This window comes from Eurosta solidaginis, chromosome 5 (assembly GCF_040869045.1).
Source record: "Eurosta solidaginis isolate ZX-2024a chromosome 5, ASM4086904v1, whole genome shotgun sequence".
NCBI classification, from domain to species: Eukaryota; Metazoa; Arthropoda; class Insecta; order Diptera; family Tephritidae; genus Eurosta; species Eurosta solidaginis.
Genome location: NC_090323.1, coordinates 270,462,988 through 270,705,303, shown reverse-complemented (window position 1 = coordinate 270,705,303; position 242,316 = coordinate 270,462,988). Strand labels below are relative to the sequence as shown.

The following is a 242,316-nucleotide window of genomic DNA, read 5'->3' as shown; positions in this document are numbered from 1 at the left end:
ACTCCTATTACTATATGTATGCTTAATAAAAATTAGTAAAATCGGAGAGCGACCACGCCCACTTTTAAAAAAAAATTTTTTTAAAGTCAAATTTTAACAAAAAATTTAATATCTTTACAGTATATAAGTAAATTATGTCAACATTCAACTCCAGTAATGATATGGTGAAACAAAATGCAAAAATAAAAGAAAATTTCAAAATGGGCGTGGCTTCGCCCTTTTTCGTTTAATTTATCTAGGATATTTTTAATGCCATTAGTCGAACAAAAATTTACCAATCCTTGTGAAATTTGATAGGGGCTTAGATTCTGGGAAGATAACATATTCCTGTGAAAAAGGGCGAAATCGGTTGAAGACACGCCCAGTTTTTATACACAGTCGACCGTCTGTCCTTCCGCTCGGCCGTTAACACGATAACTTGAGCAAAAATGGATATATCTTTCCTAAACTCAGTTCACGTACTTATCTGAACTCACTTTGTATTGGTATAAAAAATGGCCGAAATCGGTCTATGACCACGCCCACTCTTTCGAAAATTACGAAAAACGAAAAAATGCCAAAATGCTATACCAAATACGAAAAAAGGGATGAAACATGGTATTTGGATTAGTTTAGTGAAGCAAAATATAAAAAAAAAAAAATATAACTTTAGAAAAAAACTTTATAAAATGGGTGTGACAACTACCATATTAAGTAAAATGAAATGAAGAAGTTCTGCAGGGCGAAATAAAAAACCCTTGAAATCTTGGCAGGAATACTGTACGTGGTATTATTATATAAATAAATTAGCGGTATCCAAAAGATGATGTTCTGGGTCACCCTGGTCCACATTTTAATACTGTTCGTGGTATTATATATATAAATAAATTAGCGGTATCCAAAAGATGATGTTCTGGGTCACCCTGGTCCACATTTTGGTCGATATCTGGAAAACGCCTTCACATATACAACTACCACTCCCTTTTAAAAGCCTCTGAATACCTTTAATTTGATAACCATATCGTACAAACACATTCTAGAGTCACCCCTGGTCCACCTTTATGGCGATATCTCGAAAAGGCGTCCACCTATAGAACTAAGCCGCATGCCCTTTTAAAATACTCATTAACAACTTTCATTTGATACCCATATCGTACAAACATATTCTAGAGTCACCCCTGGTCCACCTTTATGGCTATATATACCCCACGCCCTTTTGAAATACTCATTAACACCTTTCGTTTGATACCCATATTGTACAAACGCATTCTAGAGTCACCCCTGGTCCACCTTTATGGCGATATCTCGAAACGGCGTCCACCTATGGAAATAAGGATCACTCCCTTTTAAAATACTCATTAACACCTTTCCCTTTGATACCCATATCGTACAAACAAATTCTAGAGTCAACCCTGATCCACCTTTATGGCGATATCCCTAAACGGCGTCCACCTATAGAACTATGGCCCACTCCCTCTTAAAATGCTCTTTAATACCTTTCATTTGATACACATGTCATACAAACACATTCCAGGGTTACCCTCGGTTCATTTTCCTACATGGTTATTTTCCCTTATGTTGCCACCATAGCTCTCAACTGAGTATGTAATGTTCGGTTACACCCGAACTGAACCTTCCTTACTTGTATTGTTTGTTTTGGATCCTTTTAGATACTTACAAAGTATTTTTTAACTGTTCTATTGATGTTTGCTGGGGAACATTCATTTTCGACCATGTGATTCGCGAAGTTGGTCTCAGGTACGATGTTTGGATTCCGTGTTTTTTTTGGTGTAATCTCTAATGTGTTCTCTGAACTTCGTTCTTATTTGTCGTGCCGTTTGTCGCATGTAACTGTGTTGGCATCCGCAGGTAAGCTTGTATACGCCGTGGCTGCTAAACGGATCCTCTGAGTTAGTGTTAGTTCTTAGTTTTCGCCCTAGATTGTTCAATGTTTTGAACGCTGTGTTAATGTTGTATTTCTTAAAGAGGTTTGCCAATTTATATATCGATTTTTCAGCATATGTCATAGTCGTCCAGGTGATATTATTTTCCTTTTCATTATTTCTTTTTGGTTCTCCATGCGTCCTTCTGCGCTTATTTACTAGTGCTTTTTTATATCCGTTGTTTGCAGCAATGTTATACATATATTACTTGAAGCTCTCCCTTATATGCTTCTTGTGTAAAAGGTGTTCTTCCAAGTCTATGTACCAAATGCGTTAATGCTGCACTTTTATGCTGTTGGGGACGATTTAGGGTATTATGTATTATATGTTTTAGTTAAACCTTTTGCCAAATTTATCGTGAGGTCTAGATAGTTAATTCCACCGTCTTTTTCGGTTTCCATTGTGAATTTTATATTCCCGTGCTACTTGTTCAGGTACTCCAGTACAAGCTCTTCGTTATTAGTAGTTAATATGCGTTATTATGACATCCATATCTAGCATAAAATGACACGCCTAATTTGAACTTTTCTTCCAGATTTTGCATGAACACTTCCATAAGAATGCCTGATGTGGGGCTTGCCATTCCAAGGCCGTTTGTTTGTCTATATATTTTATTGTTGAATTGAAAATAGTTTTAACGTAAAGTGGTTCTTAGCGTATTTGTGATTTGCATACTTTTCACCTTGTTTGTTTGTATTATGAACTATTGTTGAGCTAACTATGTCCAAACTCTCCGATAGTGGTTCTTTTGTGTTAGGTATTGCATATACGTCCCTTAGCTCCACAGTATCTTTTAGTATCATTTTTAAATATTTGGACAGTTTCTAACATATTGGAACGGATTTAAAATTAAAGTTAGGCCTCATCGGAGTGTCCAGCTTGTGGATTTTTGGTAGCGCAATCAGTGGAGGTCAAACGACTAGAATTACTTTTACCTGCCACAGTCAGCTACACAAATCGATCAGTAAAAACCTGAATGAACACAGAACATACACTTAAATATACACAAGCAACAGTTTTAACAATACCTGCTCATGTACCTACGAACTATAAAAACAAGACAAACAACAAGAAGAGATCAGAACGAAAATCGACACTGATGATGGCACAACGCCGAAACCGGTTTATCTCGAAACCAAATTTGACAAGGGATGATGGAAAATTGTTCCAATATACATCATTTATCCACCCTGTCGGAAAATCAACAAAACAAAATAAGGTTATAGTTCCTCAATAACTTGTCTATGCCTTGTCGATAACAAACCGATAACAAATCGAAACCCTTAAAAAATGGATGATACGTCAGTCGATAAAAATATCATCAATGCCGTCTGTTATCGATAACATACCGTTAACCTTTCAAAACTAAGCATTAACACACCGTTCGGCTTTGGTTTCTCATCTTGCCGTTGCTCTCCCCAATTTTTCTTTTCCGTGCCTTTCCCTTCCTTTATACGTCTATAAACACTTAGGAAAAACTTGACAGGCTCCACATGACAGAATTTATTTTGTTATTCTCACACAAACATAGTCGGGTAGTGGAACGTGAGATTCCGTGAGCTGCTTTTCACCGGCTAATATCAGAGAATTTAAACACAATGAGAAGGCGTTATTTTGGCATCCACTGCTTACGATCCATTTGCATGTGTCACGTCTTGCACTTCACCACTATTCCCCAAATTCATGTTAACTTAACAGGGTGCAAGACGTAACAGAAAATTCTCTTAACGATTTCCGCTGTTCGTCTGTTACCAAAAAATCTCTAATCAGAGCAAATATATTGGAAATTTGAATTTTTTGATTTTTTGTAAATAAATTATGATGGTTGGAAGGTTGAAGTCTTCGGCACAACCGAAGACAGTCCTGTCCTTACTTGTTTTTTTTTATATTCAAAGTGTGAATTTGAATCTGTGCCTATGATTCAGGGCAAAACAAAAACAAAAGTGCTACAAGTGTATAGGGGTTGAGCAGCTCCGATGTAAAGATATATTTTGACAAGTATAAAATACATTATTCAGTCAACAAATATAGTCAAAAAAGATTCAGAAAGCTGAATTAAAAATTATTATAAATTTTTGATCTCCTAAAGTAAACACATTTGATTCAAATATGATTCCAAAATGTGGTTGAAAAAATATATTCAGTGTTTGATCATCTAAAGTATTCATATTTGATTATTTCTTTTGTTCAATTGTATGGTAACTCATTATTTTGTCAGAAAGAATAATCAAATTATATTGATATGTAGGGAAATTGAAAATTTAATCACCTAAATGGTGAGTGGGTATAAACAAACCTAGATTGGTATATATGTACACACATATATTCCTAAACTAAAGATCAGCCTACACCCCCATTTCCCACCCACTTCATTGATACCAATATATCCATGCATAAGCTAACAAATGTTTGTAGATACACATGTTCAAATAAAAGACAAATTGTTTCAATCAACCACTTCCTACAAAAACTATTCTTACGCACAAGCATATGTACAAATCTATGTTCATATGTAAGCTAAGAAATATTTTTATATTCGCATGTTGACAAACAAAACAAAATTCACTTCAACCATCCAACCATACGCACAAGCACACATACATATGTACATATGTATGCTCATGTTTTGTATGTAAATCGCAAAATCCTGAAAACTAGCTTCCTCTTGATTTTTCATTCATAAATGCTTCTTCTTAAGTTGTCCGAATTGGTGATAGAATTCGGCAACATAGCATTTTGCAATTCGGCAACATGGCATTTGATAAAATCGTCAGAAGACAAATTTTTGCGATTTTATAAATTCCAATTTCGATGCATATTGGGGGTATTCATTATGACGAGCATAACTACTTTCATAACCCCGCACTTTTCCTATGAAATAATACCAAACTATTTATAAGCCTGTATGAAAGTACTAATATGGTAGTAAAAAATGCAAATAGACATGCACAGATATTGCCTAGTAAATGTCCACTAACATATTAGCAATATAATCTAAAAATTTCCATCCATTGTTCATATAAATTATTGCAAATAATTTTCTCATATCCTGAATTGCCGAGTTGTCACAGCTTATGGACATTTTTATTTGCTATTTGAAGCCCCCTATCATATTCTGCCGAAAAATTGTTCGCGCAGTCACGCAGCCAAATTTGCAGCAACTGTGTTGCAGTTGTAACATAAGAGTGGTGTTTTACCCGTTTCTGGCCCGAATTCGCACTGTGACGTCATACTGTATATGCTGACTTGTTTATCACATGTCAGTACAAAGTAAGAATTTTACATTATTTTCATAGATAAAAATTAATATATGGGAGCGGCGAAATAAATTAAAGTAATTTTGCGAAGAAATATAACATTATTTCGCAAAAGAGCAATAAATTCGTTTATTTTAATTTTATAATAAATTCCCCTTTTAGCTGTGAGTTATTAAAGGTATAAACGGCAACACTTTTAACCACCGACGACACATAATTTGGCTCATGCCTATTGTATTTCGTCGGCTAATTGCTACGAGCATTGATATTTACATATCCATGGCCGTATACGCGGATTGCCATAATTGATTTGGTCGCTTCATAACGCGGAAAGCGACAAGTTGTTTTATTAATAACTTAAGACACTGCCACAGCATCAAAGCGACCAAGCTTTTCATACATGTCTGCCTTTAATTGGAGTATTATTGAATATGTATATATGTATGCACATTTGTACTTTTTTGCTTTGGTTTGTATTTTCATACATATATATTCAATGATACAATGCTCAACATCTGATCAACAGGCACATGTCTTTTGTGTATTGTTGGTCTTATTTACATATTTAAGGGTTGATTTGAGGCAGGTCAAATGTATTTAAGTTTGACTTGGCTTATCAAACCTGCCTTTGAAAATATTCAAGTACATTGTACTGAATAACACATATAAAATGCTTTAGGAAATTTCTTTATAGGTACCTCCCCTCCCACCCATAGTCCAAATAATAACTAAATAATTGTTTATTAATTCAATTGTTATCAAATATTTTATTTATTTAAATTTTTCAATTTATTAATAATTCATACTTCATGGTTAATATGCATACATTTTATGCAAATTAACGTTTTATAAATATGCAATGGATTTCGTGTGCACAGAAATTCCAAGTGTGCAAATGCCGTCGGCAAAACACTATTTGCATGCATATTTCAATTTGCATACATTTTCCTAACATTTTAATTTATTAACAAAAAGGGATGGGATAATTCATAAATGTATGATTAATTTACATACATTTCATGAAAGGGCATATTTTGGGTATATGAATAGGTTTTTGTTTGTAAAGAAATAAGCAAAATTTCTGCAATTTGCATCAACATAAAAAAAGCAAATATATTGCTATTATTATATTAATTAAGTTCAAATTCGTATTAAATCATAAAACAAGCAAATATATTGCTACAAGTAATAAAATTTAAATTTAATTAATCCTACTAAATACCTATATTCCCACAAAGAAATCATATTAAGAGAAAATCCAGAGAATTTATACACCAGCTGAAACTGTTGACAGAGAATTTTCTGCTGTTAACTGGTTAACATTGAAATTGGATTGTGTGTGGTGAAGTGCAAGACGTGTTCACATGCAAAAAAGTTGGAATCTAGCAAAAACGCCTTCTCATTGTGTTTAAATTCTCTGATAAAACTTTGAAATTTGTGTGTGTTGTAAGAAAATGTGTTCAATGTTTTGGTTTCATTTTGATTTTGCCATCTTCTTTTGACAATCCGTACTCCAGTGAAATGAAAGACATAAAATCAGCTGATTAGATGAGCCAACCATATAGTTCAGCCATGCGTAACTGACGTTTAAGTATACTCAATAAACACACTTTACAATGTTGCATTTGCAGTTTGAAACAATTTATTACGCAATTTTTTTAAATTGGCAATTTATTATTACAATTTATTATATGACAAATTGCGTAATAAATTGCCCAAATAGTATAAATTGCCAATTTGGTGTGTGTTTGAACCTAGTATAATACTCCAATTAAAGGCAGACATGTATAAAAAGCTTGGTCGCTTTGATGCTGTGGCAGTGTCTTAAGTTATTAATAAAACAACTTGTCGCTTTCCGCGTTATGAAGCGACCAAATCAATTATGGCAATCCGCGTATACGGCCATGTATATGTAAATATCAATGCTCGTAGCAATTAGCCGACGAAATACAATAGGCACGAGCCAAATTATGTGTCGTCGGTGGTTAAAAGTGTTGCCGTTTATACCTTTAATAACTCACAGCTAAAAGGGGAATTTAATATAAAATTAAAATAAACGAATTTATTGCTCTTTTGCGAAATAATGTTATATTTCTTCGCAAAATTACTTTAATTTATTTCGCCGCTCCCATATATTAATTTTTATCTATGAAAATAATGTAAAATTCTTACTTTGTACTGACATGTGATAAACAAGTCAGCATATACAGTATGACGTCACAGTGCGAATTCGGGCCAGAAACGGGTAAAACACCACTCTTATGTAGCAACTGCAACACAGTTGCTGCAAATTTGGCTGCGTGACTGCGCGAACAATTTTTCGGCAGAATATGATAGGGGGTTTCAAATAGCAAATAAAAATGTCCATAAGCTTTGACAACTCGGCAATTCAGGATATGAGAAAATTATTTGCAATAATTTATATCAGGCATGCTTAACCAACGAACCGATATCATTTCGTTACGATAATTAACGTTAATAAACGAAAAAAAGTCATTTCGTTTCGTTTATTAACGTTAAGAACGTCAAATTAACGAAGTGATTTTGCTTCGTTTTCTGCCATATCAAAACGAAATCAAATCGTTTATGTTGATTATTAATTTCAAACTATGCTGGCAAAGCTGATTGATGGCGGAGTCATTAAAGGTGAAGGCATTAGCCAAGCTGATTGCAACTTTTCTCATGAATTTTGACAGTACGAACATTTCTCAGAGTATTTTGACATTACCACCAACGAATTACACAAACAAATTACATGGAGTTCGTGTGTATGTCCGCTCGCTGTTAGCACCTTACTGGCTTCACCATGGCTATAGCATTGCCAGCACAATTCAAACTTTAAGTATCACGTTTTTGTTAACGTTTTTACCGTTAACGAAAGCTTTTCGTTTCGGTTAAAAACGAGATACAATTTATCTTGATAATTCCTTTATCGATAATATTTCGAAGTGTTTCAACGGAAACGGTGGAAATTTTTTGATAAACGATTAGCTTAACGTTAAGGTGCATCCCTGATTTATATGAACAATGGATGGAAAGTTTTAGATTATATAGTTAATATGTTAGTGGACAATTACTAGGCAATATCTGTGCATGTTTATTTGCATTTTTTACTACCATATTAGTACTTTCATACAGGCTTATAAATAGTTTGGTATTATTTCATAGGAAAGTGCGGGGTTATGAAAGTAGTTATGCTCGTCATAATGAATACCCCCAATATGCATCGAAGTTGGAATTTATAAAATCGCAAAAATTTGTCTTTTGACGATTTTATCAAATGCCATGTTGCCGAATTCTATCACCAATTCGGACAACTTAAGAAGCATTTATGAATGAAAAATCAAGAGGAATCTTGTTTTCAGGATTTTGCGATTTACATACAAAACATGAGCATACATATGTACATATGTATGTGTGCTTGTGCGTATGGTTGGATGGTTGAAGTGAATTTTGTTTTGTTTGTCAACATGCGAATATAAAAATATTTCTTAGCTTACATATGAACATAGATTTGTACATATGCTTGTGCGTAAGAATAGTTTTTGTAGGAAGTGGTTGATTGAAACAGTTTGTCTTTTATTTGAACATGTGAATGTACAAACATTTTTTAGCTTATGCATGGATATATTGGTATCAATGAAGTGGGTGGGAAATGGGGGTGTAGGCTGATCTTTAGTTTAGGAATATATGTGTGTACATATATACCAATCTAGGTTTGTTTATACCCACTCACCATTTAGGTGATTAAATTTTCAATTTCCCTACATATTAATATAATTTGATTACTCTTTCTGACAAAATAATGAGTTACCATACAATTGAACAAAAGAAATTATCAAATATGAATACTTTAGATGATCAAACACTGAATATATTTTTTCAACCACATTTTGGAATCATATTTGAATCAAATGTGTTTACTTTAGGAGATCAAAAATTTATAATAATTTTTAATTCAGTTTCTGAATCTTTTTTGACTATATTTGTTGACTGAATAATGTATTTTATACTTGTCAAAATATTTCTTTACATCGGAGCTGCTCAACCCCTATACACTTGTAGCACTTTTGTTTTTGTTTTGCCCTGAATCATAGGCACAGATTCAAATTCACACTTTGAATATAAAAAAAAACAAGTAAGGACAGGACTGTCTTCGTCTGTGCCGAAGACTTCAACCTTCCAACCATCATAATTTATTTACAAAAAATCAGAGAATTAAATTTGCAATATACTTGCTCTGATCAGAGAATTTTTTGGTAACAGACGAACAGAGAAAATCGTTAAGAGAATTTTCTGTTACGTCTTGCACCCTGTTAAGTTAACATGAATTTGGGGAATAGTGGTGAAGTGCAAGACGTGTCACATGCAAATGGATCGTAAGCAGTGGATGCCAAAAAAACGCCTTCTCATTGTGTTTAAATTCTCTGGTCTTATTTACATATTTAAGGGTTGATTTGAGGCAGGTCAAATGTATTTAAGTTTGACTTGGCTTATCAAACCTGCCTTTGAAAATATTCAAGTACATAGGTACTTACATCATTGTACTGAATAACACATATAAAATGCTTTAGGAAATTTCTTTATAGGTACCTCCCCTCCCACCCATAGTCCAAATAATAACTAAATAATTTTTTATTAATTCAATTGTTATCAAATATTTTATTTATTTCAATTTTTCAATTTTTAATAATTCATACTTCATGGTTAATATGCATACATTTTATGCAAATTAACGTTTTATAAAAATGCAATGGATTTCGTGTGCACAGAAATTCCAAGTGTGCAAATGCCGTCGGCAAAACACTATTTGCATGCATATTTCAATTTGCATACATTTTCCTAACATTTTAATTTATTAACAAAAAGGGATGGGATAATTCATAAATGTATGATTAATTTACATACATTTCATGAAAGGGCATATTTTGGGTATATGAATAGGTTTTTGTTTGTAAAGAAATAAGCAAAATTTCTGCAATTTGCATCAACATAAAACAAGCAAATATATTGCTATTATTATATTAATTAAGTTCAAATTCATATTAAATAATAAAACAAGCAAATATATTGCTACAAGTAATAAAATTTAAATTTAATTAATCCTACTAAATACCTATATTCCCACAAAGAAAGCATATTAAGAGAAAATCCAGAGAACTTATACACCAGCTGAAACTGTAGACAGAGAATTTTCTGCTGTTAGCAGGTTAACATTGAAATTGGATTGTGTGTGGTGAAGTGCAAGACGTGTTCACATGCAAAAAAGTTGGAATCTAGCAAAAACGCCTTCTCATTGTGTTTAAATTCTCTGCTAATATGCATTGCGCTGAACAAGTGTGGGCCACAAGCGAAATGTTGACCGTGTAGATTGTGTGCTAGTCGTTACAAAATATTTCCAATGGAAAGTAAAGAATAGCCTTTGATGAGATTTATAATTTCTGCGAATTCCCCTTCTCTTTTAAAAGAGGTAGACTGCCCGCCCGTAGGAATTTGAAAAAAGCCCAGAAATTGATTCGATTTGTAGTGGATAAGATGCTTGGTATTTTGTGGGATGAAAGCAGTGCTGGTCTACCAAACCAATGCGGGATCAGCATCTCCAACTTGTTTACTTCGTTGCGTTTCATTGAATGACTTCTCTATATTTAACTACTGTGGCACTCCTAATTTCTCTCTTTTACCATCTCTTTAAACTTAAAAACAAAATCGATTTCTCTTTAACTCTTACATGCGATCCATCAGGCAATTTCTTATCACTACTCACTACACTAAATATTCACATATATGTATGTATACTAACGCGCTCTGTGTTAAAAAAGATAAGATGGGCTCTCTTTATCTTTATTTCGCCACCTTCGGCCTTAATTCATATTTTTTAATGAGAGTGCAATTTTATGCCGGCAAATCAACCATCTACAGTTATAAACAATTCAGTTGTGAACCGCACAAGGTGCATATTTGATAGCGTAGTATGTAAATATTGGACTAAAATGAGATCAAAATACTTCATCGGTTTCTGTGTGTTATTATTCCATGTGTTTGCTAGCGCTACAGCAGCTAATATCTTAAGTTTAATCGAGGTATTAGAGCCGGATCAACAAATTTGGTATATTTGAGTGAAAATAATTTTAGTTTGGCTATAATAACACAAAGTGCAATGTAAATTCTAATCTTTACTTTTAACTCATAGGTACGATGCACTTTTCAAAGGTCTCATTGGCAGAGGGCATACACTTACGGTTGTGAGCGGCAATGCAAGACCGACCAAGTCATCACATATAACACAAATTCATTTGGATGAAATAGCAAAAACATTGAGACAAAACAATTCGCCTAAACTGTTTTCGAATACTTGGTTGAGTCCGTTTGAACAACTTTTTTATTGGTATGATCGACAAATGAAAATTTGCCAAAGTGTACTTTCCTCTGATGGGCTGCAGGAATTAATTGAATTGGCCCCCAGCCAATCAGAGGAGCAGCAACCATATGATTTGATTTTATATGACGCAACATATGGACCCTCGTGTTTATTACTGCTAACGGAGCTTTTCAAAAATGTGCCCATTGTGGGAGTAAGTGCATCGCAGATAACTCCAGATTTGTTGAGTGTGGCCAGAGGCTCGCAAGTGCAACCCGCCACGGTTCCGCATTTTCTCACTGCGCACAGTGAAAATATGAACTTTTTTGTGCGTCTTCATAACACAATTATTTACGCGATGGGTGATTTGTGAGTCGTTTTGCTTATTTAATGAATACTCACATACATATACATATATACATTTGTTTATTCACATTAGGGTGTGTTGGTTTTAAGCCGATTTTTTTGTACATAGATGAACATCGAAGGCATAATTAGAAGATGCAAATATTTCTCTTAAAGCGAAACTCCATAAAGTAAATTCGAAGCTTAAAACAGTAATAGTTTAAGACAGATTACGATGAAATTTGCCATAACTTTGTTATCTCAGCCGAGAAATGTTCTTCAACAAATTTTAATTTTCTATATCCGATACTATCGGATCCAGAAGATGTTATCCTAACCTATAATTTTCTTGAAAGCAAATCAAACATTTTTAGAAACCATGGAACCATTGAAGCCCCACTATGGTTTCAGCAAAAAAAATAATCCATCGTGTTCAAACCTTTCTCTTAATTTTGGGGGCTATAATTTGCTGGATACCACCTGCGAGTTTTATGTTAACAATTGAAGCCCATAGTTCCGAACAAAGCTGGTATTCGCCCCATTAATTGGTACGCAGCGACCTCGTTTTCTTAATATTGTATATATACCCCAAATTTTTTTATAGAATAACCGATTGTATAAGTCAAGCTTAAGATTCTTAGCCATTTAGGGCAGCCTGGTTGTTAATGAAGATCGCGACATTGGTCTTGGAGATCTTGTTGTTTTCTTAAAAAATCTAGCTGCCTTATGATATAGCTGCTCTTCCTATGATAAAGCCCCAGTTCCTTTCCTCATTTTTGAGCCAGCTGTATAGACTGTAATGTCCTTTCCACTATTTAAGCCATTCAACCATTCCCTTTCGGGAGGATACCTTATATTTTGTACATGTAAAACATTACTACCGGCTACCGTACTAGCCGGACGTTAGTCAGGTTTTTACACCGTTTAAGCGATGTCTTGCTATGTCATCTGATATCGTTGCCTCAGCAGAGTCGGCTGATTTCCACATGTTGGATTCCCATATTTTGAGAGCCACACATGCAGACGGACCAAGTGAAAAATTGCTTTTAAAACTGCTTGAGGTGCGCCGCTCATTCCATGCCCGCCTTTGCCCATTTACAATATTAATTGATTTCTTTTTAGTTCCAGACTAGAGCGCCATGTGTTAGTATCGGTCGAATGACTACACACTTACCATGGATGATATGCTGCAATAGTCCACAATTCTCCTCAAAGACCATTTTGCAGGTATAATACGCAGCTAGAGTTTTTTTGATCTCTCCTCGAATTCTCAAAATTCCTTTACCAGCTAAATTAGGAGTCGAACATTTAGCCCCGATATTTGGCTTCAGAGGATAGATTTATCGTTATACAGTTTAGTTTCCGCTATTTGAGGAAAGGAAATAGATTAGGATAACTTATTCAAATTCGTGAAAACACCATAGTTAAAACAATTTTTCTTATAAGTTTTCGAGTTTTGTATGAGTTGATCTAACGTAAGTATGCATAAGAAAAAATATTGCTTATAAATGACACACCCTGATGCACATACACATAAACATATATACAAACACGAATTTGCTCTTTTATTGGGCGCTTTCAGCGAACGCATCTGTTGATCCATCGTGGAGTGATAATTTTCTGAACGTATCGTTGAGTATTTTTGATCCCAACGTTTGGGATTTTACACCAAATTACTGAGCATCAAAGCTTAATTAGAGGGCCCCGCGTGTTTGGTTTTAAATTTGTGTTCAAATTTACATACATATATTAGCAACAGAGATTAATGAGGTGCTGAAATACCATTTGAATTCAATAAAATATTTAACAAGTAAATGATAGGCATGGTTTCCCCACTTCCAGTCAAGAAATGTCTCATAACCAAGAAAAATAATATACTGAATTGAAATAAAAAGCTACAGAAACTACCCCGTAAACTGAATCTGTAGTTCAAAATAAGTTAATTTCTACTGCATTCTGAACTACTAATAGTTCGCCATCACATGTCACCTACCCAGATTGCGCATTCACGAGTTCAAAATTGCTTCGTTCTGCGCATCTAGGTCATAGTTGACTCTTGAGCGAATAAAAAAAAGAGCGAGAAAAAAAGAGCTAAACGAAAATAGTCGTACGTCATAAAAACAGCTGATCTAATGTTTACATGCGCAATGCGCAATTTTCTTGTGTGATTTGTGGTTCGCCATCTATATGTTTTACATGTTTTCAGGGCTGCCTCTACCATAACGCGAACCACATAGGGCACCAATTCTAGGGGGCACCAAATTCGATAAACACTTTTGTACTAAAAATCCGTTTTGCAAAAAAAAAGCAGCTTTATGTAACTAAGAAATTTTTGGAGGACATGCGATCAGACTCAGGTTTCGAAAAAATCGTGGTTGATGCGAAAACAGTCGCTGAGGATCTTGGTGTGATTACTAATTTTGAACCATCGAAAAGACCACGGAAAAGGACAAAACAATTTTCGTATGAAAATGAAAAGCAAAAATTCAAAATAAATTTTTACTTTTCTATTTTGGATACTGCTATCAATTCCATCGACGAGCGATTTCTGCAACTGAAAAATATGAACTCTGTTTTTGGATTTTTGAGCGATGTCCACAATTTGTTGAATGAGAGTAAAGAAACAATTTTGAAAAGTTGGCAGAATCTAGAAAAAGCTGTAACATTCAATGAATCGAAAGATATAGATGCTGCAGATTTATGTGATGAATTACAAGCTATCGCACGAAGAGTCCCAGAGTCATTCAAACCTCTTGATGTTCTTAATTATATTTTACAGCACAACTTGTTTGGTCTCATGCCCAATTTAGTTGTAGCTATACGTACCAATGTCGGTTGCGAGTGGCGAGCGTAGCTTTTCGAAACTGAAATTAATCAAAACGTACTTGCGTTCGACCATGACTCAAGAAAGACTATAGCTATCAATAGAGCAGGAAATCGCGCAAAAATTAGATTTAAATAAAGTTATATGAACTTTCTCTGAGTTTAAGGCGCGGAAAATGAACTTTTAGTAAACTCTTAAGATAATTAAAAATACTTTTGTGTGTTATATTTTCGTTCTTTTGTTGAAAAAACTATATTTAATATGCAAAAGAAATATTTTTTTTGTTTTATTGACACTAAGTTTGAATTTAATATTTCTTTCTATAAATACGGGAGAAAGGGGTCGAAAATTATAACTCGCCCAGTGCCCCAAATTCCCTTGAGCCGGCCATGCATGTTTTCAACTGGCGAATTTAACATTGCGATGTCCTAGGCGGTGGAAATTGTCTCCGTTGCTTTAACTTTTCACTAGTTCCTAACTATATACATATACATATCTTGTTGGTACTTTTTCGATAGTTACGTACTGGTGGAATAGTGTTGAGAAAGAGGCATACTTAAATGTCGCCGCAGCTCGTTAAAGCTGGTAGCAGTTTTTTTTTGTCGATTTTGTAACTGAAAATCTTAACGAACTAATACTTATTTGGCACTCTAGGTCCAGTTCTGAACCAGAATTTTGTACCACTAGTTACTGACTTCCCTTGAGGGTAATTAAGTAATATCATAAGAAGTTAGAATTGGCTCCTCTTGTTTTGGTACAGTTTTTCTTACATTCTTTGGTCATATGCCCCATATATTTAAGCTCCGCGGTCAATTATCTATTTTAATTTTATTTATGAATCAAATTTGATTACAAATTTTTTTCAGTGTATAATGTTTTTGAATAATTTTTAGTTGTCAAATTGTTAGTGTACATTTTTTTATCATACACAAGTGCCTGAGCTTCATACGGGAGTGCTTTTTCTTGGACTTTCATAAGAAATTCAAGCATTTTCATGATTCGAAATTATATGTGAGGGCATATGGGAGTGCTATGAAATTTTTTTTTTATATTTAAAGTGTGAATTTGAATCTGTGCCTGTGATTCAGGGCAAAACAAAAACAAAAGTGCTACAAGTGTTTTGGGGGGAGCAGCTCTGGATAAAATGTTTCCTCTTAATTCGATAGTGAGTGTGAAATATAGTTTATGAAATCCTTTTCCTTAAAATTTAACGATAACTATTTCATTGGGCAGTTGGCTGAACTCACCGTTCAGAGCACAAATTTTCTATGACTCAACTGACGGAAACATGATTGCAACGTATCAACAAAAATGGTTTTCGCTGAAAGCGCCCATTATAAATTTTTATTTCTCCCAAAAGCTTTCGTAAGTACGTAGTGACAAGTGTTCAAGAGGCAATGTTAGCAAAGAGCGAGTGGCTAAAAGAAGCTCAAATAAAACCAAAGTTAGAAAATATCATTGAACGCATTAAAGTGGTACTGGTCAATAGCCATCCATCAATCGACTATGTACATTCCTTACCACCAAACGTAGTCGAGGTAGGCGGTCTACAATTTGATAATTTCAATCGCGCAGTCTCCGTGGATATTCAAACTTTTATAGATAACTCGAAAGGTGTTTTCGTTATAACTATTAGTGATGTGGAAAGCCCTCACGTCATTGAAACTGTCACACAAACCGTAGATAAATTTCCGGAATATGGTTTTATATGGGGCGCAGAGAAGGGATCCCTGCCTGCCGTTGGCAGCAGAGCAAATCTTTTTGTGGGAAAATGGCTGAAGAGAAGCGTTGTTTTGGGTAAGAACATTAGTTAGAAGAAAAACATAAATTTAAAATGAATTTCCTTTTTCTATATCGAATTGTTTACGCAGCGCAACATAAAGTGAGAGCTCTTATTACAACAGGCAGTCACATGGAGATCCAAGAAGCGGTTTACCACGGCGTACCAGTTATCGCAATATCACATGGGCTCGATAATGTAAAATTCTAATGTAATATGTTTTTATTACACTTGAAATCAATTTATTTTCTCACATGTAGATTGCTCAACATGCCCAAGACTTGGGTTTCGGTATAAAGGTTGATCTTAGAGTAGACCCCGGTATGCTTACAAACGCTATACAAGTTCTAACATCGGACGGAAACTTCTCAGAAATTGCAAAATCCCGTCAATTGGCCTTTAGAATTCGGCCGCAACATCCTCTTGATACCGCTCTTTGGTGGATTGAGCATGTCATAGCCAATCCTATTGAGACTGGTTATATCTTTTCACAAGCGGTAGCAGAAACGAGCTTCTTTGTTCTCCATTCCTTGGATGTCATGGCTGTATTCGCTTTCACGTTCGCTATGTTCTTAATAAACAGCTATATTGTGTTTAAGCAGCTTAAGGAAAGTTGTAAACCGAAGAAACAAACTGAAAACTCTGTTAAAACTATAAGCTCAAACCGCAAACCGAAGAAGGCAGAGCGTAATAAGAAAAAAAGCGAGTGAAGTAGTTATCTAAGTAAGGGGTGTCTTATCACAAATATAATTAAATAATGGTTGACTCACAAGTTTGTGGGTTCACGAAGAATCAATTTGTTATTTACTGGTTTAAAAAATATATATTCTTATATTTAAACTTAAATAATGTGTATTAGGCTGGGTCGACAAAAAGTTGTAAAAAAACGCTTCTTAATTTGAATATTAAGTTGAGGGGATTCTTCTAATGTCCGTTTAAACTCTGAATTCGTGAAAGAGATTTATTAAATGGCTTCCTTTAGAGTTGCAATATATGTTTCAATCATCCTTAAATTAGAATTTTCTCATTGGCCCATTACAGACACTTGTATCTATGCGAAAGAATGCGCCTTAAATTATGTATAACCTATATATATATATAAATCAAATTCTGTGCGTGTGTGTGTGTATGTTCGCTATGGAAACGTATTACCAACACTTCAATCATCACCAAATTTTGGTTATAGGTTCCTTCGATCAACGGGAAGGTTTTCGGCAAAAAATAATTTCGATAAATAAAAGGGTTGTGGCACCTCCCATACAAATGCAATCTTTGGTACTGCATAACTTTGAAGGTATACACGCAAGAACATTGAAATTCAGTAAAGAGTTATATGAGGTCAATCCCTAACACCACCAAGTAAATGTGGAATTGGGAAAAAGGGGGCGTGGTGCCTCCCATACAAATGGAATATATCATAAGGCATATCTCTGGATGTAGTAATGGTAGGATAAAGATAAAGATAAAGAGCTATATGACGTTAAGTCCTAACACCTCCAACCAGTAAAATGTGGAATGGGAAAAAATGGGGCGTGGCACCTTCCCTACAAATGGGATTTTTTAGAACTATGGCTGCCGTACAAACTTGAGTTATTTTAACACCTTTGACTGCATTTTTGAGTTTGGCTATTATGCCTTTTGGACGTTTAGTAATCTGCCGCCGCTAAAAAAATGTGTTAGCTTCAGTATATCTACATCTACATATATATACAAAATTCAAATTATTTATGTATGTATGTAGAGATCGAGTTGTGTCCTAAACGGATCGACCGATCATAACCAAATTTGCACAACCCACTAGAAACCTTCCAAGGATGGTCGAAGGCTAAGGTGTGATGTGTGCTATGTTTGAATCCTAGGCAGGTTTAATAATTTTTTTCTCCACTGTACAGAAAAGCCATTCCTGTCATATAATTAGTTATATGTCATGGAAGGCGAACACATTTAGAGCATTACAGCAAAATAAGAACGAATTGCATACAATTTTAAAAGTGACGCCTGATTAACGTTTGCTTAGACTCGTCCATTTTGTACGAAGTCGTGCCAAAGAACACATCTCAGTGTAAGAAGTTTCAATGAATAATATATTCTAAAGTGGAAATTTTTTAAAGTGCACAAGTAAAATTTTTTAAATTGTTTGCAAGCAAACAAACGCTATATATATTCCAAAAAGGAAGTACAAATAAGTTGGCGTTAAGTAATTTTCAGCCGAATATGGCCAACTCCCTTATGAGGGTGGTTCGCTGAAGAAGGTGCTCCAATTCAGCCAAATTTAGTGGCTTCACCTACCATATATGTACTTTTTCCTCACAATAACTCGTGTATTGTACAATACCTTCTTGGTACGTATATCTATATATTACTATATAAGGAACTCCCTGTGCAAAGTTCTAAATTGCGACCTATTTTCTCTATAGGATTATCTACAAGTTACCTCAGCTGAATACTTAGCTTTACAACTATACACATCTGCATCAGTTTAAACCATAGCAATACCTAACTTACAATAAGGATTTCCGAAATTATTCACGTATTTGTTTACAGCTATATTGACTACCAATTTACAACCAGACATACAACATAAATCTCCGGCATTTCATCATACTTATATTTCTATATTTCTTCATTTTTATAAAATTACGTACATAGTATCAACGTAGATACATATATGTACATGTATCTATTTCTGTAAGAATTAATCTTTCTAAAATAATTTTTTTTATGTTCGTAATGTAAAAACGCCTTTGCGTAATTTTTTTTGGAATAAGCTCAAATTTCGAGTTCGGCTCTTTAGTTTTTTTTTGTTTTAAATTCTTGAATATTTTTGCCAAAAAAAGTACATAAGTATAAACACAATTGTCATGGTGTAAAGCGGGAATATAGCGTATACATAACAAAATTCCACCAAATTTCCAGTGAGGACCTGCTGTTTGCGCAAACAACGTGGGATCATCAAGGGTTAATAAAGGTACGTACATAAGGGTTATAAGACTGGTTGTGGTGTATGTGTGTTGTGCAAAATACAAAATCTCTTTGCTGAGTTTTCATTGCTTCTATCGTATCGCTGTATATTGGCGTGTTTGTTTTTGTTGTCGTTTGTTCCTTTTGGTAAGTGAACTGACATTTTGTACATCCATACATATACTTCAATAAAATTGTTCGAAAGTGTTATAAACGGTTTTATTCTCGCTTGCTCTTCGGTAATTTTCCTGTATTTAATTTGCATGTGTAAGTTCGTTTACACATATGTGTTCGAGTTCGTTAAATGTTTGAATTCGTTTTGCTTAAGTGTTAGTGCATTGAGAGAGAATATTAAACGATTCCTCTCACTGCAAACAAGATACTTTGTTATGTAACGATAATGAATTTTAATTAAAATGAATAAAGTGTAAGTGGTATAAAACTATGTGATCTCAGGCGCTGATTCTTATATTAGGTTGGGACGGGAGAGATGGTGTACTCTCGTAGAATGGTTGGGAAGGGAGAGAGCGGAGACTGAATAACATCTGAGTCTCCATGATGCAGTTCCATTCTTGTCGTTCTGTTGTCGTCTTGTTTCGCTACAATTTACGTTCCCCGTAGGAAACAATTTTCCATGCGTCCGTCCGCTTATCTGGTATTCTGTGTTGTCTGTGATTATTGTCCGATGTGTAATTTGCTGTTGTTTATATTAGGATTTTATATTAAAAGAAAATCAAGTGCATGAAAATTATGTTTATGTATGTATGCAGTGTGAATAGTTTATACAAGTATCCACCCCAGCCGAAGAGCTTAGACCAGGTCCAACTAGCATGCACGCCCGTATAACATTGCACTGCCGCTGTAACATCTGGCGATCCGACATGGTACATTACATAAAAATGGCGCCCAACTAGGGGCCCTCGCTTTCGCGGGTACCCGAATAAAATTTTATCTGTTTATCAGTGTCAGGGGTGACAGAGTGTTGGAATTAGGTTAAAATGCGGAGGCCATTTTCTTAACCACATTCAGTCATATTTTGACGAACAATTTCTGACTGGGGTGATTGACCTCATTTGCTTTTCTTTTGGAATAGGGTTGAAGTAATATGTTTGTTACACTCTACCATTGAATTGCTTCTGAATTTCAATCTCCTCAAACTTCTATACTTTTGTAAACATATGGTCGGCTTTGGATAAGTTGCGTGTTTGCAAATAATAGCAGTTAGCAAAGATCTGGCACACAATTGTTTTATTTTCATTCGCGAAGCAGACGAGAAGAAGGGAACACGGCGGCCTCTGGAAGTCAGCGTGGGATCACATAGAAATTACCGAGATTTTTTTATTTGGATTAAATTTTTACTGAAAGAATTCATATTTAGCAGTAAAAGCACTTATATATAATTTTAACTACAAATTTTAACAAATACTTTATAAATCGAAAATAATAAAGATATTCATAATTTAATCGGATTGTAGTAACAATAATACTTCAAAGATTTAACAAGGAAATAATTTTCGGTGAATGTGAGCTTTGTCGAAGAATCTTCGGTATTTTTTTTTATCTTTAGTTTGATTAACAATTTTTTTTTGCGATTGTAACAAAATGCCTGTTCATCGCAGTGATGAAAATTTAGAAGTAGAGGATGCACAAGATTCATTGTGTACCATTTGCAATGAAACTTTGTTGGATTCTGACATGGTAATTACTCCTTGTCAGCACAGATTTCATGGAGAATGTATAGCAAGGTGGGTATATAGTAGCAATTCTTGTCCACTTTGTCGCAGACAAATTGATAGTAATTTTATGACCAATCACGGTGGACAAAATATATCTCTAGAACCCATATCAGAACCCATTTCTATGGGGGGACGAATCACTCATAGACGTTTAGCAGTGTCAGACACGGCTTCACTAGAACATGGTGAAGTAAATAACACCGGGGATTCGAGCATATCGCGTCGACAAAATCGTAATTCTCGCATTAACCGATTGAACCAAAATAGACGGACCCAACAAAATGATCTTGACCGTATAGAAGAAGTAGTAGAAACTGTAGTACGTCGACAACAAGAATTAGTAACACGCGATATTCAAAATACCATTGAAAGGTTATTAACAAATTCTTTAGAAGGTAATTTTTCAGCGATGAACCTAAATCAGTCACGACCTCGCGATGATTTACACAGTCAGGGCAGGACAGCTGTTAATTTACAAAATAGTAGGGTAGGACAATCTTCCGCTGATCCGACACCTTACTACACAGAAGCTACGCGTACGCGTTCTGCTCGATCGCAAAGCGCAGAAACGTTTTTATCAGCAGGTGGAATCGCTAAGATAATTTCAAATTGGAAATTAGTTTTTGATGGTTCTTCTCAGGGCATATCTGTTAGCGAATTTATTTATAGGGTGAACGCATTAACAATGTCATCATTACGTGGCGACTTTGATGCCCTTTGCCAAAACGCACATATTTTGTTTGAGGGTAAGGCCAAAAATTGGTTTTGGCGATACCATCGCGCTAATGGAGTATTTGAATGGTTTTCATTCTGTGATGCTCTGAAAAGAAACTTTAGGGATATTCGTACAGATTTTGACATTAAAGAAACTATTCGCAACAGGAAACAAAAACCGAATGAGCCTTTTGAAAAATTTCTAGAAGGTGTATTATGTCTGTGTGATTCACTAAGCACTCCGTTGTCTGAAAGAGAGCTCGTGGAAACTTTAATACAAAATCTCAAACCTGATGTGCGATTAGAATTATTACATTTCGACATTACATCTCTCAACGATTTACGTCGTGCTTGCCTGAGACGCGAAAATTTCTTTGACACTGTGCAAGGTGCCCAAAAAGTTCCTTTTAAGCAATTTCGAGTTCCAGGCAGACAAATTTCGGAAGTCGAACACGTGGATATTAATGAGGAAGTTAACAACGCTTACGATGAAATATCAGCAGTATCAGATTTAGCCAATAGGAAGTGTTGGAATTGTGACGAGGCGGGACACAATTACAAACAATGCATTAAGCCGCGGCGTGTGTTTTGTTATGGGTGCGGGTTAATAGCATTCTTTTTACCAACTTGTCCAAATTGCAACAAGTCGGGAAACGCGCTACGGGATGTTTGCAACGACAACCGCAAACATCCGAAACTTCTGCAAGCGCAGAGCCAGAATTAGTACAAGTTTTAAGACCACCAAATGTGACAAAGGATTTATTGGATTTACCACGAGTACATCCTATCAAACCTTTTCATGAACGTCTTAAGGAATATAAAACTAGGCGCGAACATATTTTTAAGCATACGCGTTCAGCACTTAGAGCTAAAGAATTTTGGAAAGATATAGGTGTTAAACGTAACCAATTATTATCGAGCATCATTTGTAAGCCAGGAGATGTTAGACCATATGCAGCTATTCGTATTATGAACTTCGACATGCTTGGGTTATTAGACTCGGGGGCTTCAATAAGTTGTATAGGGGGAAAATTAGCTGAGGAAATAATAAATAAGAAATATGAATTGGCATTTAAACCACTGAAAACTTTTGCACGAACCGCAGACGGTACAAGGCAAAATGTAGAAGGTGTTGTTGAGTTAATTACTACTTACAAGCAAGATACAAAACCCGTAGAATTCTATATCATATCCAGTTTGTCACAAGACGTATACTTAGGAGTAAATTTTTGGCAAACGTTCCAGCTAGCTCCTCATATAATAAGCGAAACTTTATTACCAACTGTTAATGAAAACCATCACGATCTGACAGTTGAACAACAACGTAAACTCAATGCGGCCATTAGTTGCTTTCCATCCTACGAGGAGAATGGTTTAGGTAAGACTACATTGCTTGAACATGAGATAGACGTAGGAACTGCTAAGCCAATCAAGCAAAGACATTTTCCTGCCTCACCAGCCATTGAAAAATTGATGGGAGTAGAAATTGAGCGCATGTTAAAACTAGGAGTAATTGAAGAGTCAAGCAGTGCTTGGTCATCGCCGGTAGTGCTTGTGAGAAAACCAGGAAAGGTTAGATTATGCTTGGACAGTCGTAAAGTTAACGAAATAACACGTAAAGACGCGTATCCATTACCTCATATAGACGGTATTTTGAGCCGGTTACCTCGTGCGGAATTTATTACTAGCTTGGATCTAAAAGACGCATTCTGGCAGATTCCACTAGAGGCCAAGTCGCGCGAAATGACAGCTTTTACAGTTCCCAATCGTCCTCTTTATCAATTTAAAGTGATGCCGTTTGGGTTGTGCAACGCTCCTCAAACGATGTGTCGCTTGATGGATAAGGTAATTCCATACAACCTGAAAGAACGGGTATTTGTGTATTTGGACGATCTTCTAATAGTCTCAGAAGATTTTGCATCGCATGTTGAGTTACTACAAGAAGTTGCATTATTGATACGTAAGGCAGGGCTTACTATAAATGTCGGCAAGAGTAAATTTTGTTTAAAAGAAGTAAAATATCTGGGATACCTTGTGGGTAATGGAACACTTAAAGTAGACCCATCAAAAGTTTCGGCTATAGTAGATTTTCCACAACCTCAATCAGTGCGACAGCTACGCCGCTTCTTGGGAATGACAGGCTGGTATCGACGCTTTATAGCAAACTTTGCAGACGTGACTCAACCGCTGACTGAACTGCTCAAAAAGAATAAATCCTTTGATTGGACCGTACAAGCACAAGAATCTTTTGACATACTGAAACAGCGACTAACGTCAGCACCGTTTCTAGCTAACCCTGATTTTACAAAACCGTTTATTATACAGTGCGACGCAAGCCAAAACGGAGTAGGAGCAGTACTCGCACAGTTAAATGAGAATGAAGACGAAGTTCCCATCGCTTATATGTCTCAAAAATTGAACAAGGCCCAGCGGAACTATTCTGTCACTGAGCAAGAATGTTTGGCAGCAGTTTTAGCTGTGAAGAAATTTCGGTCTTACGTGGAAGGACAAGAGTTCAAAATAATAACAGATCATGCGAGTTTACGATGGCTGATGAATCAATCAGATCTAAGCGGTCGTTTAGCACGATGGGCTCTCAAGCTGCAAGCGTTCAAGTTTAGGATTGAACACCGTAAAGGTACTAACAATGTAGTACCAGATGCTCTTTCGCGAGCGTTCGAAGTCAACATAGCCGATTTAAATGCAGACTATGTACCTATCATTGACCTTTCTTCCACAGCTTTTAGTGAGTCGAACTACGCAGATCTTCGGAACAAGATCTTGGTAAATAAAGATAAGTACCCTGATTTTTAAGTTCGGGAAAACTTCATATATCACCGTACGGAATACTACACAGGAGATGTAGAACAGCAAGAGTCGTCTTGGAAGCTCGTTGTACCTGAAAGCTTGAGAGATGATATTTTACGCAGTGCACACGACCACCCCACGAGCTCACATGGTGGCATAGCGAAGACCGTTGAGCGTGTTAGACGATTTTTCTTTTGGCCAGGGCTTTTACGCTCTGTGCGTGATTACGTAGGAAAATGTGTCACGTGTAAGACTACAAAGCATCCGACAAAAACACTGAGACCTCTGATGGGAAAATTTGTATCGACGGAACGCATTTTCCAAAGACTTTTTATAGATTTGATCGGCCCTTTTCCGAGGTCCAAGAACGGAAATATAGGGATTTTGATAGTTCTTGACCAATTATCCAAATTTACTTTCCTTTGCCCCTTGAAAAAGTTCACAACGACACCTATTGTCAACTTTCTTAAGGAACATGTGTTTGACGTATTTGGCGTACCGGAAGTTCTGGTAAGCGATAATGGCAGCCAGTTCAAATCTGGTGAATTTGAAACCTTTTTGACAAAATGTGGCATTAAGCATGTGTGTACCGCTGCGTACTCTCCGCAAAGTAACAGTTCGGAGCGCGTCAATCGCTCCATAAATGCAGCACTTCGCGCCTACATCAAAGGTGATCAGCGTGAATGGGACCAGCACTTGAGTAGCATGAACTGCTCTTTGCGGAATTCCATTCATCAGTCGACATTAACAAACCCATATTTTGCTGTCTTTGGTCAACACATGATGACACACGGTAACAATTATCAGTTACTTCGTAATCTTGGTATGTTGGAAGAAGGCCGCGTACAAAGTATTGAACAAAGACATAATACCCTTTCATTAATTCGGGATACCGTGCGTACCAATATACAAAAATCTTACAAGACAAACGAGAGAATTTACAATTTACGGGCAAGACCAATTTCTTTCAAGGAGGGTCAGATGGTTTTGCGTAGAAACTTCTCACAGAGTAACCAAAGCAAGAACTTCAATAGCAAGTTAGCTCCTACGTTTCTCAAGGCGCGGGTTCGAAGTAAACAAGGTACGGCGTACTATGTATTGGAAGGCGAAGACGGAAAGTTACTCGGAACATTTCACTGTAAAGATATACAACCACTGTGAAACCACAGAATAAATCTTAACCTAGAAGTTCGTTGGGTTAGTTCGTACTATTACAGTTTTTTTTTTTTCATATATAGCACTCATATTTTCAAATTCCAAACGGTAGACAAGCTTTTGGTTAGAATTTGTGTTTGTGATGTGTGCTATGTTTGAATCCTAGGCAGGTTTAATAATTTTTTTCTCCACTGTACAGAAAAGCCATTCCTGTCATATAATTAGTTATATGTCATGGAAGGCGAACACATTTAGAGCATTACAGCAAAATAAGAACGAATTGCATACAATTTTAAAAGTGACGCCTGATTAACGTTTGCTTAGACTCGTCCATTTTGTACGAAGTCGTGCCAAAGAACACATCTCAGTGTAAGAAGTTTCAATGAACAATATATTCTAAAGTGGAAATTTTTTAAAGTGCACAAGTAAAATTTTTTAAATTGTTTGCAAGCAAACAAACGCTATATATATTCCAAAAAGGAAGTACAAATAAGTTGGCGTTAAGTAATTTTCAGCCGAATATGGCCAACTCCCTTATGAGGGTGGTTCGCTGAAGAAGGTGCTCCAATTCAGCCAAATTTAGTGGCTTCACCTACCATATATGTACTTTTTCCTCACAATAACTCGTGTATTGTACAATACCTTCTTGGTACGTATATCTATATATTACTATATAAGGAACTCCCTGTGCAAAGTTCTAAATTGCGACCTATTTTCTCTATAGGATTATCTACAAGTTACCTCAGCTGAATACTTAGCTTTACAACTATACACATCTGCATCAGTTTAAACCATAGCAATACCTAACTTACAATAAGGATTTCCGAAATTATTCACGTATTTGTTTACAGCTATATTGACTACCAATTTACAACCAGACATACAACATAAATCTCCGGCATTTCATCATACTTATATTTCTATATTTCTTCATTTTTATAAAATTACGTACATAGTATCAACGTAGATACATATATGTACATGTATCTATTTCTGTAAGAATTAATCTTTCTAAAATAATTTTTTTTATGTTCGTAATGTAAAAACGCCTTTGCGTAATTTTTTTTGGAATAAGCTCAAATTTCGAGTTCGGCTCTTTAGTTTTTTTTTGTTTTAAATTCTTGAATATTTTTGCCAAAAAAAGTACATAAGTATAAACACAATTGTCATGGTGTAAAGCGGGAATATAGCGTATACATAACAAAATTCCACCAAATTTCCAGTGAGGACCTGCTGTTTGCGCAAACAACGTGGGATCATCAAGGGTTAATAAAGGTACGTACATAAGGGTTATAAGACTGGTTGTGGTGTATGTGTGTTGTGCAAAATACAAAATCTCTTTGCTGAGTTTTCATTGCTTCTATCGTATCGCTGTATATTTGGCGTGTTTGTTTTTGTTGTCGTTTGTTCCTTTTGGTAAGTGAACTGACATTTTGCACATCCATACATATACTTCAATAAAATTGTTCGAAAGTGTTATAAACGGTTTTATTCTCGCTTGCTCTTCGGTAATTTTCCTGTATTTAATTTGCATGTGTAAGTTCGTTTACACATATGTGTTCGAGTTCGTTAAATGTTTGAATTCGTTTTGCTTAAGTGTTAGTGCATTGAGAGAGAATATTAAACGATTCCTCTCACTGCAAACAAGATACTTTGTTATGTAACGATAATGAATTTTAATTAAAATGAATAAAGTGTAAGTGGTATAAAACTATGTGATCTCAGGCGCTGATTCTTATATTAGGTTGGGACGGGAGAGATGGTGTACTCTCGTAGAATGGTTGGGAAGGGAGAGAGCGGAGACTGAATAACATCTGAGTCTCCATGATGCAGTTCCATTCTTGTCGTTCTGTTGTCGTCTTGTTTCGCTACAATTTACGTTCCCCGTAGGAAACAATTTTCCATGCGTCCGTCCGCTTATCTGGTATTCTGTGTTGTCTGTGATTATTGTCCGATGTGTAATTTGCTGTTGTTTATATTAGGATTTTATATTAAAAGAAAATCAAGTGCATGAAAATTATGTTTATGTATGTATGCAGTGTGAATAGTTTATACAAGTATCCACCCCAGCCGAAGAGCTTAGACCAGGTCCAACTAGCATGCACGCCCGTATAACATTGCACTGCCGCTGTAACATCTGGCGATCCGACATGGTACATTACAAAGGGTGAGTAAGAAAGGGCGTGGCACCTCCCATAGAAAATGGAATAATGAAAATTGGTAAGGAGCTATGTGACGTTAAGTCCTAACAGCACCAGTAATATATGAAATTGAAAAAAAAAAAACAAGACAAATGGGACTTTGGCTGCCTTAAAAACTTAGGTTATTTCAACACGTAAAGCTTGATTGCAGAGTTGGGTTTGGCTGTTATTCCTTTAGTATTCTTTTATGTTATTTTTAAGGTTGGTATTTTTGGATACGCCTGGAGGAACCGGAAAAAACATTTCTGTTTAATTTGATATTAATTGATGTAAGAACAAAAAGAGAAATCACTATGACAGTTGCTTTCTCAGATACCGCGGATACCCTTTGTGTGGTGGACGTACAACTCCGCATTTAAATGACCACTGTCTGAAAACATCTGGGGTGCAACAAAAGCAAACGGTCAGGCCAAAGTGCGGGTGTGCGATGTGTGCACCATGACTCATAAACAGCCGTTGCAAGTTTTAGACCAAACCCCTAGCAATTTAAGGTGTAATGATCATCCCAAAGGTGGTGCTTTCCTGTTACTTGCTGGAACAGCCGCAGTTGAAGTAAATGCGTGCTTTTTCGTCTATAGACGGCTGTACGAACAAAAATGTACTCTCTTTAGAAATACGAGAGGGCATTTTGGCAGCTTTTGCTAACCAACTTCTTGAAATTAATTATGGCAAAATTCCTATTTCTTTACTAACAGATTTGATTTCTTTTCTTGCAAGTTTTTGAGAAATTATGACATCACCTGAAGCTTTGATAGCTAATGTTTCTTCCAAATATTGAATCTAATCTATCCTTACAAACTATAAATGGCTTTGAGAAAAGGTGCCTAATCTTAAAATGAGGATGTTAATATCATAGAACCAAGACATCTTATCACTGATAATATCATAATATTTATGCTTCGTTATTTCGATTAACCACGCTTATGTAGTGGGACAAGGCTTTTTATCACAAAACTTTTACGAATGTCATTTTCATTAATTTAGTCGGAAAACTTCGAAAACAAAAAGGTTTAAAACCAAGGATTCCATTGATACCGATAGATTTGTCTTTTCAATTTTAAATGCCTCAAATTTCCTATCATTAGCTGTGAAAAAAGGGATTGATGAGCGCAATACAAACCTTTATAGCTTCAGGGCTTCTGCAACTCAATTGTCAACCTCACCTACGCGAGGGGAATCCTGTTGCAAATATGAATATATCATACAACAACAGTCATTAGCTGTAGCAGAAGTCAATCTTACCAACTCATGTTTTACCCATGGCCAGTTATGCGTAGCCTGCATATTTTTATAGAAACGTGGGGTAAAACCCACGGGCATAAGCTAGTCTTCTATAAAAATCAATTTATGTGTGTGTGTTCCCTATGAAAACGTGTTTACTATACTTCAATCATCACAAAATTTTGACTGTAGGTTCCTTCGATCAAGACGAAAGTTTTTCATATTTCAGAATTAAGCATTTTAAATAAAAAATTTTTTTTTGGCTATGCGAACGAACTCTCTCTTAGGTCCCAAAAATGGTCATGTTAACAAAATCAATGATCGCATTCAAAACCAATTTCCTGGTAAAGTGACGAAATATAAATCGATCGACACAGTTACAGATGAAGATGAAATTGTGAATTATCCAATTGAATTTCTAAAATCTTTAGAAGCTCCTGGAATGCCTGCGCATATATGAACTTTGAAAATTGGCTCACCAATCATGCTTCTTCGGAATTTAGGCCCACCAAAATTGTGCAATGGAACCAGACTTTGCGTTAAGAAATTAATGTCGAATCTAATCGAAGCAACAACCATCAGCGGTAAAAGCGAAGGTGAAGATGTGCTCATTCTACGGATTCCAATGATTCCTACAGATTTGCCATTCAATTTTAAGCGCTTACAGTTTCCTGTACGCCTTGCTTTTGCAATTACAACCAACAAAGCACAAGGACATTCGGTTACTGTTGCAGGATTAAATATAGAGAGTCCGTGCTTTTCCCATGGGCAGCTATATGTTGCTTGCTCTAGAGTTCAAACGCCAAAAAATTTGTTTATCTCTGCACCGAACCAAAAAACCAAAAATATTGTAATACAATAAATATTGCATTAAAATAAGATACAATAATAAAATATTTTAAACGAAAATTTCTCCAAATATGCTTACAAAATTCCATTCCATTTACAGAGCAATAAACTAAATTATCAAGAAACAAAACAGAAGAAATAACGCAACATTCACACGATCTCGGGCGTTACAACGTACGCCGGGTAAAGATAGTTAGATATATTTACCGTAAGCGCCCAAGCAGAACTTTTTGCGATAGGTATTTCACTCCCTATGGCATCTGAAATACGTTTGAAATTTCAGTGCTCTCACTTATCGGGACGATTTTTATAAGTCGATTGGAAGATTCGACCCGTGCGACATCTAGTGGACCTTTTTCCCACTTTTGTTGTATTGCCCCGGTGCTCTAAAAAAATTATCGCAAGATTCCCCCCTTTCCATAGGATTTTATAAATACCTCAAACAGTGCGTCATGGGATTTATGTGATAGGTATTTTACACTCTTCGGCCTCGTTTCAAATTTTCGACCTCTAGATTTTCAAGGAGTTTAATGGAAATCGATCAGGAAGCTCTAAATCTCATGATCATCTCGGTTTTTTTTCTTTTGCTTGCATTGTCTCTATCCTCTAAACAAAGTGCGAGCTCAAGATTGTAGCTTAATGTGCAGTTTTTTCCAACTTGATTGCAAGATTCGCTCTCTGCCAATTAAATGAAATCGGAAAGCTCTTCTACCGGATGGTAAAAATGTGATTTCATTACATTGTCAAAATTGAGTGCATCAGATATGCGGTTCTTCAAAGCTTTATCTGTATATACTTGGCTTTCGTGAGCTACATTTGTACATATTGTGACGAATATTAGCATCATTAAGCTACTACTAAATAAATTCACAACACAATAAAGCAGCCACTCTTATGTAGAAGGCGACGAAGAGATATCTCACACACACAAATATGTAGTCACCAGCCGAAGTAGTTACTCACACATACACATGCATATGGCTATGGGACAGACGTGGACTACAGATATACATGTATATAGCTGATAACTAACCAAGCATGACATACACTTGTTCGCGAAATTTCTAGACCTTAGGAGAAATGGGGGAACGAGGAAACCGAGAGTATAAAAGCAGCGAAAGATGAGTAATAACTATTCAGTTTGATTTAAACACGCTATTAGTTGTGAAGTGACGTATAATTTTACTACTTCCAAAACAATCTAAATAAAGACCAGTTAGCAATACTGAATATTGGAGTGATTTATTCAACAGTTTACCGATTCGAACGTTAGCAGAAGGTGTATAATAACCAGGATTTCACAAAATTCGTTACAATATCAACGAAAGTTGTATAGTAAGCTGAGCTTGATTGCCAGCAACAAAGTAATATCTCAGTAAAAACTTTTGCTCTTTCATGTTTCTTTGTTTAATAAATTTATTTACATCGGCCTTTTAACTGCTCACTCATCTTACTGGCGAATTCTGCTATGATTAGCATTTCTGCATAAACAGAAACTTTGTCGTAAAAGCACTGGTAGCTTTTTTATAGACATATATCTATACATACAAACACACATAGATCAATGAAATCTTCAAGTTAAACAATAAAAACTTCCACTCCACTTCTCCACTATGTATTCATTTGCCCTACTTGGCCGCATTGTTAAAGTTGATCTTCATCAGCGAGGAGCTCTAATTTCGTGCAACATTCATACGCACCTAACTATGGCTAAAATTATCAACGGTACTGTGATTAATAGACTTTACTCGGTGTGTACAAATCGACTTAATACAAATGTATTTGCAAAACCCTTCAAGGATATGCCAGGTCCGCGTGGCCCTTTCGGTCTTGGCACTCTATATCAATACTTGCCATTAATCGGGCGCTACTCATGGCTAGAGCTACATAAGGCGGGAAGCGACAAATACCAGCAATATGGTTCAATTGTGCGCGAGACTATGATACCTGGAGAGGAAATAGTGTGGTTATATGATCCCATTGATATCGCAACACTGCTTAATGAACGAGATTATCCACAACGGCGCAGCCACTTAGCGTTGGAGAAGTATCGCAAAGACCGTCCCCATATTTATCGATCGGCTGGACTATTACCAACGTTAGTTTTGTAAAAAAAAATTGATTGCATACGAAATAAATTTGTTTTATTTTTGGCACAGCAATGGCGCGGAATGGTGGCATCTACGATCGGAACTGCAAAAGGAAATCAGTGCTCCAAAAAATGTGCGCAGCTTTCTTAGTGTTGTAGATTTGGTAACACAAGAATTTTTGGAACATTTGCCCTTAGAACGCAGCTTTGACATTTTACCAAAAGCAGCGCGCTTAAACTTGGAACGTGAGCGCATTAACTTATCTTTGTGTAGTGCAACTTTTTATTCACTAATCTGCTTCTTCCCAGTTACCTGCTTGATGACTTTCGATGAGCGTCTCAACTCCTTCTCACCAGCCGAACAATTACCTACCTCACGATCGTCGCGGCTGATGCGCGCTGCCGAAACAACAAATAGCTGCATTTTGCCAACCGATCACGGATTGCAATTGTGGCGCCACTTTGAGACGCCCACCTATAGGCGTCTACGTAATGCGCAGGAGTATATGGAGAGCATAGCTATTGAACTGGTCTCACAGAAGTTAGCTTATTTTAACGAGAACGTAACCAAAAATGACAAAGACGTCATCATGTCACGCAGCTCGCTGGTGGAAGAGTACTTAAAAAATCCTAATTTGAGTCTCTGCGATGTGATTTGTATGGCAGCGGATTTACTTTTAGCAGGCATTGATACCACTTCGTACACGATGGCTTTCGCGGTTTATTATTTAGCTAGAAATCTGGAAGTGCAACAAAAACTGCAGGAGGAGGCCCGTCGTGTGCTACCCACACGAACCGCAACATTGACGCCAGATGCGTTACGCACCGAAGTGCCATATGCCAGAGCAGTGCTAAAGGAGCTTTTGCGTCTTAATCCAATTTCAGTCGGCGTGGGACGCATACTCAATAGAGATCTGGTGCTTGGTGGTTATCATGTACCAAAAGGTGTAAGTTTTGAGCATAAAAAAAAGAAGCAACTTTCAAATTGAGTGGCATGTCATTCCATTTTGTAGAAAGTTGTTGTGACACAAAATATGATCGCCTGCCGTTTGGAGAAAAATTTCACGGATGCATTGCAATTCAAACCCGAACGTTGGCTATGCCGCAAACAAACCGTTAATCCTTATCTGGTATTGCCCTTCGGCCATGGAATGCGCGCTTGCATTGCACGTCGTGTAGCTGAGCAAAATATTATGGTCTTCCTATTACGCGTAAGTTTCGTTTATTTAGAATGCATAATTAATTTGTTTCTGATTTGTATTTAAATTGAATCGCATGCATAATTTTATAGCTGATGCGGAATTTCCAGATAACTTGGACGGGCGGTAAAGCTGAAGTTGGTGTACGAACGCTGCTAATCAATAAGCCGAGCAGGCCCATTAGCATCCAATTGAAATTGCGGAAGTGATGATCAACGGAAAATAACAATTGGCTAGAATAAATTAATCGTTTTACTGTTAGCAACTGAAATATAAATCGTATTGTGGATGAAATAAATTAAGTGCACGTTTAGAACTACATTTGAGCCCTTAAGACCCGGTCCGTACAATATATCCCAGAAGTTTAAACAAAATCAGGGAAAGTTAATTAGTTATGGAAATGCAGAACTACCGTTCCCTTTGTCATTAAACATTCTCATTACTGAGTACAAACGTTAAACAATTTTTTTGCAAATTTTTTTAATTATGACCCGGTGAAAGTTCTTAAATTTATGAAAATTTGAACATTCTTGCGTCATGCTAAACAATTTCTTGGCGGTTCGAATGGGCTAAATAAAGCCCTCATTGGTTTTCAAAATACATATTTCATATTTAAATATCTTTGTTCCCGGTATGGGGAAATTACAGAACGTAAGCGTAAGTAAACACATAACACTAAAGCATTATATAGAAACAATGTGCGTGGTAAAGTTGGTATGAGCGAATCAGGCGAGAAGGCAAGAAAAGGGAGAAGAAAGGAAAGGACATTAAAATAAATTAAGGGAAGGGGAAGGAAGGGAAAAACCAACCGAAAAAAGTGTATGTTAGTCCTAGTGCTTTGTATTTCCTGACAGTTGAAATTCCCTAGAAAACGGTTGCACTTTATAAGAAAAGTAGAAAAAACGTGTGTCCATTAAAAATATGATTATTTTCCCCATAAAAAAAGAGTTTTTAATCGGCTGACGTCATCAAGAGGGGTGAGGTATTTAAAAAATATTGGCATTCAGGTCAATTCGAAAATCGGCGAAAGTTTACGATTTTCCATGAAATGCTCGTACTTTATACTTCGTCATTGTACTTCTAAGCCGCAAGTAAGCAAAATACGTTTAAGCAATTGTGGTCGTGCCTGCTAAGTTCAAAGCATGAAATAAACATTTAAAAAAACTTCCTCAGAAGATAAGCATTAAGTAGAGGGATTTTCGTGCAATAGGCAGAATAAGGAGAAAGGGAGAAGTGGCAAAACTCACAAGAATACGAGGAATGGGAAAAGAAAAAAACTCACAATATTTTATTTTATTTTTTTTTTTAATTTGACTGATAATAAATAAACACTATCTTTTTCCATGATAAATATTTTTTTTTTGTTCTCCTACAAGATTACAATTTTGTCGCGATAACTCTTCAATCGTCTTTTCTTTCTGAAAAATTGAATGGGATAAATTTGTAATCGAACATTTTTCAGTTTTGTGTCTTCATATAAGCCACTATGTACTTACCATTTTGATGAAAAATTATTGAAAAATATTGTAGTAGATCGCGATTTGTATTTAGAATCCGTCTTGCTATCATTAAATAAGTACGGCCGAAAAAAAAAAACATTTCTTGGAAACAATGATGTACATTATTAAATACTGCAGACCATAGTACAATAGGGAGTTTGGTTTTGTCTTGCAAGTTGAACGGAGTTTTTATATCCTATCTAATACATAGTTTTATAGCATGCACCAGTAGAAAGGGTCAAAATATTCGTACCGAAAATAACAAAATACCACGAAAAAAAAATGATGCATTTTTTAAGATAAATGTGAATTTAGAGGAATACCGTTGAAAAAAATTTATACATTTTTTTAAGCAAAATTAGTGAATTTAGAGGAATACGGTTGCATTTTCATTTCCTACAATTCGATGCACGAAAATTATACATAGGTTTGAGCATATCATGAATCGCACGGATTGCATATAAATTTTTTGGTGTATTATGACTTTACAATCAACATAATTCATGCAATCCGTGCACCGTTTGCAAGACAAAGCGAATCTCCCTAATGTATTGAAATAATAATGTGCTGGGCTGTTAGGGTTTCCCAAGCTAAAGCTTATCATCATATTGTAACGAATATTAGCAGCACTAAGGGATACTATCATCTTTAAGCCGATGCTATGCAGCACAGATGACAGAAGAGTATGAAAGGCCGCAACAGTAGAGGCAGTTTTATTTAAGCAATGTATTAGTTGCGAAGTATAAGTGTTACTGTGAAGTACTTTAATAAAGGCCATTTTGCATTATTAAATATTGGAGTTATTTATTCAACAGTTTAGTGATTCGAACATTAGTAGAGGGTTGCAAGTAGGAGGAATTGCACTAAAATCGTTACGTACCTCTGTATTATTCAATATTCCAGTTAAAAACTTAAAAGCACATAGCTGTTGTAAATTCATTTATATGTATTTTACCTATTTTCTCTTATTTAGTACATTATTTTATAATATTGTGTTTATATATTCAATTATATTTAATTCAATATATGTATATAAGTATTTGCACAGCTTATTTTGTTAAGTATGTAGAACACTATTCACAAAAATACGTTTATTACCTTATTCTATATATAATTTACTGTTCGTTACAGTGTAGCCTTATTTTTCCCTTTTTTAAAATATTTTTATTTTGGAGTATTAATTCTACAAGATAACCAATGATTATTCTTATTTTTATTTTATTGGTGAAATACAAGGCATTTTGAAATTCATACGACTTTATCGACTTTCAAAAAGCTTTCGACATAATGTAGTAGTTCACAGTTTAGATTTTAAAGGAGTATTTTTTGTTATTTTATTACTCATGAAATCCTACTGGTTTCCTGCTTTTCGGGTTCAAAGAGCGGTAAATATTTTCATGTTAAACTAATTCGGTAGCTCTACATTGATTATATGAATACACTGTGTAACATTAAAAATGCACTATTTGCAGGACATATGGCAAGTTCCTTATGACCACACGGTACTAAATATTGCATGCTTTTCTGCGCACTTGATACTGTTTTAGAGATTTTTGGCGATGGAGTTTTAGCGTTAGCGAACGTTGGAACTTGGGTGCTGCTCTTCCTTGCGTATTTAGAAACAAGTTATTTCAATTAGAAAAAAAAAATTTTCTAAGCGGGGTCGTTTTCGGCAGTGATTTCGCAAACACTCCGAATATATTTCTGCCATGAAAAGCTTTTTATTGAAAATGCATCTGCCTTGTAGATGCCGTTTGGAGTCGACATAAACATGTAGGTCCCGTCGCGCCGATTTGTAGAGATAATTAAAATGAGCCCGACACAAATTGAAAGAGAAGCTGAGTCTAAATTCTCTTCGGAGGTGTATCACGCCTTGTATTTTATTTTGTTGCTGTTGTTCTTCTTCTAGTAGCAGTCCAACGGAAGTCCAAGGAAATTTTAAGTTTCAATAGGATTGGACCAAAGAGACATAGGGGTTGAAGGCATTGGTTCCACACTGCCTTTGAAAAAATTGTTGATGACATGAGGAGACACTCAACATGCAGTACTTGCATTGCGTATATCGGGGTTGATTCTGAATAGGTGAAAGTATAACATATAGCAGTCTACAGATCGATGATGGGCCAGAGTCGCGCGCGTCTGTCCGAAATTCATTGGCATAGCGCTTTGGCAATTGATCGTAGATGAGGCTGAGTGTCTGTTGATACTCATCACGTTCAAACAGCTGAGTATTTTGTTATTGTATTTTTTTTTTTTTTGTATATACAATTTTTTTAGGGTGTTTGTGCATCTATCAGCACCGTTTTGTAGGAAGGTACCTTCCGAACTTAGCTATATAGTTGTCGAATGATTTAATGTATTCAACCAATGTATATTTTTTGTATGAAAATTGTGGTATGCGCCTATGCTGAGGCTAGGAATGTGGTGTTGTGCTAAATACTGATATGATGGATTTACCGCTCTTCACGAGGAAGGAAGCATAATTAGTTATGAAAGAGATTATTGTCTTAGCAAACTGGAAGAGAGGCCTGTTGAGGATGAATTATTGAAGCGTTGCAACTGTATACATATACATATCTGTACTTTGCAGTAAATCGAACCTTCTTATTAGCTTTACATTTAACGTATTAATGTTCTGAATGAATATAGAAATTATTTGAATTGTTATTGGAGATTGAAGAATAAAACATTAATTTGGGTTTACAACAAGGCCCATTGACAATTTTTTACATATCCACAACGACAGCTTCAAACTGGACTTGGGTGTGGGGGCTTGAACCTAATCGGGTTCTTTAGATATTTTACTCGATGATGGGAGCATAACTGGTAAGGCAAATATCTTCAATGACAGCCAGAGAGCAATAAAAACGCTAATTGCGGGCATTATAGAAAGTTCAAAGAAATATGCGAATTATTAATGTACCTATATTTTTTTATAAATATGTAAGCATATGAATAACTTGGTGTATTCATTATGCAATATGCATACATACATATATACATTTTATATAGAAATACCTTCGGTGCTCTAATGTAAGAAGTTATGAGCGTTTCAATATCATTATAGAATTTTTACTAATATGTGCAAATACATTCGAGAATATTTATACCAATAAAAAAATTCCCTAGAGATGCACATTTATATTGAGATCCTACCAATAAATGGGATACAAAAATAAGACGCCTTCATACTACTGGAAAAACTGATGTGCTCTCTTTCTCTGTCACTTTTCTTAATATCTTCTAAAACTAAACTTAATCATTGTACATACATACACTCTTAAAACTATCTTACAATCGTTATGTTGGAGTTACATAAATTTCGTACAAAAAAACATTCAAAAATTACGCTATAAGAACTTTGGTTATTACGCACCCTTGCATAGACTTCTAAATACGAAAAAATACAAGGTCCCATACTGCATACATACAAACATACATTTCTACCTAGACTACGAAGACCATCCTATGTATTACAGGCTTAATGTAACCGCGTCTATTAGCTCCAAATATAGAATAATACATTTTGGAAAACGCGCGAGTATTTTTGTTTCTGCTCCGCTATATTCTGCGTTTTAAATTTTGTTCTCTCTCTATGTTCTGCTTACTCGTCTTGTAAACTAGCTGATCTTTAATTGAATCAAATAGCTTACAACTCCAGTAGCAGAACTTCCTCATGCTAGAGAATGTCCAACGTCGATGAATCCATCATACGATCATCATATAAACTAAGCGTTTTGGAGGCACGCACCTTGCGCACCGAAGGTGGCACATCACCTGGTGTTTTTACACGTTGACTGGGATCGCGTAACTTTTCTGTACTGCCACGACCGCTAAATACCTCACGAAACATTTCCAAACTACGCTGCCGCCGAAAATTTGTGTCAGCACTATTGGGTGCTGTAAGTTGTCCGGTTGAGTTCGAAGATGATGCAGATGTGGCCTCTTTTAAGCTATGCGCCGTATTTAGGGTATTAAGTGTGCTCACTTCGTCTTTAATTAGATTATTGTTATTATTATTTATTTGTTTTATTAAGCTCGTAGAAAGCGAACGCGGCACTACATGACACGGTGTACTGGTGCGTGTATTCAATTGTTGTAGACGTACTCTGGGTTCGACGACATTGTGCTCTTCTGTGATGCTTTGTATAAGATTTGATTTGTTGTTGGATGCAACATAGGGTGGCACACTCGGTTCATCAATTGTGATGACTGCTCCATTCATGGGACTTAAATCAAGATTATTTGGACGCCTCGTGTGCGGGTAGACATCATTGAGCATTGTGGTTTTTGTTGCAGTTACGCCATTACTGCCGCGATCGTCAATAAAACTGACGGTTGCAGCTTTTGTCAGTCTTTCGCTAGCATTATTGTCGAGTCCTTTAATAACAGCCGCATATCGATTATCGACCAAATTTGATTTCTCATCGCCGGCAAAACCAAATTGCCGTTGAAATACATCAACATCAGTGTCACTTTTGCGGAAAAGCTTCTTTTGTATGAGCGCACGTACACCATGCCAACCACGCAACTTCCGATCGGTATTGTGCTGTTTAGGGAAACCTTCACCCATACTTGATGCAGTCTCTGACATAAAATTTCCAATCTTTTTCGCGTTGCCAGCAGATATTAAATCCTCGACAGAAACATCATCTTCAAGACACGAGAAGCTATTCTCTTGTCCATTCTGGAAGCTATGCTTTTTACTCTTCTCAACCAATATCTGTGGTGGACGCGTTGCGACTGGCGCCAAATTACGTTCCTGACAGGGATTGCGCCCCTGATATGGCTGTATTTGTTGTTGCGTATGTATGAGATGATTTTTCTCTGGCGCAATGCTGAGTTCACTTCCCATGCTGCGCGCGCGTGGTAAGATCTTTTGGTTTGGTGGTGGCTGTAGCATTGATGACGTCTCTGAATGGCACGTTTCCATCGATATTTGTTTGTGAAGCAAATTACTTTTACGTTCCACGCAATCCAAATGATCAGTGATGAGTAAATTATTTGCGCTCAATAGTGGACTCGGTGAATGTGTGTGCGAGTAACGCGGTTTCAAACCAGTCGCCTCCTGCATGCGCGCTTCTGCACAAAGAGAAGTTAAACGCGCTTCAGCATCATGATCCCAACAATCTTCGCAAGTGTCGTTTATAAGTTTGGCAGCCGCGCCACCACCCCATCCTGGCGGAAATAGAGGTCTTGCTTTATGACGCACCACTAACGCTTGCATTTGATCGAATGTGGGATGTGTGCCGACCTCTTGTTCATAAGGCGCTTTGTATGGTGGTGTCATTTGTGCTGGTGGATAAAAATCCGAGCAACGTGTCGCCACTTCCCACAACACCAATCCCAATGCATAAACATCCATTTGCTTCAGTGAGGTCTCACAATCACGCAAATTAACAGCACCCTCCAACAGCTCGGGTGCCATATAACGTAGCGTGCCAACTTCGTTAATACTCTTCGTTTCGGCCACAGCTACTTCGCCACGATACTCGTACTTTGAGCCAAATACCTTTAGCGCAAAACCGAAATCACCAATGCAGCAAGTACGATCGGCTTTCACGAGCACATTACGCGAATTAAAATCACGATGTGCAATGCACGGTTTATATTCGTCACCGCGTATAATTTCCGTATGCAAGTGAGAGAGACCGCGTGTAATTGATTTAGCCATGCCACAAAAAGTTTCGAATCCCATTGTGTTCGCAATTAGCCAATCTTGTAAGCAGCCGAGTGGTGCTAGAGACAATACTAATTGGTATTCGATTTTCCCATCCATCGTGTGCCGCTCATCATAGCCTTGCGTAAATATAAACCGATTAGTTTCTAATTAAATGAGCAGGATAATATATTTACTCACCAAAATAGGTCAACAATGAAGGGCTGTCCATCATAGGTAGCGAGTAGATGTTCCGTTCATTTATATAGTATGGATAATGGCTTTCGGGGAATATTTTCACAGCGACCTCTTGGTCATGCAGTACACCCTTCATCACAGTGCCATATTTGCCATTACCAAGCATACAGATCAAATTTATATTATCGACATTTCGCAGGTTCGAACTGTAGCCTGGACCTGATGGAGCTAAGGGCGCTTCCTCGGGCATCGTTTTATCTTTAACCTTACGTACATATAGGTACGCCGCGAAACCGCTAACCGACAAACACATAATCAGTACTACAATTGAACTTAAAACCACGCTCAAACCAGCATCGACAAATCTGATCGAAACACTTTTTGCTAGGCCGTAAATCGGCTTTGAAAGCTGGAAATAAAAATAAATGAGGTGTTTACTATGTCAAAATCTAACTGTGAGTTCAACTACAAGAGTGTTAATATAAACGATCAAAAACCTGAGTAGATGAAGAATTTCAAGGTCATTCGTAGTTTCTAACTTCGTATTTGTTGAAGCTCCTGCTGCTTCTTCAGATCGATGGGTGCTTGAATGCTGTGGACTAGAAGAACTGAATTGAAACTTGTTATATTCAAGAGAGTATACGGGGTCTTTGCTTTTGAAAGTAAGTATCTTGGAACAGTCCCAAACGAGATTGAAACATTGGCTGTATGAATAGCGGTCAACCCGATAAAACACTATGGGATATTGGCCCAGTGTAATGATTTGCAGTAAGTTTAGATTAAATGATAGCTTCGCCGGTAGCACAAACCCGTTTGGACTGTATGAAGGTCCGTGGTGATGCCAGACAAAATAACGATGACGTAAGCTATTATTTCTTAGAAGACGCATCAATTTCGAATATTAATGATCTGGACTTGGGTAGATCCTCTGGAGAATGAACCTAGGCCCAAATGCTTTGACCTTGTTATATAAAAAATTTAAAACCAAGAATAAATGACAATATGAGTTTCTCATCTCATCATTCTCCATGCAGTTGCATCAGGAAGAATTTTACACTATATTGAGACGTAATCAAAATCCAAATCAAGTAGGACAAATGAGCCTTGGTGAACCCAGTGATTTCAGCAGACCACGTGAAGCATCTTGCTACCCCGCAAGTAGAAATTTCCACCCAGCAGACTACAGCGAGGCAGTGGAACATCCAATTCCTTACGGTTCGCCCCTTCCGGTTGAATTGTACCATTTGCAGCTAAGGGAGTGTGACAGTTGGATGGTATATAAATATATATTCCGGAATCCAGGTGGTTATAGTTTTAAAATAGTTCGTTGCAACCACGAGCGATGTCAGGTCGTAACAGAGCTGTAAATGAACTTTATTTTTATAAGATTTATCTGGATGTCAAAGTAAAGGGAAACTGTCACGCTTATATCTTGGTGCGATTCCAGTATAGACTTTGGTATTCTGCTAGCTCTCTACTCTCGCACATGTGACTATTAGGTATTACTAAAGTTCAGCTACCCATTGTAATTGAATTGCTCACAGGGCGCCGATCAATGGGAATACATACGGTACGCCTTAATATCTCGGACGGCTGCGTTAGCTGTATGGAGAACGAAGGGATTAAGAAGAGCCGATGAGTTTTATGCTTAGAAGGCGAGGCATAAATATAGCGTTCAGGTCGCATCGCACTCGCCGTGGGAAATATTCAAGATCAGTGTCGGCCTCCTCCCTAACTTTCTCTTTGCCTCGCGGTCTTTCACTTAATTAGATGCCAGTGTTTCGCTTAGAGAATTTGGTAACACAATGAACCATAAGAGTTTCCAAGTAAGTTATCCCTTAACTGGGAAGCGGTTATCCGATCCTTCTTAGTGCCATACATCATGTAATCAGCAATGTTATCAAGCTTCACCCATATTCTATTGGCCGTCTCTTCCTTTTTTCTACAAAGCTATTTCTCTTTCCTTTCAGTCTCATGATAAATCTATCCTAAAAGTAAACGACATTTCTTTCCGATCTTAAAAGACCTTTCCCGGACTCGCTGAGGTATGACATGTGGCACATGTGAGCCAACTCAAGGAAATCAAAAACGAAATCAATTTAGTGCGAAATTTGCGAATTTAAAAACTACCAATGACCTTTTGAAGGTATAGTATGACCGCTCAGAAGTACTCCAAAATATACCTGCAGTGGTGCCGGCTCAACCACGGCGACATTCTTGTTGCAGGAATCGCCAGAGCAACAACAATAATAAAGCGAATTGTTACGCGAAGTAGGCGCTGAGCTTGTACATTCTGAGTGACTGCATGTGGCATTGCGTTCGGTGCTCTCCTTCCAGCAGCCTAGTGTGAATAAAATTCAAAAGCTGTGGTCATAAATCTGTGGCAAGAACCTAAAACTCACCTTGTTTTTCCACACGTGTTCCATTTCGGGTTTGACGCCAAAGTGCGAAGCAGAAAGTGTAATCGGTTTGACATACACGACGATGTGGCACGGCGGCCGCTTCAGTTGGTGTTGCTTCTATATCCAGCGCATTTAAATTTTCCGCGCTGTACTGAGTCTGTACGCCACTCGATTGGTACTCTTCGAAGTCATCATCATCTTGTATAAACTTTTCATCTTCCATGAAACTCATGCAGGCGAATGGGCGTGCAGCTGTGAACAAATAGAAATGCATTACGAAACATCGAAAATTAACTGATGCGAACTTACGAGTTTTTGCTTGAACCCAAGCACACAGCACCAAGTAGTAGACCAATTTGAAAGTAGGCATAATATAGCTTTAATTGGCGTCTGGGTCTTAATTTAATAACGAATTATCGCTGCCATCGTTTTGCTGGAAAGACATAAAATGAGTTTATTTTTGTTAATCAGCTATAATTAATGCAAGCCAGAGCTGGGCGATAATGATTTCATGTTTAATGATTATATCTGTGTAAATCATAATTACACTTTCTCTTTTAATTTACGATAGAAATCCAAGAAGAATGCTGATTAGCACCCAGATAAATTGCGGTTTAAATTAATACCCCCACCATAGAACAGTACTCGTAGCGCTAGACCTATCAAAAGCTTTTGATACGGTCACCCATGGCTCGTTACTGCAAGACCTGGAAGGGTCTACCCTTCCCCCATGTCTTAAAAGGTGGACCGCAAATTATCTGGGTGGTCGGCAGGCATCGGTGCAATTTAGAAATGAAACATCACAACCAAGGAGAATTAAACAAGGGGTGCCACAGGGTGGTTTGCTATCCCCACTTTTGTTTAATTTCTACATATCTAAGCTACCTTCACCACCGGAAGGAGTCACAATCGTTTCCTACGCCGATGACTGCACAATAATGGCCACAGGCCCAGGCCCAAAGATCGATGCGCTATGCAATAAAATAAACGGCTATCTCCCTGATCTATCCAGTTTTTCGCCTCGCGAAACCTGGCATTATCACCGACTAAATCATCGGAGACCTTATTTAGAACATGGACGTCCCAAATGTCGACCATTTTGAACATCCACGTCAATGGAACTACGCTACCGACTGTCCTACACCCTAAAATCTTGGGTGTGACGTTTGATCAGAATCTACATTTTGGTGAGCACGCAGCCGCAATTGTTCCGAGAATTCAGAGCCGTAACAAGATCCTCAAATCCCTCGCTGGCAGTACCTGGGGAAAAGGTAAAGAAACGCTCATGACTACATACAAAGCAATTAGCCAGCCGATTACGTGCTACGTCGTATGGTCGCCAAGCCTAAAAACTACCCACTGGAAGAAACTACAGGCCTGCCAAAATACTGGTCTAGGATCGCCACGGGCTGTCTTTTTATGTCCCCAGAACACCATCTGCATAATGAGGCGAGAATACTCCCCATCAGGGAGAGAAATGAGATGCCGACCAAACAGTTCCTGTTGAATACCCAGAAACCTGGGCATCCCAACAGACATCTGATTGATGAACCAGCACCGCCTAGGGGCTTAAGGAGTCATCTCCGTAAGCATTTTGAGGAAATACGGCACCTGAGAACCCAGCCGTATGAAGTGAAAAAAAGCAGGTCCTTGGTGAACTCCATAAACAGGCGTCGGACCTTTATGCCGGGAATTGCCCGGTGAATCCAGTACTTAAACAAAATTATCCAAAACTCGCGGAAGAGGAACGCATACTCCCCAGGGAAACGCATGTCACTCTTGCTCAACTTCGCTCTGGATACTGTAACAGGTTAAACTCTTACCTATCCAGAATCAACCCCGACATTCAAAATGTATACCCTGCTTGCAATGTGTCCCCACATGACACCAACCATCTCTTTAATTGTAATGTGGAACAAACGCCTCTAACACCCCTTTCCTTATGGTCCACCACTGTTGAAACGGCAAGTTTCCTTGGACTCCCGTTAGAGGATATTGATGACAATTCGTGATCGGTCGCGTCTATTAGGTGGGGCGAGCATTGCTACAACAACAACAACAAGAATGCTGATTAGCAGTCGAATGAGAACTTCAGAACAAAATTGTCGGAAAATTTTCCACCGATGGAGTGCAAAAGGCTAGTACAGGAGGAAGGGCGCAAAGGGCGGTTGGTCATAGGCGCAGATGCAAATGCGCACCACAATGCGTGGGGAGGAGCAGATACGAACGAGAGAGGCGAATGTCTATTTTGTTACATCCTGCAAACCAATTTGCAGATAGCCAACAGGGGAAATGTCCCTACATACATTGGTCCAACATCCAGCAATGTTCTGGATATTACATTGAGCTCCGAGCGTGATATATCAAGGTATTATTGGATGGTTCTTGATAGACCATCCTTCTTCGACCATGCGTACATCAGCTTCAGCATCCCCCTAAAGAGGGTAGAGAAGGGAGGAACCTTTAGAAACCCTAGGTCAACGAACTGGGCTAAATTCCAGAAACATGTAGAAACAAAACTGGGACAACCCAAAGAGGTTGCTAATGTAGAAGAACTGGAGGAGTCGAATGAATTCCTAACAAGGACGGTTATGACTGCGTATAACAAAGCTTGCCCCCTATAAAGATTCAGAGGAAAAGCAAAGCCGCCATGGTGGAGCAATGAGCTGGGTCTCCTAAGAAGACAGGTAAAAGAAATGTTTAAGCTCGAAAAGACCGCGGAAATCGAAGCGTGTCGGGACGAGTACAGGGATCTACTGAGGATCTACAAGCGTGAAATTACCAGGGCGAAGAGATACTCATGGAAAAGTTTCTGTACGGACATAGAGTACTCCAGCGAAACAGCAAGGTTGAAAAAAGTCCTAGCAAAGGGAAACATAGTCCAAGGACTAATAAAGAAAGAGAACAGGGAATGGTCACGTAATAGTGAGGAATCCCTTGAGGTGCTTCTCGATACACATTTCCCATCGGGAGACGGTTTAGAAGAGCCAGCAGACATCACTCACACTTCAGAGCTAGTAGTGCCCGGTTCGGTGACCGATACCAAGATCAAGAGGGCAGTGAAGACGTTTTCTAAGTATAAATCGACGGGCCCAGATGGTATATTCCCGGCCATGCTAAAAGTCTCAAGTAGGACGATCGTGGAATGGCTTAAAATAATATTCGATGGGTGCATAAGACTGAATCATGTACCGCACTCTTGGAGAACTGCTCGTGTAGCTTTTCTACCAAAGGCGGGGAAGATCGGTCACGTGTATCCCAAAGACTATAGACCCATTACCAACATCATTTCTGCTCAAAACCTTTTAGAGGCTGATAGATGTGTACATAAAGTCCAACGTGGATGAAAAGCTGCTCTCCACAACACAGCATGCGTACACCAAAGGCAAGTCGGTAGACACCGCATTGCATAGGGTGGTAATAAGCATAGAGAAATCCCTGGAATATAAGGAGTATGCTCTAGGAGTCTTCTTGGACATTGCCGGAGCTTTCAATAATGTTGCAAAATGGGCGATTATGGATGGCCTTAATTACATTAAAGTACATCCTGCCTTAATCAGATGGATCGGCTGCATGTTAAATTGCAGAAACATTACATCACAATGGGGATTGTACGAGGCCACGAAATCAGTGGACAGGGGCACGCCGCAGGGAGGGGTGCTATCACCTCTGCTGTGGACGCTGGTCATCAACCAACTGCTCAGGCGATTCGATGAGGGACCCGTAAAATTTACGGCTTACGCAGATGACGTAGCAATTGTCATAAGTGGAAAGTGCCTTTCAACGATTAGTTCTTTGATGGATCGGGCGCTTCGGGATATTCATACTTGGGCATCTATGCGGAGAAGACGGATATGGTCTTGTTTACAAAGAGGTACAAGGTCCCAAATTGGACCAGGCCTAAGTTAGGAGGGGTGACCCTACAGGAGAAACCTTGGATAAAATATCTAGGAATCATCCTTGACAGTAAGCTGTCATGGAAGCTCAACGTGGAGGAGAGGGTCAAGAAGGCCTCAACGGCACTCTATGCATGTAAAAGAATGCTGGGGTGTACGTGGGGCCTATCGCCCTCTCTTTCTCATTGGGTTTTTACAGCGATTGTAAGCCCTATTCTATACTATGGAGTTCTTGTTTGGTGGAAAGCCACACAAAAAACAACATACCTCAAAAAATTATAGGGGGTATGCAGACTATCGATGCTTAGCATTACGGGCCATTCTGCACATTCCAACCAGGCTCGGTGCTTCGGGGCAGCTTGAGCGCCGACCACATGGCCATAGTAGTATAGCGTCATCAATCACAAGACGAACAGACTACCCGATTCCCTATCTGCGCTTCGAGGGAGATCTTCAGGCCACAATATAGGTGGATGGTTGGCGCAAGGGTGCGCAAATGGCGGACGAGGCGATACGTGTGTACACCGATGGCGGTAGACTGCGCTGATCCGGAAATAAGCAGATCCTACAGGCTGCCGGATTACTGTTGCGTTTTCCAAGCGGAAATATTAGCCGTAACCAAAGCAGTAGAAACCCTGGAAGAGAATAGCTTAAGCTGCAACCGTGTTAACTTTTATATTGACAATCAAGCAGCAATTAAGGCAATAATCTCGCATAGCACAGCATCTAAATGCGTGTTAGAGTGTAAGCAGTCTCTGGGGAGAATCGGGACAGGGAGAAGCATACATCTGTATTGGGTCCCAGGGCATATGGGAATAGATGGGAATGAAAAAGCGGACGAACTAGCTAAAAAGGGCGCATCCCTTGAAGCTTGCTCCGTAGACGTCCCAATTAGATTGGACGAGATTAAGCGAAGAAGAGAGGTGCACATGATGGACCAAGCGTGGGTTCAAGCGCGGGGCTGTAAAGTGTCGAATATTATGTGTAGGTCTTACAACCTTAGACTAACACAGTTGCTTCTATCATTAAAAAGAGAGGACTGTAGACTCATGACGGATATTCTGACTGGACACTGCCTTCTGGCGTCACATGCCTTTAAATTAGGCTTGGCCAGTGATAGCAGATGTAGGAAGTGCGGGTTGGAGGAGGAAACGATCGAGCACGTTCTGTGCTCGTGCCCCGCACTTGCCAGGCTAAGACTCCAGCTATTAGGAGTGATACAGCTGTCAGATCTAGAAGCAGCAAGTGGCTTAAGTCCTAGGAAGCTTCTAGTATTTGCCAAGAGGACGGAGTTATTTTATAACATAGGTCCTGGTTTTTGATAGGGTTTTTCAGATTGGTCGTTAAAACAAACTTCTGGTAACAGTACGGACTCAATCAGTCTATGTGAGGTCCTCATGGACCGGCCAGTTCAACCTAACCTAACCCAACCTTTATCGATTTTTATCAATTGAAAATTCGAAGCAGACGTTCGCTTTGATCCTGAATTTTAGAGCAAACTTTTGGCGGATACGCTCTGGGTTCCACCAGTCGTTAAAAATAAATTAGATTTCGTTCAATTTGGCTCAAAACTTAAAACTCAGAAACTCTTTGAAAACATTTATTAGAAAGTTGAAAATATGGACCAAATTTCGCCTAATTTATTAGAATTTTGTATGCACTTTTCAAATGTGTTTTGTATGGTTTGAACCAGGACATCCAGTGGACTGATTTCTGTGAGAAAACTTAACTTTCACCCTTTTGCGAAACCACCTCTGAACCTTCCGCAATCGGAACCAAAATTTATATGTGATATTTTTGATTTAGTTATAGAAATCGTTAATTTGATTTATAAGGATCACCCTAATATTTTCACAAGAAATAATGTAAAAGCTGCGCTGTACTAATTTTTGTTCCCCACTTTAAATAATTGCTTTCTAATTAATTTTTAACTCCATCAAAATGTAATATGATAACCATTTATAAACAAATGTGTACGCATTTATACAAAATCATTGTGACCTTGAACCAGATTCCGTATGACTCACCGAACTACAGCGATGATAACAAAAAATGTTTTAATACAGAAAGTCATGCTTGATTTAAAAATATGAGTAACTGAATCATATGCAAATTATCAAAACCGTTAATAGCCCTTGTAGTTCTCAACTACTACAAAAGTTCCCCGGAAGATTTTCGGTCTTTGCGTACCGGAAATGTAGCGATGACCCGGTTTTACAGGCAGAGCCGAGGATAGGCCCCAAATGAATTGAGATGATGAGATGTAGGGTGAATAAAGGCCGCCCTTGGTGTTTTCAATTCAATTGAGCTGTCGCTTTGAACAAATCACATGCGTAACTCGACACGGAACTGCCAAAATATTTATTTATTTATTTATTTAATTAATTCAGTCTAAAAGTACATGCTTTCTTACAGACTAGTTAAAAATAGAAAACAATTCAAGCTTAAACTTATATAAGCTGTTATTAAAATTAAGAACATTACTGAATCGATTTGCTAGATGTATAGTCCTAGTTATAGGTTCATTCATAGCATAATTCGTTTTATGAGTTTATTTCGATAAATAATCTATTATGCCGAAGATCACGCAGTGGAATATATGGAATGAACAAATTAGATAAATCGGAGCAATTTATGCTCAAGTTTATTACATTATATGCAAGCATCAGTGAGATACAAGTTCTTCTGTCGTGCAAAGCCTGAAGACCAAGCAATTTGCGCCTGCTGGTATACGATGGGAGGTCGTCTGGCCAGTGAAGCATCCGTAAAGCAATTTTCGTAAAAACTTTTTGAACTCTTTCAATTTGATATGAGTTAGATTCTTAAAAAGGATTCCATATTATTGAACAATATTCAAGGCGACTTCTGACCAAGGAGATATAAATGCCTTCAACGTCATAGGGTCCTTAAAGTCACTGGTGTTTCGTCTAATGAACCCAACCATTGCAAAGGACTGTGCAACAATGAAGTCAATATGACTGAAAAAAGAGAGTTTGGAGTCAAAAATGACACCCAAATCTTTAATCTCTTGACAACGATTAAGAGATTTAGCATTTAGTTTGTAGTTAAAATATGTCGCAGTTGTCTTTTTGGAATAAGACACAACGCAGCATTTGTTTGTATTTAAAAATAAATTATTGTCTGCGCACCAACCGGCAAAAGAGTCCAGATCAGATGGCAAGTTAGTGCAGTCAGAGCTATTACGGATCGTCAGAAATAGTTTGACATCGTCCGCAAACATCAAACATTTTGCGAAAATAAACTAAAATGTTAACTGCCGATTATTAAGAATGTCGATTATGGCTACTTGGGTTCGAAATGCTTCGCTTTTTTTCAAATATTGTCACCGATGAGCATTATCCCGTTCCTGTCTTCAGCACTGTGTTCCCAGATTATGCTTTTAAGTTTCAATTGTTTTTGTTTTTTATCGGCCTATTGATAAATCATTCAAGGTTCGAATCGAGCTCAAGGCCAGAACAATAACCTTTTTCTGATGATAATTATTGGTATTTTTTTGTTTTAGAAAATAATGAATAAATATAGTTGGTAAAAAGGAATAGAAGTAGCAAATTTGCCAGTCAAACAAACCACCGCTGTATAGCTAAATGGTTAGCGCAGCATGCCTAAAGCGTACTGATGATGAAGGCTTAGCACCCTTCGAAATGGATCTATCTGCGCAGCTATGGCAGATTGTCTGAAAAATTTTCTACTTACTATTCCAAAAACAAAATACAATTTTTCAAATTTAGAAAAATTAAAAGATAACAATAATTATCATTAGAAAAAAATTATTGTTCTGGCCTCGAGCTGGATTTTAAGTTTCACTTAGCTGTAAGTTTCAATGAAGCATATACAGGAACAGGAAGGTTCGCCTATAGGCAGAACTTTTTCATCTTTTGGTAAAGGCAATCTTTGTGAGGGGTCAAAAAAATGTTTCCCGCCATAGTTGGTATTCATACCAGTTAAAGGACTAATTATATCCGCGACACTCCCAACAGTAACAATTTTGAAACCAGATGAAGGAAAAGTGAGATCACGTGTACGTTTTTTTAACTTTGGACCTTTTGACTTTTTAATTTCAGTATCAAAAATAAAAGCAAGTACTATGAAAATTTTGAAAATGTCTATTAGTGAGGGTGCCCATTCCCAAATTAGGACGTTGGACACCATTTACTTGTGCTCATACATAAATACCAAGGATGCATCGTAACATTAAGTTTTATGTTAATCAAGAAATTTCAAACGTTTCCGTTGGAGCACTTGCGAATGTTATTGTTAAAGCAGTTATCAAAATAAATTTTATTTCGTTTTTAACCGAAACGAAATTATGTCGTTTTTATTGCTACGTTAATAATAACGTAAAACTTAACACGAAGTGTGCTATCAAAGCCATAGCACGCGTTCGGTTGTATGTGAGTGAAACTAACGTTTAGATCGAGCGTTTCATAACGTTTATAACGTTAACGAAGTGGTTTGTTAACTTATGTAATTTAAATTTTAAACAAAGCAAAATGGTATCGTTTCGTTGGTTGAGTATCCTTGATAAATACAAAAGCAAATTTGGTGATTTTGACTTAACTCAAAAGTTTATGCTATTACTTTCCCGCCATTTCTTTATTTGTGTTTGTGAGCTCACAGCGTTGGTCGCGCCGGCCCCAGCGGCTTGTGTCCCCCATTTATGACAGAAATTGCAATGCGAAAATAATTATAAATTAAATTCCTTGTTTGCTAGTTAAATGGTTATATTCGTCTGAGTGTTTCTGTGCTCCTATGCAATAACAGCTTAAGTCGACATAATGATAAAGTTATATTTCCCTTTACTCTTTGCAACAGAAAATTCGCATTTCGCTTATCCTTTCTCGCATGACTCGACTGCCAGGACACCCATCCATCACAAGAATGTGCACAATAGTGCGATAAAAAATAATAAAAGAAAATTAAAAACACAAAGCAGATTCTGGTAGAACTGTCAGTTTGGCTTTAGACAGTACATACGTAAATGGAAACTGTCATTTAAAGCTCTGGTACAATACTCAGATTATAACACCATTGACCATTATGTTCTTGCTGGGTTTCTTTTAGTAAGAAAATGCTGAAAGCGTATGTGAATCGCATGCGTGGATTGCCGTCGCCAAATGTGATTAAATGAGTCATTTCGGAAAAGCGTTTTTCCTAGGGATGCATGGCATTTCAAACCTTTCACTCAAAATGACGCATTTTGTGCAATGTAAATTTAGTATAACTTTAATGGATCTCTAATAATTAGTATACCTTTGTAGGAAACCAAAGACCGGTACAAAAATGATTTAAAAAAAATTGGCGTATTTTAGGGCGCATATAAGCTTTGTTTTTTAAACGGTTTTATTTAGCTTGAATTGACAGGCTGCACGGCCGTTGTGAACGAATTTTGTAATTGATATTTAAGTAACTTCCCGATAAGCTACAAGCTTGAAACTTGGAATATAGTTCCGAACCCGATGACAATGCAATAATAAGAAAAAATCGCCGCTGAGTGGCGCAAGGATCGAACGTGGTGCAGAGTCGAGTAAATTCCTTGGAAGAATTATGTATTGAGGACTTAGATTGTAACAAATTGTCAGGAAAGAGTCCTTGTAATAATGAGTCACTAAATGAACTAAATAGCATGAGAAATAATAGGCAATTACATAAAAGCGTTAGACGCGTCAAATTTCTACTGATAGTCATACATAAGACCAACTGAACCTTAATAAGGTTATGCTACGCCTCACATTTTTAGAAATTTCACGCGCCCAATGCTTTTATTTAATTCTCTGATCAACGCCCTAGATTGATGAGGAGTGTGATGACTAGTACCTAGGACCTACCTAATAATTTTCTAGCTTTTAATATTATTATTACTTCATGTGATTATTGTTTTCAATAAAACCATTTAACTTAAAAAAATTTTTTCAAATTATTTTTTCTCCTTCTTTTACGTTCTTTGTGCAACGATTTCGTACGAGAGCTTCCTTGATAAATTTCCTGGTCTATATATTTTTATACTCAGTTGAGCAGAGCTCACAGAGTATATTAAGTTTGATTGGATAACGGCTGGTTGTACATATATAAAGGAATCGAGATAGATATAGACTTCCATATATCAAAATAATCAGGATCGAAAAAAATTTTATTGAGCCATGTCCGTCCGTCCGTCCGTTAACACGATAACTTGAGTAAATTTCGAGGTATCTTGATGAAATTTGGTATGTAGATTCCTGAGCACTCATCTCAGATCGCTATTTAAAATGAACGATATCGGACTATAACCACGCCCACTTTTTCGATATCGAAAATTTCGAAAAACCCGAAAAGTGCGATAATTCATTACAAAAGACAGATAAAGCGACGAAACTTGGTAGATGAGTTGAACATATGACGCAGAATAAAAAATTAGTAAAATTGTGGACAATGGGCATGGCACCGCCCACTTTTAAAAGAAGGTAATTTAGAAGTTTTGCAAGCTGTAATTTGGCAGTCGTTGAAGATATCATGATGAACTTTGGCAGGAACATTACTGCTATTACTATATGTACGCTTAATAAAAATTAGCGAAATCGGAGAAGGACCACGCCTACTTTAAAAAAAAAAATTTTTAAAGTAAAATTTTAACAAAAAATTTTATATCTTTACAGTATATAAGTAAATTATGTCAACATTCAACTGCAGTAATGATGTGGTGCAACAAAATACAAAAATTAAAGAAAATTTCAAAATGGGCGTGGCTCCGCCTTTTTTCATTTAATTTGTCTAGGATACCTTTAACGCCATAATTCGAACAAAAATTAACCAATCCTTTTGAAATTTGGTAGGGGCATAGATTTTATGACGTTAACTGTTTTCTGTGAAAATGGGCGAAATCCGTTGATGCCACGCCCAGTTTTTATACACAGTCGTCCGTCTGTCCTTCCGCATGGCCGTTAACACGATAACTTTAATGAACTTAGTTCACATGCTTACTTGAACTCACTTTATCTTGGTATGAAAAATTAACGAAATCCGACTATGACCACGCCCACTTTTTCGATATCGAAAATTACGAAAAATGAAAAAAATGCCATAATTCTATACCAAGTACGAAAAAAGGGATGAAATATGGTAAGGTAATTGGATTGTTTTATTGACGCGAAATATAACTTTAGAAAAAACTTTATAAAATGGTTGTGACACCTACCATATTAAGTAGAAGAAAATGAAAAAGTTCAGCAGGGCGAAATAAAAAACCCTTAAAATCTTAGCAGGTACTACATATATAAATAAATTAGCGGTATCCAACAGATGATGTTCTGGGTCACCCTGGTCCACGTTTTGGTCGATATCTGGAAAATGCCTTCACATATACAACTACCACCACTCCCTTTTAAAACTCTCATTAATACCTTTAATTTGATACCCATATCGTACAAACTTATTCTAGAGTCACCCCTGGTCCACCTTTATGGCGATATCTCGAAAAGGCGTCCACCTATAGAACTAAGTCCCACGCCCTTTTAAAATACGCATTAACACCTTTCATTTGATTCCCATATTGTACAAACAAATTCTAGGGTCACCCCTGGTCCACCTTTATGGCGATATCTCGAAACGGCGTCCACCTATGGAACTAAGGATTACTCCCTTTTAAAATACTCATTAACACCTTTCATTTGATACCCATATCGTACAAACGCATTCTAGAGTCACCCCTGGTCCACCTTTATGGCGATATCTCGAAAAGGCGACCACCTATACAACAACCATCACTCCCTTTTAAAACCCTCATTAATACCTTTAATTTGATACCCATATCGTACAAACACATTCTAGAGTCAACCCTGGTCCACCTTTATGGCGATATTTTGAAACGGCATCCACCTATAGAACGAAGGCCCACTCCCTTTTAAAAATACTCATTAACACCTTTCATTTGATACCCATATCGTACAAACAAAGTCTAGAGTCACCCCTGGTCCACCTTTATTGCGATACCTCGAAAAGGCGTACACCTATAGAACTAAGGCCCACTCCCTTTTAAAATACTTATTAACACCTTTCTTTTGATACACATATTGTACAAACAAATTCTAGGGTCACCCCTGGTCCACCTTTATGGCGATATCTCGAAACGGCGTCCACCTATGGAACTAAGGATTACTCACTTTTAAAATACTCATTAACACCTTTCTTTTGATACCCATATTGTACAAACAAATTCTCGGGTCACCCCTGGTCCACCTTTAGGGCGATATCTCGAAACGGCGTCCACCTATGGAACTAAGGATTACTCCCTTTTAAAATACTCATTAACACCTTTCATTTGATACCCATATCGTACAAACACATTCTAGAGTCAACCCTGGTCCACCTTTATGGCGATATCTCGAAAAGGCGACCACCTATACAACAACCATCACTCCCTTTTAAAACCCTCATTAATACCTTTAATTTGATACCCATATCGTACAAACACATTCTAGAGTCACCCCTGGTCCACCTTTATGGCGATATTTCGAAACGGCATCCACCTATAGAACTAAAGCCCACTCCCTTTTAAAATACTCATTAACACCATTCGTTTGATGCCCATATTGAACAAACAAATTCTAGGGTCACCCCTGGTCCACCTTTATGGCGATATCTCGAAACGGCGTCCACCTATGGAACTAAGGATTACTCCCTTTTAAAATACTCATTAACACCTTTCATTTGGTACCCATATCGTACAAACGCATTCTAGAGTCACCCCTGATCCACCTTTATGGCGATATCTCGAAAAGGCGACCACCTATACAACAACCACCACTCCCTTTTAAAGCCCTCATTAATACCTATAATTTGATACCCATATCGTACAAACACATTCTAGAGTCATCCCTGGAAAGATTACTCCCTTTTAAAATACTCATTAACACCTTTCATTTGATACCCATATCGTACAAACGCATTCTAGAGTCAACCCTGATCCACCTTTATGGCTATATCCCTAAATGGCGTCCACCTATAGAACTTTGGCCCACTCCCTCATAAAATACTCTTTAATGCCTTTCATTTGATACACATGTCATACAAACATATTCCAGGGTTTCCCTCGGTTGATTTTCCTATATGGTTATTTTCCCTTATGTTGTCACCATAGCTCTCAACTGAGTATGTAATGTTCGGTTACACCCGAACTTAACCTTCCTTACTTGTTTTTAAATATTTTAACACTTGATATGTTAGTAGTGATAATAGTGGTAATTTAGTGATGGAATGAAAACGGTCTTTAGAAACCATATCAAGGCTTTGTTATACCGACTTATGCTATTATTGCTTGCAGTAACCGTTTTGTTGCCTCACCCTCTGTATTCATTTTAGCAACACTTTTCGATTTATTGGGTCTGTTTGTTGTGCTTTTATTATTCATTATAGGTTTTCGTTTCTATAGCAGATTTTTTCATCTTCTGCCACACGAAATCATTTCAATAACTATCTCATTTCAATTTCACAATTTGCCCTTTTTATTTCATCTTCCTTTTATTATTGATTTCGCTGCATATTCAACCACCACTCTGTGAATTTTATGCGATTTCCTCAAGTAAAGTCGTGCAATTTGTGTTCACAATCTGTGGGGTAGAATGATGTCCTAAACGGAGACAAAACATCGACAGAGTAGGAAGTGGAGCACACAAAATAGGTACAGATTAAACCAACAACGATAAGTAAAAGACCAGGCGCGCTATTAAAAACCAAGTTTAGGAAACTGGTTAGCCCAATGCACTGTTTCGACGCCGCTTCGTGTGTGTCCAAATAAGCCAAGTGCATTTCCACTGGCGCCGTTGCTTAATTGCCTTTGTGTTGTTGTCATTGTCTTTATGTCTTCATTTTATGTACGATATTACAAATGCCATGTCTACTTCACTGACTAAAGTTTGCATGTAAAGTTTTAACTACAACAACAACAAAATAGCGTTCAAGTCACTGTGGGGTGTCTTTTTTTTCAAATCGTTGCGCTCGTTTCGACTTCTACAACTGACGCGCGCTCCACAAAGTATTTTTTACCGCTTTTCGTATTGCACATTTCACAATTTTGTTTACTGCCTCAGCTGCAGCGCAGTCTGCGGCCTCATACCTACTTCATATAATGTACACCCTAATCCAACAGTGCACATCGCCGTCAGCTAAACCGACAATGCAGGTTTGGAGTGGTGGAGACCGTCCGCGACAGACTTCGTCTCAAGAGTTTAGTGAACGGGCAGCGACCACATACTTAAACGTTCAGTGTAAACCAAAAGCAGAATGCACTCCTTCACCCTTTTAAACGGTTTGGAGAAGGGAAGGGAGGAGTGGAGTGCCCTTCAAGTATTATTTCTTCTAGCTGATTTTCAATCTTTGTTGTGCGCTTGTACTGCAAAACCAAAGTGGGGTGGTAAGTTTGCTGTGTGTAAGTAAGCGTCGCCTAAGCGATGGGTTGGGTGGGTGGTTGGGTGCTTGCAGTTTGTCCGTGTACTGTTGCGACATAATTTTAAATGCAACTTTGCTACAGGCATCATTTATGTTGAATGGTGGTGACAGTCTCAACGACAGCTAAAACAACAACAACAGTAGAGACTACGTAGTCAACAGCGTCGTCAACGTCAGCAATCGAGTGCGGAGTAAGAATGAATTGATTTTTCCAAGAGCCCTCGAAAAAAACTTGAATTTTCTTTGTCAATGAAAAATGTGTGAATATTTTAACTTTTTCTATTGATCCTCAGATAAATTTAGATAATTTAATGCATTAGCAATTCAAACCATATTCAAAAATATGATTTTTAGTTTTTCTCGTTTAATTTGCATTTACACTTTGTGGCTTACTTATTTTTTTGTTTGGCGTTTTGCATACAAATTTTGCAATATTTTCTCTGCGTAATATTTTGTTGTTGTATCAATTCTTGTGAAATCGTTTATATTTTGTGCTATTACTTTATTGTTTTCATTATACCATTTTTATTTTGTTAATACTTTTCTTTTTTATAACTTTATTCTACACATTTGTATATGAATTGTGGTTTAGTATTTGTGTGCTATTGTGGTTGTTGTTGGTCAGAACAATTACCCGGCGCCAGCGACTTTTGCTCACTTCTGCTCTTCAGCGTTGTTCGTCTTCAACTGTTTGTGGCGCTAGCGATTTCCATGCTGGAGTTGAGTAGCCAGCTCGTTACATTTGGCATTTGGCAAGCAATAGTCAGACAGTTTAAGTGCTTGGTGTTTGGTGAGGGTGGGTGTATGCTTCTAGAGAGCAGGCGCAGTATTTCTACACTCTCTATTTGTTAAAAAAGCTTGCTCGCTCCAAAAGCAACTGTCAGATACACAGATACACAGATCCATGAGCACAAGCAGATACAAAAGGCACCAACACATTCGCATTTTCATACGTACCCAAAAATACACAAGATACTAATAGAAAAATTTTGCACTGTGGCCACCCTGTACTAAATTGTGATTAGAAATTCATGCAGGCTTTAAGCTCCAGTTAAATATTTAAAATATGCTTAATGCTCAAAAGCTTATTATATAAACAGGCGGCGGTTACTCAGAATATAAAACGGAGCTAAAACCAGAGTACTCATATATATATGTACAAATGCATACATATCTGTTAGGGATGTAACAAAAGTGAGTTTACAAGTCACGGTAATTGGTTTCATAAACTTAAGGCGGTGACACAATGACATGTTTCATATAGATGCGTTTAACACAAGATTATGCATTCCAACAACATCGCCACAATCAACCAAGATGTTGCGTTTGTAAATATGAAGGAACTTCAGACTTGGCAATTGAAGTTCATTACGCCTTGCCCATTCACATACAAAATTTTGCGAAGCACTGTTGTAAACATTTTCCCTATACAACAAAAATACTTGCTAACATATTTTGTGTCGTATTCGATTGTTATATTGCAGTTTTTAATTGTGAAAAGTGTTAGAAAATTTACTAACCAGTGGGAAAAATAATTTCTTGCACAGTGTGCCAACACGCTTAGCCAAAGTAAATGCCAAATTCTTCATCTTATGATTTGCTTGGAACAAAATTGGGCAGTTGGCTACTTTTCAATATCAGATGGCGCCAGTGTCGTTCATTCTACCATTCTCAATAAAAATTCATGCAATCTACTCATAATGCATAAACATGTGTTAAACTCATCTATATGAAAAGCTGTTTATGTGTCGGACCTATTAGTAATCAGAAACGGGTTTGAAATCGGTAGCAAATTACAAGTGAGAATGTATACTGTGCAACGAAAATTTTTCCGGAACGCAAGAACTCCAACTTAGAATGAAAGGCTCAGGCTCATATAGTAAATCCACGAACTCGTTTTGCGATTTTTGATCAAATTTTCTTTACTATGGTTATTTTAAATTTGCAATATTTTGTCTGAGTGAGCTTAGAATATTTGAAAAATGATTAAAGTACGTATCCTATTCAAATACGAAATTTTGTAGAATAGTTTAAAAAGTTATTTTTCTGGCTATTTGTTTTTTTTTTTTTCAGAAGTTTTATGTAAAATAGCATTTGAGAGTAGCTAGAGGATTAAAAATTATATTACTAATTGGTAAGCCTTTTTTAGAAATGTTTATGAATTATTGGAAATAATTATCTTTGGCCTTGAAACATTCTTCCCCTTTAGAACCGGATCCACTTTTCTAAGCGACAATCATATGTATAAGTTTTTGCAAGTTTTTAAATTTTTATTTTCGAAATACAGTTCTAAACGATGTCTGGCAAGGCTAAATCACAAATTCAAAGTGGAATTGCGGGTAAAACTTTTCCCGCACATTCCCCAAATCCTATGCGCACACCATCGCGTTGACAATGGCCTCGAATGATTACCTCATCGCCATCTTGCAAGAATTTGCGTGTACCGCCACCATTCAAATTAATCGTCTTCGAGCCGCGCCAACTCAGCTCCAACATTGAACCATAAGAATCCTCTGTCTCACCGCTGATTGTGCCAGATGCCATTAAATCGCCCGGCCGAACGTTACAACCTGTGACCGTGTGGTGGGCAATTTGTTGCAGAGCCGTCCAATACATATATTTATAGTTGGATTTGCAGATGACCGTCTCTGCAGCGCCTTCAGCTAAAGAAAAAAAAAGAACAAGAATAGAAAATAAAGTTTCTTATCTGCTTCTTCTTGTCTATCAGTGCTAATACTTACGTTTTAATGAAACTTCTAAATTAATATCGAAATTGAATGGGCGCTGATGTTTCAGATAGGGAAATACCTCCGGCTCTTGTGGATAGTTATCTATCAAAAATGGTTCCAATGACGCTACCGGCACAACCCATGGCGCTATGGTAGTGCCCAAATTTTTAGCTGTAAACGGACCAAGTGGCACATATTCCCATTTTTGTATGTCACGAGCACTCCAGTCGTTCATTAATGTAAAACCGAATACATTTTTCCAAGCATCTTCTGCTGTAATGCGCTCACCCAATTGATTTCCTGGCCCTCCAACAAAAAATGCCATTTCAAGTTCGAAATCTAATAGTTTGCAAGCACCAAAAACAGGCGGTTGGCCTTCAACAGGTACAGTTTGTCCCAATGGACGTCGAACTGGTGTGCCTGAAACCACAACAGAGCTGGCTCGCCCATGATAGCCAACCGGTAGATAACGCCAATTTGGCATCAAGGCAGTTTCTTTGCTACGAAACATAATTCCCACATTGGTGGCATGATGAATTGATGAGTAGAAGTCGGTATAATCGCCGATATTGGCAGGTAAATGCATATCGCACTCAGATTGTGGAATAATAACGCTACAAATGAAAACATTTGTCAAAGAGGCGCATGATTTTCAATAAAGAAAAGTATTGGACTTTATAATACTTACTTTCGTACCAGCATTGCATTTTGTTCTAATATAGAATTTTTCAAAAGCAGTTCACGTGTACACGTGCGCACCACGTTCCATGCTGTGTGTCCGAGGCTCATTAGCAAATTTAACGAATCTGAAGTGAGTGCATCCTATGGCATGACATTTTTTATTTTTTGGAAATATAAAAAGTTATCTACAAGTTCAATTGCTAGTTACCTGCACTTCAGGAGGATACAGTTTAGCTGCTCCTGCAAGATCGAGCACATGTTCACCGATGGCGACACCAATACGCTTGCGGGGCTACATCGGAAGATAAGTTTCTTAAGTTATGCAAATAACAACACTTGTATGTAGGTATAAATAATAAAATAGGATATAGATACGATATGTACGAGTATGTAGATTAGCGGTATATTCTAGCTTTTAGAATTATTATTACTTAATGTAAGTATTCCTTTCAATAAAACCGTTTAACTTAAAAAAATGTATTATTTTTTTCCAATGTTATCCTTTCAGAGGGTAAGACCTGGTTCAGAAACATCACAAAAAAATTGTCCCTATCCGGGACGGTAGTGGCACAGGGGTAAGAAGTTGAGATTTCTCAATGGAAACTAAAAAAATTTAAAACTACCCAAAGTCGATAAAACTATAGTTGGCGATTTCACACATAAATTTAGGTCCCGATTTATTGTTGAGGTTTTTCGCACAGTGATAAATGTTCTGATTCTGATATTTTAACTCTTCATAGTACAGATGCCGTTCGGAGTCGGCATAAAACATGTAGGTCCCGCCCGACCAATTTGTAGGGAAAATCAAGAGGACCACGACGCAAATTGGAAGAGAAGCACGGCCTCAGATCTCTTCGAAGGTTATCGCGCCTTACATTTATTTTTTTTATTTTTCATAGTACAATCTGAGTTTGAATGTAACACGCACCATAAAAATGTCCAATCAGGAGCAAAATTAATATAGCAACTATAGTATTATCGATTTTGGCTATTGAAAATCAAAAAAAATTAGTTTTAATTCTTGGATTTGGTTGATAGTTTTAATTTTTTGAGTTTCCAGAGAGCCATATTCACTTTGACCTCTGTGTGACAACCGTTCAAGGTCTTCTGTCGGTACCATAATTCATATAAAATATTTTTGACCTACATATGTATTACCGTCTGAAGGATGACTCACCAAAAAGCCATTAATTTGATATATAAGGACCACCCTAATGTATTGGGTTCATATTAAACTATTTAGTTTATCAGATTGAAGCAAAAGTTCCCTTAGCAGTTGCGGTATTGGGTCGTTTATTATAATCAAACGAGTTTCTCATCAACTTAATGCAAATCGAATTCCTAATAAAAGCTCCTTCACATAAGAAGTTTTTTATATAGACGCGTTCAACGCAATCTTAGGCATGATAAGTAGATTGTGCATATTTATATGGAGAGCAGTAGATCGAGGTATGCCCATCCGACATGGCAAAGTAGCCATCTTCCATCTATTCGTACATTAGGGTATGCCATATCTTGGCGACAGTTTTTTTTTGTTCTGCTAGAAAATATATTTAAAATTCTTGTTTTCAGAAAATAAAAAAAAATTACGTTTTACAAACACTAAATTGATTCATTCAAAAATTCACGTTACCAAATAATCTACAGAAACCATTTTTCCGTCTTCCAATCGATTTTACGGTATAAATTTTTATTAAAAAGAAATGTAAGCCCAGAAAAAATAAAAAATCCTCTAACCTAAAACTTCAGTTGTTGTTTTTTCTTAATCCCTCGGTTTTCCGTTTTCATCGAATGCATTTTTAAGAATAATGGGAACTTAAAGGCATTTAGTTTTTCCTACCTACAATTTATAGAAGTGCTAGAAATCAATCACTTATATTGATGTTAACTATCCCGATACTTGAGGACCTTTGGTTAGTTGGGTAAGCACACTATCTCTACATCGCAGCGGCCGCTGTGTAGCGTTAAGCTCAACTGTATGGCTATAGCCCTGTTAATTTTGACGAAGTAATTCCTAAAGGTATCCCTAAATGATCACCAAAAAAGTATCCAGATTATTCCGAAAAAGTGCTGAAATGGTTCCAAAAACAAGTTTTTGATACCGACTAAATTTTTTTTCTAAAATCTAGAGCTGATCAAAACTTTTATGATAAACATCATCATCAGAATAAAAAAGTCTGTCAACTTTACTTACGATGAACCACCAACAACAAAAGCAAAGCTTTGGCGAAGCAAACATGGCATGGCTTTGGTTGAACGTGTTTTCAACAGTTCAATCATCGAAGGAATGCGGCCCAATCCATTAAGTGTAAAAACTTACTAATTGTCATCAATATTCTCAAATGGGAGTCCGAGCAAACTTGCAGTTTCGATGGGGTTGAACCAGAGAGATAAGGGTATTAGAGGCGTTAGTTCCACATTGCAATTTAAAAGATGGTGGGTGTCATGTGAGGACACATTATAAGCGGGACATACATTGGGTATGCCGGGTTGATTCTGGATAAGAGTTTCACCTATTACAGTATCCAGATCGTAGTTGAACTAGAGTGACGCCTGTTGCTTTGTTCAACTGCGAAATAAGCGTATTTTTTTTCAAGAACGGAGTTCACTGGGCAATTCCTGGTGTTGTAGTCCGTCGCCTTTTTGGTGGATGTCACATGCTCTTTTCTTTATAAGTTTCGGATTTCTTCATAATGCTTAAGGAGAAGTCTTCTTAAGCTCATGTGAGGGGGGGCTGCTACAATCAGAGGTATGTTCAGAGACAATTTTAAGATAGAGATTTTGCAGGGACGAAAAATAGTGTGAAGCAAGCTTCTAGTAGGTTACATTCACCACTTACCATAGCAGAATTTGTTAAACTACCACTGTATGTATTTATTATTTAACAATTATTTGTACACTTTTTATTAAGCTAATCTGTTCAGAATTTTAATTTTTACTCTCTAAAACTCCAATCAGTGTATTTTGTGAGCTTAAATTATGTTAAAAATTGTGTTAAAGTTTTTGGTGTGGTGGAAGTGACCTACTAAAATTTTGTGAAGCTCCGCAGCTTTCCACTGAATTTCGCGCATGCAACATCTTATTCTTTTAAAAATATTTGGTATGTTGGTACCTAGGTTTCTGGTTCCGCAGCAGAAACTCTTTGTTCAGCTTTTAATTTCTTTCCTTTGTGGGGAGTATTGTCGCCTCACTGTGTAGATGACGTTTTGGAGACATAATAAGAAATCCCGTGACAGTTCTAAGCGCGGTGTTTTGATAGGCCTGAAGTTTCCTCCAGTGTACGAACATATTCGCGACAAGCGGCTGACCAGTTGTTTTATAAGAGGTTATGAGCATTGGGAAGCTCGCCCTAAAATCTCTCCGGAGATTATCGCGCCTTATATTTATTTATTTTTTATGAGCGCTTTTTTGTCTTTGCCCCAAGTACTGCATCGCCAAATAGAGGTCCTGATCGAACGACACATCCAATATTTTTGAACAGTCTGTAGCGTAATGCCATCGACGTGGTTATCTAATGTGGTCGAAATTTGCCATGTCCACATTGTAAGTAAGGTCGTCGAGAATTTGGTCGGTGACAGTGTCAGATTTTGCAGGGTTAAAAGGCGTCCTCATATCACGTTTCTTCCAAATTAGTTAAAAAGTTTATTATTAAAGAATTGCTTAAAAAATAGTTTCATACGTTATAACCAATGAAGGTAGTTTTAGTTTTTATTTTTTCTCTCACCCTAATGCTCATACAAGGAACTGAAATGTTGGTTTTTTATTTCTAAAATTCTTCACTCGCTTAAGCGCGGCAAAACCAGTTCAAATATTTTAATTAGAAATAGATAACAACTGGAACAAGAAATCGAAAAATGCTCGAATTTACATAAAATATAGTCTGCATATTTTAATTATACATTTTTGTAGTCAAATCTAGTTTCACATATTATCCGATATACATACTTACATTCGTTTTTGTTGAGAATACACCGTAAGGCAGATTTTCGAGTGGAAAATCACTTCCGACTGGAATATTTACAAAACTTGCCATTGTTTTGACGATTTCTTTACAAACTCTGCACTTTTCGTATAGAAGTGGAAAAATTCAATTCCCAAAGGTAAAATAATCCCAAAAAAACAGGTAAGATAAACAACTTGCTCAATCGCCAGTTCAACGTCAACTAATGGAGCCATAGATTTTTCAGCCGCTGTCTTGTTGATGTTTAGCTCTCTTTAATTAAAATTCGGTTCTCTTTTATTACCCGCTGTGGAATATTTTAACATATTTTTTTTTTCTGTGCAAACCCTACGGTAAAATAATGAACCAGTTTCAAAATAATATGCTTCTAGAACTATCTTATAAAATATAGATATTGGTAAGCAATAATCGGATATTGAGCTGGAACTAGTACTGCCGTCTAATGGTCTAGCTCTACACTACGCTTAAGCTGTCCGAGTTTTCTGGAGGCTAATTTTAATTGTCTTAGCTTTACATATTTATGGGCACATACTTAATGGTTCATATGTTGATAAAGCAAACACACCAAAGAAATGCAATTCTAATATTAACTCGCTTATTCTCCAAATTTGATTATGTATATAATTCTCTCAGTTTTAAGAACAAACTTGCCTAAATTTTGCTCCATATAGTGATGTACTAGATATTTTATTTTTTACCATTCGGGGTCCTTATCAAAACTAAATGGGGTAGGTAGGATGGTTCCAACAGCACATTAGGGCTAAGTGGAAAAGTCCTATGGTCGTACCACAAAAAAAGGAATATTTTAAGTTCTTTAACCAACTATAAACAATAAGAAGGGGGTTACATTCTTCAATTCAATAGATTTATAAAAACGCCGATTGCTTTATTCTGTGTAGAATTAAGAGCTCTGCTGACACATGTAAACCACACTTGAATCCATATAAAAGAATGGATTTCCTAACTATTTCTTATCTTAGACCCATGATTACTTATTTCAAGTATATATGGAATGCATAGGCTTTTTTGATAGTAGAATAATGTTTTCTATCCAGTTCAATCTTCTATCTAGAATCAGAGACTTGACCAAGGCACACGCGTTTAACTGGGGTAGAATAAGTACAGGTATTTTATTCCGGTGCTTACATATATGGTAACAGCTCTACTTAGTTTGAGTTGAACTGCGAAAAAAATCCAGGTAACGTCGTAATACAACGCTGAATACCTCGTGTATCAGGCCATACAATGTCTATGGAATCACCTCTCCACATATTGTATGATCTCCCGCGCTCTAGAGCTTGCAACTATTAAAAAATTTACTCATTTTGGGTTTCACAGCGATGTTGAGAAAGCGTCATTTAGAAGATATATATATGCAATTTTTTTTTAATCGTTAAAACTATGAGATGTAACCTACACCAATAATCTGTAGTGCATTGGTCAAAAATTTTTATCTTTAAGTTATTTCATAAAAGCGGGCAATAACACAAGCTTCTCCCCTCTCCTCTAGAAACTGTGTTTTAAGTCCCTAAAACTTTGTCTTTTCGACAAAGAAAATTTTTTAGCTCAACTCGGGATTTCTTCCAAATCTTTCAAATGTAAATTCACGCCCAGTAGTGAGATTTGTGCCTGTTGTTAGATCATTTATATTCACTGAATTGTTTAGGGATCATTTTTAGATTGGGATCATTTCGTTACTAGCTTGGAAACATTTCGGGACAATTTTCTCTATCATTTCACAACTAAATTTTAATTGTTCCGTGGTACTTTTCAGATTGTTTTCGGTACAATTTCTGCATTGTTTCAAGGTTCTTATCTGAACTATTTCGAGATTTTTTCGGAAGCATTCCTTTCACTTGCCTAAGTCGAAATACGTTTTTGTGTATTCTACTTGGACCAATAAGGATGTGGGTAATATAAGTACATAAATCGAGATACATATGAATAAGTAGTTTTGGAATAGTAGTACAAAACAGCGTTGAAAATTTGCCCCTGGTTCGAATGCTAACTTAGTGGAGATTTAGGAAATTGTTACGAGTATTTTTTCAGCACCCTGCAAAAATCGCGAAATTGACTTTCTTTATAAATTATCAAGTTGATCATTGATTTCAATAAGTTTTACATTGTTTTAAAGTAAAGGTTTTCCTAAAACCGGAACCCTTTATTCGAGTTATATCAAAATATTAAGAACACAGCTAGAATAGCTTTAGATATCTTTCGTAAATAAATAACTAACTACATTTTTATTACATATCTTTCATACGGCAAAAGTGAAAATCGGAAATAAACATAAGATTACAGGGTGCCGAAGACGTATCTTTTATACTTTTGGAACTCCTCTCCCTCAGAGGGGGCACATCTTAAATTTTCTGTAACTCCAAACATAGTGAAACGCTTTAATTCACAACTTATAAAAATAAATTTTAAGCTAAATGGATTTATTTTTATATTTTTTTTGGTGCGGCCGGAGCCGCATATAAAAGCTAATAAGTACTTACCGTTACAATTCCAGATAAATAACTTAGTTTATATATTTTTGACCACAACATTCAACTATATAATTGTTTATTCATTTTTTTCAATCTTTCTTTTTTAATATTTAAATATTTAAATATTTTTAGATTTAAATACATAATAAGCGAACCAAATCTTTATTACAACTTCTTTTCATCATTAGTTTTGTGTTGTGTAGTCACGAAAGATCTTCTAATCATAAAATACACATACAAAGTTAAAAGTTTTATAATTTATATTAATTATTATTATTATGATTTTTTTTTTTTTTGAGTTGCTAATTTGATTGAAGAGAATATTTCTGTTTTAGCTATTTTTATTTTAGACGTGACTTTTCAAGAATAAAAACTAAGTTTGGTCCTAAATAACGGTTATTTCGAGAGAAAAACAAAGTCCAATGGCAGTTAATTACTATATTATAGTGCAATTACAAAAATTTACATACATTTATTTAATTAACGAACAATTATGAGTGATTAAAATGGAAAATCGGATTTAACAAAAATTGGGTCAAAATTTCGATTGAACTGGATATGTTAGGATATTTGGGGGAACATTTAGTGCGTGCTATTGGAATATTATTTAAGTGCTTTTAAATACAATGGAATAGAATATTTTTATTTTGTGGTTTTTGACTCATAATGGAGATATGTCTATTTAGCGTAGATTAAATTTTTTTTGGTTTTTGCAATAAAATGCTGTCGACATCAAATTTGTTTCTCAAAAACATACGATCTCTAAATTTTTTTTGACTGTGCTCTGAAAATTTGCTTCGCTTAAAACAAAAATTTAAAGTTTATCAAAAAAAAAAAAAAAAATACATTCAAACAAAATACATCTTTTCTATTTTACATTTATGTATGTGAGGCTCATGTTAACGTTCTATGTTTAGTTGCTTTTGAATGCCATGTTACGTGTTATGTACGGCATTATTTATGCTATGCTATGTTTCTCTATTTTGTGATTTGTGAACTGCTGCAAGAGTTTTTGTTTTGTGTTTACAATTTTATTACATTCATACATTGCACATAGATTTGTTTCTCTTTCTTTGTAATTAATGCAGCTAACATTTAAATTTTTTTTCTATATTTTTTAAATATAATTTTAATTGTGTTTTTTTTTTTTATTTGATTATACATTTATGTTTACATATACATTTCACGTTGCGCTTTATTGAAATGGAAATTCTCAAGCACAACTCCGGACTTGCCTGGGCGCTTGTCACAAGAGTGTGTTTATTTTGAAAAATGTACCGTTATTGTCAGTCACAGCGTAGATTTTTCAGCCAAATTATAAAACATTTGCCGCTTCCGCTTGCTGGATCCAAAATCACAGTATTTGGAAAGCTGCGCCTATGTTATGCGATCGAGCTTTCATCAAATTCAAAAAAAAAAGTTTGTTTTTTGGTTTTTTTGTTTTTAACACATTTAATTTTATCATGGTTATATATATATTTATTTGTTTATAATACTTTAATAATTTGGCTAATTTAAGTTTATATGTATGTATATTATGTAATTCCACTTAAACTCAAATTTAATACTTTTCATTATTTATGTATATTTGGGTCAACTATGTAATTTCACTATTACATACACATATGAGGGTACAGATTTGTCTTCCAAACATCAATATGCTTTTTAGCGCATTTCGTATATTTGCGCTTATGAAACTTTTATCTACTTTTTGCCACACCAAAAATGTCTTCCAAAACGATTTTTGTTTATTAGCGTTATTTTTTTATTAAATAAATATATTTTATTTTTTGTCTTCCAAGATATTTTAATATTACTAAACGGAAGACCTTGGAATTTTTTGTTTCATATTGAGTTTATAAATTTATTTATTTATTTTTTTTTTTGTACTTAAAATAATAGACTTAGCTTTTGATTATGTGTCCTTGTTGCACTATTTTTTTACTCATTTATGCTTAAAACAATGATAAAAAAAATATTTTCAATGTTAACTAATACAGTTCTAACTCGATAAGTTGAATAGAGAGCATCTCTTATACAAATTACTAAATTAAACAAAAACAACCAAAACTTAGAAACCAATTATGGCATTGAAAAGTTTTTCAAATAAGCAGCCACCAATGACCTTAATTTTTGTGTAAGTCTAGCAAATGAACCATAACGCTCTCATAAATTAATCTGACAGCGCTTGTCAAGTGTATTGAAAGTGCTATGTCGCTCTGTTCGTATTCCTTATGCATGGATGGATGAATTGATGTTGGTATGCATACAAAGATTTCTTAGCCATAAAACAGCAGTTTTTAGGTTCTAATTTTTTATTTTTTCGAGATTTCAATTTTGCGACATAACAAATTCATTCACAAACATCTCTGATGTCACTTCCCTTGACATTTTGCTCTCTAACTCTTATATTTGCGGTAACATTCTATTAAAATTTAAAGTTTTTGGAAATCAAATTAGTAGGTGATCTCATACCGAAACTTTTGAATCTACCTCGAATATGTACCTATTGCTTAAATGTTTCCCCTTGAGTAGTAGTAACACTATCGATTACCACTTTTCCTCTTTTAATCATAAATATGTAGTATGTAACCTACCAATAAGATAGAGTACTTTACCCAACTGATATATCTTTGTCTCTACTTCGAAATACGACTTTTTGACTCTTTGCACCCATCATGTTGCTCCCAATATGGAAATTGTAGAGTGTTTCTGAGCGAATATTTCACGAACGAATTTATCAAATAAAATTTTTTGTTTGTAATTCTGGAGCCAGAATAAAGTTTAAAGAAATTTTTCCAGAAGAAGCTTTTCGGCAGATGCATTTTTTTTATCTTATAAATTTCGCTCTATTAGCTATTGCAGTTTTGTAGAGCTCGGCTCAGCGTTTAAGAGTAATATGTAATGTCTCAGCTCCATTATTAATTCCGTCGATTCTATCGACGACCTTCATTTATATTAAAAAACAAACTTGGACGACGATCTATACAAACAACGATTAATTAAAGAAATAATAAAAAATTGTAATTGGTAAGATAATACAAGGTTGGCTGACTTGCAGTGAGAGGCGATTGTGAAAGCCCTATTCTAGTTGTTCCTAATGGGACAGTAACAACTGCAACGAAGCAGAATTGGGTTGATAATCACGGAAGTAATTTTGATAGTTTGAATTCAGCGCTGATAAGGAAATTGAAAGCTTTACTATAATATTTTGGGATAGCATTGTAAGGCTATTTTTACTTTAAAAAAGACAATCAACAAAAATATTTTTTTATAAAACTTTAAAATTTAAAAGGAAATTAAAAATAATAAGTTTTTTTGATTAAAAATTTTTTCAAACTGCCTCTGTTCAAATTATCCAGCGAGCACTGTAATAATTTTTTTTTTCAATATATCATTTTTATTGACTTATATTTTATAATTTCTGCTAACATTAAAAACCTTTTTTTAAATAAATTTTATAACATTAGAAGCAATTTAGATATATAACAACAATAAACAATTTTCATTAAACACCTTAACAAACTGAAAAACAGAAACTAATCAACTTTGAAATCTTGCACAGAATCCCGAACTATTTTATGTTTTTTTTCAACACTTTGCTTAATCTACATCTAGTCTACACTCTGAGATTTGTATGCCAGTTGGTTTGTGTCAAACCATTAAGATTTGTCTATGCCAAGCTGGCATCCTGGAAGCCCTTTGGTGATTTTGTTGTTGCTTTTTTTCCCGTACATATGTACATCAATGTATATATAACTGCAGTTTTGTTAATTATGCACTTTGAACTTTGTGCAACAATAACATTTGACCGAAAACTATTTATTAACTTTTGCATGTAAGTAATTCACATACATATATGTTATGTTACATACATATATACATATATGTAAGTAGGTAGATGTATATTATTAGTAGATATGTAATATGTAAGTAATTAAATATATATCAGAACTATATTTGGTTTTTAATTTATTAATATTTTTTAAATGTATTTGTTTCCATGGCTTTTTTGTATGTATTGTATATCTATGTATATATGTATACCTACGCTGCCTAAGTGCATAGACTGTAGCGTTATTTCTATAATTGTTTTTGTAGTAGTCGCTAATTTAACACTTTCATTGCCTTTAAATTTAATTCCAAATAAATTACAAATTAATTGATTCGCATAGGGATAGTTGTTTTTGTTTTCTGTTTGTGATTTCATTCAATTCACGACTTATGTATGCCACTTCTTATTCTTACTTCTCCATGCTTTCGCTTCTTCCAGCTCGTTCGTGTTGGGTCTTAGTGCATCCACCAAAACAAAATTTTAAATACATATCTTAATTAAATTCTAAATTTTATATATAATAATAAATAAGATAAAATTGTAAGTGATATGACATAAATTTAACATATTTGCGCAGATTGACTAGAGTTTTGTTGTAAATGTAATTTTTAATAAAGCATATTTAAATATTTCAGAAACAAAAGCATCAAATTCAAAATCAAATAAATTTCCTCAAGATCTGTCTAGATCATTGTTCTACAATACGGAGCTACTATTCATTGTGTCCCACTCCATGTCCTTCATTTTGTTTTTGCAAGCGGTTTTGCTCTGCCAAATGGAATTAAATTACAACGACACAAAGACCCTCCATCGCCAGTTGCGCATAAAACTTTACACAACTCGTTCCAATCTGGTGTTGTTGTTGGCACTTTGTTTTCAGCTAAATTGTGCATCTCGAACTCTATGCCATTCCTGCAGACGCTACAGCCACTCAGTGTTGTATTGCTGTGTTCACAAAAAATGTTACAGACCAAGTTTCGTGAATGATCAGAGATATTTTTCTGTGTGCAATTGTTTGACACAACTTCGTCGCTTTCACAACTGCAACTGACATCACCTGTAGGCGAAAAGAAGTTTTTTCGTTTTTTAAATATATGTATAATAAAAAAATCTCATTTTTGTTGCTAATCTTTAATACTTAGGTTAGGTTAGGTGGTAGCTGCCCTGATAAGCATAGCTCACTTGGACAACACGAAGGTCCGTTGTGATACCACATACACCAAACATAACGGAGACCTAGATCTAGCTACTTAGAGAATCGTTGGGTAGCAACGATAAGGCTCCGAATGATACCGGTCTCAACTTTGGATATAATCTCGGGAGATCCAAGTGAGTCGCGACCGAAGTACTTTCGCCCAGTTCTGGCAAAAGCTGGGAAATCAATCATAAAGTGATTTGGTGATTCCCCCTCATCATCCTCCATACAGCTGCAGCAGGATGGAGTTTCCAGTATATTGAGACGTACCACATGGATACCCATGGAACAGTGCCCTGTCAAAACCCCAATGACCATTCATAGGTGAGCCTTAGTGAACCCAATTATTTCAGCAGACCTCCTGTCATCCACTTTCGGCCAGAAAGATCTTGCTACCCTGTAAGACGTGGTGTCTGACCAACGTTTTCTGAGCTCACTCTAGGCCCAGCTATGGAGGAGCAATCTACAGGTGACCAGCGGAATCCCAAAATCCCTACAGCCATCTTCATCCGGTTCAGTTGTATCGATGTGGACTAAGAGATCCGCTTGAAAGTTACCCGGGATATCACTATGGCCCGGGACCCAGATAATCTTAATTGTAAAATAATTCGATGCAATCGCAAGCGAGGTTAGGCACTCCCAGACTACCCTCGATCGCACTGTAGTTGAGCTCAAGGCCTTGTTAGACGCTTGGCTTTCAGAGTGGATGTTAAATTCCCTAACCGTAGTAGCACTGAATAGCATTCCATCCAATGCAGTGATCAGCCAACTTAAACTTGCGGCTTACATTTAGCTCTTGGCAAAAGACCCCCCCCCCCCCCCGCCAACCTTTCCGTCCAACTTCGACCCATCCATGAACAAGTTAATCGGTCCCATGCCCCAGATAATTCCCTTCCCCACTCCTCTCTCGGTGGAATGACTGGGGTGAAGGTTGTATAGGGAGCACTTATCGGCATACAATAGTCCGTTCTGTCCGGAAACTGGTAAGAAGGCTAGAGTGTCCGCAGACAGAAAGCCAATAGCTTATATCTTTAATACTTAAAAATTTTGTTTTAAGATTTATTTGATGACAAACTCATATCAACCTGCAAAACTAGCTTTATCTCTAAGTGCTTAAACAAGCGTTGTGAAATATGAGTATTTTCAGCTAATCCGAACGAATTTCAAAAAAATACCCACTTGTCAACTTTATCTAATCGAGGGGAATCCTGTTGCTTATAAATATGGATCATACACATCCATATCCACGGGGCTCTGGCGACGTGGTCATAATAAATCGTTCACGAGAGGGTCGGGCTGTTACCTTAATGGCGCCTGTTCTAGCAAAGGGCAATCCACATCTATAGCACACACAAAACCTTCGGGAAGCGTGTTTATCGCTACTAGAACAAGAATAATATCTGATTTTCTCTAAAGTTTCCAAAATTGTTATCCTTCGTTTGCAAGCTTTGATTAAATGTAATTGTCAGAGCACGAGACATTTTTTGTGGATTAAATTTGAACTCCAACATATTAATAATATTTAAGCCGAAAACTGCGCCAACTATCGCAGAATCGATCTTCTTTGTATCGCATATAAGGTCCGATCAAGATTGAATCCGCTGATTAGAGCTTATTAGTGCGACTTCAGACCTGGTAAATCACCCCTCGATCCAGATTTTCACTATACGCCAAGTCTTGGAGAGAAAAAAATATACACATCTCACCTTTTCTTCGATTTTAAAACCACTTTTGACACTACGAAAAGGAGTTGTTAGGAAAATTGAAAGAACAAGAATTGAATGAGGATAAAACAGGTTGTCATCAACACTGTTGACAGCCTTATTTTCGAAATATAAATGAATTTGTTTATTTAGGAGCCAGCATTGACATTAACAACAACGTCAGTTTTGAAATCGAAAGAAGAATTACTCTTGCCAATAAATGCCACTTTGGACAGAGTAGGCAGCTGAACAGGAAAGAACACTTATCGTACCGTCTGGTTTTATGGTGCAGAAGCATGTATCATGGCAATATCAGATGAGGAGGCTTTGGGAGTTTTCGAGAGAAAAGTTCTTTGAAAGACTTATGACCTCTACGCGTTAGCGAAGACGAGTAACGAAGAAGCTGTAATGATAAGCTGCACGAGATTTAGTCCAACTAATTAAAACAATACGGCTACGCTGTGAGTGAAAGGTGATGCTCCGGCCAAAAAAGTTTTCTTATCGGAACCATCATATAAAAGTACAGACCACCTCAGCTGGAAGGACTAGGTGGAAAATGACTTAATACTATTGGCGCCATTTAAGCCAACGAAAAAGCGACTGGCTGGCCATAAGTTAAGTAAGTAATTAGAAGACAATTTTTAATTAAGGTGGGCAGAATCGATTAATAAACAAGTCCACTTTTGATTATACTTTACGTCAAAAGAGTGAAGCCAAATGAAATATTATAAGTACTAAAATTAGATCACATATTTCTTACTAGAATATGGTACTCAATATGGATATCATACAACTGCCAGTCAACATAAACGAGGGTATTGGAAAGAACAGTTTAAAGCCTCTCAGCTGGCTTGAGTAAGATATTGTCAGCCGTACAGCTTTTATCGAATTCAAAAAAAACCTGAATGGAAAAGTTACTTTTGGTCAACAAGCTTACTTACTTACTTACTTAATTGGCGCTTAACTGTTTAAATGGTTATGGCCGAAAACCAAGCTAAATATTTCGAATTAAAAAACATGAATACGTGCGTATATAGTCATCGTCACGGCTATGGACTATGCACAAGCCAACCAAGGAAAGCCATATTGGCCGATGTCTCTTATTTCTCCAGCAGCGAGAACACTTGAATCTGTTCTACTCACTTTTTATAATGCGAGTATTCAGCTAGTATGGCATCCAGGCTTCGGGATTAATCATGAGAAACTCCAACATAGGACAGTGCTCGTTGCACTCGATCTATTAGCAGTATTTGACACGTTCAACTAGGACTGCTATACCGAGAAAAAGGAAAACGTGGACCAAAAAGTATGTCAATAGTAGGCAGATGTCGTGCAATTTAGAAACGAAACATGTTAAATGGGAAGAATGCAATTAATCCATTCCTTAATATGTATATATTGAAATACCCTTCACCATCCTAATTTGCTAAGCTTAACAATGGCAACGACAGATGAACTGTGCTCCAAAATACGCAGTTCAATGGCCTCTAAAGGAAAAACTTTACCCGAAATCCTAAGCCACTCGCTGGATACTTATAAGGCAATTGGCCAGCCGACCATAGTGCCCAAACTTAGGTGACATGAGTGTTGAAAGCCCCAGTGTTGTCAGGAGATCGCAATCGTAATGTGCATTTATGATGCCTAAGCATCTTTGGCTTAGTGAGTTTCAAACTCTCAATGTTACAGAACGCAATGAACTAATGAACAGACAGTTCCTTGTTTAGATGTCACAAATCAGCACATCCCAGTGGATATCAGGACATCAGGCAACAGGCTCCATACAACCCGGCCTTTCTATATGAACAAAAATGAGCAAGATAACAACTGTATCCAAACAAAGTCCATAGATACAAATATTGACCAAGAGAAACAAATTGTAAATTATCTACCAAACGCAATTAAATTACAACGACACAAAGACCCGCCATGGCCAGTTGAGCAGAAGCTTTTACACCACACTTTCTAGTTTTTTTACCTTTCATGAACATGAAATTGTATATTAACTTTGGTCCGATGTTTGTAACGTTGAGAAATATAGAAGATAGACTCACGATCAGGGCGACGAACTGAGTTGATATAGCCATGTCCGTCTGTCCGTCCGTCTGTCTGTTTGAACGCAAACTAGTCCCTCAAATTTTGAGATATCTCAATGAAATTTGGCACAAGGATGTATTTTTGTATTATATTAGACATTTGTCGGATCCGGTAGGATCGGGCCAATATAACATATATCTCCCATACAACCGATCGTTCAGATAAGACGATTTTGGTCATTCCAGCCGCAATTTAGAAATTAAAAACGTGAAACTCGGTGATATATATTCTAATATATCATAGAAGATATTCTGAAATAATCACTTTGATCGGAGCTATATATAGTATATATCCCATACAACCGATCGTTCAGATAGAAAGATTTTTGGAAATTTCACCCTTAATTTCCAATATAAAAACGTTAAACTTGGTGATATTTATTCTAATATATCATAGAAGATTTCTTGTAAAAATCATTTCGATCGGAGCTATATATAATATATATCCCATACAACCAATCGTTCAGATAGAAAGATTTTTGGCAATTTCTCCCTTAATTTCCAATATAAAAACGTTAAACTTGGTGATATTAATTCTAATATATCATACAAGATTTCATGAAAAAATCATTTCGATCGGAGCTATATATAATATATATCCCATACAACCGATCGTTCAGATAGAAAATTTTTTAGCCATTTCTCCCTTAATTTCCAATATAAAAACGTTAAACTTGGTGATATTTATTCTAATATATCATACAAGATTTCATGAAAAAATCATTTCGATCGGAGCTATATATAATATATATCCCATACAACCGATCGTTCAGATAGAAAATTTTTTAGCCATTTCTCCCTTAATTTCCAATATAAAAACGTTAAACTTGGTGATATTTATTCTAATATATCATACAAGATTTCATAAAAAAATCATTTTGATCGGAGCTATATATAATATATATCCCATACAACCGATCGTTCAGATAGAAAAATTTTTAGCCATTTCTCCCTTAATTTCCAATATAAAAACGTTAAACATGGTGATATTTATTCTAATATATCATACAAGATTTCATGAAAAAATCATTTCGATCGGAGCTATATATAATATATATCCCATACAACCGATCGTTCAGATAGAAAATTTTTTAGCCATTTCTCCCTTAATTTCCAATATAAAAACGTTAAACTTGGTGATATTTATTCTAATATATCATACAAGATTTCATAAAAAAATCATTTCGATCGGAGCTATATATAATATATATCCCATACAACCGATCGTTCAGATAGAAAGATTTTTAGCCATTTCTCCCTTAATTTCCAATATAAAAACGTTAAACTTGGTGATATTTATTCTAATATATCATACAAGATTTCATAAAAAAATCATTTCGATCGGAGCTATATATAATATATATCCCATACAACCAATCGTTCAGATAGAAAGATTTTTGGCAATTTCTCCCTTAATTTCCAATATAAAAACGTTAAACTTGGTGATATTAATTCTAATATATCATACAAGATTTCATGAAAAAATCATTTCGATCGGAGCTATATATAATATATATCCCATACAACCGATCGTTCAGATAGAAAATTTTTTAGCCATTTCTCCCTTAATTTCCAATATAAAAACGTTAAACTTGGTGATATTTATTCTAATATATCATACAAGATTTCATGAAAAAATCATTTCGATCGGAGCTATATATAATATATATCCCATACAACCGATCGTTCAGATAGAAAATTTTTTAGCCATTTCTCCCTTAATTTCCAATATAAAAACGTTAAACTTGGTGATATTTATTCTAATATATCATACAAGATTTCATAAAAAAATCATTTCGATCGGAGCTATATATAATATATATCCCATACAACCGATCGTTCAGATAGAAAGATTTTTAGCCATTTCTCCCTTAATTTCCAATATAAAAACGTTAAACTTGGTGATATTTATTCTAATATATCATACAAGATTTCATAAAAAAATCATTTCGATCGGAGCTATATATAATATATATCCCATACAACCGATCGTTCAGATAGAAAAATTTTTAGCCATTTCTCCCTTAATTTCCAATATAAAAACGTTAAACTTGGTGATATTTATTCTAATATATCATACAAGATTTCATGAAAAAATCATTTCGATCGGAGCTATATATAATATATATCCCATACAACCGATCGTTCAGATAGAAAGATTTTTAGCCATTTCTCCCTTAATTTCCAATATAAAAACGTTAAACTTGGTGATATTTATTCTAATATATCATACAAGATTACATGAAAAAATCATTTCGATCGGAGCTATATATAATATATATCCCATACAACCGATCGTTCAGATAGAAAAATTTTTAGCCATTTCTCCCTTAATTTCCAATATAAAAACGTTAAACTTGGTGATATTTATTCTAATATATCATACAAGATTTCATGAAAAAATCATTTCGATCGGAGCTATATATAATATATATCCCATACAACCGATCGTTCAGATAGAAAAATTTTTAGCCATTTCTCCCTTAATTTCCAATATAAAAACGTTAAACTTGGTGATATTTATTCTAATATATCATACAAGATTTCATGAAAAAATCATTTCGATCGGAGCTATATATAATACATATCATACAACCGATCTTTCAGATAGAAAGATTTTTAGCCATTTCTCCCTTAATTTCCAATATAAAAACGTTAAACTTGGTGATATTTATTCTAATATATCATACAAGATTTCATAAAAAAATCATTTCGATCGGAGCTATATATAATATATATCCCATACAACCGATCGTTCAGATAGAAAATTTTTTAGCCATTTCTCCCTTAATTTCCAATATAAAAACGTTAAACTTGGTGATATTTATTCTAATATATCATACAAGATTTCATAAAAAAATCATTTCGATCGGAGCTATATATAATATATATCCCATACAACCGATCGTTCAGATAGAAAATTTTTTAGCCATTTCTCCCTTAATTTCCAATATAAAAACGTTAAACTTGGTGATATTTATTCTAATATATCATACAAGATTTCATAAAAAAATCATTTCGATCGGAGCTATATATAATATATATCCCATACAACCGATCGTTCAGATAGAAAATTTTTTAGCCATTTCTCCCTTAATTTCCAATATAAAAACGTTAAACTTGGTGATATTTATTCTAATATATCATACAAGATTTCATGAAAAAATCATTTCGATCGGAGCTATATATAATACATATCATACAACCGATCTTTCAGATAGAAAGATTTTTAGCCATTTCTCCCTTAATTTCCAATATAAAAACGTTAAACTTGGTGATATTTATTCTAATATATCATACAAGATTTCATGAAAAAATCATTTCGATCGGAGCTATATATAATACATATCATACAACCGATCTTTCAGATAGAAAGATTTTTAGCCATTTCTCCCTTAATTTCCAATATAAAAACGTTAAACTTGGTGATATTTATTCTAATATATCATACAAGATTTCATAAAAAAATCATTTCGATCGGAGCTATATATAATATATATCCCATACAACCGATCGTTCAGATAGAAAGATTTTTAGCCATTTCTCCCTTAATTTCCAATATAAAAACGTTAAACTTGGTGATATTTATTCTAATATATCATACAAGATTTCATGAAAAAATCATTTCGATCGGAGCTATATATAATATATATCCCATACAACCGATCGTTCAGATAGAAAAATTTTTAGCCATTTCTCCCTTAATTTCCAATATAAAAACGTTAAACTTGGTGATATTTATTCTAATATATCATACAAGATTTCATAAAAAAATCATTTCGATCGGAGCTATATATAATATATATCCCATACAACCGATCGTTCAGATAGAAAAATTTTTAGCCATTTCTCCCTTAATTTCCAATATAAAAACGTTAAACTTGGTGATATTTATTCTAATATATCATACAAGATTTCATGAAAAAATCATTTCGATCGGAGCTATATATAATATATATCCCATACAACCGATCGTTCAGATAGAAAATTTTTTAGCCATTTCTCCCTTAATTTCCAATATAAAAACGTTAAACTTGGTGATATTTATTCTAATATATCATACAAGATTTCATGAAAAAATCATTTCGATCGGAGCTATATATAATATATATCCCATACAACCGATCGTTCAGATAGAAAAATTTTTAGCCATTTCTCCCTTAATTTCCAATATAAAAACGTTAAACTTGGTGATATTTATTCTAATATATCATACAAGATTTCATGAAAAAATCATTTCGATCGGAGCTATATATAATATATATCCCATACAACCGATCGTTCAGATAGAAAAATTTTTAGCCATTTCTCCCTTAATTTCCAATATAAAAACGTTAAACTTGGTGATATTTATTCTAATATATCATAAAAGATTTCATGAAAAAATCATTTCGATCGGAGCTATATATAATACATATCATACAACCGATCTTTCAGATAGAAAGATTTTTAGCCATTTCTCCCTTAATTTCCAATATAAAAACGTTAAACTTGGTGATATTTATTCTAATATATCATACAAGATTTCATAAAAAAATCATTTCGATCGGAGCTATATATAATATATATCCCATACAACCGATCGTTCAGATAGAAAATTTTTTAGCCATTTCTCCCTTAATTTCCAATATAAAAACGTTAAACTTGGTGATATTTATTCTAATATATCATACAAGATTTCATAAAAAAATCATTTCGATCGGAGCTATATATAATATATATCCCATACAACCGATCGTTCAGATAGAAAATTTTTTAGCCATTTCTCCCTTAATTTCCAATATAAAAACGTTAAACTTGGTGATATTTATTCTAATATATCATACAAGATTTCATAAAAAAATCATTTCGATCGGAGCTATATATAATATATATCCCATACAACCGATCGTTCAGATAGAAAATTTTTTAGCCATTTCTCCCTTAATTTCCAATATAAAAACGTTAAACTTGGTGATATTTATTCTAATATATCATACAAGATTTCATGAAAAAATCATTTCGATCGGAGCTATATATAATACATATCATACAACCGATCTTTCAGATAGAAAGATTTTTAGCCATTTCTCCCTTAATTTCCAATATAAAAACGTTAAACTTGGTGATATTTATTCTAATATATCATACAAGATTTCATGAAAAAATCATTTCGATCGGAGCTATATATAATACATATCATACAACCGATCTTTCAGATAGAAAGATTTTTAGCCATTTCTCCCTTAATTTCCAATATAAAAACGTTAAACTTGGTGATATTTATTCTAATATATCATACAAGATTTCATAAAAAAATCATTTCGATCGGAGCTATATATAATATATATCCCATACAACCGATCGTTCAGATAGAAAGATTTTTAGCCATTTCTCCCTTAATTTCCAATATAAAAACGTTAAACTTGGTGATATTTATTCTAATATATCATACAAGATTTCATAAAAAAATCATTTCGATCGGAGCTATATATAATATATATCCCATACAACCGATCTTTCAGATAGAAAAATTTTTAGCCATTTCTCCCTTAATTTCCAATATAAAAACGTTAAACTTGGTGATATTTATTCTAATATATCATACAAGATTTCATAAAAAAATCATTTCGATCGGAGCTATATATAATATATATCCCATACAACCGATCGTTCAGATAGAAAAATTTTTAGCCATTTCTCCCTTAATTTCCAATATAAAAACGTTAAACTTGGTGATATTTATTCTAATATATCATACAAGATTTCATGAAAAAATCATTTCGATCGGAGCTATATATAATACATATCATACAACCGATCTTTCAGATAGAAAGATTTTTAGCCATTTCTCCCTTAATTTCCAATATAAAAACGTTAAACTTGGTGATATTTATTCTAATATATCATACAAGATTTCATAAAAAAATCATTTCGATCGGAGCTATATATAATATATATTCCATACAACCGATCGTTCAGATAGAAAATTTTTTAGCCATTTCTCCCTTAATTTCCAATATAAAAACGTTAAACTTGGTGATATTTATTCTAATATATCATACAAGATTTCATGAAAAAATCATTTCGATCGGAGCTATATATAATATAAATCCCACACAACCGATCGTTCAGAAAAGAGGTTTTTGCCATTTTTTATTTTATATTTATCTTAAAAATCATTTAGGTATGTACATCTGTTCACTATATATTTCCTATCTTATACATCCGATTATTTGGAGATTACGAACGGGATAAGATTATTGTTCAGCCCGATTCATGAAAGGTATGAAGTCTTCGGCACAGCCGAAGACAGTCCCGTCCTTACTTGTTTAGTGTTATTTTTGTCACTCTATAGGCACCTAAACTGCATTTTTTTGCACTCTGTATTCTTGCAGCCTCTACAACCACTGAGTGGTACATTTCTCTGTTCACAAAACTGCTTAAGACCAAATTTCTCGAATGAACTGAACAATTCATTTACATGGACTTGATTTACGCATCGTCATCGTTTCTACAATTTGAACTGGCATCACCTGCAGGCGTAAAATTAAGGAAAATTTAAACATTGTTATTGCTAAATATTTAGGCAGACGTTTCTTTGGTAGACTCTGTCAGATCGATCAACGTAGGATAGAATTTATCTGCTAAGCAGTCGCTTGAAAACACCAAAGCCATCGTAAACAAATTTACAAATTATACATTTTTTTATCGGATATCAAAAAAGGCCGAGAAATACAAAAACCTGTCGCAAAAATTAAAACTTGGAGAATACTGGTGATTCCAGAAATGTCTATGATTGAGCTAGAATTTTTTTGAACTTCAGCTTTTCCAAGAGATCTTAAGAAATTATTATATCTATTTTTGAAAGTATCGATTCAGTTTTAGAAAGCGCAATTTTACTTTTCAAATATTTCATAAGAACTTGAGAAACAATCAATTCGATTTTAGAAATCACGAAACTCACTTAAGATAAGTCAAAGGTACTTTATTTATCATATGAACTTTAGAAAGATCCAAGTACATTTGAAACATACTGAAGAACTTTCGATTATTTCTAAAGTATATAAATATATATATAAGTATATAAAGTATAGCAAATCTATATTCTAAATTAGATTTGATAATTCTTAAATTCATTTGACGACTTCAGAAGAACTTGACTATTCAAAGACCTAATGATACTTTCTAAAACTGAATAGAGGTTTTCTAAAACTAAGTTAATGTTTTCGAAAATTTTGTTGTCGAATTCTTACAATAAATATAATATGAATTAAGTTTTGATTTTTTTATAATTTTCTCGCTATTATACTAACTTCAGGCCCTTCAAATCCAAGTTTCATGGGAGTGGAAATGTTAAACATAAGTTTTTTTTTTACGTTTTAAATTTCGTTCAAATAGGAAACGATCTAGTTCCGTATTGTATCATACGATCCGTGATATAAATCAATTTTTTAAACCACAATAGCTCTGACATGGTTTATTGGACTAGATAAAAATTGTGGCTACCAGTACTCTTTAGATCAATAATATATTAGCATTTTAACCAATTCACATTTTCACAGTTCGATATTTATCATTTGAATGAAATTGCTTCTCGATACGTGATCGTATAACACGATACGAGCCCTGACTTATTAGACCTTTGACATGAAAAGCTTAATTTAGATTTACATCATGATTTTTTTTTTTAACTATTAATCCCAAGCACTTACCCAACTGTAGCCCACAAAGATCTTTGCATATTTCAGGCTTTTTGTCCGAAAATTCTGGTAGGAACGACGGTGTATCACTGCTCTGGCAATGGAAAGCGCATGGAGCGCCACCTAAGCCAGCTCTGCAAATCCGAAAGAATAAATAATTAAATTTATTATTTGATATTGCACTTTCATTTACTTCTCTAATTTAAAATTGCGTAAATGGGGAAAAAAGTTTTTAAAAAGCTAGTTTGCACCGTTGGAGCACATTTCAGGTTGACAAACAGTTTTCATTAGACAAGCGTTTTTTTATGTTTTATCACTTTGGGTTTGCTTTGCTTTACAACTTTTTTACTTTTCGTTAATTGCCTTAGCTCATTAATCTAGTCGCTTAACCCAACCAACACACACACACATGCCAACAAACACTATAATTTTTAACACTTGTTCTTTCAATTTTCACTTTTTTTGCACTAACTGTAAGTTATTACAACTGTAACTTACATATAACTGCTGCAACTTACCCGCAGAGCTCTTGACACACCGAACTCCAATCCTGTACTACACTCTTCAATGAACTGATGTTAACAGGCAGAGCATTGCCGTTTTCAATGTCCTCGAAGCTCGACTGGCTTGCGCTGTTATTGTTGCTGTTGTTATCCTTATATATGCTTCCGTTGCGTGCAACCCTTGTTTGCAGTGATGACGTCACTTGATGTTTTACCAAATTTGCGACTGGGGTAATGCGCGTTTGCGCTATCCCAATCGTAGCCATAACCAATAGCAGAACGCCGAAATGAGATGGAAACATTTTGCATGCAATTTAACTGTGGAGCAAAGCAGATGGAGGAGTAAATTGATTTATTTATATACAGAGCTTGGGGCGCCAACGCAATGTGGGTAATATTGTTCACATTTTAGTGTGTGTGTGTGTGTTCATGGGTGGTACATTGGGGAAGAAGTGAATTTATAAATTGAAGGGATAAAGTTTATTAGGAAAAATGGCTGCTTTACAGAAGCAAAGGCGGCAGCCACAAAAAAACGACTGCGAATTTCTGTAGTTGGTGTGGTGTTACGGGTGGTATGAGCAACTTTAATTCCGTTTTGCAACAACAGCTGGGCTGGTTTCTAGTTTATTAGAGATGGCCAAAAAATGTTGAAGCTCCGCGGTACAATTTCATATTATTCGGTGTGATTTTTGAAAATTTTATGTGTGGAGTGGAGATAATCCACCAATGCGCCTGCTAAAATGCCGAAGTTTACCTAAACTGAGCGAACCCTTTTTAGGTGAAGTTAGAACTATTTTATGAAATATTGCAAAAAGAAGAGTTCCAGAATGAAATGTGCAATGCTAGTTTTACTGATAAATCGATATCCCAACCCATCTGACCCAACATACAAATTAAAAAGTTTGGGTTGAGTGGTTTCGAGATCTGAAAAATTTGGTGACTTGACTTGCTATATTAGGCCTTGAGGCCCTCGCTAACTTGCCACCACCATATTCATATAAAACAGCGAATTCAGCCAACCTTATTGAGGTCAATGTAATCGATTATTGGTGGCATAGCATAACTTCGTAGGCATAACCATGCCACAGCCAACTTGCTTTTGGTTTTCCGCCTTATCTATATCCTATACAATTTTGAGTTCGAGAATTCTTGTAATTGTATTGTGATTAGCTGACTTATTATTTGTGTAACTTGTTAGCAGTTTTTTCATTTTCTTCATTGTTATGATATATGTAACTAGAGTACCCGCCAGACCTTGCCCTGCCCCAAAAATTGGTTTGCTTACATTTGAAAAGTGGACCTTCCTCCCGCCTTTCACTCTCTATGTCATCCATTACTACTATTTTACTAAATTTGCTACCATTTCTTCTTATTCCTATCGTTCCTATCGTTCGAAACTCCCGCTTCCATTCCGATTCCAATAAAGTTAATATACTCTTTGAGATCTGCTCCAACCACTCTACAGTTTTACTTTTCTCACCTAAATTACCTAATATATGGAGTCTACATACCAAAAATTGGATACCTTCTTCAAAAAACTATGGACATATACCCTGTTGCACTCCCATTCTCATTCTCACCCTCATTCCTACTTCCACGCCCCATACCTCTCCCACTTAAATCGCGGAATCTATGTACCAAATATTAGATAAACCGTTCAAATAAAGCGGAGATATAGCGAATTTAAATATTTATCTCACTCCCATTCTCACTCTCCCGTATCAGTATAAACATTTAATACTTCTAGTCAAAAAAATAAAATTAATTTGTAATCCAATTTCAAAGAAAATAATTAAAAATAATTTATAAATGCAATCTGTGTTTTGTAAAAATTGTAATCTATGAAGTTGAATACACACAGTCTCGCAAAACAAAAACTGTTCTAAGTAGGTTTCAAATAGCTTAAGAGTTCCTCAAAAAGAGAAAATAAGTTCAAAAAATGTCGGCCAACAATCACAATCATTGTGGGTAAGACAAGTGTGATAACTTCTGCATAGACGTTAAAATTACAAATAGAATGGATCACCAGATTTTTATTGAATATAGTTGTCTCATTCTGTATCTCTTTCTATCACCCGCTGAAGATAGGCGGCCCTATGCGCCGCCATATTGAACACCCTGTCAAAACGCTGCCAAAACGATTAAAAGTAGCCATATTGTACATCCTGTGATGCAGTTGACAGTTATTTTATCCACAATGATCACAATTTTTCATAAGTCGAACTATTTGAAAATTTTGGAAAATTAAAAAAAAATGCTTTTCAATAGTTCTGGAGTTCCTGAAAAGGATAAAAATGATCTGAAAAATGTTATAATGGGGCGTAACTTTGCAGAGCTCTCCCTCATTTCCAGAAACTCCAAGGCTAATCTCTCTCTCTCTCTTGTGTCTATTGCGAACTTGGAAAACGAAATGTTTCTGAAACCAAAAATTTAAACTTCGCTCGTGTGTAGTTTTGGAGCAGATGTAACTGCCTATTGAATCGAATGGCAAACGCACGGAACTAAATCGCTATTAAGTTGATGTTGCTTTAATAAAGTTACTATTCCTCGCTCTCTGCCTACCATACCGCTTGCATGGGATGAGTCGCAAAGGAGAGTGCGCCTAATGTCAGTTTTGATCTCTTTGAATGCGTTGTACTGTTCCCTTTTGTTTGAGCATGTCCTATGGAGAGACTAATTATATTCATTTATACCCGAACGGGAGCAATAGGACCAATCCCATTTGTACCCGTATGAGAACGAATGAAGACTACTCTCTTTTCTCATCAAAAAGTGTTACTTTTCGTATGGTATGAGGCTATGTACATTTTAAACGCAATATTAAAACTTGCAAACAAATTTTCAAGATAATGGAACATACGGTCGAAGTCATTTAAGTTCGCTATAAGGCACCGCATTTTTCTTAAATAATTCGAATCAATTACCTATAATCTTTTTATTTAACTCATCACCGCTTTTTTATGTTTCTTAAAATAGGCTACATAGATTTCAACTAGACTAATCCCAATTGTACCCAAAAGGGACTAGAGAGGATCAATTATGCCCCAATATAGACAAAAAGGGATTAATCGGAGACCGCTCTCTTTAGGGATTAATAGCACTATAAAATGATGTACCCAAAAGGTGACAAAGCAAAACTGCTGAACGGCTTTACCGATTTTCATGAAATTTTCATTGAACATAGATTTCAATAATAATACTGTTTAAAGTTTTGTAGGAAAGGAGTTACCGAACTTTAAAATCCTACAGAAACACACACGCACACCAATAATGTCGCCTTGATTTCCTGGCTGTGTTGTCTCTTCGTCAATACACACACATTCGAACATATAACGATCTTCCAATTGAAATAAAACAATGCCAAAACATCAATGAATTTAAGAAACTACTGTTAAATTACTGTAAAGCACTACCTTTTAGATAATGATCTCATAGATATACAAATAATTTAGGTCTACAAGACTGTATAAAAATAAATAATAATAATAAGAAATAATAAAAAAGCATTGATTTGATAGAAGCAAATTATGCGTCACATACAATACGTGTTAAATTATATCGAATGGTGAAAGAAGGCAGCATTCCCTAGCGTTATTTAACTTCGGGAGTACATTTACAGGTACGTATGTATGTATGTATTTTTATTTCATAACAGCTTGACATTTGTATGTACATATTTATGCGCGTTGCCAAGTTAATGCAACATTAATGGTTAAGATTGCATATTCTCTTCAAAAACTCTTTCGTCAAAATTCTTAAACAAAAGTTCTAGTTTTTGGTATGATTGTTGGTATATGCAAATGTTTGTGCACTAAGGATATTTAATCCATCTAAATCTGTATATATGTATAAAGAAGGATGCATGTTTGTATGCAGCTTATGGACACCGAAACCACTACTCCGATTTCATTCAAATTTGCAGAGTCGCTTCACAGCAGCTGAAGGTGATCATGTGAAGTTTCTTCCCGGAAAGTGGATATATTCGAACAAGTGCTATTGACTGTATGATTTGTCTGAAATTTAGTATATAAGTAGCGTTTTGTCTCGATTCGTATTTACGATCATTTTTCCGGGAAGTGGACCAGGGAGCGATCTATTCGAACAGATTCTATTCACTGTTCGTAGATTTGGACATAGACTTGGACTGAAACTGGGAGCGGGATTGGGACTGGGGCTGGGACTGGGACTGGGACTAGGATTGGGAATAAGGGATGGAGAAGAAGAAGAAGAACTAGAGAGAAGAGTGAATATAATGATAAGAAAGAGAGGGAGAGTAAGAAGTAAAAACTTCTTAAAACTTATGCAAATAGACCAAGACAGAACAACGCCTGGGTATGCTAATAATATTATAATTTGTAGCTCAAGGCACCAATAGATTTCTTTATGAATAAATATGGTTGCGGCTATGGCGGTGTGACAATGGAAAGCTTTTCAGGACCTTTATTAAACGCTGTTTTCGTCATCGGTACAAAATGTACAATCCCACAATCATCTCTAACTTAGGTGTTAGTGCACAAATACTGACATACATACATATATTCATTTTATAGGCACAAATGCAGCTAAGTTCGACCGAATGCATTCCAATATTAATATCTTGATTTGTGCTGAACTGTGTTTGTGTGCGTAATTGGCGTTCAAATGCAATTATTGAGCGATGTTGGATGCAAATGGAGGCGCTGCTTTTGTAGCACCAGCCAATTGACGCCATTGTGTAGCGCCACTGTTGCGCAACATTGCAACACTTTATGTGGGAAAACTATTTTGCCTTTTGTAGGCTCATAGGAATGTATATACAAACTACATACTTATGTATGCATGCTTGCGAGATAGACTACAACCCCCTTACACCCATTCTTATTGGCAAATAATGAATTGTTTTTTTTTTTTTTTTCAAATTATTGTTGATTCGTATAAATATTGAAGATAAAATATGGGTGTAAATGCTCAGCAGCGATGTATGACAGCTTTAAAAGATGGTAATAAAATGTGAAAGCAAGCACGCCAAAATATAAAAAACCTGTTAAAAGTCAGAGTGCTAGTATTCATACATAAGGTTATCCATACTAAGGAGCCAAGCTACCTGTTTCAAAGGCTGCTGTTTCTCCAATCTTCAAGGTCAGTACAGCTTGTCTATACTAGACACAGAACTCTGACCTCTGAACGCCAGTTCTTTATAAGTGCGGTTCGTCTTTGGAAGTCTCTTCCTGTTAGATTAAGGCAACTAACTAATACACTGCTTTTCAAAAACGAGGTGACCAGTTTTTACAATAATTACAATAATGGATAAATACTAGTTATGTACGGCATGAGTATATATGAACATATATGTATTCTTTTACAATCTATATATATCTATTTTTTCTAATATGTTAATCTTAATTATTATTGGTATGTTTCACTTTCCTTCCCTCTACTTCTGCTACTACTTTCATCCTTTCTTCCTGTTTAATTAATTACACCTAAGAAGTTAAATTATATAACACGTGACTGGCACTTTAAGATAATTTTGTTTAAATTGTTGTGTCAGGATAAACATTTATATTAATATTAATAATAATAATAATAAATACTATAGTCAAAATATAACAAATATGTACTATAGTCAGATTTTCATCATGATATATTCATATTATTTGTCTACAGTAACTTCAAAGAAAATGATTGCAAACACGTCTCGCTCACAATCATTGATTGTTCAAACACGGATTGTATAAAACTTGCAATAACATTGTAACGAATTTCGAGAAATTCCGCTTATTTCAAACCTTCTGCTAACGTTCGATTCGCTAAACAGTTAAAGAAATCACTCCAATATTCCGTATTGCAAACTGGTATTTATTTAGCTTACATTGGGAGTAGTACTTCACAATTATACTTCCCAACCAATAGCGTGCTTAAATCAAAACTGATTTGTTATTCCTCAGCTTGCGCTGCTTTTATACTCTCGGTTTCCTCGTTCACCCATTTCTCCTAAAGTCTAGTAATTTCGCGAACAGTTGCAGCTCATGCTTGGTTAGTTATCAGCTATATACATGTATAACTGTAATCCACGCTTCTCCCATAGCCATATGCGTGTGTATGTGTCAGTAACTACTTCGGCTGATGACTACATATTGGGGTGTGTGAGATATCTCTTCGTCGCCTTCTACATAAGAGTGGATGATTTATTGTTGCTGTGGATTTTTTTTAGTAGCAGCTTAGTGATGCTAATATTCGTCACAATATACGTATGGATGTAAGTGAATGCAAGCAAGTTTGTACTGCAATCATTGATTGCAATCGTAAAATATTGTATCAAATGTGATTGAAATTACAAAATATAACAAATATTACCCAATATTAGATTTTAGTCATACGTGAATTTATTTACTACGATTACTTTAATGGCAGTCAACATTCACTTCAGAGAAACTGATTGCTATCACGTTCTACTATATTAATTAATTGTACAAATACTGATACAATCTTTTGCATGTCTATGATAGCATTCACGCATTGATTGCATTTTTAAAGGATTGCAATCAAATGTGATAGCAATTACTAAATGTAACAGATATTATGAAATATAAGGTATTCATCCTATGGAGTTGTATTTGGTGTGATTGTAAAAGTTACAATCTATAAGCACTCAAATAAATTAAATGCGATTACGTTCTGCTCACAATAATTACTTGCACAATCAATGATTGTATTAACTTTATAATCTACAATCAGTGATTGTATTCACGACATTCGCGGCAATAACTCATTGCATAAAAATTGTGATTTCAATTAATCATTTTCGCTTTTCTGCAAATTTTACTTCAATGAATAATGTAGCAGGATGAGATTTAGCGCAGCTTAAAGCTTTATAACAACGTATCTTACAATTTCGAGAAAAAAAAAGCTATTGGCCTGGCAGAAATAAGAGTTTTCGGAATTAGCATCATATAATTAATCGCATCTATCCTGTAGAATTCAGTAAACCAGCCAATGAAAACAGTTAATGGTGCATTGTAATCGTGAATTATGCTATCGGTTTCATGTTCGAACCAGATGAAAATTATTACAAGTTTGATTGATTACGGGCAAGCTAACAGACGAACAGATGATGTCCAGCACGGACATCCAAGTACTAAATTATATGTTTTTCGTGCGCAATGATAGTCCTTGATTGCGACTTTGAATTATTCACAATCAAATTACTGGAAAATGAATTGTAACGCAATCTTTGATTGTTCATAAATCAAATGAGTGTAAATGTTTACACCTCAAGTATGTGTGTATGTATGTATGCAAAATGCATACACCATTGCATTTTATTCTTATGTTGTAAATATATTTACACATTAAAAATATATATTCCAATATGTCCTTCATCCAAACAGACTCTTCTTTATGTGTCTTCATGTCACCACCTGCTTTCCCTTATCGTCGTCTTTGTTTCCTTGTCGGTAGTATCGGAAATCCGTGATTAATAGGATTCTCTTCCTCTTTGTTTTAACTTTTCTGATCAGTGCGCAGAAACTTTTGACTCCACCCATAAGTACTCTTCCTTTTTTTGCTTTTATGTAGCCTTATTCTTATAAGTTTGAGGCAGTCTTGCTGACAACGAAAATCGTTACTTTGATCTCTGAGGCTGAACTGTCGTGAAGCAGTCTAGTAGCAGTTAAATTCGCCTGGAAGACACTTCAAGTTTCAGAAGGTTTGTGTGGCTGATTGACCCTGTACTTCGAGTACAACCCAGAGTCGTTTTTATTTTCAATTTTTGACTCTAAAGCATAAAAACCCTAAGAATATGTTGAACTTTAGCTGGCTCGAGGTCAATAAAACTATTTTGATTAAAACCACAGGTTTTTTGAATAATATAATCCAATATATTTCGGTTATTCCGTTTTCCGTATTCCCTAAGAATGCCTAAAAAATGTCCGCCAACATAAGATTAAAGAGCTCAGTAAATGCAATACGCCTCCCTCATAACGTCCGCCATTATGTTTTTTTTTTCCTGTTATTATTAAAAAGCCTTGCCGCGAAAAGTATTAAGTTTTGACCCGTAGGTGAAGCCATCAGTATCATAAAACTTAGAAAGAGTAATAAAAAATCCCCGTTTTCAACGCCAGCTTAAGGTCAAATTATAAATCCAGCACAAATTACCAACGTCATCAAACGGAACGTGAAGGATACAAACACTGGTAAAAAAAACTGAGAAAATAATGGTTAATATACTACAATGGATACCCACCAAAAAAAATTTACCTCATATGAGGCTTATTTCATAAGGCTAAAAGGCTACACAAAAATTGAAAATATAGCTCGATAGACAGCGAAAAAAGTTGAATTTTCATCTTTGATATGCTCTTTTTATAGGAGTTTTAATTTTCAAGTAAACAGAAAATTTAACACGTAACCTCCTTGCTCTTTATATAATTAAGACGTGATGCCATTAGCCTTTTGGCCGTATAAGGGGTAAATTATGTATAATGCAACGAGTCATTTTTTTCTCGCGTGAACCGAAACCCCTATCATATAAGAGTATTCATTCACTTCAGTGAGTGACAGTAAATCTGAAGTAAATCTGAGTGCTGACTCTGAATGTGAGTGACTGCGAGGCAAGCCCTCACGGCGTCATACATAATCTGGCTCTAAAATATGCTTTATATAAGGTGGTGGTTTTTTGGTGGGCATCAATGAATGTTTTTGGGCTAAACACTACTAGTATAGCAGCGAAACATCGTTTTAACCCAAACTACCCCCCACCTCTTGAAATCCCCAAATCAACAGTCAATGGCTGTGAACACGTAAGCAGAAGTGTTTATTTATTTAAAAAAAGGCATTATTGTTCGTTAAGATCGAGTGGGCAGCAGCGTTGGCAGCATTAGACGACACCAACAGCGGTACATAAGCGCAGGAGTGAACCGTTGCTGGCGCCATATTTGCAGCATCCGTTAAACCAACAGCTAGAACGGAAGCACCAGCAGCAGGACAAGTGAACGTGAAACTCGAAAGCAATTAGTTCATATAAGCACTCATACATGCATACATACATACATATTTAACAAACAAAAAAGTTAATTAAATAAAAAAGAAAATGTGTGATAAATATTGATTGTGTTTAAGTAAACTTCTTCATTTATCTATATTGTGTTTGTTGTTGCTTTTCAGAAAGAAAAAAATTTGCCCGAGTGGGTGTAGTGATAAAATCAACTAAATTGACAAACAAACGTTGAAAAAACGTCAGTGGTGCTAATTGCCTTTAATACTGCCGAAGCAAACTGTATATGTATGTATAAGCATTGTTATATTAACATACCAGCATACATATTTATTTAAATATGTATGTATGAGAGAGTGTAGATCACCAGCACAAAATTTGCAAATATTTTCGCCTATTTAGGTTACAAAGCCTACCTCCGCTATCAAAGATTAGATCAAGGTAATAATAACTAACAGCAAGTTCTTGCTTAGAATGTATGTATGTACATATGTATGTATATATGGAAAATAAGCTTTTATGCGTATATGTATATAATACATACATGTACTTGTGTTTTACGTATATAATACATTGAGGTACACATCTAAACACTTACGTAAGTATAAATACTAGAATGTGCAATTATGGGATTTGAAAAAGTATTAAACTTTGTCGCTCAATACGCATTTGCTGAGAAAATGGCTATAATACAAAAATTTTAAAAGAAATATGGTCAGCTCTGTGAAAAATGTACATGCGGTTTGGAGATGAAGTCCGAGAGAGCGCCTAAAAATGGTGGGCGGATCAAATGGCTAATATCTTACAAATAAGTAATTTAGGAACAAATTAGAGATTTTAAAGTGAAATAAAACCAGGAGTAAACCGTCTATATATGTACATATTTTACGCCAGGGTCTCCTTTAAACGATTTTTTATATTTTGAAGTAATTTTTTTTTTATTATACTCAGTTGAGCAGAGCTCACAGAGTATATTAAGTTTGATTGGATAACGGTTGGTTGTACATATATAAAGGAATCGAGATTGATATAGACTTCAAAATAATCAGGATCGAAAAAAAATTTGATTGAGCCATGTCCGTCCGTCCGTTAACACGATAACTTGAGTAAATTTTGAGGTATCTTGATGAAATTCGGTATGTAGGTTCCTGAGCACTCATCTCAGATCGCTATTTAAAATGAACGATATCGGACTATAACCACGCCCACTTTTTCGATATCGAAAATTTCGAAAAACCGAAAAATTGCGATAATTCATTACAAAAGACAGATAAAGCGACGAAACTTGGTAGATGAGTTGAACTTATGACGCAAAATAGAAAATTAGTAAAATTTTGGACAACGGGCGTGGCACCGCCCACTTTTAAAAGAAGGTAATTTAAAAATTTTCCAAGCTGTAATTTGGCAGTCGTTGAAGATATCATGATGAAATTTGGCAGGAACGTTACTCCTATTACTATATGTACGCTTAATAAAAATTAGCAAAATCGGAGGAGGACCACGCCCACTTAAAAAAAAAAAAATTGTTTAAGTAAAATTTTAACAAAAAATTTAATATCTTTACAGTATATAAGTAAATTATGTCAACATTCAACTCCAGTAATGATATAGTGCAACAAAATACAAAAATAAAAGTAAATTTCAAAATGGGCGTGGCTCCGCCCTTTTTCATTTAATTTGTCTAGGATACTTTTAACGCCATAAGTCGAACAAAAATTAACCAATCCTTTTGAAATTTGGTAGGGGCATAGATTTTATGACGTTAACTCTTTTCTGTGAAAATGGGCGAAATCGGTTGATGCCACGCCCAGTTTTTATACACAGTCGTCCGTCTGTCCTTCCGCATGGCCGTTAACTCGATAACTTGAGCAAAAATCGACATATCTTTAATGAACTTAGTTCACGTGCTTACTTGAACTCACTTTATCTTGGTATGAAAAATGAACGAAATCCGCCTATGACCACGCCCACTTTTTCGATATCGAAAATTACGAAAAATGAAAAAAATTCCATAATTCTATACCAAATACGAAAAAAGGAACGAAACATGGTAATTGTATTGGTCTATTGACGCAAAATATAACTTTAGAAAAAACTTGGTAAAATGGGTGTGACACCTAACATATTAAGTAGAAGAAAATGAAAAATGTCTGCAGGGCGAAATAAAAAACCCTTAAAATCTTGGCAGGTATTACATATATAAATAAATTAGCGGTATCCAACAGATGATGTTCTGGGTCACCCTGGTCCACATTTTGGTCGATATCTGTAAAACGCCTTCACATATACAACTACCACCACTCCCTTTTAAAATACTCATTAACTCCTTTCGTTTGATACCCATATTGCGTCCACCTATGGGACTAAGGATTACTCCCTTTTAAAATACTCATTAACACCTTTCATTTGATACCCATATCGTACAAACGCATTCTAGAGTCAACCCTGATCCACCTTTATGGCTATATCCCTAAATGGCATCCATCTATAGAACTATGGCCCACTCCCTCATAAAATACTCTTTAATGCCTTTCATTTGATACACATGTCATACAAACACATTCCAGGGTTTCCCTCGGTTCATTTTCCTACATGGTTATTTTCCCTTATGTTGTCACCATAGCTCTCAACTGAGTATGTAATGTTCGGTTACACCCGAACTTAACCTTCCTTACTTGTTGTTGATTATATTGCTTCAATGACATCTAACTCAAAACATATTTATTATACATATAATTTTGTTCGCAATATTTTATTTTTCAACGAGACATCAAAAACACGGCTTCTCGCGAGATTCTCGAATCTCGACTTACTCGTAATACTCGCGATCTTCTCGACCTTCAATTCAGTCGCTGCATTGGCAATATTCTATACATTTGGGGGTCTTTTACTTGTGGTTTGGGCTTGTGCTCCAGAATAAATCGTTAGTTCTATATAAAACAGCAATGAATCGATTAAGTTGAATGCCGAGAAGCTCGCGACCCTTACGAGTAATTCGAGATTCGAGAATTTCACCAGCCTTGCGAGTAATTCGAGATTCGAGAATTTCGCGAGAAGGCGAGACTCGCGAGAAATCTCTTCTCGAACATGTTCGAGAATCGTAAGCTCTAGTGTAAACTAAGATAAAAATTTCAAATCCACTACGGGGCTTAGATTTGGCTGCGATATATTTGATCACTTAATAAGATTTGGTTATCCCGTAGCTATACAAAAGTACCTATTTAATACATTTTAAACCATCGTACACACGTTATAAATATAATATATTCCGAACAACCGTCCGCTAGGGCTTTCTCTTCGCTCAATGCACTTGTATCCACAAATGCTTGGTTTCTACTAATAATTTGAACAGTTGTTATGGATATATAAGTGGCAGATCAATTATATAAGTGTCATATGTCAAATATAAACAGTTCTTATCAAAAAAAAGTTCACTAAAAATGGATGTATCGAACGTTTTAATCTCAAAAACAACAACGTTTAACTCTAACTATGAGTCACCACGAGCGAAAAGTAAAACAGATACAAATTATTTTTATTGTAATTGTTTTTTATAAATATTACACATTTATTGAGCAAATATTTCTTCACATGAAAAATTCTTTTGTGGCAACTTAAATGACGGATGAGTGACAAATATTATTCATATATACCAGGCGATCATGAATGGCTATAATTAATAGATATAACAAGTAAGGAAGGCTAAGTTCGGGTGTAACCGAACATTGCATACTCAGTTGAGAGCTATGGAGCCAAATAAGGGAAAATCACCATGTAGGAAAATGAACCTAGGGTAACCCTGGAATGTGTTTGTATGACAGGCGTATCAAATGGCAGGTATTAAAGAGTATTTTAAGAAGGAGTGGGCCATAGTTCTATAGATGGACGCCATTTAGAGATATCGCCATAAAGTTGGAGCAGGGCTGACTCTAGAATTTGTTTGTACGATATGGGTATCAAATGAAAGGTTTTAATGAGTATTTTGAAAGGGAATGGGCCTTAGTTTTATAGGTAGACGCCTTTTCGAGATATCGCCATAAAGGTGGACCAGGGGTGACTCTGGAATTTGTTTGTACGACATGGGTATCAAACGAAAGGTGTTAATGAGTATTTTAAAAGGGAGTGGGCCTTAGTTCTATGGGTGGATGCCTTTTCGAAATATTGCCATAAAGGTGGACCAGGGGTGACTCTATAATGTGTCTATACGATATCGGTATCAAATTAAAGGTATTAATGAGGGTTTTAAAAGGGAGCGGTGGTAGTTGTATATGTGAAGGCGTTTTCGAGATATCGACCAAAATGTGGACCAGGGTGACCCAGAACATCATCTGTTGTGTTCCGCTAATTTATTTATATATGTAATACCACGAACAGTATTCCTGCCAAGATTCCAAGGGATTTTGATTTCGCCCTGCAGAACTTTTTGATTTTCTTCTAATTAATATGGTAGGTGTCACACCCATTTTACAAAGTTTTTTTCTAAAGCTATATTTTAAGTCAATAAACCAATCAAATTACCATGTTTCATCCCTTTTTTCGTATTTAGTATAGAATTATGGCATTTTTTTCATTTTTCGTAATTTTCGATATCGAAAAAGTGGGCGTGGTCATAGTCGGATTTCGGCCATTTTTAATACCAAGATAAAGTGAGTTCAGATAAGTATATGGATTGAGTTTAGTAAAGATATATCGATTTTTGCTCAAGTTATCGTGATAACGGCCGAGCGAAGGACAGACGACCGACTGTGTATAAAAACTGGGCGTGGCTTCAGCCGATTTCGCCCTTTTTCACAGAAAACAGTTATCGTCCTAGAATCTAAGCCCCTACCAAATTTCACAAGGATTGGTAAATTTTTGTGCGACTTATGGCATTAAAAGTATCCTAGGCAAATTAAATTAAAAAGGGCGGAGCCACGCCCATTTTGAAATTTTCTTTTATTTTTGTATTTTGTTGCACCATATCATTACTGGATTTGAATGTTGACCTAATTTACTTATATACTGTAAAGATATAAACTTTTTTTTTTAAATTTGACTTTAAAAAACATTTTTTTTTTTTAAGTGGGCGTGGTCGTTCTCCGATTTTGCTAATTTTTATTAAGCATATATATAGTAATAGGAGTATCGTTTCGGCCAAATTACAACTTGCCAAACTTCTAAATTACCTTCTTTTAAAAGTGGGCGATGCCACGCCCATTGTCCAAAATTTTACTAATTTTCTATTCTGCGTCATAAGTTCAACGCACTACAAATTTTCATCGCTTTATCCGTCTTTGGTAATGAATTATAGCACTTTTTCGATTTTTCGAAATTTTCGATATCGAAAAAGTGGGCGTGGTTATAGTCCGATATCGTTCATTTTAAATAGCGATCTGAGATGAGTGCCTAGGAACCTACATACCAAGATACCTCAAAATTTACGCAAGTTATCGTGTTAACGGACCGATCGACGGACGGACGGACATGGCTCAATCAAATTTTTTTCGATACTGATGATTTTGATATATGGAAGTATATATCTATCTCGATTCCTTTATACCTGTACAACCAACCGTTATCCAATCAAAGTTAATATACTCTGTAAGCTCTGCTCAACTGAGTATAAAAAACGCTACTAAAATCGCTTCACACATTATCACCATCTGAATTCAAATGGGCTTGTTTCTGAGTAATTGCAGTGAAATCTCGTTACGTCGTGCTGTTTTGGAAAAACCGAATCAATGTACAGAAATCGTTTTCTATTTGCAATTGAATGTTACCTCGTATTTAAGAAAAAATAATAATTTTTGCTAAATATTAAAGTAACAGTATATTTTCCATCGTAGATATTTCGAAATTTGCATGTATTAATTCATCCGTTCCATAAACATTAGTGATCCCTTATGACTACGAGTTACTGGGACTTCACTGTAGATCACTTACTGTTTACTCTTCCACTTTGCTTCTGAAAATTGCGATAACATTTATTATTAGGTTAAATGCATCGCTTATCAATCAAATCACTTGAAGTTGCCTCAAGTGAACAATGGTTTAATGGCCGTTCTTTCACAAATAAAAGCAAGCCGAGATGAACACTTTTCAGAGATTTTTTCTCATCAGGTGTTGTAAATTATTTAGAGCAAATTTATTGATCGGATACGTCAAGAGTATAAATTGACTATTTAAAAAAAAATAAGAGTTACATATGTGTAAAAAATTACTTTAATTTCTATTTAGAGGTATATCCTTCAAAAGATCTATCAAGAAGAATACCTCGAAACATGTTCCCATAGACGTTTACATTCTCCTTAAAAAAGGTTCAAACTAAAAAAGATTCGGTATTGTTAAGATAACATATCATTTGAACAATCTTATTTCTTTGAATGGTGCTGATAAGAAACGGTTTCAGGATTCGGCACGCGAGGACTTAGCACTTATCACGCAAAGATGGAAAGCGAAGTTACCGCTACAGTCATGGTTAGGAAACATATATATTTGTGTTTGCTATCTAACGCCAGGAAAAGGAGATCCGTAATTTATCCTAGCATCCTGCTACACGGCCCATAACGTGAAAGCCCTACCAGAAGAGTTCGAAAGGCTGGTGGATCAGGAGAGGTGCAGCTTTGGCAATTGCCTAAAAAAGGAAAATAGGAGAAAAACTCTTAGAAACCTTAGACAATGAACTAGTACAAGTTGTAGAAATGTGAAAAATTAAGTGTTGGGCAACCCAAAGAAGTTGCCACTGTTCAGAACCTCTATGAGACCAGTAACTTTGAATGAAAGGTCATCGAAGAAGATCCAAGAGAAAAGCAAATCCACCATGGTAGAGTAAGGAACTAAATCTTCATAGAGCGTAGTTAAGGGAGATTTTTCAAGCTGGCAATAGTTTGAGTATAGGAATCCTTTGAGGATTTATAAACCTGAAATCAAAGAGGTTTTCATGGAAAAATAGAGTCCCCTGAGGCGGTACTTAACACACACTTATCTTTAGGCGATGCTGTGGACTGTATACTTCAAATACGCAGCGAGTAATACCAGGATTTTTGACGAATACCAAAATTGAATGAGCGATAACAAATATTGCAAAACTTAAACCGCCGGGTAGAGATGGCATATTCCCTGATATGTTACAGAGGGCAGGTAGAATGATTGCAGAATGGGTTAGAACAATCTTTGAGGGTTGCATAAAACTGAACCACATTCCGCAATTATACCGGAAGCTGTTATCTGCACCCGAAGGAATAGTACAAGCCTATTAGTTTGGCATCCACGGTGCCCGCCAAAACTCTAGTTAGATGTTTATGTAAAATCAAATATGAATTAAGAATGATTCTCTTCAGCACAACATGCTTACACCAAAGTTAAGAAAGTCGATATAGCATTACATAGCATTGTATTGAACATAGAGAAAGACTTGGAATACCAGGAATATGCCTTAGGTGCTTTCCTGGATACTGCCGGGGCTTTCAAAAAGGTCATTAAATGAGCAATCATCGACAGACTCAGCTCGATTGACGTACATGCGGCCTTAAGAAATTGGATCAGCTCTCTGCAGAAAAATTACGTTGTTGTTGCTGTAGTAATAAGCACACTCCACGAAGGTTTTGTGGAGTGTTATTGATGTTATTGGTTCTTTGCTGGATATAGGTTCGGTACGTTCCAGTAACAAGCACCTTTACGGTGCTAGCCCGACCATCTCGAGGACGACTTAGTATAACCACTTGGAGCCTTCTAGGTCATCCCGCCCCAAACCCTGGTTCCATGGAAGTTGGCGTCGCCAGAACCACGCTAATACGGAAACAGAATTCGAAATGGGTAGGTGAGGTTGACGATTGGGTTGAGGATAAATTGGGCTACACAGCCCCTTGTATCATTTGGGTATTTTTGTCGTCTCTTACGACAGGCATACCTGCCGTGGGTATATTCTATGCCCCCCAACCCACTAGGGGCAGAAAACAAAAAGCACATCTCGCAATAGGGCAACAGAAGTCACAAACCATGTTTGTAAGTGAAACAAAATAAAGGGGTTGTTCAAAATTTTGCTTGTGCAGAGGGGTGTGGAACCGCAAGTCTATGTTAAGTAAAAACAAGTAAGGAAGGTTAAGTTCGGGTGTAACCGAACATTACATACTCAGTTGAGAGCTATGGTGACAACATTACATACTCAGTTGAGAGCTATGGTGACAACATAAGGGAAAATAACTCAGTTGAGAGCTATGGTGACAACATAAGGGAAAATAACAATGTAGGAAAATGAACCTAGGGAAACCCTGGAATGTGTTTGTATGACATGTGTATCAAATGAAAGTCATTAAAGAGTATTTTATGAGGGAGTGGGCCATAGTTCTATAGGTGGACGCCATTTAAGGATATAGCCATAAAGGTGGATCAGGGTTGACTCTAGAATGCGTTTGTACGATATGGGTATCAAAAGAAATGTGTTAATGAGTATTTTAAAAGGGAGTAATCCTTAGTTCCATAGGTGGACGCCGTTTCGAGATATCGCCATAAAGGTGGACCAGGGGTGACCCTAGAATTTGTTTGTACAATATGGGCATCAAAAGAAATGTGTTAATGAGTATTTTAAAAGGGAGTAATCCTTAGTTCCATAGGTGGACGCCGTTTCGAGATATCGCCACAAAGGTGGACCAGGGGTGACCCTAGAATTTGTCTGTACAATATGGGCATCAAACGAATGGTGTTAATGAGTATTTTAAAAGGGAGTGGGCCTTAGTTCTATAGGTGGACGCCGTTTCGAAATATCGCCATAAAGGTGGACCAGGGGTGACTCTAGAATGTGTTTGTACGATATGGGTATCAAATGAAAGGTGTTAATGAGTATTTTAAAAGCGAGTAATCCTTATTTCCATAGGTGGACGCCGTTTCGAAATATCTCCATAAAGGTGGACCAGGGTGACTCTAGAATATGGGTATCAAATTAAAAGTATTAATTGGGGTTTTAAAAGGGAGTGGTGGTTGTTGTATAGGTGGTCACATTTTTGAGATATCGCCATAAAGGTGGACCAGGGGTGACTCTAGAATGTGTTTGTACGATATGGGTATCAAATTAAAGGTATTAATGAGGGTTTTAAAAGGGAGTGGTGGTTGTTGTAAAGGTGGTCGCCTTTTCAAGATATCGCCATAAAGGTGGACCAGGGGTGACCCTAGAATTTGTTTGTACAATATGGGCATCAAAAGAAATGTGTTAATGAGTATTTTAAAAGGGAGTAATCCTTAGTTCCATAGGTGGACGCCGTTTCGAGATATCGCCACAAAGGTGGACCAGGGGTGACCCTAGAATTTGTTTGTGCAATATGGGTATCAAAAGAAAGGTGTTAATGAGTATTTTAAAAGGGAGGGGGCCTTAGTTCTATAGGTGGACTCCTTTTCGAGGTATCGCAATAAAGGTGGACCAGGGGTGACTCTAGACTTTGTTTGTACGATATTGGTATCAAATGAAAGGTGCTAATGATTATTTTTAAAAGGGAGTGGGCCTTCGTTCTATAGGTGGACGCCTTTTCGAGATATCGCCATAAAGGTGGACCAGGGGTGACTTTAGAATATGTTTGTACGATATGGGTATCAAATGAAAGGTGTTAATGAGTATTTTAAAAGGGCGTGGGGCTTAGTTCTATAGGTGGACGCTTTTTCGAGATATCGCCATAAAGGTGGACCAGGGGTGACTCTAGAATGTGTTTGTACGATATGGGTATCAAATTAAAGGTATTAATGAGAGTTTTAAAAGGGAGTGGTGGTAGTTGTGTATGTGAAGGCGTTTTCCAGATATCGACCAAAATGTGGACCAGGGTGAACCAGAACATCATCTGTTGGATACCGCTAATTTATTTATATATGTAATACCTGTCAAGATTTTAAGGGTTTTTTTATTTCGCCCTGCAGAACTTTTTCATTTTCTTCTACCATTTTATAAAGTTTTTTCTAAAGTTATATTTCGCGTCAATAAACCAATCCAATTACCTCACCATGTTTCATCCCTTTTTTTGTATTTGGTATAGAATTATGGCATTTTTTTCATTGTTCGTAATTTTCGATATCGAAAAAGTGGGCGTGGTCATTGTCGGATTTCGTTCATTTTTCATACCAAGATAAAGTGAGTTCAAGTAAGTACGTGAACTAAGTTCATTAAAGATATGTCCATTTTTGCTCAAGTTATCGTGTTAACGGCCATGCGGAAGGACAGACGAACGACTGTGTATAAAAACTGGGCGTGGCATCAACCGATTTCGCCCATTTTCACAGAAAAGAGTTAACGTCATAAAATCTATGCCCCTACCAAATTTCAAAAGGATTGGTTAATTTTTGTTCGACTTATGGCGTTAAAAGTATCCTAGACAAATTAAATGAAAAAGGGCGGAGCCACGCCTATTTTGAAATTTTCTTTTATTTTTGTATTTTGTTGCATCATATCATTACTGGAGTTGAATGTTGACATAATTTACTTATATACTGTAAAGATATTAAATTTTTTGTTAAAATTTTACTTAAAAAAAATTTTTTTTTTTAAAGTGGGCGTGGTCCTTCTCCGATTTTGCTAATTTTTATTAGACGTATATATAGTAATAGGAGTAACGTCCCTGCCAAATTTCATCATGATATCTTCAACGACTGACAAATTACAGCCTGCAAAAGTTTTAAATTACCTTCTTTTAAAAGTGGGCGGTGCCAAGCCCATTGTCCAAAATTTTACTAATTTTCTATTATGCGTCATAAATTCAACTCATTTACCAAGTTTCGTCGCTTTATCTGTATTTGGTAATGAATTATCGCACTTTTTCTGTTTTTCGAAATTTTCGATATCGAAAAAGTGGGCGTGGTTATAGTCCGATCGTTCATTTTAAATAGCGATCTGAGATGAGTGCTCAGGAACCTACATACCAAATTTCATCAAAATACCTCAAAATTTACTCAAGTTATCGTGTTAACGGACGGACGGACGGACGGACATGGCTCAATCAAATTTTTTTTCGATCCTGATTATTTTGATATATGGAAGTCTTTATCTATCTCGATTCCTTGATATATGTACAACCAACCGTTATCCAATCAAACTTAATATACTCTGTGAGCTCTGCTCAACTGAGTATAATAAAAGCACACATGCATATCCTACACCTCAATCATAAGGAAGCTAAGTCAAAAATCAGACATTTTGAGGCTTTGCATACCATAAAATTTCTCTATTCCATATCTAACGACCTATTTACTCGATTTACCAATACGTTTACAAATCAACGATAAAAAGTTTGTTACAACTTAAAATTGGGTCTCCGTCAGTTTCGTGCCTCTGAAGAGGCCTATCGATTATTAGAACCAGAAGCAATTTTGAATTGATTCTTCTCCGCTGGAAATCTTCCCATTAATAGCGGATTATTTTTGGAAATTGGGTACGCCTTAAAAATATTGCATTTAGTTGAATAATCGTTTACTTTAAATTGTATGAAAAAAAAAAGTGAATAAGGAATTTACATGCAAGTGTAATGGATGGGGCGAACAACTTACCTACTTTGGCAAACTAATATTTTACAAGGATATCGGATAATATTTTGTGTTATGAAGTGTAATATTCCTCTTGCAAATCAAATTTAGTTTTTAAGGAGGTCAAAAAATTAGCTGATACTTTTAATAACTACAAATTTTTTTTCTCGCTTTAATGAATTTTTATGATTTTAATTTCAAATGTGATGAGGGCTTATTTGCTCAGGTTTCTTCTAATTGTAATATTTTAAAACTTTTAAAGTATCGCCTACGAGATTATGAAACTTAAAGTTTGTCTTAAAATTATTGCTTTTTTTAACATAACGCCATCTGTTATGTAATGTCAACAAAACACAGCCATTAGCCTCCAACGTATACTCCAAGCCGAGCTATGACGCTAAAGAGGCGTGTTGAAATTACCACTAACATTGGCAGCAGCTCCAACAATGCCATGTTGCCCATCGCACATAACAAGCATCCCCCTTTTGTTGCTCCCCTTTCACAACACACAAACACACTTTCAAAATGTTTAGCTCCGCCCACGCAACCAAAATGGCAACAATGACGTCATAGCTTAAATATTTAAAGAAAAGTGGAAAGACTCCCACCCTACCAATGCGCAAGCCGATGCTGATGGGTGGCTGCAGGTGCTTTTAAATGGGCTGCGAAAAAGTGAAATCGATAATTTCATTGTAGTCGTTTGGACGACAACGCAGCCGATGTCGCTACGAAGCGTACACACGCACATAAACACATTATGTGCCAAAATTGTCCTCGCAGCCATTTTGAAAATTTGGCTTCTTAGGCGACTTGCACGGTTTCTGTGGTACATAGTGCCGCAGATCGTCAAACAGTAAAGCTGCATACGCGTTCTGTCCGTCCTGCTTAGAAATAATTTTAGTCTGGTATTTGAGCTTAAAAAAAGTTGTGAGTCTGAAGGAATAAGTGCTTAGAATTTGAAAAATTTGTGAACGGTTTTCAATTGTGATTCGAGACATCGTTGCTGAAATTCATACAGTTTGAGAACGTTGTAAGACATAACACAAATGTAGAAAACGCACGAAACGAATTAAAGAAATCAATTGAAAGAAAAACTGTATTCATTGTAGCTTGGCAGATTTCCTTCACTAATTCCAAGGCTACGACTCAATATTGCATTCCATCCCAACAGTCACCAGTCACTAATCACTTTTTTCATCTCAATCATATTAACCCAAAACAGTCAAAGTGATTCTCCTAAAGCAATACATCGAAGACCTCCGCAAGATAATTGGTAAGCAGGATTCATCATCATTCAATGCTCAAATTTTTTATTAAAATTAATTTGCTTACATTTATTAAAAATAACTAAAACTTGTAAAGTCTAATTGGAAGTAATCTAAAGAAAATTATCGATTGCATAATCGCTTCGTTGTCTCGTACCTTGAAAATTGGGGAGTTGCTTTTGGCGGAGGCTTGGCGCAAACTTCAACGCGCAGCTGCGCGACGTCATTTCATTTCTCATTTCCCACATATCTGCTATATTACATCCAAGTCGGGTCTATCTTGTTGTTGTATTAACCCATCTGTATTACGTAAAGTTTTAATTTTTGTGTATACTCAATCTCTCCATTCCACTTTGCTCAATATGAATTGTTTTTGGTACCTTCCTCATACTTGCCCTTCATATATCCTTCACTATTTCAAAAATCAAGATAATTTCATTGATTTTACTTTTTCATATTACGACTTATTTGCTTGTACAATACTCGTATTAATATCTATGTATATAACAAAATTTTATTATTACAAAATTTTGGGTAAATACAGGGCTAAGATTTGCAGCCGAAATTAAAACCCTTCATCGGTTTAACAAATTTTTCAAACCTTTTTTATCAGTTTGAAAACTTTCCAATTTACTAATGCATTATTTAGTTTTGTTTGGTTTAAATTTCAAACTTAACTCACCAATAACTGTAAAATCTCAAAATTGTTTTAAAACAAAACCAAAAAGTTTAAAAAATGTTAAAATAATAAAGCTTGTGTACAATTCTGGATTTAGGACAAATCCCAAAAGTCTCGCCACTACCGGATCAAAATATTTTTCCAATTTATGAAAACTTTTATCTAAATTGACCAGTACCAATCCTTTGTTTCATTAATAGACCAAGCAATATTTCCTCTCTTCTATCTAAGTTTATCAAAGAAATTATAAATAAAATATATATATTATTCATATATGTAATACTCCTATATTGCTACAAAATGCTAGGTACATTCCCAAACATCAGAGTGCCGATGTATTGCTGTTTAAACATTTTTGTTTTTGTATTCAATAATCGAATGTACCTAAATTTCAATTTTTTCTTGTCACATTTATGCTGCTACAATCACAAAAATTTTATAGGCTGCCTTGTTTCAATTTCGAATTCAAAACACATTGCGAGCATTTTCTATTAGCAATATAGGAGTATTACATATATAATATTATTAGAATACACGTAACAGAGTAACGATACTTTATTAATAAAAGGATAATAATCAGTTCACGACAAAGGCGCAATACGTATTTAATGAAATAGGAAAATCAAACTGAAAAAATATGACAAATATTTTTTCTTTAAACGACTAAAATTACAAAGATTGCTATGATTTACATACATTTGAATATGCAACGATTGCTATGATTAAATGTATTTCAATACCCCTTCTCAATCTTGTAATCCTTGTTTAGAGCATAATGTGTTAAATCTATTTGCATCCAATGCTTTAGTACATATATCAGCCAGCTGGGCTTCTGTATTGATTGATGTTAATTTTATCATGCCCTTTGAAACGTTGTCTCTTATAAAATGGTGTTTGATATCAATGTGCTTTGTTCTTTTTAATTCATTAGTATTAGCCATATCAATACAACCATTGTTATCCTCAAATATTTCAATTTGTTCATCGCTAATTTGTTTAAGGTCCTTAAGTATTCCATGTAACTAAACTGCTTCTGTTACTGCTGCACTTAAAGCTACATACTCTGACTCACTAGATGATAATGCAACAGTAGTTTGCTTTTTGCTGGACCATGCAACTGTGCATCCATAAACTTGACAAATGAATCCGCTCACTGATGTTCGATCCGTTGCATCACTTGCCCAATCTGCATCAGCAAATCCAACAAGAGCTTTGTTTGATGTTTCCTTAAACACCAACTTCTTTTGCTTAGAACCCTTCAGATATCTTAATATCCTTTTTAAACATTGCCAATGATCATTACAAGGATTTTGTTGATATCTTCCGATGTAACCAATCGAATAACAAATATCAGGTCTTACACAGAGCATTATGTACATTAAACTTCCCAACAATTCTCTGTAAGACTTATTAAGTATAATTGGTTCCTTATTTTGTAACAGTTGCAGTCCTTTCTCCATGGGACTGCGTACGTTATTACACTCTTCCATACCGAATTTACTTAGCACTTTTACAATACTTGATTCTTGCGACAATGTTATATAATCTCCAAAAGTTTCAATCTTTATATCAAGAAATAATTCAACATACCACACTCGGACATTTCAAATTTTTTACTTAAATTTTTTTTCAACCAATTAATGGACGCAATGTGTTTTCCAGCAATTAGTAAATCGTCGACATACATAATAACAATTAAACAAGTAAGGAAGGTTAAGTTCGGGTGTAACCGAACATTACATACTCAGTTGAGAGCTATGGTGACAACATAAGGGAAAATAACCATGTAGGAAAATGAACCGAGGGTAACCCTGTAATGTGTTTGTATGACATGTGTATCAAATGGAAGGTATTAAAGAGTATTTTAAGAGGGAGTGGACCATAGATCTATAGGTGGACGCCATTTAGGGATATCGCCATTAAGGTGGACCAGGGGTGACTCTAGAATATGTTTGTACGATATGGGTATCAAATTAAAGGTATTAATGAGGCTTTTAAAAGGGAGTGGTGGTAGTTGTATATGTGAAGGCGTTTTCCAGATATCGACCAAAATGTGGACCAGGGTGACCCAGAACATCATCTGTTGGATACCGCTAATTTATTTATATATATAATACCACGAACAGTATTCCTGCTAAGATTTCAAGGGTTTTTTATTTCGCCCTGCAGAACTTTTTCATTTCATTCTACTTAATATGGTAGGTGTCACACCCATTTTACAAAGTTTTTTTCTAAAGTTATATTTTGCGTCAATAAACTAATCCAAATACCATGTTTCATCCCTTTTTTCGTATTTGGTATAGAATTATGGCATTTTTTCGTTTTTCGTAATTTTCGATATCGAAAAAGTGGGCGTGGTCATTGTCCGATTTCGGCCATTTTTATACCAATCCAAAGTGAGTTCAGATAAGTATATGGATTGAGTTTAGTAAAGATATGTCGATTTTTGCTCAAGTTATCGTGTTAACGGCCGAGCGGAAGGACAGACGGTCGACTGTGTATAAAAACTGGGCGTGGCTTCAACCGATTTCGCCCTTTTTCACAGAAATAAGTTATCGTCCCAGAATATAAGCCACTATCAAATTTCACAAGGATTGGTAAATTTTTGTTCGACTTATGGCATTAAAAGTATCCTAGACAAATTAAATGAAAAAGGGCGGAGCCACGCCCATTTTGAAATTTTCTTTTATTTTTGCATTTTGTTGCACCATGTCATTACTGGAGTTGAATGTTGACATAATTTACTTATATACTGTAAAGATATTAAATTTTTGTTAAAATTTGACTTAAAAAAAATTTTTTTTTTTTTAAGTGGGCGTGGTCGTTCTCCGATTTTGCTAATTTTTATTAAGCATACATATAGTAATAGGAGTAACGTTCCTGCCAAATTTCATCATGATATCTTCAACGACTGCCAAATTACAGCTTGTAAAACTTTTAAATTACCTTCTTGTCCAAAATTTTACTAATTTTCGATTCTGCGTCATAAGTTCAACTCATCTACCAACTTTCATCGCTTTATTCGTCTTCGGTAATGAATTATCGCACTTTTTCGGTTTTTCGAAATTTTCGATATCGAAAAAGTGGGCGTGGTTATAGTCCGATATTGTTCATTTTAAATAGCGATCTGAGATGAATGCTCAGGAACCTACATACCAAATTTCATCAAGATACCTCAAAATTTACTCAAGTTATTGTGTTAACGGACAGACGGACGGACGGACGGACATGGCTCATTCAAATTTTTTTTCGATCCTGATGATTTTGATATATGGAATTCTATATCTATCTCGATTCCTTTATACCTGTACAACCAACCGTTATCCAATCAAAGTTAATATACTCTGTGAGCTCTGCTCAACTGAGTATAAAAATATCCATGATTAAATTTCGTATACAAATAGTCATGATTTGATCTACTAAATCCAATTTCCAGCAGATATTGATTAAACTTTTGATTCCAACATCTCGGTGATTGTTTTAAACCGTACAGCGATTTTCGTAGCTTGCAAGGTTTGCCTTCTTCTATTTCAACACCTTCAGGTACGGCCATGTTCAAATCTTCCTGCAGTTCACCATGTAAAAATGCCGTTTTTACATCTAGCTGGTGGAATAATAGACGCTCATAAACTCCAACAGCAAGAACAAGTATAATTGTGGGTAATTTTGCTACTGGAACATACATTCGTTATAATCTACGCCCTCTTCCTGTAAAAATCTTTTTGCAACAAGGCGAGCTTTGTAGCGTGTTGGAAGTCCATTTTCATCTTCCTTAAATCCATTTGGATTTTAGCAACTTTGCACCTTTTGGAGGAGATACAATATCCCAAACGTTGTTTTTATTCATAGATTTAAGTTCGTCTTCAATTGCATTCAGCCAATTATGTGCATCACTTCTCCCAGCAATTTTTGAATAAGTTACAGGATAATTTGGAGATCGGCGCTCCCGTTCACTGCGCCGAATAACAACTTCAGAACTAATATTTTCTGTGGAAAGACCCGCTCTATCCTCAGTATCGTTTAACACATCATCAGCTTCGTTTACCGCATCTTCAAAGATAGCTTTAGCTACATCATTTTCTTCAATAGCTTCTCCTTCATCGGAAAATTCGTTTTGAACGTTACTATTGCACATCTCTTCTGACACGAGTACATCATTTTCATTTTCCCTTCTTGCTCGTGGCTTCGTCTTATTCCTATTTCCTTATTATCTGTATCATTGGATACGATCTCTTTGTATGGAAAAACTGTTTCATCAAACTTGACAGCTCGCGATATAAACAAGTTTTGATCTTTTATATTCCAAAGTTTATAACCTCTTGGAGCGTAACCAACCATCACTGACTTGCTGCTCTTCGGATCAAGCTTCTTTCTATGCTGACTAGGTATCCATGCATACGCTTTGCAACCAAATACCCTAAGTTTGCTCACATCTGGCTTCACTCCATACAACATTTCAGCAGGAGTTATAGAACTACCCAACGACTTTGTTGGAATTCGATTTACTACATAAACAGCAGTATATACAGCTTCGCACCACATTCTTTTTGGCACATTTGATTCGATTAACATACATCTCACTTTTTCCACCAACGTCCTGTTAAAGCGTTCTGAAACGCCATTTTGTTGCAGCGAATAAGTGACTGTTGGTTCAATTGGAGTTCTTTTCTGTCTGTACCAATTTTCTTGAGCCTTTAATAAGTATTCCCGTCCTTGATCACACGTGAACTTTGATATTGAAGTACTAAACTTCGCAGTCAACACAGCTGCATAATCTTTCATAACTTCAAATACATCCGACTTATGTTTTATATTGTAAACCATTGCAAAATGAGTGTAATCATCAATAAAAGATACGAAATATTTTGATCCATTCCAAGCAACAGGAACAATTGGTCCGCACACATCGGAGTGGCCTACTGGCTCCGTCACGATGCCTCGACACACACATAACAAAATTCTATTTTCTTACTCTTTATTTGTAACCCTGTAAAGCTCCTTATTGATCAATTCAACGAATGACTGTTGACCAATATGTCCCAAACGCGTGTGCCTTAGTTTCACGTTCTCTTGATTACATATCAATGGTGATGGTCGCATAACATCAATTTCAATTTCATACAAACCATCACGTAGGTATGCTGTTGCCAACAGCTCTCCATTCTTGATGATATTAGCTTTATTTTTATAATTTATGTATGTTTGTTTAATGGTGTGTTCAGTTTTATACTTATATTTTTAAGAATTCATGAGCTTAACACCGGCTTATAATAATTGAATTTCAATTATTTTGTGAACTGAACACACCATTAAACAAACATACATAAATATGTACAACTGAGCCCGAGTTGACAAAGCTTCTCATTCGCAACGAAGAAGAACTTTACAAAAACAAATCTACATGGCACACAAATCAATATAGAGACAGAATGTCTCAATTGTGTTGTTAGTGTAGAAATGAGAAAACCTGAATTAAGCATGAAAACAAATACCAGCAGGATGGCCTAGTGGTTAAAGGCTACTGCAGTTTCACCATGTGATTCACGGTTCGAATCCCGGTGAAACCTTTGATAACATTACAAAATTGCCTGATGATGATTACGTTGGCGGTTTTCGAAATGGTCCATCGCAATATGCCAGTAAATGTTTCTTTCTTTTCAGGTTCTCTTAGAAAAAACAAAATAATTGAAATTCAATTATTATAAGCCGGTGTTAAGCTCATGAATTCTTAAAAATATAAGTATAAAACTGAACACACCATTAAACAAACATACATAAATATGTACAACTGAGCCCGAGTTGACAAAGCTTCTCATTCGCAACGAAGAAGAACTTTACAAAAACAAATCTACATGGCACACAAATCAATATAGAGACAGAATGTCTCAATTGTGTTGTTAGTGTAGAAATGAGAAAACCTGAATTAAGCATGAAAACAAATACCAGCAGGATGGCCTAGTGGTTAAAGGCTACTGCAGTTTCACCATGTGATTCACGGTTCGAATCCCGGTGAAACCTTTGATAACATTACAAAATTGCCTGATGATGATTACGTTGGCGGTTTTCGAAATGGTCCATCGCAATATGCCAGTAAATGTTTCTTTCTTTTCAGGTTCTCTTAGAAAAAACAAAATAATTGAAATTCAATTATTATAAGCCGGTGTTAAGCTCATGAATTCTTAAAAATATAAGTATAAAACTGAACACACCATTAAACAAACATACATAAATATGTACAACTGAGCCCGAGTTGACAAAGCTTCTCATTCGCAACGAAGAAGAACTTTACAAAAACAAATCTACATGGCACACAAATCAATATAGAGACAGAATGTCTCAATTGTGTTGTTAGTGTAGAAATGAGAAAACCTGAATTAAGCATGAAAACAAATACCAGCAGGATGGCCTAGTGGTTAAAGGCTACTGCAGTTTCACCATGTGATTCACGGTTCGAATCCCGGTGAAACCTTTGATAACATTACAAAATTGCCTGATGATGATTACGTTGGCGGTTTTCGAAATGGTCCATCGCAATATGCCAGTAAATGTTTCTTTCTTTTATTTTTATAAAATATAACATCCGCACCAGCTTTAGTAAGTTTACGAACAGATAACAAATTATCACACAGTTCTGATACAAACAAAACGTCATTCATTACAAACTACACTCCTTTATTACTAAAACCACTTATTTGTCCTGCATAGTTAGCAGTAAGACTTTGACTATCCTTTGCAACGTCAATGAAAACGGGTTTATCTAGTTTCAAGAGCTTTTCAAAATACCATTTCTCTTTTGCTAAATGGTCACTGGCTCCTGAGTCTAGTTTAAATTTCAATTTTGAATTTTTTATCTCTTTATGTTCATTTCCACGGTCAGCAACAAAACATATACGTGTAGATTTATTGTTCTCAACTGCGCTTCGAGCATTAACATTACGACAGTCTTTAGCCTTATGGCCCACCTTTCCACATTTAAAGCACTTTCCTGGAAATTTCGAAAATTTCTGGAAAGTCTTTTTACTAGAAAACGCCGTATTTTCAATACAATGCATTTGTTGAAGATCACATATCTTAATTTCTTCACCTAACAATCTTTCTTTCACTAGACTGATAGTTAACTTCGCATCACTGATATTTTGTAATGCCGTCACAAGAGGATCGAACTTCTCTGGCAAGGTCAAAAATAACTGTGCCAATAGATCTTCCTCATTCATGGCAGCACCCGCCATCTTTAGTTGTCTCACTAAATTTTCGAATTTATTTAAATGAGCTGCTACAGGGTCATCTTCCATCATGCGGAGCGTTGCTACAGCCCAAAATCTTAGGTGTGACGTTTGATCATGATCTACATTTTGGCGAACATGCAGCCGCAATTGTACCGAAAACCCAGAGCAGCAATAAAATCCTCAAATCTCTTGCTGGCAGTATTTGGGGTAAAGATAAAGAAAAGCTCATTATCACTTACAAAGCAATTGGCCATCCGATTGCACGCTACCCGTCCCCGATATGGTCGCCAAGCCTAAAGACCACTCACTGGAAGGAGCTACAGGCCTGCCAAAATACTGCCCTCAGAACCGCCACGGGTTGTCTTCTTATGCCCACAGAACACCATCTACATAATGAGGCGAGATTACTCCCCATCAGGGAGAGAAATGAAATGCTAACCAAACAGTTTCTGTTGAATACCCAGAAACCTGAGCATCCCAACAGACATCTGATTGATGAGCCAGCACAGCCCAGGGGCTTAAGGAGTCATATCCGTAAGCATTATGAGGAAATACGGCACTTGAGAATACAGCCGTATAAAGCCAAAAAAGACAAGCAGGTCCTCAGAACTTAAAGAACAATATCCAAAACTTGCAGAAGAGGAACGCACACTCCCTAGGGAAACGCGACTCACTCTAGCTCAACTTCGATCTGGATACTGTAATAGGTTAAACTCTTACCTATCCAGAATCAACCCCGACATACAAAACGTTTGTCCTGCTTGTAACGTGTCCCCACATGACACCAACCATCTCTTTATCTGTATTGTGGAACCAAAGCCTCTAACACCCCTCTCATTATGGTTCACCCCTGTAGAAACAGCAAGTTTCCTTAGACTCCCGTTAGAGGATATTGATGACAATTTGTGATCGGTCGCACCCTTTGGATGGGGCAAAGCACTGCTACAACAACATCAACAACAAATGGTTAAATTTACTTGCCAATCTAAAAATAAAAAAAGTAGCCTGTAAAATTGAATAATTTTAAGACGTATTGCACAATAATTTTTTATATTAAATTATTCTTTTATTAAATTATTTTATTACGAGTAGATATTAGCTGTTTTTTTTTTACATCTATGTATATACGTTTACGCATAAACTTTATATGGACTGCTAAGCGTTAAACTTTATCTACTCTTCTGAAATTGCCGCGCAGAAAATTAAAAAAAAAAAAAAAATGTAAGGCGCGATAACCTCCGAAGAGATCTAAGGCCGAGCTTCACTTCCAATTTGCGTCGTGCTCCTCTTGATTTTCCCTACAAATTGGCCGGACGGGACCAACATGTTTTATGCCGACTCCGAACGGCATCTGCAAGGCAGATGAGTTTTCACTGGGCAAAGCAACATCAAAATTTTAGAAATAGGGTTTTTCAATTAGAAGAAAATGTTTCTAAGCGGGGCCGCCCCTCGGCAGTGTTTGGCAAGCGCTCCGGGTGTATTTCTGCCATGAAAAGCTCTCAGTGAAAACGCGCAGAAAATTAGTACTCCTAAATTTCAGTACGCATTATACTCATATGCAACTGAAATATGCGTCTATGTTTCACCTCCACAAATGGTGTGTGTCTACTATTCACCGCAACCGATTCAGGTAAAGGTTATACACTATGGTCACCAGAGGTTTGTGTCTCCGCTTTTCGGTACAACATGTTCTGTAGCTAGTTGCCGCTAGATGGGTCTCCTAAACATTATCTAAGGGAGGATAAGCGTTTTTTTTACCCGCAAACGTAGACGTATATACGTGTAAAAAAACACGTCTATTATTTCTATTTCCACCCTACCAAAAATCCCTTCAAATATCTTTGTATTTTTTAACTTAGAAATTATATTCTCCCCGAGTGATATACGTTGTCACTTTTCTCGATAACATAAAATGTTGCTGCCCGTCTAAGTGGCAGGGTTGAACTCTAGTCAACTTTAACTGTATTTTAAACTCGCACTGAAAAATCGGGCTTAATAGGAAAAGTGGGAAGATTTACAGAAGAACTAAAGGAATAGGGAAATTGAATGAGAAAATGCAAAGGGAATAGGAAATGAGAGAGAAAGAGCGTCAGACAGAGGATAGGCGAGTGAATAGATAAAGTCAAAACAAGTCTGTCGGGTTTAATTATACGGTTGGGAGTATTTCATGTTTGTCTAAACGTTTCCAGGGTTAGCCAGAGGTATTTAACCCTACAAAGGTAATATACGTAAATTTTAAGTGTATGTCGCATAAAAAGTCCAGTTACATTTTACCGTTATACCCTATCGCTGTGAGCGCTGGGCAGTGCTTTCTTTGTTTTAGTGTTACATACACAAGTGATTAATTAGTCAATTATCTGTTCGCGGATCACTTTAATCGGTGTTACAAAAAAAGTGTTCACGTCAATTTTACGTAGTTTACTAATAACTTGTAAAATTTTGAACGTAAGTTTGACGTGGTCTTGTTAATAATGTCTAAATATTTGTGGATGAAATTTAAGTTCCGTGTGAATTTCAGTTGAAATTAAAAGATAAAAATGGAAAACTTAAGTCATTGGCATGCGGATACAGAAATAGAGGCTCTTTTGAACAATATTGACAGCGGTGAAAGTTTTACTGATGCCATAATTGAGGAGGAAGTAGATTTGTTAAGAAAAATTTATGAAGATCTCGGAGTCTGTTTCGAAGACCTTGGGGAGCGCTATCGATGTTGATGGTCCATTGATGGTTCCGGTAACAAGTACCATTAAGGTAGGAGCCAGCCATCTCGGGAACGATTTGGTATGACCCCATGATACCTTGTAGGCCACACCGCCCTCCCACCCCATAGATCCATGAGGAACTTGTGGGCGCCAGAGCCCCGGCTGTTAAAGTAACAGGATTTCGACGGATGAAAGAGGTTTACAATTGGGTTGGATAAACTATTTATTGTACTGGAAACCCCTCAAATATATTTCAGTCGCCTCTTATGACCTGCCGAGGGTATATTCTAAGCCCCCTAACCGGCTGGTGGTTGCTAAATTGCTTCCAAATTCAACGAAATAAATTAAATTTGATAGTAAAACTACGGGAAATAATGAAATGGGTTGGGAAATATATGAACACAAAATTTTAGGGTGGGTTTTGACCACGCCCGGCTTTATGGACTTCGAGTCAGTAATGTGACATATTGGAAACGCTTTTGTTCCTAACTGACCATCGGGTCAGCTTGAGGAAGGTTTTGATATCAGTCATTTCGATTCAATGAAAGCCAGCATTAGACATAACGTTAGAAATGTAAAGGATGAACGAAAGTGATAGAGAATGCCATTGCTATTCTATAAGAGACGATTCGTTCTTCCGAGCTGCCGTTCGCATTACAAAATGATGCCCGAAGATGTGACATAAAAATTGTCCATTCTGATTTTATTATATGTCTTGCTTTTAGTCCAAATTAAAAAAGATATATAACAAATAAGCTATACAACTACTCCCTCAAAAAAAGTATTTCCCTATATAGTTTGTCTTTCAAGAAAAAAACGTCTGTTTATATGTTAATGTATATTGCAACAATTTTCCGTCATCCCTTGTTTCAGCGTCGCGAACGAGAACAAAAAATGACACTGATGATGGCGCAACGCCGAAACAGGTTTGTCTCTCAACCAAATTTCACAGGGGATGACGGAAAATCGTTCCAATATACATTTATTATCCACCCTGTCGAAAATTAACAAAACAAAATGAACCTGCTTGTATGTTTTATAGTAACACAGGAACAGGATACATATTGTACTCGTTTATACTACATTTTTTTAATTTTAGATCTTCGTTTTCTATTTTCAGAGGAGAAGATGTCGATGAATCCAACCGGGTATAAATTGTCCGATAAAACGGGTCGACTGACGGCATATGGTAAGTACGATTAAATAGAAAGGCGATTCGGAGCTCATATTTGTGTTCCAACTTTCCAAGAGTCTCAATAACGAAAAACGGCTAATATTTACTAAGTGATCGTATTAAATTGAAGTCATAGAAGTACGTAATAACAAAATACTTTAAAGTGTATTGTATTCCTGAAAAGCTGTCGGTTCTACTCACCACAGAAACTCAACGGTTAGGAAGTGCTGCAGAGATTATGCTTTTGATAAGACGTCTGCGTCAATATTTTTGATATTATTACTTAGGCCCATTTTTTCAGTGCAAGAGTTTAACCACTTTGACACTTCGGTCGATGACATATCATTTTACTGCTCACCTCAGTTCAAGCGGCAAAAGTGGTGGGTCTAAACTCTATAGATGGAGTTTAAACTTGCGCTGAAAAACTGGACCTTAGTATCTTATGGCGTGTTTTAATAATCTATAACTGAACGAATGTCTGGGCACCTCATAAGTAGGTTCCAAAATCCATATCGTATTAGGTTTCTCGGTAAAACAAACACGAATGAGTGTTTCCACGCAGCAAGAGGTAGAGCGATGCTACTCAACTCATTTAGATTTTTTTATTCAGTGGCCTTTCCTGTTAGTTCATGGACAGCCCAGTCCATATACATACCACTCTAACCTGGTACCCACCATAACCGCTGTAATACACCGAGAGTTAAGTGCGTTTGTTACTTTATACAATATATTTCAGATAGTAGCGAGTGGCCTCCTTTATGTTTCCTAATTCTGCCAGCAAAACAAAGCAATCGCTCAAAACTATCATGTTGTTTTTGTTGTTGCTGTAGCGATAAAGACACTCCCCGAAGGGCTTGGGTAGTGTTATCGATGTTGAAGGTTCTTTGCCGGATGCACATCCGGTAGGTTTCGGTAACAAGCACCCTTAAGATACTAGCCCATCCATCTCGGGAAAGATTTGGTACGACCTTATGAATCTTTTGAGGCCATACCGCCCTCCCACCCTCTGGATCCATGTGGAATTTGGGACCGACAGGGCCTCAGCTGTTAAAGAAACAGTATCGCTACGGGTAGTTGAAGTCGACAATTGGGTTGGATAAGCTATATATTGCGCTGACAACCGCTTAAAAGGGTTGCGCTACACAACCCCTTGAATCAATTTTGTATTTTATTCGCCTCTTTTTATTATTATTATTATTAGGCCTGGAAGCATTGCGACCTTTGTGTAGATCTATTGTGCATGACCTTTCGGCCTAATTTTGTATGTGGAAGCTTTTAATGTATCTAAGTACCTCTTCAGGCTTTTTACTCCATATCACATGGGGATTAAGACTCACAGCACCTAGATGGGAGAGTTTCTGCCTTGCCGCAGCGATCACTCGCAGAGAATGTGAACCGGCGTTTCATCCTCCAGCTCACAGAAACGACAAATTTGAGTATCGGATAGATTTAACTTATGTCCCTGATGTCCGGGAACCCATCCTAACAAAATCTTATTTTTGGCTCCCAGTTCATTAAGGATTTCAATGCAGTCATCCACTAGCTTAGATGTAGTTGTATAGGATTGATTGCAAGGCACGCAGGATCGCCTGGCTGTCCGACATAATTTAGATGCTCTTCGAGGATGAGCCTTTCCGTAGACATTATCTACCACAACCTTCTATTGCATGGATTTCTACCTGTCGCCGACATACCTGCCGCGGATATATTCTAAGCACCCTAACCATCATACTTAGGGAGAACGAAAGCCCCTAATCGGTATAGAGGCTTATGTAAAAAGTTAAGGAAAGAAGTCCGTTTTGAACGCGACAGTTTCTATAGCAATGAGTTCAGAGCATCGCATGGGAACCCAAAGAAGGAATGGAAGGTAATAAACAATATTTTTAATCGGGGTTCTAAATCAGTCGACTCATCAATTATTTTATTACAAAGTGGTGTAAACATTTCTGATCCCAAAATTGTAGCAAATCTCTTTAACTGTCACTTTTCTTCAGTCGGTCTAACTCACACAATTGCAGGCACATGCGAAACTTCGATGATTAACCCCATATTTTCGACCTCAGGCAGCAGTTTTTACTTTGTACCTTTTACCGGCGCTGAAATATTAAAGGCAGTTAATTCTTTAGATAACTCCAGATCGTGTGGCTCTGATGGAATTTCCAATCAGGTTTTGAAAAATGTCGCTTTAAATTTAGTCGATATTTTAGTTTATTTTTTTAACAAAAGCATCTTTTCTGGAATTTTTCCTACTGACTTGAAATGTGCTGTAGTCATTCCCTTATTTAAAAAGGGTGACAAAAAGGATATAAACAATTACCAACCAATTTCTTTGCTCTCTTCCATTTCGAAAACTTTTGAAAAGCTTGTTAAACGTAGAATTCTTGAATTTCTTAACAACAAAAATTTTTTCAGCCCGATGCAATTTGGTTTTCGATGTGGACGTTCCACCGAAGATGCCCTCTTGAACTTTTGTTCCTTTATATATAGCGAGTTAGACAAAAAAAAGAACTGTGCTGGCCTATTCGTAGATATCACGAAAGCATTTGATATGGTAGATCACCAAATCTTGTTAAATAAATTACATTGCGTGGGCTTTCGTGGCTTTATGTATAACTGGTTGAAATCTTACTTATCAGGAAGAGCGCAAAAAGTTAAGGTTGGCAGTTGTTTTAGTGATTCTGTTACTATTGACCTGGGAGTACCCCAAGGTTCTGTCTTAGGTCCGACATTGTTCTTAGTTTATTTGAATTCCTTATTTTCCCTGCCCTTTTTTGGGAAGGTTACCGCGTTTGCAGATGACCTTGCTATAGCCTATAGTTCAGCGAACTATCTAGATTTGATAGCAGGTGTCAACTATGATGTTCATCTGTTGAGAGTGTGGTTTGCTACACATAAAATGATTGTTAGCAGGAAAACACAGATGATGTATTTCGATTTACATTCAAAAATCTCTCCCGATATTGATATTATATTCCACGCCACTGACTGCGAACATTTTGCTCTAAACAATTTGATGTGCTCTGGAACGTGGTATAATTCTGAAACAACTTGTAGCGACAAGTGTTTTCGAATTGAAAGAGTTAAAGTCTTCCAATATCTGGGAATTTCTGTGGACAAATCCTTAAGTTGGTCAACACATATTTCTCGTCCCTTTCCATTAGATACTACTGCGCAAATCGCCCTTAGCTTTGAAGTCATTCGGGATATCGTCGTCGACGTCGCTTCTCACATGACTCCAGTATGTTTTATTTATCCGGAATTACTAAATTTCCAAAAAACGTTTGCCTTTCTCCCCCACACACTCATACGCATAGCTAAGTATACCAGTATGGGTTGTTGTATTTGCAAGATATTAAAATGGCGCGTGTTGTTAACATGTTTAAGTACTGGATAAATACTTATAATGACTAAGCATCCGTGCAAACGTCAGTCGTGCCCACATTTGGCAAATGACATTCTATTTTCGATTTGTGGCTAAACTAATAGTCCTAACAATAGCAAATCTACTGTCGCAACAAGCAACACAAACTTCCTAAAATGCTGAATTCAGTTTATTTGCCAAAGAAATCCACAACTCTTCAGAATAAATGTAAGAGGAAAAATTACAGTTTTGTACACCAGAAGCTGCCGGTGCACGACACACTCGTCCACTGAGGTGATAAATTACCCAACGTATCTCACCACCCTCCGCCCAGTATTACTCCTCCTTCGTAATTCGTGTGCACACGTATGCTGGCGCGATGTCTCAGTTTTGGTATGACTGCGTATGCGAGCGACGGTGGCAAGAAGTCAAAGTCATCCCCTCGCTTGGCAGCAAATATATATGCGTGTGGCTGAAATTCAATACGCGGCAAGCATAAACCGTTTAGTCACAGGATATTACATTCGTTCACATGTCACTGGAATTCCGTTTATTTACTGCATATGGTGGATAGTGAGACCTGGCCTAAGAGCACCTTAAGGAAAAGTCAGTCAAGCGAATTTTTTAAGCCCAAAAAAACCTTATCAGTTTATCAGTTGTTAACGTGTGCAAGTGACTGGTGCTGTCTTCCTGTTCCTTTTGCAAACAACCCGATTGTTATCTATGAGTGTATTGGTAATCAGTGTGAGGATGATCTGCGCTTAGAGGCGTAGCGAAAGCGACCATCAACGCATTTTAAATTGAATTTTAAGAGCAACGCGAACAATAACATTTTTGAGCGTTGCTAATTTGAGAAAAAACATATTTGGGTTGTTTTTTAAGTTAGAATTTTACGATGTGTGCGTGCGCGACATTTTAAATCCACACACCATCGAGTTGGGTAATGAAAAGAAAATTTCAATTTTGCACTCGATTTCATTCTAGGAATGTGAACGGGAACTTTTGGGTCGCAATTAAAGTTTGATAATGATAAGTGAATATTTACTTTTTTTCTTGGCGAAAGATTCTTTCTGAAGCTGCAAAATCACCCCGATTTATTTTATTCTTGTTTATACCCAGAAGTCTCAATTTATTGGTTATTTTTAAATATTAGGTTGGACTGGCCGGTCCATGAGGACCTCGCGTAGACTAAATAAGTCCGTAGTGATACCAGAAGTTTGTTTTAACAACCAACCTGAAAAATCCTATCAAAAACCAGGACCTATGTTATAAAATAAATCCCGCCTCTTGGCAAATACTAGAAGCTTCCTAGGACTTAAGCCACTTGCTGCTTCTAGATCTGACAGCTGTATCACTAATAATAGCTGGAGTCTTAGCCTGGCAACCGCAGGGCACGAGCACAGAACGTGCTCGATCGTTTCCTCCTCCAGCCCGCACTTCCTACATCTGCTATCACTGACCAAGCCTAATTCAAAGGAATGTGACGTCAGAAGGCATTGTACAGTCAGAATATTGATCTTATCAAGTTTTATTAAATAAGATACAATCTTTTTCCTCAAACTTATTGAAGTGTTCACGCCGCCCAACATGAGGTCCACCAACTTTACCACTGATCATGCGGCCCCAGACCAACAATTTGGTTGATAGGTACAGCTTGTCCAAAAATAACAACAAGGCCTGATTTTTCAGAGCTAGTTTAAGTTTAGTAACAAAATTAATTGGCAGCTGTAAGCCAAGTTGTATGTGAGAAACGGTAAGTGTGACAAAATTAGAAGTTTTGCAGGTTCAGGAGTGGGTTCAAGCCCCGGAGACAGCAACATCAAAAATTTAGAAACAATTTTTTTCAATTAGAACAACGGTTTTTCCAAGCGGGTCGCCCTTCGGCAGGACTTGAAAGCACTGCAATGAAAAGCTTCTCAGTGAAAACTTAACTGCCTTGCAGATGCCGTTCGGAAACGGTCGGTAAGGATTTCACATAGTGTTACCAGACGTTTTTTCGACTAAACTGATAACCCCTATCAAGAACTTTACCCAATGTTATTAAAAAAAGGCTCTCTTCTTTAAAAAATACTAGACGTTTCTTCTAAATCGAAAAATTGTGCCACTCTTTATAGCCTTAATCTGTCCGACGCTGGACACAAACATAATTGTTATGTTCCAATGAAGCGTGATCCAGATGTAAGGCGCGATAACCTCCGAAGAGATTTTAGGCCGAGCTTCTCTTCCAATTTGCGTCGTGCTCCTCTTTATTTTTTCCTCCAAATTGGCGGGACGGAACCTACTTGTTTTATGCCGACTCCGAACGGCATCTGCAAGGCAGATGAGATTTAACTGAGAGCTTTTCATGGCAGAAATACACTCGGAGTGCTTGCCAAACACTGCCGAGGGGCGACCCCCCTTAGAAAATTTGCATGTTAAATCTCTATCCGTATCTGGATCACGTTTCATTGGAACACGAGGAATATGTGTTTAAGAGTTTATTCCTATAACTCGAAATTCCGAAAAATGCTGTTACTGAGGTAGCCTAAGTAATAAGCATGTGATACCAAAAGGCAGTGCTTGTAAAATGGTTATCATGGGTCTAGAGGAACAAATTTTAAGTAACAAAAGTAACTTTGGTCCTCTAATGTCGCGAGGCTCATTATCATCCAAACTTAGCAACACCACGCTTGTACAAACATGCGGCTGCAGTTTATCCAGTTTCCCTCTTATATTTCTACTTCATGCCTGAAAAAATGCATCAGTAAATAGAAAGGTTTGCCTAATACAGGGCTGCACAGTATTTTGCAGGCTCTATCCCTTTAGAATCATCGATGCCTCGCCTTCTACCTCCGTTTTGATTATAAGGTACTCATCTAGAAACAGTTTTTATGTCTTCTAATGTTATACAGATATGTACTTTATTGTCATTTTCCCGTTGTTAGCGCTATGTTCCCGACTACTAGGTCTGCGGCTGTGATTTCCTGGCCAGAATGATTTCAACATATTGTAAACTCTGTTTCTCCTCCAGAATTATATCTCCTACCTCATGTCTAGTAAAAGTAAAAAAAGTAACCTAAAATCAAATTAATCAAATTTGGCGTTGGCGCTTTACCCGGTATCAGATATCCAAGAAACCGCATTCCAAGCCAAGCAATCTATTTGAGAGTCAAGTGCTGAATGTAAATGTGAAAAATATTCCCTCGTTTAGAGACAAATGAGTCTCGTCGTTGTGCCATTTTTTGGATAATTTTTCGTCATAATCTGACTATATTGCAGGTCTTGTATTTCTAGTTGAAAAATGCATGATCACGTATTGTGTCAAGAATGGGCATGTATGTATGTGAAAGTATATTAAGATTGTTTTTGTCGATCAGTAGCTTGTTCAGGTAAAACTCATTAATTCAATATTTTTGCTTTGTTGATTTTGTTCGTTTTTTCGTTACTTATTTTTTTTTATTTCTTTGTTCCTGCGAATTTAAGCCTAACAAGGTTAAGACCTTCAATTTTGCGCTATGCTATTTGTTCAATTTATTATTCAAGTTTTTTACTACGTACCCCATATTCCAAGACCATCTGGTTTGCTGGAAGCCTCCTCATACGAAAAGCTTACAGGGTTTGCTGACACCTTTCTAAAATTTTGAAACTAAGTGATCCCATGTTTTTTGAATAAATAACTTCTGACTTGCTAGTCATATACTCTTCCAACTCAGCCGAAGCGGACACTGTTGTATATTTTGAAAGTAAACTTATTTTTAACCCCAGCTCTTCTATTGTACAACAAATTCTTAAAATAACTTCAGCATCTCAACAATGAAACAAGAAGAAAATTAATTTTGAATACGAATTCATAAAATGATGGATGAATTTTCCCATTCCTCCTACTTGGCTTCAGCTGTGCGACCTTGTAAGGGTCGATTGCCATATTGTAGAACTTGTCGTCCACTACATTGCATAGAATACACCGTTAACCCACTCCAAGTGGCCCCACATACACACATATATTCACTCGAATGTTGTTATTATTATTGTTTATGGCACTTCGTTGTAGCAGACAAACAGCAACAACATCTGCATCGAACGACCGAACCATGCACAGGAAGGGAGATTTTCAATCAGTGCACGGTAGCCGCAATTTCCTTCAGATAAAATAACAATATTTTCATTTTTTATGATTTACCGAATGCTTTTGATTATGGTAGTTTTGTGAAGAAGAAGAAGAAATGCTTTAAATGCAATCTGATTTTTATGAGCAGAAGGCAGGAAATCGGATAAGCCAAAGATAATGGGCAAAATGTGCAGGAATACTTTCAGATATAATAAATAATTTCGTGGGCAAGAGCACCGAACGACGAGATAGCGAAGCAATATAGAAGCCTTTCTTACTTTGAAATATGTAAAAAATGTTATTTTTTACTCTTAAAATCTTATTGAAAATGCTTTACTTTAAAAGAAAAAATATTTTAAACGTTGTAGTTTCTAGCCAAGTTGAGCCATGCATGCTGACCAAGTAAGGTTCGTAGCACTCGAATCTTGCAGCAGCCCCAACTATAAAGAAAATAGGAAATATAGGGGATTGTAGGGCGAATAACACGTGCTATTAAAGCATCTGTTGATTTTATTTACAATTCGCAACGCAGCACAGCATCATAAAAATAACAAGTACTTAAATTTATACGGCCGAATCATTAAACAAATTTTGTGTAATAAAAGTTACCGCATTTTCATGGATTTTTGGCCATTCATGCCAGAAATAATTGTTTCTCCGAATTCGTAAAAGTATTCTTTAGGATTCATGGGATAAATACTGCAACGTCGTTATCAGTGCGACATCAGAACTCGGTTACTCGATCCCTAAACATATCGATAAAATATATCAAGTAGAAATAGTTCCTTCAACGAATAAAAAAATGCTGTCCGTTTGGTAAATAGTAGAAGTTTTCTAGGGTACCAAGCTTATTTGCTGCTTCTATATCTGGTAGCTGTGTCACTCTTTATAGATATAGACGATACAGAGAGTGTACAGAATGTGGTCTATCTCCTTCCGCAATCCGCACTTCCAACATTTGCTATCCCTGCGAGGTCTAATTTAAAAGAAAGCATGTGATGTTAGAAGGCAATGCCCAGTAAAGTTGCCTTTCATGTGTTAATATTCCCCTTTTCTCAGTGATAAAAATAACTTTATTAGTCATAGGTCGTGAGACCTGCATATGGTCGTCGACAGTTTGCAGCTCGCACCTGTTAACACGCCTTCCCCGCTGGGTCGATCGTTTGCAAATCTCGTCTTCCTCCTGTCTACTATAGTTTAATAATATTTTCAAAAAGTGTTTCTAAATGAATTAACGCATGTGCTTTGTTCATTAGACTTGACCTACTCTGACGAGAGATAATTCTCTCAGTCTAAGGTTTCTTTGGCTTACTGCGTTGCGTTCAGTTCTTCACACAATACGTTATATTTGACTGGCTTCTAAAATGCCCATATAGTATTTCTAACAAGGCTTATCGGGTGTAGCAAAGGTAGCGGGAGGTAAGATCAACGGCTTTGTTGCCAATTGACTTCAGTGATTGTAAGGATAACGGCGGGTGAGATTTTCAAGACTCAAATACTTGTTAGATCAGTGATGAACAACGTCAGGAAAGTAACAGTATATGCCGTTCAAGGTGTCACTTTCAAATATTTACTTATACGTTAATTTGGTTTTTTTTTTTTTGCGAAGTGGGCTGGTATTGATGAAGTCGGTGGATAGTGCCACGATGAATGTCCGACGGTCGTCCAGTGAATGTTCAAATAGGTATCGGCGTGAAATGTCCAGAAAAGGTAAAAGACTGATCTTTTGAGTGATGAGCTAGTTGCGAGTCGATGTCAAAAACCAGTATATCAGTGAAAGTAAACCAATAATAGGTGGTCTAGTATGTATTTTTAAGACCGGGATGTAACAAACCGTAAGGTCATGATCGCTCCAAATCCCTTCGTGAATCAAAATAATTGGTAACGATTCCCGGCCGTCTGTGTAGGATCAAAAAAGAGGTCTGCTTGCAAAAAATTTGGATACAGACTTTTCATATCGAAATTTTACTTTGGATAATTTTCAAGATCAAACCGCTAACTTAAAAATAAGTATAAATAACACGTTTAAGAGGTTTTCCTACACGAAACCGAAAGAAATTCATAACGTTCACTTCACGTGTCTTCTTTCAGATCGCTCGGAACAGAAGAGGTGCAGAGTTTCATATTTAGCAGCTTAACTTTGTCACAAAACTTTGTCACAAAATATTTCGAGAGCCTGTGTCCTATTCCGGGCTCTGACGATCTCTACATTCAGCTCTTATTATTTTCCGTAGAAGCTTTAGACTTATTTCCAGTATAATATGCTTTCCGCAAAGTTCAATTCGCTCACCTCAAGGATAAGTCAACACTGCTGAAGCCTAAGAGCAATGTTTTGAATCTTCATATTGAGCAATACTTTTAAACTCATTTCTGGGTGCATTCAAGCTCCTTGTTCAGTCTTTTCGAAGTGTGCCTTTTGCTCTCTCCAGCCCACCCTTTGGAATAATCAGTTTAATACAATACAATGTCCAATTTACACATAATCTTCCAAGGACGATGGTTTGTTTTGCTTAAAAAACTGCAAAAATTAATTTGATTTAACTTTAATTTGAGAGGCAACTATCAGCAGAAAATAAGTCTAAAGCGTGAAGTATTTTACTTTGGACTTGCCTTCGACTGCTGGTTCGCGTTCGTTTGGAGTTTTTTCTTAATAATCTTTTTTTTTTTAATATCTTTGCAGATCTTTTGCCAACAACAGTCAATGCCACAGGTGAGACACGGGAGTTCCTACAGAAGGTCATCGATGTGCTGTTGGACTTTGTAAAGGCGACTAACGACCGCAATGAAAAAGTGTTGGAATTCCATCACCCAGAGGAAATGAAAGCGTTACTTGATTTGGAGATACCTGATCGGGCAGTGACGTTGCAGCAACTGATTGAAGACTGTGCCACCACATTAAAATATCAAGTGAAAACTGGTAAGTAAATATGGGCGGCAACAAGGGAGCAAACTAACTTTTGCACCACTACATTTTTACTAAAACGCTGCTAACTCCATTGAGAAAACCCACAACAAACAAGCAAAACAAAAATTGATTTCATTAAAAAGTTTTGCTCGCCAAAACAATAAAAAACGCCACTCACATTCAGGAAGTCAACGCCAACGCCGACACATCCGCAACAAAGCATGAGAATCCGGTTTAGTGATTGGGGGTGGAGCGCGTGTTTGGTTGCGTTTAAGTGTCTCCTGAGGCGGCTATATAACTATGTAGCATGTCTCATCATCGGAGTGGCATAAATACGCTTATTATCGCTACTTCAAACACAATTGCGGTCACGTGGCAAATTCGATTAGGAAGAGCTTGCATGGGCGGGCATCAAAGTCAGCAAGGAGTTAGACAATAAAATCAGTGTGCCATTCATGATGCTCAACAACAACAAAGTGCCACACGACTTTTGGCTTTCAATCCTTTAGCGGTGTGGGAGTTTGATTGATTTGGCACTCAATGGCAGCCACAATATTTGACAACAAAAAAAACCCAAAAAAAAATTTTAAGAGTTTGTCGGTTTTTTAAGTATCACAATGATATTTATGTACAATAAATTATGCACCCCACCCCACACAGCGCAAATAATGCGCTTATGCGATGTCTGCTCATGAAAGGTGTAAATTGAAGAGTCTCTGGATTCAATGGGCCATAAAATGGCATCAGTGCGTTGATCTGGTTATCTGTCATTTGTTCGTTGTCCACATTGTGCGGCATAGCTTTAAGTAACGAATTACGCTAATACGACCACAACACAACCAGTCACGTCTTGAATGTCACTATAAAAAGGGCACCATGCAGTGCAGAGCTCGTGGGAGTTTCAGAGCATATGCTTTTGGCTGCCTGTTGCCAATGGTGGCTAATTATTATTCAAATATTTTGCGAAAACAAATTTGATTTTGAGTAATTGTCAAGCTTTTTGCCGTTTTACATCGCGGTAATGGGGTGCAGTATATCTCGTCACTGACTAGCCTGTTCAAACAATTCCCGTTTAGATAAACTTGGAAGGTGTTTGTTTAACAAATTCAATTATCAAAGGATAAAAAGTTAGATTTTTACTACGCTAATATATATACATATATGTATGTATATGTTTATACAGCAAAAAAAGAAATTAACGTGAACGGTTGGCGATGAAAACGGGATTTAAACTAGGAGTGAATAAAAGCGAAACTGTTAGAAAAAGTATGCTATATTTCCACACAATTCAGGAGTTGTACCGAAATGGTCCCGAAAAGAGTCCCGAAGTGACCCTAAAACTGTGCCAAAATTATCCCGAAGCAGTCTAAAATGATTATGAAGTTTTACCAAAATTATACCTAAAGGGATCTTAAAATTGCTCCAAATTGGTTCCGAAGTAGTCTCGAAACGAAGAAGCAGAAGAAGAAGAAGAAGCGAACGAGAAGCACCAATAATTCCGAAGTGATTTTGAATTGGTGCAGTAACACTCCCGAAATGATTTCGAAATAGAATCGAAATGATCCCGAAGTTGCCCCAAATTTTACCTAAAGGAAACCGGAATGATTCTGAAATTGTTCCAAATTGGTCTTGAAATAGTCTCTAAATGATTTCGAATATATACCAGAAGCCATTCTGAATTGCCTTAAAATGGCATATACATATATATAGTTACAAAATGATCCTTAAAATAATCTCAAAGCGTTCCTGAAGCCCTCCCAAGGAAATATTCATGAAACAGTAGTTCCCGAAGTAGTTCCAAATTGGTACAAGAATGCGACACAATTACAAAATTAGATCGAAGTCCGTCAATCCGTAACGCATGGATAGAGGAAGCACTTATCTTCTATGCATACGCACCCCTTTATTGCACACCATGATGTGTCCATCTTTAATTGAATGATTTTGAATATTTTCTTCTTATGGCATGAGTCACTGTTATGTTGTATGAATCGATGTATCATAATTTGAAGGGTCATAGGTCACCGAAATGGCGTTTTCTTTTTCCCAAAAGTTCTTCCAGGTATTGAAACCTTCCATCATTCAACGTTATTAATTTAAGCTGATCACGTATTTTTTCTTTTTCTCAGAAAAGCGGTCTCTTGTCCGCCTTGTTGGTGATTCTGGAGGAAGCTTGTCTTCAGCATGGAGTTTTTAGCCAATCAAAATCCCAATTTAATGCGTCAATTTTCATTTCCATAAATGGTTTTGCAAGATGGGTTTCGTATAAGAATTTGGTAGCTCTCAGCCAATCTAGAGATAAGAAAATGTCGTTAGAAATGTTAACCTCGTGTTGCACTCTTAAATTCTAAATTTTGAACAAGGTCTGTGGCTATGCAACATGGCTCTTTTTGTAGATTATTAGATCTTTTTTTATTCGATGGAAAATATGTATTTTGTAAAAGGAAGACGCAAACTCACGAGCGAGCTGAGAAAAACCAACAGAGCGACAATATTTACAGAAAATAAAGCGCGATAAGTCCCTAGTTCTAGGTAGGAGGAGAAGCAGGCGAGTAACCACGGTGGACGGTGTCAATGCTGACGATAGAATTAGTAATAGGGTGGTTGATGCCAAAGCCAAATGGGTAAAGAATGAATCGGTTGAAAGTTCCACTGGAGTTAAGGATATAGAGATGTAAGTCATAGATAAGGTGGTTAATGGTGAAATGATGAGTGGTTGATTGGTGTCAAAGGTACCAGTAGGTGAGTATATGGAGTGGACGCACCAGTAATTTGAAGATTAGGAGATTGTGAGCTTTAAAGAAACTTACCTAATTCGATGTGCTTAGTTTATTAGTTATTATAAAATCTTTGAGAAGTTAACTGAATCAAGGTAAGCGTTTACCTACCGAATTAAATGCATGCAAGTGTTCTAGCAGCTCATGGCGTTTTCTTTTCTGAAGATAATGTTGCTCTCATAGCTCTTCTCAGCTCTCTCGTGTATGTGCCCCTTTCCAAAAATATTCCCCACTGAATTAGAAAAGGATTACCATTACCAACGTTTTTCTGAACGCCAGGCAGCCTGGCCCAAAAGTTAGAATCGTCTAAATTTCCTCGGAGGTGAATCGCGCCAAGTATTTATTTTTTTTATTTAACATGAGGGTAACATTTTTCCAGAGAAGTAAAGGCCATATGGGTCTGAATACTAGTGATGGCAGTGAAAGCAACATTACAAATGAACCGACCAAATAAAGTGAAGTGCTGTTACAAAAACAACACAACAGTGCTTGGCGTCAGAGCCTCTCTGCCTATTCCTCAAACTTCGTTCCAAGATTTAAGCTCATAATTCTCTTCCCCATCACATTGTTTAGAAGATGGTGAAGTCAAGCTTTGCCTCAAAGGGAACTTCATGAAATTAGAAACAACTTCCACTGGTGAATCAGACATTTCACCTACAGACCCTGAAATTCTCTAACCAGAGCGATTTCGTCAAGAAAACAAAACATTTTAGTCTTCTCCTAGGCTTGTTGAATAATGTTGCTGATTTTTAGCCCAAAGCACAACCGTATCCAGTGGATTGAAAACATTTACACATTACATATCCAACAGCACTCAAACCACGCGCCTTGCCTTCTTCTTCTTAATTGGCGTTAACCATCTAGACAGTTTTGGTAGAGATCAACAAACCAGACAACCAGGCATACGGAAATTAAATCCTTCTATACCTGATCTTCCATTTCTTTTTTCACCAACGGTGAGAATCTATAGACGTACCTTTTATGGCGGTAACTTCACTCAGGTTTTTATTAAAGTGAACTTGTCGCTTTATATTCTAAATAAACATAATCTGACATTGACTTGTCTACTTTTCAATGACTTTTACATTTAGCTTTAATAGGAACTCCATCAAAGCTCACCTAACCACTCACAAATGCTGCAGCAGGCGAACGAATTCTTTTGCTTTTATTACGTAAGTGCGATAAAAATCCCATTTATGATCCATAATCCCACGTAATCCCCCGCACTCCATATTGGTAATATAATATACCGTTACCAACCCCCGCATGCACATAAACGGACACACTATTTACTGCTCATCGGAGGCAGCAAGCAATCAGAAGCACATGGCAATCTGACAATACGTTGGAGTTGGGCATCAATGTCCTGAAAAACGTAGACACGCACACATGTCTTGTATAAGAATTCGGTCGTTCGTATGTATGTATTTAATCTAGAAGAGAGAGAGCTTTAATCAAAATCCGTTGTTATTTTCTGACTCGCTGCACGTTGATCCTTTGATGCGAATGAATGGTTAACTGAACGAATGAATGAGTAGCGGAGTATGCCGGAGTACGACATAAATTTGGATGGGCGACTGAAGTACAATAAACTGTGCATTTGGCCAACTGTGCCAATGTCAGCAACACCCCGTGCAAATTGAAATGTTTGCCTTCGTTAAAACCATAAACCCATACAGATCTCGTCAAGACAAATGGTTCACTCCATGTATGTACATAGAAGTTCTACTTGCTTGGTCTCAGCTGGTCTGCTGCTACTGCTTGGTTGATATTGAATGAATGACGCGCGCTTTCAAGGCTCGCGGCAATGGGTTTTTAATCACACGACTTATGGCACCCGGCATTTGAAGAGACAGACTTAAGACGAAGGGTTTGCTCATCAATCTGCCTTCCTTCCAACCCCTTGTTAAATTCACACTACATATTTCTTTATGCATTGTACTATCTGGGTAGGTCGGGTTCATGTGCTATTCGCAATGACGATTGTTGTTCTTTGTTTGTGATTTGTATTTTTGTTTACTTTTGTATTTGTTTCTTGTTTGTTTGCGATTTCATTCAGTATTCTATTGGGGATTTTGGCTTGACTCGCTTGTGGTGCAGTAATTCGCAATTAGCTACAATAAATGAGCAATTTATGAACACCCCTTAATACAGTTGAAGAGTTCGTGTGGGCTTGGCGGGATTTAGACCAATTTGTTTCGTAATTTTGCTTTTAAATATTTTCACTTTTATTTTTTAATCTTTTGTACAATTTTTTTGAGATAAAAGCAAATGTAAACAACAATTTTGCATCGATTTTACATATCAAATAGTAGAAAGGAAGCGGAAGCGCCAGATGTACCGTCGTCTGCCGTTGTTGCATCAACCTCCACCACGCCCTCGTGTGGCTTACATAGCGATATAGAAATGCACTGACTCGTGATTTGTGATGTTCCATTTTAACAAAACAAAACAACAACAAAAATTATTATTTTATTTCGTCGATGTCTAGGCGGTTTATTGTCTCAATATCTCCGTTGAACTTGTAACGCATTATTTCCGCTTTTTGGTTGCATTTAACGTTGAACTTGAAATAAACGAAAACAAAATTGCGATTTGCTTTTTAATAAAAGAAATAATCATGCTTTCGTTTGACTGTCTAGAGTAGGGATGTATACAACGGCATAGCTGCCAAGCACATCTGTTACCAAGCTTAACTCCCACCTTCGGTCGTTTGTCTCATGTCATTCGATTTCCTGCTTAAAATAATCACGCCGGCTGACACTGTGACAGACAAGCGCTGATAATCGAAAAGCATATGGGTATATTTATTTTCTTTTTTTTCAAGCGTCTAAATTTCTTAAAGAGAAACTTAAACCAATAAAATTGCGAATGCTTACAGTCTATGTTTAAGTAACTCCTCATGAAGCTTGTGACTTGAAACTAAACACATGGATTAAAACCAGGGTGGCACTATCACTCAAATGCACCTACCATTAAAAAGTGTTGGTGATAGTGAGATTGGTAATTCCTTACGACAGCATGACACTGCTAGTACGCGTCAAAAAATATCGAGAGAGGTGTCAAAAGACGCGTACTGACCTCGACAACAATAATCTGAAGGCGAAGTAAAATTTTATCTCTGTCCGGAGATATTTGCAGTTGAAGTTGGCGATTTTCATGTGGTTGTTGTATGTTGTTGTACCCACAAAAAAATTGTGAACATAAGTGTTTTGCGCGGATATAGTTTTGGTCTCCAAACCGGTGTTGGACCGACACAGGGTAATTTTTTATAAACACCGACAAAGGCCGCAACGCAGAAAGGTGTTCTGCGCAAAAATACTATGGATACCACCCCCGGTTTCGGAGGTACCCGCGAGTCTTTTTTCGGTTTTTCGTTAATATCTCTTGAACGAGTTAAAACTTTTATTTTCCACCTTCGGATTATTAATACTGATGTCAATACGCGTCGTTTGATAGCTCTCTCGATATTTTTGGACGCGTATTAGCAGTGTCATGCTGTCGTTAGGAATTACCGTGAGATTTTTTGGTTTTCCAAGCGAGATTTACCGCTTGATCAGTTTCGTCAAGTTGAAGAAGAGAGTCTTTTCTAGTGAAAATGGCAAGCTCCGCCTTTGTTGAATCCCCCCAACTCGTTTTTTCCTCTCCACTGCGAAAATGCTGTTGGTGGTAACTTACTTGTGATCAGTATCACTAAGTCCTTAGCGTATTCGCCAATCCTTGTTCCTTTTGATCTGAATGTTTCCATAGGAGCACTCCCCCATGAGTTGTGCTAATAATACTCGCTCCACAAACCGATCCCACGCTTATAAGAGCTTTAGGTGGGCCTGCTTGAGGAATGAAAGCATCATGATCAGTATCATCCCATCTGACCTGGCCCATTAGAAAGGCTATGTTTAATCCAGATTGTATTTTGTAAGCCGTGTTGTCTGTTTTGTTGTTTTATGTTTTTTTGCAATCCTGACACAGCTTTTGTATTTGTTAAAACGACATATTTACATATTGACCAGTGGGTTTTGTACGATATATTTAATATTATTGCTAACCGATTTATCACCCTTTCAAAATAAACAGATCCTTTAAAATTAGGCCCTCAAAACCAAAGACATCCTGAGCATTTGTGGTTAAGATCATCTCAAGTATGCGAAAACAAATAATTCGGCTACATTAGGTTTCAAAAGAAAAGTTCCAACCATTGCTTCACTGCCCTTTCAATGAGCGGAAACAATTTTCTGACATCCGTTAGCTCAAAAACACTTGGGCGTATGTGGAAAGTTACAGCTTTTATATATAAAACAAGTCGACCATAAATTAATTTCCTAAACGCATTTCTTACTGTTACTTATATCCTCGTTCTTCTGTCTTTTCATCCTACAGGGCATCCACATTTCTTCAATCAGCTGTCATGCGGACTGGACATTGTATCAATGGCTGGCGAATGGTTAACAGCAACTGCCAATACCAATATGTTCACATACGAAATTGCGCCAGTTTTCATTTTAATGGAAAATGTTGTGCTCTCGAAAATGCGTGAAATCATCGGTTGGGAAGGTGGCGATTCAATTTTGGCACCCGGCGGTTCAATTTCAAATTTGTATGCATTCTTGGCTGCACGCCACAAAATGTTCCCCAACTATAAGGAGCACGGGGCTGCTGGTCTACCAGGACAATTGGTTATGTTCACCTCAGATCAATGCCATTATTCGGTGAAATCGTGTGCTGCGGTTTGTGGTCTTGGCACGGAGCATTGTGTTATGGTGCCATCTGATGAGCATGGAAAAATGATTTTACCTGAATTGGAACGTTTGATATTGGAACGTAAGGCCAAAAGTCATATTCCGTTCTTTGTAAATGCTACTGCCGGTACGACTGTGTTGGGCGCCTTTGATAATATCAATCAGATTGCCGATATATGCCAGAAGTACAATTGCTGGTTGCACGTTGATGTGAGTTTATGCTAAAAATTGTTAAAATCAATAAATAAAATAATATGCGAGGACAAACATTTCTCATATTTTTATACTTCATCTTCTTGCATTTCTCGTTTTAGGCGGCTTGGGGCGGTGGTCTGCTTTTGTCGCGTAAATATCGTCATCCTCGACTTTCTGGCATTGAGAGGTAAGCGCTTTTACCTGTACTTCTATACAGAGATTGTAAAGAACAATTCCAGACACAGATACTTTCAAATAAAACCGAGTTATCTGATTGTTATCGACGATTTATGAGTTTGTTATCGGTACATTTATTATGGATAGTTTTCGAATAGTTATTTATTTTTTATGGAAGAGTTATGAATTTATTATCGATAGCCAATGTTATCGGGGACTTATCGGTTTTAATTGAAAAAATATCGCATTACTATCGAATATATATAGCGTTCTTTGATCTAAAAATATTGCTTTGTTATGGAAAAATATCGATTTTTTACCGAAGAGTTATCGATATATTGTCGAAAACGTTGTCGCCCATCATGACTTTGCCAGCGAAGCCTTGGGGCTTTTTTGGACATAATATCTTGATATATAAGAGGTCACAAGCACTGGCGTATGCTTATGAAATTAATATTATTTGCATGTACAAACGCGCTTTGAGTTCTGCCTTCTCTGGATTAGAAAAACAAGCAAAAGTAGTGTGTCCTGGTGCAAATTAGGACAAGACGTAGTATTTGTTGTCATCCGAGACTGTGAAGCATTTCGTCTATGTGAGAATCTTATTATGCGAATAGACGACAATACCCCGGTCAAGAAAGTATTTCAGTCGACACCGCAGTTTGAAAGCAGAAGAAGAGGTAGACCTCCACCGAGTTGGGAGAGGTAGGTGGAGGAAAACTTGACCTTCCTTGGTGATCACGACCACTCCAAGAGTCATCTTTTTCGATAACAAATCGGTAATACTCCGATAAAACTCGATAAAAAAACAATATTTTTACAACAAATAATATATAATATAAAATATAACTTTTCGCCAAGGCTGCATAATAACGTTACTTTTACCGAAAAGCATAGAAATATACATATTTCTTTTCATTTGTCTTTTAAATAATTTGAACGTTATTTTTTTGCTAATATCAATAAACAATCTCAAACAAATTTCGTTTTCTAGTTTATGGTTTTTTTTTTCATATAAAGTTTGTTCAAAAAGTATCTAACTTCGAAAAATCAAAAGACTTTTATATTAAAGGAACAAAATTTTTTTTCGATAAATTTATTTGATATCAATTGCATTTAGCTCTTCGATAATAATAATTCCATACTTTCCCGATAACAAATCGATAACTTTTCGATTCATAATTCACCAATATTTTACCGATAACTGATACAGTTGCTATCGACAAAAAGCCGATAACACGTTAACTTTTCTTCTTTATAAATGATTTTCCCAACTCTGCCAAACGAATGAAGTAGTCGCTAACATTATCCCGAAACTACCTCGAAATTGCTCCAAAAGGTTCCCAAGATGATCCCATAACGATCTCAAAATGGTTCCGACATATTCCGGAAATAATCCCGAAATCTTCCCCAACATCATCCCGAAGTGACTTCAAATAGAATCTAAAACCATGCCGAAAAAATCCAAAATAATTCTACAATTTTCTTATAATAGTCCCGGAAATGGCAAACATTATTACAAAAAGTCTTAAATTTATATTAAAATTTTCCCCAAATAGTTGAACAATGATCTCAAAATGGTTCTAAAAAGAGGAGTCATGCAGGGCTCCAAAAACATACTATCGATATGTTGTACGATTTTTCTGATTACAATTTTGTGGAATAACAATTATTTGCAGACTCTAGTAAATAACAGATTTAAAAAACCTTAGGTAATAAATTACACGATATCAGTGATAGCGAGAAGGACGGAAAAAATTCAAAATTAAATATATCTCACTGAGAAAGCCATTTTTGTTCGTAGATATCGGTGGTTATTCGCGAAAGCTGAATTGCTTTTTCAGGTTAACCGTTAAACACAATATACGCTTATACATATACATATTTATGTTATTTGAGGCAATCAGCTTAAAGTGGTGTAACCATCAATTTATTTTTGTGATCTTTCAATACAATACAACAAGAGTGGCAAAAGCTGAACAAAAGAAAAATGTCTACTTCGTGATTACTACACTTTTGCAATAATAGACCCTTTTTGGTTTTGCCATAAACTCTGTTAAAATTTTAAAATAATTTAAACTTCATATTGAAGTAGCTTTTCGTCGGGAAATGTAAAGTGCATTATTGCCTGTCCTCTGTGCTTATGTATATTTTCTATTGATCACCCATTAATCAATCCTTACAGAGTTGGGGCTTAATGCTTGTCATGTTCCCTGAATTAATGATATAATTTCAATGAATGCATTATTTTGAAAGTGTCAATTAAAACACAGCTACAACAATAGCACATATATAAAGAGAGCACACGCACTTAAGTACTTTTAAGAAAGACGACCAACTTGCATAACCGCAACTTAACATAATTGAACTCCAGCAACTACAACTCCCATCAATGCCAACGGATTAGTGGTTACTCTGAATGAATTGAGCTAAAGTGAACTTGGGCTTTGTACAGATGTATAGTTATGTAGCCTAAGCTAGACAAAGCCTTAAAAAAAAGAATAGCATAACATTAGGCGCTCAAGCGGGCGTTGATGGATATGGTAATCAATTTGAGAGTGCTTAGGCCATTTACAGATTAGCGTCACCGCAAGTTCTCAACCTTGACAACACCAAAAAGAGATGTGTAGAAGCTGCCTTTAATGTAAACGAAGGTTCTTACAATTACTCAAGTTACATTTTGAAAGTAGCAAAGTGAGCTTAAGTTAAGCTGAAAGTGCTTTGGAATGAGGCGAGATAAAATGCATTATGTCTGCAAATACAATAGCTGAGTAAAGTATGTAAAGCCGTTTGTTTGTTTTTATTGCATTCCACTGTATACAAATTTAGCATTCCATTCTTGAAGTTATGTTGCCATTACTGAGAGTTGCTCTGCTGCACCACCAAATGCACAACAAATTAAACTTTTTAATCGAAAATTCCTCAAACTTCCTTTAAAGTGGGCAGGCAGCCCACAAACAAAAAAAAAAGTAAAAGTTTCTGATGAATTGGTTTCGTTAAATGGTAATGTTTGCTTGTGTGCGAAATGCGTTGTACGTGTTGGTGGTGTGCGGTTTTGACTACTAAAATACCCGGGTGATTTAGTAGGTAACGTAAACAAAATAAGGCGTGACTACCAGGTACTCGTGAAGTTCGATGTGTAAACATGCGTCTACATCAATTCTAGATGCATTTTAGAAAGGGTTAATTAGGATTTTGAATTTTGAAAGCGTCATTTGAATTTAAGAGCGGATTTTAAAAAACGGCAAAACAACTTTTCAAAAATCCATTTATTTTTGGTATCCAATCAATAATATATGACCACTTCCATGATAAATCGATATACATATTTTCAATATTAAACCGATGACTCGTTGATAAACAAATTAATAACTTATTGATAACCTTTGTTATCGAAAGCAAATTTATAACACTTCGATAATAAACCGATAATTGCTCAATAACACACCTTTCTTCCTTTTCCTTCCACGTTCCTCATAACAGCAAAGAAGTTTCGGTCAATTAAAGTAAGCCCTGCAGTATACAACTCGTTAAACGACCCGCTTTTGAGCATCCGACTCCTCACTTCACTGATATATGATTACGCTGCTTTTATGTGTGCGTAATTGTTGCAAAGTGTTGCCCTTATTTTACATAAATCCACCACCATCCCTGCCATACCACCATCAGTTTCATTACAACTTGTAGATATTTGCTTTTTTCCTACAATTCTACCGCTCACGCCTTAATAACCGTTTCTTGCCTGCCAATCTCATCTGCTCGATTTCGACCTTTTTGTTATGCCATCGACAGCGGGTGGGCGTCGAGAATCCACTTCGCGTATTTGTCTACCCAAACTCGTACGACCTGCATTTCATGCTTTATCTTCTTTCTTGTTGTGCATTTTAGCATTAAGAATGTCAACAAACATCAACTTGGAACAAAAGGATTATAACAACTGAAATAATTTACTCTACTCTTATGCTATTTGTATACCCAACACATTCGTATCATCATAATTGTCAGTCAGCGGAATATAGAAATTTATACAACAGACCGCTTAGCGGAATGTCATTTATTAACAAATTAATTATCATCACGAGTAAAAAATCAATCAATTTTTCCATTATCAAATCACAACAACAATACCCATTTCTCCATATTTGACACCTACTGGGAGCACCAAGAGAGATCAAGTCCTCTAACTCAGTGGGGATGTCTTACCCTCTACCCCTAAATACTTTCTGAGCAGGATCGTCTTCTTTCATTCAAGGCTGAATCGCGGCCGGTATGTTAAAGCCATTGATAAATATTATCATCAGCACCCACCAGCAATTGTGCGTTCTTATAATCGTGAAGATCTGGTCGATAATAGAATTCTTAAATTTGAAGCAGCATAGATAAGGTTTAATCAGTTCGACACCTTTGGATTTCGGTTCATGGAACAATTTGCCATATATAAAGTTATAAGCGATATTAATAAGGCTAACTGCGCGGTGTTAGCTCTGCTTACTCCAAACTGGAAAAAGAAGCGGTAAAGATGGGTTTGATGGTGAATGAGGACAAAACGAAGTACCTGCTGTCATCGAGCAAAGAGTCAGGACATATGCGCCTTGGCAACCACGCTACTGTTGGCAGCCATAATTTCGAAATAGTAAAAGACTTCGTTTATTTGGAAACCAGCATCAACACTAGCAACAACATCAGCACTGAAATCCAGCGAAGAATCAATCTTGCCAATAAATGCTACTTTGGACTAGGTAGGCAATTGAAAAGTAAAGTCCTGTCTCGGCGAACGAAAATCATACTCTACAAGTCACTTATCGTACCCGTCCTGCTATATGGGGCAGAAGCATGGATCATGACAACAGCAGATGAAGCGGCTTTGGGAGTGTTCGAGAGAAAAGTTCTTCGAAATATTTATGGACCTCTACGCGTTGGCGATGGCGAGTACCGAAGAAGATTTAATGATGAGCTGTACGAGCTCTACGCAGACATCAACATAGTCCAGCGAATTAAAACGCAGCGGCTGCGCTGGCTAGGCCATGTTATGCGAATGAAAGATGATGCTCCGGCCAAGAAAGTGTTTCTATCGGAACCCGCCTATGGAAGCAGAGGTAGAGGGCGGTCCCCACTCCGTTGGAAGGACCAGGTGGAAAACGATTTAAACTCCTTTGGTGTGACCAATTGGCGCCGGTTGGCGGAGCGAAGGAGCGACTGGCGCAACTTGTTGGACGGCCATAACCATTTAGACGGTTAAGCGCCAATTAAGTAAGTAAGTAACTGCGCGGCATTGAGCGCAGCTTGCAATATCGCGTTTCTTGATTGGATAAGCGGACTTTATTTACAATCTGCAGGGATTCGCTTTTCCAACAATATTTTTTATGATTTTTTTTTTTTACTTTTTAGACGGGATATATTCCCTCCTCAGGGATTAGAATATCGAATTCTTCTTCTCCCACGCTATCTTGAAATGAGGAGGAGTTTCCCATGCATAAATTAAGACCGGTGGGTACGTCGGTTGAAATAATCATTCTGCAACAGCAATCTGCCCTGTACTTAAACCTTCCAACATCCTACTGATATTTTTTACAAAATTTTCGGGCATTATTTATAACACCCAGCATCTGAAGCTCTAAGCACTCATGCCGTTCTGCCGCACGTTGCGTTCTTCTAAATAGTTGCATCTCTTTCTTCACAATAATGCTATCGTAGCCTAGAGGCAGCGTCCTTGTTTCCGAGTCAGCGCGATATTCGTTAGGGTTTCGAAGCGGTGGTACGTAATAATAAATAAGTTCAGCCTGCTCGATCATATCTCGCAATGAGCAGGTAGCTGCCACAAGGTAGAGATACGAGTCGATATTTAGACGCCGTAGCGTGGACATATCCTAACACTTATACTTTGCATGCCGCTGATCGTGATGTGGTAGATTGGGTTTCGTGTTCTTTGATTAGAAGACAGCCAATTAGCTTGGTATTATCTTTATGCTGAAGCCTGGTACTGCCGATGACCATATTTCCTTTTCTTCCTGGTTTTAAAGTCTCTAAGCATTATTTGATCGCTGCGAATCACTTTTTCGCAACCGTGAATGACAGTGCTTGACAAAACAAACACCGTGTCTTCGACTTGCGCTTTTCTCCTCATGACCTTTTACCGTTCAGCCTTTCCCTGTCCATCGTTATTCCTGAATGGCTATGTTTATACCATCTCTTGCAATAGTCCGCACACTTCAACTTCATACCATTAAAGCGCACTCTGCGAAACTTATGTTGGGTATAAAAATGTTAAACACATCTCGAACTTGTTTTTATGCCATATATGTCAATACTTCAGCAGCTGACGCACTGGATGAAATTTGCTCATTGACGTTTACACACTTCCTGTAAACATGTGCAGGGATCATTTTATTTACTTCTTAATTATGAAAAGTAACATTTTCGGTAAAGATGCAACAAAGTAAATCAAATGCAGACAAAGTATGCATTAAAAATCAATTTCATATAAATATATTGATTTTCAAACCAATACCGTTTCACTGTGTCTGCAAAATATTTAGACATGTTCTCGCATCCTTAAAGTCCATCATATTTCATTAACAAAATATATCACCTCATACATTTGGAATCGCATGAAAACTTTATCGATAAACAATTAATCTTTCTTAAACCACCCAGATAAGAATATTTGACAAGTCTTAATAAAAAAGTAAATGATATCTCACAAAAACTGAATAACTGCACATAAATCCCTATCAATTCCACTGTGTATAGAAATTTAGCTGAAGTGGCTTTAAGAACTTTATTTTATTTATAGATGGACCTGACGAAGAGCACTCAAATGACACTTGCAAAAACGCAAATATAACCAACACTTTTTGAAATGGCAACAACAAGTATCATACTAATGTAATATTTGTCTGTGTGAAAAAAAAAATGTAGTGTAAAGAGGCTGCAATTGAAATCTGGAAAATGTCATTCGAGTGTTTACCTTCTGCTGAACAAATAAGATAACATCACCTCGGCCTTGTTGCGCAGACTGCTTGCCGCCAATGACTGAAACCCTCTCTACTAAACCCGAAAAAAGTAGCAATCGCAGCGAGGGCATTATCTGCAATCTTTTGTAAACGAGTTAAAAAATTGCAACGAGCTAATTTTATATCATTTCCATGAAACGTCGCACCCCATTTTTATTTTAGTGTACTGGGTCGAAAAAAGTTGGAAAATTGCGCTCCCAAATTTGAAGCTAATGTTTTATGGCTATTGGAGTTTTTTAGGTTATTTGGCATCATTTTTTAAATTAATGGGATTATTTTGGCCTTGAGAATCTCTGTCCCTCCTTCTAATATCCTTTGTAATTCCTTCTAAGGTCCTTTTCGAGTATTTAATCGCGTCATTCTCCTCCTACTAAAGTTCGTCACCAAAGTTGCCCGTCCTTTTCTCATGTCTTGTCTTATGCTTCACATCTCTTGTAGGTCGATGATTTTACATTTTGAATTTAAAAAAGCATCAGCTTAAGACAGGACGTCATCAAATTAGAGTGATCCATTCCCCGCTTTTGTTTAACGTTTTTATTGAGAATAGTTTTTACACAGCGAGTCAGAAGATCAGCTCGAAAACTCGGCCGCTGAGTAAACTTTTGCACACTTATATAGGAAGACAGATGTCCGCTTTATGACGTATTTTTGGTGTACGGACTTTGCTACTTAATTAATTAATTTAATTTAAAAAAATATTTTAAAACTCAAAATCCAAATTTTTTTCTGAGTGGGGTACAAAAGATGTGTTATATTAACGCATTGGAAAAGTGTGTGTAAATACGTATTTTCAAACTTTTATATGTATTACAGCAACATCGTTGGCAGCATCTGTGTGAGCAAACCATAAATAGCTCCCCAAGGGATGCTTAGCAGGCGTATTCATAATGTGTGGCAATTCACCCCACTTCGATGCCTCTCGCAGCGACACGCGTTTCACTGCTATTGTAAGTTTATACAAGGGTGTAGTTTTGTTTGGAATTGAATTAAATGTTGCGGCCGTTCATCGAGTATCGCCGCAGTAAAAGTGCTTACATATGAATGTATGTCTGTATATGGGAATCTTCAAAAAGGGAGGGTAGCAGCACACATTCGGAGGGTGGCTCATATCCCTGCCTGTTTGAGTGACTGCTTGACTGCCTCTTGTAAATCAGTGGACTAGCGTTAATTGTTTGTAATTTGTTACTGAATGCCATTTAATTGTGGCAAACAAAATTTATTAAATTTATTTACCTAATAATTATGAGTTCACATTTGCGGCCAATTGTGTCATAATTAATTTTCTTTTTTTCTGCTTTTTAATTTCATAAATTCATTTGCATGGTAGAGCTGATTCGGTCACCTGGAATCCACATAAATTAATGGGCGCTTTATTGCAATGCTCAACCATACATTTTAAGGAAGATGTAAGTATGAATTTTAAAAATATTTGCGTATTATTATTAAATTATATTGTATCGGATTTTGGGGATTTCCTGATAATTATGCACCTTCTACTAACGTTCGAATCGCTGAACTGTCGAATAAATTACTCCAATATTCAGTATTGCAAAATGGTATTAATTTAGACTGATTAGTTATTCCCCAGCTTGCGCTGCTTTTATACTCTCTGTTGCCTCGTTCGCATATTTCTCCTAATGTCTAGACTTTTCACGAACATGGAACAGTTGTATCGCAAATTTGATTATTTAGCTATATGCGTGTGTATATGTGAGTAACAACTTCTACTATTAGCTGATGGCTACATACATATGACAATCTCTTCGCTTTAAGCTGCTGGTTATGTATTCTTCGTCGCCTTCTATGTAAGTGTAGCTACTTGGTTTAATGTGTACATGTACATAAGTGTGGCTGCTTGCTGTTTTTATTGTTATGATTATTTACTAACAGCATAGTGATGCCAACATTGGCCACAGTATATAACTTGGTACCTTGATGGGACTTATTTATATCCGTAAATAGTATGTACGTAGCTGACGGATATAAAATAGAGATTTAAAACGACTTCGTCTATCTGGGAACCAGTTTTAACAGCAAAAACAAAGTCAGGCTAGGAATCGAACCAATTAACTTGCCAATTAGTGCTATTTTGGACTGAGTAGGCAACTGAAAAGTAAAGGTCTCTCTTTACGAAAAAAAACACGATCTATATCTATCTCTCACGGCCAATCAGCTTATTTGCTAGAAGGAGCCACTGACGCGATTTGTTGGACAGCCAAAATTGTTTAAACTATTCAGCGTCAATTAAAGAAAGAAATATACGTTTCTCATCATATTTGTCCTTATGTATTGCTCCAATTCAAGGACGGTGTCGAAGGTGGAATTGTCTCTGGGGTGTTTAAAGAAAACGTTTTTCGGAAGATTAAGGGTCCTTTCACAACGAGAAATAAAAAATATATTTTGGTATCGATGGAAGAATGTGAAGGTATGTCTTCATAGAGAAGTCTGAACTTTTACACCACGTGACGCATCCATTCGAAACCAAACTGTTTGTTGTACATATATATTGGACAGAAATACTACCTTTTAAAGGGTACAATTGATTTTTATAAATACCATCCTAATATCCATGTGTGTCCTCATCATATTCTTGATATAAATTTTGTTGAAACAAGCACTCTTTAAGGATTGGTGCCCTGTTATTTTTTTATCTTGTTAGAGGCAGAAATACTCCCATAAAATTTGGGAGCTACAAAGTAAGAGAGCAAAGTAGGCCTCTTATGCATACCGTGTCGCCATCAGTATGGCAGTGGCCTCCCCTGTATAATGTTTACAAAAGAGAGCATTATTCAGCATGACTAGAAATTTTCACAAAATTTTAATATGTTTCATGTCTGCCAATCTGAGCATAGAAAATCACCCCTAAAGTTTGCTGCAACATTTATTACACAACAATGGGTAACATCAGACACAGATCTAACAAAAGTCATTCATAAAATATGTTGCTCATTGGTCACAGTTGCTATTGAAAGCTATTCGCAAGTCGCGGTGAGGCCAAACTAAACTGTCAGTTTAGGAATTTTAATTAAAATTTTAACTTGACTTATTGCCAAAATATGAACTGGTATTTATTTCAGATATGTATATAGAAGAGTGTTTACCTATCTACATGCACACATATATAATTATGTAAAGAAAATAGCATAGAATCTCTTCGCTTTAAGCTGCTGGTTATGTGTGTGTAATATTCTTCGTCGGCTTCTATATAAGTGTAGCTACTTTAATGTGTACATGTACATAAGTGTGGCTGCTTGCTGTTTTTGTTGTTATGATTATTTACTAACAGCATAGTGATGCCAACATTGGCCACAGTATATAACTTGGTACCTTGATGGGACGAATTCATTTATGAACTACATAAAATTCTCAAATGGCCCTGTGGCTCTTAAGAAGCACGATTTTTCCTTAGACTTCAAATAATTAATTGCTGAGTGTTGACCCATTTAGATATCTTTGAGTTATGTATACTAATATATATGGTGTATGTCTGCAAAGTACTTAAAATAAGTACATACGAACACATGTATATACGTATGTTTGCTCATCTACTTAAGCAAAGAACATAATCCTGAACAAAATAATCGGACAAGCTTGAAGGAATTACAATTACAACTCCTCCACGCTGAGAGTTGACATGAAAAGCGCATTTAATGCGTGGGAAATTAATCTGCTGCCTATAAACTTGACAAAGCACTCAATACCTCTCCCCACTGATATTTTATACGCTCGAACACTTTCCTCTTTGCAATTATTGCACTTGAAGCAACAAAACATTATCTAATCCTCTTTTTCTTTGCTCTTTACCGCCTGCAGGGTCTATTGATTAGCTGTAATCAAATGTCAGCCGAATATCTTTTCATGACCGATAAACAGTACGACATCAGCTATGACACTGGCGACAAGGTCATCCAATGTGGCCGACATAATGACATATTCAAATTGTGGCTGCAGTGGCGTTCCAAGGGCAATGATGGTTTCGAGCGTCAACAGGACCGTTTAATGCAACTTGCAGAATACCAAGTGAGGCGTATTAAGGAGCAATCGGATCGTTTCTATCTGATACTCGAACCTGAGATGGTCAACGTTTCTTTCTGGTATATACCAAGACGTTTGCGCGGTGTGCCACATGATAAGAAGAGGGAGACGGAGTTGGCTAAGGTAAGTTAATATAAATAATCAAAGGTTATGGATCATTCAGTTATGGATGTGAAATTTTCAGGTCACATTTTTAAACTATGTATATTAGACTGGGTCGATTTATTAACCGATATCGCGCCATCGATATTTCGATAGGATTTGGGCTCAGGAAAAGAAAGTTCCACTCCGCATACCCAAAAAAATAATTTTCGAGCCCGCAAAAAAAATGGCAAAAGGTCAAATTTTTCGACCGTTTTGGGGGTAGTGTTTACACTATTTGAGATACCCTAGGAAGATTACCAGCTAGAAATCGCGATCGCGGACTAGCGAACAACTAAGCTAAATTCTGAGGGGCCGATGTTGTATCACATGTTTGGTAATCTCTCCTTTAAAGTAAACTAATTCTTTCGTATTGCAAGGAAGAAGTCATGGCATATTAAAAGGCATATAAAACTTGATTAAAAACCTTGATCAAAAGAACTTGTCCTTACCGGCCTAGGGCGTGGTGTAAACCCCTCAACGTAACATTGCCGTAAACATTCTGGGGTGTGAGAGAAAAACTAGTCAAAAATGAACTTAACTTGGAAGGTCCAGCTACAATTTGGTAACAATGTTATTATCGACTATGATAATTTAGTTCACAGTCGCAGTTCACAATCACGCTTACCAGTAATCAAAATCATTCCCCGAACTTTCGTCACAGCGGAACAATTACCAATGGCAATATAAATGAATGAATCCACTGCTATATATCGCAATCGTAGTTTACTCTAAAATCACCCGCTATTTTTAGTCGTAACAGAAATCGCAGGAGCATTGGTTTATGTATCGCAGATAATTGTGCCTGCTATTTTGTCTCTGTCTGCCATTTTCAGTAAGCGTAATTACGAACGAGAATCAGATACGGTCGCAGTCAATCAGTTCCTATAATTTCTTCGAAGTCGGCGCTATGGTCAACTATGATATTTTAGTCGCTGTGATAAAATCACAAATTCATGAATATTTGTCAACTCCTATCTTTCTTACTTACTTAATTGGCGCTTAACCGTTTAAACGGTTATGGCCGTCCAACAAAGCGCGCCAGTCGCTCCTTCTCTCTGCCAACCGACGCTAATTGGGTGGGGGCCGCCCTCTCCCTCTGCTTCCATAGACGGGTTCCGATAGAAACTCTTTCTTGGCCGGAGCGTCATCTATCATTCGCATAACATGGCTTAGCCAGCGCAGCAGCTGCGTTTTAATTCGCTGGACTATGTTGATGTCTGCGTACCTATCCTATCTAAGTTATTACAAAAACCAGGTTCCTAACAGCTAGTTTGCCTCAATCAGCTGTGATCAACTATGAGCAATTAGTCGCTCAATGATTTTAGTCACCCTTTATCCAGGCTATTACAAGAGCATCTGGATTCCTAACAGCTACTCTGTCTCCATCGCGGCTTAATCACTCTGGCTTAAACCTACATTTTGGAAATGTGTTATACCTAACTTAAAAATCAGTTCTAGTAAGAGAAACATTTAAAAAATCATACACTCTGATTCTGGATCAAATTACAAAATTAACTTTTATTTCGTATCAAAGTATGTACGATTAATCGAATAGTCTAATGTTCTTATATTCGATTTTCATAATTCGATTAACTAAAATCGAATCTTCGATTATTCGAATAAAATAAAAAAATATTAACTACGAATGCTTTTCGTAGCAGAGCCGTAGATTAGGTAGGGCGCTGCCTTGCGTGGTCATATCGGTCAATCACGGAAAGTTTTACGGACAATTTTGTTGTCATTTCGGGATGGTTTTACGAACCATTCGGGGTCATATCGGGATGGTTGTAGAAACTGTAGAGATCATATGGGGACTATTTTTAGGTTCTTAGGGATCACTTCAGGGTTATTTCGGTATGGTTTTGGAGGTCATTACTAGGTCATTTCGGGATCATTTTGTGCCTGTTTCGGAATGATTTGAGGACTATTTCGTGGTCCTTCTGGGGTTATTTCTAAACTTGTGGTCCTTTCCTGATGCTATTGAGGATTATTTCGCGGCTCCTTCGGAGTAATTTAGGGATCAATTCCGGATAATTTTGGGTTGGTTTCTGAGACTATTTCTGGGACATTTATAGATCATTTTGGGGGTATTTCGGGATCAATTGAGGACCATTTCGTGGTTATTCCGGGATCATTTCGAGGTCAATTTGTGTTAATTGATGATACTGAGGATTATATTTGCGATCTTCCGTTGTCATTTTGGGATCAATTTGTGGTAATTCCTTTATGATCTTTAACATGTTGTTTTCATTAGATCTAAAAATGCTTATTTGTGACATTTTTATAAATATAGTAATAAACCAACAGCTGTAGTGCTATTTAAAGAAATAATGTAAACTTTTTAGAAGTTATAACATGTCCTCTTTAACATTGGTTACAGAATTTTGTTATTCAGTATTTTGAAAAGTATAATTTAAAGAAAACCAGGATTTTGCTAAGCAGAATATTTTGTTTCGAATTTTGATCGAACAGAATTTCGGCACGAACCCCTCCACCGCTAATTTAGAAGGAGCTAATTTTTCTGTAGGTAAATACAGATCTCATCTCTCCAAATTAAAAATAAAAATAAATGTAAGGTGCGATAATCTCCGAAGAGATCTAAGGCGGAGCTTCTCTTCCAATTTGCTGCCGGACGGGACCTACATGATTTTATACCGACTCCGAACGGCATCTGCAAGGCAGATGAGTTTTCACTGAGAGCTTTTCATGGCAGAAATACACCCGGAGCGCTTGCCAAACACTGCCAAATTAGCACCCCACTATTTCTGTGTGACCCATGAGTAGTTCCAGTTTGAGTAATATTTGGGTTGTATAACTAAAACAAGGGCTTTTGTAATAGCAAAAATAACACACATGTTACTTCCCTAATTTTCCAGATCTGTCCAATCATCAAGGGCCGAATGATGCAGAAGGGTACACTTATGGTTGGTTATCAACCAGATGATAGACGACCAAACTTCTTCCGTTCAATTATATCATCAGCTGCTGTGACTGAACAGGATGTAGATTTCATGTTGGAAGAAATTCATCGGTTAGGCGATGATTTATAAATGAATAATTGCTGAATCTACTGGAACAAGATAAAATCACATTATTACTGTAAAGCAGAATCATAATGCAGCCACTCAGAGCTGCAAGCAGAGCATCACAGATGCAGAATAGTTCAATTAATAAAAATCTTAAATAAAAAAGAAGAAAACAGAACAAAACATAGTGAAATATTTAAAATAAAATTAAAGTTTGTTATTATAATTTAAAAAAAAAAAAACAAAAAAAAACAAAAAAAAACACAATCTATATCAACCAAGAACTATCTTTAAGGCAAAAGCATATCAAACAAAATGTTGTTGGCGCTAATTTAGCGCCTTCAACTCTCATTATATATATTTATTGGATGTATGTAATTAGTTTTAAACAAAATTATGTATACTTATTATGCACTTAGGAAAATTCTTATTAAATACATTGTAAACATTGTTAAGTATGTTAAACAATTGAAAAATCCATTTCAAATTAACTGTTTTAACCGTTGTTGTTATTGTATACCTGTGACCTAAAGCATTGTTTCGTTTTTATGCTTAATGCATACAAATCTACATCTCTATATAAATAAAATACAAAAAGGCATTCAATAAATACATATTTACAGATAATTTAAAAAAAATCAAAAAAAAAATGTTAGCAGGCAGAGTTACTTAAGGAAGAATCGAAGGAGTTAAAATACATCACCGACCTCGCTGTCAATTAAAACTAGTCAAATGGTTCACACACTTGGTTCACACCATGGTAAGTTAAAGGAGACTTTCATAATTAAGTAGTACAGCTTTAACTAAGAAATCTGCATTACTGTGGTTGCAATTGAACGGAAGCGCACTGTAGGTCGTATGAACTGCATAAATTAACAAATTAATCAACTGAAACAAAAAATAATAAAATACTATTTATATGTAATTATAATCTTTTTAGTGTGTATTTGGAGTTTATTAAGAATTTTTTTCAAGGAAAAAATTATTCGGAAATTTTTAACTTCATAAAATTATAGGAAGAGCTGGGTAGTGCAATCGCTTTACAATTACATTTTTTTTCTGGTAATCTACACCTTTTAACTACAAAAAAGAATATATTACCAACTTCATTATTTAGGAGTAGCTTCAGATATAACTTCTCTTTTTAAAATCCATTACATTACAATGCGGTACGCTTTTATTTAAAAACTTTTTCTCGTATCAGCAATCGCGTGTCCGTGAACTCAAAAACTTAACTAACTACACTCGAAAAAACTATCTTGCGAAGCCATAAAATAATTGGAAAGCCAATTACAGAAAATGTAGTCGGCTAGTTTCGTGAGACCATCAGTATCTTGATTCCAGTGACTAATGAATATTTCAATCCTAATTTTAAAAAATTTAATTGTGATTGCTGTAAAAAGTACTAGTATTGTAATGGAGTTCAAAAACATATGAATTATATTAGAAATTACTTAAGGTAAATTCAAACTAAGGAACTCCTTTGCAAAATACCAAAGCAATTTTTTATATTTCTTCTCATTGAGATTTACAATATAACAGCTAAAGCAATCATTACGACTCAGCTCTTTTTATAGCATTAACAAAACCCATACTAGCTTGAATGTATGTATATTCAAAAAGAATGTATAATTGAAAAATATAAACGAATACGCTTTGGACTGTTACTTAATGAAAATTTAAAAATATAAATATAATAAATAATTTATATGTTTACATATACATTTATAAAGTACGTTCATATAACTATATGCAAAATAATAATAAAAAAATATAGAAATTAAAATATTTGAGTACATATGAAATGAGTCAGTGTAAATTAAATGAGCACCAGAACAGCCACCACCACCAAGCATGCACCATAATCACCCACCAGCATCGTAAAGCGTTATTCAGAATCCCACCAGCCATTTAGAAAGCACAAAGTCAATACTAATGAAAGCGAATCATTTTCTTCTAATCAAATACATCGTCCATTGAAACATGTGAATTAAAATTCAAATATATTTTAATAATAATGATAACAATTTTGAATTTCAAATGCCTAGTTTAAAATGTTTTTATAAAAATGAAGACATTCGCGAAGAGACCCCTATGTAGACTTGTTTACTTAAAAACTTTACGTTCGAAAGTTTATTGTTTATTGTATTGCATATACTTTTTATTATTTTGTGAAACTTACCATCTCGAATAAACAACTTATCATAGGATCAATAATCTATATGTAAGTATACATGTTTTGCAATAGTTTTGTATTTTTTATACATATTCATTCATTAAATAGATATATTTTGTGAATTAATATTTTTTCCATTTACTTATTTTATAACTAAATTTCATTTAATTTTAATTTTTGTATGGGTTCTATACTTTTTATATATATTAATTAATTAAATATATTTGTTTTGTACATTAACGTTTTTTACTTATTTTTGAACTTCATTTTATTTTAATTAAATTTATTTTGTTTTGCTTCTATATTGTTTATATATTAATTAATTATTTCGAAAACTTATGTTTCGTTATATTTTTTTATTTCGCCTTACCTATTTTTTTAACTTAATTTCATTTTAATTAATTTTTTAATTTTTATTTTATTTTACAACTTTTGATATTCATATTTTTTAAATTAACTGATTATTTCTTTGCGTATATTTTAGTATTTACATCTTTTAGTTTTCTTTATAAGTTTTTTTTCTAATCCTTTTTTTTTATTCTTTTCCTAAACTTTGTCTTGTTTTTTGATTTAAATTAAATTTCATCAAATTGTTTGCTAAAATTGTATTACTTTTTATTTATTGGGCCATGAAGGGTTTATTGCCAGTTAAGTACATAATTTTTTGATTTATTTCATTTCTTCTTTTTTATTACACATTTTTTTCACACAATTTTTTGTTATTTTTTTTTATTTTAAAATTATACTAGCCATTATTTCTAAGAAAATTTCCTTATTTGTTTATTATTCTTTCGTTTCGATGTATCTTTCCGCATAATTTTTGTTTGATTTATTTTTCTTTTACTGTACCTCATTTATAATTTTTTTAACTTCTATTATGTTTACGATTAAATGAAATATATCTATATATGAAAATTTATTTTACTTAACTTCATTTTTGCTTAATTTTTTTATTTTAAATGAATGGTTTTCATTCAGTTTAATTTCTTTAATAAGTTTCTTTTTTATATTTTTATATTATTTTTTCTTTTTTCAATATATCGTATTTTTTTATCAAACAATTTTAATTTACTTAGTTACATTAAAATATTTTGTATTCATTTTTTTTATTTTCTGGATTTTTTTAACTCCACTTTTGATATTCTATTTTTTTATTGCGGCGCCCAACTATTTTTCTTTTCATCCTTTTATATTTTGTTATTGTTATATGTACGTAGTTCCCGTATTGCTTAATGTATGAAATCATTTTTAAACCAATTTTTAGTTTTAATTTTTTTAAATTAGTTAAACTTTGTTATTTTTCTGGAATAATTTCTCTTCATATAATATTTTATATATTTAATTAGTGAGACAAACTCATACTGCTTGATAAATTTTTTTATTATTGATATTATATATTATGTATTTTTTATTTTCTTTTTTTCAGAGCCATATCTGCATGTAGTGAATTGCAAACTAAAAGGTTTTTACTTCTCCTGTAAATTTTTAAATTTGTTGGTTAGGGTTTGTGTTTGTGTTAGGTTTGTGAATTAAGCTACCCTTATTTTCTTTTTTAACTTATTCCATTCTTGTTTATTTTTTATTTTCTTTAAATTCTTTGGTCATACTTTTGGTTAACATTCTTATTTTTCGTTTTGTTTGAGTCCTTTTTGTTAATTAATTTTTTTCATCAATGATTTTTTAAATTTTTTCTTTATTTATTTATTTTTTTGTCTACTTTCTTTAGAAATCTTCTTCTTTCTTTTTAATATTTTTAATAATTTATATTCATGCTTTTTATTTTTTCATTTAGTTTTAATTATTTTGTTTAGATTTTTATTAGCTTCGGGTTTTTAAATGTGATTACGTTTGGTTTGTCACTTTTAGTTTTGAATTATTTTTATGAACTTTGATTTTTATCAAGTTGTATTTAGTTCAATGTTTTTAATCAATATTTTTTTTTTTAGATTTCTGCTTTGCATGTTGTTTTAATTTCTATAGTTTGCTTTATTTATAACCTGTTACACTTGTTCAAAAGTTTAAATAAAAACTAAAATAAAATTCATATTTGGACGATCCATAGTCCTTCTCAGCGTTTTTTATTCGTTTTATTTGTGGAAAAAATGTCCATAACTTTTTTTTTTGTAGTTTTTGTCTACTTTTTTGTTTATTTTACTTTATTTTACATCGTTTTATGCCTATTTTTGCACATTTTTATTTTTTATATTCAATATTACTTTATATTGATTATTAATTTTTACTCCTATTTTTTTGTTACAAACAAATTTTTGTTAAGTTTAATTTATTCATAAAATAAAAAAATACATTTACATAAAACTATGTAATTAAAAAAAACGTTAAGTACCTAGATATAAAAAAGTAATCAAAGTTACCTGCGCTTGTTAAACGAATTGAATTAATTTAGAGGAGACAATACAAAGCAAAAATTATTTTCAAAGCTTTATATTAATTGTTTGTAATTATTTATTTGTAATTAAGCTTAAGAAAACCAAAACAGTTGAAGGGGAAAGATCATAGAAGAAGTGTGGCGTCATTAGCAATGGAAATGTTGTGTTGAAATTTGTCAATTAAAACATACAAAAAATATTATCTTTTGACAAATAAGCAGATTCGTACTATGAATCTAAATACTAAATATAAGCAATTTATTTATTTATTTTTTGTTGCTGATATGATTTGCTATGCAAATTAAATTTTTTAATTCTTTATTTTTATTTGTTGAATATAAAAAAGTTTCAGTTAATCGGTGATAAATATATCTATGTATGAAAATTTCAAATATGTACTCCCTCAATCCCTTTGTAAATTAAAAATGTTTTCCAAATTAAAATGTGACTTAGGCGTTGAATAAAAAAATATAACTGCACACACACTATGATATATACATACAGACATGCTAAAAAGTTAAACAGAACATAAACCTTAGTATGTTTTATGAAATTAGCTCATACAAAAATTTAAAATTAGTACATACCAAAAAAAAAATAATAAAAAAAAAATTTATTTTAAATTTCATTGTTTAAATATTGTATTTTGAAGTCACTGAATTCTCCGTATTGTGCTTAATCAGCTAAAAAGTGCTTGTTATACATAAAAAATATTAAAAGACTCTATGTATGCACTTCATAAGCAAAGCCACCTGTACTGGGTACGTAGAAAGCAACGTCATCAAAGTTATAAATTACACTAAATTAAAAATAAATACATAAACATACACGCATACATTAATAAATAAATAAACGAAAACTTAAACTAAAAAAAATATTTTACTCTTTCTTGTTAAATAGGACGCCATAGTTTGACATAGGACGTTCACTTACTTTCGCTTCATTAGTTGATTCCGGAAAGCTGATGCGAATTTGTAGCAGCAACGGTGATTAAATCTTCCTCCACCTCTCAAGCGTGTATTTTTTTGACAGATCCTTTTAACGTACCCATAACAATGAATCGAGAAATCAACAAATTCGTTGCAATAGGATGGTATCCCAATAAACTGCCGATTTTACTGAATTAACTGATTAACTACATTTTGATTTAAATACACTTTTGGTATAAGTCTTGTTGAAAATACAACTCTGTTCACAATGCATATATTCATGCAACCTTGTAAGATGTCAAATTTGAATTCAACATCTTTTCTTCTTCTCTTTACTTTCAACAAATAAACTTCGTATTATATTTCGTGTTAAATAAAACTGCTTTGTATTGAACTTAAACATGTGTATATTGATTTTGCTTGGATCAGAGGAAACTTCCACAGTGTTAAGTACACTATAAACCTCAAAAATTCAACAAGTATTATTTTATGATATGTTTAATTTTTAAAATTTATTAAGTTTGTTCAAAATGTTGAATAAAATTATATTACTCAAGAGTTTTATTGAAAGTATTTGGTTAATATTTCTACCACCGTTCGAATCCTTTCTCAGACATTTAATACCTATCATTGTTTCAAAAAAATATTGTTTTTATTAACTTGTCAGTCTGGCCATTCGGTGATAACGGCAGTTACAACAATTAGAAAATGTCAAAGTGTGTAAAATATATTTATAAATAAAGTTTTGAAACTCTGCATCATTCCTTTGTATGAAAAAAATTGTATGCAAGATCAAAGGTAAAAAACTGAGTTTTTCGCGATTTTCAGCAAAGCGGTATGTTTCATCATGAAAATATATATACAAAAATTTTAGGTTTCTAAATTTATCTACAAAAAACGCCGCGATGATTTATTTCCTACGACCTACCATTTCTGAGATATTACGATCCAAAAAGTTGTAAAAGTTTTGATCGTCATATTATGCACACGCCACCTATGAGGTACTTTACTGTGTAGGTTTCCCCAGTAGGCCTATTCCAGAAATAAACAAGTATTTTCGATATGGAGTATAGTTCAAGACTAACGGTATTTCATTTGTGTTTGGCGCACCTGTTTGGCACTTGTTTGAGGCTACCAGTGCTTGAGGTTCGAGCTTCAATAAAATAAAGCTTTTCTTTTGTTTTTTTTTTTTTTTTTTTGATGGAAAATCCCATTAAAATATCGAATTATGAATTTTGGATTAACAAAAGCCGAAAAGTCGATGTCATTTTGCTTATTATATTTGTTAATTATATTTATTAAGTGTGGATTTTTTTCTGTAATTTGAAATAATATTTCAAGTATACAGTTTTATAGCCCTTTTAATTCTACCCTAACAAAGTGCAAATGTCAAGTTCATAGAAAATTCCGCCGATTTTTGGCAATTTTTTCCCTTTTTGACTATTTGCGTTTCAAATCTTTGATTACCTTATTCTGACCTTATCAACTGACCATGTATAATTACAAATACATTGCTAGAGGTGCGCTTTTTCGGTCATTTCAGAGATTCGGTTCTTTGGTTCTTTTTGTTCATCTGTTCTTTTTGTTCATCTGTTCTTTTTTTCAAGCAAATTTGTTCACTGCCCCTACGACCCACGAAAATAGTCAACAAGTATAGAGGGTGATGTGTATGCAGCAATGCTTTGTGTAGGTATATTTAAATGTGTTATGAATAAATAAGTTAATATATATACATACCTATGTATAATTAACTTCAAAAAACGTTACAAATTTCGGAAAATCCAGGAAGTTGAAAGAGTACAGGCACACATTGTAAATATGAACTTTTAAAGTTTAATGAATGTAATAATTAGTTTCTTAGATGAGAAAAGATGTTTTTCATAAATATATACACATACATCGGATAAGTGGCATCATCGACATTCGTGCTCACTGTGAATTTCTACGTATGTATGTATGAATTTACAATGTTCGTGAACGAGAAGAGAGAAAGAATAACATTAGATAAAACGAACTAAAAGAACAAATAGAACTGAAATCGAAGATCTAGTTCACTTGTTCAGTTGAGTGACCCGGTCAATTGAACAAGTTCAGAACGAAACGACCCAACACTATATATTGCGCTTGCAAGTGCCAGAGCAAGTGCGAACGCCCTCAAAAATATTTCGCTTTTCCTATTTTGTTTTTTGGTCAGGTGAAGGCGGCGAGGAAAAAGAAGATTTTTTTCTCCTCATTCGAAACTTCGAAATATCAGAACAGAAATATGGAAATATGAAGTTTTGTATGGTGTAGCCTCATGCGTAAAAGGAAAGGCATATGCGCGGTGTAATAGGCGGGAATGGAAGTTTTTCTCTTAGGTTGTAGTAGTTTTGGCCCATATGTACGAGGCCAGACATAAACTTTGAATGTGTTAGTAAGCGGAACCAAGTAGAAATAAAAATTTTGTCTGACTTCGATTTTTTGTTCTTCCTCGTATGTTTGTGATTTTGTTGATGAGACGTAGGCGGAAATGTAAGATTTCCTCGCCAAAATCTAAGGTTGTGTTAGTTTTGGCCTATATGTACGAGGCCGGACGAAATGTTTGAATGTGTTGGTAGAATCGACACCAAATCAAAATTTAAGATTTTGTCTCTGGTTTGACTTTTGTGCTTGTGGATGAGGCGAAGGAGGGTATGGAATTTAGGAAAAATGCTTGGATATTTTAGCGACATTTGCTATTTTATATGGTCGCCTATTACCATGCCAGCTTTTGCCTTTTAACTTGCAAAAAATTTTGCTTTGATATTGAAGAAAACGCGCTTATCGGCGCATTTTCAGCATTTTTATAATTTCAGCTAAACAAAAAAAAAATTAAAAAGGATTAACTGCAGCGGGCTTCAAACCCACGAAATCGTACAACAATGCAGTTGCCTACACAGCTGTGCCATAATAGCTTGTGATCTTTCATGGCCTAACAGGCAGTTATAAGCATGAGTTTCAATCTAGTGAGTGGTGAGTGAATGCGTGGGACATATATATAATTTCTAACTTGGAAACATTTATATGTTGTACAAAGGAGATAGCCCTATTATCCTCTATGGTTCGTATAGTACTTTTTACTTAGCAGCATTCATTAGAGATGCCAAATGCAATTTATATTATCCAGTAACCCTACACATTTTTATGATGGCCTGATGAATCGGGCTCTTTTTCAAATTTTCTGCATTCTTCTGTAGCTTATAAAAATAAACTTTTTATTGATTTTTGATTGATTTTCAACCACAAAAGCAGAAAAAATACAAAAATAAATAGATATCATGGAGTCGACGCGGTAGTCGAACTCAGAGTTTATAAAAGTTGTGCGCTCAGCATAAGGCACTTAACCACATACCATATGATTTCAATAATGGGCTGAAGGGGCGTTAGGGAGGAAGAGGGAAAAATCAAATTGTATGCAGATGAGGAAGATGACAAGACAATATGGAAATGAGTAATTTTAAAATGAGATATTTATAAAATTGTATCAAAGGAGTAAGACGGTAACATGAATTGTCTGCAGGTGAGGAAGATGACACCAAGGAAATTCGATATTCGAAAGTTAGTTGAAGGTGGGGAATTTGTGGTAATATTATTCGAGCAGATATGTTGTTCCCTTTTTCTGATGGCCTGGTAAAATCAGCTGTTTTGGGAAAAATGGGCACCTTTCCTGATTCATGGTAATGGATGGGACCAATATAATAAATAATAAAACAACGAGCGGCATTTGAACCACAAGTTGAAAAAAGAAAAAATAAATTGATACAAGTGCTTTACAACTGCACCAGACACTCTATTCAATAATTGCCTCCTAAGACCTTACTTAATGGGGCAAGTCAATTTACAATGAATCATCATAATTTATTTACAAAAAATCAGAGAATTAAAATTTCCAATATATTTGCTCTGATCAGAGAAATTTTTGGTAACAGACGAACAGAGAAAATCGTTAAGAGAATTTTCTGTTACGTCTTGCACCCTATTAAGTTAACATGAATTTTGGGAATAGTGGTGAAGTGCAAGACGTGTCACATGCAAATGGATCGTAAGCAGTGGATGCCAAAAAAACTCCTTCTCATTGTGTTTAAATTCTCTGGTTTAGTTTAGTGCGTTTCAGCTGACGTGGTAGGTCACATGATTGATATGGTGGACGACGAGATTGATATTGGTGAAAATATTTTTTTGGTCGCGCTATAATAGTCAAGCCCAAAACCATTTTAAATTAACGGGAGCCACAGGGTGCGCACATTCTTAAAAATTAAGGGGTTTATGAGGAATTGGAAATATATGTTTGTATGGTGTTGAATTACCTCTTTCGAGCCGCCTCAAAGCTCAAGAAAACCCTAGGAACATTCACAATAGAGTCGAATACATTTATTTATTTATTTATTTATTATTTAAAGTCGACGACAAACTATGGTCGACTGCATAATATAAAAGATATATAAATATACAACTCAAAAGATAAAATTTAAGATATATCGAGATTTGAACAATGTTATATTACAAACAAATATATATTAATGGACATTACACTTTAATTTCAGAATATAATAATAATAAGAAACATGAGCAGAAATAAGATCTTATACCGAAATCTTATACTGGCGGAATGCATCAGATTCCGCTCAGCATGATTTCGGAATGCAGTGGATTCCAATCTTCCTGTTGGAATGCAACAAGATTCCAATCAGCATGTCATGGGAATCCGGCATTGCTAAGAGTAGTGTAATGAGGATACGCCATTACAAGGCATAAAAAAGTAACATGACCTGTGTTGTTGGAATGCACCGGATTCCAATCAGCTCGATGCCTGACCCATAAGATTATACTGCCGGAATGCATACGATTCCGGTCAGTGACTCATGAAAAAGCATGTTTTTTACGTTGTTGGAATGCACCAGTTTCCAATCAACACAGTACTGTCTTGTTCCTTTTTAATGATACAGGTTGATAAATGTTCCTCCATCCTTAAACGAGATAGTTCCTGTTTTTTATGGAAGAAATAAAATACCGGCAAATTAAATTAAATTAGCTTGTATCTCTTAAATTGGATAGGCAAGTATTGCATTACGTATAGTGGCAAAAGTACATTCAAGACTGATACAGCTATAGTCATTGTAGTCGACAAAGGGGTAAATAGAAAGGAACGTAGTATCTGGATACTCTAGGGGGAACCGCAAAAAACAAGCGGCTGAGAAGGTCCGCAGAATCAATTTCTCCAATAATGAGCTTATGGATGAACAATACCCCCAGTAAAATTCTCCGATTTTCCAGAGTGGATAAGTTAATAAGAAGAAGTCTACTTCTGTATGGAGGAAGGTGGAGACTTGAGTCCCAATTAAGGCCGCGCAATGCAAATATCAAAAATTGCTTTTGAACTGACTCAAGACGCTTTATATGCTTTTGAGAAACAGGGGACCAAACGCATGAGCAATACTCGAGTATTGGACGAACCAGCGATGTGTAAAGAACCTTAGTGAGGTACGGATCATCGAACTATTTAGCCCATCTTTTAACAAATCCAAGTAAACCCAACGATTTGTTGGCAATAGATGAAATATGCATGTTAAAATTAAATTTCGGATCAAAAAGGACACCTAGATCATTGGCAATAGACATACGCTCCAAAGGCGTACCATCTATTACATAAGGTTTCATTGCTGGCTTCACTCGGTGAAATGTCATATGCTTACATTTAGAGCAATTTAAAGCTAGTAAATTTGTTGTGCACCAACATTGGAACGAGTCCAAGTCGGCCTGAAGAAGATCCAAAGAACTCAAATCGGTAGGGCAGTAAGTGTAGCAAAGTTTTACATCATCCGCATACATTATAGTATGGGAATATAATATTGTCTGTGGCAAGTCATTAATGAAAAGGGCAAAGAGCAAAGGGCTGAAGTCCGTGTAGATGACATCCGTTTGCTTGTTCGCCATTATATCCTTGTCGAATAGTCGAGAGTTTATGCTTCCTCGATATAAAAGTCTTTAAAGTACATGTCTGTGCTTCGTTGGGTCTAACTGAAGCTGATCTCACCAATAGACGCTTAAATTGATCCTCGGATAAACCTAGAAGATTGCTCAGCCTAAACTTGGCCAATGCATGACCTCTCATAGAAACCAGTGTCCTGTAAAGATCCAATTGCCGTCAAACCTTTTGAGTGATAGTCCTACTCCTAAAAAGGCTGGACCACCTCATTGAATTTTAGATACGACCTCGCGGTTACTATCAGCATCGCTGCAAATGGCATGTCAACGGAAACGGTTGTAAAACAAATAAAGCGGTCACTAGAGCCCTGGGCTGTGGTATAAAACGAGTTTCTGGTAGAGTTCGAAATTAGTTGTTCCTACGCATATTTATTTATTTATTTTTTATTTATTTATTATGACCAAGCGCGGTATTTTGCAAGACTTTCTGCACGCGATGGTGTGGCGGTAGTGTACTCGCCTACCAAACCGAGGTCCTGGGTTTAAGGCTCAAGAAAAGAAACACCAAAGTCCTATGGAACACAATTTTTCTATTAGAAACAAAAGTGTTTTAAGCGGGGGCGCCTCTCTGCAGGGTTTGGAAAATACTCCGAATTTATGTCTAGCATGAAAAGTTAATCAGTGAAAATTCATCAGCTGTAATCTAGGGCTAGGTGGGGTTAGACTTGTATGCTACCTTTTAGTCCTGCAAAGACGGAAATTGTCCTTTTTATGAGGTGGTATAAGATTCTCGATTCTGTTCTAAGGGGTTATGTGCAACGCATTGAATACGATGAGAATACAAAAACGTTAGTGTCAATAAAATAGGCAGCGCGGGTTGGTATCAGCGGCGCTGTCAGAATGGCAAGTGTACATATCTAAATTCATCCGATGGATATTTCGGCTTTTTTTGGGTTTTAGACTTTCTGACTTTGGGCACTCCAACTTTGACGATTTCAATTCTGGTACGACTGACTATTGTGCCCTGGTGCAAGCTTCAAAGGACTATGTAAGGCTTTCGTGAGAAGACTGGGGCAGGGACTTCTCAAGCAGTGGACTATTTAAGTAGTTTATGGATGGGTCAAAGTTGGAAAGGAACATATTGAAACCTTTTGTCAATATTTTTAAAGACGGCAATTACTTTTAAATAAATAATCCACGACTGTGAAAATGACTCAACTCGAACTCAGAACTAAACCTGTCAAATTAAATAAATATAAATCTGGACTTTTTCCTAAAAGCACAAAGGGGACATAGCTCGTCATGAGGGTGTCTGGAAAGTACTAATCCTTTAGGACAATTTCTTGACTGATCTTTGTCAATTTTGATTTTATTTAATTTAAAAAATATTTGAATGTGTAGCTCGAAAAACGTTATAAATGCCATTACCGTTAACATTACTCTTTTTCATTGCTCACATTTTAAATTACACTACGCTTGACCTCCAAATTTAGATAGATGATAAGCGTTCAGAATAAAAAGGATCAGAAAATGCCTTTGACTATCCAGTAACTGGGCATTGACTTTTATGCGCTCCGCAACGTCCATTTTTCCACAAGACCCATATACATTCAACACTATGGACTCATTTAGTCTATATGAGATCCTCACGCATCGGCCAGTTCAACCTTCCACAAACCTTCAAAAAAGAGTACATTTTATATGTGTACGATTGGCACAAAAAATCCCAACATCATGGAATTTATTTCTGTCGTTATAGGCAGGGCCGGCTCAAGAGAATTTGGGGCCCTAGGCGAGTTATTATTTGCGGCCCCTTTCTCCCGTATTTATAGAAAGAAATTGGAGATCAGAAATATTAAATTCAAACTTAGTGTCAATAAAACAAAAAAATATATTTCTTTTGCATATTAAACATATTTTTTTTTTCAACAAAAGAACGAAAATATAAAACACAAAAGTATTTTTAATTATCTTAGAGTTTACTAAAACTTCATTTTCCGCGCCTCAACTCAGAGAAAGTTGATATAATTTTACTTACATCTAATTTTTGCGCAATTTCCTGCTCTATTGATAGCAATGCTTAACCGACAAGCCTTTCTTGAGTCATGGCCGAACGCAAGTACGTTTTGATTAACTTCAGTTTCGAAAAGCTACCCTCGCCACTCGCAACCGACATTGGTATCGTCAACAAAATACATATAGCTACAACTAAATTGGGCATGAGACCAGACAAGTTGTGCTGTAAAATATAATTAAGAACATCAAGAGGGTTGAATGACTCTGGGACTCTTCGTGCGATAGCTTGTAATTCATCACATAAATCTGCAGCATCTATATCTTTCGATTCATTCAATGTTCAAGCTTTTTCTAGATTCTAGCAACTTTTCAAAATTGTTTCTTTACTCTCATTCACCATATTGTGGACATCGTTCAAAAATCCACAAACAAAGTTCATATTTTTCAGTTGCAGAAATCGCTCATCGATGGAATTGATAGCAGTATCTAAAATTGAAAAGTAAAAATTTATTTTGAATTTTTGCTTTTCATTTTCATACGAAAATTGTTTTGTCCTTTTCCGTGGTCTTTTCGATGATTCAAAATTAGTAATCACACCAAGATCCTCAGCGACTGTTTTCGCATCAACCACGATTTTTCCGAAACCTGAGTCTGATCGCATGTCCTCCAAAAATTTCTTAGTTACAGAAAGCTGCTTTTTTTTTGCAAAACGGATTTTTAGTACAAAAGTGTTTATCGAATTTGGTGCCCCCTAGAACTTGGTTCCCCCTAGAACTTGGTGCCCTAGGCGGTCACGTAGTTCGCGTATATGGTAGAGCCGGCCCTGGGCATGTTATATTTATTTGTAAAATAACCTCCTTCGTCTATGATAGTGAAAAATGGTAGCCATAGAACAATTAAGAGGTTTTTAGATAAGAGTGGCGTTTTTTAAATTTACGTAACATAAAATAAAAAAATATAAATAATTCAATGCAATGCTACAATTTTTTAATTGTTAATAAATTAATTTTTATTTTTCTATATTTTTTTTAATTTTTCACAATTTTTGAAGTTTTAAAAAAATATATATATATAACTTAGTTACGATTTAAACAATAAAAGGACGTAAGCAAGAGGTCATCAGTGTTACATAATAATAAAATTATATTTAGTAATGTCTTTTCCACAATTCCATGATTGTATGGGGGTAAACCGATTATCTCAGCTTTTGTGAGAAGAATGAAATTTTTGTTTTGTGCGTCTCAACAATAATTTTTTTAAGTACAACTAAATACAATTAAGCAATGTCTTTATACATATCGCTCATTTACGACAATAGTGTCATAACTCAAAAACACGACTTTTGAGTTAATAACATATAAACGTACCCAATATCATGATCTATGTTGTATAAAAAAATCTTTGAGATCAGTTAATAATTTACCACGTGCTATAAAAATTAAAATATGTCTTTATATGCTCAACATATGGCCGTTAAAATCTTTGAATGGCTCTCCTGGAAAATTGTGTTTTTTGAGTTATGACACTATTGAAGCAAATGAGCGATATGTGAATATATAGCATGTAGGTACATATATATTTTATATAGCAAGCATTTTCAAGCAACGCAAACAAATATGTATTATGCTAAGTTTAGAACAAGTAAGGTTTTTGTTTATAGTTTAAAATGCTCTGCTTCTAAAGTTGTTTGTAAATATTTTTGTTTACATTTAAGTTTAATATCAAAATACACACATTTCATTTTAAATTGGTTTTCGCTATTAACAAACATGCATACATAATTATTTAACTTCTTATTCTGTGTAAGTATGTACATATACGAGGGGCGTAACAAAAGTTCGCATAGTTTAAGCTTTGCTTTTTCAAAAAAAGATAGTTAAAATAACATCAAAATATTTGGTATCTGCGGTTTCTTAAAAACAGCTTAACACTTGATAACTAGGCGAACTTTTGTAAATACCCTCGTATACTGATTATCAGCTTATTTCAATTTCGAGCCATACATTTTATTGTTGGTATTCGCAATGCGTTGAATTCCATTAGCAAACCGTTTTTCGAGTTTAAGAGTATATTAAATTTTTATAAAATTATTTTGTTTTTTTTTTTTTTTTTTTTTTGTTTTTTATTTCATGCTATTTTGTTTGTTTACATGTACAAATGTGTGCATGTTTATTTGTGTGTACAATTGGCAAGTCTGTTGCGTAATCTTTACTTTAACTCATTTATTTATCATTTCAGTTCATACTAAAATCTTATCTGTTTTTCTATAAAAGTATTTTAAATCGTATCAAAATAAATGGTTATGTACGCCCGGGGTTTTGCATTTATTTTTCGTGCAATTCAAAAATGGGAAACAAATTTTTGGCACCCTGTACTAACGACAAAGTTAGTTCTCCTCTTTAAATTTTCTTATTGGCATAAGAACTTTGAATCATTGTTTAAAAGATTCTATTAAGAATTAAGGCACATTCCGTCTATAGAATCTTTAAACCAATAATGTCAAAATCAGCCTTTTCAAACTTTTGTCTAAAAAAAATATCACCCTGTACTCAAGATTTGTTATTAAAAAGTGAACGTAATAAAAAAAAATTGTGCATCTGATTTTTACCAACATTAAATAAAAATAAAATTAGCTTGAAAAAGATATATCGTTTACATAAAAAACTTATTTGTAGCTAGCGAAAATCTAACTTAACAGGGTGTACTTAATTCTTTCGCATTTTTTTTTTATCCATACATCTTGATACGGCCTATTGTACCTTCAAATTATTTAGTTTTCGCTTTGCACCTTAATTAGAACTAAGTAAACGATTGATTATTCGATTATTAAAATACTAAATAATTTTACGTGCTAGTTTTTGTTTTGTTATTAAAATAATTAATTTTTTTAATTGCATTCATTATAAGTTAAAAGTTAAAAAACAAAACATCTAACCAAAAATCTATAAGAAAATATTACTTCTAAACATTTGTTGTTAAGTAATTGCAAGTGATTTGTTACGTAAACTTAATATTCGTAGCCAATTTGAGGGAGCACTTCCGCGAATTGCCCAACTTCAACAATAAGTAACCATTTTTAATTTCCCTCATCATTTACCATAATATTATTCAGTTCTTTATAATTAGTATTAATTAATATCGGCCATCGGTCCGGCGGTTGGTCTGACTGCTGCTGCTGCCGCATTCCTCAACAGGACGGCATGCGGTGCATTCATCATCAGTCAGCTGATAGCTCATCGATGCGACAACGCACGGCATGCTCCACTACTTCCAAACTTGGATAGTCCAATTCTTTGACAAGACACAAAGTGGCCGATAGTAAATTCGAGCTCTGCAAAAATCAATTAATTGTAATTAATTAGTTTTTAAAAATCGCTGATTTAAAATAAAGTTAAGTTACATGACAACTAGCATTTTCTACTGAAAACGATCTAAAAAATTAATGATGAAATGATCCCGAAATTACCGCCGCCAAGTAATCCTTAAGTTATCCTTAAACCTATCTATCCCCTTATTTACCAGCGTTTTCCTCTAGGCAAATAAACTCGCATATCCCACGAAGGTTCCAACCCTCGCTGAGTGAACAAGTTTCTGTTCAGATTCTTAAATGGATATAAACGATATTGGCAGTTTAGTAAAGCCATCACTAGGCTAACTTCTGGGGATAATAGAGGAATGCAGTATTATGGTAGACCAACCAGAATGACTGTGAAGTCCTATGTTTGGATAGGAAAAGAACGAGCTTACTTCTCAAACTAAGCGAATCTGCAGTGAGTGTACTTAGAGGTCATATGGCAGGTGCTAGCGTAAAGATCGCGTATATCAACAATCTCTCTCTACAGAAGCTGCCAAAATGAGAGGGAACAGGAATCGATTTAACACTTTCTCTTCCGATGGCCAATACTACAAAGAGGAAACTCTAGGCGCACGGTTTTTCCACAATCTAATTTTTCGACAATCTAATAGACGTAAGTAAGGGGTATCCTTTGTCCCTACTTGAATTTATGTGGAAACGCCTATTGGCCTATTAGCAGATATATGGTTGGATACATGTGTTTTACTCGATTTTCACCGAGGTCATTCATAATGAACAAAAATGTCTCCGAATTGATTTTGTGGGAAATGACAATGCACGCGTTCCTTAATTTCCACATTCAGGTGTCGATAGGAAATATTTCGTTCACATAACATGATCTAGCAAGCGAAGCCCTTGGGCTTAAGTTCCTTGCACAATGTTCATGTCTACGTAGGTCCCATACAGCTCATCATGAAACACTTTTCAACCTACACATCTTTGACATCACGAAACCGATCATAAACCTTCCGGAGAACTTTTCTGTTGAACACCCCAAGGGCCATCCCATCTTCTCTCGACACCGTCGGTAATTCCGTGCTATACATCGTTGCAGTTTTGCTTTGCGAGGATATTGTGTTGTATGAATTTTATTTTGTTGGAATTGTTGTCAGGATTCTTCTCTAAGGCAGAATAATGAGGTGCCTCCCTGTTGTTGTTCTTGTAGAGATAAAGATACTCGCCGAAGGTTTTGGGGAGTTTTATCCAATGTTGATAGTCCTTTGCCATATGCGGATCCGGAACGTTCCGGTAACAAGCACCATTAAAGTACTTCCGACCATCTCGGGAACGATTTAGTATGACCGCATGAAACCTTCTACGCCCTTCCACCCCTAGATCGATAAGGAACTTGGGGTCACCGGCTGTTAAAGAAACAGGATTCGCAAGGGATAAATGAGGTTGACAATTGGGTTGGAGAAGCTATAAATTGCGCTGACAGCCCCTTGAAAAGGTTGCGCCTCTTATGGCAGGCATACCTGCCGCGGGTATATTCTAAACCCCAAAACTCGCTGGGGGAGAGGTGCCCCTCTCTCTCTCTCATTTATAGGTTGGTTTGTTTTATTGGTGATAAAATCAAACGCTGCTAGAATTGGACACTTACCCGATTTATGGGCCGTCTGTGATAGCCAGAATAATGATTAAGTACAGCAGTTGATACGGTGCTTGCCGAGTCGCTGTAACGTCCATCAGGTCGTCTGCATTAAACACAAAATTACGACATTAAATACATAAATATTTGTAATAAAAATAATTATTTTTAAATTGCTTCCTTACCTCGGTCGCGGTCGCTCCGGATCCTCCCAATCCCCACCGTTTTCGCGTGCGCTACCATTTCTATAGGCATAACGATCAGTGACATCACCTCGACGAGGACCACCACCTACATGATGCAATGTAGCTGTGCTACCAAAATGATTATTTTGCTGTTGTTCTTCCCATTCGGTCAAATCGTTTTGGCTGTGACGATAGTGTGCAGGATATGACGGACGATCAGACTGATAGTATTCCTGCCAAATGAAGAAGAGGCGGAATTAATTAGCAACGCGTATGCAAAGAAAGTACACTGACAACTTGAGCAGGAAATAAGAAAAATCAAATGCATCAATTCACATTTAACTACAATAAAAAGAGATTTCAAAAAACTAAAGAAACGCTTACGGCTACTGATGATGGTTTAAAGAGATATACAAAATAAAACAAACCCAAATATTTACGCAAAAAAAGTAAACTCAGGAATGTTAGTACTACCGCAGACCCAATACTCACCTTCATGGATTGAGTAGATATGCTGGGTGGTATGGGAGCACGTTCCCGATACCCAACATGCGAACTATCCTGGTCCGAGCCTGGAGAGCGCTGCTGTTACCAAAAGTTTCAATTTTTTTTTATATTGCAACCAAATTATTGTATGAGCGCGTTATTTAGTAGACATTTGTGGTTTGGTGTGTTTTATTTGTGTTGCACACAAAAGTGTGTCATTCGGTGTTTTGGTGTCAAAATTTACATAACAAATAATTTTCTAATTAGTTAGGTGAAATGAATACATCAAGGTGCGGTACGAAAAATCAATAAAACGCTGAGACCCATTGACTGAAAGTGCAGTGACACCCAACCGACCCTAAAAACGACTTTCCACATGGAATTATGAACTTTATTTTGCCCCTACTCAAAGACGCCCACATCATTGGCCCAGCCCAATTCATTTTTCAAAGGAAACTGAGTTTTGTAGCTTCCTTGTTGACGTTATTATTATATATGTACATTTGAATTTAAACATATTCTTTTGGTTATGCACAATTTCAAATGACCTGAACAGCTCCGGCATGTAATAAGGCCTTAAAATACTGCACTTTGAAATGTCTGAGTTTTCAGCAAGGCAATGAAGTGATGCCCTTCCCCATTGAGATCTAAGTTCAGATTTTGTCAAGTATGCAAAATATGGACCCAGACCACGTTGTTGTTTTAACAGAAGACTTAAGAATATGGGTCGCATGACTAACTCACACTGTGTTGCTGTCTAGGGAAGATAAAATCAACAATAGTTTTTGCCGGTTTAGTGGACAAGCCATTCTCACAGCACCAAGTCAACTGCTGAGTGGAGTATTACTACCGATTCGAAACGCCCCATCCCGGAAAATTTTTGAATAACCGCTTATTCCAGAATTTGTTTCAAACCCACCTAATGTGAGCTTCAGTTCAATACATTTTGACATTAGCTGACGAACTTATAAAAAAAATCTGAGGGGTTCTTTACCGAATTCGAGATAGGGCGTTTTGGAAGCCAATTCTGAGATAGAGCGATTTCGAAACGTCATCCAAGATAGAGTGATACTCCACTCAGCAGTCGAAATGTTCATCATATTCAGAGTAGCTCACGCTTTGCTTCAAAGATATTCTTGGGACAGCCTGCATTGATTTTAACTTACTTAAATTAAAAAAGAATACTCCTGGCCAACTAAACATCAGCGCTCAGAAAACTGTCAGCTATCAAGAACAAGAAAACTTAGCTAAGCTGGTGTATAAATGCCACGAGAAAAGAAAACGCTATTAGATATTAGCTCTGTTCGCGTACATTGATGTTAAAGAATATAAAATATCCAGCAATTTTTTTTTTTCTTGAATTGGGAATATCTCAACCCTTTTCAAATAAACTTAAAAAAAAATATTCAACCGGATTCTGACCTTGGAAGTCAAATTTGTGACAGTTTTCGCTGGATATTATTGAATACAGGGTACGCGAACAGACCTTTTTTAAAAATTTTCACAACAATTCTTACATCACAATGATGGTAAGGCAAACGATTCACGTTCGCGTATGAATTATATTTTGGTGAAGGTGTGTGCGCGACCGGCTCCTGTGCGTTGTTCGTGAATGGTGTTAGATTTAGAAAAATGTAGATTACAAAGTGAAAGAAAATACAGTAAATACATTAACATTAACATGTGTCTTTTGTGGATGAATTTAGCAAGTTTGTGAATATTTTAATTTGAAATTATTTAAATTTTTTTAAAACAAAATACATCAATTAAATTTTTAATATATAACAATAAATTGCATTAAATTTTAAAAGCATTTTTATAAGAGCAAATGAAAATGTTATCCAATTCTTTTACCAAAGCATTTCTTAAATAATTTGCCATTATAAACACGAAATACCTGTGCGGGTGAAGCGGGTTTTGAGATCTCATTGCTTTTGCTTGGATCGCTGACGCTTTCCTCCGTATGCGCCGGACTATTCAGTTGTGGTGGCTTTTTGTTAAATTTTTGTATATTAATTTTTGTTAGATTTTAAGAATTAAAATAGGCGCATTTTGCATTAAACGGAGTCCATAGTGCAGGCATAAGAGAAAGTAATATGAGTTAATTATTAGTTGTTGAGGGTTAAATAGTAGAGATGTGGCAATGAATAATATTGTTACGAATATTAGCAACACTAAGGGGCACTGCCATCTCTAAGCCGATGCTAAGCAGTGACTTGATGTAAATCAATAATTCAATAATTATGTCTACACATATGTACGTACACGCAGGGAGAAGCAACGCGCAAACACATGCAGATATCTTATCTGAGATATGCAATATAATTGTGGAAGTGTCGATCACAAACACACGCGCATGAGCTGTGAGAGAAGCTATAAAAATTGTGCATCTGTAGTTATAGCTGAGAAACTTATAGCAGATAACCAACTAGTAGATTCTAGAACAGAAATGTCAACGCCTAGAAATGTCAACGAGTAAACCAAACAGTATAAAATGCGACACCAGTAGAGGCGCGAGAATCAGTTTTGATTAAGCACGCTATCTGTCGAGCAATAGCAGTATTATTTTGAAAATCAGTTGTAGTGTTATTGTAAAGAACTTGAATAAAGGCCATTTTGCATTATTAAATATTGGAGTTATTTATTCAACAGTTTAGTGATTCGAACTTAGCAGAAGGTTGCAAATAAGAGGATTTACAGTAGATTCGTTACAATATAATTGATCGTTTTTGTTAAACTAGCAAACCTATGTGAATGATTTATAGAAAATATGTTTTAGGTAGCAAAAAATTTATATACATTTTTGAATGCAAAACTTATGGTTATATAGTAGTGTCCGAAATTTTCTATTGGATGGGGTGGGGTATAAAATTATCGATGGTGATCGAGTCTCAAAAAAATAAAAATAAAATCCACAATTTAATTCAAAATTTTGCGATAGTTTAAGCATACGATTTAAAAAAAAATGTAAGGCGCGATAACCTTCGAAGAGATTTTAGGCCTAGCTTCTCTTCCGATTTGCGTCCTGCTCCTTTTAATTTTTCTTAAAAATTGGCGGGCGGGACCTACTTCTGCAAGGCAGATAAGTTTTCACTTAGAGCTTTTCATGACAAACACTGCCGAGGGGCGACCCCGTTTAGTAAAATTGTCTACTAATTGAAAAAACGTTGTTGCTAAAATTTTGATGTCGCTTTGCCCTGGCGTGAACCCAGTTTCTTTGGTGTGGTAAGTGGAGCACACGATTTACTACAGTTTTTTCTAATATCTACAAAAAAACGACAAAACGATCGATAGTGTTGGCTTTATTAGACTATTATGATTGTTAGTATTTTTTAAACTATGGAAATTTGGTAGATCCGTCAGGCAGACCTCGAGAATCGGTATGGAATCCCTGCTTTCCAGAGTTTCTGATCCACAATGGAAGCCTCAAAGTGAGATTGGCAGCGTAAGGACAGTATTATAATCTTTACACCTTATCGTGTGAAAATGATTTCATAGCCCGAAAAGACTTCAAAGCAAATATACAGATTTCTACGACCAAAATAATGGCGTATCAATCTCATAAATCGGATGTCAAATAGTCAAGTCATAGCTTGTTCCCTAGCTTAAAGTGTGGTGCTATTACAAGACCTTCAGATATCAATAAAGGCCCGAACACAGTCAACTTTTATGTCGTTTTGGCACATGTTGAAAGCTTTGAAATTGTGACTATCTTAGTGTTAGAGTTCTGGAGTTCAAATCGATGGTATCAGCGCGTCTGTAATTTAATTGCTACCAAATTCATTTTGATACTACTGATTTACTAATGTGATTTGAGTGATCAACAGGGTTATTAATTTGCAGAGATCGTAATATATCAGCGTAACAAGAAAAGGGGAAAAATAATACCTACCCTGTCTTAACTGTAAAGTATAAAATTACCTCCTTCATTGGACTCGAACTCCGACGTTGCTGATACTGTTGCGGTGATGCTTGATGTTGCTGATATTGTGGTGCTTGTTGTTGCTGTTGTCTATGTTGTGGCGGGTAATTATTTTGCTGTGACTGTTGCTGTTGCGCTTGTTGTTGTGGCGGTGATGGTTGCTCATAACGTGCTGACTGTGGTTGTTGCGTATAACTATCCTCATACACTTCCTCTTCGTCTCTCGCTCCAGCAGATCCACTGCCACTGCCACCACGTAACGCCTCATCAAGTTCTTCTTGTGTCACCTCCACATTATCCAATTTCTTCAGATTTGGCAAGGCACGTAGCACAGTTTGGCGATAGCTAATCGGGAAAAACGGATATTTGTAGGCGGTCCGAAACAAAAATGCAAATAAAATTCAAGCTTACTTTGGTCCAACACGATCGCAGCACGGATTCTCCTCCAGCCATAAATATTTGAGCGCTGGCAAGTTTTGCAGATAAGCAATCTCATTTATATCCTGTATGTTATTCTTACGCAAATATAATTCCTGAAGTTTCTGGCAGTCTTCGAATGGTTGCAGTGTTGTTATTTTATTGACGCTGAAAGAAAAAAGTCAAAGTGCAATGAGCGATGGGTGATAAAATGACAAATAAAGTATACACAAGATGCAAGAGGTTTCAAGTTACAAGCATATTTAAGTGAACAAATTGCAATTAATATGTTTTTGACTTATGACCTTTAGCTAAAGGAGCCTCTACATTCTAAAGGAGCCTCGTCTCCATACTCATCTCTAAATAGATCAAGTGGTATATTTTATATTTATTTTAATTTTCGCTTAACAGAAACGATGTCTCAACAATTACAATTAGGTCTAAAATATTTTGAACAGCGTTAAATAACAATTATCCAACAATAACAAATACCTAAAATAAATAAAAGATCAATCTGTAATTACTCATCAATCTAATTGCCGGTTAACGCATTGCCCGAAAGTTTACAAAGTATTTTCACCGATTATATATTTTTTAATGCGAAGATAAATTTGCCTGACGATTCCCTTTGCGAGTATTTAAGCCAAACCATTTGAAGAATCCAATACAAAAATAGAAATGGGATTTTAATTTTAAAACGCCTAGCACACGCATTTTATATGCTATTTAAACATTTGAACGCTTTCCATCCAAACGATCGATTTAGGTACCCAGCAAAAAATTGTATAAGCTGTTGTGAGAAATAAGGAAGGAATATGATGGCAGCGCTGACTGCCCTGCTGACAGATAAACCGTATAATGAGGCTAATAGAGCCTTTTAGTGACGACTTATTTTTATTTTTTTTTTTTTTTATAACCATAAAGACATAACCAGATAAAACAGCTGATCGAACCTACCTTATGGAAATCAATGTAATCGAGGAGTAAGCGTGATGGTATGACACCATTAATCGATTACATTGATTTCCATATCAGCTGTTTTATCTGGTTATGGCTTTATGGTTATAAGGCACCATTAATTCGCCCTTAAGGCTCACTTACGCGAGAAATAGGCCTTGTATTTGAGCAAATTCGACAAACCTTTATCTTTATGTTCCTTGGATGTTTCACTGGGCAAAATAACTTAAAGTTGTTAAATGGCATTTTCGAATTTAATATATTGAAATAATGATTTTCATGATAGTTATTCGATCTTAAACACTTTTTCAAGCACAGATCTTTACTCAGTGTTATTAAACTCGACTGAGCATCATAGCTCACATTCAGTTTTAAGGCATTGATAATCGCACAGAAAATTTAAGATGTAACTTTTAGTACAAAAAGTCTATATGTGAACGTAAAGTTAATGTGCCTCTGTATTATTCAAAATTATCACAAACCAAAATAACGTTGGTGGTTAAAAACCTTTTTTTTCATCGATGCCTGAATTTACGTATCTGTAGGTATCCCTGACAAAATAAATCATAGATAAGAAAACCACCCCAAAGAAGGAGCTCATTAGCATCTTTTTTAGATATCCATATTGTACGTACAAAGCTATTTGACGCTCTTATATCTTCACCGATATTCCTTAAACCGGATTTCTGGTATCAATAAGAACTTTCTTAATTACACTGGTCGACGGCCAAAATTTACCGGAGACGCCGTTATGAAATTCGTATGTAAAACCACCCCCTAATTTCAAAAATCGAGTTCATTTTTGATTCTATGGTACCGTTTTTGAGATATTTGCAATTTACCGTTATTCGAAAAAACCAAAAAGATGGCTCCTTTTAATTACGTATATCTCGCTTATAACTTACGTAGTTTTGCATCGATTTTATTCGATGATAGCTTATCTTTTTTCCAATTAAACAGAGCTTTACGTAAAGAAAAAATATCTGGATTAAAAGTCGTGGTTTTGGAATGTTGCCCTCGCAAAAAGTAATTTTTTTCATATTTTTTCATAAAAAAACAAAAATCTGAAATGATAAGCTAATGTCTCGAAAACTGTCTGGTTGAGCAAAAACTATGTATGATTTTATCGTCTTTCCGATTCTGTAAACCTTTTTGCAATTGCTTTACCCGTTCGTGAGATATACGTAATTAAAGGGAGCCATCTTTTTGTTTTTTTCGAATAACGGGAAATTGCAAATATCTCAAAAACCGTACCATAGAATCAAAAATGAACTCAATTTTCGAAATCAGGGGGTGATTTTACATACGAATTTCATAACGGCGTTTCTGGTAAAGAGAAAAAGTTGAAATTCGTGGTCCAGTGTTATTGTTCTCATATGACGCACCACGCTGTTATAATTTTTAGAAATTCCAAAAAAGTTTTTAAATAAATGGATAACACCACTAAAAAAACTTAAAGCGATTTACTACCGAAGAGATTATGGCCGAGCTTCTCTTCCAATTTGCTTATAATTAATGAATCCTAGAAATTAGCAGTACGGAACCTCCTTGCATTATGCCGACTCACAACGGCAAGCCAGATGAATTTTCACTGAAAAACTTTTCATGGCAGAAATTCGCTCGTAGTGGTTGCCAAACAAATGCCAGGGGGTGACCCCAGCTAGAAAACGTTTTCCTAATTGAAAGAACTTGTTTCCATTGTTTGATATTACTTTGCCCGTAAGTTGAACCAAAGACCTTTGGTGTATTATATCACACGATTTACACCGATGGACATTTACTACAAATTTCTTATTTCTCTGCCACAATTGTTCAGAACATTTTTTGTTTTTTTTTTTTGTTTTTTCAAAAAGTCGGTGGATTTTTCAATATAGGAATATATGTGCATTTCATGTGGTCATAACAAAAAAAAATTGGTTTGTTAGGCAAAGCCCATAGTCACTGACCTTCCTTCAATCTAGTAGCGAGGCGAACCTTTTTATTTGAAAAATCCACACCCGAATCGAAAACTACTCCAAAAAAAGCGATGACTTTCAAAATGCACTATGTTTTAATATTTAATTTTTTTATACTCAGTTTAGCAGAGCTCACAGAGTATATTAACTTTGATTAACGGTTGGTTGTACAGGTATAAAGGAATCGAGATAGATATAGCCTTCCATATATCAAAATCATCTGGATCGAAAAAAAATTTGATTGCACCATGTCCGATAAAACATTACCAAAGACGGATAAAGCGATGAAACTTAGTAGGTGAGTTGGACTTATGACGCAGAATAGAAAATTATTAAAATTTTGGACAATGGGCGTGGCACCGCCCACTTTTAAAAGAAGGTAATTTAAAACTTTTGCAAGCTGTAATTTGGCAGTCGTTGAAGATATCATGATGGAATTTGGCAGGAACGTTACTCCTATTACTATATGTATGCCTAATAAAAATTAGCAAAATCGGAGAACGACCACGCCCACTTAAAAAAAAATGTTTAAGTCAAATTTTAACAAAAAATTTAACATATTTACAGTATATAAGTAAATTTATGTCAACATTCAAGTCCAGTAATGACATGGTGCAACAAAATAGAAAAAATGGGCGTGGCTCCGCCCTTTTTCATTTAATTTGTCAATGATACTTTTAATGCCATAAGTCGAAGAAAAATTTACCAATCCTTGTGAAATTTGGTAGGGGCTTAGATTCTAGGACGATAACTTTTTTCTGTGAAAAAGGGCAAAATCGGTTGAAGCCACGCCCAGTTTTTATAAACAGTCGACCGTCTGTCCTTCCGCTCGGCCGTTAACACGATAACTTGAGCAAAAATCGATATATCTTTACTAAACTCAGTTCACGTACTTATCTGAACTCATTTTCATTGGTATAAAAAATGGCCGAAATCCGCCTATGACCACGCCCACTTTTTCGATATCGAAAATTATGAAAAATGAAAAAAAAAATGCCATAATTCTATACCAAATACGAAAAAAGGATGAAACATCGTAATTGGACTGGTTTATTGACGCAAAATATAACTTTAGAAAAAACATTGTAAAATGGGTGTGACACCTACCATATTAAGTAGACGAAAATGAAAAAATTCTGCAGGGCGAAATATAAAACCATTGAAATCCTGGCAGGAATACTGTTCGTGGTATTACATATATAAATAAATTAACGGTATCCAACAGATGATGTTCTGGGTCACCCTGGTCCACATTTGGCCTTCACATATATAACTACCATCACTCCCTTTTAAAACCCTCATTAATACCTTTAATTTGATACCCATATTGTGCAAACGCATTCTAGAGTCACCCCTGGTCCACCTTTATGGCGATATCCCTAAATGGCGTCCACCTATAGAACTATGACCCACTCCCTCATAAAATACTCTTTAATACCTTTCATTTGATACACATGTCATTCAAACACATTCCAGGGTTACCCTCGGTTCATTTTCCTACATGGTTATTTTCCCTTATGTCACCATAGCTCTCAACTGAGTATGTAATGTTCGGTTACACCCGAACTTAACCTTCCTTAGTTGTTTTTTTATATTTCTATTGATAACAGCTTATAATGTGTAGTAAAGTTACTTTCCAAACTAATTGTGCTGATTTCGATTTCCGGGCATGTCCTCTAAAGTAGGTAGATATGAAAAATATGTAGATTCTTTCGCGACTTGTATTAAAAACAGCTTAAGATATTTCAACCCACCAAAAAATCAATAGCTTATATAAGATTCATTTAAATTTGCCAAAAGGCTTAGAATATGAGGCCATAAATCTGCAAGGACTACCATTTGTATATAATACTCCTTATTACTATATCAACATTCAAGTTGATATTTAAAAAATCTTTTATTTTGATTTTAAGTATACAAATTTATTTTTGTTTATTTTTGAGTTTAGATATTTTCCAACTAACTAGAATTTTCTTTTTTTGAAGTTATTCAAAATTTTAAATTAACACGAAAACTCAATTAAAATTATTTTAAAAATTAAAGTAAAGAGTACAAAGTAGTTAACTAAAAGTGAGTTTTTTTTTTTGGAAATTTCTTTAAATTAGACAGCCTCTACTAAGCTTGGTTTAGCAATAGATAGTTTTATTTCTGTAGGGTAGCGCTGACTTTTAATTGATTTTAAAAAGGCCATGACAAAAGTCCAATTTAATAAATTCCCTAAAATTTCTCTTAAACCACTTAAATATAAAAGCATAAAATTATTAGACGTTGAATAAGAAAGATTAACGAATATGATTAAAGTTCAAGTGTTAAATTATGTATTCATGTGCACTTATGTATGTGTGTATGTATGTATGTACATTAAGCTGGGTTGATTTGCATGGACGAAAGTTAACCCATATCGCGCCATCGATTTATCAAGGGTTTTGGGCTCAGGAAAAAAGGTTCCACTAAACATACCCAAAAAAATAATTTTCGAGCCTGCAAAACCTACTTAAAAAATTTTCATTTGATTTTAAAATTTTCATGTATACGCTGTCCGACTCAAAATTGTCCGCTAAAAACTTTGGCCATGATAGTTTTTTGATATACATATATCGCATAGAAGTTATTTCACTAAGCGATGAGACATTCATATAAGGAAACTGACGATATGTTTCATTGATGACACACGAGACATTTAAATATGCTTTCGCTTGCTTTCTCTTTGTACATACAAAAAAATTCTATATAAAACCTTATTGTAAGTAATGCATTATAGTTGTTTTTGTGGTTGTTGTTTTTAATTTATAAACATTTTTTTTATCAACTCCTATTCTTTTGTTTTGGAGAGGAATCATGCTATTGATTTTAACTAACTTGCCAAAGCGAGCTAGACTTGAAGATTTTAATACTATGGTATAAGACTTTTGTGGAATTATCAGATATATCGGATTGAACGTAAGCCATTGCTGGAGACAAGCATACATATTGTAACGAATTTAGGGAAATTCCGCTTATTTGAAACCTTCTGCTAACTTTCGAATCGCTGAACTGTCGAATAAATAACTTCAATATTCTGTATTGCAAAATGGTCTTTATTATACTAATTTGGGAGTAGTACAATTATACTTCACAATTATACTTCACTTCGCAACTAATAGCGTGTTTAAATCAAACTGATTAGTAATTCCTCAGCTTGCGCTGCTTTTATACTCTCTGTTGCCTCGTCCGCATATTTCTCCAAAGGTCTAGATGTTTCACCTTCTAGAACTGTTGTATCTCCTGCTTGCTTACCATCTATATACATGTATATTTGTAGTTTATGCGTTTCTCATAGTCATATGCGTGTGTATGTGAGAGTAACTACTTCGGCTGATGACTTCATATTTGTGTGTGTGAAATATGTATCTCTTCGTCGCCTTCTACATAAGAGTGGCTGCTTTATTGTTGTTGCGCATTTATTTAGTAGCAACTTAGTGATGCTAATATTCGTCACAATATCTATTTGTATATTTACTTATAATCAGCCTATCACAAAATTAAAAAAAAAACGAATCAACATTTGACTGCGATAGCTAAAAACCCCGGTTTGACGCCTACGCTTTTCTTAACAAACTATATGAGCATTATTGCTTTATGCGTTGGATGCCTTCTAGCCATATTTGCACATTGTTTAGACCACAAAAGCCAACAAATAATAGCAAAGTTTTTATTCGCGTTTTCTAGTTTTTTTTTCTAAGTGCACATGGATTTCGATTAATTACCATTTTTATACAATTCTCAAAGTTTATTCGTACGAGCATTTGTTGTTGCATGTATACTTCAGTGTGCGTGGGTTTTCGTAATCACGTTCTGGGCAAAAAATAAACAGCAAAGCGATTCAAGTTAATGCATAAGCTTGTGCTCGATGAGCTGTTTCAAAGCTAGAAAACTATTGAGAATTTCCTCTAAATATTATTCTAACACACCTACATAGCCATTTCCACAAATGGGAGGTTCCATAAGAAAGTCAACCTTGGTGCGGAGATAAATTTTCTTATAAAACTGAAGAAAGTGTGGATACTAATAATATAAAAAACTTCAATCAACCTAAAAATATTAAAATGAGTCTTTAAATTTATTTTTAATACCTTTTTTTCTATAAAAGCAAAGTGCCGATTTAACTTTTCAATTAGGTTGAAGCGGCGTGTTTTGAAAAACCTTGTCAAACAATTTGAGATTTGCCATTCGAGTGTTTAATAAGAAAAATAACTACCGGAACTCATCTTTATTTAATAAAGTTGATTTCAATATCATCCTGATAGAGATAGAAACTAATTACGTCCAGTAGAAATTTTTATCAAAATACGACATCTATGAAGTAGGTTTTTTTCATGGCCGTTGAATCTGAGTCAAAGTATTAGAGAGTGAAAATTCTTAAAATTGTGCGTAACTTCAATTTATTTAGCCCATGTCCATGACCTGAACCATATTTTGAACCTTCGAAATAGCTTATTTACTATTAGTAAGTTTATTTAAGGTTTTTAATTGGAACATGTCCCTCCCTTCACAAATGCTGTCCCACCCGTGACATTTATATTTCACATTATAGCAATAAAATAATTTAAGGAAAATTACTTAATTTTACGCTATTGGATTCCACAAATGTTCGTACATATTGTTACGAGTATTAGCAAAACTAAGGGGTGCTGCTATCTTTAAGCCGATGCTAAGCAGTGACGCGAATTCACATCAATAATTCAATCATTATGTATCTACATAAACGAAACAATAATTGCGTCAACACATATGTACCATGTACGTATACGAGCAGCGGAGAGTCAATGCACAAACACATGCATATATCTGAAATATTCCTGAAAGTATGCAATGAGAAAAAAACTATAAAATCGTGCAATTGTAGTTACAGCTGAGAAGTTTGAGAGCTGCTGGACTAGTAGATTCTGGAAGCGCCTAGAAGATGCGAACGTTGAAATCAAAGAGTATAAAAGGCGGCAATTGTAGAGGCGCTGGAATTCAGTTTGATTTGAGATTTCGATTAAGACGCTAGCTAGCGAGCAAGAGCAGTATTATTTTGAATAGTAGAGTTTCGTTTGAGCTATCAATCAGTTTGGTTATTAAGCAAGCTATTCGTTGCAAAGTTTGAGTGTTATTGTGAAGTACTTGAATAAAGGCCATTTTGCATTATTAAATATTGGAGTCATTTATTCAACAGTTTAGTAATTCGAACTTAGCAGAGGGGTGCTATTAAGAGGATTTGCAAGTAAATTCGTTACAATATATATTAAATTGTTCAAACAAAACAAGCTACTTTCATATATTCGCAAAGTTTTTATAATATAAAACTTCACTAATGGATAGCGTGTTGTTTGTCCCACCCGTGACAATTGTAAAACTTATCTCAGTTTGCATATATACTAAGATATTATGAGTTTTTTTTTACATAACAGTACTGATTTATTCGGAATGTCTCAACCTTTCTGTTAGAATCTGAAGTCCCCAGCTGGTTTTATAGAAATGCTTCAAAAACGATGAATTATTGCCTACAATTGTCTCACGCGTGACGATGGAACATTCCAAATGTATGAATTGTATAGACTATGTATATATCATATGTGGTTGTAAGTTAAAAAATGCCTTAAAAAACGAACTTCAAGCCCAATTAATAGACCGACCTTCTATTTGCTTCACACTTGAGTTGGCTAACTCTGAAAATAATAAGGCAACAAGGGATGTTTCATTGACGATACAAATTAAGAATATGCTTGAGAAATTTTACATAGAGGTATTATCGGGCTCTTAAGTTATTTCTTATACAAGTCTTATGTCCTTAAACATTATTTATATTAGCGCAACTCGTTTAAAAAGAAAATGTAATCTAGTTCGTCCCCTACTAAATGATTTCGTGTTTTATCGCAGGAGATTTAAGATGCGCATGTAGCAATTTATATGATTTGCATTATTGTTTATTATTGATCAGCTCTACATATTTATTAGTTTGTCAATACATAAAACATGTTCCCATGAACATCACTCATTTAATATAAGAACGTAATAAATTCAAAACAGAACATTTTAAGCCAGGAATATATCGCCACATGATTAAAAGTTTGAGCGTTATATGACCTAACTAAATTTGCTTTGACATTTAGATAAGCACGTTGTTTTTTAAAAGCCCACAAATCACACCCAAAACTGTCCGTACCAACTGAAAAACGGGTACTGCTACGAATGCGTAAAATTTTTTTATTATTTGGTATAAAAGAGTTACATATGTACATAAAGATATACTAGTGAAGGTAATATAATAAAAAGGGCTATTCCCATTCCTCCGGAAAACTTACTAGATAAGATTCAAAAAATTGTTTTTGTGTTTTTCGAATAAAATTAAAAACACACCAGTAAATTGAAAGGTTATCAATTAAGTATAAAATAGTTTGAAAAATTGGTTTAAACTGATAATTGTTTTAAAATGTAAACTCAAATTTTGAACCGTGCACTTATTTCCTTTACTACGGAAATTCGAGTGCATTAAAATGATTAAAACTATCTTTCTAGACTGTACAATTAATGAGTAATGTGAACAACTAGAATAATGGAATTCCAGCCAATGACGTTCACAATCTTAAAATCATCTTCTATAATATACCAACAATTGCTGATCAAATTTTAACGAATATCGATAAACAGTGGCTACTGCATACCAAAATCATTTTAGTTATCCATTCACCAGTATATCGATCATGAAATACGTTAAAAAAGTTAGTCAATTACACTACAGGGATGTGCCTTCGTTACGGATGAGACAATTGTAGGCAATATTTAATGAGCTGCGAATTTCTGTTTCTAATACATAGGTTAAGGCACTCAACATTCTATCATTATATGCAACTAATTATAAGTTTTATAAGTGTTACGTGTAGGACTGAAAAAATACGTATCCATTAGTGAAGTTATATATTATAAAAACTTTGCAAATACTATATGAGAGTAGCTTGTTTAAATGTTTTTAGATAAACGAACTTTTGGGGAATCCAATAACGTAAAGGAAAGTAATTTTTCTTAAATGATTATATTGCTATAATATCAAATATAAGTTTCACGGGTGGGACATGCTCGAATTAAAAGCCTTTGATGAACCTATTAATAATAAAAAATCTATTTAAAAGGTTCAAAATGTGGTTCAACTCAAGGAATCATTTCATGGGATAAATAAATTAAAGTTACGGAAAATTTCAAGAATTTTCACTCTCTAAGGCGTTTACTTAGATTCAGGGCCATGAAGAAACCTACTTATTTTGATAAAAATGTATACTGTACGTAATTAGTTTCTATCTCTATAAGGATTGTAGGGCATATTAGCAATGCCTACTCATTTCTAACAACTGTTTCTGCGTACTGGTCATGGGTGGGTCATACTTCATTGTTGAATAATTCCTCAACAACTTCGAAGAAGTCAAAGCTGAATTGGTGGATTTATTTTAAGCGAGCTCTAGCATTGTATAATAAAAATGAAATAAAAGAACGACGACGAGCGGCCGCCGTGGTGTGATGGTAGCGCGCTCCGCCTACCAGACCGAAGATCCTGGGTTCACGCCACGGGCAAAGCAACATCAAAATTTTAGCAACAAGTTTTTTCAATTAGAAGAAAATTTTTCTAGGCGGGCTTGCCGGACCAGTGTATTTCTGTCATGGAAAGCTTCTCAGTGAAAACTCGTCCGCCTTGCAGTTGCCGGTCGGAGTCGGCATTAAACAAGTAGGTCCCGTCCCGCCAATTTGCAGGAAAAACTAAAAGGAGCACGACCGAATTTGGAAGAGAAGCTCCGCTAATTCAGAGATTAAGAGAACGACTTGCAATATTTAGAATTAAAACTTTCGAATTTTTTTGTCACGGGTAGGACAAAGCTAATACTACTCCATACATCTAATAATAAGAATATTGGGTTTACATTTTTTGGCACTTAAATCAGCTTCATTAAATAAAGATAAGTTAAGGTAGTTATTTTTCTTATTAATAACTCGAGTGGGAAATCAAAAATTGTTTGACAGCTTTTTTCAAAATAAACTATTTCAACCTAATTGAAATTGTTAAATCAGCACTTTAAGGGCAGTTTTCGCATGTGAACTTTACAATTTATCTTCCCTATAAATACAAACAAACAAAGCTGACATCGGAAAACGGCCCCAAGAGTAGTATTTTTAGGTTGATTGGAAGTTTTTGCAGCATTTGTACACATACTGTCTCCAGTTTTATAAGAAAAAATATCTCCGCACCAAGGTTCACTTTCTCATGGAACCTCCCTACAGAACTCGAGCCACGGCGGTATTCAAGATTTTTAAACTTATCACTATTGAACTAGAATTTGTGGTGTCATTCGAACTAGTTTTAGAGTCGCATTTTGCCATCCGAAAAAAGATATTTCATAGGGCATCCGTATCGTAAAAATGCGAGTTTCTTATATAGAGAAAAGACATTTAGCTCAATATTTGTGAGGTAGCTTACAACTAATAGTTGGTTTGGCAGCAATGTAGTGAGCACATATGTATATATGTACATACAGAAATCAATATAAAAATTCGAGACTAAGCGCACACAACATACGAAAATCTAGATAGAGTAACTCGCATAACGCAAAATACGGCCTTGACAATCAAATTGATTTTTGATTTTCGATATTAACACTGCATCCATTTGGCGTAGACAACTGCACGCCCTTTTATGGTGATGCTAAATAGGAAATCAGTTCAAAAAGCATTCATCTGAAGCATTATTTTGAAGCATTCTTTTTAAATGCTTGGGTACCATGTATCCGATGCTCGTTGTCATTGAGGAAATATGATCATTCAATTGCTAAGCAAGTTCGTTGCGTAATTTAGTGTGGTTTGATGAAATATTCGATCTCTGATTCATAAAGCACTACAAGTTTAGCCACAGACAGACTGTTATTCTTAATTGTAACCTAAATAAGGCAAGGTTTTTCAGTACAAGTTCAGCTCAGTTTGTCAGTTAAACTACGCTTAATCTTATTTTGCAGTTTTTCAGTCTACTTTAACTGAAGTTTAAGCTGAGTTTAAGCGGCCGATCTGGAGGTTTAAACTCTAGTTAAATAGTAGTCGAATATACCCAACAAGCATTAGAAGCTGTTATATAGATAATAAAAAACCAATGTTGCCGTACAAAAAAACCTACCCCAAAGGCGGCCTTAAACTCTGACTGAAAAACTGCTCAGTAGTTTAGCTGGAGTTTAAATTTGACTAAAGTTTAAGCAAACTAAGTTTAAGCTTAGCTTAACCAACTATTGAAAACCCGGGCCTAGATCGACTAACCCTGTATCTAATTACAAAGATATTATTATCTATTGAAATCTACTCCAGTTCTAGATACAAATACCGAATCCATCGATGGCTAAGACAAAGTGTGAGAGATATTTTACTAATTATTCAAGGTTTCCTACTTCGGTTCATATGTAGTGTTGTACCCGATTTATTGCACTCGAACTCAGTTGCAGTTTTTATAATTATTTTTTATTTTTTTATACTTTGTACATATTTTATTTACATAAATAGTTACTCACACATGCTGCATAAGTAAGTGCATAGCAAATATGGATTATGTATTAGGGTGGGTCGATTTGTACGGACGAAAGTGCCATCGATTTTTCGATAGCATTTGGGCTCAGGAAAAAAGTTCCACTACGCATACCCAAAAAATTATTTTGGAGCCTGCGAAATTTAATTTTTTTGACTTTTTCCGACTTTGATTTTTAAGGTTTTTTCATGACATTGAATGAAATTTCGCAGGATCGAAAATTATTTTTTTTGGTATGTGTTGTGGAACTTTTTTTTCCTGAACCCAAATCCTATCGAAAAATCGATGGCGCGATATCGGTTAATAAATCGACCCAGTCTAATATGTATGCCATATTACTTTATTGCCTAAGTTTTAGCTTGTCACCACTTCTTATGTTCACATTTTAATGGAGATGACATTATTTGCGTACACAAACCTTGCAAGCTTAACTAAATCATGTTACTTAAAAGGAAAATTCTTTATTTCGCATTTTAATTAGCAAACTTACAAGAGCAAAAGTAGGGCACAAGGTTTGCATATATCATATTGGAAAAAAATATCTGATACAGGTGAAGACAATAAAGAACACTTAAAAATTAATTATACCCAATTAAAGAGAAATCACCAATTCCCCTTAGGCGTTTTAATCGCATCTCCAGAATCTGGCATCATATGCAAATCATGATTTCCGAGAGAGTATGTTACGCCAGGAAACTTACTCGCAGTCGATCCGACATAAGATATATATAACATATGTTAGACGAATGAGGTAAACGTTTTGAATTTCCCATTCTTTCAATAAGTTTTTAATACCCTGAACATGAATAAAAACGATATTGTGGTGCTACGCTCAAACAGAGATTTAATTTTATATGTATATTAAAGAGTTTGTACTCTATTATCATGCAATCAAACACTTTCGCCCTGTTATTTATGGGACACGAAGTCATTTGCTTGACGGTCTTGTGGTGCCCCAATTAACGCAGCTCTGGCAAGATATTAGCTATGGTTTCACTCTCTGCCTCACAAAAATCGTGCTTGGCTGTTGTTCACATATTTCTCACATATTTGAATCTTGAATGCAATTCTAGCTTTTCAAAATATTCTAGCGAATTACTTACTTTCTCGATACAAAAACGCTTTCTTTATCGACACTTTTCGTCATATCGCTTTACTAACTTCTTTCTAGTCCTATGGAAAAGTTCCTTAATACAGAATAGTTTTCCTATATAAATTACGCTACGCTTTGAGGGAAGAGTTCTTCCCGAAAGTTTTCTAATTTTTGTTTATTTATTTTGTAGAATAAGTTATTTCGGAAAATTTCCTAAAAATAGGACTGTTTGCATACTTTTCACAATATTGGGTCAAAGATATGCCACATTCAGCCATGACCAATGTTTTAGATAAGTGACCCACGTGTAGCTGGTCGATCAACATGTTTCCTACCGCATATCTTCCAACTGATATAACCCCTATGCCGTATCACGTCACAAACCTTCGTATACAAGTATGGCAAAAATTTCGAAAATTTTATATTTTCCGAGCATATGTATGTATGTAAAACTCATCTGCTTTTACGATTGCTACGCTTTTGGAACGTAAACGATGTTAAGTGAAATCGTTTTTGAGTCGATGGCGTAAAAGCTCATGTGATTCAAACTGCTTGTCGGGGCGTTGTTGTTGTTGTTGTTGTAGCGATAAGGTTACTCCCCGAAGGCTTTGGGGAGTGTTATCGATGTGATGGTCCTTTGCCGGATATAGATCCGGTACGCTTCTGTAACACAGCACCATTAAGGTGCTAGCCCGACCATCTCGGCAACGATTTATATGGCCACATTAAACCTTCAGGCCATCCCTCCCTCCCCACCCCAAGTTCCATGAGGAGCTTGAGGTCGCCAAAACCTCGTCTGTTAGTGAAACAAGATTCGCCGCGGATAGGTGAGGTTGACAATTGGGTTTGGAGAAGCTATATATTGCGCTGGCAACCTGAAGGGGGCGCTAGACAGCCCCTTGAATCTGGTATTTTAGTCGCCTCTTACGACAGACATACCCATACCTACCGTTGGTATATTCTGACCCCCTAACCCGCTGTGGTCTTGTCGGGGCGTACGGGTACCCTATTGGCATCAGTGTCAGTGCAAAACTAGATATTTTCCTATAGGGTATATACGTACACAATACGTAGCAGAAATTCCTTGGCTTTTTTAATCAGCTAAGATTAATGATACGAATGAGAAATCCCATAAATATATACTTGTAGGACTGAAAGAATAAATAAAATTTTGAACTGCAATTTTGAACTGAATTGCACGGCTAACTAAGCGGTTGAGGATAGAAATCATATCTGAACTCATATATCCCCTGAAGACGATCTCCGAAGGAAAAAATAAAAAGTTTGCGTTTTTTAATAGACATGACCTCGAGCCAGTTTTTGCTAATTATGTTCTATCGAAAATTTATTGAACCGAAAAGTGGTTTGGGCTGCGGTTCCGATAAAATATTTGTCATTGTGAATTGATACAAGTGGCGAATGTTTGAAAAAAACATTCACAATAGTAAACAGCTGGATCAGCTGTTGAATCGTTGTTCGATTTATTAAATGATTCGGTCAATATTGTTTACCAAACATATTTCTAGACGATTGGTACATTGCGCTACTTACATATTGTGACGAATATTAGCAACACTAAGGGATAATATTATCTCTAAGCCGATACTAAGCAGTCACTTGTATCTACATAAACAAATCAATCATTATGTCTACACATATGTACATGCAGCAGAGGAGAGATACTCACAAAAGTATGCAATCATCAGCAAAGTAGTTCTCACACATACACATGCATATTTCTGAGATACTCACAAAAGTATGCAATCTTCAGCGAACTATTAAATTCTAGAAGGAGAAACGTCTAGAAATATGCGAACTAGGAAGCCGAAGAGTATAAACGCAGCACCAGCTGAGGCATGAGCAATCAGTTTGATTTAAGCACGCTATCAGTTGCGAAGTATAAGTGTTGTTGTGAAGTATTTTCACAGTAGTCTAATAAAGACCATTTTGCATTATTGAATATTGGAGTTATTTATTCAACAGTTTAGCGATACGAACGTTAGTAGAAGGTTGCAAATAAGCGGATTTTCACTAAATCCGTTACAATATTTTAAAATACTTGTTTAACTGGATGCTCATATTTTCTTTATTAACTAGATTTTAAAAATCAATATTAATTTGTAGTTTCATTTTCCGTAGACTCATTTAAAAGAAAAGTTCGTTTGAAATATGAATGGGCAATTCATGGCACTTTAATTTATTAACCGCGAGCAAAAACAAACCCTTCTTCCAATCTTTGGCCATTCATGACAGCCGTTCTCCCTGTCTGAAATTATTTGACAGATAGGTGTGGCAATGGAGTAAAAGAAGGATTTTTCACTTGTATGAATTTACAATGATATCTATAGACGATTTCGATGCGGCTAATATGTCAATCATTTAACAAAAAAAATGGTTATCTGGTTCAAAAATGGTCACGTTCCTCGGTAAAAGTCCAAAAATCTGCATTAGAATATAAAACAAAGCTAAAAAATGTTGTTTGAAAAAAAGCCTACAATCGTTGTGCGCATATTAGAATAGAAAACCCTTTCCGAGAAAATTTTAAAAGCTAGGTGGAATAAAAATAAGCAACATATTTTCAAATCATCCTCGAATTGGTCGTATTTCCAACAAATGTGTACTACTGATTAGATATGCACTAAACCAACATAAGAAGCAATGTCCATTTGCAAAGGAGATGCGAACTAAACTGAACATGGAAAATTTTTGCATACTTTAAGGCGACATTTCCTTTTTTATTCACAGTGGTCTTTCGAACACCATTTTTTGAGCAATTGCCATCAAACTTTGGCTACGAGGAACATTGGGTATCATCGCATAAAAAGCGACAATTGCCTCGGAATCGATTTTCTATATATAAGCTGGGTATTTTGCTTCTGTAGAAAAGTGGATTTAACTGTAGAGATCGGGCCTGAGCAAATGAGACCCATGGTTTTCGTTACCCATAATGCGTAGCTCGAATCGAAAATTAGTTCTCTTCGAAGGTGGAATGCGCTATACGCTACGCTCGGCTAAATCTGTTATTTATCGTTATTAACTTTCTGCCTTTAGCTATTTGAACAGTTTTTCAAAAAGTGGAATACTTTATTATCATTCATTTCATTCGTTCAAAACATGTTTATTTATTCTACGCTGTGTTTAACATACCTTAAAGCCAAAACCTCCACACCACGCATTCTTTTAATTATGGAGACATCGCTGAGATCACTTCCCCTGTAAATAGAAATAAAAAAAAGCTTTTAATTAAAAACTTGATATGATTCATTTTGCTTGTCATGAAGTTTTTTTTTTTATATGAAGAAATACACGAAGACAATGTACAAAGGTAGAGGGAGCATTAATTTGTACTGAAAAAAAACAACTCAAAAGATAAGTATGCTTTAATATTTTTTAACAACCAAAATACACAACTTCAATTCAATTTAACGATTTATATCTTTGCTTGAATTTATTATTTATTTGATTGTTTAGTTAAAAAAAAAAATGTGTTTGAAATAAATAGTACAAATCTGAAATTTCGATTGATTACTAAAATATTGCAAATATGGTTTAAAATTTCTGATAAACTTTTAATTCGATAATGGAAAGTTTTGGTTTGAAGGAACTGTTTTTCAAACCAATGCCAATGCTGTAGAGATCTATGAAGCGAAAAAGTATTAAAACTATGTAGTATTTTCCAAAGATGAAAGGGAAACCGCCGTTGAGTTTTTCGAAAAGTTATAAACGATTTTGTGCGTCATTCAAACAAAACAAAAGCGATTAAAAACAAGTAAAGATGTCTAAGTTCGGGTGTAATCGAACATTATATACTCAGCGTGAACTTTAATTGTACATTTCATTTCAGATAAATTACTTTTAAAATTACGTTTAAAAAAATTCTCTCCCCACTTCCTCTTACAATAAAACTTGATGCGTGAAATGTCATTGATTCAAAACTATTTTTTGCTAAGTTATAGCTTATTATTCTAGTCTACGAGCCTTTTAAAAATCTTTCATAAAAAAGTTGCCGTGGTCTTTAACTAATCCCGTCCATTTTTACTAGAAATATTTTCTGCTATAGGGAAAATTTGTGTGCCCAAGTTTATTACGATCCGTTAATTTTTCTTCGAGTTATGACTCTCGAAACATAGAAAATTGCTTAGTCATAAAAGGGGCGGCGCCATAACCATTTTCAAAAATTTTTGTGTTTTCCAATTTAATGTTATAATTCAATTTAAAAAGTAAAATTGTATTGATACAAAGCCCTTTTTCGCTAAGATATAGCTTATTTTATTCGTCCAAGACCCTTTTAAAAATCTTTTATATAAAAGTGGGCGTGGTCCTTAACCGATTTCGTTAATTTTTCTTCAAAGCATTCCTTATAGTAAAGGAAACCTCTCTGCCGAATTTAGTTACGATAGGTTTAACGATTTTTGATTTATGACATATAACATTTGTAAAATTGATTTTATCACCAGTGGTCGGTGCCACGCCCATTTTAAAAATTTTTTCAAATTCTTATCAAGAGTCTCAATATCAGTCAGCACGTCAAATTTCAACATTTTAGGTGTATTATTTACTAAATAATCAGGTTTTTTGTGTTTTCCAAAATGTTATATATATAAAAAGTGGGCGTGGTTATCATCCTATTGCGCTTATTTTCAATACCAATCTATTCTGGGTTCATATAAGCTCGTGTACCAATATTCACTCAAGTTATCGTGTTAACGGACAGCCGGACGGACGGACATGGCTCAATCAGTTTTTTTTTTCGACACTGATGATTTTGATATATGGAAGTCTATATCTATCTCGATTCCTTAATACCTGTACAACCAACCGTTATCCAACCAAAGTTAATATACTATGTGTGCAAAGCACGCTGAGTATAACAAAGAAAGCTTTTTGAGCCCACGAATGCACTTCAATCACAGAGTAGCAAAGGCGCAAGCGCATTCTGATGGAAACTTCACTGATAAACCAGTTTTATATGCGTATTAGGCCGGGTCGATTTGTGGGGAGGCAAAAAAATCGCCCATTGCTCTGTGAAAATCGTATTCTAGGGATCAAAATAAGAAACTTTGCCGAAGGAACCATACCTCTAAAACGAATTCTGATATCCCCCCCCCCTTGGGCGTAGGGGCAAATTTTGAAAAATCCCACTTTGAAATGCCTATGTTTTTTCTTTTTGGAGTTTATTTTTCTCTTTAGAAATTTATTTAGTCAGAACATATGTAAATGAAAAAATGAATTTAACTTAGTAATAGAAAAGAAATTAAAAAAATTATTAGAAATTAGCGTTTTAAAACCAAGCCATCACTGTGATGCATTTGCATGTCGTAAACATAGTTGTGTGGGTTTTTTTATTCAACCGTGACACAATTGCAGATCGTAAAATTGCTTGTGTTGTTTTTTTTAAGCCACCACAAGCCACAGCAGGTAGAATTGAAATTGCCCCTACCCAAAAGTTCGACCCAAAGGGGGGGACATCAGAATTCGTTTTAGAGGTATGGTTCCTTCGGCAAAGTTTCTTATTTTGATCCCTAGAATACGATTTTCACAGAGCAATGAGCGATTTTTAAATCGACCCGCCCTAATGCGTATGTACATTTTTGAGCGTTTAGAAGAATAAGTACAAAAATGTTCATGAGTATGTAGTCTATATAAACCATAGATATACATACATATTAATATATGGCACTTATGTACTTAAGCAAGTATTCATGGAAGTTTGACTAAATGAGTGTGTCATGCTTGGAAAAGCGTTAGCGGGTTAAGTGGAAAACGCTTTTCGGTTGGCACTAACTTTCGGTACAATTAATTTTGAAGAGCAAAAATGTGGGAAAATTATTTGAACCAGAAACAGAAGACGAAAAATATTTAACAATAAAAACAAAAACGCATGCAATGTAGATGGCCCCCTTTGGGGTCGGAATGAAACTAAAAGAAGTGGATTCATGTGCGCTTCTAAAGACAGTTAAACAAGATAGTGAGGGCGTACGTTGTGAGTTTGTGAAGAAAGTTACATATGTCTTACAAATAAAAAGGGCAAGTTCAATGAGAATGATTTAATGAACGTAGGTAACCAACCTGACAATGCACCAATACACACTGGCCAAAGCAACGTTTGACTAGCGCCCAAGAGTCGTTTACCTTGGTAACAGTTAATGATTTGAAAAAAAAAAAACAAAAATGAAATGGAACTTTTTTCTCCAGTGATTTTCGGACAGGCTCGTTCGGGATACTAGTCGAGTGCTTTACTCACGAAGATAACTCCCACATATGGACATTGGGAGGCTTTCAGGAAAGTATTTGGTGTAGGCAGCCCAGTAGAAAAAAAGCTAATATACTGAAAGCTGCAGGAACACGCAGATACAGAGCATGAAGACCAGGCTCCAACATTTTCCAACTTTGTCATACTCTTGAAGTTGAAGTAAGAATTATCGAAATAGGATTTTAAGATATATCGGTATCGAATTACAAAAGAGTCCATAATTTATTATTTTGTATCGAAATTCATGTCTCTATTTTTATACTCAGCTGAGCAGGGCTCACAGAGTATATTAACTTTGTTCGCATAACGGCAATCCGTAACGGCATAAACTAATCGAGATAGATATAGACTTCTTTATATCAAAACGATCTGGGTGAAACAAGAATTCATTTAGCCATGTCCATCCGTCCGTCTATAAACACGATAACTTGAGTAAATTTTGAGGTATGTTGATGAAATTTGGTATGTAAGTTCCTGGGTGCTCATCTCAGATCGATATTTAAAATGAACGAAATCGGACTACAACCACGGCCACTTTTTCGATATCGAAAATTTCGAAAAACCGAAAAAGTGCGATAATTCGTTACCAAAGACGGATAAAGCGATGAAACTTGGTAGGTGCGTTGACCTTATGACGCAAACTAGAAAATTAGAAAAATTATGGACAAAGTGCGTGGCACCGCCCACTTTTAAAAGAAGGTAACTTAAAAGTTTTGCAAGCTGTAATTTGGCAGTCGTTGAAGATATCATGATGAAATTTGGTAGGCACGTTACTCCTATTACTATATATGTGCTAAATTTTAGCTAAAAATTAGCGAAATCGGATGACGAACACGCCCACTTTAAACAAAAAAATTTTTTTAGTCAAATTTTAACAAAAAATTTAATATATTTACAGTATAAAAGTAAATTATGTCAAAGTAAACATTCGACTCCAGTAATGATATGGTGCAACAAAATACAAAGATAAAAGAAAATTTCAAAATGGGCGTAACTCCGCCCTTTTTCATTTAATTCGTCTAGAAAACTTTTAAAGCCATAGATAGATAGATAGATAATTAATTGAGGATCGCACTGCGACCATTGGTCTATTGTGCCCTCATCTGCTTCACAACACCTCATCCAAGCCGACATCACTGATGAACCCTAGCAGTTCACCTGGCTTGAGGGATTTGATGTGAGAATGCTCTGGCCATGGTAAGCCCATAAACTTAGCTCTACGTCTTGAGATTGCATCACACTCCAGGAGGATATGGTCCGCCGTCTCCGCTGATCAATCACAAAATCGGCATGTGTTGTTCGATATTATACCCAGCTTTTGCATGTGGCTGTTCATTCTACAGTGTCCTGTAAGAATAGCTGTTAGAATTCTTAGGTTATTTTTCGAGAGGCCTATAAATGCCCTGTATTGAGTTGTGCAGTAAACCCCTAACAGTAGCTTAGATTGTCTCAGGCCTGGCATATTACGCCAGTGTTCTTCCCTCTTTTCCTTTTCTTCTGCTAATAGATGCCCCCTAATTTCCTGTGGGCCTACTGGCAGGAATGGCTCAGGACCAATAGGTCGTATCTTTGCTGCTACTCTGGCCAGGCTGTCCGCCTGCTCGTTTCCCTCGAGTCCCCTGTGGCCAGGAACCCAGGCCAGCAGTAGTTCATTGTGTGCTCCTAGCTGATTCAGCTTTTCCACGCACTCAAGGACTAGTGCTGATTTTATTTCAAATGCCGAGATGGCCTTAAGGGCGGCCTAGCTGTCACTGAGTATGGCAACTTTCTCATTGGAGTATTTCCGCTGAAGGTTCAGGTCCGCGCACTGGCTTATGGCGAATACCTCCGCTTGAAAAATGCTTGGGTATGCTCCCAGGGGTATTGATATCCAACGACTCCAGATCCAATCCCCTCTGGGGTCTTCGAGCCATCGGTATACCATACTATACTGTTTAGCTGCCGAATGCTCTCAATTCTGTTTTCTTCCCACGTACCCTTGTCTCCCAGTTCTACTTTATATCTTTTCTCATATACTATCTGCCTGAGGATGTCATCCCTCGGGAGTTGAGAGATTGGGATCTTCTCTCTCAATTCCTCCATGTTCCGGGACGATATGACTTTACCTTTGCCCGAGCCCTCCTTGACGATATTAAGGAGGGCTCGCTTGGCTGACTGCTCTATCGATATATGCAGCGGGGTTAGATCGAGGATAACTTCCAGCGCTGTTGTGGGGCATGTGCGCATGGCTCCCGTGATGCACACACATGCCAGTCGCTGAAGTTTTGACAGCGCTTGCCTCGTCGTCGCCCTAGTTGTTCTCGATGCCCAGGCTATTGAGCCATATGTTACCATAGGTTTTACTATCATGGTATACATCCATCTTAGCACGTGTGGGCTGCAGCCCCATGATTTGCCTGCTAGACGTTTGCATACCATGATGGACCTCGTGGCCCTAGTCTTCAAGGAGTCGAAGTGTTGTTTCCACAAGAGCTTGGTGTCAAAAGTGATCCCCAAGTACTTCACTGCGGTTCCATATTCTAGTTCCACGCCATCTATTGTTATTGCTCTCAGGGCTAGTAGGACCCTTTTTCTGGTGAAGGGGATGATGGTTGTCTTAGATGGGTTGATGTTAAGACCCACATTGGCGCACCATTCCCTTGTAATGTTCAATGCTCTTTGTACTATGTCACAGAGTGTACTCTCGAATTTACCCCTTGCAATTATGACGATGTCGTCAGCATATCCTTGGCATCTTATGCCATTGTCTGATAGCTTTTGCAGGAGTTCATCCACTACTAGGCTCCACAAAAGGGTGCTGCCTTCTTGAGCTTCAGCGATTCTTGTGCGAAGTAGATTGTCAATCCATTTCTGGATTGGCATCTGAACTCCTCTTCTCTGCAGCGCTATGTTTACGCTTTCGTGAGATGTGTTGTCAAAGGCACCCTCAATATCAAGGAAAGCGCAAAACACTGTTTCCCCTGTTTCGAACGCCCTCTGTATTTCAGATGTTAACTGGTACAGAGCCGTGTCCGTGGACCTACCCGCTCTGTAGGCATGCTGGCTATAATGTAGGGGCCAGCTCTTGAGGGCGTTCGACCTGATTTCTTGGTCTATTCTCTTTTCCATTGCCTTCAAGACAAAGGAGGTTAGAATTATTGGTCTGAAGGACTTTGCTTGTGAATAGTCCTTTTTACCTACTTTTGGTATGAATACTACTCTTGCTCTTCTCCACATCGTGGGTATATATCCCAGTGCCAGGATATCTCTCATGATCCTGGCGAGATGTGGGATGATCTGTGTCCCTTGCTGCATTAGCGCCGGGTAGATGCCATCCACCCCGGAGATTTGTATTTCTCAAAAGATTCCACTGCCCATCTGACTCTGGCCTCACAAAAGAGGGAGTTGGCTAGTTGCCAGTCCGATGAGGTTGGTCTAACTCTGGGAAATACAGGTTCCGGTACTTGCGGGAGGCCTCAGGAAAATGCGCTTGTAGCAAGGCCTTTGCTCGCTCTTCCACCGTTTCGGTATAGGTACCGTCTGGGAGCTTAATTGCTAGGTTTGTCTGTCTCTGCTCTTTGTCTAGGGCCTTGTTTAGCCTTGCCGCTGCAGGCGTGCTAGAAATTCCCTCACAGAAATTTCTAAAACTTTCCCTTTTTGCTTTTCTTATCTCCTTATTGTACTTAGTTAGATTCTGGGTGTATTCCTCCCAGTTGTCGGTTCTCCTTGCCTCGTTAAAGAGTTTCCTGACTTTCCTCCTTAGCAGCGTCAGGTCATAAGACCACCAGGGGGTTGCCTTCTTACCCTTAATCAAGGAGACACGGCAACTGGAGTTATAGGCATCTATCATTATTTGATTTGCCCTTTCCACCCTGCTCTCTAACTCGGTACAATTGGTACCTCTGACTTTACTCTTAAGGCTATCTATGTTAGCTTCTATAATATTTTTGTAGCTGTCCCAGTCTGTTCTCCTGGGATTTCTTCTAGGGTTGGTTTGCCCCGATACAGCGCCCAGCTCAAACCTTATGATTCTGTGGTCCGAAAGGGAGGGTTCTTCTGAGACCCTCCATTTCGCGATCATATTCTCAGTTAGGTTGTTGCCGAGCGTTACATCAAGGACTTCTGCCCTAGCTCTCGTAACAAACGTCGGTTTACTCCCGACGTTGTATATACTTAAATCATTGCTGGCTATATATTCTAGCAAACACTCACCCCTTTGGTTGGTATCACTGCTGCCCCATTCCGAATTGTGGGAGTTAGCATCGCTTCCTATGATTAGATGAAGTTTCGCTCTTCTGCAGTGAGCTACCAGCTTCTGTACGTTATCTGGGGGGACCATGTTGTCGTCCCCCGGGAAATAGGCTGCGGCTAGCACAATGCTGGAGTCGTCCCCATTGATCCTTGCATCGATTTGCACCGCCACCAAATCTCGACTTAAAAACTCTGTAATGCAAAAATAGTTAATATCTGTTTTAAGCATTACACATGCTCTAGGTCTCTCCTGGGAGAGATCCCAAATTACTTTACTATTACTCACATTGAGGCCCCTCACCTGTTCCTTGTATACCCAAGGTTCCTGTATGAGGGCAATGCCCAGATCATCCGAGGCAAACTCCCTCGCCAGTACAGCCGAGGCTACAATGGCGTGATGGAGATTGATTTGGGCTACCTGGATACTTATGCCGGTCATTTTGGCCCGGCCGGCCTCATCGGGTCGTCGTAATCCGACAACCCGCTCTCGCTGTCGTCCTGCTTGTTTAATGCCAGCTCCTGGAGGTTCAAGCCCTCTGCCTCCGCCCTTCCTTCCGGCCGCTCACTGTTGCCTGGTTGCCTCCAGGGTCTCACATGGATCAAGCCATACCTGTAATGCAGCTTGAAACCATTCCTACGAGTGAGCTGGTAAGATTCCTCGTCAATGCCCAAGTCGAGACGTAGGCCCGTTTCTTCCGCGCTACAGTTTATGATGCGCCACCTTTGCGTTTTGAGGCCCTCGGTTTGGTTCGCGAGGAGCCGGATCACAAATTCTTTGGGGCGTTCCGCACTCCTGGGGAGGAACATTGTCACATTATGTGTGGGCGGTATATCATCCCCGCGCCTCGTACATAATGGTGGCCCTGTCCACCCCTCGAGTGTTGGTACTACCCTTTCGAGCCACTTCGCTGTTCTCTCGTCCTCGCAGTCTACGAGGAGGAGCCCTGCTCTGAAATACACCCCGCAAAAAATTAGGGCATGCCCACACCCCCTGAACACTCCCTCCATTATCTGTTCCTGGAGAATCGTCAGGTCCTCTTGACTGAGGGCATCTGCTGGGTAGTTCCTGGGCAGCACAGCCACTCGGATACCCCTGAGGGCGTCCGAGTAGCTCTGCTGCCTTGGTGCTATCTCAGCGGGTAACCCGGTCGCTCTGGCCAAATTCTCCCGGCGCATGGTTGCTGTGTTCTGCGGAGCAAGGGCCCGTTGCCTTTTTGAGCTGGGAGTTTCTTCCGGTGTGATCTGCCCGATCCTACGCTTTTCAGCGGGACCGGGTGTATGCTGGCCGGCTGCCGCTGGCTGTGCTCTGCTTTCGCCTCTATTCCTCCGTTCGGCGGTCGCTGAACTCTGCTCGTTGGCTGGTTTATGCCTGTGCTCGTCTGCCCTGGCTCTTGCCTCCCTGGGCGACAGGCCCTCCTCAAGGTATCGGAGATACCATTTTATACCTGATCCACTTAGTCCCAGGCGCCATTTGTCCGTAAGCGATCCTGGTCTGCCCGGTGGTGGTAGTGCAGGTTGCCTGCCTCTGTTATGCCTTCTGTTGGGCTTCCATTCTTCCCGGTTTCGTCTGGTGTCGTTCCCTTTCTGGGTCCTATCGCAGCTGCCTTGTGAGCTGCTTCCAGAATCATGCTTCGACGGTGATCGCCCATGCTTACTCGGCTCTCTAGAGGGCCTGCTAGGATGGTTGTTGCCACCTTCTTTCGTATGTGTAGAGGTGCCGTCGGAGCTACGTTTACTGTACCTCTTTCATCGGGAGGCCCGCGATGCTCTATGGTGGTACTGGGCCCACCATGGTTCGCGGGTTTATTGCTCAACGCCTGTCCCTCCTGCTCCCCTTCCTTGATTTGCCCGCGCTGCTCACCAGTGGCCGAGATGCCTCTGGGGATCGCGGGTTTCGTCGCCTTTTGCTTGTTATGCTCTTCTGGCCCGCGTTGCTTTCCTTGGGTATCTGTGTTGCCCTTTGGGTTCGCGGGTTTAAGAGCCGGTTCTCTGCGCACTCCAGCGCTGGTGGAGGGAGATTCGTCATCCCTCATATACTCTAAGAAGAGCATTGCCTCCTCTCTCGAGAGGCTCTCCAGGAATTGCCTGGAGTACTTGCGTGGCCTGCTACTGCTTTGCCCGCTGCTCTTCTTGGAGCCCGTTTTCTTTGTTTCGTTGCTGTTGTTGTTTGGTTTTTTGTTGTTGTTTTGGTTTTGGTTTTTGTTTTTCTTCATTATTGTCGTACGACAACATGCTTGACGTGGCAAGCGTAGTTGTCAAAATTTTTATTTGGGGAACTGGGTTGGTCCGCCGCGGCAGAGCCCCTTGACGCGGTAAGGCCATGATTACTCCACAAGGTGGCCCGGTGTTGGGGAGGCGCCGTTATAATACAGCCGGTGTTGTGGACCTCCTGGCTGCAAACCAGTCCAATGGGCACGGTGACGCATGACACCCTGGATTAGGAGGTGCCATAAGTCGAACAAAAATTTACCAATCCTTGTGAAATTTGGTAGGGACATAGATTCTATGACGATATATGTTTTCTGTGAAAATGGGCGAAATCGGTTAAAGCCACGCCCAGTTTTTATACACAGTCGACCGTCTGCCCTTCCGCTCGGCCGTTAACATGATAACTTGCGCAAAAAACGATATATCTTAACTAAACTTAGTTCACGTACTTATCTGAAGTCACTTTATCTTGGTATAAAATATGGCCGAAATCCGACTATGACCACGCCCACTTTTCCGATATCGAAAATTACGAAAAATTAAAAAAATGCCATAATTCTGTACCAAATATGAAAAAAGAGATGAAATGTGGTAATTGGATTGGTTTATTGACGCAAAATATAACTTTAGAAAAAACTTTGTAAAATGGGTGTGACACCTACCATATTAAGTAGAAGAAAATGAAAAAGTTCTGCAGGGCGAAATCTAAAGCCCTTGGAATCTTGGCAGGAATTCTGTTCGTGGTATGGCATATATAAATAAATTAGCGTTACCCGACAGAAGATGTTCTGGGTCACCCTGGTCCACATTTTGGTCGATATCTCGAAAACGCCTTCACATATACAACTAAGGGCTACTCCCTTTTAAAACCCTCATTAATACTTTTAATTTGATACCCCTATCGTACAAACACATTCTAGAGTCACCCCTGGTCCACCCTTATTGCGATATCTCGAAAAGGCGTCCACCTATAGAACTAAGGCCCACTACGTTTTAAATAATCATTAACACCTTTCATTTGATACACATGTCATACAAACACATTCCAGGGTTACGCTAGGTTCATTTTGCTAAATGGTGATTTTCCCTTATTTTGTCTCCAAAGCTCTCAGCTGAGTATGTAATGTTCGGTTACACCCGAACTTAGCCTTCCTTACTTGTTAATCATCATTTAGGAGGCCAGCTTTAAACAAAAGTGTCTAGAAATTTGTGGTTTGCGACGTAACACATTCATACATTTGTTTAGATATGTTTGTGTTGAATTAAAGTATGTATGCATGCAGTTATTTGTTCAAATCTGCTTTACGGTCGAGGGCAACGGCATTCGCAGGACACATCCATGCGTAGCGGGCTCTGAGTTGTCAAAATACATACATACATGCGTTCATGTAAACAGCCAGACCACAAAATGTGTACTTTATATAAAGCTTATTTTATTTCAGCAATGGCTTTATGGGTTGAAAACTGAAACGTGAACACCGAGGCAAATAACATCGTCGAATATCTTACATCGGTTTGAAAAGTACATATTTCAAAGTGGAGTTGTCACCAATCCTAGACAATGTATTCGTGTTTATGATACTAGTTACGACCAGCGTAAAGCCAATCGGATGATGCGTAACGTACTATGTTCATAGGTTTTTGCATAGCAGTTGCCATTGCCGATATAATTACAAGGTCGGCACGTATTACAAATTATTAAAACGTTCTATCATATTAGCCATAGCGTTGCTCTCAACATAAAACACTGTAATCTTAAACTAAACAAATTTGAATCAGGCCAATGCTTATTGGCCATCGGAGCGCGATGCTGCCGCAGTGTCTCATATTTCTTCTTATCACTCGTACTATTTTTTGATGGGTAAGTTGTCATATAACTTCCTATGTAGTTATCCCTCCTTTGTAAAAAGTTGAGGGTGTTGATAAAATCCAAAGTAATTAAACTCACAACCAACAAAAACAAATAAGGAAAATGCAGTTACGACTGCAATTGCCATTGCAATGGACAATGGATACTGGGATAGATAAATGTGTGTGAATGTTTGTTTGTACAATGTTGACAACGAATTCACTTGGAAAGTGGAAAGAAGCCAATGACACCGCTAGTGATGCCGTCAACCAATTCAACAATAACATAAAAAACCAACAAAGATAATAATGCAATCGAATCGGTATCTAAAGCAACGACAAGAACAACGGGGCATAGTTGAATGCACTCGTATAAAAGTGATAGTACATGCCTACATTTGTTATATAAGTGTGTGTCTTTCCGGTCAACCAAATGCAAAAATACGAAAAGTGGCAGCACGAAATTTTTTAAATTTAAATGAATGAATTCAAATTAAAGTTAAAACTAAAACTAAAATTAAAACTATATTCTGTGTTTTTTTTACAAGTTTATACAATCGCATTCGCGGCAAAAAAGAAACGCTTATCATCACTTAGATAATGTTTAGGAGACCCATCTAACGGCAATTATTGAAGACTCACGGGTTGTGCTGAATAGCGGAGACACGCACCTCTCTTGGTCAATAATGTATGACACAATATTCGAGCATTTAAAACTTGTTTACAAGATAGAAAGTAATCACACAGGCACAACAGAGAAACACACAATAACAAATAACCACAAATCAATTAACACACCAAAACAACAAACCCACAAAGAGGGTCTAATGACTAAAATTAAGGACTTTTACCTGCCTCAGTCAGTCACACAAATCGATCAGTAAAAATCACCCTCGGTTCTGAATGAACACACAGCACATACACATAACTAAATATACACAAGCATCAATTTGACAATACTTGCTCATGGACCTACGAACTATAAATGCAGGACAAACGACAACAACAGATCAAAACGAAAATCGATACTGATGATGGCACAACGCTGAAACCGGTTTGTCTCGAAATCAAATTTGACAAGGTATGACGGAAAATCGTTTCAATATACATCATTTATCCACCCTGTCGGAAAACCAACAAAACAAAATAAGTCAAGAAAGAAATATTTTATCAATAGGCCGATAAAACAATTGAAAATTAAAGACTAGAAATTTGTAATTAAAATCTAGGATCGAAACGTCTTTTTATCTATTAATTAATACATGTAAGGCGCAATAACCTCCGAAGAAACACTGCCAAGGGGCGACCCCGCTTAGAAAAATTATATTCTAATTGAAAAAACTTGTTTCTAAAATTTTGATGTTGTTTTGACCAGGGCGTGAACCCTGGGTCTTTGGTATGACATCACACCACGGCGCCTGTTTATCTATTGCATTCGTAAAATCTTATAAATTTTTGACGTATTACTGTGCTAAAACGTGTAAAACTCATTAAATGTTTCTGTTTTGTTAAAAATTAAAAAAGTCAAAATTGAAAAATTGAAATTATAACTTGCGAGAATTCTGTGTACAAGTTTTTAAATTTTCATGAAAATTCGTAGAAAGTGCTAAAGTTTTCAGATTATTTTCGAAAGGGACTTTTTTAACACCTCATTCGTGTTCTTTTTTCTTTCAGACCTCACAAAAACAAATAAAAGAATATAACTGTTAAAATGTGCTGGTACTTTTGGACTCGTAGATGGACCTGTGTACTTAAAAACACATTCTTATTTCGTAAAGCACTTACATGAAACACTTTGGACCTACTCAGTGTAGTTAATATACATATCTTTAGATTTACATATTCAGTTATATATAGACATTTATTCACTCACCAGCAGTTAAGTTTTTTGATGGACCCCAAATCGGATTGCTTGGAGCGAGCAATGACCATTTCCTCGGTGAGGCGCGTCATTGTATTTTCTTTCTATTTTTCGTTTATAGCACTTTTTGTGTTTTTATATATAGTTTTATTAAATTTCTTTTTACTGCTACAAAAAAAAATGTTAATAACAACAATAATAAAAACCATTTCACTTTAACTTCATTTTTATGTTGCAACTCAATTTCGCGAACACTTAAAAACTAAGCTCAATTACACGAGTTAATAATCAAAAACAATCAAAAAATTATAACTGGCTTAGGAGTAATGTTATTGTTATTATGTTCAACGAGTGGTCGGTCTTTTATTACACTTTTATTTACACATAATGTGCATTTTATATACTTCCATACATATGAACATGCACACAAATCTATTTACATTAGCCTCATACGAAGAAAAGAAAAAAGCCCGCCCCTAAATTTTAAATTTTAATTCAGAGAGCTTTAGAACAGTAATTTTTAAATTTATATGTCATTACTTTGTTCCTGAAGAAGTCTTTGTTTCCTTCGTAATAATGTAACTAACACAGGGATTCACAAAAAAAAATTCCATAAACATAAGCTACAAATTAAGGAGGTCACTTTAAAAATTTTTTTTCGACCAGTTTAATGCAAACACATCAAACGTACTTACATACAAATAAACTTGATGCGTTTACTTTGCAACACAAAGTAATGAAAATGTGCAACTGCTGCAACAATACACATGCAAGCCCCTCACCTTGTGAATTTCTTTCCGCATGTTTCCCTATGACTGCCCAGAACCGTCTAAATACGCTAGGGTGTGCCACAATTAAGTGATATTTTTTTCTTGCGATTTAAATTTTTTCTGTTAAGTGAAAATATTGATATCCATGGAGTTGCCCATATTAACGCATTTTTCACGTATTTTCGCAGGTTTGATGGTTAAATGAGAAATTGTTGAGAACCTTGCCGAGGGTAAACTGAGCTTGAGGCATATTTTGATTGAAATTATTTTTTAATTTAAATTTACTTCAATGCAAATAATCTCAATTTCTTTTGTTTAAGAAGTCGAATTTTTAATCATCGTTTAATCAAAGGAGTATTTTTTTTTCAAGTGGCACTAAACAAATAAAAATCGTAAAAAAAATGCACGCAAAGTCAAACACCTCACTTACCAATGTTACTTAAGTAATTATCTAAATCAGAAAAATTAAGTACTACTTGATTCTCCTACAATAAATTCAAAACTGTGGCCCGCATTCAAATCTTACAACAAATCAATCAACTACCAATTTTTTGTTGTGCTGGTATTAATTGCACTGATTGACGTAAATAATTTACTCCCTTGAAATGCATTTATGATACATATTTCTGTAATGGTAAGGGTAATTCAGTAATTTTTTTTCACTGTATTTTTTTTTTTTTTTTTTTTGGTGTACAATTGGAAGTTCATATTTTTATTTTGGTTCCTATCCTACTGAAAAAGAAGTTAACTACGAGTTAACTTTAAATTTGGGTCAAATGAACTAGTTCGCATTATTTTTTTTACAGTTGGTTACCCCTTCATGATATGACAACCAAAAAGTAGTGACCAATTGTAATGTTGCATGACTCAACAACTAATTTGAAAGCTAACTTTTTATAGTTGACTAAAGCAAGGTCTTTTGGGGAGCGAGGTTCTTTTTGGATATTTTTATCTGTATGGTAGAATAATAGTTCAGAGTATATTAAAAATAAATGTATTGAAATCGCACGCCTAGAAGACGTAAATATTTCCAACTGTTCAAGCTATTGTTGTTAAAAAGATACCTAGCTTACCTACCACAAGCTTCAAGAACTTTCAAAAAAAATTCATCAAATTTATGCATTTTTCTTTCAAATATCGCACTGTTTTTAAGATATGGAATTTTGAATAACTGTGCACAGATATTTCTTTCGTCATTACGAGTATTTACAGAAGTTCACAATTGTTCTCACTTTTCAGAAATTTCATTGACTCAGTTGACTTAGTTTTACTCATCCGTAGCTTGAACATAGGAACTGAATATTAATAATAAAATAGTTGGCGGCCGCCGTGGTGTGGGGTAGCGTGCTCCGCCTTCCACACCAAAGATTCTGGGTTCACGCCCCGCGCAAAGCAACATCAAAATTTTAGAAACAAGTTTTTTCAATTAGAAGGAAATTTTTCTATGAGCGGTCGCCTCCCGACAAGCATTCCGAGTGTATTTCTGGCATGAAAAACTTCACAGTGAAAACTCATCTGCTTTGCGTCTGTCGACATAAAACATGTTAATCTAATCTTTATTAAAAAACATTTTGAAATAAGTGATTATAAAGATTTTGGTGGTGTCTTATTTTAGTCCTTATGCAAGTCTTCTTTTATGTGTGCAATAAGCTTTATAATATGGCTTATATAGTAGCTCATATTTAGGATATTTACTGAGTATATTATAGTATGTCATAATACAGCAAGTAGTATCTTCGAAACTGCCAATCTTATCACACATTATTTAAGCTTGATTTTATGTGAGTTATAAATCTTGTTGTAACTCCTAAAGGTGACGAACATCTCGTTTGCGATTGCGTTTGCTTATATGCGTATGCGTTCGATTCTTTGCTTTCAAAGTATAAGTTTCGTGGGATTCAAGGGGTTGTGTAGCGCAATATATAGCTTCTCCAACCCAATTGTCAACCTCACCTTCGAGCGGCGAATCCCGTTTCACTAACAGACGAGGCTCTGGCGACCCCAAGCTCCTCATGGAACTTGGGGATGGGGAGGGAGGGATGGCCTGAAGGTTCAATGTGGCCATATAAATCGTTCCCGAGATGGTCGGGCCAGCACCTTAATGGTGCTGTGTTACCGGAGCGTATCGGATCTGTATCCGACAAAGGACCATCACATCGATAACACTCCCCAAGGCCTTCGGGGAGTAACCTAATCGCTACAACAACAACAACAACGAACATCTCGTCCATAGCAAGAAGGTAGTAAGGTGTAAAAAGTTAAAACAGAGAAAGATGAAGTAACAGCTTTACGCTTGTTTCAACTAAATAACAAAACAAAACTAATGAATATAGAGCTATCAAATGACTGTATCATGTGATTATGTTACATAATTCTTTCCGGAACCTGAAATAATGCCCACGCTGCCTTTATGACTTGTAAATTTAAAGCAGTAAAATTAATTTGACTGCCTTTTTATTGTGTTTTTCATAGAATAGTGCGACTTACACAGCTTTTTTGCTTTGAAATCTTCAAATCAAAATTTCGAAAAGGTAGTAAGCGAATTTTGGCGCCTTTTCGCTATGGACGGCAGTATAGGCCTACAGGGTTGATAAATTCTACTAAATGCCTCATAATAATAATTTAAGTTGGATTAGCAGCATGCCCAATGTGAATGTAAGCAACTTTGTGATTTTTTAAAAAAATGGTAATAGTCTAGAACAGCTAATACGTGTCCATAAATGTCAGGAGAGGTGTCAAACGACGCGTCTTGACATCAGTATTAATAACCCAATGGCGGAAAATAAAACTTAGAAATGACCCCGGATCCCTCCGAAACCGGGGGTGGATCCATAGTATTTTTGAGCAGAACACCTTTATGCGTTGGCGGCCTTCGGACGCGCTTATAAAACACTAACATGGCCGGTGCACCAATGGGGTGGGATGAAAATGAAATGCGTGCAATTAATTAATATATTTGTTTATAAGCGCGGCCGAAGGACGCAAACACTCAACGGTATTCTGCGCAAAAATACTATGGTTTCGGAGGTACCCGGGGTAATTTTTCGGTTTTTCATTAATATCTTTTCAACGAGTTAAAATTTCTATGTTCCGCCTTCGCATTATTATTGTCGAAGTCAATACGCGTCTTTCGACAACTATCCCGATATTTTTGGACGCTTATTAGCAGTCGACCCCTGTTCTAGACTTTTACCAAAAAAAGTGTAAGATTTTGTACACAGCGAAGTTGGTCGCGCTGGGAAGGTTTGTTAATATGTGTACTGAAAGCAATCCATTGTAACAATATATAACATGTATGTAAGTATTTAAAATACAGCAGCGGTACTCATCTGACTGAAGATACTACTAGTTACTTTTCTTCCGATGCGAGATTTCTCCCCTTAATTTAATTGCGCTCTTGCTGTTATTTCGCGTTTTTGTTTTTAGATTTTATATTTTATCAAATTGTTGCAAAACAATTTTATTTACCCGAATACAAATTCATCGATTTTTCCGCACTTCCACAATATGATTATCAAAATTTTCTTCCATCAACAAACGCACTTAAAGCTCCATTCCACGTTCTATTATGTATTTCTTACGTTACAACTTTCGCGAATTTTCGTATAAAAATTTTTGCTTTATTTTTTATTTTATTTATTTTTTTTTTTTAATGTGAAGAAATTAAACTTTAACGAGTTTTTCACAGTGAATTTTGGGATTTATTGAAAGTTGCATTTGGCAAACAAATCTTTCCAGTTTATGTTCTCTCAAATTTTCTTTGACTTGCTTGGCACAGCAAGTGTCTATGTAGTACTACGAGGCGTTCACATCATCACTAGAAAAAATCAAACGTTGCTGTCATCGTCCTCACCTTCTCCGTTTTCTCACTCACCATGGCCCGTGCTCAAGTAATTGTTCCCTCATAAACACATAAGCCCGCCCTATATATATACATATATAGGTATATACATATGTATACAGTTATACATTCAAGTATGAATGAACTAAACCTTTAATAATAGTATACACTTTAACGTCCTGCAAGCGTTAGTTGGGATTAGTCCAAAGTACCAAAGTTTATTCATATGCATTGATTTCACAGTAACATGTTGCACAAAACTTACTTCAAACACTACTCAAATTTCTAGTTGACGGAAATACATGCGCCCGCAATCTACACCTCTACTTGTCAGCGCCAACCAACAACTCCATCGGAATGCATGCTCGGCCCCAATACAGAGCGAAGCTCCACGCTCTCATAGCTCATAGTCGAAATTTGATGAGCTTTTACGGCGAATTTATCTTTTGTTTTGCTCCATTGCGCTTGGAATGAGGAATTGGTATGAAGTACACAGTTGACAGAAACTTCTGGCTGGTTTGTTACGAAAATACAGGCAATGTAGAAATGGCAAGAGTCATTTCATGAAATGTTAATATATGTCCGATATGTATCACACGTAGTTCAAACGCTGAGCAATGCTCCTGGAATTGATTTAGCGATAGCTTATAATTTATTCAACAAAAAACACTTTCATGTTATGAGTTACGCTAAAGATACCCAAGTTTTTGTCAAAAAATGTAACGACTTATTTGATGAACTCGACGCAATAAGTTTTTCTTCCAAAAATCCTCTTAAGTACCCTATTAAGCGAGGTAGTTCAGAAAAAATCGAAAGGCTTAAGAAGACCCTGGAATATTTGTATTCTTGTAATGTCTTTAGGTTTAATGATGAAGGGGAAAAGGTCTATAAGAATACAAAAATTGTATGTATCGCTGGTTTTCGCACCACCACCTCTGCCATGTTAATGATGTCAGAAGAATTATTTGAGCAGGAAAAAGATTTACATTTTATTTCATTAGGAAAATTAAATCAGGATTCCTTATAGAAATTATTTATTAAAGTTCGCGCTAGCCAAGACAGCAAAAGTGCAACGGCACATGAAATTAAATACATTCTTGCTAAGTTTGCGTCTATGCAAATTCTTAGACAAAGGTTTAGAAAAAAAGATAATACTTGTGAGGACCAATCTGAAGAAAGTTTAGACTGGACTCTCAGTAATCACCTAGAAGGGCAAGAAAGGGAGAATTTTAAAATAAAATCAGCGAGTCCGATAAATATTACCGATAAAACCTTAGATTAAGCCTTATTATATTTTAATATTCCGGACGAAAGTTCCGTCAGCGCAAAGGATAAAGCTGAAGAACAGGTGCAGCTGTACTATACTACCTATGGTATTTGCGGAAAACTAGAAAGTCAGCTGCAGTGTGAACGTTGCACCACTTTTTTGACGAAAACACAACAAGATCACAAAAACTATATCGAAGCCCTGCTCAAAGCTGAGGATTTAAATCCGAAGGACAGGGTTTTAGAAGTGTGTCGGATGCAAATGAAGTGGTTCACTCAGCTATTTCCTAAAAACGTGCATAGGGTATATATCAAAGATTTCTTGCTCCCTGTAATTCGTCACGAAACCGAAAAAGTACTACCTGAATGGTTTGCTAAAATAGATCATTGTTTCCTTCATCGTATTACGTTATTAGGTTTCCTAATAACATTCCTCCTGTTTGAAAATGCAAAGTGGATGCTGCGAGACACAACACAGTCGAAGGAAGCATTCGTTGGCTAAATTTTAGTTTGCAGCCCAGGGTCCTCCAAAGCAAGAAATTGTTATGACAATGGGCGTGGCACCGCCCACTTTTAAAAGAAGGTAATTTAGATGTTTTGCAAGCTGTAATTTGGCAGTCGTTGAAGATATCATAATGAAATTTGGCAGGAACGTTACTCTTATTACTATATGTATGCTTAATAAAAATTAGCAAAATCGGAGAACGACCACGCCCACTTTTTAAAAAAAATTTTTTTAAGTCAAATTTTAAAAGAAAAGTTAATATCTTTACAGTATATAAGTAAATTATGTCAACATTCAACTCCAGTAATGATATGGTGCAACAAAATACAAAAATATAAGAAAATTTCAAAATGGGCGTGGCTCCGCCCTTTTTCATTTAATTTGTCTAGGATACTTTTAATGCCATAAGTCGAACAAAAATTTACCAATCCTTGTGAAATTCGGTAGAGGCTTGGATTCTAGGACGATAACTGTTTTCTGTGAAAAAGGGCTAAATCGGTTGAAGCCACGCCCAGTTTTTATACACAGTTGACCGTCTGTCCTTACGTTCGGCCGTTAACACGATAACTTGAGCACAAATCGATATATCTTTACTAAACTTAGTTCACGTACTTATCTGAACTCACTTTGTATTGGTGTAAAAAATGGCCGAAATCCGACTATGACCACGCCCACTTTTTCGATATCGAAAATTACGAAATATGAAAAAAATGCCATAATTATATACCAAATACGAAAAAAGGGATGACACATGGTAATTGTATTGGTCTATTGACGCAAAATATAACTTTAGAAAAAAACTTTGTAAAATGGGTGTGACACCTACCATATTAAGTAGAAGAAAATGAAAAAGTTTTGCAGGGCGAAATCAAAAGCCCTTGGAATCTTGGAAGGAATACTGTTCTAGGTATTACATATATAAATAAATTAGCGGTACCCGACAGATGATGTTCTGGATCACCCTGGTCCACATTTTGGTCGACATCTCGAAAACGCCTTCACATATACAACTAAGGGCCATTCCCTTTTAAAACCCTCATTAATACCTTTAATTTGATAACCATATCATACAAACATATTCTAGAGTCACCCCTGGTCCACCTTTATGGCGATATCTCGAAAAGGCGCCCACCTATAGAACTTAGGCCCACGCCCTTTTAAAATACTCATTAACACCTTTCATTAACACTTTTCATTTCGTCGAGGTAAGTGGAAAATTTCTTATATATGTATATCTCCACAAAAAATCATTAATAACTTTTATATTTTTCTATATTTCAGGTTTGATGTCATACGTATATATATTTTATTCTTTACTGTTATTAACTTTACTTTGTATATTGTATATGTATATATTATTGTCAAATACTTACCTAAAGTTTTACGTGCAATGTTTTATTTTTTAGTAGTATTGTTTAGTAGTCATAATAATTTTTTAAGTTTTTATGTATATGGGTGCAAATAGGCCTCCTGGAGAACCGAACACCCGAAAAAATCGGTAACACGTCTATATTACTACCTCACGGGTAGAGCTGTAAAATTAACTGAATAAATAAATCAATAATAACATTGATAGTTTTGCAACTCTACACAAAGGTAGTGTGGAAAAGCAATAAAATAAAATAAAGGTTAATTTTTACTATTAATAATCTTTACTTTTATGTTATTTTCATTATTTACACAGGGGACAGGATGTAAATTTCAGAAGCGAAATGTATAGCGCAAATAGATTTCCTCATAACATTCCTCCTCTTTGAAAACGCAAAGTGGTTGTCGCGAGACAACACGCTACCTAGTCGAAGGAAGCATTAGTTGGCTAAATTGTAATTTGTAACCCAGGGTCCTCCAAAGCAAGAAACGCCATTTCGTCGAGGCAAGTGAAAAATTTCTTATATATGTATATCTCCATAACAAATCATTAATAATTTTTATATTTTTCTATATTTCAGGTTTGATTTTATACGTATATACATATATTTCATTCTTTATTTTCAGGGGGGAAATTCTATGAAGTGATAAAATAAAATGAAATTTAAAACAAAAATTTGTTCAAATGTTTGAAAACTTATTTTCATGTTATCGCATTTTATCGAACGTTAATTGTCCCCCGAGGTACTATTTCCTATTTTAAAACATTGTTAGTTTAATTATAATGGATTAAGCAGTGAAATCACTATAGTTTTAATTTTTATTTTGTATATTGTATATGTATATATTATTGTCAAATACGTGCCTGAAGTTTTAACGTGCAATCTTTTATTTTTGAGTAGTACTGTTTAGTAATCATAATAATTTTTTAAGTTTGTATGTAAATGGGTGCATATAGGCCTCCTGGGCAACCGAACACCCGAAAAAATCGGTAACAAGCCTATATTGCTACCTCACGGGTAGAACTGTAAAATTAACTAAATAAATAAATCAATAATAACATTGACACACAAAGGTGGTGTGGAAAAGCAATAAAATAAAATAAAGTTAAATTTTTACTATTAATAATCTTTATTTTTATTTTATTTCCATTATTTACACAGAGGACAGGATGTAAATTTCAGAAGCGAAGCTAACCGGCACATTTTTCTGCTATATTCACTTCCCTTATCGACGGAGGCGTGTAGCGAAAGTGGTTAAGCAACTGTAGCCTTAAACTGATGAACTGTGATGCATCGATGTGATTTTCTATACATTTGACGTATTCATTACTTTACATTTCTATTACAGATGTATTTTGTCGTGAAAAATGGCGTAATGTTCGCATTGATTTCTTACGTAGTATTCAATATTGCCACGTCATAAGCAACGCTTGTTTAAACGTACGCTGGATCTTATTGATGACGAATTATTGATGATGAAATCTTTAGAATAATAGCGGTATTCTGCGCGTAATAATTCAGGGTAATTTTGATTTACGTTTCACAAAAGTCTGCCAGAAAATCGAGTTTTTAGGAAATTCCTAGTATCAAATTATAATGCAAATATATTCTAACAAACCTTTTACTAAAAGTTATATGCCTAACGGAAAAATTCGAGAGCAATTATAAGTTCAAGTATATAATTTTTAAACTAAGGTTTTCAACTCTCCTGCAAAGTTTAAACCGTGCCAATTTTTGAAATAGGTAAGGTAGGTTTTTCAAAAGCGATGATCTCGAATTTAATCGTATATTAACTTACGAAAAGCGATGATGTTAAAACAAAATATTTTAGGAATACTAATAAAATATTCGTTACTAGATCCCGTATTGACGTCAGTTACAGTCGTAGTTAGTGCGATTCTACTATAAACGACGTATAGTTTACCAACGCAGCTATCATCAAACATGAAAACGCCCACTTTACCGTTCTATCGCCCTCGTCAGCCGACACTGTTCCCATAAAAGCTCTATGAAATTGCTTGAGGTATATTTTTTGTAAAGAAATTTCCTACTAGAAATTTTTATAAATTGTACTTATGTTAGACTCTAAAAAGGTTAGCGCAAATGTTCCCCAAACAAGCGCATATCACTAGCTGATGTGAGGGCGGAATGGCCTATAATGTTTAATGTGAGATGTCCGTGCTAGTACCTTAATGGTGCTTGTTACCGAGACAAACCGGATCTATATCCATCCGGCAAAGCACCACCAACATCGATAATACTTCCCAAAACCTTCGTGGGGTGTCCTTATCGCCTTATCGCGACAACTGCAACAACATGAATCTAAATCCACAACAACATTCATCTAATAAGCAGGCGTACCGGCAATATCACTTAATAACCCGATTGTCACCTGGGAATCAAGTTGAACTTGACTCGCTTAAACTCTTCGACATTCTAGTTTTGCTACGGCAGCAAGTCGCTGGGTAATACCCAGTTTGCTAGTATGAACTATTGTGGGTCGGAAAAGGGAAAGCTTTTATAAATAAAGAACAGGCAACAACCTACACAGAAGTTTCGCTAACGATGGATGTCCGGATTAAGTAGAACAAAGTACTGCTACAACAACAATAATCACAACAAACAAGCAAGAAGAAATTAAGGTCATACGATACTCGGGTCTACCTACCAAAGAGTTCATATGTGTTATATTTTTATTTTGCACCAACAAGAACCAAGATCATCACTGGATTAGCAATATGCACTTTAAGAGTCTCATTATATTAACACATTTTACCGGTAACAAGAATACAGAATCACGTTACTTACATACATATACCAATTATTCCGAGCCTGTGTCAAACAACTAACGGTTTTTAATAGCTATTGTTTAATATTTACTTATTTATAATATAAAACCATGACCATCGAACTGGTCGGCAAAGCAACGGTAAGAATTGTTCAGTTACCTTAGAAACTTCAATATTATGAATGGAAGCGTAAAAGGTTTCAATAATCAATGATTGCCGCCGAAGCAATAGGAAGAAATAACAAACAAGGCAGGCCCCTCCCCCCAAATGCTGTAATATCAAAATATCAAACTAATCAAGGTTGCCTTCGGTTGCCTAAGTAATTTTTGAAAGGAGTATACAAAATATTTCAACTTTTTTTCATTTCAAAGCAAAACTTTTTTGTAAATATTCACTTCATACTTATACAGATATATTTTGCTAACGGAATATCATTTTTTGTGATTATTCGAAAGTGTCATCGAAATAATTCTGTTAAATAAATGGTATCACCGCGAAAGTCATCATCGGCATTGAGCCTCATACCAGAGGAACGTGCCAAATTGCTACCGTAAGTTCAACTTATTTCAATATTTCATTCCACTTATGGCCGTTTACCCAATAGGGTTTCCACAAAAAGCTGTGAAAGCCTCTACTCGAATACGTCCAGCTCGAAAGGTTCGGTAAATAATCTATTTCGTCGCAAAAACTTTAGTGGTGGAGGTGGAAACCTGGGTCGACACGCTACTTTGATACCGACAAACACGGAGGTGCGTCAACGAGTTTTATCAGCTCGACGTCTACGAATTAAAACATTTCAAAATCAATTGGCTGATGCGCAGCAAACGATTGCGGTATGAGCACAATTTTTTAATTCGAATATCAGTTTGTTTTTATTTGTATGTTTGTCATTTGCAGGATCTGGCTCATGAAAATCGCATATTACGAACATTGCATAAACGTCAGGACTCTGCTTTGGCCAAATATGAATCAACTAATGCTGAGCTACCAAAACTTCTACACTCTCACGCTGAGGAGTTGCGCGTCTGGCAAACAAAGTATCGCAACCTACAACAAATCAATAAGGAACTAGAGCACAAGCTCAAAGCAAAAGAGTCTATCATACTCACCTTAAGCGATCAAAACAAATACTACAGTCAGCTAAATAAGGACAGGTGGGCAACAAAATTTAAAAAAATCCATTTCCTTCAGGAGAATTTTTCAATGGAATCATCTTTCGACTTTGTCCGTCAGTAAGACTTATACCAGTCTCAGATCATTACCGTTGATAAAACTCTTCATTTTTCAATTGCTCACTCAGCTCAAAGCGATTAAAAGCTGAAATTTGGACCTGGGGTACATCACATCTCCATCCCATTAGCACTAAGGAGTGTTCCCTCTATAACTTCATAAGAGTTATCATGTCCGATTAATGTTCCGGTTGGAACTGGACTTTCTTGAAACCTTGCTTCAATCGCTGGATTTTCTGATAGAATTTTCCATTATTCTTATCAGTCACCATCTCAAGCTCCCCTGTTTCACGTTGTTGGTTCTATAACCGCAAAAACACTCCTCGATGGTTTAGGAGAGTGTTGCGAATGTGAGGAGTCCTTTGTCAAACATGAATTCCGAACGCTCTGGTACTAGCCAGACTGCCTCGGAAACGATTTCTTTGATCTCTTGAATGTTTGGGTCTGAGAATTTTATGCGCCTCTTGTCACGTGCATGTTTTACCGCGAAAATACTCTTAGCCCCTTAACTTCTGCAGCTCACACATGCACGTATTTCGTTTTTACATTTTCACTTCCTTACAAAGTACTTATCTACCGTAACAAACGTTCATATGCACCGAACCTTTCGTCCGCGCGCAGCTTGGGCCTGAACGGTGGGACAGTTCGATGCGACGGATCGCAGTGAGTGCGAAATATACTCCCACTGATCTCCCGAGATGATAAAGTATCAGCTTGACTGATACAAAACGATGGTACGAACCGATATTGTACCCATTTCGAGTGCACATGTTCAAAACCCAGAAGCCATGCTTAATGCGAACTTTATTCGAATTGACCAACATTTTCACGACTGGCGATAGCTTAGCCAATCCAGCTTAATCGTCTCAGGTTCTTGATATTCGTTTATCTTATTTAAATTAACTTAAAAATATTAAAATTTTACAGAAACCTAGAGGAACGTCAACGTTTGTCCGAGAAACTGGAGAAGTTGGAAACGCGTTTGCAGGAGAAGGATAATGATATGAAATTACTAGCGCGAAGAGTGCAAATTGAAACGAAGAATTTTAAGCAACAAATATTGACAGAACAGAAACGCACTAAAGACGCACTGCTTAAGTTGGAAAAGGCGCGATTGGAGTTGTCAGGATATCGGAAACTAGACGAATTGGGCGTAAGTCACCGTTATCATTGTATATTTTTGTATCTATATTTCGCGTATTTCAAATAAGGAAAAGTTCTCTGCGCTGACAACGGGGCGACGCAAACCAAACCCAGTTGAAGAATCGAAATTAGAAAAGGATTTGGAGCGCATCTTGGCAGATGGAGATTTAGACGACAGCGAAAAAAATGCAGAACCAGACTTTCACAGTAACCGTTCAACAAAAAGTCCAAATAATCTTAAACTGGAAACACCTCTAGATTATATAAATCGTAAGACAAGTTCGTCTCATATGGCAATGGCTAAATTGCGCAAGACACGGCAGGAAGGCAGTGGACTTAAACCCGTAATTAAACAACAAAAAACATTCCCTCGACCTCCAGCACAAATGCAACGGAATCAAAAGAAATCACAACAAAAGGATAACCAGATTGATGAACGTCTTGCTGCAATAACGGATTACGAAGATGATTATGAGAATGAACTCCGAATTGACGAATGTCAAGAACTGAGCGAACGTCATCATAACAATAATAGGGGGCGACAGTACGCTAACATAGAAAGTGGTGATAATGAGCTTGAAGAAGATGAAGAGGAGGATGGTGAGGAGGAAGAAATATCTACTAATGGCGATTCTAATCGAAAGGTCGAGGATGAAGTTGTATCGCGTGGGACATACAACGCCGAATTTTTGAGAGAAGAACAAGAACTGGAGAGCATAAACGGCGACGACGACGGCGATGAGGATGATGATGATCAGGATGCTGTAAGTTGTAATTTTTTTAGGAAAGTGATATTACTGAAGCTGCAAAGTATGTTTGTTGTCTCCCTTGCCCATCGCCAATGTGGTTGTTGTTGTAGCAGTGCTTGGCCTCATCTCATAGGTGCGACCGCTCCCAAACTCTCATGAATGTCCTCTAACGGGAGTACAAAGAAACGTGCACTTTCAACAGTGGTGGATCATAGTGTTAGAGGCGTTGGTTCCACATTGCAATTGAAGAGATGGTTGGTGTCATGTGGGGACACATTACAAGCAGGACATACATTTTGCAACAGGTAACAGGAGGGATGTAGGTGTTGATGATTTCTATTTGCATCGCCTGACGGGACAGATATGCCTTGACGTTCCAGGACACTGTCCCTGTCAAATTGATTATATTGCGGTGGGTGATAAACGCGAGACCGCCTCCTTTTCCGGTCTCGAGATCTTTTCTGTGGACGTTATACCCAGAGGTCTGCAAAGCAGATTTTGCTGTGAGTTAGCAATACGGATCATCTAGCAAAGTGGCACCGTCCAAGGCAGGAGCTGCATTAGGCAGATGTCGCAAACATATATCTTCTGTGTTGGCAAACGGTGGCAAAAGGTGGTAGGGACTAAGAGTCTGTTAAGGCCCAGACTTGGGCGTAAACAGCACTGAGCAACAAAAGATTCGTAAAAGTTACGAGGACGTGGGGATTTTGGGTCTAGCCCAGAACATCCTGTCCGGTGTAACCATCCCTTACACGTTGTACACAGACCCCAGCGGGTTAGGGGTCAGAATATACCCGCGGTAGGTATGCCTATCGTAAGAGGCGACTAAAAGACTGTAGCGCAACCCTTCAGGTTGCCAACGCAATATATAGCTTCTCCAAATCCAATTGTCAATCTCACCTATCCGCGGCGAATCCTGTTCAACGAACAGACGAGGCTCTGACGACCTCAAGCATCTCATGGAACTTAGGGGTAGGGAGGGAAATGGCCTGAAGGTTTAATGTGGCCACATACATCGTTCCCGAGATGGTGGGGCTAGCACCTCAATGGTACCGGAGCGTACCGGATCTGTATCCGGCAAAGGACCATCACATCGATAACACTCCCCAAAGCCTTCGTGGAGCAACCTTATCGCTACAACAACAAACAAAAACAACAACGTGGCACACAGCCAAGAGTGTAACCGTCCTAAAAAGATTCTTTTACGGCAAAGGCAGCAAAACCAAACCCCCCAACGGGTTTCATCGCGCCATGTTGCCAGGTCGCAAACCCAAATCATCAGGCTACCCCAATGCTTGCCCAAGGGCGCCCAGTCCCAAGGCCACAACAGCAATTGCGTCCTGGCCTTCCACAACCTAGGCGTAGTCACCCCTCACTTACCCCTAGAGTGGCGGCGTCACCCCCCATGCACTTCAGAATTCTGCAGTTCAACTGTAATGGACTAACTGGGAAGATTACGGAGATAGTCGATTTCATGAAGCGGCACAACATCCGCATTGCTGCGATTCAAGAGACTAAACTCACAGCAAGATCTGCATTGCAGACCTGCTCTGGTTATAATGTCCACAGGAAAGACCGCGAGAGCGGAAATGGAGGCGGCCTCGCGTTTATTATACACCACTCTGTGCAATATCATATATTTGATCCTGGCATCGACCGCAGTGACAATGTCTTAGAACGTCAAGGCCTATCTGTCCGGTCAGGCGATGCAAATCTAGAAATCATCAACATCTACATCCCTCCTGCCACCTGTTGCCCCAGTGGATACCGCCCTAATATCGAGGCCTTACTCACTGGCAACAATCGCATTATCTTAGGCGATTTCAATGCGGCGGATCAAATAGACGAAACGACGTTCTGCACAATAAACGGAGACGCCCCCACACGTATGGTAGGAAGCTGTCATAGCTCGCCAGATATCTCAATCGTGAGCGCAGAACTCGTAAACTGCGTCAACTGGCAGCCGATGGTAACATTGGCATCCGACCACCTGCCCATACTTATTTCGTTCGAGCGTACCGCCGACTTCATCGTCACCGAAAAACGCTCTTTCATAAACTTCAAAAAAGGAAAGTGGGAAGAATATAAATCTGCAACAGACAGCAGCTTTGCTGCCCTCCCTATCCCGACTGATGCCCGCCAAGGGGAGCGTGCCTTCCGTAAGGTCATTGAATCCGCCTCGGCACATTTCATTCCCGCCGGGAGAATTCCCGAAATCCGGCCCCACTTCCCGGCGGAGGCCGCGAGCTTAGCGAGGGAACGCGACCTTATAAGACAGCTCGATCCAGGCGACCCCCAAATAAGGGATATAAACCAACGCATCAGATTGCTTGTGGACGAACACAAGCGGGCGAAATGGGAAGAGCACCTAAGAGGTTGTAACCTCTCTACCGGTGTAGGTAAACTTTGGTCCACCGTAAAGTCCCTATCGAATCCGACTAAGCACAAAGACAAAGTTTCCATCGCCTTTGGCGATAAGGTGCTGTCGGATGCGAAAAAATGCGCGAGCGCTTTCTGCCGACAATATATAATGCATCCTACGGTCGACAAAGATAGACGGAGAGCCAATAGACACGCACGTAAACACAAACTCAGCGCGTCACCAATTACCATCACCGCTAGAGAGGTTGAGGACGCCATTGGTCGTGCTAAACCATCCAAAGCAGTGGGCCCAGACGGCATAGCCATGCCGATGCTTAAAAACCTAGGGAAAGAGGGTTTCAAATATTTGGCACATGTCTTCAACCTGTCTCTTTCCACCTTTGTCATACCCGAGAAATGGGAAATAGCCAAGGTGGTCCCGCTACTAAAGCCTGGGAAACCAGCTAACGTAGGTGAGTCATATCGTCCGATATCTCTCCTATCGCCAGTGGCAAAGACGCTTGAAGCCATTTTGCTCCCTTATTTCCAAGCACATTTGCAGCTAGCCCCTCATCAGCATGGCTTCAGAAAACTCCATAGCACTACCTCCGCGCTAAATGTCATTAGCACCCAGATAAATTGCGGTTTGAATCAATATCCCCACCATAGAACAGTACTCGTAGCGTTAGACCTATCAAAAGCTTTTGATACGGTCAACCATGGCTCGTTACTGCAAGACCTGGAAGGGGCCACCCTTCCCCCATGTCTTAAAAGGTGGACCGCAAATTATCTGGGTGGTCGGCAGGCATCGGTGCAATTCAGAAACGAAACATCAAAACAAAGGAGAATTAAACAAGGGGTGCCACAGGGTGGTGTCCTATCCCCGCTTTTGTTTAATTTCTACATATCTAAGCTACCTTCACCACCGGAAGGAGTCACAATCGTTTCCTACGCCGATGACTGCACAATAATGGCCACAGGCCCAGGCCCAAAGATCGATGAGCTATGCAATAAAATAAACGGCTATCTCCCTGATCTCTCCAGTTTTTTCACCTCGCGAAACCTGACATTGTCACCGACTAAATCTTCCGCGACCTTATTTACAACATGGACGCCCCAAATGTCGACCATATTGAACATCCACGTCGATGGCACTACGCTACCGACTGTCCTACACCCCAAAATCTTGGGTGTGACGTTTGATCAGGATCTACATTTTGGTGCGCACGCAACCGCAATTGTTCCAAGAATTCAGAGCCGTAATAAAATCCTCAAATTCCTTGCTGGCAGTACCTGGGGAAAAGATAAAGAAACGCTCTTCACCACATACAAAGCAATTAGCCAGCCGATTACGTGCTACGCGTCACCCATTTGGTCGCCAAGCCTAAAAACCACCCACTGGAAGAAACTACAGGCCTGCCAAAATACTGCTCTCAGAATCGCCACGGGCTGTCTTCTTATGTCCCCAGAACACCATCTGCATAATGAGGCGAGAATACTCCCCATCAGGGAGAGAAATGAGATGCTGACCAAACAGTTTCTGTTGAATACCCAGAAACCTGGGCATCCCAACAGACATCTGATTGACGAACCAGCACCGCCTAGGGGCCTAAGGAGTCATCTCCGTAAGCATTTTGAGGAAATACGGCACCTGAGAAGCCAGCCGTATGAAGCGGTAAAACACAAGCAGGTCCTTGGTGAACTCCATAGACAGGCGTCGGACCTTTATGTCGGGAATTGCCCGGTGAATCCAGTACTTGATGAAAAATATCCAGAACTCGCAGAAGAGGAACGCATACTCCCCAGGGAAACGCGTGTCACTCTTGCTCAACTTCGTTCTGGATACTGTAACAGGTTAAACTCTTACCTATCCAGAATCAACCCCGACATACAAAATGTATGCCCTGCTTGCAATGTGTCCCCACATGACACCAACCATCTCTTTAATTGTAATGTGGAACCAACGCCTCTAACACCCCTTTCCTTATGGTCCACCCCTGTTGGAACGGCAAGTTTCCTTGGACTCCCGTTAGAGGATATTGATGACAATTTGTGATCGGTCGCTGCTATTAGGTGGGGCGAGCATTGCTACAACAACAACAACAACTGGAAGGATGACAAATTGTTGGAGGGGCGCAACAAATTAAATGGGGTTACACTGAAATAACAGCCATTGGTCAAGAAAAAACCAGAGTCGCTGCGGTACATAGACCCGGCTACCTTGTGAAGCGTCCAACGTGGTCGTATAAATAGTTTCCGAGATGATCGGGCTTGTACCTGAATGGTACTTGCGACCGGCGAGTACCTGATCTATGTACATCCGGCAAAGGACCATCAACATCGATAACACTTCGGGAGTGTCGTTAGCGCAACGAAAACAAAAACGCCAAGGAATTACGTAAAATATCAAGGTTTTTATGTTTCACACTTTTTATTTCAAAAACGTTTACAATGGACACAAGAACTACATGTTTAAAAATCACTCCTCGGAGGCCGGAGAAGCCACCCAAAAACCCCTGCTAGGAGTAACTGTACAACAATTTCATCCGAAGAGATATTAATCTTTGTCAACCCTTTTTAAGAAAGAAGTACCCAACTGTTTGCTGGGTATCAACCTGCAACCATACAAACAGAAATGCTTTAAAATACGTATTTCGTATTTTATATATAGGACTACCTATGTCCACTTAACCTGCTCATGGATTTTGCATCACCGATTTCGCTGAAATTTTGACAGCTCCAGAAAGAGCTCTTCCCGTAGAGTATCTGATTCATAAGTGGCAAAGGGCCGTGACAAAGATAATCTATGGAGAGACTCTGGTGTAACCCGTTTAATGTTGAGCATGGAATCGACAGTGATTTTTATTAATAATGAACGCATATTGTATATTTATTTAACTTTAATTCCAATACTTCATAATTTTCTCTTACAGGGCTGCGATACCGCGAAAAAGACATCACACATGAAAGAGGAAATATCCAGCATCCGTAAACAAATTTCTCATGACTACAAGGAACGTGAAGCGTTTCTCGATACATTTTGCCGCCAAGCCAATAATGTTGTTCTACAAGATGAAACACCAAAAAAACAACGCAACAACAAATCCTTAGGCCATAACTTACCAAGTAGTCGTAAAAACAAATTACTACAAGCGCTTAAAGCTATTGATGATAATAAAAGCCAGGACTAATTCAAATATCAGTTATAGAATTCTCTCGTTTGCGCACATTTATTAGAGAGAAAAATATTTGCCGAGTGGTATTTGCAGTGTTACTTTTACGATTTGCAAATACAAATTATCTATATTTTAGGTATTGTACAATTTTCATTGATATTTTCGTATTACGTATATAAAAAACTTACAATAGCGCAAATGTATTTTATAACATACATGCATTTACAATGTACATAAATACTTCAAGTTGCTTGCGATTCTTGCTTTTTACGCATTTTACTTATAGCGCGTGAAACTTTTTTCCTGACTTCTTTTTCACGTTTAATTTTTCTCATTTCTTCCAAACGCTTTTGTGCACGGAACTGCTTAAGACGTAACTTAGTTTCTATTCTATCATGTTTACGTTTCTCTCTGTAATTGGTTTCAATCATTTTCATCATCTTGGCAACTTTTTGTTCGTGAGGCGAACGTATCACAGCAATGCGTTCCATCTCTTTCACTTTATCAGTGGGTCCCAATTTCGGTTTGTCCTTGTACGGTAAAGCGCGTTGTAAAGCTTTGGGTATTGCAAGTGGCTTGAATACTTTCGGTTCTCGTTTTATGTCAGTATATTGACTATCCGGTTGAGCGTCATTACGAATATTTCGTTCACGCTTCAATTGGCCCAAAGTTTTCATTCCTTGCCACTGTGATTTCTGTTCTGCTGGTAATAAAAGAGATGTTATGGGCGCATAAAAACGTTGTATATCTACACGGAACCATGTCCTACAGAAAACAATATCGCTCAGGAGTATTTTATCTTCGAAAGTAGCACGAAATGAGCCTTCTGGTTCATGACACGCTTTCTTTATTTGTCCACGTATACCGGAAACAGTTTTGATTTTAGCTCCTATAAATTTGGCTACTTCAAGTGCGGTGTTGAACATGCCTTTAATAAATGCGGATTTTTTATAAATTTTAAAAGGGTGTCCAACCAACTTTAATTTTTTCATTATTTGAGTAGATTTGTCCAATTCGCTAACACTTCCTGTGGCCGCAATTCGAAATCCAAGTCTTTTCATTTCATCTAAGTCGTGACGAACTGTTTGCAATGCTAAGAAGCCAGTATTTTGGGGTGTAATAGGACCCCAGAAAGTCATGCTGCAAGTTACATGGTTTGGTGTATATTTGAGATATCGATGCCGAAAGTTATCTTCTATTTTCGCATATATGGGTACAGTCTGAAAGCGACGCCACCCTAATGATATAATCAACGGATCTCCTGTCTTAAGTATTTTTTTGTACCAACGATGTTTTTTTACTTTGCAGTTGACATAACCAATATTTTCCTCAGTCAAATTTAATCCACCAATTAATACTGGATAGCTTGGATCAAAGTTTTCTATAAATTCCGCTGCTATAGCTCGAAAGCCTATCAGAATAAAATTAGCATAAGTTGGTTTGAGCCAATTACAATTTATCATAGAAATTACTTACCCAAACGTACATAAAGTCCCGGACGAAATCCTTCAATTTGTATACGCAACAGTGGATCAAGATTGGAAAATTCCGTTTTATTCAATTCCGATTGTTTTTCAACATCTGCCTTTAAAGCTTCATAATAATCATGATCGCCTTTAATACGACCATCATCTTCCTTTGATCCATCGTTGTTATCATATTCTGCATCAAATTTAGCTTTGAGTTTAAGTTTTTTAGCCATCAGTTCGGCTTTTGTAAGATTATCTTCCTCAACTCGCGTCATCCGACGTTTCCGTGTATTTTCAGCAGAATTTTCATTGGGCGCGATTTCCATTCCTATATCTTTTGAATCAGTTTTCTGATTATTTCCGTGGTGTTTCTCGCCAGTTTCGAGATCTTCAAAGTCGCCATATACTTCGCTTTCAGCATCACTTAAATCATCTAAACGCAACAAAGTTTCAGCATCCTCTGAGGCCTTCCATTTGCCAGTAACAAAACAATTTTTCAAAACTGTTTTATTTTTTTCCTCCAGCCAGTTGCGTGCACCGGAGTAGTCCTCAAAAAAACAGTTTTCCATTTTATCCCTGATATCTTTATCTCTCTGTAAATCGTTCTGCTTTTTAGCTACCACTTTAAAAAGTCCGCCTAATTCTTCCTCTGAGTCTGAATCTTTAATACTTTCTTTGTCATTATTATTTTTCTATAATACAAAATTTTTAAAAAGCATTTTGAAATGATATTTTCCATACGAATTCAAGAACTTTATAAACCTAATTTAAACGTTTATCAATAATCCGTTATCTTTATAAACCGTTTTTACGTACCTTGCTTTCATTTTGCATATAACAACCGTAAACTAATCGCATAACATTCTTTGCCTCAGAATGACGCTGCAAATAAGATTCACGCGCTTTTTGCGCTAAGTTTTCCTTCCAACTCAAACTATTGGCAAGCATTTTCTCTTCCTCTTGATCACTATCTGCACTTTGTTGTTCGCTGTCACCCTCCCCGGTATGTTTTCCTTTGGATTTCAGTTCACTCACATTTTGATATTCACCATCATCTGAAGAGTTATTATCACTTTCTGGCTGCTCATCCTCGCTGTCTTCACCACGCCAGTCATCATCGCTAAATTCTCCACCACTTTTAAAGCTAGTGTCATCCTCATCATCCAAACCAGAATCATCCTATAGTAACATATAATTTATTTAAAAATAATAAAAAAAATTTAATTGTTGTTCACCTCTTCATTCGCATCTTGTTCTTCATCCAAATCGCTATCTTCTTTAAAATCTTTCGACTTTATTGCAGTGCCGTCAGAAAATAGCCTGAACTCTTGTTCCTCTATTTGCATATCTACGGTTTGTTTTTTATCTATTATCTTGCTTACTAGTTGCTCCTGCTCGGCAGCTTCGGCCGTCTTTTCTTTGTGGCTGTGCGATCCCTGCAGCTCTATATAAACTGCATCTTTATCGTAAACAATACCGCCAACACCTGACATAGGCGCATACAATAATCTCTCTTTCTCCAATAGACTGCGTTTTTTCTCTGTGCCAGGTAATGGACAAGGATCGGGTATTACACTTAACTCCTCTATTCTTGCATCACCCATTCCAGCAATGTGAACCATATTCTCTTGTTTGATTGGTACACCACGTACGTAACCATATAGAACAATCTCCCTATCGCATTTGGGATTGCGCCGTATAGTGTCCGTATTGGTTACATCCTCAACGCGATCAACAAGCAAATAACTATGAGCACCTCGCCATGATAACGGCCTAAACTTCATTACGGATATAAAGCGCCCCAAATTTTTTACTTCATTGCGCAAATATTCGCCGTGTAACAAACCAGATAAGTAAAACAATTTGGCACCATCATAAACTTCCGTCCAAAACCGATGTTTTAATTCCTTCTTCCGTTTCCGTAATTGTTTTGGATTTTTGATCATATCTAGATGCGTAAGAACGCCCATAATTTTTGGCATACCATGAACTTGACAAATGTTTAGAAATTCAAAGATTTCCATTTCGAATCCGTAACTAGCATCGCATAAAAGCAAAACCAAATCAGCACATTTGGCTATATCGATCATTGAATTGATATCATTGTTGCATTCCAAAAGTGTGATGCGTCGCTTCTTCGATGTAACAATGGTGATGGGTCCACGTATATCCGTTACATTTGTTCGTGTAAAATTCTTTATCAGATTGTTTATTAACGTGGTTTTCCCTACTTTCGGAGGACCCACAACCGCTATTAGCACAGGTGGGGGTTCGTCAGGTGTCTGGTCGACGACCGGAATGTGTTGTTTTTTAGCTGTCAAGTCTTCTTTGCGTCGGAAATTGCGCTCAGCGCGTTGAGCAGAGTTAATGGCAAATGCCTTTGGATTCCTTTGACGAGCGCTAAGGCTGAGATCTTTTGTGTTACCTGAATCCTTTTTAGCTTTATTTTTTTTCTTTTCGGCCTTCACTCCTGATTGTCTTGCTCTGTGAGACTTTCTCTTGTCCATTCCTTCCTCGTCTGGCATGATATAAGTAAATAAGTACCATAAACAAAATTTCTTTGCACACGTGCGAGTGGGAGAAGTAAAGATATAGGGATGGCATATTATTATCAACAATTGTAGATCTATATCGATCCCTTGTCAAAAGAAATGTGAGCACTAATAAAGGTTGAACAGCGCTCTTCATCATTGTTTACTCTATAGTTTGGCAGCTTAATTCGAGGTTATGTTGCGAATAGAGTGGAAGGCACTCGCAGGCCGTGAAAATAGGCACTCGAATGAAGTGGAATGAAGAACAGTAGGAAGACCAGAGTTGCATTGGATCAATCATTGTATCAATATTAAAGATAAATTTGGAAAATATAATTAAATACTTGAGTATAAGCAAACATTTTCTTTCAATTACTGCAATTAAGGTGTCCTAGATGCTATATATTCCAAAATTATAACATTTTATGTCTGTTTAAAAATTTAACTTCAATTCCCCTAAGATTTCCGTAATATGGCCATTAGTGGTGTTTGTGTGTGTGTGCAAATTTTGAGCGATCAGCTGTTAGTTGCGCTACTTGGTAAAGTTTACAATGCTTCAAGGCGAACGGAATGCTGCGCTATTTCCCTTATTAATGCCTAGGAGCCAATTCGCTATTTGTGAGTTTTAAAGTGTACATAAGAAATTGTGTAAACTTTGAAATTCTGATTCTGTAAAGCAAAATTGTGAACAAGAAAAGGTAAAAGTCTAGTTGAGGGGCCTACTGCTAATACGCTACTAAAAATATCGAGAGGTATTAAAAGTCGCGTATTGACCTCGAGAACAATACTCCGAAGGCGGAAAAAAAAGGTTGTTGTAATGTTGTCATACCAACAAAAAAAATTATGAACATAAGTGTTTTGCGCGGATAAAGTTTTGGTCACCAAACCGGTGTTGGGCCCACCCAGGGGAAGGCCGCCAACGCAGAAAGATGTTCTGCACAAAAATACTATGGATACCACTCCCGGTTTCGGAAGGACCCGCGGGCCATTTTTCTGGTTTTCGTTAATATCTTTTGAAAGAGTCAACATTTTTATTTTCCCCTTCGGATTATTTCTACTGATGTCAAGGCCCCTCGTTTGACACCTCTCTCGATAGTTTTGGACTCGTATTAGCAGTCGACCCCTCAACTAGATTAATACTCAAGAAATTTCACTGATAAAAACTTCGTGAGTTTTCTTGACAGGCAGTGTACATTATTGTGACATTCAAAACTCATACGCACTGTTGCAGAATAACTTTTTTATTTTCATGGCGTTTCTTAAACACTCTCACTGACATATGACTTTTACATTCAGCGCTCATTCAACAAAACAATGTGCATAATACTGTACAGAATCGCATGAAAATTAAGATGTTAATTTTGTGTGCAAATGAGATTTCAATAAGCGTACATTTTCCAGTTTTTCACACTCAGTGAATGTGCGAGTTTAAACTCTACTTAAAGTGGACTAGAGTTTATCCTTGCCACTTTGTTCGATAACATAAAATTTTGCTGCTCATCTCAGCTTAAGCGGCCGAAGTGGCAGCGTTAATCTCTAATAAACTTTAACTGTAGTTTAAACTCACACTGAAAAACCCGGCCAAAATGTGTAAAATCATGATGTAATAAATCCAGGCGTTCTTTATAGTGACATCTCAATTTGAAAACTCCCACGTAGAGGCCGTTTAGTGAAATAGTATTAAATATGGTAAATTTTTGTATAAAACTCAAATAAAATTGGCGAAGAAACTGATTTTGTTTTCATTTGTTTATGAAAATACCGATTATATTTAAATACATTGAGATAGGGTAAAGCTATTTCTTATAAAATATTGACTAACATTACTCAAGTTGCAGTTTTTATTTATAGGTATGCACCATGTATTTGTATCTAGATGTATCTAGCTTAAATCGCTGTTGGTGTATTACATGCAAAATTATTTATGTTTTCAATCGTATGGTGCCTTTTGCGTTGTGAAATACAACTCAATTTGACTTTATTTTAAGGCCATATATGTCTCATGAAAACACACTTTAAATATATCGATTGAGAAACATGAACAGCTGGACTTCGATAAATACGAAAATCAATAAATTGGCATAAAATCATAAATATACACGTGCATTTATTATGTTTCAATTTGAATTGCTTAATTAGATATTTAAAATAATGTCGTCATCTGAAAGTGAACAATCTGAAAATCACGAGCAGAGTGACGCTGATGAAGAGCAAAATATAGATATAAATGCTAGTAACACCGATTCTGATGACGATAACGACAACGAAGAAGATATAGACATTAAGCCAAAATCTCTGAGAGAAAAGGTGGCTGAACAACTGCAGAAAAAGTATTCCGAACGTCAAGGCAAACAATTACATATTCGTTTTCCACATAAGTTGCCAGAGGATGAAGATGAATTCCAAAGCAAAGTAAAAGCGCTATCCTCCTTAATTGTGAATGCACATAAACCACGTCAAAAGCATGCACGCTTCTGTTTAGTAGATTTCAATTCATCCAAAGAACGCGATATGGCCTTACAAACAATTAAAGCATCGGCAAAAAGTAGTGAAACGAAAATAATTGCATCGATACCCCGAACAGAAAGCCTCGAATTTATTGATGAATTGGTACAACGCAAAGTGAATGCTTTGGAAAAGAAGAAAGCAAAAGCGCAGCTGAGGCGCGCTAGTAAGTTGGCGTTACGTGCTAAAAACTTCACATCTTCAATTGTCATAACAAATTTACCACAAAGCGCATCTGTGTCTGAAGTGCGCAGATTATTCCCAACAGCTGTGGATGTTCAAATAAAACCCAGCAAACACAGATTGTTGACTTCAAGTATAGCCGCAATAACGTTGCCTACAACCTTGGAAGCGCGTGCCGCAGTGAAAAAAGAACATTCGCTAGGTGGAACAAAACTCATTATACGTTTTGATAATCATCAGCGGAAAAAATTCAGAAGAAACCCTCTAGATCCTAACAACATAAAGGATGCTGGAAGCCTTACACCTATCATAAAAAAGAAAAACGCAGATAAAGCATTTGTAAAAGTAGGCAAAAAACAAAATAAGAAAAAGCTAAATAAAAAATAAATACTTTAATCTACATATTGTGGTTTCAATAAACATATGTAGATACCTAGAGCTGTGATCAAATTTCCTGCAAAATTTTGGTAATTCGAGATGGGCTTGTTTAGAACTGTACCCACGTAGGTATTTACAAGACTGGGTGGAGCTCCAAACGAAATAAGTTACGAATCACAGCCCCCAAAATTGGAATGTATTTTTTGAGGAAATCGATATACCTAAAAGTAATTTTTGATATTTGTAAATACCACTGATATGGTTTTTCTTAGGAGGATTGGATATGTCGTTATTTTTGGACTTGACTGTGGGAAATTGTGTTGAATTTTTAGTAATGTCAATTAACTAAGTTAAAACAAAACGGATATAAAAATTGTATATCAAAACTCTACAAGCTTCGGTTTTAGAATTTCATCGAAGTACACCCTATTACGGCCATCTCAGAATTGTCATAATAATCATATTTAGCTCAAAAAAGATGCTGGAATTCCAGGGATTAAAAGCTTCAACTGTAATTTTGTCTATAACGATAAAAGTATATACTGACTATTTCAGTTATGTTGAGAGATCACATCATAAATAATAAGCATTTTCAAAATGTCAGTGTGTCACCAAACTTCATTTAGTGTCTTCGTATTTTGATTTTTCTAAGAAGATTCTGTGACAGATTAATAAATATACTATCGCACTCGTAACATGCTTTTCAAACGTCATACTAATAAAAAATCTAAAATCCTTTTTTAAACTTTTCTTTATTCATTCAGTTTCTTTATATGATATACGATTTACTTAGTTTGTAAAATTCAAAGTAGATATTGATTTATAAATGTAGTGAAATCACGAAAAATTATAGGTATATGTATGTATGTATGGATATATATTAAAAAAACAAAGATGGATACTGATACTTCAGCTAAATATTTATAATTATACTTCCGGTTTGCTTCCATTCCCTTCATTTATATGCAAACTGATCATGTTCTTTCATCACATTCATTTTATTTGATATCTCATTCATATTTAGAGTGCGGAAGAGAGTGTTACATTCATACATATACAAGTTAGAAGTTAATAGTTGAGAAAAGAAATTTCGATTTCATAGCTTTCCTTAAAATTTATTTTGCAATTGCATATTTATTGTTTTATTAATTATGTGTGCAGCAAGCGGTGTCTAATTGCTGGTGAGGTTGGTGGAGGGGCGGCGCTGGAGGGCTCAACTGATGATAGTGCGGTTGGTGACTGCAACGGGAATGAGGGTGGTACAAAACGCACATGTTCCACATCCATTGTTGAACTGGACCCTGTATTTGCTGCTGCTGAATTAAATGCTGACGTAAAAACAGTGGCGGCTCAAAGAGTGTGGTAATTACGTTCGTTGCGTGCCTTGTAAAATTTGTAGGCAACCAAACTAATGGCCAGAGTACCTAGAGTCAGTACAATACCACCAACAAAGGATGGGAAATCGAAATGATTGCACGGGAGCCGGGGGGTTGGTGGAATAGGTGTTGGGGTTGTGGTTGTGATTGGTGATGTAGTTGTAGTGGTGGTGGTTGTTGTGTTAGGTTGAAGGGTCGTAGTTGTTGCAGGAGTAGTAGTGTTAGGTTGAGGGGTTGTAGTTGTTGTAGAGGTTGTTGTTGTAGTGTTCGTTTCTGGTGCTGGTGTGGTAGTAGTGTTATTTGGATCCGTTGCCATTTGATTTGTACCGATTCCTGGCTCTGACGTTGCAGTTGTTGGTACTGACGTGGTTTCTACCATAGGGCCCGTTTTATCCTCCTCGGCAGGGTTTCCAGCCAAAAGCTCCTTTGTTTTGTTGGTTGAAATGGAAGCGTTACTTGCATTGTTCGCGGCTAAACAAAAGTAAATATTGAAGTAAGCAAATTAAATTATAGCGAAAAAAATTAAGATGAAATTAAAGCAGGTTTTTGAGTACAAAGTAAGCCGATACGCACTTTGTTGCGATATTTCAAAGAAATTCAATTAAGGGTAAACCATGAATAACTTGCCGACGAAAGTGCAAGCATAAAACTGATGAGCTATTTTTCTAAAACATATCCCTACATATGTACGAATGAACATACATATGTATATAGTTGGTGAATCATCAAAAGTGCAGTTGCATGCATTCAGTGTAAACTCTTAAAAATATTTATCCAGAATTAATTTCAGAATTTCAATTCTGTTGTTGTTTCACTGGCACTTTGTTCAGCGTTGTTTACCATTATCAACTACAAAATGTATGCTATATGCACTCAGATTACTTAACTTATATATATATAAAATATGTATGTATGCAGATGACGTACCTTGACAAAAAGCCGACGAAAAAAATCCTGCTAAAAGGCACCACAGCAGCAAGCCTCTCATCGATGATTTCATTATTAAAATAGGCTGTTTCTCTTACTAAAGTCAAGAAATCTGTAATTGTTACGATTTAAGTTGCTTCCTATAATTGGGTTTAACCTTCAACAGTAAAATTATTAGTCTGTTTATTTTTCCCAAAATGTGTAAATTTTTTCCTCGTTTTTTACTTTACTCAATACTGGAATCTTCCGATACAAATGAAATTTTCTGCAATCATGCAACAAAAACAAAACAATTAAATATATACTATATACAACTGTGTATATATGTGATTATGAAGGGGGATGGGCGGGGAATCCGAAAGACATATTTTTGTGCTTATGAACTTCTCCACCCTCGCGTTTTAATCAGAATAAAATGTATTAATTATCAGAACATTACACTTTATTTGTATTGTGAATGAGATGAAATCCCATTTTTACCCGTTACTTTGTTATATGGTACGAATAATAAGTATGATAAATAGTTATGCTGTTTTATTTACTAACCACTTTTTTCTTCACATATATAAGCACGTATTAACAAATTACTAATTTTCGCCGACTTGATTAAACTGGGCATACTCGATGATTCTCAGAAAACAGATGTAGATTTGATAGTACCCGAGTAGAGTTGCCATGTAACTTTTTTTAATATACCCCACAAACATCACAAAAATATTTCTCTCAACCAGACGTCATCCTATTTCCTGTTTTGAGAAAACCAGATATGTGAAGTCAAGAACGTTCTGAAATCCGGCTTAATATTTTACAATTTTGGTTACACTGAAATTACAGTCCTTAGTAGCTTCCGTACCGGCCATCATGGGAGGCAATTGAATGGGGTGCAGTATTAATTTTAATGCCCAAATTACGTGTAGCAATTTTGCCAGCAGCGCTGCTAGTTATGCTTCTTTAAGAGTCCTCTGTAGACACACGTGCAGTTACATTTACCTGACAACTCCATGCAGAGACTTGTGTCAAAGACTTGCATACAGAATAGAAAATATTTTTCAAATTAACCAAATATTGAGTTTGTCTATCCCAAATCAGTTTCATTATCCAAAAAATTGTTTTGAATTTAAATAAATAAAAATAACTGAAATGACGGGAAAATATTTATTTATTTGGCACTTTGATGTACCTGTATATGTCTGTAAGTGCTACCAAGTACAAAAGGTATGCTGTCAAAAATTTTCCACAAAAAATCAAATCAACAGAGCCATTCCCTTGATTCTTGGTTAAACTATATGATTGGCAGGCTAGATCGATATCGAACGCTTCACGAGACCGTTTTGGTTTCCGTATCTTGATATGAGTACTTTAGTTTTCCTGTTTCATAAAGAGTTCAAACATGTTTTTGAAGCTTTCGAAGCTACTGCGAAACGAGTAAGTTTTTTAAATTTTCATTAAAAAAAATTACATATTTCATAAATAATTTCAAAAGCACACATTTTCAACTGAGGAATATCAATTCGCTAATTACGGACAGTTTTTATCGAACGTTGGGTAGGAAGCGATGACATTTTATGTTATGGAAAGCGAAAACGATAATTTGATACTCATTCTTGTACTATATCAATTTAGGAAAGCCACCCCTGATTTTTACAGCAACAACCAAGGCGAATTCAGTACCAGGTGGTGTTATCCCAACATTTGATTGCTTCTTCTTGATAATTTTCCATACAAAGCCTTGTACAACAGTATGTCAGTTAATCGAAATCAATGAAAATTTTCTTTTGACTGACATTCTTCTGCGCTGCGAATTTGTTGAATTCGCTTTGCCTTGTATAGATTCATGATACAAAAATGTGGGTAGTTCCATTTAGTGTAACGTTAGCCACTTGACCTTTTCGGGGACAATGACAATTTCACCAAAAACAAGCTACCATACTGAAAAATGTTACGAATTTTTCTAATTTTGATGGATTTCATATTAACGGAAACGACTAAATTACTTTCAAAGTTATTTTAAATAAAAAAGAAAAATGAGCCACATGCGTTGGAAATATTTTGATACATTTCGTATTCAGCCTAGAAAGTAATGTTTTAATAAGTATTTTGAGCTCCGGAAATATGCTTTGGGGGAAGAAACACGGCTTGAAATAAACAAAGCAAGGGAATATAGCCTCTTAAGTGACCGCACATTTGCTCAGAATATGTTGACAAAATATACATGTTTATCTATTGATGACCCGAAGGAGGGCCTTATAAACCAACACCGCAATTTCTAAAGAGTTTATCTTGCTTAAACGCAATTTTTATGAAATTGAATGGTGATAAATTGGCTACAAGTCCACATTTTTCATTTATTGTATAATTCAAGCGTAGCGCTTGAGGAGGGAATTGTTAAACCACTAGTGATGAGAGGTTTTTTGCCTGTTGACCCAGGGATCACCTTGGGGCAAGCCCGCCTATACACATTCTGTGCCCTTTTAGCGTTGACATGGATGTAGCGTTCCACAAACGTAACAAATTAAACACCTACCACTCACTGCACACTTTGGAGCTAAACTTTTTCTCAACATGCCTTAAGAAATATCCACTGTAGAGGTATGAAAATAGGGCCATGCTAGAACACAGGATTTTTCGTGTATTTTTTTCTGTCTATGGTTCAAGCTGCCATAAAGATATGAGTCATTAGCCATTGTATGAGTCATTATCCACTATTTTTCAATAAAATTTCATGTTTTACTGTATTCTGAATAGATATGTATGCACATAAAGCATGCTAAAGAATATTACCATTGCCCCAGGTGACCAATTTCGTTTTCATCCTGAAGGCAATTTCCATCCGCAAAACCACAATTTGGCCTTAAACAGTATGGCAACGCTTCTAGCGTAACAACAAACATTATGAAACTTAAAAAATCTCCAAATACGTAAAAAAAAAATTAGTGGAACTACTTTCTTTTTTATTCCATGTATAGATTCGCCTTGACAACAACATATCTATGTTCAGATTGACAAAATCAGAGTGTTTGTGTTAGGCGAATGTAGTAGAAATAAAACATAAAATTTGCGATTCTTGCGTTTTTTGTGGGAAAATAATGTGCTAAATTAGGTGTATTTACTGATAAAAATAACTTAAATAGACGTGAAACTACTTTTACAAAAAATGTATCACCACGGCAGAGAATAATTGTCAATGTGTCGGTTATATTATGCGCTTGTCATCAAAATCAAAAAAAAAATTAATAAAATCAGCTGAGAGATGAGCCAACCAACAAATTTAGCCACCATTCCAGACATGCGACACGTACCGACAAGATATTCTTTGCATGCATTCTTATGGAACCATGCACACTTCGCGACAGTCGGGCGACACGACACGACCAAGTTGGCTAATTAGGCAAAAATGCTGCGAATATTTTGTGGAACGTGTCGGTATGTGTCGCGTCGCTTAGTGTGCACGGAAAAAATTAACCGAACAGGACATGACCGGTTGCTAAAATCAAAAAATAAAAAAAATTTAAGAGAAAAAGAAGAAAAGGGCTGAATATATATAGGGGGCGCCGCGGGCGTTGTTGCGACGCTCGGTGCTGATCCCACCCTCAAACCATGGCCACCAACGCACCTATATTTCGGTGGCCCCTTACCTGAAATACCTAAGTGCCTTCTAAATAAATGAGGAAGTCAGCATTCCCATTTCATATGCGTTTATTTACAAATCATTGAATTAAAGAAATAATACAGGGTTTATCTAATCTAAGCTAAGAGCCAAAAGAAAAAAAACTTAAAGATTACCAATTCTTCTTCTAATTTTAATTTCTGTTAGTATCTAAGGGGTATGTTTGTATACTAAATCTTTTATATATGCATTTCATTTAGTCATTATTTTATAAGTGGCCTTTGTTTTTTTTTTTTTTGGTTATTAGTTTGGTTATTATTATTTGTTGGTTATTGTATTTCCTTTTATTTTATTTTATTCTTATTAATATTATTTATAATCGTTACTATTTTATTAAATTTTCATTTTATTATAGTTTAGTTTACTTTAGTTTAATTTTATTTATTTTATTTTAATTAATTTATCTACTGATTTATCTACATACGAATAGGTATAGTGTGCTGGTTTATTGCAGTTTAATTGTATTTTATCTTAGTTTAATTTTAATTAGTTTAGCATTTATTTGAATTCTATATAGTTTTCTGCTCCTCCTCCTTGATTTATGTATTTTTCTTTAAATATATTTCTGTTTCCGTATTTAATAACAATGATATTGATAATTATAGTAATAATAATAAAGAATTATAAAATTTGTCTTTTATAATTAATCAATTCTTTTACTTATAACAGATACTAATAAGAAACGCATTTTTATAGGAATAATACATTGGAAAAAAAATTTATGAGGTGTATCAGATCCCTTCAAAAAACGCGAGTACTCCATAAATAATGTAAGGAAGACTCCTTTGGGAGTATAGGAGAGTTCCAAAACTAATCTGTATTCATACAAAAAATGTGCTCCAATTACCATTGCGATGTCCTAGGAGAGGAGTATGTGATCCCACTCTCGCTTTGTTTGTGAGTATTCCATAGAGTACATACGTGAGAGTACTTTCCAAAGTACTTTCACTGTAGTACTCCATGGAGCACCCACAGAGGATCATATGCCAAAGTACTAAAGAGGAATTGTGTCGGAAAGAATTATCGGAGTGAATTTAATTTAAAATGAAAGTAAATGAAGAGGGGCAAAACGACTTTTATATTTTTCACTACGAATATTCTTATGTTATTTAGCATTTGCGTGAATAAAGAAACTAATATTTCTCTATACTATAGTATGTATACATAAAACCAGTGCGCGGTTGCATTTTATCAGAGTTGCCATAGTAGAATTTTATTATCAGTTATTTGTATGCAATATTTTACTTTTGGCAACTTTGTTCGATCGTCATCGTGTTGTGATCACGGTCGTTAAAAAACGAGCAATAATCGGCTGATGGTGCTCCGCAAACGCATTGCAAAGGAGTATTGTTAGAGCACTCCAGCATGAAGAAAATGGAACACGTAATCCAACAATTTTTGCAGGGCCATTCAAAAAACGCGAGTACTCCATAAATAATGTGAGGAATACTCCTTTGGGAGTATAGGATTATTCCAAAACTAATCTGTATTCATACAAAAAATGTGCTCCAATTAACATTGCAATGTCCTAGGAGAGGAGTAGGTGATCACACTCTCGCTTTGTTTGTGAGTATTCCATAGAGTACATACGTGAGAGTACTTTCCAAAGTGCTTTCACTGTAGTACTCCATGGAGCACCCACAGAGGATCATATGCGATAGTACTAAAGAGGAATTGTGTCGGAAAGAATTATCGGAGTGAATTTAATTTAAAATGAAGGTAAATGAAGAGGGGCAATACAACTTTTATATTTTTTACTACGAATATTCTTATGTTATTTAGCATTTGCGTGAATAAAGAAACTAATATTTCTCTATACTATAGCAAAGAGGATAAATACAATAAGAGCCGTCACTCGTTATTTTTTTGGTATTTACTCGATGTATACTGAGAGGTAGTCGCTACTTTTTTTTTGGGCGAGATGTTTATAAATGTCTTCTATACATTTTCGTGGGGTATTTGTGTTTATTTTCCGACTGTATTTACTTAATTTATTTAATTCTTTATCCAAAAATCACGGTTGCACAAGGGGCCTACACGGCATGGATAAATGCGAGACAATTAAAAATGTCCCTCTCAGAAAACATTCGGCATCATTTTTTTCAATTTCGAGCGAGATACTCGCAACAAAATAACGAGTGACGGCTCTTATTGTATTTATCCTCTTTGGTATTGTCAGTATTGTTAGAGTACTCCAACATGAAGAAAATGGAACACGTAATCCAACAATTTTTGCAGGGTACGTATATATATTTTATGACATTACAAATCTGTGCTGCCACATCTAAAAAACGGAACAAGTGCAGAATCGAAAAATAACTCATAAAAATACCTTTCATCTGATGTATTTATATCTTTAACTTTTCTAGTCTTTATTTACCAAAAATTTGAAAGAGTTCTTTTTTGCATTCGTGAACGAGCTGATATTACCTTATAACTCTTATGTTTATTGTTATGTTAGCCGATCCAACACCGGCTGCGCCATGCACCGTAATTCTGCGTAGAATTCCTTCGGCCGTCTACGCAGAAAGGTGTTTCAACTTTTCAAAATGAGTAGTAAAAATATATATTTTCTTTTTCTTTATTAACTGAAAGGTGGGAAGGTAATATTTATATTTGTTTTTTTTTTTTGTTTATGCGGCAGCATGGCTTTGTAATGTCATCAATAAAATATATATATATATATATAAATGTGCATGTTGCTACAAAAGCGCGATTGATTTAATAAAAACATTTATAATAAGTAAAAACCATTGTTTACTATAGTAAAAACAATGCAAAAATGAAATGTGAAATATACAAAAATGTAATTTAAGTTTATCGTTCCCAATTTATATAGATATGTATGTGGATTAAGGTTTTGAAAGATGTGTAAATTGTAATTTAAAGTGCTATAGAAATTTGCTAAATTTGCAAACTTTAACAACAAATAACTTTTAAATTATAAGTGTGCGCACTTTAATATATATATTTGTGATCGGGACAACTCCCTCTTTCATTTGACACCAAGTTTTACCCCGAACTCGGGGGGGTGCTATTCTAAAATTTTTCCAAAGTTAACTCTCATCAAAAAAAAAGACAACAAAAAAAAGAATGTTCGAAACTTAACCGAATTTAAAATTTTACGTATAGGTGCGCGTGTATGTAACTGCCACGTCTACTTCAAAGCCCTCGTTGCCTAACATCAACGTCAGCCCAGTTATACTTCTCTCAAGGCACCCAACGACCGTAACAGACTTAGCGCGTTTCGTATTATGTACTTGCAAAATTTACTTCTATCGCAATGTTCACCAAAAAAGAATGTATTTATGTAAATACATATATATATATAAGCACATCTTGTATGTACATACATACGCTATTATGTGGTATTTCTGTACGTGTGCCTAGTAATAACTAGTAACATTAAACCCTAGGTACTTCTAATTCAACATTCTTTTTAGTATTAGGTACATAATTTATTAAATTTCAAAGCGTAATAAAATTTTTCAAATTTTCGCTTATTTTTGGTTGTCCTTTTCTTCGCTTTAATAATCTCGGTAATTTGTATGTGTAGGTAAGTATACGTGTGTATTTGACTATTTCCTAGTTTAGTAAAAAAATTGTTTTTTTTTCTAGGTTTAAGTTAACAAAAAAAAATATATATATATTCATTTTATTCCCTAATTCTAAGTTGTTATCACATTAAATAAAATGTGTTTATATTTTGTCGAGTGGGAACGGACTCACCTTGTTGTTGTTGTTAATTTAGTGTTTGTTGTTGTAAGTAGTGCTGCAGGAGGCCGTTTAGATGGGCCTCTGCCCTTTTATTGACACTGTTGGGTTTGCAGGCCGTTTTAATGGGCATCTACCCTTTTGTTGACACTGTTGCGGTTGCAGGCCGTTTAGATGGGCCTCTGCCTTTTTGTTGACGCTGTTGGGGTTGCAGGAGGCCGTTTAGATGGGCCTCTGCCTTTTTGTTGTCACTGTTGGTGGTGCAAGAGGCCGCTTAGATGGGCCTCTGCCTTTTTGTTGACACTGTTGGGGTTGCAGGAGGCCGTTTATATGGGCCTATGCCTTTTTGTTGTCACTGTTGGTATTGCAGGAGGCCGGTTAGATGGGCCTCTGCCTTTTGATGTCGCTGTTGGTAGTGCAGGAGGCCGGTTAGGTGGGCCTCTGCCTTTTGATGTCACTGCCGGTGGTCCAAGAGACCGTTTAGATGGGCCTCTGCTTTTTGTGGACACTGTTGGTATTGCAGGAGGCCGGTTAGATGGGCCTCTGCCTATTGATGCCGCTATTGGTGGTGCAGGAGGCCGTTTAGGTGGGCCTCTGCCTTTTTGTAGGCGTGGTTGATGGTGGTAGTTGGGTGCTCCTGGGAAAAAGAAAAAAAGTAAAATAAGTGGCGTTTGTGGTCACTGCGTGTGGCATTTATTTCGCTCGCCGAAGCGACTTCGGGGGTTATGCTATTACAGCTTAATTCAGAGCGTGATGGTGGGCGTTTAATGGGGTTAGGATTTGGTTACCCATATTGCACACCGGTCTATTTACGGTTTTTTCCTGAGGTTGAGCGAACCCGATATGACGGAGAAGTTCACTCGTTGAAATCTAAGTTCCGTAACACGGTCCAATTTTGGATCTAGGTTAGCCTAAATTTTACAAGCTATTTGCGGTGTATATTGTAATTGGCGTAGACGTAATGCGAACAATTTGTGTAGTAAATTTGTTTGTTGCGTCACACGTGGGAACTGCTTCGCTCGCTATTATCTCCCTACTCACTGTATGTAATCTGCTTAATTGGGTTTTCTTTCGCAACCCCAAGTATTGGAAAATTGCGCCCGATAGCACAAAAACTGAACACTTTTTATTATATGTGCATTTACGCCGCTTAGTTAGCCATTCATGCCAATATAACCTCAGCTAGTAAAGAAATTTCTAGATATTTTCACAATAGCGTATTTTTGTCGAGCTTCTCATTTGCCACAGTGATTTGCTATTTGGCCCTTTTGCCAGTGTTTTACATATAAAGTTTAGTTTCTGTGGGGCGCGTTCCCACGGCAACGCGGTACGTAGCAGACAATGCAGAAGCCGCGTTTCACTATTTCAGGGTCTCAGCCCCTACTTTTTTAACTTTTTGTTGGCTTCCACGGAAATGTTTTTAATTATTTCGGATGGAATTTTTCTTTGTCGCACTTGAGCTACACTTTTCTTTATGAATTCTAAAATGGCGCTTCCGCCGTCATGCCGTTACAGCTCCGAAACATAAGCAGTTTTTCATATAGATGAGTTTAACACATGCTTATGCATTATGAGTACCTGCAAAAATCGCGAGTACTCCATGCATGCATGTATGGAGTACCCGCTATGGACCAAGCGAGTGCTCCAAAATTAATCACAATTCATACAAAAAATATGGTCCAATTAACATTGCGATGTCCTAGGACTGGACCATATACTCCAGCTTCGCATTTCATCAGAGTAAACCATGGAGTACCCACAGTCCAATAAACATCGTGTAGTGATTACAATCGATAAAAAGGAGCATTGATCGGCTTACAATATGTTAGTGTAGACACATGAGTTGGTCCATTGCTGCATTACAGTGGAGTATAATGGTAAGTACTCCAGTGGACCACATGATGCAACGATTTATGCAGGGTAGATTGCACGTATTTTAATGGAGAACGGTAGAATGACCGACACTGGCGCCAGCTGATATTAAAAGCCCCGACACATAAGTACTTTTTCATATAGAAGAGTTTAACACAAGCTTCCCTGCAAAAATTGTTGGATTACGTGTTCCATTTTCTTCATGTTGGAGTACTCTAACAATACTCCTTTGCAATGCGTTTGCGGACCACCATCAGCCGATCATTGCTCGTTTTTAACGACCGTGATCACAACACGATGACGATCGAACAGAGTTGCCAAAAGTAAAATATTGCATACAAATAACTGATGATAAAATTTTACTATGGCAACTCTGATAAAATGCAACAGCGCACTGGTTTTATGTATACATACTATAGTATAGAGAAATATTAGTTTCTTTATTCACGCAAATGCTAAATAACATAAGAATATTCGGAGTAAAAAATATAAAAGTTGCATTGCCCCTTTTTATTTACTTTCATTTTAAATTCACTCCCATAATTCTTCCCTACCCAATTCCTCTTTAGTACTTTGGCATATGATCCTCTGTGGGTGCTCCATGGAGTACAACAGTGAAAGTACTTTGGAAAGTACTCGTACGTATGTACTCTATGGAATACTCACAAACAAAGCGAGAGTGGGATCACCTACTCCTCTCCTAGGACATCGCAATGTTAATTGGAGCACATTTTTTGTATGAATACAGAGTAGATTTGGAGCAGTCCTATACTCCAAAAG

The 242,316-nt window shown here is 36.2% G+C and overlaps 11 protein-coding genes across 36 annotated transcripts; 5 read left to right on the top strand and 6 right to left on the bottom strand.

Moving 5' to 3' along the window:
* The first annotated feature begins 11,095 nt into the window (after positions 1-11,095).
* Ugt305A1 (UDP-glycosyltransferase family 305 member A1) lies at positions 11,096-17,335 on the top strand. The gene is made up of 5 exons (XM_067790580.1): positions 11,096-11,285; positions 11,370-11,906; positions 16,067-16,503; positions 16,578-16,684; positions 16,747-17,335. Exons 1-5 carry the CDS (start codon positions 11,170-11,172, stop codon positions 17,194-17,196), a joined length of 1,647 nt encoding a protein of 548 aa, XP_067646681.1. The 5' UTR covers positions 11,096-11,169; the 3' UTR covers positions 17,197-17,335.
* A 13,915-nt stretch (positions 17,336-31,250) lies between these two features.
* dib (Cytochrome P450 302a1, mitochondrial) lies at positions 31,251-34,901 on the top strand. The gene is made up of 5 exons (XM_067790582.1): positions 31,251-32,229; positions 32,291-32,466; positions 32,530-33,167; positions 33,234-33,431; positions 33,512-34,901. The coding sequence occupies exons 1-5, from the start codon at positions 31,745-31,747 to the stop codon at positions 33,626-33,628; spliced, it is 1,614 nt and encodes a 537-aa protein (XP_067646683.1). The 5' UTR covers positions 31,251-31,744; the 3' UTR covers positions 33,629-34,901.
* An 863-nt stretch (positions 34,902-35,764) lies between these two features.
* Positions 35,765-58,212, bottom strand: wit (wishful thinking). The gene is made up of 6 exons (XM_067790579.1): positions 57,907-58,212; positions 43,487-43,610; positions 43,178-43,429; positions 42,959-43,116; positions 40,779-41,184; positions 35,765-40,717 (listed from the first exon to the last, which is right to left on the bottom strand). Exons 2-6 carry the CDS (start codon positions 43,545-43,547, stop codon positions 38,598-38,600), a joined length of 2,997 nt encoding a protein of 998 aa, XP_067646680.1. The 5' UTR covers positions 43,548-43,610; positions 57,907-58,212; the 3' UTR covers positions 35,765-38,597.
* Positions 58,213-59,459: 1,247 nt separating this feature from the next.
* Faa (fumarylacetoacetase) lies at positions 59,460-65,075 on the bottom strand. The gene is made up of 5 exons (XM_067786737.1): positions 64,873-65,075; positions 61,132-61,215; positions 60,931-61,064; positions 60,255-60,856; positions 59,460-60,176 (listed from the first exon to the last, which is right to left on the bottom strand). The coding sequence occupies exons 1-5, from the start codon at positions 64,954-64,956 to the stop codon at positions 59,836-59,838; spliced, it is 1,245 nt and encodes a 414-aa protein (XP_067642838.1). The 5' UTR covers positions 64,957-65,075; the 3' UTR covers positions 59,460-59,835.
* A 3,398-nt stretch (positions 65,076-68,473) lies between these two features.
* Positions 68,474-96,687, bottom strand: LOC137253510 (uncharacterized). Of its 2 annotated transcripts, none has more exons than XM_067790563.1 (4): positions 96,576-96,687; positions 84,400-84,702; positions 83,894-84,015; positions 68,474-72,265 (listed from the first exon to the last, which is right to left on the bottom strand). In XM_067790563.1, exons 2-4 carry the CDS (start codon positions 84,684-84,686, stop codon positions 71,949-71,951), a joined length of 726 nt encoding a protein of 241 aa, XP_067646664.1. In that variant the 5' UTR covers positions 84,687-84,702; positions 96,576-96,687; the 3' UTR covers positions 68,474-71,948. The 2 variants fall into 2 exon arrangements, with proteins under 2 accessions (XP_067646664.1, XP_067646665.1); XM_067790564.1 differs by having other exon boundaries at positions 96,608-96,668.
* Gad1 (glutamate decarboxylase) lies at positions 93,310-155,773 on the top strand. Of its 3 annotated transcripts, XM_067790562.1 has the most exons (9): positions 93,310-93,433; positions 93,529-93,799; positions 117,826-117,894; positions 128,008-128,244; positions 135,387-135,955; positions 136,060-136,127; positions 144,458-144,536; positions 146,944-147,288; positions 150,186-155,773. In XM_067790562.1, exons 3-9 carry the CDS (start codon positions 117,834-117,836, stop codon positions 150,357-150,359), a joined length of 1,533 nt encoding a protein of 510 aa, XP_067646663.1. In that variant the 5' UTR covers positions 93,310-93,433; positions 93,529-93,799; positions 117,826-117,833; the 3' UTR covers positions 150,360-155,773. The 3 variants fall into 3 exon arrangements, with proteins under 3 accessions (XP_067646663.1, XP_067646660.1, XP_067646661.1); XM_067790559.1 differs by lacking the exons at positions 93,310-93,433; positions 93,529-93,799 and adding an exon at positions 105,678-105,863; XM_067790560.1 differs by lacking the exons at positions 93,310-93,433; positions 93,529-93,799 and adding an exon at positions 105,905-106,106.
* An 8,996-nt stretch (positions 155,774-164,769) lies between these two features.
* LOC137253508 (dynein axonemal assembly factor 11) lies at positions 164,770-208,696 on the bottom strand. 23 transcript variants are annotated; one of them, XM_067790539.1, is made up of 12 exons: positions 208,478-208,680; positions 207,839-208,302; positions 203,728-203,883; positions 190,463-190,528; positions 173,734-173,907; positions 173,322-173,667; positions 171,298-171,390; positions 170,918-170,995; positions 169,407-169,499; positions 168,915-169,147; positions 168,742-168,835; positions 164,770-167,117 (listed from the first exon to the last, which is right to left on the bottom strand). In XM_067790539.1, the coding sequence occupies exons 3-12, from the start codon at positions 203,805-203,807 to the stop codon at positions 167,004-167,006; spliced, it is 1,371 nt and encodes a 456-aa protein (XP_067646640.1). In that variant the 5' UTR covers positions 203,808-203,883; positions 207,839-208,302; positions 208,478-208,680; the 3' UTR covers positions 164,770-167,003. The 23 variants fall into 23 exon arrangements, with proteins under 23 accessions (XP_067646640.1, XP_067646643.1, XP_067646642.1 ...); XM_067790542.1 differs by having other exon boundaries at positions 208,592-208,607; XM_067790541.1 differs by lacking the exon at positions 207,839-208,302 and having other exon boundaries at positions 208,592-208,696.
* A 5,783-nt stretch (positions 208,697-214,479) lies between these two features.
* On the top strand, positions 214,480-223,092 carry LOC137253507 (lebercilin). Its single transcript, XM_067790533.1, has 7 exons — positions 214,480-214,806; positions 214,861-215,089; positions 215,154-215,410; positions 216,130-216,149; positions 216,391-216,638; positions 216,697-217,392; positions 222,672-223,092. The coding sequence occupies exons 1-7, from the start codon at positions 214,739-214,741 to the stop codon at positions 222,927-222,929; spliced, it is 1,776 nt and encodes a 591-aa protein (XP_067646634.1). The 5' UTR covers positions 214,480-214,738; the 3' UTR covers positions 222,930-223,092.
* LOC137253506 (ribosome biogenesis protein BMS1 homolog) lies at positions 222,927-226,996 on the bottom strand. Its single transcript, XM_067790532.1, has 4 exons — positions 225,619-226,996; positions 225,200-225,562; positions 224,391-225,075; positions 222,927-224,325 (listed from the first exon to the last, which is right to left on the bottom strand). The coding sequence occupies exons 1-4, from the start codon at positions 226,906-226,908 to the stop codon at positions 223,157-223,159; spliced, it is 3,507 nt and encodes a 1,168-aa protein (XP_067646633.1). The 5' UTR covers positions 226,909-226,996; the 3' UTR covers positions 222,927-223,156.
* Positions 226,997-228,918: 1,922 nt separating this feature from the next.
* LOC137253503 (DNA ligase 1) lies at positions 228,919-230,002 on the top strand. Its single transcript, XM_067790529.1, has one exon. The coding sequence runs from the start codon at positions 229,066-229,068 to the stop codon at positions 229,987-229,989; it is 924 nt and encodes a 307-aa protein (XP_067646630.1). The 5' UTR covers positions 228,919-229,065; the 3' UTR covers positions 229,990-230,002.
* A 711-nt stretch (positions 230,003-230,713) lies between these two features.
* vsg (visgun) lies at positions 230,714-232,852 on the bottom strand. The gene is given in 3 exon segments (XM_067790531.1): positions 230,714-231,827; positions 232,284-232,548; positions 232,723-232,852. Coding segments are annotated over 2 exon segments (771 nt in total). The 5' UTR covers positions 232,357-232,548; positions 232,723-232,852; the 3' UTR covers positions 230,714-231,129.
* Between the last annotated feature and the right edge of the window lie 9,464 nt (positions 232,853-242,316).

What these genes read in the sequence shown, in the direction of transcription:
- Ugt305A1 (XM_067790580.1), top strand. Translation starts at nt 11,170, where the DNA reads ATGAGATCAAAATACTTCATCGGTTTCTGTGTGTTATTATTCCATGTG. An exon ending in ATTTACGCGATGGGTGATTT is followed by an intron (nt 11,907 to 16,066) that starts GTGAGTCGTTTT and finishes TTCTCCCAAAAG; the next exon opens with CTTTCGTAAGTACGTAGTGA. An exon ending in TATCACATGGGCTCGATAAT is followed by an intron (nt 16,685 to 16,746) that starts GTAAAATTCTAA and finishes TCTCACATGTAG; the next exon opens with ATTGCTCAACATGCCCAAGA.
- dib (XM_067790582.1), top strand. Translation starts at nt 31,745, where the DNA reads ATGTATTCATTTGCCCTACTTGGCCGCATTGTTAAAGTTGATCTTCAT. An exon ending in AGCGCGCTTAAACTTGGAAC is followed by an intron (nt 32,467 to 32,529) that starts GTGAGCGCATTA and finishes GCTTCTTCCCAG; the next exon opens with TTACCTGCTTGATGACTTTC. An exon ending in TTATGGTCTTCCTATTACGC is followed by an intron (nt 33,432 to 33,511) that starts GTAAGTTTCGTT and finishes ATAATTTTATAG; the next exon opens with CTGATGCGGAATTTCCAGAT.
- wit (XM_067790579.1), bottom strand. Translation starts at nt 43,547, where the DNA reads ATGCCTACTTTCAAATTGGTCTACTACTTGGTGCTGTGTGCTTGGGTT. An exon ending in TTGGGTTCAAGCAAAAACTC is followed by an intron (nt 43,430 to 43,486) that starts GTAAGTTCGCAT and finishes ATTTGTTCACAG; the next exon opens with CTGCACGCCCATTCGCCTGC. An exon ending in TTCATTGTTGACCTATTTTG is followed by an intron (nt 40,718 to 40,778) that starts GTGAGTAAATAT and finishes TATTTACGCAAG; the next exon opens with GCTATGATGAGCGGCACACG.
- Faa (XM_067786737.1), bottom strand. Translation starts at nt 64,956, where the DNA reads ATGGCAAGTTTTGTAAATATTCCAGTCGGAAGTGATTTTCCACTCGAA. An exon ending in TGTATCCTCCTGAAGTGCAG is followed by an intron (nt 61,065 to 61,131) that starts GTAACTAGCAAT and finishes GTCATGCCATAG; the next exon opens with GATGCACTCACTTCAGATTC. An exon ending in AATGCAATGCTGGTACGAAA is followed by an intron (nt 60,857 to 60,930) that starts GTAAGTATTATA and finishes TTTCATTTGTAG; the next exon opens with CGTTATTATTCCACAATCTG.
- LOC137253510 (XM_067790563.1), bottom strand. Translation starts at nt 84,686, where the DNA reads ATGTTTCCATCTCATTTCGGCGTTCTGCTATTGGTTATGGCTACGATT. An exon ending in GTGTGTCAAGAGCTCTGCGG is followed by an intron (nt 84,016 to 84,399) that starts GTAAGTTGCAGC and finishes TCGGATTTGCAG; the next exon opens with AGCTGGCTTAGGTGGCGCTC. An exon ending in TCTTTGTGGGCTACAGTTGG is followed by an intron (nt 72,266 to 83,893) that starts GTAAGTGCTTGG and finishes TTTCGCCTACAG; the next exon opens with GTGATGTCAGTTGCAGTTGT.
- Gad1 (XM_067790562.1), top strand. Translation starts at nt 117,834, where the DNA reads ATGTCGATGAATCCAACCGGGTATAAATTGTCCGATAAAACGGGTCGA. An exon ending in ATTGCTGGTTGCACGTTGAT is followed by an intron (nt 135,956 to 136,059) that starts GTGAGTTTATGC and finishes TTCTCGTTTTAG; the next exon opens with GCGGCTTGGGGCGGTGGTCT. An exon ending in CCATACATTTTAAGGAAGAT is followed by an intron (nt 144,537 to 146,943) that starts GTAAGTATGAAT and finishes TACCGCCTGCAG; the next exon opens with GGTCTATTGATTAGCTGTAA.
- LOC137253508 (XM_067790541.1), bottom strand. Translation starts at nt 203,807, where the DNA reads ATGACGCGCCTCACCGAGGAAATGGTCATTGCTCGCTCCAAGCAATCC. An exon ending in GTGGAGGTTTTGGCTTTAAG is followed by an intron (nt 173,908 to 190,462) that starts GTATGTTAAACA and finishes TTTTTCTTTCAG; the next exon opens with CGTCAATAAAATAACAACAC. An exon ending in TGCGATCGTGTTGGACCAAA is followed by an intron (nt 173,668 to 173,733) that starts GTAAGCTTGAAT and finishes TTTCCCGATTAG; the next exon opens with CTATCGCCAAACTGTGCTAC.
- LOC137253507 (XM_067790533.1), top strand. Translation starts at nt 214,739, where the DNA reads ATGGTATCACCGCGAAAGTCATCATCGGCATTGAGCCTCATACCAGAG. An exon ending in GAACGTGCCAAATTGCTACC is followed by an intron (nt 214,807 to 214,860) that starts GTAAGTTCAACT and finishes TTTACCCAATAG; the next exon opens with GGTTTCCACAAAAAGCTGTG. An exon ending in AGTCAGCTAAATAAGGACAG is followed by an intron (nt 215,411 to 216,129) that starts GTGGGCAACAAA and finishes ACGGTGGGACAG; the next exon opens with TTCGATGCGACGGATCGCAG.
- LOC137253506 (XM_067790532.1), bottom strand. Translation starts at nt 226,908, where the DNA reads ATGCCAGACGAGGAAGGAATGGACAAGAGAAAGTCTCACAGAGCAAGA. An exon ending in ATATGCAAAATGAAAGCAAG is followed by an intron (nt 225,076 to 225,199) that starts GTACGTAAAAAC and finishes TTTGTATTATAG; the next exon opens with AAAAATAATAATGACAAAGA. An exon ending in GGGACTTTATGTACGTTTGG is followed by an intron (nt 224,326 to 224,390) that starts GTAAGTAATTTC and finishes TTATTCTGATAG; the next exon opens with GCTTTCGAGCTATAGCAGCG.
- LOC137253503 (XM_067790529.1), top strand. Translation starts at nt 229,066, where the DNA reads ATGTCGTCATCTGAAAGTGAACAATCTGAAAATCACGAGCAGAGTGAC.